Consider the following 223,157-nt stretch of genomic DNA (forward strand, 5'->3'; position numbering starts at 1 on the left):
TTTTAATTTTTATTTAAAAAAATTTTTGATAGTCCAGTAGCTCATGTTTGTAGTCCCAGCACTTCAGAAGGTTGAGGCGGGAGGATCACTTGAGCCCAGGAGTTCAAGACCAGTTTGGGTGACATGGCAAAACCCTGTCTCTACAAAAAATGCAAAAATTAGCCAGGCGGCTAATTTATGTGTGTATATCAATATATACACACATATATTTCCAGAACATTAAAGTAGTTGAAGCAGTATTGAAAATTTTTGAAGTAGGTATTATAACAAGAAAAACCCAAAATTGCATTAATAAAAACCTTCCCCCAAACTGAGAGGAAGCCGAGAAACCAAAGATTGACCTGCACGAGTACAGCTTGGCGAGTGGAGGAGTTTATGAGAACTTACATACAAGGCACTCCTGGATGGCAGCAGGACAGCTGTGGAGATCCGCCTGGCCTCCCATCCCTAAGCTACTTGTAAGCTAATTTTCTGGCTTTTAGCCTATTGTGTGTGATGGAACTGTTTTCTTTGGTAGGTTCTCAGATATTCTCTGAGATCTTTAGCTTCTCAGAAACACCTGCTCTCTGGCTGGTCACCATGGCCTTGGCACATGGCCTGGCCTTCAGGATTCAGGCAGTGGACATACACTCTTTAGTAACCCAGGGTCGGGGGGGACCCATTACATTACAGGTGTATTAAAATTCACAACACTGTTTTAACTTTAAATATTTTATTTATGCCAAGATGGAGTGTAATATAACTTTACTTTTAATGGAAGTAAACTGATCAGTAATGTTTTCAAATCTACTTCTTTGCTTATCTTGTTTTGAGAGAATTTCCATACCTTCACAATTTTTCTTGACCAAGTAACAATCTTAAATAATTTTAATTCAGCTTACTGATCTTGTCTTTATTTAAAATTTTGGTGTTTTATTCATCATGAATTTTTTTCATTAGTTTTAATATTTTAAGAATATTTCATTCAAGTGTTACAAATCTTGATTGCTGAGTTTCTTGGTGCCCCTTAAATTCTGTCTCATTCATGCTAATCCTGGGCCTAGCGGGAAAAAGAATGTATGGAGCCCCATAAATTACAGAACCCACACCAGTGGGGGCCACCCCTTCCACTCTTTCTCCTGGTCCTGGCACTGTCCAGGTTGTGGAGAAAGAAGGTACCCACCGTATTGTTCTAACAGGCAAATCACCTCCTCAGGCCTCTACCTAAAACCTTTCATCTTCCCATTTTTTGCCATTTAGGGATAAAATCTTAACATAGCTTCCAACACACACCTTAACTCACTCCTGAAGGTCTTGCTTACCAGTTGGTATATCGTATTTCCAGATGCTTACCTCTATTTTACTAGCACCCTCACAATGTTGAGCTCCTAAAACATACCACGCTATACTGCCTTCAAGCCTTGCACAGGAATCAGTAATCCCATACTCCACCCACTATGTTACTACTGTCAATGACTTCCAGTGATTTTTCTCTTTAAAAATCCTGTTTCCACTTGAGTCAAATGAAAAACTAAATTCACTCTTTTGCCCAATGTCAGTTTCTCCCTTGTTTGTTTTAATGGTACCAAGATTCTCCCAGACTTGAACTTTATAATCATCTTCATCTCTCTCTGACCACCCACATCCATTCACCCATATCCAATCACTTGGCCCTAAAACTTCTTTCTTCATGATGCCACTAATATCTCCCTTTCAATTTGCATACTTTGGAGTAAGGAGTGTGGGAGAAGTTATATAAAGAAAAATGCAGAAAGCACCATGCAAATTGAAAAGAGACAACCTTAAGCAGACTCTTACAACTTTCTAAATATCTTAGTGGAGAGTCTGGAGTACTCTGAATTCTCAGACAGGAATTGCCAATACACATTCTCCTGAGATTGCTGGCTGGAGAGAGTCACAGTGCTGCTTTGTTTTTTCTGTGACAAAGAAAAGTGTGATAAAATGTACAGTTTTTTAGATGTAAAATGTCATGGAGAAATTAAAGCATTTTCTTCTATTATCAAATGGATCCCTCCTAACACAAATGCTTCTGTGCTGCATTGCTCCATCCTCAGGATCTGAAATGCACTCCCCTCACACACTTTCAGAATTCTCTACTCAAACATTCCTTCCTTTCTGTTCTCCCATTTCATTTTCTTTGCACACTCTGTCCATCTTATAACAAATGATCACGAAGATACCTCATCCCTCCTGTTAACTGTGAGCTCTTAGAGTTCAGGGAACTTGTGAATATCCAGTTCACAGTATACTTTAAAATAAGGACAGGCTAGTAGGGCCCAGGTCATGGAAATAAGAATCCAGAAGGGATGCTCAAATAAGCATTCTTATTTCTGGGAAGAGTCCAGAAGGATGCTCACAGAGCCATAAAATTTCTTTTTAATTGAGGACTTAGAACAGTGATTCCAATATATTTTTGTATCAGAGATACCCCTTCAGAAACCTAAATTTCACATTTTGATGAGGAAGCCCTGAAACCTCTCCATAGGATACACATACACATACTTTCTGTAGTTCATCCATGGGCCCAGAGACGGCCTTCCCAATGCTGTGAAGAGGTGACAGGTAGCATTATGGCTTTAATCAGTTTTAATGCCTGGCAGTAGTAGACTGACACAGGGCTTTTATCACTTGCAAAGATGAATGAGAAAGAAGTGTGTTATCATAAATGCCCAGGGGTGCAAAATCACCTTTGGCCTGACTTATTTCTCCCTGAATTAAAAAGGTTCCAGCTATAGGCATCCATTGGTAGAGATGAAGACTGGCAATGCTTTATCATAAATAGGAAGCCTTGGACAGTTTTGCTGTAAATTATCCACTTTTAAATAAATTTTAATCAGGTTTTTACTTTGATTTTAAATCAGCTTCTCTAAAGCCTCATAATAACTGTTGAAAAATTGCAGCACTTATTACCTACACTGATTACTTGCATATATATTTTAGAATGGTTTGAAAGCAATTTTAGCAATACTTTGTAGTTATTATGGCTTAATTTAAAAACAACCTGACAATTTTTCTGCAATTCAAGATTGAAAATATGGTTCATTTAGAGATAAAAAGCCTTAGTTGTTCAGGCTGAAAGGTTCATATCTTTCAATATTCATCTTTCTACAACTTTCAGTAAATGGCCTCTCTAAAGTGGTATGTGTGTCAGAGCTTAGACCAGTGGAGCACAATAGTATTCCTCTAGATCTCAAGATTATCTGTTGGTACCTTAATGTCAGTGTTGACATTTAGAATACATCCTTAGAGAAGTAACATATTTTCTAAAGTATTTTAATTTAACTTCTTTAATATTACCAGCCCAATGATGTTAATGAAATAATTGTGATAATTAGTTTCCAAGTTACATAATGATCTCTGTGCAAAAACAAAACTTACTGATGTAAGGAATAAGCATCTAACTGAAATGGAAGGGATGAAACGCCAAAGCCAGTGAAGACCCAGTCCCTCACACTCAGTAGTATCTATGCAGATAGATACATACTATTTTGGTGACATCCTGCTACTGTAGAGAGAGAGAGAGAGAGAGAGAGAGAGCAAGCCAGAGAGCCAGAGAGCCAGAGAGCGGGCGAGCGGGTGAGCCAGAAAGTGAGAGAGAGAGCGAGTGGGCAAGCCAGAGAGCGAGAGCGCGTGCGAGCGGGCGAGCCAGAAAGAACGAGAGCGGGCAAGCCAGAGCCAGAGCCAGAGCCAGAGCGAGAGAGCCAGAGAGCCAGAGAGCCAGAGAGCCAGAGCGGCCAATAATCTGGCACCAGGTCCATTCAGTTGTGAAGCTAGGCTGAGGAACACAGTAGACAAGAGGCTGTAGACCCAAATAGTCAGTTATCAATGCCTGAGAAGACTAGTATAACCAAACAATTCTCATCTGTACATTGGATGTACTTAATAATTTACCTGTTTCTAAATCACAAATTGTGGTTGACCTTGTACTATACTACAAGGGACATGGCCTGGTGTGTGTGTGTGTTGTTCAGCGGGAGGTGGCAAGAGATAAACTAACCCCATTTTATAATTTTGAATAGAGCCTAGTAAAGAAAAATGGCAATGGGCTATAGGAAGACCACCACCACACTTAATTGCATGGAAAGAATTGCTACTCCAAAGCAGAACAAAGAATAGTATTAGGGTTTATTCAATTAAAAAAACTTAATTAGCTTTTAAAAATGAGGGGGAAAGAAGAAAATCAAGCAGCAAAAAAGCCATTATCATCAACAGGTTGCATTCACTAAGATGACACAAACAGAGCTTATCAAATACCTTTATGACCAACATAATTTTCTAGCAAAGCCTGACCATTATTAACTGTTGGATCTGTGAAGCTAACACTTGCCACCAAGACCTGTTACTACTGACCCACTGAATTCTCTTACCCTTTTATTCATAAAATGTTCTCCAACATAAATTTCTTGTTCTTTGTTAGTTACATTTTACAAAGGATATTTTACCTGTAATTAGGCTTTGGACAAGATAAAACCCTTTATTTAAAATACAGTATTCTATTCCTTTTAAAATGTGTATAGAAAAAGGATTTAGATAAAATATGATCTTAAAAAACAGGAAACAAAGCCAAATTCTCATAAAAATCATGAGAAATTGGTGAGACCCGGAATATCAAACCAACCAGAAGAGCCAGAAGAGAGGCAGGGCAAATAGATGGAGAACAACCACAGGCACATCAAGTTTTCCCTGAAGCCCCTCCCCACAGCATTTTTGTCCTGCAAGTTAACAGCCAGCTCAGAGATGTCCAAGTTGCATACAGTCTAACTTTTACCCACCTCACATAATGGTGAAGCCATTTATTTAATAAATACAATATCAGAAAGGGTATACATTAGGAGACCCACTTCCTCAAGAAGCTGGGAATTTTCTCTTAGGAACAGCATCATATAACCTGGGAAGCACTGTGGAAAATCCAGGCACATTTCCTGTAAGCTGTGACTTCAACTCTAAACTAAATTCTATTCCTTTCTATGTACAATGAGTCCCTGGGATCCTTCGTGAGGAATCAGCAACAGCAACCTCTTAATCCATAGGCCAAACCAAGGGCTGTTTCCTTTTCTTCCTTCAGTGCAGAGGCTCACGCTCTCCTGCTGTTCATCAAAAGTGTGAGAAGTAAATAAGTTATTGATCAGTGGCATTAGGAATATAACAATAGAGGAGAAATGGCTTCCAATTACTGTATCTGGGACCATTGCTAATACAAAGCCTTACTAGCTTTAGGATCTTGGCTATAAAATGGTAAATTAGTAGTGGCTTTTGAAATCCTTGGGCGTTCAAGTTGGCTAATTTTTTCATTTTATAAGAGGAAGGTTGGGACAGCTGGTATCTATTTCCAGAGGTTCTACAGTAAAAGGTTGGCTGGTACAAAATGAGTTCTTAAGGGGAAGATTACTCACAGGTAAAGCTTGAAGACCTTGCACTCTTTCCTCCCACCAGGCGTTTTGTGCTTCTTGGTCCTGTGTGGGTCCCAGAGACCCCAGTGTCGTCATGATGGATATCTCCCTGGGGTGAGTGGGCCTGCTGGGCTTCTCTCAGTTCCCTGAAGTGCAAGGGGGAAAAAGCAAAGACTACTTGATCTCCAATCAGAGATATATATGATCAAAACTAATATATAAATGTTTTTCTTTTTCAGTATTTACAGAAAAAAAGCCTGAGCTATGTACAGAATAGGAAATTCAGTTACTATGGTTGTCATAAAAAATGGTTGACATATGCATGTCATACAACATGGTAGGTTTAGCTCCCCAGACTCTGCTGATTGGAGTATAAATGATCTTTAAAATGTTTTAAATTAAGTGAACAGCTCTTCAGGCTACATATGACAGGTACCAGGGTCAACAAAACACAACTTCTGAGTCAAATCTGGCCCATAACCTGTACTTATAAAGTCTTATTGGAACATAGCCACTCATTTATATGTTGTCAATGGCTGTTTTTACACTGTAACAGCAGAGTTGAAATCATCACAGCAAAAAGCATATGGCCCACAAAGCATAAAATATTTACTGTCTAGCCCTTCACGGAACAAGTTTTCCAACACTTGGTCTAGACCAGCAGTCCCCAACCTTTTTGGAATCAGGGACTGATTTCAAGGAAGACAGTTTTTCCATGGATGGGGCATCAGGGGAGGAGACAGTTTCAGGATGAAACAGTTCACCTCAGATCATCAGGTATTAGATTCTTGGAAGGAGTGCACAACCTAGATCCCTCACATGCACAGTTCACAGTTGGGTTTGTGCTATAAGAATTTAATGCTGCCACTGATCTGATGGGAGGCAGAGCTCAGACGGTAGTGCTCACTTACCCACTGCTCACCTCCTGCTGTGCAGCCCGGTTCCTAACAGGCCCGACTGGTACTGGTTCATGGCGCAGGGCTTGGGGACCCCTGGTCTAGAGAATTTCAAGATGCTGTCTGCCCCATCTCTATGATGGGTTCCCATCACTTGTACTGGCTGATGATAGTCACCTGTGTCTCCATAGCTGACTTTCTAGAATGTATACACCACACCTTAAGTGGTACTTATATTCTTGTGAATAACATATGTAAGTATAGTACTTTATACTTTATTAGCTGGGACAATGGAATTCAAAATGAGAACAGAAACATATTAAGTGGCTTATTAGGAAGATTTACCTGACTAAAGGCCAAGAGTCTCTACAAGTTGTTATTAATACTAAGAAATCAGGTTAGGGATGCTTCAAAGCTAATCTTTCCAAGATGGATGATTGTATATCCAAGAGAAGTTGGACTTCTAAGCTTATTTTAGGGACAATTTTTCATTTTCTTTTGTATTTTCAGCAGTGTACAGAACATGTAATAATTACTCAAAAATGCCTTCAGAACACTGCTCATCTCCAACCCCACCCCATTGAATTCCTTTTTTTTTTTTTTTTTTCATTTTTCAGGGGAAAGCATGAACACAGTCCCCCACTACCACCACTTATGCAGTCAAGTTTTCCACCTTTGGGGACATCGCAGGGGTCAGCACATCCGGAGTCAGTCGATGAGTCTCACCCTGGGAAAACCGCCTTCGTGATCATGGTATCCTCCCTACCAGGTAAGTATTCGCATTCCCATTTATTGAAGGAATGGATTAACAAGTAAATATATGCATGAATACAAGCCTACATGAGCAGGAGAACAGATTGTTTTCTTTGCCTAGAAAAATAATCCTTCCTCTAAATGTGTACCAGGACAGTATGTCTACCTGCCTGCCCCTGAAATTTAAGGGGTTTCTAAAATAGGTCTTACCCATCTTACCTGCGGTTATCTTATATTAGGCGATCACCATCCAGTTACTAAGATACCCGCTGTCACTTAGAATCCTGTTTTCTTTACTGGTATTTCCTTATATTCCTCCCTCTTGCTTCCCTTGTTTTCATTAACTGGAAATTTCTCTCTCAAGCAACCTAATCACAGAGCCTCCCAGCCCGATGCTACAAAGAGCCGCATGCTGCCAGTGTCCTTATGGGCAGGGACCTATGTATTATAATGGTGAATATATTTATACTTGAATCCACAGAGAAGACACAGTAGACTAGTCATACCATTGTGAGTAGTGCTTAGATTCTTTTTTGACCCCCGTCATCCAATCATATACCTTTCCAGTGTGGCAGTTTTGAACTTTTCTAAATTCAGCTGCTGTTGGAGCTCCTCTGTTTTTCCCAGGCAAGGCCGGAGAACTCTATTTCTGGCCAGAGCTGCTGCAGAAGGTCTCTGTTCAGCATCAGGGTGGATCATGTTCTGATGATATAGGACCAAGAGGAAATAAATAGAAGCTTCACTATTGGGAAAAATCTTCTCACTGAAGCCACCCCAACCCAGCGTCTCCTGGTGGATTTTGTAAGACCTTTTGCTTCTGGCTTTGTGCAGAGGGAAGAAATGAAAACTGAGCTCCACCTTGGGCAGGAGGATCGTCCGTGTCTGGTAGCACCAGTTGTCCGCATCTTTGTCTTTTCTTTTTTTCTTTTTTTTTGAGACGGAGTCTCGCTCTGTCGCCCGGACTGGAGTGCAGCGGCCGGATCTCAGCTCACTGCAAGCTCCACCTCCTGGGTTTATGCCATTCTCCTGCCTCAGCCTCCCGAGTAGCTGGGACTACAGGCGCCCGCCACCTCGCCTGGCTAGTTTTTTGTATTTTTTAGTAGAGACGGGGTTTCACCGTGTTAGCCAGGATGGTCTCGATCTCCTGACCTCGTGATCCGCCCACCTCGGCCTCCCAAAGTGCTGGGATTACAGGCGTGAGCCACCGCGCCCGGCCTGATTTGTCTTTAATCATATTTTGGAACTGGCTGGCTAATTAGTCTATTGCCTTAGTTTTAAAGCAGAAAAAACTAAGACCCTTGATAAAAATTATCCAAATTATGGAATAGCCAAGACCAAAACCCAGTGTGCCCAACTCTTACTCCAGTTTACTTTCTACCACATCATGTTGCTTTTTCACTTAATATTAATAACCCAACATGACAGTATTCCTAAAGCATTTATTTTAAGGTAGAAGATGTCTAACCTATCATGATTTGAATATAGTAGAAAATACATAATTATATACAGCAACTGACACTGTCATATAATGAAGAAAACACTGAACAAAATTCTGAGCCAACTCCACCATTTGTTTTATAAATTTTGCTGAAGCTCCATTTCCCTTACCTGAAATTTGGGATAATTATATTTACCTTCTTGGACTATTTTTAGAATTTAACAAATTAATATATGTATTATCCACTACAGGGCCAGCATTTACGTACTGAAATATCAACTAAATGCAAAAGTGGTTTACACATGGAATTAGGTGATTAGACTGAACAAAAGGAAGGAGGAAGAGTTTGTCTCCTTTCCAGAAAGCAAAAGAAGTCAGGAAGAAGGACAGATTTGTAAATACATTTGAAGTTTGCAGGTAAACTGTGAATCTTCCACACCTGTAGTCTGGCTACTCAGGAAGCTGAGGCAGGAGGATTGCTCGAGCCCAGGAGTTCAAGGCTACAGTAAGCTATGATTGTGCCACTGCACTCCAGTCTAGGTAACAGAGTGAGACCCTGTCCTCTCCCACCCAAAAAAATCTAATCTCCAAGGAAATAGATATTTCTAAGGCTGTTTTGGGAATCCTAACCAATCCTGTTCCTTAAGACATGATTTAAAGTCATATATACATTTTTCTTGACATGATTAAGCTTGATAATATAAGCTTTTTGTGTCTATTTCAACATAGTATCTTCCTTTTCTTGTCCCCACACTACTCAGATGTCATTAAGTACAAGTAAAACAGATTTTTGAATTGACATCATGCCTTTTTTCTAATAGCTCAAATAATTGGTATTATCAATTAGCAATAAAGTAGTCTTATACCTTCTTACATATAATAGAAATTCATTCTTTTAGTACTATCACTGTTATCACTAACAAAAGTTAAAACCCTGAAGTAGGAGCTAAAGGACCAGATTGGTTGTGGAGTTAGCCCGTAATTCATTGTCACTACAGGTGTCAAGGAGCTGCTCTGAGCCATGGTTTCCTCAACTGCAGGATAACATGCCACCTGCCTACCTTACAGCGTTGTTAGAAAGGGCAAATGAAAAAACTGTTTGTAACAGGACTTTTAAACTAAGCATGAAAGATTTTACAATATCCTCTCAGTTTCCTTAAGAAATTCTCCATCCGTCTCACCACCCCCCAATTTTTTTTTTTTTTTTTTTTTTTTTTTTTTTTTTTTTTTCTGAGATAGTCTCGTTCTGTCGCCCAGGCTGGAATGCAGTGGCATGATCTTGTCTCACTGCAAGCTCCAGGTTCAAGTCATTCTCCTGCCTCAGCCACCCAAGTAGCTGGGACTACAGGCACCTGCCACCATGCCCAGCTAATTTTTTGTATTTTTAGTAGAGACGGGGTTTCACCGTGTTAGCCAGGATGGTCTCACCTTCTGACCTCGTGATCCACCTGCCTTGGCCCCCCAAAGTGCTGAGATTACAGGCATGAGCCACTGCGCCCGGCCCCGCCCCTTATTTTTTCTGGACTTCTAGTCAGATTCCTTTTTCTGTTAGTGACACTACCAGCATCTCCATTTTTCTTTGCCCAACTACTTGCCATTTCATTAAAAAAAAAAATAGATATTGCATTTTTGTTCATCTCGTAAGAGAGATCACCTTGAGCAGACTGGAAAAGCTTTCTGAGAGCTCCTGAGGAACATCTGGAAAGTTACCCTTGCGGATATGGTGCCATGCAGTACCATTGGTGGGTAATGACTCTGCTCCTGCAGCCACTGCGATTGTTAATCCCAAGGCAAATATGTCTGCTTTGGGAAGGTGCCGGTAATCCTTCAAAACAGAAAACAGGAAGGCCAGTTACTATGCCAAGCAGAGTGAGTCTAGATTAAAATACAACTGGTAGGAAAGGTTCATTCGAGTGCATATAAGGTCTAAACAGATATGATGGTCAAAGGTACATTCACTGTAGTCAGTGAGTTCTAGAGAAGAGAGAACATAAATCTACCTGATTATCACTGCTGTGCCCTGCGGAGTCCAAGGCAGAAACTTACTGCCATTTTGCTGTCAGGCTCAGAAAGGCTTGCTACATAACTTGGCTGATCACAGGAAGGAAATACTCATTTTCACCTGATTATCACCCAGGAAGAAGTTATATCCTCCCTAGGCCTGACTCAACAGACATTGGAGAAGATGGGCAATGACTAAACGTCATTTCAATAACCGAAACTGGTGGTGCTATCAGAACGATAATGGCATGATAAAGATGGACTGCACCAATATGGGCTTGAGGAAAAGGCTTCCTTCTTAGCAGGCAATCCATGAGGTTAGGAAGTCTAAGAAATATCTGGAAACAGTAAAGGGCATTTAGAAAGAAAAGTCTGAATATTGATTCATCCTTAATTGAGCCAGCTTTCCTCACTTTTTTGGAAGAGTTTCTCTCCTATCTTTGGTCTCCATTCTGAATGGGAAGAGAGGTACTATAATGATAAATATACAGTTTTAATTTTTTGCACTGAGATCCTCCATTTGAGAGTCAAAGGTTCAACGGATTATAAAATACCCTCTATTTCCCTAATCTATACCTCTTGTAAAATCTCATTAGCCAGGAAGCGACTATCTCCTTCTTCCACTTTGGGTTCATTTATTGATGTTGCATGGCCCAGGTCACCTAAAAAAAGATAGGAAAAAGGAAACAATAAAATAGAAAAAAAGAGCTTTAAAAGCCTGTCTTAAAACTGGAATAAATTGAGTCATCAGTATAAATTTTATAGGATAATAGTAATTGCTAAGGGTCTAAGGCAGACTAACCGATTTTATATATCACATCAGCAGAGAGAAACCAATCAGCTTCATTTTCAACTTCTTCTATGACTCCAGGGGAGTCACTTTGCATCTTGTGACAAATGAAGATATTACCTGAAAAAAAAAAATCACAGGATAGATGTAAGCAATGATTTCTAAGCTTTTTCATCTCAAAGATTCTTTTCTGTATTTGACAATTCAGCTTCTCTCCTTTCTTCTTTTGTGTGGACATAGCAAGACTACTAAGGTTTCTTTTTTTCTATGAAATCTCACATCACTTCTGAAGAGCTAGTGATTGATCATACCTATTTAAGTTGAACTGACCTCATATATTCTCCATTCTCTGAAGGGGCTGGCATCAAAGTACTATTGTCCCCAAAATAAAAAAATAGTAAGAACTTGTCCTTGGGTTTCACATTAATGAGCGATACTCATTTCTCCTTAATCAGTGCAGAGTTAGAATGAGTATGGCCCTAGTCATAAACACAATCAGAATGTAGCTGATATGCTGTCACTTGCCTTTGTAGTAAATTAAATACCTAATTTTACCTTTTTGGCCTTACTATATATGGGTAAGAGTCTTTTTTTTTCTCTATGTCCGTTGGGCCTAGGAGAGAATGGTTAAAGCTATTTAACTGATTTTTTAAAGGGACACAAATGGAAGAAAGGGGTTCTTGCCAGCAAACACTGTCTTTGACACTTGGTAGACATACAGACCTAGATTTTGATGATAGCATAGAAAGAACAAAATATGGTAGAAGTGGCAGAAGGGAATCACACTGACTAGGTTTGATGTCCAGGTGTACCATGCCAGAGTTGTGGATGTACTTAAGTCCAAGGGAAATCTGTAGAAGGATGTCCTTGAGTTTTGGCTCTTCAAAATGATTGCCAGATTTAGTGTTTTCAGATATAGCAGCTTGCAAACTCCCACCTGGGAAAGAACAACGGAGAATAGCCCCACAGTACGAGTTTTACAGATGAAAGCACAGTAAATACAATTGGCCTCCCATATCCTCAGGGGATTAGTTCCAGGACCTCCTGCAGATACCAAAGCCCCAAATGCCCAAGTGCCTTGTATAAAATGGCATAGTACTATAATGAATACATTCCTCATGAATGGCTTCAGTCCAACAAATAGATTAATTCTGTGTCAGTGCAAAGCATAATATCTGCCCCATCTATACCACAGACATGTTGGAAAGGAGAATTACCGGGCTTTCAAAGAGGAAAAGAAAATGCTAGTATCTCAGGTATCCAGTATATGGCCCCATTGATTCAAGCATGTACCAGCTAGCATTTTAAAAGTTTTACCTAATTATTAACTAGAAGATCAGGCATAGTCATATAGCTACTATTGGTGTCAATGATTAGCTCCATGTCAGTGTCGGGCTAGTTGTTATAGGCCATCAGTTATTTTATAATTTAATTGAGTCTAAGTCTAATTTCATTATAAATAGATAATAAAATAAGAATATTTAATGACTGCCAACCCAAGGAAAATATAAAAGCTGCATATAAATCTAAATCTTATTTGAGCCACAGTATTGGTACATCAACTGTACTCGATTTATTGTTCTCAATTAAATAAAAGGCCTGGATTCATATAACTATCTGATCTTGATTCTAAGGTATTAGAATGCTTCTGAACACCTTTTTTTTTTTTTTTTTTTTTTTGAGACAGAGTTTCACTCTGTCACCCAGGCTGGAGTGCAATGGCATGGTCTTGGCTCACTGCAACCTCCGCCTCCCGGGTGCGAGCAATTCTCCTGCCTCAGCCTCCCCAGTAGCTGGGACTAAAGGTGCATGCCACCACACCCGGCTAATTTTAGTATTTTTAGTAGGCACGGGGTTTCACTATATTTGGCCAGGCTGGTCTCTAACTCCTGACCTCATGATCTGCCCACCTCAGCCTCCAAAACTGCTGGGATTACAGGCGTGAGCCATTGTGCCCCGCCTCTGAACACTATTAATTAGTGTTCATTGGCAGGTTCTTCAAATTATAGAGACCTAGCTCTAACTGGCAGTTACAAAGACCATAGCTCCGCCAGGCGCGGTGGCTCACGCCTGTAATCCCAGCACTTTGGGAGGCCGAGGCGGGCGGATCACAAGGTCAGGAGATCGAGACCACGGTGAAACCCCATCTCTACTAAAAATACAAAAGATTAGCCGGGCGCGGTTGTGGGCGCCTGTAGTCCCAGCTACTCGGGAGGCTGAGGCAGGAGAATGGCGTGAACCCGGGAGGCGGAGCTTGCAGTGAGCCGAGATCGCGCCACTGCACTCCAGCCTGGGCGACAGAGCGAGACTCCGTCTCAAAAAAAAAAAAAAAAACCAAAACAAAAAAAAAACAAAGACCATAGCTCCACTCATTGAGCTCTGAGATAGTCATGGAATTTGAGGGAATTCATATTTAAATGCATTCTGTGTAAAATTGAATTTAAAGAATTATTTTAGCATGACATGTAAGTTCAGAAGGGAGAAAAATTCAACTCCTTTCAGAAACACAAGGAGGGCTACAATAAAGTTTTTTATTTTTTAAGAGTCTTCTTAGAATTTATACGCTATATGTGACTTATTAATTAGAAAGAATAAGTAAGGAAAGAGAGTGTTTGGGAGCTTGTTAAAAATGAAGTCACTCGGCTAGGTGCGGTGGCTCACACCTGTAATCCCAGCACTTTGGGAGGCTGAGGCAGGTGGATCACCTGAGGTTGGGAGTTCAAGACCAGCCTGACCAACATGGAGAAACCCCATCTCTACTAAAAAAAAAAAATACAAAAAATTAGCCAGGCGTGGTGGCAGGTGTCTGTAATCCTAGCTACTCGGGAGACTGAGGCAGGAGAATCGCTTGAACTCAGGAGGTGGAGGTTGCGGTGAGCCAAGATCGCACCATTGCACTCCAGCCTAGGCAACAAGAGCAAAACTCCATCTCAAAAAAAAAAAAAAAAAAAAAAAAAAAAGAAGTCCCTCCAAGACAAAGTTTGTAGGTGAGGTCATGAGGTACTGCCAACAAGGAGGAAGGCTGCAGCCACCAAAGCTCTGGTTTCTCTACCAGCCTGAATGTTGCTTAAGGGGAGGGAGCACATCTAACTCATCTTCACTTGCCCAAGGTCTAACATGGAATAAATATTTTCTGAAATGAATGATTATCCTGACAACAGAAGGGAAAGAAAGAATAAGTCGAGGACCCCTTTAAGAGGTATAGAAGCTCTGTGCTTCCAAGCAAGACTATAATATATAGTACAGACTTTTTAGGTATGTCTGCTATCTGTGGCATAAACTATGAGGAGGAGGGAAAGTTTATTTCTAAAGGCTTATAAAGTTCATCTCCTTCTTCGTAGATATTCATTTATATACTACTTACCATTGCAGTATTCATTCTGAATGATCATGTGGTCATCTTCTGCCCATGAGGAATAGTAACGTACCACATGGGGGTGATGCCCAAGCACTGCATGCGCATAAACTTCATGCAAAGCCAAATTCCTATGAGACAGAAAAACATTGAGGAATAAAGACACCAATCAACATAATGTACACAAAAATGTTTCTTAAAACTATGAGGCTTTATTAGCAATGGCAGAATATTTATTGAGAGCACACTGCTTGCTATTTTATCTCACTGAATCTTAATAATCATTTGGTAATATACAGTGGAAAGGATGAAGGCTCTCGAAAGTAAGTGGCCCAAAATCGAACTGGTAATAGTAGACTTAAGAGCAGAACCTTGGTCAGCCTGGTGCCAAAGTCCATTGTGTTTTGATTTTAACATGGCATATGTAAAGAGGAGCTTTAAGTGGTTATGCCTCAATGGCAGATGCGCGTCAGGTCTTCATTTCATCCTGTCACAATCAAAACATTTTAATGGGCTTAACGAGAAGGCCACTGTACACCAGATTGTGGATATTGTAAAGGGCCTTCGATTCATCTCTATAAAGGCCAGGCAGTCATTAGAGTCAGTGTTAACCTCAGCCAATATGACATACTCTCAGGAACAGCCTTGGGGAGAGATATTCCTTATGGAATAGAAAATCCCAACACAAATTAAGCAAAATAGAGTATTTGACAAATCTCATAAAAATGAGGAACTAGCCAGGTGTGGTGGCACATGCCTGTAGTCCCAGCTACTTGGGAGACTAAGGCAGGAGAATCACTTGAACCTGGGAGGCAAAGGTTACAGTGAGCCACGATGGTGCCACTGCATTCCAGCCTGGGCAGCAGAGCTAGATTCCATCTCAAAAAAAAAAAAAAAAAAGAATTCTAAAACCTGTAATTCTAGATTCTGCGTGTTAAGTATATCCTCACAGTTCATAAAAAGCATTGGCTGAATCTGAAAATATGTATTTTCCTTGTTATTAAGGAAAAACTTTTGAACAGTTCTGGGAATCAAACTTATTTTCCCTTGCATGCAGTCTCTGAAACTTTACTATTGAATTCATTGTTAACATAAAGTAAAGATAAACCAGTGAGTTTATAATAACTTTCTATTTGGTAATATTTCTGATAAATGAAACAGACACCAGAGGACAATTCCACAAATCTATTATTTTTTTTTTTTTTTAAGTCAGAAAGACCAGCAGTGGAAAGTAAAAGCCACAAGAACAAAAGCAACAAAAACAAAAAAACACAAACACATCATGATCAGCCAGGTGCTCACACCTGTAATCCCAGCACTTTGGGAGGCCAAGGCGGGCAGATCACGAGATCAAGAGATCGAGACCATCCTGGCCAACATGGTGAAACCCCATCTCTACTAAAAATACAAAAATTAGCCAGGTGTGGTGGTGCATGCCTGTAGTCCCAGCTACTCAGGAGGCTGACGCAGGAGAATTGCTTGATCCCGGGAGGTGGAGATTGCTGTGAGCCAAGATTGCACCACTGCACTCTAGCCTGGTGACAGACCGAGACTCCATCACAGAAAAAAATAAATAAATAAAAATTAAAGAATAAAGAAAAGCATCATGATCTAAAATGATCATGTTATATTTTAGGAAGTAACATCTCTGAGCTGGAAAACTCAGAAAGGTTATGAATATGAGACAACATGTAATGTGGGGTGATTTTAAAATACAAATGATTTTTAACAACATCGATGCTATAAATTCAAAATAATTTGACAAGAAACAGCTCTCCAAATCTAAGTTTATACTTTTAGTGCATTTCAAAGGTACTCACTCATTTGATAATTCTGCAAAAGTTTTCATAGAGCGCTTTATTGCGTAAACACATCCATCCAGCCTCTTAATGCACTTGTAGACTGTACCAAATTCGCCAACACCAATTTTTTCCACCTCCAAGAATTCTTTTTCGTAGCGGGAAGCCATGTTGGTTTCTCTTAAAACACATCTCTAAAGTATTTTAATAAAAAGGAAATTAGAGTAATTCTAACATGTTGTAAAGCAATAAAATTAAACAGTATTACAGTCCTAAATTGCTCCAAGTTTTCAAAAACACTTTTGAGGTGATTGCAATGAATTCTACCTGTGTCAATATTCATGGTAGCAAGAATCTGCCCAATTGCTGACTATCTTCTTTGTTTTCTTTGTAACCTTCTGTACAACCCTATACTGACAATTCTCACTTATTTTTCAATATTCTTTTCTCTATCTGGGCATACTGTTCTTTTCTACATGTTCCTAAGGGGACACAACTTCTCACACCCAGAGCTACTGTCCTTAGTTCAAAAAATAACTGGGACCTGGGTGGAGCAAATTAAAAGAAATGAAAGACCCCTCTTCTTTACGTGTCTCAAAGTCGGAATGCTAATGTTTCCATCTCAAGCTGAATAAGCATACTTGTTTTCTGTTTCTTTTCCCAAAAAACCAGCCTGTAGAAATGATCTTGTCAAAATCGTCAAACTTTGACAATTTTAGTTAGTTCAGACTATGTGTTCAGGTCTAGCAACCACTCCCACTACTGGCTAACTAGCAACATCACTCATTGCCCAGCTAGTAAATAACCCCAGGTCAGTCTGAACTCCTTTCAGTTTTTCCATCTGTGAGATGAAGATCATGGCAACTACTCTTCAGGGTTCTTTTAAACATTACATGATAATATACAGTATTACATATAGTACACATAACACGTACCTTAGGATAGTGTCAAGTACATAGTAAATTCTGATTAAACTGTTATGACCAAAAAATCTCCATAAATTTATATCAGTCTAAATCCAAACTGATTTATCTTCCAAAGTCACCTTTTCTCAGTGTCCCAATCCTGAAGAATTTTTCTCCAACTTTATGAGTTTGAAAAATCTTGAGTTTTACTACTTCCTCATTTTCAACATCTAATTCCGATCACTTTCATCAGCAAGATCTCTAATTTTCATTACCCTTAGCCAGTCTCAAGCTCTGTTCCCTTCTTGTTTGGATTTGCTACAGCTACCAGCCCTCTCTTCAACTCTTCTAATAGTAAGAGTTATTTTTGCAAAATGATACCATAGAATCACAGATACCTAATTGTTTCCCATGAGAAATTCAAACTCCTGATAAGAAAGCCTCAAGACCTTCTACCAACTGCACACTCACTACTTGACTACCCTCCCCCTAGATACCAACGAAGCCAGTGTACCATCTGCATCTATCCCTGACCACTCCCCTCCCACCCTGCCCCCTTACACATGAACTCTGTTCTCCTGCCTTGATAGCATTAAGTTGTTTACTTCCTTAGCCTAAAATTATCTTAATATACAATCTCTTCCTACCCAAGTCCTATTTCATAGAAGTATTTACTAACCCCTTCTAGATTTTAAATATATACACGCATATGTATATTCACATTGCACATATGTACATACACATATACACAAATACACATATCTCATAGCTTCTTATTTATGTATAGATTGTTTTGAAATTTCAAAGGTTTTAACTTCTGTTTGAGCAGATTTTTTTCCTTAAAGGGTCTAACTAAATACAATGCTTTGCACTTATTAATGTTCAATAAACATTAGAATTTCTATCTGAAATCAAGAGATAAATTATAAAATAAGTGAGGAATAAAATCCAAGAGTAAAATAATGAAGTCCTAAGTCAGAAACATTTGCATATGAAGGAAAGACTGTGCCAGTGGCCTTCTTTTCTATGATGTCTACAATAGCCAAGTGCTAACATTTTTAACGTATTAACATATTTATTTATGCAAATAAAACTTGCTTCAGAAAACTTTAGAAATTTAAAGGAAAAACAAATATTAAATTTCCACCTTTCAAAAATGTTGAAATAGCAGTGGTTATAGCTGCATTTCATTCTCCCTGTGATTAATGTGCAATAGGTAGTTATGGTCATTCAGGATATAAAACTTTGAGTCTTTTCACTCTGAACCTTGAACATACACATGTTTTCAAGGTATTATAAACATCTTAATGGCAATTTAATACTCCACTGAGCATTAAATTAACAATATTACATTAAAACTGTAATCAGCTTAGCCATTTTTCTATTATAAGGCATTTGGTCTCCCCCCTGTTTTGCTATTACAATCAGCATCTCTGAGGATAATATTTACAGTATTTTTTTTAGGTTGGATTATCAAATGAGGGATAGATCAAAGGTTGTGAATATTATAAAATCAAATATTAATACATTTAAAAGCTAAAAATTTACATATAAAACTCTGGCTCTATGCCATTTTTTTCCAATTCTCTTTTTCTATTTTGAGACCAAAAATATCTTAATTTTCCCTCCACTTCTCTACCCCATGAGTGTAGAATTTTTCTCCAGATTAAAGATAGAAGCAGAAATACTTAATTTTAAAATACTCTAAAGTAATGATTCAGCATATACATATCAGACACTGCCTGGCAAAGTTACAACTCGTGGAGAACATAGACCCTGAGTAGGGTCCAGATAAATTCAGCTGCAAAGCACATTTACAAAGCTAGAGTGTGAGGTGGGGTGGGGTGGGGAGGGGAGGAGAGAAGGAAAGTAGGAGAAAGGAGGGGAGGAGGGGAGATGGGGAAGAGAGGGCAGAAGGAGCAGGCCAGAAGGAGAGGGTAGAAGAAGGGGAGGGAGTGTGCAGGACAAAGGCAAGAAGGGGAGGGTGAGGGAGGAGAAAAGGGAGGGTAGGGAAGAAGGGAGGAGGGAGGAGAGAGAAGGAGAAGGGGAGGGGAAGGAGAGAGAGAATAGGATAAACTGCCTATGTTGTGGCAGCTGGGCCAAAGAACCATGCTTACCTTGGCAGGTAGTCCTCCTCCCTTGCCTTCCTCTGGACCAGCTTCCTCACTTAAAGAAAAAAAAAAGTTTATCAATATATAATTAATATTTATTGAGCCTGAACTATGCTAGGTTCTAGGGATGTAAGAGTAAATAAGACAATCATTTTCTCTTTGGTTTAAATGTGGAGGCAGGGATAACCAGGACATTTCAATACAAGAACCTAGAACAGGATAAGATAGCAAGGATACCATGGACAGCACTCAATTATTTCAAGAGTAAAAAGCTTTCCCAGAAGGGAGAATATATAAGCCAAGATTCTGGGAATGAGTAGGAACTAGGAAAGGGAAAAGAGTGAGGTTTTCAGCAGGTAGAACACCATGTGCTGGAGCAAGACAGCACAGAACATATGTGAAACTGTTAAATGGGTATCGTCATCCACAAACTAGGAAACCAAGACAGAGAGAGGTTAAATAACTCTAGGTCAAACAATTAGCAAGTGGCAGAACTTGGACTTGGAGCCAGGTCTGACGCCAAAGCATTTGCTCCTCACTGCCACACCACACTCTCCTTCCAACACCCACCCCTCCCCCAGAATCTGGCTTTGTAATCAGTTCACAGGTAGACTACAAGTAGGGCAGAATCTGCTATAACCCGGGATAAGATATTTTCAATTACTCTTAAATAAGCTAAGTGACCAGCAGACATCCTCTTTGCCACACATACTTGTATTCTGGATCCTTAAGCAAGATTTCAACCAGCTATAGATTTTTCTTTTGGAGAAACACAAGGTAGAAATGGCAAATGGAGGGCACTACATTCATGGAACTAAATCGATGCTTGGTATTTGTGATTTAGTACCACATTATATAATACTTTATGAAGTGTTTTATAAATTATAAAAATAAGGAAAAATACTCTTAGAAGCACCAAATGACACTACAAAAGTGTCACCACTTTCATTGCCAAGATTTCAAATCAGCTGTCTTTGTTCCTGGCTTCAGTGAGAGTGTAATGATTTACAAAGACTCCTAAAGAACTAAAAACCAATCGAATTCTTGGTAACCAAAGTAGGTGAGTAGACTTGTGCTGAAGTGCTGTTTACTTAAGTAAGAAGGAGATAGTGTTGAGAGAACCTATTCTGGTCAAAGACTGATTAACACATACTCATTGATTCCAAAGAAACAACTTGACATAGCACATTAAACACTGCAAAGTTTACATTGTTAGCTGTCCATTTATTTTGCTGAGTACATATGAACATAAATGACTGCCCCACTTTGGAAGTGATTCCATTCTATAAAGGCCTTGAAAAGACATAGTCATGTTCCTGAGTAATATGCACAATCCTTATTTGGACAATTTCTGTCATTCAGGGGCCTTTATGGAATAGTGCAGTTTGGCTTTCTATTCTTTGGCAGCTCTGAAAGCAATGCTTTTTTGCTTCAGCCGATCTTTGATCACCCACAGAGAAGTTCAAATCCTTGCTCTGTAGCTTTCATCACTAGTCACACAAGACTCAAAGCAGCAACATGCTCTTTGAAGTTTGAACTACACCTTCCACAACTGCCAGCCTCATATTAACCAGAGGGGGCCCCTTGAAGGCAATTCCACAGCCCACTCAACTTCCTAATAGAAGCCAGAAATCTATTGCTTATTCTGTCTTGTTCTTTTATAGAGAAAGCATCTTCAGTACACGTCAGAATGGAAAGATGTTAGAATCTCTGGGATAAAGCAGGTAAAACCAGCAATGATATCTAGGGAGGGGAGAATATGTAAGCATATACATTTCATTCAGATAGAGTTCTCATTCCTAATCTTACTTTAACACTCACTTCTTACCGCTTGACTGTAGTAGGGTCAGTTCTCAAAAGTCATAAGTAATAGAGCACTTACAGATCTCCTCGCATTTTCCTCTTGCCACCAGATTGAAGGAATAATTTTCTATAGGACTCTGGAGTGAAGGGATTAATATTGACCAGAGCCAATGAGGTCATCTCATCCTTCAGGGGAGCAGGTGTGAGCTTCAAATGCTTAGGGCCCCTGGAGGGAAGCTTCCCTGTTGGAGAAATCGCCAACCGGCTCAGCATGCTCTGAATGAGGATGACAAAAGACAAGTCATAATAGCGTTAGTAAAGACATTCCGTATCAGTTAGCTAGTTAATATTTGAATCGAAGAATGCTTTTGCTGAAGGGGCCTTAGAGATTATCTGGTTCCATGCGAACTAGTTGCATTGTAACTGCTCTTCTTATGAAAACTACAGAATCCCAGTCTCTGCCTCTAGATATTCTGATTCATGAAGTCAACACAGGAGTCTATACTTTAGTCAAACTCTAACCCTGCCCCTGGGCAATTCTGTCAGCTGGCTATGAAAACCAGTTGTAGTCCTATCTCCAGTTTTTAAAGACAAAGACATTAAGTTTAGACAAATAAAAATGACTATATTCTCACAGCTTATGCTTTAACTTCCTCTCAATTATTCATCCAAATATTTGTTTGGTGCCTACTACGTAGCAGATGCTGGGTTAGATGCCAAGTGGTACAGAAGTGAATTCTAAATCTTAAGGAATATATAGTTCATTATTCAGCAGTTCATCAGTGTTTCAGAAATAATCACCTTATAAGAAAAAGATTTCATAGACTATTTAAACATGAAAAAAAGTTTTAAATTTCACTTAAAATATAGCATTAACTGAGGAGTGCTTCATGAAGTGGGGTAATTAGATTGAAAATTAGTACTCTAAGCCCTTAAGATTCAGATCTTTGCAGTGGCTACAACCAGCTACCAATAAATAGGCAAATGTGCAGGACTTACCACTCCAAGCGGGATACAAGAAGAGAACATCAGCCTAAACCTAACCGAATGAAACCGAAGGGCAAAGGGAAAAGCCAAAGAATTCGAAGGCAGAATGCTGACCTGATGTCAGGGGCCAGAGGAGTAGCTGTGTTATGGATCTTCAGGAGTATGGCAGCACACACAGGGGCCACAGTATAAGCATTGCACTGTGAGGCTCTTTCTAAAAGACTTCTACAGTTCTGATTGTCCTTGCGCATGATATTTTAGTGTAGCAGCAGAAGCCAGATTGCATGATTCATTAAAGAATGTGAGTCTACAAAAAATGAATATTGGATCTATTGTAAATACTAAAGAAATGATTGAATAAGCAGGAATGAAGGAAGCTATGGAAAATCACAGTAACCTAGCCTTTTTTGTTTTAAAACTGAAGAAAAATGATGTCATTGCCAGACTTAAGTGTTTCTCATATCTTGGAGTTCATAGGGCTGCTTGAAGAATCCAGGGGGCAGACAAGCCCTTGTTGACAGACTCACAGCTTTCCTGTGTGTTTATCATGAAGACTGAGTATTGGTTCAAAATAAGCGAAACTATAATGATATTTCTCAGTTATCAGTTCGATTTGCAAAATGGACCTAGAATTTTGTTGTAAGTCATTCTGAGAATTAGTTTTTTGTAATGCTGATTATCATATGGAAAGTAAAATGCATCTATTACATATGAAACAGTGGGTAGCCACACCTGGAATGCAGCACATAGTTCCAGTTGCCACATCAAGGAAAATATAAGGGGCCTAGAAAATATTCAGATAAAAATTATTCATATCAGGGAAGACTAGATTTTCTAGTCAGGGAATATGAGGGCCAAGAGAATCTGTGAGCACCACTTATGATGTAGGGAAGGATATTAATTATGTTAATATAGTCATTATTGCTGGAATAGTAGAATTATGAGTAATCCTTTCAAAATCTCAAAGAACATAGTTTGGGACAAGACATATGGAAAGAACTTCTGCTTAGAAGTACAGCAATTTGAAAATTTATTGAAAGATGACACAGGTTGAGAGTATAAATGTGCTCCAGAGAGGGCAAATAATTCTATGAGGAATAGCTCTAGCACAGATGATTGAAGGAGATTGGGGAAATTTGGCAGATAGCTACTTGACTTATGAAGATGGTGAGAAGAGAAGGCAACCTCTCACAAACACACAAACATAGTATCTTGGGACACAGGAGGATTTTAAAGGCCCAGTCAATACAATTAGCCCCCTGATGCTTGAATCCTGATATTATTGGGATGTTTGGATTTTTTAAAGGCCCAGTCAATATGATTAGTCCCCTGATGCTTGAATCCTGATACCATTTGGATATCATGTTGAAATATAATCCCCAGTCCCGGAGATAGGGCCTGGTGGGTGGCATTTGGATTATAGAGGTGGGTTCCTTGGTGCCATCCTCATGGTAATGAACCAGTTCTCATTTTGTTAGTTCACGCCAGATCTGGTTGTTTAAAAGAGCCTGACAGCAATCCTTCCTGTCTTGCTTCCACTCTCTCACTTCTTCTCTCACCATGTAACAAGCTGCCTCGTTTCTGCTCACCTTGTGCCATGATTGTCAACTTCCTGAGGCCCTCACCAGAAGCAGATATGGGCAATATGCTTACTGTACAGCCTGCAGAACTGTAAGCCAGATAAACCTCTTTTCTTTATCATCTACCCAGTCTCAGGTATTCCTTTGTAGCAAGGCAAACACACTAACAAATCCCTTCTGCAGTATTCCTACCAAGTGGTCATCAATGAGTGTTCTATGCTTTTAGCCACAGGGAGCGTACACCTCCTAAGCATGCTCTTCTATCTCTAGATGATTCTGTCAGGAAGTCCTTACAGTGAACTGAATTTCACATGATTTCTGGTTCAATCCCTCGGACAAGACTGACTAAGCCAATCCTCCTTTCCCATCAGCTTTGTCTTCTGCATAACAATGATCAGCCGCCAAGCCTCTTTCCTCTAACACAAACTATGTTTGCATCAAGTATGTACTTTCCCAGTTGCATTTCACTTTTGCTCCCAAGCCCTGTTCTTTGCCTCTCCCTTAAACCTTGGCATTATCCAAGATTTCTAACTGGGCCATTTCTCTCCTTACTCTGGCACTCAGGCTATGTGACCTTATCTCCACCCATGGCTTCAACTACTTCCTAAATGCTGTAGATATCCAAATATGGATCTCCAATTTTCATTGTTTTCTTGTGCCCCAGATCCAGTTATCCAACTTTTTATACCACGTCTCTGCTTTTCTCCAAACCCGTATATTCCTCAGTGTCACCTATCTTGATTCCATCTACTGAACCAAGCAAGAAACCTCAGTCATCAGATTGTTTTCTTTTTCCCTGAACCCCTCCATCAAGTCATCTCTTAATTTTTCACTGTCTGTCCCAGTCCAGGCTCTTCTCTGTTCAACAGGTCTATTCTGAATACTGCTGTACCTCCAGGCTCTCTCATGCTCCATCCCATCATACATCCCAGGTCATGATTTTTCCAAAACAATCCCCCTACTCAAAACCATGGTAATGGCTCTCTCAACACTCTCAGGATTAAAATCTTGATCTAACTTCTGCCCACCTACACTGGCCTCATCTCTTGTGCTCTCTCACACACAGGCTCCTGTAACACTGAATAACACGCTGTTTTCCAAGTGTAGTAGCTCCTTACCCTCTGTAACTTGATAGATGCTTTCCCCTTTGCCTAGAATTCCTATTCCCCTCTTTGCCTGGCTAACTAAATATCCTTTAAGACATCGTTCAAACATTACTTTCTTTGGAAAGTCTTCCCTGAGAGAGATTTAATTCCTAATTCCTTCTCATCATGCTCAACCATTCCTCTAGTACACATGGTTTGAACTTTATTGTTTCGTTTATTTAATCTTTATTCATTTTGTGGGCTCTTTTTGAAGGCAGTGAATGGGTTTTGCCAGCAGAGCGTCTGCTAACATATCAAGGTGTTCAGTTAAGCTGTGAATGATCAAATGAATGTCATGTTTTCTTCCCTGTGTACTCTTACTCAAAGCCACATTCTCTCAGCCCATTCTCCCCCATATATCAAAACTGGACCAACTTTCGTTGCCCTTCTGATACCTGTCTTTTCTGATCACTGCACTGAGAATGTGTCCAGCGGGTTCTGACCACACTTATCACATAGTGTCTATTGGCATAACTTCTCTTTGCTAGACTGTAAGCTCTTTGAGGGCAGAGACTGTATTATATGCTCCTTACCTACAGGGAATTCTCAAAGAGTAAATGGGTGATTAATTGGTTGGTGCTGTGACCATTGAAAAACCCAGAGATAGACATCAGAGCATATTAGTTTTTCTACAATTCAAACAAGCAGCTTAGAATTTCCTGGTATACATGGTACCCACACCCAGCAGGTACTAAGGAGACCTGCTGACAGCAACTGTGCCGCAGTCAGGATCACAGATGTTATGATGATGATCTTAAGTGCCTCAAGCTGAGCCAGCAGGAAGCAGAGCTAATACCAATCCTAGCACTCACACATCATGGCACCAGAGTTGATTAGAGGTAACCCTGCCCCAACTATGGCTTTAATAACATGAACGATGCAACAAGACACCAATCACAACAAGAATAAAGGAATATGCTACCAGGGACTGTTGCTTATTTGCCATCCTCAGCTTATAAAGAAGTATCAACAAGTTTCGTCTTTGCTGACATATAATAGAACCTGTATTTCACGAGACCAAGGAGGGGAGAGGAGTTTCTTCTGGGAGGAGCAGCAGCAGAGAGATGAATGTGTTCGAACAGTGAATCTGGACATTCTTATATTAGAAAGTATTAGTAAATAATCACACAAAAATAGAGCCAGTTGGCGTAATGGAAAGAACAGACTAGGCCAAAAAGATCAGGTTTCTAGTCCTGTCTCTAACATTGGCTGAGCTGTGAGACAGCTTCTGTCCTGGGCCCTTCATTTTCTCATATGTAAAGTGCACAGCTGGGGCTCTAAATCTCAATATTCCTTCCAGTTCCAATATTCTTTAGGAACTTTTTTCTACCCAAAATTTGTTTGTGGCCAATAGCCAATAGTTACTGGCACCAATGGTTTTGAGAAAGACAACTGGCAAACCATTTAATTCTGTCCATTTTCTGATCATTTTAATCTCTATTTTCATCAATAAATATGTAATTGAGGACATCCACAGCCTGGAAGTGACTGTCATACACACATGAATCCACTGTCACTATCAGCTAAATTACAGGAAGCGGAGCTTGGCGACCTGGGTCCATTTTCCCCCACCCCTTACTTACTTTGGGAGTAGAGGGGCTGTCACCCGGCAGCAGCTTGCTCCTGCTGTCTTCTTGGGCTGGTGTCTCAGGACATTTGAGAGGATGTGACACTGGAGTCCTCAAAATCTGATCTGGACTTTCGTTGTCTTTTTCCCAAGATGTGTCGAGCTCCTGCACGTTGCTAAGGGGAGTCCGAGGTGGTGTACCCTTTGCCTCTGAATCCTGCACTTCACCCTTCTCTGGGGTTTGGCTCGAAGCCTCCCTGCTTTCTTGTGCTTTCTTCTGCCCTTCAATCTCAGTCTCCTCACAATAGGAAAAGTTTAATTTCTGTCTTGGTTCTTTGTCAATATCTTTGTCATCCATCTCAGCCAAAGAGCTTTACAACACAGGCAAAAAACTCTATCAGAAGGGAACCCTGTGAACCTACAGAAGCAGGGAGGAGAAAATAATTTAACCTGCAGGTTTTGTGACGGTAGCCTGAATTTCCCTCTACCAACTAACAGCTACAAGGCATGGTGTTAATGTTCTGCCTTAAGTATTACCAATCTCTAAGACCTCAGCTTATCCTGATTTCCATTCTGATTAAAGAAAGCTCCAGTGACTCTCGGAGCAATTAAGTGCAGTTCATGTACAGAACTCTTCTGGATATGACACGTAGTCTCCTTGAACCCATGTGCTACCAAATACTAGTGAGAAAATTGGATTCCTTTAATTTAGCCTGGCTTTAAACATACCCGTTAGCCAATTTGGGAATAAGCTCATATTGAAAACAAATTATTTTCACTCCTTACACCTGCCATTTATAAAATCACCCTCCCCTCCATTCTTCTCCCCACCCACCCAATGGCTAACAGCAGGTAATTACAATTTAGCATCACCTGGCTATCATAATGATCCTTAAACAGCCTCTAACATATCTTGACTGGAGTTTGTATCCCTGACAGAGACACAGCTTAGCTCTGTGCCAAACACACCTGCCCTAATTCAGGCATCTCCCTCCTGCAGCTGTTGGCTGTTAGCAGTTAAAGCTTCTAGGGAATTGAACAAAAATTTAAACTGACAAAAGAAAGGCTAGAAAGATCAGCAACACATAGAAACAGATATTGATCACTGGAAAACAGCAATGGCTTTTACCAAAAATGCCTTATTTTGTAAAACGCTCTTTAATATCTTTAGTACACGTTATTTAATTTCTTTCTCAGAGAAGCCCCCATGAGGATGAAAAACTCTTTGAAGAAAAAAACGACTGTTATACAATCCAGCTGTCTCTCTTCTCTTCCAGTTATATAGCCAAAGAAAATAAAATCATTATCTCAAAAAAATACCAACACTCCCATGTTCATTGCAGCATTATCCACAACAGCCAAGATATGGAAACTACCTAAATATCCATGGACAGATGAGTAAAGAAAACGCAGTGGATACACACACACACACACACACACACACACACAATAGAATATTACTTATTCATATGAAAGGAAAGTCTGCCGTTTGTGACAATATGGATGAACCCGGAGCACATTATGTTAAAGTGAAATAAGCCAGGCACAGAAAGACAGATACTACATGATCTTACTTATATGTGGAATCTAAAACAGTCGAACTCCTAGAGGGAGGGAGGAGAATGGTGGTTACCAGGATCTGGAAAGGCAGGGGAAATAGGGAGATGCTGATCAAAGGGTACACACTTTCAGATATAAGATGAACAATTCTGGGGACCTAATGTACAGCATGGGTGGGCATGGGTGTGGTAATTTTTTGGTAATCATTACACAATGCATAGGTATATCAAAGGAAAAAGGCCTCACTGATATCACATTATAGGGGAAAACTACGTGAGAGGCAGTCCATGTAAAAGGAAAATGATACACTCGTGCCCCTCAAGGAGGCTTCAGAGGGACGGCAAATGAGAAATTATTTACATGATAAACATGGGCCCAAAGAGAGACAGGAACCAAGGCAGCTTGATGAGTTTGAAACAAATGTTATTTCTCTTCTCTTTACAGACTTTGATACCTGTCAAGCCTCTTCCATTTACCTCTCTTCACAGATCTCTCCACCACTTTCTCCTAATTCCTTCCCCATTCCCAACCAGAACTCCTGACGAGGGCAATCCAAATGAAAACTAACTGGGGAGACTTGAATGTGTTTTTTCAGCTCAAAGCCTTCTCATGCTGCAGCCCTTTGTAGGTGGGCACACCAATTCATCCTTCCTTGGCCCTTCTCCACAGCCTCCCACCCACACAAACTATGCCAGATAATTCAACAGGGGGTAAAATATTGCTCACAAAATGCAATCACTCACTGCCCACCTTTGCCAGAGATTCAGCATCCTACAGGGGCCAAAAAAAAAAAAAAAAAAAAAAAAAAAACCAGAATAATCAAAGAAAAAGGAGAACTTGTAGGTTACCAGTAATGCAATTATTATCAACTGGGATTCTCAGCCTAGGAGTGTCTTGTTTACAAATTAGCAAGCCAGGTGATAGAATTTCTTTTCTACAGCCTTGATGTTGATCAATTTCCCCTCCCATTCCATGGCTTGTCATTCCTGCCTCTCCAGGCCAGCTAGAGGCTGGCTTTGCTCTCAGTAAAGCAGGACTGACTCAAAACACCTGCTATATTATTGTCCTGGAGGCAGGGCACAGGGGCTGGTTTATTGGGTATTACCCAAGTAGACCAGGTTTTCTTTTTTTTTTTTTTTCGTCACCTGCTGCTTTTTCTCTCTCCCTTGCTATACTTCTTGATTACCCATATTTATGACTACATTGTTTGCCTAGGGAGGCAGCTATGCCATTGCAATGCTTGAGATCTCATGTTATCAGCAGTAATACTGTTAGAAACTTGGACCATTCACCTTTTCATGTATTGTGACTTAGAAGATAATGATTGTGGCTAAGTCTTCAGAATAAGAAAGGTGTAACAATGAGCACAAAAAAGATATTCCAAATTTGGACAACTAAATAATAAGAATTGCATAGTTAACTGATCTGGATGACCCAAGGGAATCCCTAGAGGTGCTACCTATGGCCTCACTATTTTTTTGGTCATGTTGTAGCCTTTTCTTAATTTTTAGCCTCTTTCCATTATGAAAAATTTTATCTCTGCTTCAGTATATGTTAATCCCACAGGCATCCATCCTGACATAAACCTTCAGGTCATAGTTGAGATGATGTGTCAAAAGGGGGACCCATGTAATCTGTGGCAATAAAGGAGAGGGTTTTCCCTTTAATGCCTGACATATAGTAGGGGTTTAATAAATTGTTTTAGGATGAATTTGGGGAAGTAAATTAATATATTTCAATCATGTTTAAAATACTCTGTATTTGACTTTTTTAAAAAAGCGTTTGAATTTTTTTCTCAATATGTCAGGAGTTGATGCACAGGGGGAAAGCGAAGTTCCCAGGAATAAGATGTGCAAGAAGGAGGCCACCCTTGCATTTCAGGGCTGAGTTCCCTAAACTGTGTGCTTGAAGGAAGTTCTCCCCTTGCAGACACACTGCTGAGTGATAAGGAAGCACCTAGACTCCACTATGACCAGACTGGGTTCTGAGGCCTATGAAATGTTGATGGGAAGAACAGAAGCAGGAAAATCTATCTATTCAAATTTGCAAGAGGTGGAAACTTTTATTCACCTTCCTGGATAGACTGTCCCGTTGTCAAAGTAAAGTTAAGGCCATGGAAAATGAGCTATTTGAGAGTCTGTTGCTCCAAGGAAGAACATGCTGGCCTAATTGTCCCCTCAGTCAGGGGAGAGAATTGTAAAAAAACACTTAAACGGGCCTAAGTAAAGGTCCAGCACATTATTTATTTAAGACTGAATTAGGACTGAGTCATTCCAACTCCGAAAAAAGAATGTTGTTGGATTCTTACATATTTGATGGACCGTCCCATTGAAAACCATTGTGAAGTCTGGTTTCCCAAGCACGAAATGACAATTTCACTGTCAGTCTTTCTAGGAATCTGGCAGAATCCAGGACCGGGATTAGCCTTATTTTTTAAGCGACCTTAGACTAACAGTGGCTCTCTGGGCCTCCAGACAATTGGCCAGGGACTCTGAAAGCCAGAAACAAAGTTGAGAGAACTCCAGGCTGGTGGAGAAAAACAGCTGGCCTTCATCACCAGAATGTGCCCCATAGAAGCAAGAAAGCAGCAAGTGAGGTTCTTAAACGAGGGCCTGCGGGCCTCATCAAGATCTGGAGGAGTCATCTGCAACTTACTGCTGAGTGAGAAGGCTAGGCAGTGTCTTTAAGGTCCTGCCAGCTTTAACATTGTATGCTTTCTTTTTCTTTTGTCCAATCTCTCACCACAACTGGAAGTGTTGCCTCAACTGCACAGGAGAAAGTTTGCAGTAACTTAGAGAAAACATTATTTTAATCATCAGCGTATGTTCTCTCGCTCCCTGGACAAATCCATCAGCAGTGGCAACACTGACCAGGTCCAGATTGGGGCCGCTGCAGTGGATGTGGATCCATTGAAACCAGGGGTCTCCAGTGCTCCTGACTCCTCACAGCTCTGTTCCTATGACAAGGATGGTCAGCAAAGCCAGCAACCTTGAAGGGGGACCTTCTCCTAATCTCCCTGCCTGCTGAGAGAGTGTTCAGAAGCAGCCACCTGTCAGCTGCGATGAATCCAATGATAATTACATAAATCATTAACAATACTTGATATTTTCCCATCACATTTCTCATTTCAAACTGCTCATAAAACTGTATCTCATGGGTGGCGTTGCCGGCACAACAGAATTCCAAGGAAAGATTATGGGATAAGTAAATAAAGCCTGGAGGTTGCTTTAAAGCGTAGGAGTCTATTATTAACACTTTCTCCATTTTATTTAACTTTTTCTTCTAGAAGTGTTCAAACATACCAAAAATAGAGAAAATATTAAAATGAATCCTTATGTGTCCAAAACCTAGCTTCAAAAATTATGTATGGCTTTACAGTCTTGTTTCGTTCATACCTGCAACTTCATTGAGGGTGAGTGTTGGGGTATTCTGAAGCAAATCAGTGACAACTTATTTTACCCATGGACACTTTGGTGTCATTAATAAAAACCTCTAGGTTATGCTATTAATTTGAAATCTACTATAAATCTATCTGATGAATAAATCAAACAGATTTTAACAAACTGCTTCTCTTGCTAAATATTCCCATTTGCTAGAACTGGAGATTATTCATCAAAATAGCTGTGACAGTAGAAACACACCACTTGTCTACTCACACAAGACATAGCATTCTTAGACTAGGAATAGGTCTCTGATTTGATGTCCCAGTAATTTAGAGATTGATGATATCCTACCAATAGTTTAAGGAGCATACATTTTAAAACGATGGTATAGACCCACTAGTCTGACCTTCTCTCTGTTAGTCACAGTTGGGCTGTGGTCATTCCCAGATTCCCTAACATTAGAACAGGTAATAGGTCACCTGTGTGACCTGCACCAAGACCAGCCCCACAGCCCCCAGCCACAGAAATAAGATCTCTGTGTGTGTGTGTGTGTGTGTGTGTGTGTGTGTGTGTCTGTTTCTGCCTCTCCCACATCACTCACACACACAGACACACACACACACACTGCCTCGCTGGGAAGAAATGAGCAGATATGGAAGAGACATTCTCAGAGATGGATCTCTACTGTGCTCAGTCTTGACTTATTCACTGTCAGTGCTCCAAGGGATGAGCTCTGGAAGTCACCAGTAACTTGGTCACACATCCCCAGCTACTTCTTCATCCTTCTGATCCAGTCACGAGGTTGGTTCCTACACTGAAGTTTTACCTTCATAAAACATTTTATGATTTTTTAAGTATGGTAAAGAAGAATGTAAGCTCTTCCACAAGAGGTAACTACTAGAAACTGATGATAAACTGTGAAAAGTGGCTGTCTCTAAGGCTGGAGAAAGGGATGGCAGGGTTAGAAGAGGTGATTGCTGCACGGTGTGTCTTGCATGCATTTGATCATTTAACTTTTTGCTATAAATACATACTCATTAAAATGTTTAAAATCAACTTTTTAAATGTAATCAAGCAAACACAGAAATGCACATATTTTTTAAACTGGCCCATAAGGTGCTTGAATCTTTTTGCTCCTTCATCTTCATTTCCTGACCTCTAAACTCTGGAGGCCTCTGGGCTGTTCCCCCAAATTTTCCTCTTCTCTGTATACACTCTGTTTCTTGGAATATCACTTGGCCCACAGCTTGAAACACCAACTGTAAGCTGGTAGCCTCTGAATTTATGTCCAAGTCACAGAACTTTAACTTACACTTCAGATTTGCAACTGCCATATCAAATTGCCTCTGGATGTCTAACAAGGCTTCAGTCTTAACATGTCCAAAACTTCCCCATCACATCCACTCCTCCTGTGATGTTTACTATGTCAGGAAATGGAAACAAGTGAGTACTCCTCTCTTTCTCTGCAACCCCACATCAAATCTGTAAGCGATCCTTTCAGTCCTATCCTGCCTCTTCCCTGAAGGCAACAGCCTCCTCTTCACGGGCATCCCCTGCTCTTGCCCTTGCCTCATTGATTTCTATTCTACACCTAGTAACCAGTGGGATCCTTTTAAAAAGTAAGCCAAGGCCAGGTGTGGTGGCTCATACCTGTAATCCCAGCACTTTGGGAGGCTGAGGCAGGCAGATCCCTTGAGGTCAGGAGTCTGAGAGCAGCCTGGCCAACATGGCGAAACCCTGTCTCTACTAAAAATACAAAAATTAGCCAGGTGTGGTGTTGGGTACCTGCAATCCCAGCTACTTGGGAGGCTGAGGCATGAAAATCCCTTGAACCCGGGAGGCAGAGGTTGCAATGAGCTGAGGTGGCGGCACTGCACTCCAGCCTGCATGACAGCATGAGACTCCATCTCAAAAATAATAATAATTATTATTATTATTAAATAAATAAATAATAAAAATAGAAAGTAAGCCAGATGCTGACATTCCTGGAGTCAAATCCTCCAGTGCCTCCCAATTCACTCAGAAGACAGAGCCAGCCCTCACACCAAGGCCCATAGGCCACATGGTCCATCTCCAGCCTGTCTGACTCCTGCCATCTTCCCCATCAGGCATTCCGCTCTAGTCTCCTCACTATTCCTTCAGATGCCAAAATCTTTTTTGCCCCAGAACCTTTGCTCCTCCTGGCATGCCCTTTCTCCACATCTCACTCGCCCTGTCCCTTCCTGCAGGTGTGTGCTCAAAGGTCACTTGTCAGAGAGGTCTTCCATGATAACCCTAAAGAGTACCCATACTCATTCACTGGCCCCTTGCTGTGTCATGTCCCTTCACAGCAAGAATCCTTACATCATACATTATATATTTAATGATTCATTTTTAATTTTGTCTGTCTCCCCCACCCCACCCCCAACAGAATCTAAATTCCATGAGGAGAGGGGCTTAACTCTTATTCGATGCTCTATCTCCATTATCTGGATCAAGTCTTGGCACATGGTAGACTCAATAAACATGTCCAGAGTGAATCAAGTATGTTATATATTCTATCTATCCCCATGATGGACACCACTGCAGAATGGATAGCTTTTATGAGGTTTCAAACTTAATTTTCAGCCCCAATACAAATTGAAGAGGACTAAAAGGGAGGGATTTGCAGATTTTAAATAATGTATTAATTCTTAAAATCTACATCATTTTATGAATCCCTATACCATTTCTGGCACAACCTGAATGTAACCTCTGCAGGATATGATTTACTGTGCTTTAAACTTGGGCCACTCCAACAAGCACCTGTAGCACAGATGACTTGGGAAAGAAATACTAGTGCAGACAGGGCTGATATTATGACTAGTGTGGTCTAATGTGTAAAGTAGATGTTAGGAAATAGGGAGACTGGAGCAGATGCACCCAGGAAGTCCCTGGATGCACTGGGCTTTTGGTACTCTCAGAATCTGACTGTGGAACTTCAATTCCCAGGACAGATAAGGGTATAGATATTCCTTAGACCACTACAAAGATTATTTCTTCATCTTGTCCATTCTTTTTTTTTTTTTTTTGAGACGGAGTCTCGCTCTGTCACCCAGGCTGGAGTGCAGTGTCGCGATCTTGGCTCACTGCAAGCTCCACCTCCTGGGTTCACGCCATTCTCCTGCCTCCCGAGTAGCTGGGACTGCAGGCGCCCACCATCACATCTGGCTAATTTTTTTTGTATTTTTAGTAGTGACGGGGTTTCACCGTGTTAGCCAGGATGGTCTCGATCTCCTGACCTCGTGATCCGCCCGCCTCGGCCTCCCAAAGTGCTGGGATTACAGGCATCAGCCACGGCGTCCGGCCCATCTTGTCCATTCTTAATTTCATCCCTGTAACACCTCAGCTTGCCTCACAATTTGGATTCCTGTCTGGATCATCAGGAACTAATTATGCATATTAATGATGAATGCAGAGCTACCTATTCCTTACCTGTATGGAACACTATTCCTGCAAGATAGAATAAAATGACTCAGTGATAGAAAGACGCTGTTTCTTCCTGCCTTACATATGGTGAATATGTATTTCTCATGCAATTTGAATGAAAACTCACTTTTTTGAGAAATTAGATAAAATGATTTTAAAGTTCACATGGAAAAATAATAGTCAAAGAATGGCTGAATAATTTTTAGAGAGTAAAGGAACAAGACTACTTGTCATGGAAATAAAAGTTTAAAATATATGTATAATAATTAGTGTGGTACTAGTGTAAGGACAGGTCAATGGTGAGTGATACATACAGAAATTTACTATTGTATTTAAAGGAGAATTATAAGTCATAGGAAGTGAAATAACTATTCAATAAGTCATGTAGGAATTATTGATTAACTGTTCAATGCAAAATTTTTAGTCTTCTTACCACATATCAATATAGGCATTGAATAGATTAAGAAATTAAATGTAGGAAATCAATTTATAAATAACCAAAAAAGAAAAAAAAAAAAGAGGGCCGGGTGCAGTGGCTCACACCTGTAATCCCAGCACTTTGGGAGGCTGAGGCGGGCAGATCACTTGAGGTCAGGAGTTCGAGACCAGCCTGGCCAACAAGGCAAAACCCCGTCTCTACTAAAAATACATAAATTAGCTGGGCATGGTGGCGTACACCTGTAATCCCAGCTACTAGTGGGGCTAAGGCAGGAGAATTGCTTGAACCCGGGATGCGGAGGTTGCAGTGACCCAAGATCGTGCCACTGCACTCCAGCCTGGGCAACAGAGCAAGACTCTGTCTCGAAAAAATAAAAAATAAAAATAAAGTAAATGTTGATCAAATTTTTGGTGGGGGACCAACTTTCTAAATGTCAAAGCAACATAAAAAGTCACAAAAAAGGCTGGGCGTAGTGGCTCATGCCTGTAATCCCAGCACTTTGGGAGGCCGAGGCGGTCAGATCATGAGTTCAGGAGATCGAGGCCATCCTGGCTAACATGGTGAAACCCCGTCTCCACTAAAAAAAAAAAAAACACACACACAAAAAAATTAGCCGGGCGTGGTGGTGGGTGCCTATAGTCCCAGCTACTCGGGAGGCTAAGGCAGGAGAATGGCATGAACCTGGGAGGAGAAGCTTGCAGTGAGCCGAGATCGCACCACTGCACTCCAGCCTGGGCAACAGAGGGAGACTCCGTCTCAAAAAAAAAAAAAAAAAAAAATCACAAAAAAACTGATTATGTAGCAAATAAATGGCATTGGAAACATACAATACATTATATTAACAATTAAATAATATTAAATATTATGCCAGACAAAAGATTAATATTCTTATGCATAAAGAACTCATACAGATTGGTAATGAGTATCGGGCATCACAGAAAGACAGTGCAAATGAGCAAAGGACAAGCGAGCAAAGGGCATCACGGACAGACGGTGTGCTGAAGAGGAACCACAATTCGCCAACATGTAGTTTGAAAACATGATCAGAGATTTAATTACAAAACATAAACATGAAAGAAAATGTTATTTTCCTCTGACAAATTGGCAAAAACAATTTTAAGTGGCAATACCTTATTTAGACAAGGGTGAAATGAAACTGATACTCATATACACTGGTGAATCAACAATTTGGCAGCACAATCAAGAGAACCTTAAAATTGTGAACGCACTTTAACCCAGCATTGCCACCTTTATCATAAGCCAGCCACCTGAATGGCAGATCACATTTGCCCTACCTGTCTCCCCTCATTCTATATTTCATTTCTTGCCTTGAAGCTGTCTTTCCTGCCTGGCTGTGAGCCTGATGAGAAGGAACGTCTGTTTTCTTCCCAGCTGTCCCAGTGCTATGCGCGGGGCTTAGTATCACAGGGCTTAGTAAAAATGATATTTGGTCAAAACTTTAGGCACAACAAAAAGGGAGGGTCTTGACTATCTAGCAATGAAAGATGGCTAAGTAAATGATCAAACACACATACAACGGAAAACATACATAAGAATGATGCAGGCCACTCCATCTCAAAAAAAAAAAAAAGATGCATATAAAAAGTTTCTAAATCAGATCTCAAATTGTTCATATTCTGATGTTAAGGGTAAAAATAACACAAAATGGATATAGAGCATAATTTCAACATGTAAACATAAATACATCTATTTTAAGATATATAGTCCTCCCTCGGTATCTGTGGGAATTGGTTCCAGGACCCCCATGAATACCAAAATCCATGGATGCTCAAGGCCTTGATATAAAATGGCATAGTATTTACATGTAACCTAGGCGTATCATCCTATATACTTTAAATAATCTTTAGACTACTTACAATACCTAATAAAATGTAGACAGTCATTCTATAGTATTATTTAGGGAAAAATGACAAGAAAAAGGCTGCATATGTTCAGTGCAGATGCAACCTTCCTAGGCCTAACTACATAGTACATGTCGGCAACAAGGTAACGTTGCCACCAATGCTGAACCTGTGAATGTGGAGGGCTGACTGTTCTATTATATTTATGTGCCATTCATCATAAAAAAAAAAATGAGAAGTCTAATGGGGGTACCATGAAGAAACTGTGGCCAGTAAACCTCCCACACGGAGAGATTTAACAAGCAAGAAAACGTGCTTGTCTCAACTGGGTCACTAGGTGAAAGGAGAAAAAAATCTTGCCTAAGAATGTGAACTACAAGTCAGTATTGAAGCTAGGTTGTGTGGTTGAATGAACCTCAGTGGAGAATTTATTCAAGGCAGTCTTAGGTTGGTGGTGCCTCCAGATGGCTAAAAAAAGCAAGTCAAAATGTCCTCTATGAGAACTAGACCTCAGCAGGGACTAGCAGCAATCGTGAGTCACTATGGCAACAAATAAAAACTAAACATTTTTGCATCCTAGAATTGATGAAATAGGATCAGCAACATTTTAACAGTGGCCAGCTCAGTGGTGAGATTATAGATCAAAGATAGTTTTCTGTATTTGATATAACATAGACATATTCAGTATTTGGGAAAGTAAAATAAATTTTCAGTTTTACACATACGGTGTCCTAGGTGAAATCATTTTGAAATATTACATCATACTAGGGTCCCTGAATATGATGGCTCCTTCCTCTCTTCTTTTCGTCAACAGCAGAGCTATTCTAATAGCTAAATTCAATTAGTTCCCTCCCTATCATCTTGTGAAATTCAGTCACCAAAGAGGAGAGAACTGATGGTCAGGTATAATACCTCCATCAGACTGTGAATGCATGTGCTAAGAGGGATGTCATCACTGTCATTAACATTTTTGAACACCTACTAGGTCCAAGATGTTAGATAAAGCCTGACAAGAGGGCCCATTGCACAGAATTGTAAGTCTCTACTTTCATTCATATATTTAATTGACAAGTATTCGTTGGACACTTGTTATGCACTAGGAATTTAAAGAGACATTGTGGCTGATAAGCCAGGATATACACACAAATGAAGACTGGAGAAGACCATAGGCTTAGGGTTTGGAAATTTTGCTTTTCTGTTTATATAAAAAACTGATTGGGAGGGGAATTATGAGTTTATTTCCTGGTATATACACAGCTTGAGAGTATTAAATCTAGGATGTGCTGGGGGGTGGGGGCGGTGGAAGATGGCTCTTCCTACAAAAGCTCAGGACAAGGAAGTCCCTCCAGGGAGAAGGAGAAAGTCCATCATCCCTAAAGCTAATGGCTTTGGAAATTGTTTATTCTCGATGAACCTCTACTTTATATTTAAAAATAAAATTTTGAATGCCTCAACCTGAAAAGCTTTGGCTATGGCCTGATCTTCTGAAGTAGTGGGCTTTGGAATCTGGCTTGGAGTAGTTTGGATATAGTCTAGTCTGGTGTGCTTTGAATGAGCCAGATAATGCCCTGGCCCTGGTGTTGGCTGGACCATACCTGGGGCTCCTCATCTATTTCAGTGACTGTCTACATACTCCAGGGAGCGAGCGTTGAATGGTCACTTACTTGCCCTTGTAAACTTGCCCTTGTAAGGTCGGGAAAAGGCTGAACTAAATACGTAAATAATGAAAGTAGACCCTGTTCTTGGGTGTAAAATGCTGCATAAGTACATTCTTTATTGTTATATCACAGATTTTAGACTAGAAATGGCGGCCTAGGGCAGTCGTTGGTTATCTCCTTAGGGATACGGGTTAAATCACATTATCATTGCACTGCTGGCGTGTAGGACATGGATGTTCATAAACATCCCCTGGAGTAACACCCAACACATAGCTCTACTGAGTCCTTTTGAGAACAGGCAAACCGTGGAGACTTGCTGAACCCTGGATGAACTGTGTACCTCCTCCGCTTGCCACCTCCTTCTTGCCATTTTAATAGCTCTTCCTATTTTTATACACATCTCTTCTTAAAGAGTTGCTTAGCTGCTAGATTTACCTCAAGGATTGAGGCATTTAAAATTTATTTTTAAATATAAAATGGGGGTTCATACAAAACCCCTAATCAATTTCCAAAGCCATCAGCTTTAGAGCTGACTTTTCTCTTTCTCCCCTGAGCAACATTTTCCTGATCTTCTGAGGGAATATCCCTCGCCCCACAAACGCTCCAGCATCTCCTAATTCCCTCAAGTTGTATATATACCAGGAAATAAACTCATACTCCATTCTAATCAGTTTGCAATATACAAGGAAGAGCAAAATTCCCAAACCTTAACCCTATGGCCTTTTCAGTGTATTGATGGCTATATTGCAAACACCTGGGTAGCCAGGGCGCCTCTGCTTCACTCCGCTGCTTAGAAGCAGATTCTGCCACACATCCAGGGTTATGTAATACATATCTGTCACGGTCCACAGGACCAGGGGACTTTAAAAAATAATGATGACATAAAAACTCACAGTGGTAGTTATACCACGGAACCCTAGGTGAGAAGGCACCGCCACCCGCACACAGGTGCATGCACGCAAGGATGAACGTTCCGGCCGCACGCGTCCCACACACGGACGCGCACACCGGCGCCTCCCAACTGGCTGGCGGTTCCCGAAGCCGGTTCCGCGGACGCCTGCTCCGGCTCCGTGGGAAAGGCGCTTACGCGGCGGGGCCCCGGGCAGCGCCAGACCCAGCGGGCGGCGGCGGCATTGGCGCGGCCAGGCGAAAGGGGTTCCCGTAGCCAGCCCGCCCCGCCCCTCGCGCCCGCGGCTCCGCCTCGCCTCGCCATGGTGGAGCAGGGAGACGCGGCGCCGCTGCTGCGCTGGGCCGAGGGCCCCGCCGTCTCCCTGCCGCAGGCCCCGGAGCCGCAGGCGGGAGGCTGGGGCCGGGGCGGCGGCGGGGGCGCCCGGCCGGCGGCGGAGCCGCCCCGGAGGCGGGAGCCCGAGGAGCCGGCCGCCCCCGAGGTGCTGCTGCAGCCCGGGCGCCTGGAGCTGGGCGACGTGGAGGAGGACCAGGTGGTGGCCGTGTTCGTGGTCACCTTCGACCCCCGCTCGGGTGAGGGCCGCGCCAGGGCCGGGGGCTCGGGGAGGGTCGGGGTGTCCCCGGGCTTTGGGGGCGCGGGGGAGGGGCTCGGTGCGCGCGCACCTGCCCTCCCGGCCCCGCACCCCGCACCAGCGGCGGCCCCGGGCTCCCGGGCTCGGGGAAGGGCGGGGGTCGGCACGTCCCCAGCTCCCTGCCTCGGGGCGCAGCTGGGTCCTGGCGCCCGGCCTCTCGGAGCGGCCCCGAGGGCTTTGTTTCAGCCCCGCCGACCTCCCCTCCCCTCCTCTCCTCTCTTCTGAGTCCCAGCCCCACAGTGGTGTTCGCACTTCTCCAGTGACAGGAGATCCGGTTTGTGGCCGCGTTGGGTTTTGTTTTCTTTTCTTGCGGGCTAGAAGGTTTTTCACGTTGAGCGGAGGAAACCCCGCCAGGCGAGCGCCCTGAGCTCTCCGGCCTCCCCCTCCCCCTCGCCCTGCTCGCTCTAGCTCCCCGTAGCTTCCTCCTGGGTAACTTTCCTAGCGGCCAAGTTCACTTTCTCTGACTGCATTATTTTGAGGAATTAACGCCGGGAGCATTAAGGGATGGGGCAGAGGGTTTCAGCAGAAGGCTGATTAAAGGAGAAGCCTCCCCGATAGGCTGTCTTTCGGAGATGCTTGGAGAATTAAAGCCTTAGCCCACATAATCTTAGTCTAGCCACCCAGCAGAGAGGTGTGCATTTTCCAGGTGGGAGTCCGCGGGGGATAGAAAGTGGAAGAATGACCCTGCGCGCCCAGGAAGCCTTGGAGGGTCAGCTAGGGCCTTCTGACTCTGAAAGCGGCTGTGCTGTTCGGTGTTGGGGGAAGGAGGTGTCATCGCAGGAGTCGTGGTGTCAGGGCTTAAGGAAACCCAGGTGTGACGGTCAATGTCTCCAGGGCAGCTGCTGGAGTGTGGAGTGCCTGTTCGTGCAGGAAAATATTGGCTGCTTTCTGGGATGAGGTGGGATGGAGTGGGGAAAAAAGGGGTTAGGATCTGGAGAAGGGGAATCCAGTATGGCAGCTGAGGATGGGTTCCAGGCCGGTAGCTTTGGGGTTTTCAGCTGTGGGACACAGGGAGAATGTGGGATTCACTGTGGAGCTCCATTTGTAGGGACAGAGTTTGTGGGGAGAATTCAGGCCTTTGTGACTTCTGCTTATTCCTTTGCCCCATTTCCATGGCTTTCAAACTTTTTTGACTGACCTATCATGTGAAATTAATTTTACATCACAACCAATATGCTCACATACATACAGTACTTACGTAACTGAAACAGACATTTCATGAAGTAGTGCTGACTCCTTCTACATGTAATGCATTTTTTTTTTTTTTTTTTTTTTTGAGACAGTCTCACTCTGTCGCCCAGGCTGGAATACGCAGTGGCTCTTTTCTCTTTTCTTAAGTGTTCATCAGACATGCTGATTGACTCGCATTTGAGATTCCTAGATACCAGTAGTTTGAAAAATATTGATCTTTTTTGACCAAAGTAACCCGTAATACTAGACAAAAACCAATACTTTGTAACTAATCATATTCCTTATACCATACCCCATCATTTACAGGTAAACAGCTACCAGCATTTGATTTATCCTGGGAAGTATTTCAGAGTAGCTAGAAGGAATGGAAAGGGCACATTCACACGATCTGATTTAATATTGGTAGCTCCAGTGGTAGAGTCTTAGGGAAGGGAAAGAGAAAAGAAAGTCTTATACTAATCACAGACAGAGTGATAGTTGATAATCTGATAATTGATCAATTATTGATATTGGCCAATTGACATTTGATATTTATTACAAATATTTGATATTTGATATTATTACACCAAAAGGCTAGTACCTGCCCCCATTCCTTGTCAGTCACAGGCAGTGAGCATGGCTTTGTGAATTTGTGTATACGGAGTGTGTGTGTGTGTGTGTGTGTGTGTGTGTGTGATGGTTTTCAGACTAAGGCTGCTGTGCGAAGAAGGGATTGTAACAGATACTTAGACACTTTGTGCAGGCATTTTACTATAATGCTGTTTGATTTATTCTGATCACTGCTCTGTAATTTGAGGATCATTTATGCTCAATTTATAAATGAGGGAACATACCAGGGATGCTTAGGTAATTTGGGAATATTAAGTAGCCAATAAATACTTGACTGTAAGTCGCATTGTCCTTCTAGTATACTATGCTGCCTGAACCCCTGGCATCTGATCCTTATCCAGGGATGGATGAGGAAGGAGGAAGAGAGAGCGCAGTGTGAGAGGGAGCACTTGTAACTTTTTTTTTTTTTTTTTGGTGGGGGGAAAGCAGTCCTTTCCTGCCCATAAATGTGTTTGTCTCTTGTCATCTATCCTAGTCCTAAATGGCACTTTGCATCCTGTAAAAATACTCTGATAGACCTTGTACCATATAATTTTATTTTGTATATATCTTAAAAGTAGGAGATGTAGTGAATGAATGCTACTGAGCTTCTGAGAGCCTCAAGGTTAGCACTAGAATAGGGCCTCAGAGAGTGTGGGATGTACCCCTTGTGTGATGGTTCCGGTGGAGTGAGGACCATAGTGGCACAGTGAACTGGAGGCATCACTGGCCCAGCATCTTCCCCTCTCTACTGCTGAGGCAGATCTGCTGTTTGTTCCTATTTAATATTGGCCCACCCAGACTTTTGCCTCTCCTTCACCTGTGTGCGCAGTAAAGTGAATATTGACTTCTTTACCAAAATTAGCATATTGTCGAAGTTCTTACACAGGTGTGATTTGTCTGCCGTTTAGTTTCTCTCGCTGACCTGCCTGCTTAGCCACTTCCCCATGTCTCTCCCACCTGTGTCCTCGGTTTCCACTCCTAGGAGATCCTTCCTCCCCCCACCCCACACCCGCCTCAACCCTCCCCACCCCATCACTTACTGCCCGGGCCATGGTATTTTGTGCATCTTCCCATGTAATGTGGATAACTATTGGCATGTGTCCAAATCAGTGTGTGTGCATTAGAGAGAGGGAGAGAGTGAAAGAGGGAGAAGAGAATTCATAGCCGTGGTACATTTAGGAAGCAGAGTAAGAAGGAAAAGGAGAGGTGGATCCTTGTTAGAAGGGGTGTGTGTGTGCGTTTGAGTGGGAATATATGCAGTGATTCTCTGACTGAGGTGTGGAAATAAAAGTAATCCTTTTGCACTTTTAGATACAAGTTTTGGAAAGCTGGGCTGGCCATCTGTGGGAAGAATCAGAGAAAGTCTTAAAGCTTATTTCCATCAGATTCATGGATTGAAAATTATGGTTGTTGAGTCTACGAGTGACTTAAGAACAGGGGCTTCAGGTTCAAAGCGAGGCTTACACGTACACTCAGTCCTTATCTGGAGCAGGGGGCCCTCGGATGGTGGTGCTGATCATCTGGGCCACAAAGCGGCTATTGAAACCAGACCCAGATGCTAACTCTGCAAGCTGGGTGGAAGATGCTGGAAGCCAGAATATTGCTTTTTCATTTTGTTCAACCCCATGATTTAGAGCCTTGATTTTAATTTTACTTTTGTTATTTGGGTTTCTAGTAACATTTTCTTAGTCTGCTTGATTAAAGGAAAGGATATTGTCACACTTGGGGAACACCCCTGCCCCCAGATGGTGGCGAGAGCGGTTTCACCGTGTGGCTGAGGACGTGTGTGTGGGCAGGATGGAGGCCGATGAAGCTTTGAACATATAATGTCTGGGCATCTGTGCATCTGCCTCATTAGACTGTTTCTTTATAAGAGATTAACTTTACACTGCCGCGTTTAGAGTTTTATTGTGGGTGTCTGGGAGAAATTCCTGTGCTCTGTGTGTTTGTACTGGGGCAGCTTGCAAGAGGAGGGGTAAGGTGAGAGGCAGATCACCTGCTGAGGTTTTCAAGCTGTTTCTCCCTTCTTGGGAATGAATTTCTACCTGTTCCTCCCTCAGCCTCTAGCCAGTGCCCAGAGTACATCTAAACGCCTATTTAATGTATCTAAGTGCTTCTATGTTTATGTCAGGTAAGTATATTTAAAATCACACACGCTAATTTTAATCTCTATAGATTCCCTGTATAGTCTATGAAACATAAGCATTTTTTCTTTTTTAAAACAATGGAGATGATGGAGGCCCAGTGAGATTAGGGCTAGGTCTGGTGTCTGAGGCACGACTTGGAGCACTGCCCAGGTCATCTGACTCGTGGCAAATAATAAATGGCTCCAGCAATGGATGGGAAAGTGACAAAGTAGAATGCGAATGGAAAATTTGGAGGACAATTTTAAGATGCAAACAACAGTCGTAAGCATGGACAGCTCAAATGCAGGCAAAGAAAAAGCCAGTTCTGATACCCAGCCAGAAAGTCTCGTAGGAAGAGAAACTGTCATGTCCGCGTCCTTCTCCTGTATTTACACCAAATGCCAGTGGAATACAATTGTGGTTCTTTTGCTTAATCCTTCCATGGCAGAATCTTTCCCAGGTGGTTGGTGATTCACCTGCTTGTGGTTTTCAGGGAGAAATCAGTTTGTAGCCATCTGCTGTGAAGTCAGTTTCTTCTCTTGAAAATTGAGGAGGGGAAAATAAAAATGGTAATTGTAATACCCACCACTTCCTGAGTGCCTACTGTGTGCCAAGGACTGTGCCACATGTTTCAACAACCTGCCTCTGATCCTCCCAACGGACTTCACCATAATCATGAGAAAAACAGCTGCACCGAGCCATTAAGTTGTCTAAAGTTAGGGCCAGAGTCCAAGTCTACCTGCACCCCTTATCCACACCACACCACCAGCCAGTGCAGAATGATATGGGATCTGTGAAATGGAAGGTCTTTCTTTGTAAAGTGAATGCATTGGAATTCAGCCATGGATTGGCATATAGCTGACTTTAAATCACTAGGATTAGCTTCTTCCTGACTCAGCATTCTTTATCCTGTTGCTTTTCTCTTTGCCTTGTATGTGCTCTCAGCCTAGGTGGTTTAAAGACTGTTTCAAACCATGTCAGACCCAAAGTCAACTCACGTGGGTTATTTACTTTTCTGGTGTTAGGGTCTGAACCAAATACTCTTTGGAGGTTTCCATCTGTGGGATCTGGTGGCCCCTTTAGGTGGTTATGTGAAGGGAATGTGGTGTTGGGACCTGGAATACTCTTGGTTGCCTGCCTTTATTCCTGAAACAGGATTTGTTTTGACTTCCTGATTAGAATCTGTATACACAGATGGGAAGATGCCCGTGGAAAGAGTAAAAACCCAGGCACGTGCTGGGGTGGGAGTTCCACTCCTCAGGTCAGAGGAGCTGGAAGAGGATCTCCAGCTGAGGCAGTCTCTGGATAGGAAATGAAGAGCTCAGGAGGAAGTGCTTGCTTGGGGGTCATCTAACAGAGGAGGAAAAAGAAATGGACATATTTCCTATTAAAAAGAGATTGTTTTGGTTCAAGATCATTGCTTTCTCTATTTTAAATATTTTGGGGTGAACTTTCTAGCAGACCACAGTTACTGCAGTTAATGTTCGTTATCCATAGGAAATAGTGATGAATTTTAAGACATCTGGGGGTTTGGTCATTTCTCCTTTAAACAGAAGTAGTTTTGGAAGTCAGAGGCAATTGTCAACCTAGATAGGACAGCCTACATCTGGCCTAGCCCGTGGGCTTATAAAACCCCAGCTCTGGGAGGCCCTGGTGCACAGAGCTGTCAGGCTGACCTTCGGAGCTGTGGAGTGGCAGGGTTCGGACCATCTGTACACCCTCAGCCAGGCGCGGCACTGGCCTTCTGTCTTTCCCTGGGTAACTGAGCTGCCAGCCTCATAGTCTGTTAGTTCAAGTTCCTTTAAACACAGACATATTTGCCTTTGCATGAGCTCAGCACCTGGCAGGCACCCTGCTGCCAGGTTGTGCCCCACCAATATTTGTTCAATAACCAGCTGAAGGTCCACAATGCATATTGCTACATTTGTACCGCCCGTGGTCGTTGTGTGAATCCCTCCTCAGAAGTTGTCTTTGCAGTAGAGGCTAGGAAGTGCCTATAAGTACCCGTAATAGGCCCAAGTCATGGTGCAAGATGAGAAAGGACACGGAGATGGAAGGAGAGCAAGTTAGAGGAGAAAAGGGCACTTGTCAGTGGCGACTCCTCTCTTTGATGGACTAGCCATGAGATGACCTCTTTTGTTGAACCTTCCAGGCCCCAGCTCCCTGGCTGAGTTCTTAATACAGTGAGGATATTTGGAAAACCTAAAAGCATGAAATGTGAAGACTGAGCCTGGCATAAGTAGCAGTCAGGATGAGTTTCTTTCTGGTATTAAATGGCATCCCATAAGGATGACTAATTATGCAAAATCACTTTACATTAAGCCTCCTCAAATTCCATATGTAAGCTGGTTTTCATTTGTAATGTTTCTGTAGGATAGCCTCAAGCCCTGATAGCTCTTCATTCCCTATTATCTGTGGTACATTGCCTCAATTATTTTTGGCTTTTGCAAAGTCCTTTATGCTCTCCTTATGTTTTTACACGTTGCTATTATTTCAGTTATTTTCCCCAGTTTGTAAGTTGAAATGTTTTGAGAAGTTGAAAGAATAGTACCGTGAAAACCTGTATGTCTTTCACTTAGAGTCCCCGTTTATTGACATTTTGCCTCATTTGCTTTATTCTTATATAGTCACTCCCCGTATAACATGAAATATGTGTTCCAAAAATCATGAACTAAAAATCATAGGGCTTCTGAGAAAAACTTTGTCAGTGGCACATTTTTTTTTTCTTTTTTAAAGATAGAACCCTACCAAAAACTATAGGACAGTTTTGCATATGATAAATGGTTAAGAAATACATAAATACTCAGTAAACATGGAACTGTACCTTTAAAAGACCTGGTGTTTGTATCTGGAGGTGAGTGCTGAAAGGATTGAGCCTGTGAATTACTATGTGTGGTGGGAGGAGGGTTGTCTGAAATCAGAGGCAAAACTGTGACGCTGGAGGTGCATGGCATGGCTCAGTACGAGGTGACCTGAGGTAGCGGGTTGATGCTTAAGGTGGATGTGTTTTGTAGATTCCCACACGGCTTGATTCAGCTGGGTGTAGTTTTCCACATTCACTTTGTGTTTTTCATGATTGAAATCATGCATAAACAAACGTCAAATTCCCTAATACATCAGTTGCTTTGGAACAGATTCAACAAGCATTATAGCAGAACTGATTGTCTGTAGAGATATAAATAGACTTTTATTTTTTTGCTAAACTATTTGAAAGTAAGTTGTGGATGTCATGGCATTCATTTCTAAATTCTTCAGTATGGGCTGGGCGTGAATATGTATACCAATGCCTGTAATAACACTTTGGAAGACCGAGACAGAAGGATTTCTTGAGGCCAGGAGTTCAAGACCACCCTGGGCAACATAGCGAGACTTTGCCTCCACAAAAAATGAAAAAATTAGCCAGGTGTGGTGGCGCATGCCTGTAGCCCAGCTGTTTGGGAGGTTGAAATGGGAGGATCATTTGAGCCCTGGAGTTAGAGGTTATAGTGAGCTATGATTGGGCCACTGCACTCCAGCCTGGGCAACCCTGTCTCTTAAAAAAAATAAAATACAATACTTCAGTATAAATCTCCTAAGAATAAGGCTGTTTTTCTACATCACCATAGTATCATTGCCACTCTTAGAGTAGTTAATTTAGGTTAATTCATCAATTAGGGTTTTTCCCATAACTAATATATTTTATTTTTAGAGCAACTTTAATTTGACAGAAAAATTGAGCAGAAAGTACAGAGTTCCCATATACTATCTCCCCCTCACTGTTACACAAATAATTTCCCTTTATTAACATCTTTCATTAGTGTGGTGTATTTGTTATAATTGATGAACTAATATTGATACCTTATTTATTTAGATCCATAATTTGCATTAAGGTTCACTGTTGTACAGTTCAATGGGTTTTGAAAAATGCACGATGTTATATATCCACCCTAACAGTATCATACCAGAATAGTTTCACTGCCCTAAAGATCTGTGCTCGACCTATTCATCCCTCCCTTCCTGTTGATCTTTTTATTGTCTCTATAGTTTTGCCTCTCCCAGAATGTGACACAGTTGAAATCAGACAGTATGTAGCCTTTTCAGACTGGCTTCTCTTACTTAGCGACGTGCATTTAAAGTTCCTCCATGTCTCTTCATGGCTTGCGAGCTCATTTTTCTGTATTGCTGAAGAGTATTTCATTGTGTGGACGTCTCACGTTTTGTTTATCCATTCACCTATGAAGGACATCGCGGTGGTTTTCCAGTTTGGGGCCATTGTGAATAAAGCCGCTCTAAACATCTTTGTGAAGGTTTTGTGTGAATGTTAAGTTTTCAGCTCATTTGGATAAATACAAAGGTGCATGGTTGCTGGGTCATATGATGATATGTTAGTTTTGTAAGAAACTGCCAAACTGTCTTTCAAAGTGGTTGTGCCATTTTATATTCCCACCAGCAGTGAATTCCTATTGTCCCACATCCTCATCAGCATTTGGTGGTTTTGGTGTTTTGAATGTTAGCCGTTCTGATATGTGTGTCATGCTATCTCGTTGTTGTTTTAATTTGCAATTGCTTAATGAGCATATGAAAAAATATTCAGCATCATATGTCATTTGCCACCTGTGTATCTTCCTTGATCAGGTGTCAGTTCAGATCTTTTATCCTTTTAAAAAGTTGGATTGTTTTTCTTATTGTTGAGTTTTATGAGTTCTTTGTATAATTTAGATAACAGTCCTTTATCAGATATGTGTTTTGCAAATACCTTCTCTCAGTCTGTGGCTTGTCTTTTCATTCCCTTAATAGTGTCTTTCATGGATCAGAAGTTTTACATTTTAATGAAGTCCAGTGTATCCATTTTTCCTTCATGAATTGTGCTGTTAGTGTTATATCTGGAAACTCATTGCTAAACCCAAAGTCACCCAGATTTTTCTCATGTGATATCTTCTAGAAGTTTTATAATTCTGCATTTTACATTTTGGTTTACTATCCATATTTTAAAAAATTATTATTATTTTAGAGACAGGGTCTCACTCTGTTGCTTGGGCTGGGATATAGTGGAGTGAGCATAGCTCCTTGCAGCCTTGAACTTCTGGGCTCAAGTGATCCTCCCGCTCCACTCTCCCAAGTAGCTAGGACTACAGGCTCATACCACCATGCCTGGCTATTTTTTAAAAAATTTTTTGTAGAGACAGGATCTCGCTATGTTACCTAGGCTAGCTGCTTTCCATATTGAATAAATTTTTGTGAAAGGGGTAAAGTAGGTGTCTAGTTTCATATCTTTGCATGTAGATGTCCACTTGTTTCAGCACCATTTATCGTAAAGACTATCTTTTCTCCATCGTGTTGCCTTTGTTCCTTTTGCAAAGATTACATGATTTATTTGTGTAGGTCTGTTTCAAGCCTCTGTATTCTGTTCTATTAATCTATTTGTCTGATATTTCACCAATACCTACTCTCTTGATTAATTTTATAAGAAGCCTTGAAGTTGGGTGCACTGTTCATCTTCTAATTTTATTTTTCTTCAGTATTATGTTGGCTATTTGGGGTCTTTGCCTTTCCATGTAAGCTTTGGAATTAGCTTGTCAATATCCACAGAATAATTTGCTGGGATTTTGATCGGGATTGCATTGAGTCTATAGCATAAGTGAATATGAAATTCCCTTTGCTCAAATTGCTCTCAAGTACATCTGTTGCATTGACACAAATCCAGTAAGTGATAAAAGTAGAACTGACTATATACAGATCTGGATATGCCTTTTTTTCCTGAACCATTTGAAAGTAAGTCACAGATATGATAATATGTGACTCCTAAATGTTTGAGTATAAACCTTCTAAGGATAAGAACATTTTCCTATATAACTATAATATTATTACTATTTCTAGGGTAATTAACACTAATTCATCAGTTTTTTTAAACGCATGCCCTTAATCTGTTAATATATATGTAACATATAAATCTGTTTATATAATAAATATAAGAAGGGAAGAGTGGATATTGAAGGACAGCTTGCATACCTGATATACCTATATTTCTTTTTTTAAAAAAATACCTTCTATAAAATGAGTATCTTAAGAGACTCCTTTAAAAAATCTTAAGATACTCCTTTAAAAAAGATAATTTGGGGAAACATTAAGCACTGTATTGATCTCATGGAGATTCACGATGCAGAGTGGCATATTAAAGGCTCTGAGAAGTTCTGCAATAGAGGAATGTGTCTAGCTTTGTTTAAGCTAAGATAACTTGACCAAAAAAACAGACATTTTACAAAATTTTGTTTTCTTTTTTGCAGAAGCCCTATTAACATAAGCTTGGGAAATACTACTTTGGGAATCATTGAGAGTGTCTTAGTTTGCAGTTATGCAAACATTCTTAAAGCAATTCTATTCCTAGGGATGTAGTAGAAATGTGCATATTGTGATGGTCAAAGTTCAATCAAAGAAACAGAAAAACTAGGAGATACATAAAGGAGTTTGTTGCAGGGATTTGGTTTTATGCAACTGTGGGAGCTGTTAGACAATCTATATAAGGCTGTTATTTGTGTCTGCTGTTGGAATTTGAAGTCTACTGGGCAGACAGTTATGAAGGAAGAGAGTAAACCTGTGAAGAAGAAGAGGAGAAGCAGGAGGAAGAGGAAGAATAAGAAGCTGAAACTCATGAAGATAGATGGGAACTTGGATCAGGCTGTTACTGTATCCAGCTTTGGTGATGTGGGTGTCTCCTAAGGAGAAGCTGTTGCCCTTTATTATGGAACTAAACACACACCTGGCTTAGGAGTCGGAGAAGCTGAAGGAAGATCAAGGGATGGTGGCTGCAGCATCGTCAGGGCTGGCTGCTGCCCCTCACCACTGTGGTAAGCCTGCAGAGAAGCAGCTATGCAGTGGACCTTCTGCACCGACCTTACAGATGCAAACATAACGTGGCTATTGATTCACTTCCAAATCTCAGCTGGAAGCATGCAAAGAAGGGAAATTCTGAGGAGGATAGTTCAGCCTAACCAGGCCAATGCATTACAATGCCACTTTACACTATTATAGCAGATGGCAAATACAGGATTGTTTACAGCAGTGCCCGTTGCTGTAACTTCACATTGGAAGTAACCTGAATGCACATCACCAGTTAAGCAGGTAAACTGCTACATGCATATGATAGAAGTACTAAATGAACAAACTATTGCTACACACATCAGCATGGATGACATAAAAGACATAAAAGAATATAAACTATAATTATATTTGTAGAAACTCAGAAGAGGCTAAGCTAATTCATGAGAGAGGGTTAATGACTTGGAGGCTCTATGAGGGAGGGTTCTGATGTACAAATAATGTTCTTTCAGCTTCTTAATCTGGGTGCTACTTACACAAATATGTTTACTTCGGGAAAATCCATTGAGTTGTACTTTGTGCACTTTTCTTTTTTTAAAATTTTAAGTTCCCGGATAAATGTGCAGATGTGCAGGTTTGTTACATAGGTAAACGTGTGCCATGGTGGTTTGCTCCACCTCTCACCCCATCACCTAGGTATTAAGCCCTTCATGCGTTAGCTATTTATTCTGATGCTTTTTCTTCCCCTTCCCCACCGACAGGCCCTGGTATGTGTTGTTCCCCTCCCTGTGTCCATGCGTTCTCACTGTTCAGCTCCCACTTATGAGTGAGAACATGGAGTGTTTGGGTTTCTGTTCCCATGTTAGTTTGCTGAGGATAATGGCTTCCAGCTCCATCCATGTCCCTGCAAAGGACATGATCTCGTTCCGTTCTATGGCTGCATAGTATTCTGTGGCGTGTAACCACGTTTTCTTCCTCCAGTCTACCGTCGATGGCTGCATAGTATTCTGTGGTGTGCATACCACGTTGTCTTCATCCAGTCTATCGTCGATGGCTGCATAGTATTCTGTGGTGTGCATACCACGTTTTCTTTATCCAGTCTACCATCGATGGCTGCATAGTATTCTGTGGTGTGTACTACGTTTTCTTTATCCAGTCTACCGTGGGTAGCTGCATGGTATTCTGTGGTGTGTACCACATTTTCTTCGTCCAGTCTACCGTCGGTGGCTGCATGGTATTCTGTGGTGTGTAACCACGTTTTCTTCATCTAGTCTACTGTCAGTGGCTGCATGGTATTCTGTGGTGTGTACCACATTTTCTTCATCCAGTCTACCATCGGTGGGCATTTGGGTTGGTTGCTTGCCTTTGCTATTGTGAATAGTGCTGCAATGCACATCTTGGCACTTTTCTATACTTATGCTATACTTCAATATAACATTTGGGTAAATAAAGTTTTAAGACACTAAGTAGTCATGAGCGGGCTGGGTTGGAGGAAAGAAGCTAAGTTTGAGCTAGCTGAACCCAGTAATTTGTGGCGTGTGGGTAAACAAGGCAGTGAGTGTTAGAAGCAGCAGCTTGGTTGAGTATGAGGAGGACAGAGCCTATCAAGATTCATTGTAGCTCTGTCGCATACTGTCCCTTTCGTCTGCTGAGCATATACTGCCACTGTGAAGGGTGAGGAGCATGGACACAGAGGCCCAAGCAGGGGCTGTTATCGCTGCCATGCATCAGCAGAATCACCCTGTGGCAGGGCAGGGAAGATGGTGATTCTGTGGACCTAGGGTAGCCCCTGGCACCTTTTAAAGCTCGCTAGCTGTCCTGATACATGCCACAGGGAAAAAATCCACTGGACTGTGGAGGTAATAGAATGGATGGTAGGGGAAAATATAAGAAAGCGTGGGGGAACTTGGTGCTTAAAAAGCTCATCTTATGCCCAAGGTCACCCCTCTTTCTTTCTGAGTACTTTTTCTTATCTTTGACCCTGACAAACATAACATTGTTCAAAGCTTTGTGTTTTATGAACTCTTAATTCCTTTTTCATGCTTTTCACTTTAGTGAATTGACTAAATGATCGGAATCATTCCTCTTTTGAAAATAAACTATTTGAACGTGCCTTGGGCTGCTGAGCGTGGGATTCGGCAGTGCTGTATGATAACTACCATGTCCTGAGACTAGATTGTATATTCCCTGATGCCCTGAACAATTATCTGAAAGTGTTGTTTGACTGGGATTATTGATGGTTTTTCTAATGCCTAGCAAATTAGGATTTGGAGTGTTAATAAGAAGTTTGTTCTGAAATGAAATCTCACAAGTAGCTTAGTGTTTTGCTTTAAACCCTTTTGAATATGCATGAAAACAAAAGGGAGTATTCTATAGCATTCTCTCAAGACTCCAGATAACACTGCTATTGTGTAGTTCCCTGATTCCCACAGCCTGAGGCATGCTTGTCCTTTTAAAATCCTACCTTGGCCTGGGGTGGTGGCTCACGCCTGTAATCCCAACACTTTGGGAGGCTGAGGCAGGTGATTCACCTGAGGCCAGGAGTTGGAGACCAGCCTAGGCAACATGGTGAACCCCCATCTCTACTAAAAATACAAAAATTAGCTGGGCCTGGTGGCGGGCGCCTGTAGTCCCAGCTACTGGGGAGGCTGAGGCGGGAGAATGGCGTGAACCCAGAGACGGAGCTTGCGGTGAGCCAAGATCGTGCCACTGCACTCCAGCCTGGGTGACAGAGCGAGACTCTGTCTCAAAAAAAAAAAAAAAAAAAAAAAAAGCTGGGTGTGGTGGTACACACCTGTAGTCTCAGCTACTCGGGAGGCTGAGGCAGGAGAATCGCCTTGAGCTTGGGAGGTGGAGCTTGTAGTGACCCGAGATTGTGCCACTGCACTCCAGCCTGGGCAACAAAGTGAGACTCCGTCTCAAAAAAAAAAAAAAAATCACACCTTATCCTCTGTCATAACATTGATCCCCCTGCACTATAACTGCTAATCTCCTCTAGATCTCCTCATTTCTCTCAAGAATCTAATCTCAATGAGGTCAGGGATTTTGTATCTCCAGCATCTGGCTCAGGAGAAACCAAATAATTAATGATGAGTGAATGAGTCCCAGAATTGTGGAAGCAAATATCATTGGCCCTTGAAGAAGGACCTCACTTAGGAGAGAGAGGGGGAGGGAAACAGAGTTACATTGGTCAAACAGGTAGGAAAAGCACTAAAATAGTATTCTATCATGGAAATCTAGGAAAAAGAGGAGAAATGTTTGAGGAATTAGCAAATCCTATCTAGAGGTGAATGAGAATGAGAATTTAAAAAATGTTTTGGGATTTTTCCCAGTCATTAGTGGCTATAGATAGAATCAAGATCTCAAGGGATTAAGGAGAGAACACGAGATAAGGAAATGAGGGCGTAAGGTTAAAAAAACATGCAGAGAAGTGAGGCCTCGAAAGGCAGATTTGGAAGTGGTTGAGCAGAATGACAGAATCAAAGGCAGCATCCTTCTGAGGGAGGAGAACAGTGTTTGAGGGCAGAGATGGGAGGTTCCTTCAGTGTCCGTCTCCAGGTCCTCTGGTGTCACCCCTGCCGGTGATGGAGGAGCTGAGCTCTGAGCATCTCGCTGGTCTGTGTCAGGCTGAGTCAGCAGTCGGTTTATTGAGAAGCCATGTGTGCTAAGCCCTGTACTAACCCATTTTCTTTGAATGATGTTGCATCTTCCTTTTCCTACAGGGAACATGGTAGAATGGTGCTTACCTCAAGATATTGACCTCGAAGGTGTTGAGTTCAAGTCTATGGCCAGTGGGTCCCATAAAATACAATCTGATTTCATGTAAGTACTTCTGAACTGGAGTCTTCTTCGTACCATTCCCCCCATCTCCACACACTCCCCAAAGCAGAAGGGCTCTTATTAGGAGGTCTTCATGTGCTGTGTGTAAATGCCTTGAAAATACGTGGATAGTTTTGTGTTTACATCATTTTTCTAGCGAGATGTCTAGCTTTCATCAGATTCTCAATGGGCTTCATGACCTACAAATCTTAAGAATCCCTACCTGTAGAGGTTCTCTCAGTGTCTCAGAAATTACATGGGCCTCACCTGAGGTTTGGTTTTAATGAAAGTGCACGGCTTCAGCCCCGTGTGAGTTAACTGAGGACATCTATGTGTTCAACCTTGAAATTCCAGCTTCAAGTCAGGCCATTTTTTAGTCCTGTGTAGTGGCGCATTCAGAGAGTTTTGTGAGAAGGAACGATGGAAAGACCTTGAGGGTAATGAAGTGGCTTTAATCTCCTCATGGGGCTGAATTCATGACTGATACAAGTGTGAGAAAGAGGAGGAAATAAAACGGCAGCTCAATGAAAAATATCAGAGCCTCAGGAAGTGAGGGAAGAATCAACACGGTTTATGCTATGAAAGAGAGTCCTAGTTCCAGAGAAGCCTGAAGAGGAATGTTGGTTCTGCTTCTCCCATCCAAGTCATTAGTTGTGGTGCAGGAGAGAAGAGATGTGTCCCATGATCGCGGGCAGCTGAGCAGCAGACCTGCCAGGGACCAACTCCCAGCTCCAGCCAGGTGACCCTTGGCAAGTTCTGTAATCTCTTCAAGCCTTTCTCGTCTCATCGGTGAGGTCAAGTGGCTTGGCCTACTTGTTTCTTTGAGGCTGAGCTTTGTCATTGACAGCTCCAGACACGGTTCATTTGTTTTGTTTAGGAATGCATCTCAAAATTCCTCTCTGATCTTGAGCCACGCTATGTATTTGGTCTCTTCTAGCTATTTCCGAAAGGGGCCCTTCTTCGGCCTGGCCTGCTTTGCCAACATGCCAGTGGAGAGCGAGCTGGAACGTGGCGCGCGGATGAAGTCTGTGGGCATCCTCTCTCCCTCCTACACGCTGCTTTACCGCTACATGCACTTCTTGGAGAACCAGGTTCGGTACGTGGCTTCCGTACATGTGCAGGGAGGCAGCAGGATCCACCAGCTGGTGCATATGGCACGAGCCCTCGGAGACAGCACTTGCGTGCCAGAGCAGCAGATGTCTTTCCAAGAACATCCATGGCGATGTTTCACGCCTCGGGTAGTGTCCTTTCATTTCAGCCAACGTCCTGCATGATGAGTCTTCACTCTATAATGAAAGCCGGGGTATATTCTGCCTTCAGTTGGGATTTAATACTGCCATCACTTTTTTAAATTAAATCATTTGTTGACAGGTACATGATCTTTGTTTATTCAAAGCCACAATAGTTACCTCCTCGCCCCAAGTTGGCAAAGAAATCCTAAACTTTTTAAAAGCCTACTCTTTTTATTATTGGGATTCTTACTATGATTGGGATAATAGGAAGAGAACTTAAAAAAAAATATTTTTTTTGGTAGACAGGCTCTTACTATATTGCCCAGGCTGGTCGTGAACTCCTGGAGTCAAGTGATCCTCCTGCCTCAGCCTGCCAAAGAGCTGGGATTATAGGCATGAGCCAAGTTGCCTGGGATAGGAAGAGAATTTTTAACAGAAGCAGCAAAACCATTAGTTACTTTACATTTTTTTCATCATGCAAGTAACCTAATTACATTTCAGGTTTTGAGGGGAAAATTTATCCCTAATCCCTGAAGCACTGACAAAATGTTACCACTTCTTTTCTGTGTATGTGTGTACGTTTAAAATACATATTTGAGTATATACAATATATACTTTTATAGTCTATACTTTTAAAATTTATCACTATTTAAACATTTTTATGCAACATAATTGTGATCTTCAGCTTTGAAAGTGTGAACTTTGTTGTTTGTGGAAAAAACATGTTTATTATTTAAAAATTTATATGAAAGTACAAAGGATTTTTAAAAATCCTCTCAAATAGTAACACTCACAGATATCCATTGACAATATTCCATGAATGTGATTGTAGAATACAAATATCTTGACAAAAATAGGATTAATATTTTATAGATTTAATTTTCTCAAATAACAGGCTGTGTTAATGACATATATTAAACATAATTTTACTTATAACTTCAAGTAAATATTTTTTCACAGTAAGATACACTATTCATTGAAATATTCCTCCAAAATTAAGAAAAACGATTATGAAAAATGTGACAATATGTGACAAAATGTAACAATTGTTTACTGAGAAACAATATATAAACATTAAAATTGATCAGGAATGGTGGCTTACGCCTGTAATCCCAGCACTTTAGGAGGCCAAGGAGGATCAATTTAGGAGGATGAGTTGAAGCCAGGAATTCAAGACCAGCCTGGGCAAGAAAGCAAGATTCCAACTCTACAGAAACAAAAAAATTAGCCAGGCATGGTGGTGTGCACCTGTAGTCCTAGCTACTTAGGAGGCTGAGGTGAGACGATGGCTTGAGCCCAGAAGTTCTGAGCTATGATTGTGCCATTGCACTCCAGCCTGAGTAACAGAGCAAGACCCTGTCTAAAACATAAAAGTAAATAAAAAAATAAATTCTTGAATGGTTGAATTTTACCATCAAACACGTTTCTTTCTTTGAAAGGATCTTGCATGATCAATACCGTTGGCCTGTTCCCTTTATCCTCAGCTGGTTGTACAGTTCTTGAATGCTTTCTTCTTCCCCTCAGGATGCTATAGATACTGTTCTACTGTTATCTGAAATTAGTCCTTTTGGAGAAGTTTCTCCATCCAGATACCTATAGAGTTTATCTTTGTCTGTGCTGTTTCTGAAATTGCCAAATGTTTTGTTTTGTTGTTTGTTTTTGTTTTTGTTTTTTGAGACGGAGTCTTGCTCTGTCACCTAAGCTGGAGTGCAGTGGTGTGATCTTGGCTCACTGCAACCTCTGCCTCCTGGGTTCAAGCGATTCTCCTGCCTCAGCCCCCTTAGTAGCTGGGATTACAGGGGTCCGTCACCATGCCTGGCTAATTTTTTTTTTTTTTAAGTAGAGACGGGATTTCATCATGTTGATCAGGCTGATCTCGAACTCCTGACCTCGTGATCCACCCACCTCGGCCTCCCAAAGCTCTGGGATTACAGGTGTGAGCCACTGCACCCCGCCTGAACTTGCCAAATGTTTATTAGTTCATATCAGAATGTTCTGGGATAGTTTGTCCCCTTTGCTCAATAGATAGGTCTTTTGTTTTTAACTTTAGGAACTTTTTCTTCTGTAATAAAATATTTAACTTTTGCGTTCTGGTTTTTCCTTCTCCAGGAATGCCTGTCATGCATATATTTTCTCCCCATTGTCTTCCATGTTTGTCATTTTGATGATTATTTTAATAGCTCTTTATTGCTGGAGCTGTCCCATACATTTATTGGTTATTCTCTGTGGCTGAACATGCAGCATGTTTCTATTAACTGTTTATTTTTTTTAGCTGCTCCTCTACCTTTTGGAGCTGTGGAAAATACATTTGCACATATATTTTTTTCTGTATTCAAAATATTTCCTCAGTTTTTTCTTTTTTGTTTCAGAAGTAATATTATGAAGTTCTAAAAAAGACCATTTTATTGGGATTTTGACACTTTTAAAACAATATTATTCCTTTTAAAAAGCTAATTTTCCAAGTAGGCAACACAGTCTCATGGTTCAAAATCCAAAAATTTTAAGGTGTTATTATATTAGTTAGGGTCCTGGCTAAAAGCAAGAACAGAGGCCCAAAATTACTATGGCCCAATTAAGATAAAAGATTATTGCTCATGTCATAGCATAGAGGTAGGCAGGTGGTCAAGTTAGGTAGCCTGCTGTGTTCCATACAATTGTTCAGGGACCCATATTCATCTCTTGTTAGTCTGCCATATCCTAAGAATGGTTTTGTATTGCAAGGTGCTCTTTCCCAAATGTTGAAAGCTGCTCACTGCTATTATGTTTGCATTTCAGCTCATAGGGAAGAGGGAAAGACTAGAATTTACATATCTCACTTCTCTTACCTATCTCACTTCTCATATTCCATTGTCAAGTTCTCAATCACAGAGACACACCCAACAGCAAAGCAGACTGGGAAGCATCACTACTAGGTGGGTGACCCTGTGACCAGTTAGAACTCTGGGGCATTGGTTACAGACAGGAAGAAGGGAAGGCTTGACTTTGAGAAAAAGTCAACAGCTTCTGCCTCAGTTTGCCCCTCTGGCCACTCAGGTATCCATGTGTACTCTTCTTCCCACTTGTAAAGGCCATAACTCCCAGCCTCATGTGATCTACCCACCTCGGCCTCCCAAAGTGCTGGGATTACAGGCATGAACCACCGCGCCCGGCCTTTTCTTATTCATTTCTAGGAGTTTGTACGATAGGGAAATTTTTTCTTTGTTATATAAATTGAAAACTTATATAACACTTTGTCATTTGTCTTTTAACATTACCTTCTTGTCATATAGGTGTTTTTCTTTGAATTCATTCATCTTTTTATGGCTTCTAGATTTTGAGTCATAGCTAGAAAAGTTTTACAGCTTGGTGATTAAAGAGGGCTATAGGTAACAGAAGAGACTTACGTGACAGAGTATGAGGAAAAGAAGGAAGCACAGATAAGCTCAGGTCTAGGTTAGGATAATACTTGAATACAGCAGCAGCTTTTACATGAATTCACTAGTCTTCATTTCTGCAGCACTTAATCTGTGTTTTTTATTTCTTCTGACTTCCAATGTTCCAAACCTATTTACTTGTATTTCATCTACAATTTTTGCCCTCAGTATCTCTAAAGAGTCTTTTTAATGATTATTTCTAATGAATCAGAAGATATTGGAGAACTATTTCATAATTTTACAAATTAAATTAGAAAAGGCAAGAGGGACTGTTATTGAAGAAACGGACCCATGACTCATAACCACATTTTACCTTGCTCAGATCTCGATTCAAACCAACTGTGAAATAGCGTTTGGGGGACAGTGGCTACATTTTGAATGTGGACTGGATATTTATATTAAGGCATTATTATTAGGTGAGATAATGGCATGGTGATTATGTGTTAGTTATTTAAACAGATTTTATCAGTTAGAGATGCCTTACAAAGCATTTATCAATGAAATGTTATGAGGTGGGATTTTCTTTAAGACATTCTAGGAAAAAAAGTGGTGATGGTAAGGTATAGGGTATAGATATAACCATATAGATCAAATATTATTGAAGCTAGATGATAAATACATCCGGAGGTGGAGGTTGCAGTGAGCTGAGATCACGCCACTGCACTCCAGCCTGGGCAACAGAGCGAGACTCCGTCTCCAAAAGGGAAAGAAAAAAAAAGATTATTGAGGTCATTTAGTATGTAAATTTTGTAACTTGGTATATTAACCTTTCCGGTGTATCATGAATTATAGTCCTCAATATTATTGTGGTTTCACAGCATTTCAATATATAGATATATCACAATTTATTTAACTGTTTCACTGTTATTGGGGTTTTAGGGTGTTCCTTATTTTTTTCACCACCGTGCACATTAGCATCCTTATGAGTAAATGACTGTTCACATCTAGAAATAGTTCTTTAGGCCACAATCCGAGAAGGGGAATCATTGGATCAGAGGATATATACAATGTACAATTTAATACAAGCTGTAAGTTACACTTCAGAAGGTGGTGCCATTGTATCCCTGCACCAGCAGTAATAAATGGGGGTGCTTATTTTTCTGCATTTGCAAAGCCAGGAACTAGGAGGCGATTTGTTCAGACAGATATATACATATATATATACACACACACACATATATACACATATGTAAATACACACACACACACATATATATATATATATTTTTTTTTTTTTTTTTTTTTTTTGAGACAGTCTTGCTCTGTCACCCAGGCTGGATGCAATGGTGTGATCTTGGTTCACTGCAACCTTCACCTCCTGGGTTCAAGCAATTCTTGTGCCTCAACTCCCTAGTAGCTGGGATTTTTAGTAGAGACAGGTTTCACCATGTTGGCCAGGCTGGTCTGGAACTTCCGGCCCCAAGCGATCCGCCCACCTCACCCTCCCAAAGTGCTGGGATTATAGGCATGAGCCACCACGCCCGGCCTGTTCAGACCAATAATTAACACACCAGAGTGATGAAGTGTTGTTGCACGAGGCATCTCTGATTCTGATTGTGGATGATTTATTGCTGGTGTGGTAGGGACAGGCAGGGTCAGTTGCATTGGGCATCTGCATGGCCACATATGGCTGTGTTTTATCAGTGAAGGAGCTGTGGGCTTAAGGAGAATCCCAGTGTCTCTGGCCCAGCAGCCTATGGCTTCAGATTAATAATATATGTTGAGCCAGTTGTTCTCTAGTTTTTACAGTGTCGCGGCTCTTGGATGGTTTCCATAGGTGGTTTGGCATACATTTCAGTGTGGTGGTTTCTCAATTTCTGCATTCTTGTAGGTAAGTTCACCAGGAAGGGCTCCTTTGACATCATCTTTGAAGACTAACTGATCCAGCACTCTGAGCCTTGTTTCAGTACTTTTCGGTCTTTCTTGATATTGTGGTTTGACAATCTTGTTTGTTGCAAAATCTGTAGTGTGTTTAAATTTTGAGGCTTTCATACAACAGTTGCTTAACATTCATCCAGGAACTGCCAATTTTTGTTTTTGTCTATGTTCAGATTCCATATTATTGCCTTGTTCTGTCCCATCAGTCAGGAATATCTGAGGCAGTCAAAGGACAGAATCCTCATATTAGTTCTTTGTCTAAAGGACTCTAACTTTTGTACCGAACTTTTCTTTAGAATCATGATTCAAGTATACAGTTTAATGTAGTCAAACAGAAAAGGCAATTGAGCAGCAAATCAGCAAACAATAAACATAGAAAATGAAAAAATATTACCTTGACACAGCCCCCTTTAACACAGAAAATATAGTAGTATTAAAAATATAATGAAATGATTCTCAGTATTTTTAGGGAAATTTGATCCTAATGAAACACCTTTGAATGAAAAAATATAAATTACCCCTGACACAGCCCCCTTTAACACAGAAAATATAGTATTAAAATATAATAAAATATTCTCAGTGTTCTTTTTAGGGAAATTCCATCCTAATAAAAACCCCTTTGAACATAATTGCCTTTGTGTGATTTTTCTGTGAATCAAACTTTGATCAGTTTGACCAGCTTCCCTAAAAAGTATCTGAAATTGCCATCTTCTCAGAATAGTCAGACACAGCTTAGACCATGGGTTTCCTGTCTAGCTCATGAACATTTGTAAAAGTGAACTAAATGATTATAAGCACCCTCCTCCCAACTAGTTATTTGTTACAGGAGGACTGCCTCCTTGTCAAAACTTAAAATGTATAGGAGCCCTGAAATTGGAGCTATCATCCATCTTACATTAGTAATCATTATATGAATATAGTAATGATTTTTTTTTCCTTTTTAAAATATAAATTTGTCTGAAGGTCTGTTGTCATCACTTTGACATAAGAGCTGTAAGTCAGTCTAGAGTGGAGATGGTTGGAGAATGGAAGACTATAGTTGGTTGATGAAATCTTGGCTCTGAACAGTTTGTGTCATAGTTTGGGGTAAGCCACTGTGGCAGTTTGCAGAGGCAGTGTGGCAGCGGGGAATGCCTATTTTTAATCACTGCTGTTCCAGGGCCAACCATAATTAGGGATGTTTCCCTTGCTCAGTGAAGCCGTATTTTGCTTTTTGTTCATTGATTGATGGAAATTGTAGGACACTGAGAAAATAACGATGGGCTAAGAGGGTTTTGGTGCCTTTTATTCCTCCCTCAATTAGGGCTTTTCCGGGCCTGCATAACAAAGTGCCAAAAACTGGGTGGCTTACAACAGCAGAAACATAGTGTCTCACAGTTCTAGAGGCTGGAAGTCCAAAGTCAAGGTCTCAGCAGTGTGAGTTCCCTTTGGGGCTTGAGGGAGAATCCGTTCCAGGCCTCTCCCCTAGCTGCTGGTGGACGCTGGCAATCTTTGGGGTTCCTTGGCTTGTAGATGCATCATCCCAGTCTCTTGTCTTCATGTTCACCTGCTGTTTGCTGTGTGTGTGTGTGTCTGTGTCCAAAAGTCCCCTTTCTATAAGGACAGCATTCATACTGGACCAGGGCCGGCTCCAGTGACTTCATTTTAACTCGATTACCTATGTAAAGATGCTATCCAAATAAGTTCCCATTCTGAGCGAGGTGCTGGGGCCCCATCTTTTTTGTGGGGACAAAATTCAACCTATAACACCCCCATTAAACATAGTGACAAACAGTCCTCACAGTGCTCCTGAGCTCCACTGGGGGGCAGGATTCTCCACTGTCCAAATGGCCCAGGGTGCTGCCTTCTGGGGTCTGGGGTCTGGGGTCAGCCAGCAGGGCCAGCCACAGCCAGGCTCTGCGACCCGAGCCAGTGGGGCGGGCAGAGAAGAGATTCTGATGCTTTTTATTTCTTTATTATTATACTTAATGCAGAAATTATGAGCCCTGATGATATCCAATAATAATTGTTTTCCCTTATTTGAGACATTGGAGGTAAGCTTCTCCGTATTCTTCCATAACCACAAAGCAAGCAGGCAAGCGTGAGGTCTCTAAACAAAGAGCGGCTTTAAGCAGGGAATGTTAGGCTTCCAGGCTGGCTCTTCTCACAGGACGCGGCCATTCTCTGGGAAGTGGCACCCAGTCTGCGGCGTACCTTGCTCAAGAACAATAGACATTAGTCATAGTCTGTTAATTCTGTCTGTTTCCCATGAGAAAAAGAATGTGTTCCATGGTGCTGTCAGGGAGTTTCAGGCCCATGTTTGAACTTTTCTTGAGGATCTTCTGTAGCATCAAAGGAGGTGACCTAAGCAGCCTCCAAATGGGGATCTTTGGAGTATGTCAGGGCCTTTGCCCCTGAGTGCTACAGCCCTTGAGGTGGGTGGGGGGTAGGAGTGGTAGCAGAGCTGTGACCAGGGCTGTTCTCACTCTGTGTGTGTATGTGTGTGTGTGTGTGTTCGTGTGTGTATGTATGCATGCATGCATGTATGCATGTGTGTTTTTCTGCAGGCACCAGCTGGAGATGCCAGGACATTACTCTCATCTGGCCGCCTTCTATGAGGACAAAAAGGGGGTGCTCCATGCTGGTCCCGGCAGAGGCAGCAGCCTGCCCCCTGTCTACTGGCTGCCTTCCATCCACCGATACATGTACCCTGAGATGAAGGTGAGGTTAGCCCTGCTTTTCTTACGTGATACTGGATCTGTATCTGGGAATAGTAGCTGTCGATTAATTTTTAATGAATAAAACATTTATGTCTTTGGATCATACAAAATACCTACTTTTGATAGAGTAGAGTTGCAACATAGGCATTTGGTTTGTTTAAAACATAAAGCAAGTTATCTTAAACAATATGCTTTCTAGACACTTCTATAATCATAGTATAAAGGCGTGATAGGCCAGTCGTGAAAAGATGGATTTACTTCTGTTGATTGCTTCTGATATTTTAACACCAGACATTTGAACTAAAGATGAAGAGTTTGATGAATAAGTATGACATTTCTTAGTGAATATACTTTTGATGTTACTTCATTTTGTATTTGTTTCTGAAGTACTTTGGCTTTGTACAGTTAGCAAAACACCCAGCGAAGCGTTAGGTGTTGGAAGGGTGCAAATATGACTAAGAACATGAATCTCCTCTTTCTCTTTCTTCTCTGTCCCCTGTGGTTGGCCACAGGATGTTTCCATGGAAACCTAGGGCTCCTCTGGTAGAGAAAGTATGCCAAGAGTCCAAGGGAGAACTCTGGGAAAGATGTCTTAGGAGAGGATGCGGTCCCTGAGTATTTGGCTAGGTGGAGAGTGAGGATTGCTGATTCCAGAACCAGGAAAGGTGTGAGCAGCAGTGAGGACCATGGTCTGTCACTCTCTTAGCACCTTCTGGGAGTTACGCATTGTGCCAGCTATTTATCTATACCTGTCGCAGCATTCTCTACAATAAAAGTAAATGTTTTTTTAATCCTTGTTTTCCAGCGAAAGCAACCGGAGCTTATAAAGGGCTAGTGACTGCTTTAGGTCTTATAGCTAATAGGAGTTAGAGCCAAGTTTTAAACAGAGGTCTAGTGCTACAGCCAGTGCATGTGTCCTGCCCCACTTTATTGTCTTTGCAGAGATATGGACACGGAAAAATGCAAGACAAGTTCATGGGACATGAGCAAACTAGTTTGGCTGGGATTAAGTCAGCCGGCATGAGGGAAATGATTGGAGAACTAGGTTCTGAAATTAGATTGTAGAGAGCCTTAAATAGTAGACCTTGGAACTTGAATCCTAATAAGTACCAATTAGGGACTTACCGGGAAAAGAGACCATGCTAGGTATTTCAAACTATTTTAATACAGGAAATCAGTAATATAGGAGTTGGAAGGCTGAAGGAGTAGAAAAGGAATAGGTAGCCAATATATTAGTAATCATAGACAATAGCCTGACTAACACCCTATATTAGTCATCTATTGCTGTGGAACAAATCCCCAAATTAATGTTTTAAAACAGTATATATTTATTATTTCACAGCTTCTGTAAGTCAGGAATCCCAGCATGGCTTAACCAGATTCTCTATGTCATGATCTCTCATGAGATGGTATCAGCCAGGGTTAGGGGATCATCTGAAAGTTTGACTGGGGAGGTGTCCACCTCTAAGATCATGTGGGTGTTGGCAGGATTGAATTTCTTGAGGACTGTTTTGAACTGAAGGCCTCAGTACCTTGCTAGCTGTTAGTTGGGGGCTCCCCTCAGTTCTTAGCCATGTGGGTCTCTCCACTATGCGAGGTTGCTTTATCTAAGCCAGTAAGAGAGTGTACTAGCAGGATGGAAGTCAGAACCCTTTGTAACCTAATCATGGAAGTGACAGCCCTGCAATGTCACCATATTTTCTTAGAAGCAAATTAAGAGGACGAGGGGATTGCATAAGGCTGTAAATACCAAGAGGTGGGTATCACTGGGGACTATCTTAGAGGCTGCCTTCTACCCTCCCCTAGGGCTGGGGTAACAAAGCAAGAGAAGCAGAATGATCAAAACCATGGGAGCCTGCAGGAGGGGTCCCTACACAGCCAGTACTCAGATCACTGAGGGAGGCACTGCGCATCTATGCTGGGACCTCTCAGGAGGTGTGGCTGCACCTGTGCTGTGCATGCTGAGGAAAGCTGGAGACTGGAGTCGTGGGTGTCTTCTGCTGCTGGAGAAATACTAGCTGGAGCAAGAAGCTGAAGAGATTTCCTTCTGCCTTTCAATCCACAATCCTTGCTCTCCATTGAAGAACTCTAACAGGAAGCCAATTGGCGTGTGAGTTTAGGAATTGTCCTTTACAGGTTTCCCAAGCCCATGGTATAGGCTGAGAGACAATCATTAGAAATGGTCAGAGGGCCATTGGAGGTACTCTGGGCTTGCACTGACCTGAGTCCTGTTCTCTTTCTGTCTGCTCATAACTGAGACCCATTTTTCCCTTCAGAGTCAAATTTCTGTTGGAATTATCTCCAAATCTACAGGGAGGTGACCTGCATGTGACCTAAATGTACTCATATTCCTCCCCATAAGAGTCCAGAGATGAGGGACTAAGGGAGAAAAAAGAAAACTGCCCATGCTTTTGAGGACAGCTCATTAACATAACTGTTAGACCCTAGGAGATGCAGGGAAGAGGGTACTGTCATGGTTGCAGATACAAATGTGGAGTGTCGTCTTTTTACAAAACAGTATGTCAGCACATCAAAATAAAAAACATGGCCAGGCATGGTGGCTCACGCCTGTAATCCCAGCACTTACGGAGGCCAAGGTGGGCGGCTCACTTGAGGTCAAGAGTTCGAGACCAGCCTGGCCAACATGGTGAAATCCTGTCTCTACTAAAAATACAAAAATTAGCCAGGCTTGGTGGTGGGCACCTGTAATCCCACATACTCGGGAGGCTGAGGCAGGAGAATTGTTTGAACCTGGGAGGCAGAAGTTGCCGTGAGCCAACATCGCACCACTGCACTCCAGCCTGGACGCCAGAGTGAGACTTCTCTAAATAAATAAACAAATAAATAAATAAAACATACGTGGCTTTTGTTTCAGCAACTTTACTCCTCAAGATCTATCTACCAGAATGATGTATGTGTAACAATATTTAATTCAACATTGTTCACAGTGGTAGAAAACTAGAAGGCCTATGTATTGAAAGCCATGGCGAATAGTGAATTAGAGCATAAGATGACGACATGGAAGGACCACCAGATCTCATTTGTGTGAGAATAGCAAGGTGCAGAAAACTTATCATCCCTTGGTATCTGCAGGGCCTTGGTTCTGGGCGACCTGCCTCAGATACCCAAATCTGCAGATGCTGAAGTCCCCATATAGTAGGGTGTAGTCTGTGCGTGTAACTTACGCACATCCTCCCATATACAGATACTCCTCAACTTACTGTGGGTTTACACCCCCCTAAGCCCATTGTAAGTTGAAAACATTGTAAGTCAAAAGTGCATTTAATGCTGGCAACGCAGCCGACAGTCTTTGACTTACGATGGGTCCACTTAATGTATGATTTTTCGACTTTATGATGGTGTGGAAGCAATGCGCATTCAGTAGAAACCATAATCCCATCAAAGTCTTAAGGAGCTTCTTGACTTACCATGGGGCTACCTCCTAATAAACCCATCATACAGTTGAAAACTTGGTAAGTTGAATCATGGTAAATCAGGGACCTTCTGTGCTTTAAATCATCTCTAGATTACTTATAATACTTCATACAATGGAAATGCTATGCACATAGTTGTTATACTGTGTTGTTTTTTACATACATTTATTATTGTTGTTCTTTATTTTTCCAAATATTTTTTATCTGCACGCAGTTGGTTGAATCTAAGGATATGGTATCGGGATACAGAGGGCTGGCCGACTATACATGTGATATGATTACACTGTTGTTAAACAGTCACAGTCTCTGTCTAGATAGACACATACACACACCCAGACATAAACATGGAAAGTATTGATGGGTATATACAAGCTTAAGATATGTATTCCCTGGGATGAGGTAAAGTATGGGATGGGGTAGGGCAAGGCTTACAAGTATTAAAAAGGCAGGGCCCAGGGCCAGGAAAAAACAAATGACGACACTTAAAAATAGCATGTATGTCCCAGCACTTTGGGAGGCCGAGGCGGGTGGATCACGAGGTCAGGAGATTGAGACCATCCTGGCTAACACAGTGAAACCCCGTCTCTACTAAAAAAGACAAAAAAATTAGCCAGGCGTGGTGGTGGGCGCCTGTAGTCCCAGCTACTCGGGAGGCTAAGGCAGGAGAATGGCATGAACCCAGGAGGCAGAGCTTGCAGTGAGCCGAGATCGCGCCACTGCATTCCAGCCTGGGCAACAGAGCGAGACTCCGTCTCAAAAAAAAAAAAATAGCATGTATGATATAATACTTGTCATGGATGGAAAATAATGTAATATATCTTTCAGTTTTTATTGAAATATAACATTTAATAGGAATAAGTTCAAAAATAGTATATATGATTATTTGTCATGTATGGAAAATAACGTATATATATCATTAAGCTTTTTATTGAAATATAAAACTTTAAAGAAGTAAGTTCAAAAATCATATGTATATAATTCAATGAATTTTTACAACATGAACACACGTATAAAGGAAAACTTTAAGTCTGGGCACAGCAGCTCATGCCTGTAATCCCAGCACTTTGGGAGGCCAAGGTGGGTGGATCATGAGATCAGGAATTCGAAACCAGCCTAGCCAACATGGTGAAACCCCGTCTCTACTAAAAATGCAAAAATTAGCTAGGCATGGTGGCGCACGCCTGTAATTCCAGCTACTTGGGAGGATGAGGCAGGATAATTGCTTGAACCCGGGAGGCGGAGGTTGCAGTGAGCCGAGATAGCGCCACTGCACTCCAGCCTGGGCCACAGGGCAAGACTCCCTCTCAAAAAAAAAAAAAAAAAAAAACTTTAAAGAAGTAGACTTTTAATGTAGGAGTCAGATATAGGACTGTTTCAGAGGGAAAGAAAATAAACTGGAAAGGAAGCAGAGGGAAGAGGAAGACCTCTCCGAGAGATCCAGATGTGGCTGCTAAATGCTCCCTTTAGGAAAATGGGGAAGTGGGAGAGGGATATAGGGGAGGAGGGTTGGGCCCCAGGAGTGGAGGGCTTCCCTAGTGGCAGGCATGGGTCTTATCAGAGCCTGCTATGGAGACTGAGCTGACAGAGGTTAGGGAGTAAAAAGAAATTGGAGTGAAAAGAGGATGGAGTACGGACTTGAAAGGTTGGAGGGAAAACATGAAGGTACACACTGGAGACATCAAGGAAAGAGAGATCTCTGTAAAAGCCACAGAGAAACAAGGCTGGAAAAAGGGAAAGAGATGTCAATGAAAGCAGGAGAATATTCTGTTGCATGTGCAGTGAGCCTGGTAAAGTAAGGAGGGGTGAGAAGTCTCTAGAGCTGACTCTTTTAGAAGAGAAGAGGTGGTCCTATGGGCAGTGCTTCCTGGCATGGGCTGGGCACAGGACCTGAACTACTTGCAGGTCCCAAGAAGGGCCATGTTCCCTCTTACCTGCACGCCTTTGTATGTGAACACCTTCCCCCAGATTCATCTGTTTTTTTAGTTTGTTTTGTTTTGAGACGGAGTCTTGCATTGTCGCCCAGGCTGGAGTGCAGTGGCACGATCTCAAGTGACTGCAACCTCTGCCTCCCAGGTTCTAGTGATTCTTCTGCCTCAGCCTCCCAAGTAGCTGGGATTACAGGCACACGACACCACACCCAGCTAATTTTTTGTATTTTTAGTAGAGATGGGGTTTCACCATGTTGACCAGGCTGGTCTTGAACTCCTGACCTTGTGATCTGCCCACCTCGGCCTCCCAAAGTGCTGGGATTACAGGCGTGAGCCACAGCGCCCAGCCTCAGATTCATCTTTATGTCAAAGCTTCAACATCACTTCCCCCAGGAAGTCTTTTCTGTCTGTCCTAGAGTGGGATGAGGCACCTCTGGTTTGCTCCACCAACCCCCATTCTTCTCCCATCACGGCTCCCATCAGGCTGTATTTTAAATGCTTGTTTACCTGTTTCTCCCACTAACCTATAAAATATACGCTGGGCGAGCCCTGCCTGGCCTCCATGTGGTGGAAGAACAAGTTGGACGCTTGAAGATAACCAGTGGGAAAGCTGGGAGGAACCGGGGCATGCTTTGGCGCCCTTTCCTATCTGATTGCTGTTAAGACTTTGATGAGAGATAGTGATTGGAGGGATGCAACCAGCCTTGGTCACTTGGTGCCTCTCCTCCTCATGATTTGGGATGTGGTGGCAGAGGAGTAGGCATGGGTGGCAAATGGCATGCTCAGCGCAAGGTTGCCTTTATCCTGGCATGGGGTAGGGAAATGGTATCAGTGCAGGAGTGATGCCTTGGAAAGGGATATCCTCTCTGGGTACTGCAGATGCAGCTTCGGAGGGCCCAGGACAGCCCTGACCTGGACAGGCAGAGTGCAGAGGCTGCCCTGAGGCTCGGGTGTAGGTGCCCCCGAAGGCTGGTAGTTGTTAAACCCTAGCAGGCAGCCTGGGAGTCGGTGCCTCTCTCAGAAGTGCTCTTGCCTGCCTCCCTAATGGGTGATGAGCTCTTACTTCTGGCACTTTGGCATGGAAGTGACCTTTCACAAAGCTTACGGGGTTTGTGAGGCCTGGGGTTTGAAGCCTTTCTGTTCTAAAAATAGCTTTGGCTGTTTTTATGTGCTATTTCATGTTTTGTCTCAGGCAGTCCTTATAGCCCTACAAGGTAAGTGATGATTCCGTAGTTCACAGTTAAGGATAGTGAACTGAAAACATTAGCTAACTTTCTCCAGATCTCCCTGTTAGTAAATGGCAGGGCCAGGATTGGAATTCAGCTCTTCCTGGGATCAGAGCTTATGCTCTTAACCCCTATGATACTCCTTGGCTCAGGGTTCCCAGAAGGCAATTCAGGGGTTGCCAGTTAGTGTCAGAAGGAAGAGTGGGGCCAGTCGTGGTGGCTCATGCCTGTAATCTCAGCACTTTGGGAGGCCAAGGTGGGTGAATCACTTGAGGTCAGGAGTTCAAAGCCAGCTTGGCCAATGTGGTGAAACCCTGTTTGTACTAAAAATACAAAAATTAGCTGGGCTTGGCGGTGCATGCCTGTAATCCCAGCTACTTGAGAGGCTGAGGTAGGAAAATCGAACCCAGGAGGGTGGAGGTTGCAGTGAGCCAAGATCACGCCACAGCACTCCAACCTGGGTGACAGAGTGAGTGAGACTCCATCTCAAAAAAAGAAGGAAGAGTGGTCAGAGGTGAAGTGTAGCAGGGATTATGCCAGGGGCTCCTTCCTACCTGTGACTTCTGCAGACACCTCACTTTGCACAGTAGTAGTCCTGTAGATTTGGGATCTGACTGGGGACTGTTTGCTCATTGTGTTATTACTTACAGGGCTTAGTAATGTTTTCAAGTTGAGTTTTCTTATTGAAGCAGAATGTGTCTTCAGAGATGCTTTTATTCTGATTTTTTAAAATTTAAATTTAGCTTTGTTTTCTTTGCATTGTTCTCCTGAGTAAAAGAATGATCTCTAAACTCAAACATCAGTGTATCAGGGAGCTGTTGTATTATAGAAATCCAGTTTAAAGGTAAGACTTTTAAAGTGAAAAACATCCTTTTGTGTGGAAATAAGCATCCTTTAATGTATCTGTTTGGATGGACTTCAGAATTTCGGAGGTGAGGATTAGATACCTTTAGCTCTATTTCTAACAAGCTGTTCCTCACTCTTTCTCCTCCCTATTCCCCTCAATTTTTTCAGATCACACACCCAGCTGGCTGCATGTCTCAGTTTATAAAGTTCTTTGGAGAACAGATCCTCATCCTCTGGAAATTTGCCTTACTTCGAAAGCGCATTTTGATATTTTCTCCCCCACCTGTGGGCGTGGTGTGCTATAGAGGTAACCAGAAGCCAGAGTCAGGGGTGCTGCTTAAATCCCTGGAGCAGAAACTGCTTGAGTCTTTCTGTCACTGATCAAGTTTGGAAGAGTTTGGGCCACATCAAGGGGATGGGGTTTTAAGCCCAGGAGTGACCTGATTGGCTGTGAACGCAGGTGACAATGTAGAAGATGGGTTGGATGACACATCAGTGGCGTGGCCAAAGATTAGGGTCTGGATTAAAGCAGAGAAGATGCATTCTAGATGTATTTTAGAGAAACTGGACAAAACTTGTCAGATTGGATTGTAAAGGTTCTGATGTGTGTGAGGCTGCAACGGAAGAGTCTAGGATAACAAGGGTGGTGGGGCCACCAGATGGGGGACTGAGGAGCAGCCGGGGGCTGGCTTGAAAAGGTTAGTGTGGGATGTGATGAGGGTGTGCCGCCTTGAGACCTTCACAGCAGGGGTGTCCACCCACCCTGCATAGCTGGGTCAGGACCTGTGGGCGTTTGAGCTGCAGATAAAGATTTGAGGGAGATAGATTATTTCTGCACTCATATCTGAGATGGACAGCATTACCTGGGGAAAGTACAAGTGTGGAGGGGTGTTCCAGACACAGGAGGTGGACCAGAAAGGTGGAAGGACAGAAAGGACTGGGGAGGGACAGGCAGAAGGGGGAACCAGAAGACACAAGGGTTATAGAGGCCAGAGTTCTGACAAGGTCAAATTCTAAGCAAGACCAGCTAGAGAGAGACTGAGAAATGTTTATTGGGTTTGGGAAGCATGTTGCTGACATCACCTTGAGGGATCAGTTTCTCCTGTGGGACCTAAAGAGGCTTGCTACCTCCAGTCTCCTCAGAATGCCAGGGCCACCTGGCTCCTGAGGCACCAGATAGCCTAGAGCAGAGGTGTTGAGCTGCAGGCTCCAAGGGAGGAAGGGGGTGGAGGGGCAGACCCTCCCCGCTCACCTCCTCTGTCCCCACAGTGTACTGCTGCTGCTGCTTGGCCAACGTTTCACTGCCTGGCATCGGGGGCACCATTCCTGAGTCCAAGCCTTTCTTCTACGTGAACGTGGCCGACATCGAGAGCCTGGAGGTAGAGGTGTCCTATGTGGCCTGTGAGTACGGGGCCCTCCCCTCATCTTGCCCTCAGGTCCCAGCCCTGCTCCTGCCAGACGCGGGGCTCCTGGGAGCCTTGCTTCCCAGTGGGGTCGGGTGGGTTCCCACCTCTCTAACCCCGGGTTCCACAGGCACCACAGAGAAGATCTTTGAGGAGAAGCGGGAGCTCTATGACGTCTACGTGGATAACCAGAATGTGAAGACACACCACGACCACCTGCAGCCGCTGCTGAAGATCAACAGCGCTGACAGGGAGAAGTACCGCCGGCTCAATGAGCAGAGGTAGCGGCAGCTACGGGGAGAACCGGGGCTCCACCCTCCTCAGGGCAGCTCCAGCATGGGGTCTCTGCAAAGCCTGTCTTCTGTCCCTTCCCTGAAGCATTTCTGCCAGTCTCCATGCTGCCTGGGATGGAGATGGAAACGAAGGGAAGCCCTGCAGTGGAAGAGGCCAGGCTCCCTGTATGCTGCCCTGATAGGAGGGGAGTAGATCCACGGTGCTGGTTTCTTTCTTCTCATGGACTTTGGAATCTGAGCACCTTGACTGAGCACCTTCATTGTGTTGGTCGCTGTATTAGAAGCTTGCTTATATGTATCTGATGTCATTCTCAATAATCTGGTGATCCTATGAAATAAATGTTATCATCATCCCCCACTGATAGACAACTAGGAAAGATTGTTACTTGCCTAAGATTACCAGGGGCAGAACTGGCCCTGGACCCCAGGAATTTTGAGTCCAAACCCTGTTGATCCCTTTCCTGGCTGGTGCTGCTTCCTGGGAGGTGGTGGCCCATTGAAGATGCCTGGCTGAGGCCTCACCTGTGACTGGGGTCCTGGTACCTGCACCAGAGTCTCATGGTTCTCTCCTTCCCAACAGGCAGATGCTGTTGTACTCCCAGGAGGTAGAAGAAGACTACAACCCTTGTGAAGAGGACCTCTTCGTGCTGTGAGTCCTGGGGCCGTGGGCGTGGGGTCTCCCTGAGGATCCCTTCAGCACTGAGTGACCTGCATCCCTCCCATGTCACTCACTGCAGACCAGGGATGCCCTTTATTGCTGCCAAGGGCACTTAGAGCCAGGCTCCTTACAGAGGCAAACCTGAGCCCTGAAATGCCATTGGGGGAACCCAGAGGACTTACGGAAAGAAGCAGGGCCCTTAAGAGAAAACAGGAGTTTTAGTGTTTCTTTTCTTTTTGGGCTTTTACATCAAGGATGTCCACTGCATAGAAGCTGTCTGTCCCTCAGGATTCAGGGACTTCTCCTTTCCATTGCCTCCTTTGAATAGAGTAGTTCCTTGCACTGAGTATTATGGGATAATCTGAAATTGTAATTCTTGAATCAAATGAAATCTCTTTGCCCCGTAGGGGTAGGAACCAGGGCCTTTCCACCTCACAGCACTGAATTCATTCCTAGACAGCTGGGTGCAGTAGCCTTCTGTGCTGTGAACTGAATTCTCCCAGCTTCCTCTTTGGTCTTCCAGGGCTGAGGTTGTGGTTTGATGTTGAAAACTTAATGTGGGCATTTCTACAAAGGTGTAGCATCTTGATTCTAATAGTGGACTTCCTAAAACCTACATCCTGTTTAGGTGGAAAGTATCTGAGACTTGAGCACAGCCACAGTCTCATCCAGTATGACATGTACCACTGTGTCTGAAATTCCTGAGCACCCAGGGCCACTTCAGGTACCGGGCACTTTGCAGACCTGAGAGCTGTATGGGGCTGGACTGTCTAGTCTAACTAGACAGTGAGCGCTGCCCTGAACGGGGCTTGTTTGTTCATAAAGCACTCTAAAGCAGTGACTTTTAAATCTTGATCTGTGCATCTCACTCCTCCCAAAGAGTCATCAAGGGAGAGCAAACACCCAAGGGTAATGTTGGCTCATGTTCATTTTGTTGGTGGTGTTGAATTTTTGCTTCCTCCTATGACTAAGCAGAAAGAGAAAAGCAGTGTGTGGGGGCCTCTTCTCAGGCTGTGTTTAAACCCCGGTCACTTCCCTCAACAGGAAAATGGATTTTGACAGGCCATCTTGTTTAGAGATTTCCCTAATCACACCATAATTAATGCCAAAAGGTTTCTTTGCTAACTTTAGTAGCACTTGAATAATTGTTTAACTTTTACTCTTTTCTTGTTTTAAGATACCTGCGAATCCACTGAAAAGTACATTAAACAACAGTATAGTTTTGGTTCCCCATATGTGGATTATCTAGTGAGTTTTTTTTTTCCCCCTTCCTTTCCTGTGTCTTGTCTTCTAAATGCAGATTTTTCCTAGAACAAAACAACCGGATATTTCAGACTTTGTTGGAGGTGTCTGCCAGTCAAGACAAAACTCTGACAGCAGAGCATGCCCGGGGCATGGGCCTAGACCCCCAAGGAGACCGGAGCTTTCTCCTGGACCTGCTAGAGGCCTATGGCATTGATGTCATGCTAGTCATCGACAACCCCTGTTGCCCGTAGGAGGAGCCAACAGGACTGGGAGCCGCTTCATGTGGGATGTCAGCAGCCTGGAGTTCACCCCAGGCCCCCAGAGGGCCTCATTTTTTATTAAGTTGACACGAAGGAATATTGTTTATACTTTCCAACAAACATAATTTTTGCAATTTCCTTTCTGCCCTTTTCCCTAGAGATAAGGTGAGAGCGCCTTGGTTTAGTGTCCTGCCATGTTAGGATATTGGAATCTGCCACTTTCTCCCAGAGCTGCTGGTCCTTTGGGCTTGGTCATAGGAGTTGTATCACTAGGAGTGGGCTTGAGCTCTGGAAATATTGGGATGGACTGTTCAGAAAGTTTGTGCGGTCTTTGTCCCTTGATGTATTTGAGAATAAGACAACCATCTGTCCCCTGTGGCCTTAAGATGTTCATCTGCCTAAAGGCAGAAACTAAACTGGATGATCTTTTAAAGTTTTTAGTAGCTCTAGGAGTCTTGGGATCAAATCCCTTTTCTTGTTCACTGGGGCAACTTTATGTCTTCTCTGTTTACTTGAGTAGGGACCACAAAGAAGGAAAAAAGGATGTTTCTGACACCAAATGTGAGCTTATCTTACGGTCAGAATGACAGAGGTTGCTTATCAGTGAGCTGAAAACTAAAATTGTAGATTGAAGCCTTGAAACCTTCCTCAAAGTAACTTCATGGTGGCCATGCAATGTAATGTTCCTCTTTCTCTAAACCCCTCCTCTTGGGATGAATTGGTGAACTGTTAAGGGCCAGTGCTGGCCTTGGAGCTTGCAAGCAAATTAATTTTCCAATTTAGTCTCTTAAGGGTTCAATATGCTCTTGGAGTAAGGGGTATTTTTAAAGGCTGAAGTTTGGGCTGCTGGAGGATAGAGCAGTTGAAGTTCGAATAGGATGGAGAAGTCACTCTCTCTTCATCTGGACATGAGTTCTCTGGAGGCATTAGCAGTAGCAACTCTGGATCAACACAGATTTTCTGGATTCCGAAATCTAGCAAGGATCTGAGCTGGTTAACTCAGAGGGTGGAGCATGATGCTAACAAGACCGTTCATCATTTTGGACCCCTCACAAACACACTTTTCTTTAGCAGAGGTGACATTCCTTAGGCTAAATCTTTGGATCCAGGGACATAACAGATTTGTTGAGAGAAAATGTGGCAGTGCCTTCACCCAGGACAGTGGTCAGGAAGCCCCGAGCATCACTGATGGATTTAACCATTCTCTTCTGAAGTGCTCTGCTCTAGGCTGGGTCCCATTTTCACCTGCCTGTCCTCTGATTGGCTTTTGCAGGAGGGCAGCTTACGTGTTTGTCAACCAGTTAGAAAGCCAGTTCCTGTGGGTTGAGTTTAGGCCTTCTTGGCCATGATTGAGAATTTTGACTTGGGATACTGGGTTGCTGGTGACAAATAATGTCTTCCTCTTCCCCCTTCCCGCCTGGCTCGATTATGGGAATAGCCGTCAGTGCATCTATGTCTGTGACCAAGACCCAGCCAGACTAACGTACACAGCAGAGAGAAATAACATTCAAATGGTGGGTCACACATCTCATCTCAAGATAAGGTGCTTAGGGTTCACTGCTTTATTCAAAAGTATTTTCACTGTAGCTCCTTCATATGGAATATCAAAACTGAAGAAATTCACACATGGACATGCAAATAGACATTGATTAATCAAGGTAGCATCTTTATGTAAATATATAAATAAGTTTGGGCATTGAAATGTAGACTGTACAGCTAATACACTTCTCCTCTGCAGTGTTGGTTGCTGTCATTTCAGTAATGTAGATGTTTACAAAAGAAAAAAACATCCGTGTTTCGAGGTTGAAGACTCATCTTTTTTCCCCTTTACACACAACCTCTCCTCTTGCCTCTCAAGGGTTGAGGGGTCCTTTCTAACTTAAGGCTAATGGTTACTTTTCATGGTATCCTGAGGTTCAGGGTGTTTTAAGCTGGGGGTAGGTGGTTAGAGGCAGGAGCAGGAGTGAAAGGAAAGATCTGATTCTCCTAGAGGACACAGGAAGACCTTTTTCTGGAATTAGGGAATCTGCCAGGAGGAGCTGTTTTAGGCACTTCTGCTCCGAGCCTTCTATATGCAAACACTCTGCGGGTTTAACTGCAAGCTCAGAAGTGCTGGTGTAAACATAGCAGGGTGAGAATGAAGTTCCTGCATTTTCCTGTGAATGGTGAGTCAGGGCTTCTGGGTTCCCTTAACTTTGTGCTTGTCTCGGTAGCTTTCTGTCTCAGTCCACCCTCCCGCTCATGCAGAGGGTCAGGGTATGGGTGGCCACAAAGGAGAATGTGCCAGTGAGGCAGTGAAATATTTTCTGAGAAACCCTCTGCTTTTGTTCAGAAGAAAGTGCTGAACATCGTTCACAGACTTCTAGGTCTGTAAGCTCTTTAGGGGCGGGCATTATGATTACCACTGGCCTCCTGGAGGAGGGTTGGAAACTTGTGGTGTGATACCTTCTGCCACTATCTCCTGCTGGGCCTCAGCCCTGGCCTGCCTGAGCAGGCCTAGTTCTCCTGTGAAGCTTTCAGCCTGATCTCATGCCACACTGTGAAACGAAACATGTGCCAGTTGAGAAATAATTGCTGACCTGAGACGCTGGCTGGGCTGCCCTGTTGTTCCTAAGTCAGAAGAAATTCCAGGTGGGAGGAGAATTCAGGTTTGGGGCTTGTTGGTGTCCATGTAAAATATGACAAAGGCCTGTTCAAGGGGGTGTTTTCAATTCTGTGGGCTCAGCAGATGATACTACTCAGCCTTTGGGAAAATGTCCAGTTGGCTCCTGGCTTAGGACTCTCCATAAGGAGTTCCAAATGGTAGGGCTTATCCCCTACCAGAATAAAAGTATGGCCCAAATTATGTGTTTAGAATTTGCTTGGGCTTTAAACACGAAACATTCTCTATGCCTGGTAGAGACAATTCCAGTGTCAGTGTCCCACCTGGAACCTCTACAGTCCTCAGTAAATTATGATTGCAATGAATTAGAAGGCTTTTGTCTTCCATATCCATCATCCATTATAGCATCTGTGTCTCCATCTGGTTAGGGGGAGGGAAGCTGAAATCATTGATGTATCAATAGAAGTAATTTAGTTTAGGAACTTGCATCTATAACTTACCTTGTTTTGTTCCACTTTAAAGTCAAGACAAGAAAGTTAAGCTAGCACACAGGTGCACATGCTTCCAGATGCCACATGTGAACATTTGTTGATCATGTAACTACCGATGAGACTTTAGCTAGAAGATAAATTAAATCTTAGCTAAATCATTGTTTTTCATTCTGGTGGCTATAAGGATGAATTTGCTCTCAGTCTTGATACACTGAAAGCCCTTCAAACACAATAAAAGATGAAATCACTCACCTTTAAACTGAGGCCTTCAGGGAAGCTTTTGTAAAGGGCAGTAATGAATTAGGCTTTCAGTTGTAGGACATCAACCCTCTGAGAAGAGGCAGAGACCCGAGGGACCATTTATTTCCCTCTGAAACTGCACAGCCCGGGGAATGGATTGAGATGCTTTCTCCAGTCCCTGTACAGGTCATCCTTGCAGAGGTAGAGGAGGAGTGGGCAGGTGGATGAATAAACAGGATAATGCTCAGCTTGGCAGTGAACTTGCCTTAGTGTGATGACAGTTCTAACATGGGCAAGAAAATCAGATTGGGGACCAATATGCCAGGCATAGGCTTTTATCTCCCTAATAGATCCCAAGCTAGTAGGCTTGGATTCTGCCAAACGGCCATCCCTCCTGTCTTCTCCCCTGTACCTTGTGGTTATACCGAGGTGAGAATCATGCTGACCCCAGTCCCGTCCCCTCTCATTTCAGGAAAACCCTTTTCTGATTCAGGTAGGGGGAGAGGAGGAGTTAAGGGCTCCGTTTACTCCCAAGTCATGGATTTTTAATATTCCATTTTTATTACTAATATACCTCTGTTCCTAGAAGCTACTGGAGTCTTGAGTGTTGTGGGAAAAGGCTAACTGTGAATTAAGTTAATGTTTTTCTTATAAGAAATGGAAGTTTATTTTTTTATTGATATTACTATGTGATAAACTGAGTATGCATATACTGAAATGGAAGGAAATTTTAAAACTATTATTCTAGAAGAAATGGGCAGTTTTGTAATTTGGTGGTGGCTGAGACCCCATAGAAGTTTTACTTTGTAAATAATTTGGAGAGTGAATAAGGAGATTGTGCTATGAAATCTTGACATGCTCTTTAGGAGGTAGACTTGACAGTCCTAGGAAGGTTGACATAAAAATACCAACCTTAAGTAAAGCTCTAGTACAAAAAAGGGTAAATGTCATCATTCTTATTTTTAGGCCTCTTTCTTGAGAGAGGTGGGAGTGGGAGGTAGTGTTATAACTGGCACTTTAATTCGTTTTTGGAACTAGAATTTAGGGGCAGTTGGATGAAATTGCAAATTTTGAAGGGGAATAAGAATTTTCTAGTGCTCTATAAAGAAATGGAGAAAAAAGCCTTGCTTTCATCTTTTTAGAATTTATTCTTGATTTTTAGCACACTGTGGGGCTTTTAGAGCTAATATGATCTAAATTCAGAAAATTTAATTTTCATAGCAGGCCAGGTGTGAATTACTTATGTTTGCTATATAATGCTTATTTAGACTAATAATAAATTTACTTTGCTGTCTAAGGCTAGTCAGAGAATGTGGGGATGAGGCAGGATGTTTTCAATTAGCCAGAGATGATCCACAAAGTGAACAGTCCACACAGAGGTCACTGAGTTGGATGGTTGCAAATATATTGACATTAGAGTGAAAACTCCTTCCTTTGGGTAAACCAAAGAAAGATACAGTATATTGAAAAATTTTAAGATGGTGTTATACAAAAAAAAAAATTTGGGTCTAACGTGTCCATGAAGACTGTCAAGTGAAGAATGGTGGAGATTCTGGGCGTTTGAGCAGCCAGCCTAGATGAGTGACTTCAGGGACAGAGAGCAGAGGAAAGCAAAATGAATTTCCTTTATTTACCCAAAGTTTGTTGACTGAATTTTTGTATAGGTCTGGGAAAATAAGCCTAAACAAATAGTTGTACCCTTAGAAAAACTGTTTCCCCATTTCTTTCTGAGTTAGAATCAGCATAGCCTGCCTGTCGCCTTAAATGTAAAAATCCTATTTTGATTAATACCCCAGCCTAAGAGTTACAGCAATACAAGAGACTGAATCTATTTTTGTTTCGGGTCTTTACCTCATATTATGAAATTAGTAAGACACTTCATAAATTTTGCCCAGAACACTGATGTGCCCAGGTATGCCGTGCTCTCTGTTTCCAGTGGTGGTAATTTTAAGGCCTAAAGAAAGCTGGGGTTAATCCTGAAGCTAAGAGTAAATGTTTCTTGCATTGATTTTGTTCTGTGGTACAAATAACATCTATGAATATCATATCTGTATATATATGAACCAAGTTGCGTGCAGAGAGGTTGATACAACTATATTTACAGAAAATGATTTTTACAATTAAAGTTCACATTTTAACATGAACACGTGTGCTGCAGTCCCTTCTCCAGTCCGAGAAAAGTGGTTTGTGGTAGGAAGGAATGGTGGCCCACCCCATGAGCAGAGCCCATGGGGGCTGAACCTGACTTCACTTACAGTGACGATGGAGGAGATTGGGGAGCTGCTACCTGTCCTTCTGGAAGCCACGGTCTGGACAGACTTTCTCCAGGTAATGGGAAACAAAGTTGGGAATGACTATGCCACCCAGAAGAGACAGGGCTGTGTACCCTTAATTACATCAGGAAACTTCTGGAATCCCACAGAGACCACCACCCTTTTACTTTACATACTCTCTTATCAAAGTTAAGTTTAAAATTGCATGTGTATATATATATATTTGGTGTATGTGTATATTCTAAACTTTTATTTCATTTTTAACCTTTTGGGGAGTTAGAGTATGTATTTAGAACCAGTATAGGGTACATGGCTATCACTGGCTCTGTAAATCAAATGGCCTGGATTCAAAGCCAGGTTCCTATTTTCTGAGCTATGTAACCATATATTATTACAGGCTGAGTATCCCTTATTCAAAATGCTTGGGACTTAGAAGTATTTTCAGATTTCAGATGTTTTAGGATTTTAGAATCTTTGCATTATAAATCCAAACCCCAAAATGTTCCACTGGGCACTTCCTTTAAGCATCATGGTGGCACTCAAAAAGTTTTGGATTTTGGAGGATTTCAGATTTCACCTTTTCAGATTAGGGATGCTCAACCTGTACCTACTTCCTAGGGTTATTGTGAGAACCGATGCATCAGTTACATATGTGAAGCACTGGCACTTAGGAAATATAACTGCATCCAAATATGTGCAAAGCAGCTGTGAGGGAAAGGAAAAAAGCTTTATAAACTTCATCTTAAACTCTATCTTACAGAAAGCAACTATGGTTTTTGTTTGTTTTTTTTTGAGATGGAGTCTTGCTCTGTCACCCAGGCTGGAGTGCAGTGGTGTGATCCCAGCTCACTGCAACCTCTGCCTCCCGGGTTCAAGTGATTCTCCTGCCTCAGCCTCCAGAGTAGCTGGGACTACAGGCGCCTGCCACCACACCCAGCTAATTTTTGCATTTTTAGTAGAGACGGGATTTCACCATGTTGGCGAGGCTGGTCTCGAACTCCTGACCTCAGGTGATCCACCCGCCTTGGCCTCCTAAAGTGCTGGGATTAATCTTTGCATCTGAGTGAAATTAATCTGTCAAAAAGTTTGTACTAAACGGAATCACCTGGGAAGGGTGGCTAGCTTCCCGATGCAGATTCCTGGGCCCCATCCCCAAATTGGGTTATTAGGTTCTCCTCTAGATAGCTCAGCATTCCAGCTTTGGCTGACAAGCCTCACTCAGGTCACGCTCTTTTAGTTGCACTGTTAAACGTCTTCCATGCAGGCTTTATGGGGAAGGACAAGGCAAAGAACAAAGCAGTCAACAATAAGGAAACCAAGCCCTCACAGGAAAGAGCCTGAATCAAGGAAACAAGGCATCTTTATATTTAAAAATGAATAGGGTTCTAAAGTGGCTTCCATATCCTTCCTCAGTTATATGTACCATTATGATTAGAACCATAACATGAGCACACAAACACACACTGGTAGCCTATCAGAGAAGAAAGCCAGATTCTGCACTGGTCCTTGGAACTGTTACAGAACCACGATATGCTAAATGAATCTCGGCTCAGGTGAAAACTTTTGTTTTCATATACCACAGCATCCTTCCTCCCTACCTGTGGGTGGTATGGGATGAGTGATCTTTATGCTGATGTTTGGAACCATCTGTTACGTTTTTGCTAAAAGCAGAACTTTTACCACCCTAAAGAATACAGTGTGAAATAAGAAAGCCTTCCTTTTTGTGATCTTCATTCATGGACTTTTCATAGCTGTTCTGTAATCTACTCAAGCATTGGTCTCTCTCCCATCTCCATGGGATGTGGGGGCCTGGTGTATGTACTCTGTCTTAAAAGGGATCTGCCTGGCCGGGCGCGGTGGCTCAAGCCTGTAATCCCAGCACTTTGGGAGGCCGAGACGGGCGGATCACGAGGTCAGGAGATCGAGACCATCCTGGCTAACACGGTGAAACCCCGTCTCTACTAAAAAATACAAAAAACTAGCCGGGCGCGGTGGCGGGCGCCTGTAGTCCCAACTACTCGGGAGGCTGAGGCAGGAGAATGGCGTGAACCCGGGAGGCGGAGCTTGCAGTGAGCTGAGATCCGGCCACTGCACTCCAGCCTGGGCGACAGAGCGAGACTCCGTCTCAAAAAAAAAAAAAAAAAAAAAAGGATCTGCCTGAGAGAGAGCCTGCAGCTAAGGCCTGCCAGCTCTGCTTCCTCCCCTTCCCCCTGGCAATCCTCCCTCATTGATCTTCCTGTGGTGCACTGCCCCCTAGAGTGTGAGAACCTCAGGGGCACTGAACAAAGGAAAATGTCTGCGGTAGTAAAAACGGTGCTAATGACTGGCTGGCAAAGCCCTGGCAAATCAGGTGGATTTTAGTTCTCTGCTTTCAACAGACTAAAGGAGAATCTAATCAAGTTGTTAGTTGATAGATCATCATTAATAATTCTTGATGATAGGGCACTGTGATCTTTGTCGAAATTCCAAAGGAATTCAAAGAACTGTACGACATTGCTAACATAATTCTGTTCCATAGAATTTATGTGCTTACATCTATAAAGAAATGAAACAAGGAATACAGCTGAGGTTGAACCCCATCTCAGCTGTAAATCACATTCATGTATTCTTGGATAAATGAACTAATTAGGATAAAGAACATTCTAATAAAACAACTTTTAATCATCAAAGAATTATATTAATACTGTTTTCATTATATACCAATAATTATGATAACATTTGTTCTGGAATGAGATAGATAAACACTTAAAGCAAGAACTAAAAAAAACTTATTTCCATTTATATTTTTTGTTGACAAGATAATGGAGTGAATGATTAAAAGATGGCAGGCATAATAGATTACATTCTGATAGGATTCTTGGCTGAAAAGTAGTATAGAAATACAGAAGGAGAAAAGCCAATTTGAAATGTTCAACTACTAAAGAACTAGCTCATTTATTTTTATAAATGAATGAAGGGTGTCAAATTGTTACGATATTTAAATTGTACTGGATATGTTTAAAATAGTGATGTAACAGTTTTTATTTTAGAATACCAATATTTACACGACACCAGCAAATACATACTTTGTCAACTATTTAACTTCCCATGAAAAATTTTAGATGTCAACTTAGATGGGTGAGGGGAATACATGATTTTCCAAAATACTTCTGGGGGGCACGTGAGCAGAATACTTTGTGGACCACTGCTTTAAAACACTATTTCTCCAAGTACGGTTGAGGGACAACTTATAGAATCACCTGGGAAGGGCAGCTGACTTTTTAAAAATGCATATTCCTGGACCCCATCCCCAAATTGGGTTATTAGGTTTGGGGTAGACCCCAAATAAATCAATTTTCAACATGTACCCCAGATGGCTCTCATGCAAACCATTTAGGAAGCACTACTTAAAAAAATTAAAACTAGCAATTTACAGTATTGTAGTCATGGCTGAAGAGGGAACCAACCCCGCCTACATTTCTGGACTGAGGATACAACTGAATTAAAAGCTAAACAGGAGCCGGAGCTCACAAAACAGCAGCACCCGTGAAGGAGCCTAGAAATAGGAAAAGGTCGCCAGGGAAGGAATGCACTTTCCTGGAATTCCTAGCACGGTCAAAGAACAGAAATGGAAGGGCGTAGGCAGGCTAAGCCCACTGTGGGCTCTCCACTGTGGTTGCATTTGGAAGAAAACAGAAGAAAGTCCTTTTCCATCTTGAACCAGCCTGAGGAAAGTTCGTGTTTAGGAGCGCCGACCGTCACACCAAAATAAAACATGCACTAATGGAAGCGGATTGCAAAGCAGGTGACAGAGCACGCTTTGGGAAGCACTGCTGGAGTGGGGGCAGAGGGGTACTTGCCATGAAAATGCCCTGGGGCCCCTCTGACGACACTGTTGGGATGGTTGAGGCACCTGTTCTTTTGGTCCCACCGGTGGCCTAAAGTGTGGTCTCAGAGCGCTTGTCTTCTGCTGCTCACTGGGTGGGGCTTGCGAGCATCTGTTCTCTCTTCCTAGGATCACAGAAGAACTGCAGCTTCCTGGGGAGCAGTTTCACCTCCACAGGCATCGCTTCATACTCCTCACTGTCAATGCTAAAAGAGCCCCCTGCTCCCTGGGGTGAAGAGAATATTCAGAACAGCTCAAACCCACATCAGTGGCCTACTGGAGTTGGGGTCTCACAACAGCACCAGAACAAGTTCATTACGGAAAACAACATCCTGTCTTGAGGATTACCCTAATGTTCTTTTACAAAAACATTCAGTGCCTACTCTGTGATGGCACAGTGCTGGTTCTGGAAACATCCTAATTCTACCATCCATGAAAAAGGATTTATTTTCTTTTTTTAGCCCCTATCTCCTCCCAGAGTATTTTGGGATTTGAACAACATGGTTATAATTTTGAAATATGTATTAAAAGGCAAGGGTCCTGCAACGTCTTAAGGAACTCATAAACATAGTCCTTCTATATTATGCTAATCCTTCTCAAATAAAAATAGAGAAAGACAGCTAATTCTCTTATGACAAGCTATTATATCTGCTGGATCATTTTCATTATTCTCTAAGACTTGCTTAGCTTGATATACCTAAGGTATACGAACATTAATATCATTACAGAGTCTATGAAACGCTTCCATAACTCATGCATTTAATTCAATATTTATATCGAAACTGTGATGCCAGTCACTATGGGGATACCTTCTCTTTACCTATAGTCTTGTCTGAATACAGTAATATAATGGCCACATGTCTTCAAAGGCTATCTGAAGAGCCTCTTTTCCAAATTGCCAATTGAATAACCTCCCAATTCCAGATTCTATTTCCATATTTTTCACTTATATAGGTTATTCTAAGCATGGCATTTTGTAATACAGAAAAATTCAGTGTTGAACTGAAAACTGCTTCCAGACCCTTTATATAAAATGTTAAAGTAAAAGCAACTATTAACATTTGCCAGCTAGACAATTCTCTGTCTTAATGTAGTCACCTTCTGCACTATTTACATATGGAAAAATAAAAGGAGACCTAAAAACCACTTTAGGGAAGAACCTTGGCTTGAAAACGATGGGAGTCTTCAAGAGTCCAACTCTAAATCCGTGACTCCGAAGGGGATTCTGCCATCCTTTTCGGCTCCCCGCTAATATGACCCAGAGCCTGGCAAAATGCTTGGCACACAGTACGTGCCTAAGTGTGTGGGTTAGCTAACAGAGAGGAAGGATGGGACACAGCAGAGGGGCAGGCCGACGACGAACGAATCAAATGCTGTGGATCTTCCGACCCCTTCCCCACTCACCTCGGGGACAAGCAAGGTGCACCGGCTGGCTTGGAGACACTCCGTGCCCTCAGCATGCAGCTTGGGGTTTCTCACCTTTCGACTTCTGTGGGCACAGGAAAAAGCAAGCTGAAGAGCAGTGATGGCAACTGCATTAGGTTGCAACAACGTAGCAACTTCTTTCCCCCTTTTTATGAGGTTACATAAGTGGACAGATGGTCTATTAAGCCACAGAGTTCTGTAAATAATTTTTCCACAGTGATTCTTGCTTAGCATTGTGATACATTCTAGACTGAATGTAGAGAACTGTGCATGAAGTTATGACTTCCTCCGAAATGCTCTTAATTTGATTTAAAAATTGATTGATTTAAAAATATTCCACATGTAACTAATTCTTAGACTGTTAGTCTCAAATTTAAAAATTAGAATGAAATTCAATTCTTTAGGAAAAGTACTAAACTTCTGGTATTTGGTACTTCTTGTGATTTATTACTTGAAGGAGAAAATATTTTTACTTTAATGTAGATATTTTTATGTATATGAACAACTAGTCTTAGAAGTTCTCTGATAACCCTTCCTATCTGTGGGTCCCACTCCTGTGGATTCAAGCAACCGAAGATAGAAAATACCTATTTTTGCAACTGTACTGAATCTGTACAGACTCTCCTCCCCTAGAGAATACAGTATAGCAACTATCCACATAGCATTTACATTGTATTGGGTATGATAAGTAATCTAGAGATGATTGAATGTACACAGGGAGGATGTGCATACGTCTGTGCAAATACCCTGCCACTATACAGAAGGGACTTGAGAATCTGGATTTTGGTATCTGAGGGAGGTCCTGGAACCAATCCCCCAAGGATACTGTAGGATGACTGTATTTATAACACAGTCTATTTGGCATACAATATCTACCCTTGAGTAAGTACTATGGAGTAAAATTTCCAGCGCATATTCAGACACACACTCCACCTCATGCAGATATATCCTTTAGGCAGTGGAAGTACAGTAAAAGCTAATACCAGGTAAACTAGTCCATTATTTATCATTCATTAACAACAGTAATTCTACGAAATGTATCAGAGTTTTCTAATGCAACTTCACAATGTTCTCTTCAGGTATCCAGAGGAAACAGACATTACTTGATTTCACTTCCTGTAGAGAACAGAAGGACACTGTGGCTGCCACTGATGCTAACAATGCAGAACATAGTGGCTTCGCCTAACCTTAGCAATAGAATTGGGGTCTCTATTTCTGGATCCCAGTATCATAAAGGAGATTTGAATATTGCTGGTCTCGCTGGCCAGACTGTCAATGAAGATTGTGTGATTTCTGGACATTCCGTAGAAGGAACAGGATTTTCCCTTCTTTTTCCTATAGATACAGCAAGAAAATCAAAGGCTGCAGAATCAGCTATTCAGTCTCTGAAGAATTTATGCCAAAGGCAAGAACAACAAACTTATGTGCCTGTGTAGATAATGAAGTAGCCATGGAGACCAGGCCGCTGCAACAGAAATGTGTGATCCCTAAGTGGGCACGAGAGGGAGCTCTGAGACAAAGCACAGAAAAGCAGAGCTGAGCAAATTACCAGTTGGCATGGGAACACACCAGCTCCTCAGATGCTCTGAAGGAGGATTTATAGTGTTCTTAACCAATACAATTCTGGCAGAGGTAGGACTTGACAAATCACAGGACTTGGAAGGGTATTCTGTGTTGGAAAGGGAAAAAGGCCTGGGAAATGCCCAAGGTACTCAATACCTTTTCGAGTTCTCTATGAAGGCCCTGGGAATAGGAGGACATGGTGAACTGACATAAACAGTAATGGATACTGTGAAGTGCTTCACAATATAAAAAGACTTGACACACATTCTCTTACTCAAGGCTGAACGCCGGTCCTGAGATCGGCAGAGACGATTGTGTTATTTCATTCTGTAGACAGGGAAAGGATTCAGACGCTAAATGATCCGAGTCATGACGTCGGGTAAGTGGCAGAATCAAAATTTGCATTCAGCTCTTTGACCCTGAAACCAAAGTTCTTGACGCTGTGTCATGCTCCATTGAATTCTTTGGTTTCAATTGAAAAACAAAGACTGCTCTTACATTCTGATCCCCACAAAATGAACAGTGATGGCCAGCACAGGAGAGGGGCACTATACATGTCAGCCCCTAGGAAAGAAAGAACATCGAAATTCCCAAACAAGACAAGGCTTTGGCTGGATCTCTGTCTTAGACTTCATGGGGCACTCTGAATAGTAAAATCTGAGAAAATCACAAGCCTCATTTCCTATGAACTCCAGTCCACTTACCCTATAGTTATAAAGTCTCCTTTGCTGATGGTGTCAGGTTCAATGCAGATATTCAGAAAATCTTCTTTGCTCTAAAAAGGTTAAGAACACTAACGTCATTACTCTTAAAATTTGGCTAATGCAGCCTGTTGTCATCCTCAGCTTTGATGGTTCATAGTTTGAAGCTGTGTACAAATAGGGGGCTCTACTTGTAGTGATTTAATTCTGAACCTATTCTCAGCCTTTTTTTTTTTTTTTTTTCCCACTAAGAGCTTTACTGAGGTATAATTTATAGAAAATTCATCTCCATTGCTTGGCTTTTTTTTTTTTTTACTACATAAGCAAACAGAAAACTCAGAGTGGGAGGTTCTGGACGTTCTGTCACTCACTAGTAATTATTAACTGTTCTAGTCTCTAGGATTACTTCCCTTGCAGGCCAAGCTTTCAGCCCATCCCAGCAATCTCAGTGTTCACTGTACATCAGCTTCACATCACAGCATAGAATCAGCTGCTTGGTGTGGAGAGCCCAGGTGCCTGTGCTCCTTTAAATGCTCTACATACAAATTTGGTATGCAACCAGAGTTGAAAAATAGCAATCCATTTATTCTATGATAATGTTTAAAAACTTTCCATTTCCAGCCACAGAAAGCTCTGGATGATTTGAGCTATGACAAAATGGCTATAGAACAGACTTGATTCTTGGACCACTTCCCATAACTTGCTACCAGTCAGTGACTAGCCACACAAACCTAGCCCTCTGTAAATGAATCCCACAACTTCTATGTCAGCTTCAAATAGAGGTCTTGTTTCTTTGGGGGTACATTCAAAATCATCAGGCCCAGGATAACCCACAGGCCTCTGAGAGCCTTAAAGCCTTTGCCTAAGATTAAAGGGTAACAAAGAACAACTAACTCTCAACTAAGAATTACAAAACATAAAGTGGATGACTTTGAAAGTTCACCTTTTATTCAGCTACTTGCTGAGTACCAATCATGCACCATGAACCCACGGAGCTTGGGTTACACCAGTGAACAAAAGGCACATGAATTTCTGCCTACAAAGAACTTACTTTCTACTGTAGAGACTGGAGGGAATAGATAGATCGTAGTAAAAGAGTAAATTATAAACTGTGTTAGAAGGATACCACAAGTATTTCAGAGTATATTAGAAAAAAGGAACAAAGAAGCAGAGCGAGGAACATGAGGTGGCGCTGATGGCAGTGGCTGCATTATAAAAGGGGGTTCCATGGAGAAGCCTTGGAAAAGAGACCTGAAGGAGATGAGGGAGTCAGCGATGTGGACATCCAGAGCAGTGGTTCTCAAAGTTTAGCAAGTGTCACTGGAGAGCAGGTAACACTCAGACTCTGGTTTTTCTTTGTCAACTAAAAAATAAATTTTTGGCCAGGTGCAGTGGCTCACGCCTGTGATCCCAGCACTTTGGGAGGCCAAGGCAGGTGGATCACCTGAGGTCAGGAGTTCGAGACCAGCCTGGCCAACACGGTGAAACCCCGTCTCTACTACAAGTACAAATATTAGCCGGGTATGGTGGCAGGTGCCTGTAATCCCAGCTACAGGCAGGAGGCTGAGGCAGGAGAATCGCTAGAACCTGGGAGGCGGAGATTGCAGTGAGCCAATATCGCGCCATTGTACTCCAGCCTGGGTGCCAAGAGTGAAACTCTGTCTCAATCAATCAATAAAAATATTTTAACTCAGACTCACCCCGTCCCAAGTTTCTGGTTCAGTAGATCTGGGGTGAGGCCCATGAATTTTCATCTCCAGCAACTTCCATGCGATACTGATGTGCTGATCTAAGGATGGGACTTTGAGAACCCCTAATCCGCGGATGAGCAATCCATGCAAGGGTAATTACTGGGGCAGAGGCCTTCAGGTGGTGGTGGGGGAACATGTCTGACAGCACAGAACAGCAAGGAAGCCCATGTGGCTGGAGCAGAGTGAGTGACAGGGACAACAGTGAGGAAGACAGAGGGAAGAGAGGAGCTACATCAGCAGAGCCTCATAGACCATGGTGAGGAAGCTGGCTTTTAGGCTGAATGAAGCAGAGAGCCACTGGAGGGTTCTAAGGAGGGAAATATGTTCTGGCTTCATTTCAATAGGATCACTCTGGCTGCCATGTTGAGAATTAAGACAGGAGTAGTATTGCAGAGGGAGACAGTGGGCTAGGAATTAACATTATAGATAAATGTGTAAGAATGGCCCAGGGTTCAGGAGCTCCCAGGAGCAATGATCTGCTCTGACAATAGGACACTGAGAGGTGGGGCTGGGGGGAGAGTTAGAGGAGGAGGAGGAAGAATGGGTTAAAGCAGTGACGAGACAGGAGGACAACCACCAGTCACCAGGCCCAGCATACAAGGGGAGGAAAAGAAAGAAAACACAGCCACTGCTTAAAGGCTATGGGAAAGACAGAGCCCAGGGGAGAGCCACGCTTCAGCTAGAACAGGGTCGGGAAACATTTTCGGTAAAGAGCCAGAGAGTGAACACTGAAGGCTTGCAGACCATGAGGTCTCTCTCACAGCTATTCAACCCAGCCATGGTGGCTGAAAGCAGCCAGAGAATGAATTAGCGTGCTTGTGTTCCAGTAAAATTTGACTTACAGACACTGAAATTTAAAGACAATTTCCACACGTAACAGAAAAATACTCTTGATTTTTTTTCAATGATTTAAAAATGTAAAAAACATTGTTAGCTTCAAGGCTGTATAAATACAGCAGCAGGATATTCGGGCCTGTGGGCTGTCCTTTGCTGACCCCTGTTCTAAAGCTTTGTTCTGGAAGCACAATTAAGTTACCTATAAAGAAACTGTGGTTCTTTGGAGGCGAGCCTTTAGCTTTGTTAACAGGGAACAGGGCAGCCTTTAGTCTAGAATTAATTTTGACTCACTAGTGAGGCGATACCTTTCTGAGGACATTACCCAATGCCCCATGTCTGAAGAGGATTTTCTACTCTAATTGGTTCGAACACGAACTATTCCTGGCTTTGTGAGAAGACTGACGCTCCCGAGACTGTCCCGCCTGCTCATTGCTAACTCAACCTCCATCTCAGGTGGTGGTTTCCCACATGCATGCACCTGTCAGTATTCAGCTGAAGATTCCAGAGGAAACCTCCATAAACTTCTAGCTTGGTTCTGGGTGCGGCTCTCCTCTCCATGTGGTTTTCTTGAATCCTGCCTTGCAATTCTAGCTGCCTTGATTTCTCAGAATTCTCAAAGGCCCCTCAACCGAGGGGGGCCATGGGCTGTGTGGGCTCCCTCTCCACAGGCAGTGGCCTCTCTCCAGCAGTCAGCTGGGGCAAGCGTCAGGCTCACCGTGTTTGACTCCCTGCTCTCTGGACTCACTGACCTATGCTGCTTGTCTCATACCAATGTCTCATACAGTTGTTTCATAGATTTTGTCTAATGTTTAAGGTGTTTAAGGTATAAAGCTGGTGCTTTTTGCTCCATCTTGGCCAAAAGTCTCACATTAGCATTCAAAAATCAATTCATTTTATTGCTTTGACAGATTAAATGAGGAAACTTTATTATCTCAATAGATGCTGGAAGAGTACTTGATAAAATTAAGTATCTAAGATATTTAACATGAAAGATAAAAATGTAGCAAACTGGGAATAGAAAGGAACTTCCTTAATCTGATAAAGGGTATCTATAAAAAAAGAAAACACATTAAATACAAGAATGAAGCAATGAAGACTTTCTCTCTAAATCAGAAATAAGAAAGACGATGGGGACTCCTGTTATTGCTACTTCTACTCAACCATGTACTGAGGTCCTAGCCAGTGCTCTAAGTAAAATGAAGGATTGTAAGGATAAGTATTTGAAGAGAGAAAACAAAACTTGCACTATTTGCATTGGCCATGACGAAATCTATAGAAAATTTGAAAGAATTCATTGAAAGAAAGTTAGATTAATAATAATTTAATTAGGTTGCTGATTCAGCATTGATATAAAAAGTCAATTATATGTCCATCTACTAAATCAGACAGAAAATGAAATTTTAAGAGATATTATTTAGAATAGCATAAAAATTAAGATAACTGGGAATATATCCAGCAAAAGACAGGATATTCTAGAGAAAACTATAAAACTTCATTGAAAGACATTGAAGCCCTAAACAAATGAAGAGATACACCCCGTTCATATTCGAGAGGAGTCAATATTGTAGAAATGTCATTTCTCTCCAAATTGATCTATGGGTACAATGCAGTGAGATCAATATTATAACATTTCTATGTGGGATTTAATAAACATTCTAAAATATTCATAGAACTCAAATGAGCTAAGAATAGCCAGGAGACTGTTTTAAAAAAAGAAAAACATGGAACTTATTATAAAACTGTAATAATTAAGAGAAGCAGAGTATTAATGTTAAGTATGAGAAAATGGAACAACAATAGAAGAAGGAGACTAGAAACATTTACATGTATATAGACATGATGTACGGCAGAGGTCTATTGAAGATCAGTGGGGGAAAATGGAGATTTCAATAAATGGTGCTTGGACAACTGGCACCAACTTTCTATTTGGAAAGAACATAAAATTGGAGCTTTACCTCCATCATTCACAAAACTCACTTATTAAGTGGGGGTATTTCCTTTTTAAAGAAAAATGGAACTATGTTGCAAATCTTTTTTCCCGTGTCAATAGATAGAAAATAATACATCTATAATAGACATGATTTTTAATAAATGTACCAAAATTTATTCAGTCTGATTAGTTCATTGCAAATATTTTACTATTATAAATACAGTGAGCATAGTTGTATAAGAGATCCTAATTTTCACACATTCTACACTTCTACAGCTTCTTTCATACACTGAATGTACTGGTTTTAATAAGTGAACATTTTGAGCTATTACACGGCAGCTACATTGCCTTTAATGTATTGCATTTGCTTTTATTTTTATAAAGAATTGTGCAAAAAAGAAATGAATTTGCTACTACTAGTGATAAGCAGCACAGTATCGTATACTTTTATAATAGGCACAAAGATAAAAAGCACTTGGCATTGTGAGTGTGGCTAATCTTGATCGCCATCACATACTCACTGAACTCAATCCATTCACTGGTACTCAGTCATCAGAGAAAAGAACAGTGGTAAAGAACATGAACAAAATACTCGAAATACATATTATTAAAGACTTGGTATAAAGGAGATGTATAATTAGAAATTTTATCTTTCTCTTTTAAATTCCTCTGGAACAGAATTTTTTGTTTTGTTTTTTTTTTTAGCATTCATATATCCAGTTTCACCAGTGTTTTTCAATTTCCATTATGTAAAAAAGGACTGCCTACATTATATATTCATCAGATTATTTCAGTAGGATAAATTCTTAGAAATACACCTGATAGGGCCAAAGGTATGCATATATTTTAGACACTTCATAGATACTATACCCAGTTGCTGAGATAGGATGTTCCAATTTATATTCCCATCACAAACACACACCACCAAGCTTTTAACCTATAACATGCTTTTTAGTCATGACAATTCAATGTTACTATTTTAATTTGTATTTCTTTTCCGAAATCACTGTTTCCTTACCTACAAAATGCAGATAAATATATTTACCTATAAGGATTACATAATATTATGTAAAATTCTTAGGACAGTGCCTAGCATGTAGTAAATAGCAAATATAAGCTATTTTTTCAAATGCTTATTTCTTTTATGAATTTTCTATTCTTACCCCTTGCTCACTTTTTATATTAGTCCTTTGCCCATTTCTTATTGCTTTATCCTAAGAGCTTGTTACAAGAAAAGTGAATTCCTGGTCTATCACATGATAATACTTTTCCCAATATGTCATTTAAAAGTTTAGAATATCTTTTTAAATAAAAAGACAAATGCATCAGTATGATTTTTGCCTTAAATGTCATGCTTAGAAAGACTTTGTCCTCCTTAAGTTTATACTGATAATCACTTAGATTTTACCCTAATACTTTTTTAACTTCAAACTTCTATTTTAAGTTCAGGGGTACATACACAGGATGTGCAGCCTTGTTACATAGGTATAAACATGTGCCGTTTACCCTAATACTTTAATCATTTTATTATTTTACATTTAGTTCTTTAATCAAACTAGAATTTTTTTATAGGATGAAGGGAGCTATGTTTTCCAAATGTTTTGCAATGGACATGTATTATTTTCATAATTAGAAAACAACTCAATACTCTGAATATTAATATTAGAATCAAACTTATCACTCTGTTAATATTGGAATCAAACTTTTCATGACATTCCAACTCCATCTGCTAATTTTCAGACTGGCCTAGACAACTGTGAACAGACTAATTTGCATAAAAGCTGAATGTAGTTAGTCCAGTTAACAATTACTTTCCTATTGGTATATTACCAAGGTTTTCTCTATACCAGGGTCAGTAAACTTTTTCTGTAAGTGACCAGATAATAAACATTTTAGGCTTTGGGCCATACAATCTGTCACAACTACTCAGCTCTCCCCTATAGCACAAAGGCAGCCACAGACAATGTATTTGTGAATGAATATGGCTGTGCTTCAATAAAACTTTATTTATGGATACTGAAACTTGAATTTTACATATTTTTCTGTTCACAAAAATTCTTCTTCTTTTGATTTTCTTTGTATCATTTAAAATTAGAAGATTCTTGGCTTCTGGGCTATACAAAACAGGTGGCAGACCAGTTTGCCAATGCCTGCTTTATTTCAATACTTTCGGATGTATTTTCTATAGCAGGACCACCCAACAGAACCTTCTGCACTGACAGACAGGCTGTATACCTGTGATTTCCAATATGGTGGCTACTAGCCACATATGGCTGTTGGGCACTTGAAATGTGGTGAGTGTGACTTAGGAACTAAGTTTTCCATTTTATTTAATTCTAATTAATTTAAATTTAACTAACCACATGTGGCTAATAGCTACCATATGGGATAGTGCATACCTATAGATTGGGCCTAAATAAATCACATGTAGATATAGATACAGATATATGTGTGTGGGTATTTTTCTCCTGAGGATCTAATTTGACATATTTAGTAGTCACGAAAATCGTGGATATTTACTCAAGTAAAAATTCCACAATTTTTTTCCAGTGACAAATGGGAATAGTTAATTTGCATTTCTAAAGCCCTCTTGCCCTAAGTTCTCTGAATGCCAATTAAGCAATGAGCAGAACATGTGATCAGAGCCCCAGAAGCATTTATGCCACTCCTGCAGGTGGCAGCTTCTCCTCATTGCTGTTATTCCTTAAAGGCACACCGCATCCTCTTTCCCCTGACCCTGCCCTCTCTATCTCCACAGGGTAAAAATAAAAATAACTGAATTAGTGGGAGCATTCTATAGCTGTTGTCACTTTTCTTAGGTACCAAATGCTTTTCTAATAAAAAAGCACACTTACTGTCGGGTCAAGCTGATTGTTCCGTGTTGTGATGGACAGTTCAATGGTGGACAGCTGCACATCTTTCCAGACCTCTGGGCTCACCTCTTGGGAAAGGGCTGTGGGAATCCATTAGATACAGGTCAGTTTCTTCCATTAACATTTAACCACCCACCACGGACGGCTAGCTGCTAGCTGCTCAGCTCAGTTTCTCAAGCCTTTCTGCTGACTCTTTGCCTTCATTTTATTTATTTCATGCTTCTTATACATAGAGGTAAAAATGGCATCTCTGTGCCTAAAACATCACTACCAAAAGCAGTCACATTAACAGAAAGATTGTGCACAGAGACTGCTACACCCATTGATGGCACATTGCTTGGGCATGCTCTGATGGCACACAGAAGGATCAATTCAGTGATTCCTGAAAGGCTTCTCCTGCTCTAGTTAAGTCTCTCAAACTGATTTTGGAGGTCTACTTTAGGGCACTCCTAAACTGACCAGGGCCCTCCAATCCTCAGTCGCCACATTGCTCACCATCCTGTGGTTGTGCCCAGTAGGATGCAAGCCTTCGTAATATTCTCCTGTACAAAGAAGGTCTTTGTACAGGGGTCTCCTCTGGTTCACTGGGAGGTCTCTCTGTAGGTCCCGTGTATGAGATAGAGGCTTGATGAGTCTGAGGCCACTCCTTTTAATGTGGAGAGAGAAAATTGTCTTATGCATATACAATTCCACTCTGGGAGTTTCTCTCAGTAAAGGTTATTTATTTGTCTCTTTATACCTGCTAGAAAGTGAATTAATAATCTCCTCTCACTGGATGGAATGCTAATTTGGAGCATGGAATCCTCAAGCTTTCTTTTCCTCTTAAAGCTAGATCTTAAAAACCATGAATTCAGCAAGTACTGCCTCCACTGCTCCCCCTAAAATGGACTAACCACCACCATTTACACTTGTCCAAAAGGAGGGTGAATGAACATAGGGTCATCTGTAATAAATTCATCTTTGGCTTACAGATGGTGATGCAAAATGAAACTGAGGAAATCCAGTTGCATCAAGTACCTACCTCACTTCTGGAATCTTATTCCACACACAGGACAGAATGGTTTAGCCCAGGCTCACAATCCAGCCCAAGGCTTCTCACTTCTGCTTCAAAGTCCATCACCCTCACACTCTATTTTTTTTTTTTTTTTTTGTCTTCTGCGTCCTGGCATCCCAAGTCCAGTGTCAGCCTGGATCACATCCTGACCGCATGAATAATTAAAACCATACCCTAGCCTCTCAGCCCTTGACATCACCTCCAATTCACCACATCCACCCATTTCCATGGCCACATCCTGGCCCCTAATGTCACCCAGAACTATTTCACTTTGGAAATCTAAAACTCTGAGATCCTACCCTCTAATCACATCCCATATTCTTCTGGTTGATTCTTTTGTGCCCATTGTGTCTCTTAGGGTGAAATGCTTCCCTGTTCTCAAGTTTCCAGGTGGTGAATTACAAAACAGTAGCAACACTGGCTTCTCTCACTCCACCACTTACTCCTCCCCGAGTCTAGAAGGACCAATGCATGGATCCAGCCCCTTCCTTTTTCTCTCTGACAGCAGCTGTCCTTGTCTCAAACGTTCACTACTTCTTCTAATTTTTATGTGGTGAAAATTAGCTTCTTGTGGTGGTCTCTGCCCTGAAGGAGCTGTTTCAGTGGATACTTTCAGTTCACAGTATTAGGAGATCAGATAGAGACCACGTATCTGTGCTCTGTCCTCCACTCCTGCTGACATTTATAAAGCTGACGTTTTGATCTTCATCTGCCTAGTTCCTACATTTGTTTTCATACCTTGGTTCAAACTAAAAAGAGGAAGAGAGGGGTTTTATTGTGGGCCTCTGAAGACCTAAATGCCCCAAGTTTTCAATCACACTGAGGATTCTACTCCCTGACCACTCATTTTCCCTCAGTGCCAAACTGATAGTCCATTACTTTCAATCGGTTTCTTTTTCCACTTACTCCAGGCTCTCCTGTGTCTTTATTCTTCTACAATATGTCCTAGAAAGTCCCAATTCTGGATCAGCCTTGTCACTAAGTTCCTGTACTCTTACATCATGGCTCAGTATTACTAGAGGAGAAAATGATACTCCTGCTGAGTACTAATATGGGGAAAAGCAGTCACCCAAAGGAGCATTCGTGTCTACAAATCGTTAGCCTCAGGTCTTCAATGCTACTTGATAATCCTAAGCCTCCTCCATTCATCTTTCTTCAGAATCCCCCATACCACTACCCACCGCCTTTCTGACAGGATGACTGCTTCCTATACTTCAGTGAGAATATCAGGGACGTCAGTGAGAATACCTTAACTTTCTCTAATCTCATTTTTATCTGGACCTACCCTTTACTCCTCTCCTGTATCAATGAAAAAAGGTGTCCCTTCTCCTGTCCAGGGACAATCCAGGACTCTGGATCCCACACCCTTCTACCTGCTCTTGGATTTTGCCAATTCAGTCATGCTTTCTGTCTCCCTTCTCCTCACCTCCTCACATTCTTTTCTTTTTCTTCAGTCTAGAAACACAAGGATATTCTCCACTTTTAAAAACTCCATATTGATCCCATGTTTCTCTCAGCTTTTGCCTTCCCTATCTCCTTCTCTTCAAAGTCAGGTTTCTTGAAGGAGTAACCTGTCCTTGCCATCTCCACTTCTTTACATCACTTTTATGTCTCGACTTTCTTCAACCAGGCTTCAGCCACCACACTTTGGAGGCTGCCCAGCTTTTGGAGGCTGCCAAATTCGATGGATACTCTCTTGTCTGTATATTTAAAGTCTTTGCCTTTGCTTCTTGAAACTCTTACTTTTCTCTTGAAATTCTCTCTTCTATTGGCTTCTATGTTAGTATTCTCTCCTGCATTTTCTCTTAGCACTTCTCAGTCATTTCTGGTAGTTCTTTAAATGTTTATGTCCCTTAGGGATATTCCTGGCCATCTGTACTGAATGGTAATTTCACCCAACCCATGGTTTCAACACCGCTCACACACTTATGACATTTGAATCTGTTTCTGTAGCCCAGATCTCTCTGCTGAATTCCAGACCTAAATCACAATTGTATCTTTGCTTGTCTGTACCACAGGTATGTTAACTCTACATAGATTAAACTGAAAATTTCATCTCTCTTCACTCTAGTATTATCAACATCAGTGGAAAACTCCAATTACCAAACTCTAGTCCCTCATACCAGAAATCTGATAATCCTATATTCTTCTGACTTTTGAGGTTCTAACTTAACAGTTCTTTAATCCGTCTTCTACTGTCAATACTCACTGTTACCTCCTTAGTCTATATGTTACTTCCCACCTGACTACTTTAACAATATTCTATCTAATGTCCTTGACTTGAGCTACCTATATCCTATCTGTTTTTCTGTTTAGAAAAAAACAATTTTTCTAAAATGCAAATCTGCTCATGTCATGCCTCTGCTTAAGACTCAATAACTCCCCATTGCTTTAAGGATAAAAGTCAAATTGCACATCAAACCCTGCCATAACCTGCCCTTACCTAACCCACTGGCTTCACTTCCTGCCATTTTACTGCATTAATCATAATTAAGGGCCATGTCACACCACTGTGACTTCACACAGCCTTTAAATGTTTCAAAATTTAGTGTAAGTGTCACCTCCCCTGGGAAGATTTCCTGACCCTCACTAGATTGAGATGCCCCTCCTCTCTGCTCCCGTCTTAGTCTTTCTATCTGTCTCTCACAGCACTGGCCTAACTGCTGATTTGCTTACACTTCCCTCCCAGCATATGAATACTTCTACTGAGGGCAGGAAACCTGTCTCATTTGACTTTGTATCCCAAGCATATATCAACAACTGTTTGCTGAATAAACGGTGGAAACAGTTTATATTCCATTTAAATATGTAGCTACTCTGTTTCTTCCTAAATGCACTCAGAACTCCACCAATGAAATTATTCCCTCGAGGAGTAACCGATTTTACTAATCCAGTTTGCCCTTGGTATATAAAGACCTTGCCCTGCCAAGTTCATTTTTAAAATTATATACATTTACTTCTAGTAGTCTAGTGATTTTAGGGTTTTACATTTAATTTTTTAATCCAGCCAGAATTTTTTTAAAAGGTAAAGGAAGCTATGTTTCCACATGTATTACTTTTATAATTAGAAAAACACTCAATAACTCTGAATATTAACATTAGAACCAAACTTCTCACTACATTCCAACCCCATCTGCCAATTTTCAGACTGGCCAGCCAAACTGTGAATATGCCATTTTGATTTGCATAAAAGCTGAATATAGTCTGTAGTCCACAGGTAAAGATGACTTTTCTATTAGCATTTTCACTAATAAAAGTTGTTAGGCTTTTCTCTATGCCAGTATTTTCTATTGTATCATATAGAGTAGCACTGCCGAACAAAACTTTTTCTGATAATGGAAATGTTCCATACCTATACTCTCCAATACAGTCACCACCACCCATACTTAGCTAGTATAGTTTGAAACCTACTGATATAAACACAAACCTGTACAATTAGATATTACATATTCAGATGCAAATCTTCAATTCATTTCCAGGTACTAACATAGACAAGCATACAAATAATCGGTGGGACATAGGGCATTATGTTCAAGGTCTGTCTGGCAAGAGAGTGAATTAATAGCAAAGGGAATTAGAATGCTAACGAGAGATTAAATATGGGTTTGGAAGTAGAGGGAATGAGTTGGTAGATGAGGGGTGACTGCTTATCAAAACAGGAATGCTTTTTGTATTTATACTTAATCAAACATGCCCTGTTTTAGTGTTGAAGCATGCCACATTCATCTGTAGCAAGGAATTAAAAAAATATACCAAATATTTGCATTACAGAGAAACAACAAAATAACACAGCAAATATCTACATTGTAAATCACATTTACCTTAAGAGTGCTGAAAAAGTGGGCTGCTTTGATTTTTAGAGGCCCAAGATACCAGTACCTGTGAAAAGACCAAGATAAAAATCTGATAAGAATATCAAAAGAACTATCATGTGATAGATACCATTCATGGCAGACAATACATTAGAATTACATCTCTGCTATGAGTGGCTATTCTGGTAGCTAGGAGGTTATGGCTTAGTATAAAAGAGTATTACATCCAATTTTAAATCCACATTTCGATGCCTTGTCAAGTTATATGTAATTAGTTAGTTATACAGTAAAGATCCTTGCAATTTATGAGAGATATATAACCAGGCTCCCTGAGTCACTAAATTCACAACATCCTTTAAACACATCCTTTAAGCCATAGAATACAGTTCGGTATACAGTTGTCCCTCAGTCCAAAGTCTGCAGATGTTCAAGTCCCTGATAGAAAATGGCATATTTCCACATAATCTATGTACATTCTCTTGTATATTTTAAATCAACTCTACATTGCTTATAACACTTAATACGATGCCTACACATCACTTCATTTGCACGGATTCAACACAGTACTCGGTGTGCAGCCAATTCCAGTTTTGCTTTTTGGAATTTTGTGGAATTTTTTTTTCCCTAAATATTTTCTCTCTGCATTTGTTTACATCTATGGATACAACGGGTCAAGTGTACATTCAAAAGGGCTATGAGTAAAGGATGATGCAGCCACACGAAGATGCAGACACTGCATGCTCTGATGTGCTGATCCCAAGCTAAATGATTAGATCCTGTACACCATGTCCTCTCACACAAACAAACGCACATATGCACACTCAATTAAAATGTGCAAACCAGCATAATTTCACATGACTCCTGTTATACAGCTTCAAAATGGCAAATGTTAAATCTGGGAATAACGAGAATCTATTGCTTATTGCTAAATACATAAAAGCTACTGGAGAGAGGAAGACACCTAATCGGAATTAGAAAATGGCATAAAGTAGATTCTTCTCTTAAAACTTATCTCTGTTAACAAATCACTCACCATTAACTGCTCTCTATTGATTCTGATCATATACATTTATTTAGCATCCACTATGAATGTGGAGGAAACAGAAGAAATATAAAGTATAAATTTCCCACTTTGGGAGCTTATGATTTGAGAAAATAAGACCCAAATAAGTAAAAGCAAACAATGAATGACTATACAGAAAAGCATAAACTGATCACTGCTTATTGGTAAGGGGAATCAAAAAGAGACAAAAAATCATTAAGGGCCTAAAATCATTGGAGCAGCCATGCTTATAAAATGAATGGCACAGAATAAAGTCAGGGTACAAAACTTAGAGTATGGGAAACAGGATAACAGCCAGAGAAAGAGGGAAAAGCTTAGAAGTAAAGATGCATAATTTCATAATTAGGGGTGATGACAAGAGAAAGTTGGGCCTGGAATAACAGACAAAGAGCTTAGATATAATCCAAGAGGGAATGCAGAAACATTCTAAATTATTATTCAGGTTGATATTGTGCTACTACTAATGAGGCCCTGATCATCTGATTTTTTTGTTTTTTGTTTTTTTTTTTAATTTCCTTTATAGTTTGCTTCTTTCCGTAGTTAGCCAAGTAGAAGGTCATCTCAACTCAGGCAGTTACCTTCTACATATTCCTCAGTTTCCTTCATCTCTACCAATAGTACATTTTGCCACTGTCTTTGTAGTCTTCTATAGCCAGCTAGGAAATGATTTCTCCTATCTCTACCATTTCTTTCTTAATACAAAGAGCAACTCAGTGGATGGGCCTAGCCAAGGCAGCACGTAATGACAATCAGAATTTTAAAATTCTTTGTTCAGAAACCAACCAAGATATGGGGCAAGTATATAAAGTAGCCCTGAAAGTGTTGACCTGTACTGTGCTTTACTGTTGCTTAACACATTTTGGAAAGCAATTTGTCCTAACCAGACTTTTTTAGGGAAAGCTAAGCAGTTTCACTTGGTGAGCTGCTGGATTTGAGATTTCAGATCAAACACAAGGTAATTTGTGGAACCCCATAATCATGGCACACTTGCAAATAAAAAGATGCGAAATACTTCAGAATGCAACATGTAATATAATATGGTAATGTCTCTCTTTTGACATTGCACTGTCAGGAATCTCATTAGCAAGAATAATAAAGTGAAACAAGTGAGAGAAATTTCTGTAAAAAAAAAAAAAAAAAAGCATGGGAGGCTGGCCTATCAAGTGAAAGAGCAATTTCTTGAGAGCTATGTGTGAGATCAGCCACAATTCATTTAAACTATACTCAAACTGTAAGCCCTCGATTTTAAGAAAAAGTAAAGAGAAAATACCACCCACCAGGCATGAAGCAAATCTCACACGGTGTCCCCTTTAGTCCTGCTCAGCAAGCCCTTGCCTAACTTTACCTCTCCACAGCAGATGGAACACAACACACCCTCTCTCCAAGCCAAGAGTTTCACCGCACACAATGGATTCTCCAAAAATAAGTCAATTCCCATGAAAACCCAGTGCTGGCCCTCTCATCAGCTCCTCAGCAGGCCTGTTTCTCCCGCCTCACGGCACAGCCAGGCGCCGCCTTTCTTCCTCCTCTAAGAGCAGCGGCCTGTGGTCTTCCAGTCTGCGAGGCCTTCACAAACATACCTCTCAGGAAAAGTTGTCCGACTGCAACAGCGCCGTAAGGCTGTAGCCCAGGCAGTCCCTTCCACTTGGTAGCCAGCTAAGCAGCTGCAGAATGACTGGCAATCCAGTTCTCCCTACAGCCTAGCTTGAGCCTAACCTATGCTCAAATATTGTGCCTAAAAATAGAGACATACCCTTCTCCTCTTCAGCTACTGCCCAGCTAATGTTGAGGAAGCTGCAACCTTCCCCAGCCTTTCTGCATATAGGACATAAACCTCTACCTGATTGTTCCTACCTCCATTATTCACACATAATTCAACCTCAAGACCCACCAAATTTATTCCCAGAAGATCTCTGTGAGTTAAAACCTGAAAGGCAGGGACAGAATAAGATTTTTTTTTTAAAAAAATCACACATCAATATAGTAATCCTTTACTTGCTAACTTTGACGCCAGCATCTCTGAAAGATCCCCATCGGAGGCCGGTCATTGCAAACACAGGCTGTTCCTTTTCACCCTGGAAGTTAAACACATTTCATTTAAATTCATGATTACAATCAGTCACTTGGAACTCTTCACATGTGAGCACTCAGCAAATGTTCATGGCCTACTTTTCATCAAACCAAAATTCTAAAAAGTCTGCTCAAACATTAAAGACATTAACCCTGTGAGTGCTCAGTAAAAATACTTGAATAAGCCACACTGTAAATGAAGGAAAGTTTTACACATCAGGTTTCATGAATCTGCTGGCAGGGGAACATACTGTCATACTTTGGACTGTAAATTTGGGAGTACTAACTATGTTACTTCTTGAACCAATCAGTAGTCAGGTCAGCTAGAATTTCTTTCCTGTACTTGTCCAAGGCAAAGATAACTTAAGCCTGCATTTTCCTTATAGGATCAAGAGCTCTCAAGTGAGATCAGAATCCTGGTACTCTAGAATGTTTCACCTGAATATCTGAAAATACAGTCAAATATGTGCTAGAAAAAGTCAAAATAAAAAGTGATTTGGAGTTAGTCCAATGTTTTATGGCCAAATACTGCATATTATAATCAGTGAATTTCTAATAAATCAGTGAATTAAGCAACATATAGAAAAAATACACAATACAGCCAATGTCCCTAAGAGTTTATACTCCACCCTGAATCTTCCTTAAAAATTATCAATAATCTAGGTACCAGGATTCTAAATGGAATTTTTCCTGTAGCTCAGAATTTCTTCTAAAGTCTAAGAGCTGAAAATTGACAGGCACCCAGTGCCCCCACACTCTAAAGAGAGCCACCATATGCTACAGAAGACTCCATAGAAGTTGCTAAAAGCGGGCAGAACCAATTGATTCCCACCACAGCCAGTGCAAGCAGAAGAGTAGCAACTGGAGGTAAATCCTTGGCAGTGCAAGTCGCTGCCGAGAGAAAGCGTGCTGTCTTCTCCGCAAGGGAAAGAGCGCTTCCCCCAAAGCCACTTTCACTCCCTTTTCCACTATGCCAAAAGCAAATCATTTGCTTTGGAATGACTAGGAGAATCAAAGAGATTTCTAGGAGAATCAAACACAATAAAAGAAGCCTGCAAGGGAAGGACGCTGGCCTCTCATCCCTTTGTCGAGGATCTGCAGGTGCAGTAGACTTGCATTTTCACTCTCTGTACCTGCTTTAGCAAGGGACAAGGGAACCAGAGAGAAATGGCAGAGAAAAAAGGAGAAGTGCAGCAACTCACTGGCTGGTACAGCAAGGACATATTAGTTTTCTGGGTGCCCAGTGGATACTGTGGAAGATAACAGGCCTTTGAGTCATCTTGACAGTATCCCATCTAAGAGCCTAGCCCAGGGATGATAGTATCCAAGCAGTCAGAAGCTGTGGAGAGAGCAAAGCCTGGATGCTCTCTGCAGGAAGTTGAAAAAGGCAGAGCTAGAACAGATCTCTAACATCAGAAAACTATGTATGCCATGGGGAGGAATCCCAAAGAATTCACACATGAACCCATAAGACAGCCAGCACAGGGGCATCAGCAACCAAGAGGGGATGGTAAGGAAAAACATTTTTCTCTAATCATTCCTTTATGTACCAACAATAAAGTAGCTAGAAACAGTAGGAAGCAGAGAGAGTGGGATAAAAAAACAGCCCAAAGACATTGAGGGGAATGAGGACTTTTTTATTTTGCTTTTTTTTTTTAATTTTTTTAAATTTATTTTTTATTTTATTTTTTTGAGACAGAGTCTTGCTCTGTCACCCAGGCTGGAGTGCAGTGGCTGGATCTCAGCTCACTGCAAGCTCCGCCTCCCGGGTTTACGCCATTCTCCTGCCTCAGCCTCCCAAGTAGCTGGGACTACAGGCGCCCACCACCGCGCCTGGCTAGTTTTTTGTATTTTTTTTTTTTTAGTAGAGACGGGGTTTCACCGTGTTAGCCAGGATGGTCTCGATCTCCTGACCTCATGATCCGCCCGTCTCGGCCTCCCAAAGTGCTGGGATTACAGGCTTGAGCCACCGCGCCCGGCCTTTTTTTTTTTTTTTTTTTAAAAACAGAATCTTACTCTGTTCCCCAGGCTGGAGTACAGTGGGGTGATCTCGGCTCACTGCAACCTCCGCCTCCCAGGCTCAAGTGATTCTCCTGCCTCAGCCTCCTGAGTAGCTGGGATTACAGGTGCACGCCACCATGCCTGGCTAATTTTTATATTCTTTTAGTAGAGACGGGGTTTCACCCTGTTGACCAGGATGGTCTTCAACTCCTGACCTCAGATGATCCACCTGCCTCAGCCTCCCAAAGTGCTGGGCTTACAGGTGTGAACCACCATGCCCAGGATTGCTTACTAACATGAGGAGGTGATGGAGGATATCAATGATACAGTAACATTTGAACAGAGACCTGAAGTACATGAGAAATCCAAATGAGGCCAGAGAGGTCACAGGGACTGGACTGTGTTTGGCCTTGAAGGACTCTGAATGACTTCGGTGTTATTCAGAGATGGGAAGCTGTTGATGGGCTCTGGGCAGAGAAGTGACATGCTCTAACTCCTGACCACACACTGGCTGTTGTGCTGACAACAGATTGTAGGGAGGCAAGGGGAGAGGGAATGATAAGAGTTAGAGGACTCCTGGAATGATCCAGACAAAAGATGAAGGCAGCTGGGACCAGAGTGGTAAGAACAGAGGCAAGAAGAAATGCTTGATTTTTGATATATTTTGAAGATAGAACCAACATGACTTCCTGCCTGAATGGGGGAGTCAAAAGATGACTCTAGAATTTTGGGGTGAAATAAGTGATGATTTTATCAAAGTATAAGTGATCATTTAAAGACTGTATTATTTCTTAGGAATGTTACATGCTGACCATTAAAGATTTATAAAATGGTATAATAACGTAAACCAATTGTTTTGAAGTGAGAATCCTCACAGAATACCTAAGTGATCCCGGGCAAGTCACTTAACTTTTGAACATTGGCTTCTACCTCTGAAAACAAGGTCATCTTTTGCTTAATACTAAAACCACCTTCTCTACATTATCTTCTGGGAGTGTATAAAGGGGCTATCACCACTGTATCCTCACCTGCTAGCAGCGAGTGGCCAACAGTAAATAAAATTTATAATAAGTACATAAAATTTTAAAATTACTTAAATATGATTAAATATATCATAAAATGAGGTGACAGAATAACCTCATAAAGCTTTTACGTGAGCCAAAAATATCCCTACCCTCACTGGAATTTCACAAACGTCACCTCTCATGTATCTGAAGACAGATATGTTTTCACTCATCCACTCAGTATTGACGGAACCCCTACTCAGCCAAGCATGGTGCTGGGAATTGCAGACACACAGGTGAACACACTAACACACTCCCTGCCTCGAAGTGCTTACATTCCCTCCCTAGCCTTTATGCTCTCCAAGCTAAACGTCTGGTCTTTCTGTTGTTCCGCCATGATTTTACAGCCTCATTATCTTGTTTACCCAGCCCCCTCTGTTGTTTGTCAGTGTCCCTCTTAATTCTGTCATCTAGAACTGAATCAAATATTGTCTGAATTAAATCCCACTTAATGCCTTCACCTTAACAAAATTGCTAAGTAAGTATAATAGTGTGGTAAGTTTCCATATACCAGGCTTCTGATTTATATTGAGATACCTGTTGAGTATCATGGAAGTAGGTACAACTGCGCAATGGGTGGGGGAAGCTAAGGAGATGGATGGTCAAGGAAAATATAAATTTTAAAACAAAACATAAATTATTATTATTTTTAATTAATAAATCACACTTGTATATGTTTATGGGGTACAATGTGATTGACATGTGTATGCAATGTGGGATGATTAAATCAAGCTAATTAAATATTCATCACCTCATTTACTTATCCTTTTTTGTGGTGAGACATTTGAAGTTTATTCTCTTAGTTATGTTTAAATGTACATTATTATCAACTATAGTCACCCTGCTGTGCAACAGATCTCAAAACTTATTCCTCCTATCTAACTGCAAACTTTGCACTATTTGGCCAGCAATTAAAAAACAAGGTACCTAGATTAAAGGAGGTTGGAAAGAACTGGAAAGAAGATAAAGGAGAGAAGAAAGTGATTCTAGTCTAAGGGAGAGAAATAACAGTATATATCTAAGGCATCATTTCCCCAAATGTTTCATAACATGTTAACAAGTGTTATGTCTGAGGAGGATGCTGCTGCTGCTGATGATGACAGAAGATTCCATGGTGAAATAAATTGGAAAATACCAAACTTATTTGGTTTGAAGCAAGTTACGTTTACTGCAGTTCTTCTTCGAGTCTTTACTATGTTAATGTACATTACACATTTCCAAAGGAGGAGGCACAATATACAGCTTTCCTAAGTTGTCAACTGTGCAACCCTTCTTTGGGAGGACACTTTTGTATAATTAATATTTCTTGGTAAATGCTGCTCTAAAGCATGCAGTGTGAGGAAGAAGTGCTAAGTACTGAGGGTTGCCGACTGATCCTCTAACCCTGTTTTCTCTTTCTTCATCTTGGGGGAAGAATTTTTAGGAACATTCCGTTAGAATTAAATTAAAAACCTTGTGACCCCAAAGTTCCACTGATGTGGAGTGCTGTGTCCTAGCAAAAGGTGAGAATGGCTCTGGATAACAGGAAATGGGCAAGCAAGGCAGAATATGTGTGAGCAGATCTAGAGAATTAGTATTCCAGATGGGCAGAGGACTGTCAGGATTCAGAAGAGGCCTGAGGACCAGCCATGGAGAGACTAGTCCCTGTTGGGGTACACATGAACACAGAAAAAGTAAGCAAGGTCAGATGGACAAAGTAGAAGCCAATAATAGACAAAGTCCCGCTATATCTTAACCCACTAAAGATCTGGGTAGGCAGCCAACTTTTGAGATGGTTGGGTCAGTAAACAAAGACAAAAAGAAAAACAAGCACACAGGCAGATCTCCACAGCCAAGGAGATGTGCTGCCCCAATTCACAGACTTCTCTAGAAAGAGTAAATCCCTGGGAGAAAATGGCCTAGGGTTTATGGAAGAAAATAATGGAGTGAGCAGGTTGGAATAAATGCTTAAAGAACACCGAAAAGAAAGCAAGTCCTATAAACTAGATAGATGCCTAATCTGGAAATTTCAGGGATCCTAGATAAAGAAAGTAGAAGGTGTTCTAAAGGAGTTCTGAAGCAGCTTCAAGCATCATCTTAAGAGAATGATCAAGGCCAGGGTCTAAAAAGGAGGAGTCCATGTAATTAGCCAGGAATGGCAAGCAGGGAAAAGGGAAAGGTTCTAAGTCCCCACGAACTCCCCTCTGTGCCTCATTTGGTTCTGGGTTGGGAGGGTCTTAAGAATCTAGTTGAAAAAACAAAAAGAAAAAGCTAGAAAGAATTCTATAAACCTTCCCAGTAACTACTTTAAAGTCAAGTATCAGGCATTATAGATGTCTATATGGGAAAAACTGCCCTTCAAAAATCATGGAATGGTGCCAAGTATGACGCCACCTGGACGAAGCAGTTAAGTGGAAAAACCAACGGACTAAAGAAAGGAAATCTCAATTCTAGTTACATCTCCAGCACAACTCGTCATAATCAAAGGATTCTTTTTTCCCTAACCTGTCAAAGGAGGATACGAATCTCACCTCAACTTCCTCACTGAGCGGGAGATTCAAGTGAAATGTGAACACAGATTGAACAATCTAAAAGCTAAATAGAAGGCATTATTGTTTCCAAGAACTATTTCTTTTATCTTTGGAGAATCGTCAGACATATGTTTGATAAGGTTGGCTTGTTCTTTGAAAGAAGAAAAATGTGGTATCAGGCTTTAGCTATAACGCTTATAGTACAAGGCTTTGTCTATGATCTTTTTCCCCATATTCTGAAATTAATTTTCAGAAAATAAGGAAAAAGAAAATGTATCCAACTTAGTTGGGTTCCTCAGAAACCAGAGTAGAGACTGTTGTACCACATTTTCTAGGAACTGATTTTCAGAGTTTTCTTTCTGGGTTGTGTCATCAATACACAGAGCCTGTGGTAAATTTGATACTGGTTTCATCAATTCACAAAATCAGTATATTTCAAAGAAAAACATAAAGGAGATAAGAGACGTTTAAATATAAGCACAGGCCGGGCCCAGTGGCTCACGCCTGTAATCCCAGCACTTTGGGAGGCTGAGGTGGGTGTATCACGAGGCCAGGAGTTCAAGACAAGCCTGACCAATATGGTGAAACCCTGTCTCTACTAAAAATACAAAAATTAGCTGGGTGTGGTGGTACGCACCTGTAGTCCCAGTTACTCAGGAGGCTGAGGCAGGAGAATGGCTTGAACCTGGGAGGTGGAGGTTGCAGTGAGCCAAGACTGCACCACTGCACTTCAGCCTGAGTTACAGGGTGAGACTCCATCTCAATCAATCAATCAATCAATAAAAGCACAGCAAGAATTTCCAGTTAAATCTCAGATACTCTGGGATGGATTACTTCTAACACATATATAAGAAAGAATAAATCACTCAGTTATGAAGAGATGTATCCTGATCCACCTTCTTTGGTAATAACAGTATTTTAAATAATATCTCCATAGATAACAATCTGTAGTACCTTTCCTAGGCTGAAATTTCAGCGTAGCCATCCCATGTTGTGAAAACAAGGTAGCTTTATTATATGCTAAAAGATCAACTGCAATTTAAATCACTTTTATCATGATCAATGAGGTCATGGTGACGAGTCCAGACATCAGTGCACGAGAAGAAAAGAAAATAAAAGGCAAGCTCATGGGTTCGCCAATTGTAAAAATACTTATAGCAAGCTCTATGTGACTAACAGCAACTTTTTAGGATTGAAGTTTGGAATCATGACACAGTGAGGACCCTTCATTCATAAATATCAGGGAACCTGAATGAATATAAGATGTTCATCCTGAATGTAGCTGGTACATTTTCAGGACAAATCTAAGAACATGGGGCTCACCGTTTATAGGGTTATTTAACTTCGCGGCTCTGCCCTCCTAGGAATTTGCTCTTTCCAGAAAAAAAATAAGAGTTTAGATGAAAAAGGAGTCACTACGTAACTACTATTCAAGTGAGAATACCTGTTTTCTAAGACTTAAATTATTTTTTAATAGAGAACGCTGATAAGAATTGACAATAGCTACTGGACCTTCTTACCCTCAAAGTTATTTTGGAAAAGTGTCAAACCAAAACAAATTTTAAACAGTACAATGAACACCATTTATACCTTTCACCCAGATTTACCAACTGCCAACATTTCCTCCACATTAGCTTTATCTGTGTGTATATGTTCTCCAGTGATGTTAAATTTGCTAATAAATTGCAGACCCATGACCCTTTACCACTACATATTTCATCATGCAGCTCCTAAGAACAAGAACACACACAGACATAACCACAACACCACTGTCCCTCTCAAGAAATCTAACATCAATACATAATATTTAAGATATAGTTTATACTAAAATTTCTCTAATTGTTCCAATAATGCCTTTTATGGATTGCCATTGTTTCTCATTTTTCCAATTCAGGCTCTTGTACTGCAGTTAATTATTTCTTTAGTATTCCTTAATCCTGAACAGACTGTCTACCTTCTTTTGGATTTCATGACATTGCCATTTTTTGATGAGTCCAATTTTTGTTTTTAGAATTTGGATTTGTCTAATTATTCATGATTATATTCAGTTAGTTAATACTTTGTGCAGCAAAATACATAGGTGATGTTATATCCTTCTCAATATATCACATCAGGAGGCAGACGACATCAGTGTATCCATTATTCGCAATGCTAAGTTTGATCACTCAGTTAAAGTAACATATGCTAGATTTCTCCACTATCAAAGTCTATTTTCCCTTTTAAATTATTAAGTAATCTCAGATACTTTGAGACTGTGGACTTTGTTTACCAACAATCCTTTATCCAATGGTTTTAGTATTCACTGATGATCTCTACCTCAATCAATTATTACACAGGTGATTTTTAAAATGGAGATTTTCTATCATTCCTTCTGCGTTTACAAACTGGCAATCCTGAAATATCACTGGAAACTCATGGATTCTTCATTTTTAAGGCATTATGATTCATCAGCATTATTGTTCTTTGTAATATTCAAAGAGTCCCAAAATTGGCGAGTAGGACACCTGAAGTCTACATCTTTTGTGATATCTCCATCAGCTTTTGAGTACTTTCCTGCCTTGTTATTGCCCTGTGAAAGCCATCCCTTCACAGAGCCTTGGTTGTTTTTATTGAGAATGGTATTGAAAGCCACCTTCTGGGTGCCAAATATGATCACTGCTATTAGGTATCATTGCTTCTAAGTCTTTTTAAAATATATATGTCTAATATAATTCATCAGTTCATGTATAAATCAGTAAGAAAACATTACACAATTAATAAGAAAAATGGGAAATTCTATTCCCCCCTAGCATGTAGGAAAGTACAAAGAACACTGTCCCACCCTAAAAATGAGAAAAAGCCAGATACTCTACAAAATCATAACTTTAAAAAAGCTTATCAGAGAGCTAAGATTGCAAGATGACCAACTAACATGAATTCAAAAAAAGACAAGCTACTCTAATAGGGTGATGAGCTATGAGAACAGTTTCACCTTTGGCAGGGCATGAGAGGAAGAGGTGGCCACCATACACACAGGTAAAAATCACTATCCTAAGTATTTTATATTTGTTTATTAACTCTTTTAATATTCAAGACAACCATATGAGGTAGATGAACTACTTGTGGACCAAAGGTCATCAATAGATGAACTACAGCCTGGGCAACAAAGTGAGACCCCATCTATACAAAAAAATCTTTGTAAAAAATTAGACAGGCATGGTGGTGTGGGTCTGTAGTCCTAGCTACTTAGGAGGCTGAAGCAGGAAGATCCCTTGAGCCCAGGAGTTTGAGGTTGCAATGAGCTATGATCGTGCCACTGCACTCCAGCCTCGGTGACAGAGTGAGATCCTGCCTCAAAAAAAATAAATAAATAAATAAAATAAAGGAACTAAAAATAGCAATACAATTATATTGAGCGTAGATAGAGAGCAATTCTTATATATCTCACAGATGTTGCAGGTTCGGTTCCAGACCACTGCAATAAAGTGAGTATCGCAATAAAATGAGTCACAGGAACTTTTTGGTTTTCCAGTGCATATAAAAATTATGTTTATATTATACTAGTCTATTGAGTGTGCAACAGCATTACGTCAAAAAAAGCATGTACCTTAACTTAAAAAAATGCTAACATTAAATGCTAAATTTAAAAATGCTAACAATTCTCTGAGCTTTCGGCAAGTCCTAATCTCTTTGCTGTGGAGGGTCTTGCCTCTATGTTGATGGCTGCTGACTGATCAGGGTGGTGGTTGCTGAAGGTTGGGGTGGATGGGACAATTTCTTAAAGTAAGACAGCAATGAAGTTTGCAATATCGGACTCATCCTTTCATGAAAGATGTATCTGCAGGATATATGCAGTTTGATAGCATGTGACTTACAGCAGAAATTCTCCCAAAGTTGGAGTCAGTCTTCTCAATCCCTGCCAATGCTTTGTCAACTAAGTTTACATAATATTTTAAATCCTTTTTTGTCATTTCAACAAGGTTCACGGCATCATCATCACAAGTATATTCCATCTCAAGAAATCACTTTCTTTGCCCATCCATAAGAAACAACTCTTAATTCAAATTTTACAAGATTGCAGCATTTCAATCACATCTTCAGGTTCCACTTCTAATTCCAGTTCTCTTGTTATTTCTACTACATCTGCAGTTCCTTCCTCCACTGAAATCTTGAACCCCTTAAAGTCATCCATGAGGGTTGGAATCAACTTCTTTCAAACTTCTGTTAACACTGTTATGTTGACCTCCTCCCATGAATCATCAGTGTTTGTAATGGCATCTAGAATGGTGAATCGTTTCCAGAAGGTTTTCAATTATTTTGCCCAGATACATCAGATGAAGCACTATCTATGACAGCTGGGACTATCGGCCCACACCACCATGCCTGTCTAATTTTTTACAAAGTTTTTTTTTTTATAGATGGGGTCTCACTTTGTTGCCAAGACTGTAGTTCATCTATTGATGACCTTTGGTCCACAATTTATTTCTTAAATAATAAAACTTGAAAGTTGAAATTATTCGTTGATCCGTGAGATGCAGGATGAATGTCTGTTAGCAGGCAAGAAAACATTAATCTCCTTGTACATATCCATCAGGGCTCTCGGGTGGTCAGGTGCTTGTTAATAAGCAGTAATATTTTGATAGGAATTGTTTTTTCTGAGCAGTGGGTCTCAACAGTGGGCCTGAAATATTCAGTAAACTATGCTGTAAACAGATGTGCTGTCACCCAGGATTTGTTCTTACAGTTACACAGCACAAGCAGAGTAGATGCAGCATAATTTTTAAAGGCCCTAGGACTTTTGGAATGGTAAATGAGCACTGGCTTGAACTTAAAAGTCACCAGCTGCAGTAGTTTTTAACAAGAGAGTCAGCCTGTCCCAAACTTTGAAGCCAGCCATTGACTTCCCGTCTCTAGCTATGAAAGTCTGAGATGGCACATTCTTCCAATAAAAGGCTGTTTTGTCTACACAGAAAATCTGTTGTTTAGTACGGGTACCTCTGTCAATCATCTTAGCTAGATCTTCTGGATAACTTGCAGCACCTTCTCCATCAGCTAATTGCTGCTCCAGCTTGCACTTTATGTTAGGAGGAGGGCTTCTTTCCTTAAACCTCATGAACCAACCTCTGTTAGCTTTAAATGTTTCTTCTGCAGCCTCTTCACTTAACTTAGCCTTCATAAAATTGAAGAGAGTTAGGGCCTTGCCCTGGATTAGCTGTGGCTTAAGGGAATGTTGTGGCTGATTTGGTCTTCCACCCAGACCACTAAAACTTTCTCCATATCAGCAATATGGCTACTTCAATTTCTTTCTTTTCTTTTTTTTTTTTTTTTTAGACAGAGTTTCGCTCTTGTTGCCCAGGCTGGAGTGCAATGGCGCGATCTTGGCTCACCGCAACCTCTGCCTCCCAGGCTCAAGCAATTCTCCTGCCTCAGCCTCCCAAGTACCTGAGATTACAGGCATGCGCCACCACACCCAACTAATTTTGTATTTTTAGTAGAGATGGGGTTTCTCCATGTTGATCAGGCTGGTCTCTAACTCCCAACGTCAGGTGATCCACCCACCTCGGCCTCCCAAAGTGCTGCGATTACAGGTGTGAGCCACTGCACCGGGCCACACTTTCTTATCATTCATATGCTCAGTGTAGTAGCACTTTAAGTTCCTTCAAGAACTTTTCCTTTGCATTCACAACTTGGCTATTTGGCATGAGGCCTAGTTTTCAGCCTATCTCAACTTTTAACATGCCTTTCTTACTAAGCATAACTATTCCTAGCTTTTTTTTTTTTTAAATGCCCAGCTAATTTTTGTATTTTTAGTAGAGATGGGGTTTCACCATGTTGGCCAGGCTGGTCTTGAACTCCTGACCTCAAGTGATCCGCCTGCCATGACCTCCCAAAGTGCTGGAATTACAGGTGTGAACCAGCGAGCCTGGCCTCATCTCTAGCTTTTGATTTAAAGTGAGAGACAGGTGTCTCTTCTTTATGTGAACACTTAGAGGCTAAGTAGGGTTATTAATTCACCTAATTTCAATATTGTTGTGTCAGAGGGAACAGAGACAGGTAGGGAAATGGCTGTTTGGTGGAGCAGTCAACGCACACATTTAATTAAGTTTGCTATTATATGTGGGCACAATTCATGGTGCCCCGAACAATTACAATAGTAACATCAAAGATCACTGATCACAGATCACCGTAACAATATAGTAATGATGAAAAAGTTTGAGGTATCGTGAGGATTACCAAAATGTGACACAGAGTCATGACGTGAGCACGTGCTGTTGGAAAAATGACACTGGTAGACTTGCTTGGGGCAGGGTTGCCACAGACGTTCAATTCGTAAAAAGCACAATATCTGTGAAATGCAATAAGGTGAAGTGTAATAAAATGAGGTATGCCTGTAAAACAAAGAGGTCAAAGATAAGGTCTAAAACTGATAAATCAAAAAGTAGTTAAAATTAACCAGGTGTGGAGGTGGGTGCCTGTAATTTCAGCTACTTGGGACACTGAGACAGGAGAATTGCTTAAACTCGGGAGGCAGAGGTTGCAGTGATCTGAGATTGTGCCACTGCACTCCAGCCTGGGCGACAGACCAAGACTCCTTCTCAAAAAAAAAAAAAAAAAAGTAGTTAAGTATACTTAACACTACTGAACTGTATACTTAAAAATGACTACAATGGTAAATATTATGTTTTTAGCCACATTTTAAAAATAGGAGCAAAAGCATATTAATTAGTGATAACAACTAGAATTAACAGGTAAAAAATAAATTTTCTCTGGGGACTAATACTTGGGGTAGGAATGGAAGAGCAACTACTGTTTTCATGATGACCTCATTTGAACTGCTACAGTTTATTTTCTTTAAAATGTGAGTATTACTTTCACAGTTTTTTCAATATGTGATGAAAAGATTTACCTTGATCTGCAAGACATCAAGTGGAACTGTCTCTCCTTTCACAATGGCAAGTGTGGCATCAGTAATATGTCTAAAAGAGAGAAGGAAATGATCATATTGTGAAAAAGAGGCAACATCTCCCCCGCCACACTGCCACATGCACTCATGCACAAACACACACACACACACCTCTCTCTCTCTCTCTCTCTTCCTCTTGCCCAAAGTACTAGTAGTTTATAGGGACTCAAAGAGAAAGCTTTGGCAAGGAGAAGTTCATACAAGACACCGATCATTTATTCATTTAACATTTACTGAATCTCTACATTGTGTTTGACTCCTGTTCACCATTGGAGAATATGATACTTAAATAATAATAACATTTTTTTATTCATTGTAAGAAATTCAGGCATTTCCAAAAACAATATTTATTCTTGCTCTAACAGCTAGAAGGGTAACTAAAGGGCAGGACTTGTTATAGTTATCTTAGCAAAATATAATCCAGAACCTGAGACATATTTCTGTTATTTTCCAGGACTACTAGGATGCGCTTCATTTTAATTGCTGATTCTTTTGAACACAGACTGTTCTTATCCACATTCTAAGAGTCATTTGGAAAGTCTATAGGTTAAAAAAATTATTCATCAAAAGGCATGTACTATTGACATCCATGTAGCACAAGTGAAACTATGCCAGGCTGAGAAGCAGTTCTAGAGTTTGTCATTTATTAGATCCAAGGTTAGACACACATAAACATACAATAGTGCACAAAAGAAATTTTGAATCAACAAATGGCTACACAGTAAGATACTGCTGTCTCTCAGAGCAAACGAGTGCACCCACACCAAGCACTTCCTTGCCCAGCGTGCCCGCCCCTCCTGGAAACAGTCTGCAGTCTCTGGGCATGGCTGGCTATTCGCTTCCTTCAGATCTGAGCTGAAGTATCACCACCTCAGAGAGGCCTATCCCAGCCAGCCTAGACGGATGTCCTTCCCTAATCTCCATCACTGAACTGCACTCATAACTCTCCACAGTAGACAGATCACAATTTAGGATAAGTATTTCTTTATTTACCATCTGTCTCCTCTGGAGATCGAAAGTTCTACAAGGTTAGTGTTAAGTTACACCCATTTATTGACCAATATAAAACCTACACCTAGCACAGTGCATGGCACATAATAGGCATTTAACATTTGCTGAATGTATTACTTTATTCTGTAAAATTTCCAGCATATACAAGAGTACAAATGATTATACCATGAACCCATACATTCCTCATCCAGCCTCAACAATTACCAACTCATGGCCAATCTTATTTCCTTCTATATCCCCCACTCATTGCCCCCTACTCTGTATCAATTAAAGCAATCCTAGACATTTTAACACTTCATCCATAAATTATTATGTACTCCAAAGACAAAAACTTTTTTTAAAAAATGTGAAATATTTTCATACCTAAAACATTAAACAATTCATTTATATAAAAATACACTTAGTCAACATTCAAATTTCCCCAATTAATTCATAAGTATTTTAGTTTCTTTGTTCAAATCAGGATCCAAATAAGATGTATTAATTGCAATTGGCTTATAGATTTCAGGTCTCTTCAAATTTATAGAGTCCCTCTCCTCTTCTCTTCCCTACTTGAGGAAACAGGTTGTTATCTTACTGAGTTTCTAAGGTTTGGATTTTACTGATTGAATCCCTATGGTATTAACATGCATCTCCATTCCCTGTATTTTCTGAAAACCTTGTCTAGGAAAGAAAATCTGTAACATATTTGGCTTTAAGCTTTTGGCAAAAATAGTCCACATGGTGGTATGTACTTCCACCACGAGTACATGGTATTTGCTTGACTCTCCTTTTGTGATGGTGGAAATGATCAATAATCATTGCCTAGAGTAATTAATAGACTTGCACACTGGTAATCTTTAAATTCTATTATTCCTTCTAGTTTATTATCTGGTCTGCAAAGAGAAACTTTCCCTCATTCATAATTTGGATATCCTGAAATGTTGGTCATATAAGAAAGTCAGAATACTTTTTAAACTTTTTAAAAATCGGTTTTCAAAATAAGTTGATTTCCTAGTATCCTCTAAAAGTGACCAGTTTTTCATTTTTATTTACCTAGTATCACTATGACCTCATTCGGTGATTTAAATATATTTGATATATCTTAATACATTACAGTTATTTGCCTTATTGATATTCAAATTGTCCCAAGTCAATGCATTTTAATGGTGGGATACAAGCGTCAATATACAATTACAATGAATGATGAGAAAGAATAACCACAGAAAGTCCATATCAATGTTATCCAAACTAAGGAGAAACTACAGCTTTTCCTTAATGCTTACTGAAGCAAGTTGAATTATCTAAGTTTGAAAGAACTTCTGTGATTTTTTAAAAACTTTTTTTTAAGACTTTGTTTTCTTAGAGCAGTCTTAGGTTCATAGCAAAATTGGGGAAGGTACAGGGATTTCCCATATACTGCTCCCCCACATATGCACAGCCTTCCCTAGTATCAACATCTCCACCAACATGGTACATTTGTTACAATTAATGAACTTACATTGACACATCATCACCACCCAAAGTCCACAGTTTGTAACATAGGAACAGAAAACCAAACACTGCATGTTCTCACTGGTAAGTGGAGCTGAACAATGAGAACACACCGACACAGGGCGGGGAACAACACACACCAGGGCCTGTTTTGGGGGTGAGGCGGAGGGAGGAAGAGCATCAGGACAAATAGCTAATGCATGTGGGGCTTAATACCCAGGTGACGGGTTGATGGGTGCAGCAAACCACCATGACACGTTTACCTATGTAACAAACCTGCACGTTCTGCACATGTATCTCGGAACTTAAAATAAAATTTAAAAAGTCCACAGTTTGCACTAGGGTTCACTGTTAGTGTTGTACATTCTGTAGGTCCGGATAAATGTATAATGACATGTATACACCATTAGAGTATCACACAGAGCATTTCCACTGCCTTAAAAATCCTCTGTGCTCCAGCTTTTTATACCCGAACCTTAACCCCTGGCAACCACTGATCTTTTTATTGTCTCCATAGTTTTGCGTTTTCCAAATGTCATATAATTAAAATCATACAGTATATAGTTTTTTCAGACTGACTTATTTCACTTAATAACTCCATTTGAGGTGTTTGCATATTATTTCATGGCTTGATACCTCAATTCTTTTTATTGTTGGATAATATTCCATTGTCTGAATGTACCACACTTTATTAATCCATTCACCTACAGGTTATTTTTTCCTGTGTGAGTTTTGGCAAATTGTGTCTTTCAAAGAATTGGTTCATTTCATCTAAGTTATCCAATTTTGGGGTATGGAGTTGTTCACACTATTGCTTTATTATCTTTATAGTGTCCATACTATTACAAGTGATAGCCTCTGCAGTGATGTCCTCTCTTTCATTTCTAGTATTAGTAATTTGTATCCTTTTTTCTTGGCCTGACTAGAAACTTACTGATTTTATTGATCTTTTCAAAGAACCAGCTTTTGGATTGATTTCTTGATTTCCTGTTTTCAATTTCATTGATTTCTGCTCTAATTTGTATTACAGTCAGCCCTCCACATCCGTGAGTTCTGCATTCATAGATTCAACCAACTGGATGAAAATTATTTTTTTAAACATTGTATCTATATGGAATACTAGACATTTTCTTGTCATGATTCCCTAAACAATACAGTATAACAATTATTTACATAGCATTTATATCATATTAGGTATTATAAGTAATTTAGAGGTGATTTTAAAGTATATGGGAGGATGTGCATAGGTCATATGCAAATGGTACTTCATTTTATATTGGAGACTTGAACATCTGTGGATTTTGGTCTCCTTGGAAGGTCCTGGGACCATCCCCCATGGATACTGAGGAAAAACTGTATTCTCTCTTCTGTTTACTTTGGACTTAATTTGCTCTTCTTTTTCTTGTTTCCAAAGGGGGAAGCTTAAATTATTGATTTTTCTTCTTTTCTAATATATACAATTAATGCTATAAATTTCTAAGCCATGCTTTTGCTGCATCCCACAACTTTTGATAAGTTGTGTTTTCATTTTCTCTCAGTTCAAAATATTTTTAAATTTCTCGAGACTTCCTCTTTGATCCATGTGTTATTTTGAGGCATGTTTTATAATCTCCATGGATTTAAGAATTTTCTAGTTATCTTTCTGTTACTGATTTCTAGTTTAATTCCATGTGGCCTAAGAGCAGACAGTGTGTGATTTCCATTTTTAAAAATTTGTTAGGGTGTGTTTTATGGCCCAGAATGTGGTCTATCTTAGTGAATGGTCCATGTGTGCTTGTAAAGAATGTGTATTCTGTTGTTGTTGGATGAAGGAGTCTAGGTGTCAACTGTACCTTTTTGACTGATAGTGTTGTTGAGTTCAACTATGTCCTCACTGATCTTCTGCCTGCTGGATCTGTCCATTTCTGATAGAGGGATCTTGAAGTCTCCAACTATGGTAGTGAATTCATCTTGCAGTTCCACTAGTTTTTGCCTCATATAGTTTGACATTGTGTTGTTAGGCACATACACTTAAAGGACTGGTTCGTCTTCTTGAATAACTAATCCCCTTATCATCATGTAATGCTCTTCTTTATCCCTGATAACTTCCCTTGCTTTGAAGTCTGCTCTGTCTGAAATTAATATAGATAACCTTGTTTTTCTCTTTATTAATGTTAACATGGTACTTTTTTCTTCAGCCATTTACTTTTAATCTGCAAGTGTCTTTATATTTAGTTTCTTATAGACAACATATAAACTGGGTCTCGTTTTTTATGCACTCTGACAATCACTATCTTTCAATTGTACATTTAGACCACAGATATTCAAAGAGATTATTGAAACAGTTGCACTAATATCTACCATATTTGCTTTTTCTAGTTGTTACCCTTTTCTTTCCTATTTTTGTCTTTTTTTTTTTTGCCTTTTGTGATTCTAACTGAACATTTTATACAGTTCCATTTTCTCTCCTGTCTTAGTATATCAGTTACACTCCTTTTTAACTTTCATTAGTGGTTGGAATATACATATACAACGAATCCAAGTCTTTTCAAGTAACACTATATCACTCCATTGGTAGTGTGAGTATATTTATTTGATATAATAAAATAATTCTAATTTCTCTCTTGTATCATTGCTGTCATTTCACTTATATTTAAAAACATATATGACATATACATAAGCATGCACAAGTGAATACATTGTTGTTACTGTTGTTTTGAACAAACTGTCATCTGTTAGATCAATTAAGAAAAATGAAAGATTTTATTTTACCTTACTTATTTCTTCAGTGGCCTTCCATTCTTTACATAGAGCCAAATTTTTTACCTTTACCATTTTTCTTCTCTCCAAAGAACTTCTTTTAACATTTCTTGCAAGACAGATAAATTCCCTCTATTTTTGTTTGTCTGAGAAAGTCTACTTCTCCTTTTCTTGTGAAGGATAATTTTGCAGGGTACAGAATTCTAGGATGGTAGCCTTTTCCTCTCAATACTTTAAATTTTCCACTCCACCCTCCTTTACTTGCATGATTTCTGAGGAGAAGTTGGATATAATTCTTATCTTTTTTCTATAAGTCAAGTCCTTTTGTCCTCTGGCTTCCTTTGGGATTTTTTTCTTTATCTGATTTTCTGTAATTTGGAAATGATATGCTTCAGTGTGATTTCTTTGGTATTCATTCTGTGTGGTGTTCTCAGAGCTTGCTGAATCTGTGGTTTGGTGTCTGACACTAATCTGGAGAAATTATCAGTTATTACTGTTTCAAATATTTCTTCTCTTTCTTTTCTTTCTGATATTCCCATTATAAGTGCATCTTTTGTAGTTGTCCCAGAGCCCGGGGATATTCTGCTTTTTTCCTTTTTCTCTTTGCTTTTTGCTTTTCAAAGTTTCTATTGAGATATCATCCAGCTCAAAGGTTCTTTCCTCAGCTATGTCCAGTCTACTAGTAAGCCCATCAAAGGCATTCGTCATTCCTGTTAGTATCTTTGACCTCTAGCACTTCTTTTTGATTCTTTCTTAGGACTTCCATTTCTCTGCTTTTAGTACCCATCTGTTCTTGTATGCTGTCTGCTTTATCGATTAGACTCCTTAGGATATTAATCATCATTGTTTTAATTCCCAGTCAGCTAATTCAAACATCTCTACCACATCCAGCTCTGATGCTTGCTCTGTCTTTGAATTGTATTTTTTGCCTTTTAGTATGCCTTGTAATTGGTAATCTGATATGACATACCAGGTATAATGAACTGCTAGTAAATAGGCCTTTAGTACTGTAGGGGTAATGTGTGAAGGGAGGGGAAGCAATGATCAGGTCTCAGGCTTTAATGAGCCTATGTCTCTGGACTTTGAACTTTATAAGTGTTTCTCAGTTTTTTCTCTTCCCTTAGATGGGACAGAATGGCTAGAGTGGGCTGGAATTGGCTTTTTCCCTTCTCCCACATGCAAGGCTGCAGCTGAGTAGAATTAAGTATTTCCCTTCCCCAGTAAGTTAAACCTTCATAATGCTCCAGCAGGTTGGGCTCTGGTTAACTTGTTTCTCCTGAGGACAGGCCTTGTTAAGAAGAACAGAATACTGTGGCATATTTCAAAATGGTTCCTTTTCCCCACCAGTGCCAGAAGTATAAGGCGATTTTTCTCTGATATTTATTGTGAGCTCCTGGTTGAGCTCCTGGAGGTATATCTCACAATATTGTGGGGGACTCCTTATGACTGGATCCCAGGAGACTGGGACTCCTCTCAGAGCTAATCACACTGAGCTTCAGCAACTTATCAATTACAGTTCAGGTTTTCCTACCCTGGCACTGGTTTCCAAAGTGGTTTCCAGTATGTGTCTTCATTAAGTCAAAATCCCCTGTATTCACCTGTCTCTCCAATCTTGGGGGCAGCAGTTTGCCCTATGTCCTCCCTTCTCCTTCAGATATAAGAAGAGTTGCTGAGTTTTCAGGTTGTTCAGCTTTTTATGTATTGTTAGGACAGAGTGACAACTTTCAAGCTCCTTACATGTGGAACTGGAAACTAGAAGTGTAACTTCTTTTTTAAAGTTAGATTTATTAGGGTATGATATATACACAGTAAAATTCATACTTTTAGGTACACTGTTTTACACATTTTGACAAATGCTGCAGTCATATAACTACCACCATAACAAATATATATAACATTTTCAACATCCCAAAAACTTCCTTCATAACCCTCTGTAGCCAACCCACTCCCCACACCTTCAGCTCCTGACAATTACTATGTTTTCTGTGTCTAGAGTTTTGCCTTTCCCAGAATGTCATAAAATAGAATCGAAAAGTATGGAGCCTTTCCAGTTCAGCTTTTTTCCTTAGCATGAGCTTGAGATTCATTTACACTATTGTTTATGAATGGAGGTATCAATAGACTATCGATATTCCATTGTATGGATGTACTAGAATTTGTTTATTCATTCACCAGTTGATGGACATTGGCATTGTTGCCAGTTTTTGGCAGTTAGGAATAAAGCTACTATAAATATTCATGTATGGGTTTTTGTACGGACAAATGTCTTCATTTCTTTTGAATAAATACCTATAAGTGTGATTGCTGCTCCTATGGTAAGTATATGTGTAATTTTATAAGAAACTGCCAAACCATTTTCTAAAGTGGCTACCATTTCATATTTGCACAAATGATATCCAAGAGTTTCAGTTGCTGCATTTGATGGGTTTTTGCTTTTTTTCTCGTTTACGCTGTCTTAATAGATGCATAGTGGCATCTTACGGTAGATTTAATTTGCATTTCCCTAATGACTAAATTTTCTTTTAGAATTTTTACAGTTTTAGATTTTATATATAGGTTTACAATCCATTTTATGCTAATTTTTATATATAGTGTGAGGTATGGGTTGAAGTTTACTTTTTGTATATGTTCAACTGTTCCAATACTGTTTGCTGATAAAAACTGTCTTTTCTATTATACAGTGAATGGCTTTGATGCCCTTGTTAAAAAATCAATTGTCCATATGTGTGTGGGTCTAATTCTGGACTCTTTCTTCTGCTGATTTATATCTCTTGTTTTGCCAACACCACACTGTTTTGATCACTGTAGCTTTAAAGTATTGGAAATAGATAGGGTAAATCCTTAAACTTTGTTGTTTTTCAAAATTATTTTGGTTATTTTACTTCCTTTCTCTATATAAATTTTAGAATCAATTTGTCAATTTCTACAAAAAGCCTTAGGAAACACTGATTGGGATTGTATTGAATTTATAGATCAGTTTTGGAGAGAATGACATCTCAGCACTGAGCCTTGCAATCCATGAACACAGAAGTATCTCTATTTACTTGGGTCTTCTTGATTTCTCTCTTCAGTGATTTGTAGTTTCCATCATATAAATCTTACACACATTTTGTTAGATTTATCCATAAGTATTTCATGTTTTCTGTAAAGGTATGTCAGTGTTAGTGTCCTATTGCCTCTATTATTACATAGCTATATTTTGGAAAAATAAATATGGTAACTATTATTAATGAAGTAAAATAATTATTTTGTCTAGAGTTTAAGTACAACTACAAGTAGAAGTCATTTAGAAAGTACTTTAATTTCCATTAAAAAAAAGGGCAGTTCCTAACCAAACAGGGCCCCTCCTAATCTATTCTGCTATGTACAGAACTGGTTGATTCTGTTAATTTCATAGAAATTGTTGCTGTCCCATGGTAACTGATTTGAATGACTACAAAACATTCTTTCCTTTTTTAAACAAAAAAAAACTTTTCCAGGTAAAGCAGTTAGCAGTAGAATAGAGGCTTATCTGTTTTGATTTATATTTGTTTTAATTATAGCATCTAGAATCAGTAATTGTAGTCAACTTGTTATTTACTGTTTGTCCCCCCAAATGAATTTTTAATAAATATGAATAAAGTCTACTAGACATAATTACACTTACCTAACTAGACCTATTCTAGCTTTTTAACAATCTTCTGAAGTAAGCACTACTAGTGTGCATTTGGTAAACACAGGTAAGAGAAACTGAGGTTCAGAGAGATTGAATGAAATTACCAAGAGGACAAAGCCAGCATGTCACAAAATGAAATTTGTCTCCAAAGATGTGCTAACTTAACCTGTAAGGCTGCTTTGGAGGTATCAAATGGATATTAATGGATTCCCAAAGAAAAAATCCACATCTAAAATCTGGGTGCTCTACAGTCCTCCCCATCAATGTGCTCAGGACTAAATGTAAACACCTAAGGAATCAAATCCACCTAAACCAATGTTTCTAACAAAGTTAGGTACAACTTAAGATACTTTAAAATCCCAAGATACACACATTAACTCAAATGCTTGGGTTAAACTCTAGCTGAAACTATTATACTTTCTCATGTTTCTCTATCAACTCATTTTTACACCATTTTTTCTCTCCAATACAGATGCTACTTGGGAAGTAGGTAGCAGTTTGGAATATGAGTTTCAGTTTAGGAAAATGTAAGTAGCACACTCACAAGTTTAAGTTAATTTGATATGAATATATTAACTCTGAAAAAAGCTATCAGAAAGGATCCTAAAGCACTATACTTACTCTGAATAGTATTTAACACACTGAGAGATTTAGTAAATGCCTTTGAGAGGCTGACCTTAAAAAAAAATTGTTGTAACTCAAAAAGTCTTTTTATATTAAATTTTTTTCCTAAATTGCTTGGCAGAAGACAGCTAAAATCACAACCTATAATTTATCATTCTCCTGCCAATAACTAAAAGTTCTAAATAAAGCAGCACTGTAGCATGGAATAGCACTTTTCGGATTATCTACTTGCAACATTCCGAATTCAAAATTCTTTTTTTCCTCTGTAGTAACTATGGTACAACGAATCTTGACAGCATTACAAAAAGCAAAGGCTTGTTCTTTTTAAACAGCCTTAGGCTCCTGCCATTTTGTGAGGCTTACAGAATTCTGAACTCAGGAAAGACTTACTTGATTACCTAAGAGCCCTGGGGCATGCTTATAAATTAAGTTTTATAAATTTTTAAATTATAAATAGCAGCAGCAACAACAGTAGTTTAACTACAAGGGAAAATCAATTCCCCAAACTGAAGACTCTCTCAGACCCTGGGGGTTGCCACGCTCTGTAAATTAGCTTTTGGACAGGCAAGGGGTCTTCCAGGAAAATGGTCTACCCTTGGATCAATGACATTTGCTATTTGGAATATTGGCTAAAGCAATTCAAAAAATCTACACTGACACAGGGGAAGACAAGCTCTCTAATTTAACCAACACCTGAATCAGACAGGATTTATCTTGGAGAAGCAAAAATGTGAGCAATTAACTGTCATTATCTACTGCCCCCTCAGAAATTCTAAACTGGGAAAAAAAGTATGGCCAACCGAAATGGCCTCTCCTATAGTTAGGCCTCAGGATGGCTAACGAATAACTGAATAATCCCCATTATATTAAGGTTTGAAACATGAAAGAAGTTTGAATGAAGGTCTGACATATATCTATGTGTGTATGCCTAGTATTTTGAAAACTGGACCAACGTGCTTATTAAAAGAAAACAGAATTGTTAAAAGATATACAGTTGACTCCTAAAATTACAATAGCAAAAATAAATTCACAAAAGTCAGCCTAATCAAAGAATTCCAAAGCAGAAAAAGAAATTCCTTAACCAAAACAGAAAATCACTTGAGTATTATTATTGTTATTTATTCTAGAAGATTATAACCAGAAAAATCATGAGAAAACTTTCATTAAATCATGCAACAAATATTTATTTATTGACTTCCTCCAATGTGTCACAAAGCTTACGTTAACCATCAGCCAACTGATCTCTCAGCTCTCTCTCCATTTATCTGGGTCTTCTTGACAACTGTTTGCTCAAAGTGATGTTATTAATCACTGTCAAAGCTCAAATTCAAAATTCCTAACTTCTTGAAAGAGCAGAGCTTTGTTTACATAATGCCTTCAAGCAAAAAACAACAGTGATACCAACAATTTGCTTGACTCCCGAAAACACTGTGAGACTCACAGCAATTTAATTTAGATGTCAGAGTTACACTGCTTTCCCTGTCTACTTTGTCTACACTGCCTACCACTTTAGGTATTCCCAAAAGGATGTGGCTATATTTACAGGTTTTATCTATTTTAAATATCAAGATAATGAAGCCAGGCTACTAGTTCAATCTTCACAAGGGACTTGCTATTTGTCATTGTGTATACTTAAAGCAAACAAATGATCAGCACAAATCTGTCTTCACTAAAGAATCTTACAATGCACAAGCACAAAAACGGTTTAAGTCAGGGATATTATCTTCACAACTGACAAAAGGACATCAAGTATTCACCTCCACCTGACCTGGAGACTTATCATAAGAGTCCCACAACCAAGTTGGGAAACTTCCCAATGAACTGAAAGGTTGAACTCTGATCTAGGTCCTCCTCTTAATTATTTGAAGTTTCAGGCTATCAAAACTCAAAAAAGTTACAGTATATACACAAATTTTTCATTCCCAGGCTCGCTCACCCACAAATGCTAATTCCCCACATTGACAACCTACTGGACTTTGTTTCCACTTTCAGCAAAGAGGGTATGACTCAAACTACTGGTCTCTCCCAGTGGGATAAATCCAATGGGAATCTTACTGAAGGTAGCCTACAGGGAAAAAAGAAGAAGAAAGTTTTATTGTTATGATCAGAAAATCAGGCTTAGTGGAGAAGCACAGGTGTGTCCACTATGACAAATAACTGACCCTGTATCTGCCTCCCCATCTCCTTTCCCACATCCCTAGACCAGTAATCAAATAAAGCTAGGTGGGTAATTTCTAAAACAAGGCAGTCAATGACAACAAAATGACTCAGAATTTGGAAGAAATATTTCAGTACTCATTAATGACAACTGTTTGAAAGAAATTTGGTTAAGATAATGAGGGTTTTGAAGATACTAGATCAATGCACTAGTGCAACAGAGACTGTATTACATTGTCACATTATTTGATAAAGTTGCAGATAATATTCAACTAAAAATGTCTACCATTTATACAGTGACCAATGATAGGTGAAGGTGCTTTATAAACTATCTTAAGTACAAATAAGGCAAAGAGAATAAACAAGTTCAAGTAATAGATGGTACTGGCATAGTAGTTAACTTAATTAAATGCCACACATACAATAGATACTATAAGGTTCAAAACAATTCTGAGCACAATGTATTATTACCAAAGGGACTGAGAAGGATCTTCTAGCTATTGTAGAAAAGTATATAAAATAATGTTACAAAAACATCCATGTGCCCACAACCTAGATTTAACAAATGTCAACATTTACCTTTTTGCTTCATATGTTTTAAGAAATGAAACGATAGAAAAATGAAAGTCCCTTCTAAACCTATTCTCCTCTCTCCCCTCCCAGAGGAGACCATTATCCTGCATTTGGTGTGATTCCTTTCCATCCACATTATTATTCTTTTGCTACATATCTAGGCATCCATTAACAATACATAGTATTGTTTTCTGAATCTTAAAACATTGTGGAAATGCATAACATACCTGGGCAACCTGCTGTTTTTGAATTCAATACTTTTGAGATTTAGCCATGTAGATATTTATACATTTAGTTCATTCATTTTAACTGTTAGATGATTCCCACTATGCCACAATTTCTTTACAAAAAAGTTCTTTGAAAAAAATATTCCATAACAAAATTTTAAATAACCATTGTCAAAGTTATTGGATACCATCAATTACCAAACCAGAAAAGTCCCCATGTGTTAATATATGTGTTCTATGACATGGGTAGCAGCATTTTCTTTTCTAAAATTCAAGAAAGCACAATGTATACCCATTTTAAAATATAAAATGGAAAAAAAAGTAAAAGACAGAAGAGCAATAAAGAACAGAAAAATAAAAGTTAAAATGCAATTACTTTCTTAAATGCTCACCTCATCTGTTCGTCGAAGAACTCCAGTAACAACCTACAAATGCAATAATAAAACATTATTATAAACAATATGTATTTCCTGTATAATAAAGAATTGGATTCAATTTTCATAGACCATAAACTTATTCCTGTTGTCTTCTTAGAAGCTCTGTTAAAAGATGCATTGGATCTTAAAACATACAGTATTCTCCAATACAATTAGCGCTAAATTAGATTTTATTTTTGACCTAGGATCTACAATACAATAAAGGCTAAGATAAAATGATTATAAAAACTCCAAGTCGTATTGGTAAAAACATATTTTAAGTTCTATAAAATGGGTATAAATATGATGTATACATCAATTATACAGAAAACCCTAGTTTACTACTACAAAGTACATTTACAGGAAAAAAGCACTTTGCTACACTCGGAGAGTGTGCACTTAACAAATCGTTCTTATTGACAAATATGAAGGACAATATTCTGTAAAACTGTGAAAAATACCTAAATAAAAAAATTTCTCATAATTCCACCATGCCAGATAACCAATTATTATTATTATTATATTATTCTTTTGCAACAGAGTCTCACTCTGTCACCCAGGCTGGAGTGCTGGATCTAGGCTCACTGCAACCTCCACTTCCCAGGTTCAAGTGATTCTCCTGCCTCAGCCTCCCCAGTAGTTGGAATTATAGGCGCCCACCACCATGCCCAGCTAATTTTTTTTTTTTTTTTTTGAGACGGAGTCTTGGAGTCTTGCTCTGTCGCCCAGGCTGGAGTGCAGTGGCGCCATCTCGGCTCATGGCAAGCTCTGCCTCCTGGGTTCAGGCCATTCTCCTGCCTCAGCCTCCTGAGTAGCTGGGACTACAGGCGCCCGCTACCAGGCTCGGCTAATTATTTTTTGTATTTTTAGTAGGGACGGGGTTTCATTGTGTTAGCCAGGATGGTCTCGATCTCCTGACCTCGTGATCTGCCTGCCTCGGCCTCCCGAAGTGCTGGGATTACAGGCGTGAGCCACGGCGCCCGGCGAAACCCCGTCTCTACTAAAAATACAAAAAATTAGGTCAGGAGATCGAGACCATCCTGTCTAACACAATGAAACCCCATCTCCCAGCACTTTGGGAGGCCAAGGTGGGCGGATCACCTGAGGTCCAGAGTTTTTTTTAGTAGAGACGGAGTTTCGCCATGTTGGTCAAACTCTGGACCTCAGGTGATCCGCCCACCTTGGCCTCCCAAAGTTCTGAGATTACAGGCGTGAGCCATCCTACCGGGCCCCAGATAACCAATTATTAATCACTTGTTTATATTTGATATACTTCCCTCCAATCCTTTTTCTAATCAGTACATATTTTTATATGACTGTAATTATACCAAATACACAATTTCTTTAAAAACATTTTGTAGAGTAAAACCTGACCCAGGTCTCCTCCCTTCATCTTCTCCTGCCTCACTGAATTTCAGGAATAAACGGGGCTGTTGAGAGGTCTACTTCCTTCTTCGTAAGCATGCTATCAATATTCTTCACACTTCATTAAAAAGCCATAAAAACAATTACAACATCATTACACAGCCTTTTTAAAAGAAGCTTACTAAATTAAGTCAAACCTAGGACAGTACTCTGCTGTTAGCTTCTGATCCCTGAACACTGGTAAAACCAACAAATGGGGACACCAGGCAATCAGAAATGAGGTATGAAAATTATAGTATACAGGATTGAATTAAGCAGTGAGTGGGATCACCTGCATTGGGCTCCTCAGGGGTTTCCAGAATGTAATGAATATACTACTCTGCTGCTAGAAAAGAAGAGTACTTGCAGGGTAACATACTTATTGTCCTTAATGGACCAAAGTAAGCATTAAGGATATCTTTATTAATAAATTTTATGTTTTAAAAGTAGTTTTAGGTTCACAGTGAAATTGACAGAAATACAGAGATTTCCCATGTCCCCCTGGCCTCTTATACGTGAACCTTCCGCCCATTATCAACATCCTTCACCAGAGTGGCACGTTCGTTACAATTGATGGATCTACATTGACACATTATTATCATCACCCAAAGTCCATAGCTTACATTAGGGTTCACTCTTGGTGTTGTACATCTACAGGCTTCCACAAATGTATAACACTTATACATTTGTGTATAACAAATACACAAAATTTGTGTTAAACAAATTTGTATATAACACAAATGTATTCACCCTTACGGTATCATAATGAATCGTTTCACTGCCCTACCAATCCTCTATGCTCTGCCTATTCATCCCCCTCTTCAACGTCTGGTAACCTCTGACGTTTTCACTGCCTCCATAGTTTTGCCTTCTCCAGATATCAAATTGTTGGAATCACATGGTATAATCTTTTCAGACTATCCTCTTTCACTTAGTAACATACATTTAGGTTTCCTCCATGTCTTTTCATGGCTTGATAGCTCACTTCCTTTTAGTGCTGAATAATACCTATTGTCGGAATATACCTCACTTTACTTATTCATTCACCTACTAAAGGACATCTTGGTTGCTTCCAAGATTTGGCAATTAAGAATAATGCTAATACATGTGCAATTGTGTGGACACAGGATTTCAACTCCTTTGGTAAATACCAAGGAGCATGATTGCTGGACTGCATGTTAACAGTGTGTTCAGTTTTGTAAGAAAACACCCAACTGTTCCAAAGTGGCTGTACCATTTTGCATTCCTACCAATAGTAAGAGTTCCTGTTGCTCCACATCCTTGCCAGCATTTGATATCGTCCATGTTCTGAAATTTTGGCCATTCTAATAGGTGCATAGTGGTATCTCATTGAGAATATGCAATATTAAAACAAAAGCAGATGCATACATCTTAACATGTATACCTCTTCCTATTAATGTGGTATAATATTATATGTAATGGAAATGACATGAGAGTAGATAGGTGAATCTCTATTTGTTTATTGTATAAGAAACATACCTGATGATGGAAACTAATGATTCCATTACAAACAGGGCTATTTCATAAGAGTCTTCAAAATATAACAACATTATCCCATCCACCACCATTTTTTCTTCTATTATATTAATATTATCAAACTTAAATATGATAATACGAAAATCCTTCTATGTGCTGGGTAGAGGGTTTACAAAAAGCAATGAAATGGAAGTGCATGAGAAAAATTTAAAGCCATCCTAGCTTTAGAGAGCAACAATCCGAAAGTAATGAATTAAATAATTTCTTTAAATTACAACATACCATTGCTTTAAGATTTAATTTCCATTTTTCTCACCTTCAAAATAGCTTCAAAGAGAAAAACAGTCCTACCTCCTGCAGTGTCCCATCTCCTCCTGCAACAATGATCACATCTGTGTTTTCCATCAGTTCCAGGAGTTTCTTGGCTTGTCCCTCATAATCTGTCTGAAATACCAATGAAGTTTTTGATAAGTTTATCAACCTAGAGCCACAACGTTAAAGGTTTAAAAATGTGGGACATCTTCTTTAAAGTTTTACATTGACTGTCTTCATAAATTTTACATAATTGATAGACATGAAAAAAATAGCTATCAAAGCAATTATGTATAGTTGTTACAGTTTTACACTTTTAGAGCCAGAGGGACCTCAGAAACCATCTAGTCAGCTCCTTACTTTGAAAATAAAATTCAAACCCAATAATTTGTCTGTTACACAGCTAGCTAGTCAAAGGCATCATTTCCAGTTCAGTGCAGATTCTATTACATCCTTTATAGGAAGTCAATTGTACATACAAATAGGGAGAAGCAGATGTAATGACAAGAGCACAGATGTCACAGCCCAAGAGACCTAGATTAAATCTCAACCCTTCTACTTTTTACTGAGTGACCTTAAATTCTATGGATCTTAATTTCCTCATCACTGAAATTATGTATGTTGAGGGAGGGAATAATGATAGCTTCTCTGTAAAACAGTTGTAAAGCAGTCTGTAAAGCAACTGGTAAGGTAAGTGTTCATAACTGGTATTGCACTAAATAAAAGGAGGTTATTATTGTTATGACCATATATAAAGAAATACAGGTATGATTCAAAGTAGTCACAAAACAATGCCTAAGACTTACCATTTTTATTGACACCATTTGATCTCAGACACATACACAGACTTAAATGAACCATTTAATCCACCAATAATATGTATACCTCTAAAACTAAACACTAAATTTCAATAGACATAATGCAACTAATATTAAAATAGGAAACACTCCCTCCAATTAGTATCACACTATACATACTAATAGATAAAAACTAAATGCCTGGATTTCAGATGGGCTCAAGCACTTGTGGCATTTTATATATACATATATATATATATATATATATATATATATATATATATATATATATATATATATATATAATATATATATTTATATATCTGGGCCAGGGGTGGCGGCTCACGCCTGTAATCCCAGCACTTTGGGAGGCCAAGGCAGGCGGATCACAAGGTCAGGAGTTTGAGACTAGCCTGGCCAACATGGCGAAACCCCGTCTCTACTAAAAATACAAAAATTAGCCAGGCGTGGTGATGCACACCTGTAATCCAAGCTACTCAGGAGGCTGAGGCCCGAGAATTGCTTCAACCTGGGAGGTGGAGGTTGCAGTGAACTCAGATCGCACCACTGCACTCCAGGCGGGGCGACAGAACAAGACTCTGTCTCAGGAGGAAAAAAATATATATATATCTATATATATATATCTATATATATATCTATATATATATATCTATATATATATCTATCTCTGGTCTCTGTCCTTGGTTCCTGGCACAAAGCTCCTAAAACCCCTGGAATTTCCTGAGTGATAAAAATGTCTTTTGTTATTCATGGCAAGCCCCTCTCAATCTTGACAGTTTGTGCTAATGAGGTGATTGGTGGGCCCCTGAATAGCTTCAAGATGGGAACTGATCACCAGAAGGACAAGCAGGGAATTTATTTTGTTAAGACTATATCCCCAAAACCTAGAACAAGGCTTAGCTCATAGTGGGCACTAAATAAATATTTGTAAAAACAAATTAATACATGTGAAAAGGCATATGAATAAAAGAATAAAAATTTTAAAATATCTTGACAGATTTGACAGACCATAGTTTCGAAGACAATAAAGATAATATTAATATATTTGAGGCTCTGATCTTAGAAAAAAAATCCCAAATGCACTAAAAGAGGAAGGATTTAAAAAGTGGCCTAACAGTTGTCCCCTCCCAGAAAAAGAATCTAGACACTGACCTTACACTTTTCAAAAAACTAACTCAAAATGAATCACAGGCCTAAAGGTAAAATAACATAGGAGATAATTTAAGTGATCTTGGGCTTGGTGATGAGGTTTTAGATACATCACCAAAAGCAAGATCCATGAAAGAAAAAACAAATTGATAAATTAAAATTCAGTAAAATTTAAAACTTCTGCTCTATGAAAAACATGATTATAAGGATAAAAAGACAAGCCACAGCCTGAGAGAGAATATATGCAAAATGCATAGCAAACAACTTGCATCTAAAATATACAAATAACTCTTAAAACTCAACAAAAAAAAGCCAGCCCAATTAAAAGGACAGAGATCTGAATAGACACCTCACTAAAGATCTACAGATGGATAATAAGCATATGGAAATACACTCAACATTATATGTCATTAGGGAATTGCAAATTAAAACAATGAGACTTCGTTATACATTTGTTTCAGTGGCTAAAATCCAAAACACTGACAATAGCAAAGACTGACGAGGATATGGAACAACAGGAACTCTAGTTCACGGGTGGTAATAATACAAAATGGTACAGCCACTTTGAATGGCAGTTTCCAATAAAACCAAACATAGTCTTACCATATTATCCAGCAAAAGCACTCCTAGACATTTACCCAAATGTGTGGAAAACGTATTTATTTCCACCCAAGAACCTGCACGTTAGTGTTTATAGCAATTTTATTCATAGTTGCTAAAATGGAAGTGACCAAGACATACTTCAGTAGGTGAATGGATAAACTGTAGCACATTCAGACAACAGACTATTGCTTAGCAAAGAAATGAGCTAATGAGCCATGAAAACACAATGGAGAAACCTAAAACGCATATTGTTCAGTGAAAGAAGCCAATCTGAAAAAGACTACATACTGTATGATTCCAACTATATGACATTTTAAAAATAGCAAAAGTATGGTGACAGTAAAAACATCAGCTGTGTAGGGAAGGATGAATAGGTAGAGCAGAAGAACACAGAGGATTTTTAGGGCAGTGAAATTAATCTGTCTGATAATATAATGGTGAACACAATGCATTATGCATTTGTCAAAACCCATAGAACTGTGCAACACAAAGAGCAAATGCAAATGAAAACTATGGACTTGAGTTAATGATAATGCATCAGTAATGGCTCATCGATTGTAGGAAATGTATAACACTAATGCAAGATGTTAATAATACAGGAAATTGTGGGCGGGGGAGAGAAGGAATACAGGTATTCTGTGATTTCTCTTGAATTCTTCCTTAAACCTAAAACTGCTCTAAAAAAGTCTACTTTTTTATAAAGCGGCCTGATGGTACATAGCAAACAAGATAATGAGTCCAGTATGACTCAAAAGTATATCGACAACAACAAAAGAGTCTGAGCTTGAGCTGTTTGAAAGAATAGTATATGGAACAGGAGACTTGCTTTACTTGGTCTTGCTTTACTCTTCCTTAGATAGCCCATACCTCATTTCTGGGCACTACTGGAGAATATCTAAGAGAACAATCAGGAATGTGACAGATTTGAAACCATCACCCCTGTGAAGAAACTGGAAATGTTTAAACCACAGAAGGCTCAAGGGAGCATTAGGATAACATTCTTTATTATTCCAAAGACTATTTTGCAGAAGAAAGATTAGGCTTGTTCCACATGAACCCATGGGATAGAACCAAGTCTGAAGTCAATGATTCTCAATCCAACTACACATTATAATCACCTGGGAATGAATAAACAAATGAACAAGTGAATGAATGAATGAAATTATTTTGTAAATACAGACAGATTCCACTCCACATTAGTTATATCTAGGGAGTGTGACCGGGGTATAAATTATATTTTTAAACATTTCCAGGTAATTTGATATTCAGCCAGAGATGAAAACCACTGACCTATGTGTAAAAACTTTTGGGAAACCGATTTCTTCTCAGAATTAGGAAGAATATTCTAATAGTGCTATCCTAAGATGAAAAAGGTTGTCTTGGAGGTTTCATGTCAAATGGGAGACAAAGCCTACCGTAGAAAGCACATGCCTTAGAGTCGACAGACCTGTGTTTAAATGAGCTCTGTCACTACTAATTGTATAACTGAGCAGGTTTCTAGATGTTTGTATCTTCGATTTCCTCATTCACAAAATAAAGATAACACTCAACTTCACTGAGCTTTATGTCATTTAAATAAAACCAGTTATGCGAAGTGCTGCAATTCCATTTCTAAAAGAATGGTAGGCTAGGTACCCTGCCATTGAAAATTAAAGCTACTGAGTAAAATAATGAAAACATCTTTGATGCATCAATAAATGAGAATAAAGTAAGGAACACTAAATATAAAACTAGCACCTACACAGTAAATGTTTTGAGGGCATCTAGTAAACCAGGTAGATCTGAATGTTGGTTTTCAAAGTTTCACCAGGTTCTAGGAAAAGCAAACAAAAATCCCAGGACCTGCTCAAGATTAGTGAATCTAGTACAGAACCACACCCCACTATAAACCAGGACCCAAAAGACGGCATGTGCAGTTTACAGAGAATAAAAACAAGGTTGACTCACTCATACTCCTAGCCGATTCCCAGGGCGCTGCAAAGAAACCTTCGTGTTCTGAACTTTGGTGCTAAATGAAGGGATAAACATCTTCCCTGAGAATCCACAACTTTAGGCCAGTCCTTATATAAGTAACCCAAATGCATGCTACCTGGATAATCTGAAAAATCTCAAGCTAAAAATTTAAAGAGTTCACAGGACTTTCTTACATGTATTATGCATCGAGGAAGACACAACATTCTGTGGTACTTCCGCTAAACTACATAATCTGAATCTAATTATAACAAAACAGTAGATAAACCCAAACTGAAGGACGTTCTTAAAAAAAAATTAAGGAATTTTTTAAAGTTGCCTAAACAAATATCACAACTAAATTCAACATGTGACCCCAGATTGGATGCAGAACAAGAAAAAGTGTTTTCTCTTTTGTCATAAATGACATTCATGGAACAACTGGAGGTCAAGGCAGGCAGATCACAAGGTCAAGAGATCAAGATGATCCTGGCCAACATGGTGAAACACAGTCTCTATTAAAAATACAAAAATTAGCTGTGTGTGGTGGCACACACCTGTAATCCCAGCTACTCAGGAGGCTGAAGTAGGAGAATCGCTTGAACCTGGGAGGCAGAGGGTGCAGTGAGCTGAGATTGTGCCACTGCACTGCAGCCTGGTGACAGAGTGAGACTCTGTCTCAAAAAAAAAAAAAAATTCTACAAGATAATAGTACATCAATGCTAATTTCTTGATTTTGATAACTGTTCTTGCAGTTATGTAACAGAGTGCCCTTGTTTTTAGGATATAGATATTTAGAGATAAAGGAACATTATTTCTGCAACTTACTCTCAAACAAGTCAGAAAATAATATGTGTGTATATACATATGTATATATACATACACACATTAATATGTGTATATATATTTATATATATGTATATATACACACACATTCATACATACACACATACATGTAAAGACAGAGCATGTGTACACATGGTAAAATGTTAATACAGTATTTGAGGAGTTTGGGTGAAGTGATATGGAAATTTGTATTATTTCTGTGCTTTTATAAGTTTGAGATTATTTCAAAATAAAACCTAATTCAAAAGAAAGAAAACAAACCCTGTAAAGAGCAGTAGTTTCTACTGAGGCATAAAAAGTAAACATTAGTATTTCTATTTATTTTTTAATCTCATCCTTTTAAATGTCTATTTTCTATATATGTAATGTACATATTAGTACTTGCATACGATTGATAAGTATCTTAAACTGGAAAAAATTACAAATATATGAGTCACAGGACATTTGATAGTATAAGATGGGATTAGATATTGTAAGATGATAAAAGAGAATCATTACTTTTGCTAAGTATGAAAATGGCACTGTAGATAAATATAAAAGTATTCTTATTTGTTTAAAAATACATATAAAAGTACTAAGGGATAAAATGATAAAATTAGAGGATATCTGTAACTGACTTCAGGCACCGAGCTACCATGTGAAGATACCTAGTGGAGACTACACGAGCCAGAGGACAGCCAGCATCAACTTGGAGACATGTGAGTAAAGTCATCGAAGACCACCCTTCCTCAGCCATGCCACCAGAAGCCCAGGCGAGACTGCTGACCAATGGAATCATAAGCAGAAAAACAGCGAGGCCGTTTGTTCTGTAGCAATAGATAACTGGTATAGAATGTTGGAATGAATTAAACAGTCGAGTCAAAAGATGAGAAAATGGCCTTTACAATATCCTGCTTTCATGCTTTTATCAACAATACATCTAAAATCTCAGGAGAGAAAAAAGATGAAAATAAAGGGATATAAAAATTATACCAGGCAAAAACTAAAAATAAGCAAATATAAATTGCCAGTAATACTAGATAAGATAGACTATCATAAAAGGCAGTATTTGTGCTAAAAATAGTCATTCTATGACTGGGTCAAAATGTAAGAAAAATGAAATAATCTGAAACTTTAGTGCATCTAATAACATCGTCTCAAAATACAAAATGCAAAAATGGACAAATCTATGTAGTGAAATAGACAAACCAACAATTATAGTGGGAGATTTCTAACACCCCCTCTTGATAATTTATATAGTTAAAACAGAAGAAAAAAATCAGTAAGGACATAGAAGATTTGAACCTACCCAGTTAACAGACTTGACTTAATGAACATATAAAGAACATAGTGCCCAATAACTGATATATACAATTTTTAGACATAGATACAACGTTTATGAAAACAGAGCACATGTTGGACCATAAAACAAATCTCAACAAACTTTAAAATACTGGAATTTTATAGACTTCATTTTTTTGGCCAAAATACAATTAAGTCTGAAATCACTAACAAAGACAATTAGAAAAACTTTAGATTTGGAAATTCAAAATCACGTAGATCAAGAAAAGTCACAAGGAAAATTCAAAAATATTTAAAAATAAATAATAAAAATATTATGCATCAAAAAGTATAGGATGCAGCTGAAGCAGTAGAGTGGCTCTGTAGCTTAAATACATACACTAAGAAAGAAAGGTAAAAATGAAATAAGCCACGAAGTTAAAACGTCAGAAAAAGCACAGCAGAAAAATTTTTTTAAAAGTAGAATGAAGGAAACAATTTAAAAAGATCAGAAATGAATGAAACATATAAATAAGAGGATCAATAAGCCAAAAAACAGTTCATGGCAAGGGCTAATTGACAAACCTCTCACAAGATTACTGAGGGGAAAAAGAGAGGGTACAAATAAACAATATTGAGAATGAAAATGAGACATTACACATGCTATAGAAATTTAAGTTAAATAGAAGACATTATGAACAAGCTGATGTCAATTAATTTGAAAATTTAGATGAAACAAATTCCTTGAAGAATTTACCTTACAAAAATTAAGTCAAGAATAAAATCTGAGTGCTTCTAGAACTGTTAAAGAAATTTAATGTACAAAGAAAATTCAAAAAAGATAAAAAAGGCTGGGCATGGTAGCTTACACCTATAATCCCAATACTTTGGGAGGCCAAGGTGGGGGGATCGCTTGAGTCCAGGAGTTCGAGACCAGCCTTGGCAACAAAGTGAGATCCTGTCTCTACATACATACACACACATACAAGAGAAAATCTCCCCTCAAGGAAAGCTCCAGATCCAGATGGTTTTACCAGTGAGTTTCACCAATCATTGAAGAAACAAACATCAGTCTCACATAACCATACTAAGGTTTCTCCTACCTGCCACATTACAGGTATTCAAATATATGTTAGTTTTCTTCCCCTTTCTCCTATCCCCAGAGACAAACAACTGGAAAATCATGCCAGAAAAGTTGGAAAACAGGGTTCAACATTGCATGGTAAACGAGACTAAATGATCCTTTTTAACTTCTATGATTTCCTGGAAGTGTACAATATTAGAAATTAGTCAACCACCAACTTATAACCACAGTAAGAGAGGTTTTCACTATATACACATGTGTATACTTACCCACATATATCTCATTTAAAATTCAACAAGTAGAGTCCTGCATCTTCGAAACAGTACAATTGCCTGTAATTTATGCTTGCCTCCTTTTCTTAACGAAATCTCACAAATTCTAAAGCTTTACCATTTAAAATTCTTCACCAGAGACAATTCCTTATCAGAGAGAAAATGGTTTACCTGTTTGTGGAACTACTAAGAAATTAATTACTCAAACTTGAAGGTTGTGTATTTTCAGGAAAAGAATTCTTACAGCTATAACAACTTTCATCTTCCAAGAGATGTAATTCCACATCCTATCTCTTAGATGAAAGGTATCAAGTTCTCCAAGCCTCCATCCAATCCTATTGTGAAAATGAAAAGCTGATACTATTTGGAAAAAAACAAAACTACGTTTATTAATTGTCAGAACAGGATACAACATTAATTTCTTAGATCTTGTGGCAAGCAATTTTTGCTAAGAAGCCAAGAGAAGAGGTTGTTATAAGACGCAGTTGTTTGGGTGAAATAAATATTCAGGAGCCATTCTTACCTTAACAATAGTCACATCCATGCCGGATAAATGTAAAATCGGGGCAGCATTTTTTTCAAATAGAGTCCTGGCTTTTCTGTAAACAAAGGAAAAAATACAAACATTTTAACACAGGTTATCAAGAGAAGAACAAAAAGCCTTACAATCTTCTTCAGGGCAGAATAAGAAAGACTATGAAATATGGGTTTCCTCTATTTGTTCAAGTACAGAAAGTTTAACAACAAGTAATGAGTTAATATGCATGGAAAAATAAAACCTTTCACCGGGGCCTCTGAGAATTTGCCGTTTATCTAATGCAATAAGCTCTTATCCATTTGGGAGGCCTATGGTTCACACAGTAGTTCCTCTAGGGGAAGAACAAACACTAGATATGGTTCCATTCAGGCAACAATGCTTGATTCACTCAAGTATTCATTGAGTACCTACTGTGATAGACACAGGTGGAGGAGCTAGGAACACAACATGACAAAGCAGACAAAACTACTAATTCACCAGAAGCTTGTCTGAAACTCCCAGGCACAGTCATGCCCTCTCTGTGCTCCCCGAGTACCTTATACACATCTCTATTAGTGACCTTCACACTGTATGGTGATTACAGACTTCCAAGACTGTTGTCAGGACTAGACTGGAAGCTTTCCAAAAATAAATACCAAATCTTATTAATCCTTGAATCCCCTGACCTCTAGGATTATGTATGGCACACTTAGAAAGTACTTACTAAGTATCTGATGAATTAATGCACAAATGAATGAATAAACCTGCCCCAAACGTAGAGATGTAAATTCTAAGGAAAAGGAAACAACATGGATGTCTTATATTAAGAGAAAAAACAGCCTCCAAAGAGTTTGCATATTTCAAAAGTATTATGCATATCATTCTGACAGTGAACTCTTGTCCAATTCAGGTCAGAATTCAAAAACACAGTCTGTAGGGATCTTTTGCAACTTCTGCGAAACAATCTCTCCCACCAATGGCATAGTCTCAAAGTCAAACTAAAGTTAAAACATACCAATTAGTTGACCTGTCTTTTACTCAAATATTTCAACTATTACATAAGGGAAAAAAAATCCAGTACTTTCAGTCAATGTCAAACACCTAAGTTTTATATCCACATTTACTTAGATGTCTTTCTAAAAAAGATATTATTTTTAAACTAAGGATGTATCCTTTGACCTTAAGGATACTTTATACAAGAAGTTAAGGATATTTTAGAGAAGAGACATTTTATATTTAGCTACAAAGGCAGCTAATGAGGGACATGTATAGTTATGCACAAGCCAAACTCAATATTCTTTAAACTAAAAAGAACCACCAAATGGCATATAGAACACAAAGCATTTCTTATTATGAATTAAAATAGAAATTGAGAGGCTTGCACAAATTTTCACAAGAACCATCCAAAAGAATATCTCAAACCAAAGGCCTGAGTTTATAATAAGCAAATTAAATATATTCTACCTTTCCACTGTTCTGAATGATTATTCGAATGAACATAAAAGGGTAAATAATTTCTCCTTTCCAGCTCACCATTTCTGGGGGCTTAACCCAACATTAAAGCACTGAGCTAGTGATACTACAAATGATTTTCCTTCCAGGGTTGCTTTCATTACTAGATTGATAGGAAAGGATCAGTTGGAAGTGGATCAGATCTACTTCCTAAAAGCAAAATTCTGAAGAAGTCTCAATCTGCCATATCAATCACAACAAATCTGTAACCTCCTCTTGAGTTAGTTTAAGAAATCAGGTTAGAACATTTGGGTCTTTATTCACATCTTTATATGATGTTATACGTTCAGAAAACCTCTAAAATGAAGGTGAAGACTTTTTTCCTTCTAATGTTCTAATATAAAAGATTGAAAAACAAGTGTTACTAGTAAGAAATATATTATTTATCACATAATTAAGGGCGAGATAGCACCGAGGCTAAATAAAAACCTTAGGTACTTATAGCAATTTCCAGACTCAGGCACACACAAAATAATTACTCTTTTATGTATTATTTATTAATGCTAAATACACAGTTATCTTATTTCTTAAAGCTCTTATGTAGTTTTAAACCAGTACTACATAATGAAACAGCTACATGATAAATTATAAATAACGTGTCAGGACAGAGCCATGATGACAAAAATAGTGCAATTTAATAGTGAAAGCTTTAAAAAAAAAAAAAAAAAGGATGCTGGAGAGTTTCAGACTTTCCTAGAAGCACACAGGGATTCACCTTGTTAAAGGAGACAACGCCTTTAGAAAACTTTCCTTCAGTGGCAGTATTTTAGCTTACCTTTAGATAAAGATGTTATAGTTTTAAACATGAATCTATCTTTTAAAATGCAAATACATTTACATGTAAAAGAACCTAAAATTGCTCTGCAAAATTTGCTTATTAATTTTAAAAATATGGATACTTCTTAGAAGCAGGAACTCAAAATAACTGGTTATTGCTTAAACAAATTGCCATAAGTTTCATCAGAAATTAGCAAGTTGTTAATTTATTAGCTCTCTAAAGGAATAGAACTGAAGTAGGCCGAAGGAGAGGTATAAGAGCTTCTGGGAAGGATGGGAGAGCGAAGCGAAGGCTGTTCTGAACCAAACCCATGGTCGAGAGTAACAATTTCAGCAGTTTATATTTCTTACATTGTGTGCTTATTATGAAATGGAAATAGTGCCTAATAAGCATCATCTCATTTAATACCAAAGGTCCCTATTCCACATAATAATTTTTAAAGTATGTACTCTTGCCTTTCTGGTTTTACAGATGAGTAAGCTGGGGATTTAAGAAGTGAATTAACTCCCACAGTATCACAGAGCTAGTAAGGAGCAAAACAGTCAACAGACCAGGTTCCTCAAACTCCCAGACCCAGGCTGAGTTCTCCGTTATCTTCAGCCACGGGCCACCACTGACAATCTACTTATCCTGGGTATTTTGACTGTGTTATATTAGCACTTGCTCATTTGTTGGGATGATTTAGTATTGATATTAAACAAAAATGATTAATAGGCAGTATGACTGGTGTGTTTATTGGGGAGGGAAGCGGCTCTAACAAAGCCCAGCAGATATGATTCAGTTAGGCAGAATAATTAGTCTGTTTAGACAATCTGAATTAAACAGCTGAATTACAAAGAAATAAAGCAGGATGTGTCCTCCTGTCTGTGAAGTCACACTCACTGCCTCTCAAGAAATGACTAGAAAAACTGACTTCAGAGACCCAGTGTTTTACTCCAGACAACATTATGCCTACCACTTACAATTCAGCCCAAACTATCTTTCTTATTGTTGTTCTTATTACCTTAACGTCATTTGACTTAGATCTTATAGAATCCAATTTAATACATATTTACTAATTTTTTCTCTTTTTTTTTTTTTTTTTTTTGAGACAGGGTCTCACTCTATCACCCAGGCTGGACTGCAGTTGCACGATCATGGTTCACTGCAGCCTTGACCTCCCGGGCTTAGGTGATCCTCCCACCTCAGCCTCCCAAGTAGCTGCAACTACAGGTAAATGCTGCCACTTGTCTAATTTTTGTATATTTTCCAGCTAAGTTTTGTATTTTTGTAGAGACAGAGTTTCACCATGTTACCCAGGCTGGTCTCAAACTCCTGGGCTCAAGTGATCTGCCCACCTCAGGCTCTCAAAGTGCTGCGATTACAGGCGTAAACCACTGCACCGAGCCTACTGATTTTCTGATTCCCAAAAAGCCAGAAAGAACTATCTTGGACATTAGGGACATAAGAGATATCACTTTTTAACACTCAACCCTTTAATTCTGACTATTTTTTTTTCAAAAAAAAGGTTAATTATTTATTCTAAAGCCATCTAGGTCTTTGTATTCACCTTTCCAAGTGAATAACAGTTGCATCTAATATTGTTTAAAAAAAAGTTTTGCCCATTTATTTTTCCTTAACAGACTTTGAATCTCCACACACCCACTCCCCACCCCCACATACAGCCTCCCCACCTTTTAGTGTGGTTCATTTGTATAATCAATGAACTGTCATGATCAAATCATTACATACCCAAGTCTCAATTATTCTTCACACCTTAATTCCCACAATTCCCACATGACCTTTCCAGGCCAGCCAGACCAGTTACAGGCTGTCCTGTGTCATAGCAAAGCCATAACTAGGTCACTCCTGTCTCCAGGCCCCGGCCCTATAAGCCATTTCCTCAGCTGAGAAGAGTGAGTAGTCTTCTCCTGCCTGCTTCCTCTCAGGCCTAGCTCAAGGATCATCCCTTTTGGAAAGAACATTGCTGATCTCCGAAGCTCACAGTATTCTTGGCCATCTCTGAACATCCTGTGGACAGAGATGGCCTAAGGATTTACGCCCTAGCAGTACAGCAGTTGCTCCCGAGGGGACTATTTCCAAGCAAACAAGACATCTTTGTAGGTGTTAATCCTGGAATGATTATTAAACTTCAATTAGACAAGTTTGCTAAGCATCCATTAGTTTTATAGTTATTTCTCATTTAACTGTTATTTCTACATTACAAATGAATCTTATTGCTAGAAGAGTATTAAACCTAGTTCTTCCAATTTCACAGAATCTCACTAGCTGACTGACAGTCTGTGATTTCTTTCCCCCTTAAAAAACCAAGTATATAACAAGTCACAAACGGCACTACCCTTTGCAAGCTGCCGGATTGAGAAAAACAGTGGCCTTCTTCACTTGTGCATTGGGAGGAATGAGTTGATTGCCAAACTCCTAAAAAAGAAAAGAGCAAAGTTTTCAGTAAAAGTCTATTTATTTGGTAAATGTCACATGCATTCTTCCATTCCAAAAAAAAATTTACTTGCAGCACATATGGTATCTAACCTTGGGGGAAAATGTTCTTTCATGATCTCATATTAATGAAAATGCCATTAACAACAACAAAAAGTAACATTATTTAATGACAATAAGCTCTATTTTGTATTGGAATAAAAATTCCTGCTTTATTTACTAGAGGCAAATAACATTTATTTTCTCTATAAGACATGGCTAGGTTTATTATAAACATATAATTAGTAAGGCCATAGTCCGTCAGGAGAGAAGTTTAATCTATGTCTTTAGTTTGCAGAGTACAATATTCTCTCCAGCTCATCACTAAAACTTGTTCATGAAGAATCTTTGTGTTACCAGTTAATCTTCATATCTTTATACACATACAAAATAAACCTAATAGTCTATTTGCCTTCTCTTCTTTGCAACCCTGTATGATAACTAAATAGCAGCAACTGGCAGGAGAAAAGAAACGTAACTAATATATACTAAGCACCTTCTATTTGGCATTTTTACATACATTATTCTTAGTTCTCAGAAACCAAGGAGGTATAAAATAATCTCAGTTTTCCAGATTAGAAAGTCCAGAATCAGGAAGACTAAGTTCCTGAAAGTTACAGAGTTGATAAATTACAAGCCTGGAATATACATCTTCTAATTCCAAAGCCTTTCGAAGCTCTAAAGAGAGGATCAAGGATGAGGTAGAATTAAAAGGCAGAGGACTAGATGTGAGGAGTCCAAATGAGAAATGAATGGGAACTCTTGTTATTATGTCTGAATTGGAAATGATGGTCAACAAAAAGAATAAGAATAGGAAAGTAACAAAATGAGCAAAAATTGGGGTCTTGAATGGTGGGAGTAGGCCTGAACCAAGAAAGCAGAATTCTAGTATGGAAGTACAAAGTAAACATGGGAGGAGGAAAAAAAGTTATGCAAATATTTTTTATTGAATAACTTACTCTAAATCTGCCATCTCCCTGACAGTTCATTTTGGAGCCTTTCTTATTGTTGTCTATTTCTTGCTTTCAAAACAAAACAAAAACAAAAATACTTTTTTTCTGAAGTAGAGAAAAAGACTATTTCTTTGTAAGAAGTTTCTGGAACATTATAATTTCTATTCTGTTTTCATTCTTATTTAGACATTCACAGTGAGCTAAGGAGTTTATGTGAGACTACTTTAAGTTTATGTGAAATTTGTTTTTAAATATCATATTTTCAAGAATTTAGACTCTAAAAGGAAGTACACAGATAGGAAAATTAGCCAGCAGAGGCTATAAGGACAAATCCACTTCCATTTGTGAGATGGAAGGAACTAAACATGCAGGGGAAGTGGAGAATTAGAATAGTAGAAAGAAATAAGGCCAGCGTGGTGGCTCACACCTGTAACTGTAGCACTTTGGGAGGCCAAGGCAGATGGATCCCAAGGTCAGGAGTTCAAGACCAGCCTGACCAACATGGTGAAACCCCGTCTCTACTAAAAATACAAAAATTAGCCAGACATGGTGGGATGTGCCTGTAATCCCAGCTACTTAGGAGTCTGAGGTAGGAGAATTGCTTGAACCCGGGAGGCGGAGGTTGCAGTGAGCTGAGATTGTGCCATTGCACTCCAGCCTGGGCAAAAGAATGAGACTCCAAGGAAAGGAAAGGAAAAAGGAAAGGAAAGGAAAGGGAAAGGGAAAGGGAAAGGGAAGGGAAAGGGAAGGGAAAGGAAAGGGAAAGGAAAGGAAAGGGAAAGGAAAGAGAAAGGAAAGAAAAGAAAAGAGAAGGACACGAGAAGGAGAAAATAACTAAAGGAACATCATCCCTGAAAACGTATGAGGAGAGAGGATTTAGAACAGAGGTGGAGGCATTTACCTTCAACAAGAAAGGGAGGGTCCTACAATCACACAGGTCTACTCTTCCTTAAAGAGTGAAAGAAAGGGGTCAGGCACAGTGGCTCACGCCTGTAATCCCAGCACTTTGGGAGACCAAGGCAGGTGGATCACGAGGTTGAGATCGAGACCATCCTGGCCAACACGGTGAAACCCCATCTCTAGTAAAAATACAAAAATTAGCTGGGCGTGGTGGTGTGCACCTGTAGTCCCAGCTACTTGAGAGGCTGAGGCAGGAGAATCGCTTGAACCCAGGAAGCAGAGGCTACAGCGAGCCAACATCACACCACTGTACTCCAGGAGGATTTTCCAGTTGCTAATGATTGGCTTGGGACGGGGATCACCTTTAATTTAATATTAAAGTTTATTTGAATTGATTTCTAAAACAACTTAGAGCCATATGAAAGATAATAAATTTAAACAAAGAAGTAATCAAATTCTTAAAACACAGATTTAGAACAGCCAGATAACAATCGCTAAAAAGGGGAATTATAGTATCTACTGTAACAACTGCTAAGGAGAGGAATTAATTTATAATATCTATTGTAACAATCAAAGAGAGGAATTAATTTATAGTATCTATTGTCACTGTCATCCATTAAAACATTTCAGAAACACACATGAGGTCTGCCACCTACTTCTATTACTAAATGCTTCATACACTTGCCACTTTTGATTTTCATGTTTCTATTTTGGTATTTCTGACATCATAAGCTCAAATGATACAAAACAAAAAGGCAACTCAGTCACAGAATTTCATCTGCAAAGTATAATGTACATTTTTGCAGTGGGGAGCAAAAAAGTGGCCTTAAATTTGAAAGGATTTATAATCCAGCTATAATTAATTAGCCATATAAATGAATATTTAAGTAAAATCTCATGGAATGTAAGAGTGTACATGATATGGACCAGTTGAGCTTGAAGATGGACTTTAAAAATATGAATCAACAATTTTAAGAAGATTTGACTTTTAGAGGTAACACTTGTTCTGAACTGATATCCTTGGGAGTTATTCGGATCAGGGATGATTCAGGGGTTAGCCAGATCTACAAAGACAACTGTAGACACAAACAAATTCCCAGAGCTTCTACCAGTCCAGCTTTGTGTTCCCAGGACCAATCCAGAAACAAACAGTCTACAGGGGTGGGCGTCAGAACTGCTCTTCACCAGATGGTTAACTTCCTGGAGTTCTACTCAGAGTTGGCTCCCAGCGTGATTCATCCTGATAGTGCTAAAAAATAGCCAAACTGCACAGATGCAAGACACTGTGCAAGTCCCCTGAAAGAGCTTCAGTTTTCTGCACAATGAAGATAAGGAGGGGTTTAATTTTATCACATTAAATAGTATTACCTGAGCTTCTTGACAGGCTGCTCTCCTTAGTAGGTTATCACTATCAAAGTAAGCAAAAGAGAATAATCATTAGCTTTAACAATAGATTATGATCCAAACAAAATTTGTGAGCTTTTTTATTTTTTAATATATGCACCTTTTCTCTAAAAACACCCTAGTGAAAGTGGGCGGGCAGTTCACCTGAGGTCAAGAGTTCAAGACCAGCCCTGGCCAACATGGTGAAACCTCCTCTCTACTAAAACTACAAAAATTAGCCAGGCATGGTGGTGGGCGCCTATAATCCCAGCTACTTGGGAGGCTGAGGCAGGAGAATCGCTTGAACCTGGGAGGCGGAGGTTGCAGTGAGCTGAGATCATGCCATTGCACTCCAGCCTGGGCGACAGAGTGAGACTCTGTCTGAAAAAACAAACAAACGAAATAACCTGATAACAAGTTATCAGCACATTTGAAAAATACATCCTCTGAATAAAAGTTTGTGTTAAATATTTCCATATTATGGTAACCAGAATCATGCCGCATCCCCCCAAAATTTCCACATCCGAATCCTCACAACTTGAGGGTATGTTACTTTACATGGCAAGAGGGATTTTACAGACCTGATTAAACTTAGGACCCTGACATGGGAGATTGTCCTAGATCATCCAGATGGGCCCAATCTAACCACAAAGGTCTCAAACCAGAAAGTTTCCCGGTTCTGATCAGAGGCAGATGCGATCATGGAAGAATGGTCAGAAAAATGCAACCTTGCCAGCTGTGATGCAAGAAGGCTGTGAAGACAGTCAAGGAATGTGGTGGCCTCTAGAAGCTGGAAAAGCAAAAGGATTCTCCCCTAGGGCCTCCACAAGGAACACAGACCTTGCCACACTTTGTCTTAGCCCAGTGAGAGCTGCTTTGGGCTTCTAATTCACAGAATGCAAGACAAGAAATTTGTGGTGTGTTGAACCACTAAGTTTGTGGCAATTTGTTAAGGTAACAATAGAAAACTAATATACATATCCTCCATTTTTCGTACCCAGTGGAAATTAGGTCATTTGCACAAGTAAATTTGATGTTTACTTTCTTCTGCTACTGTTTTATCTAAATCACTTATTTTTTATGTCACCATCAGACACTAAAAGAGATCATAAATGGAGAATTTTGTCATGAGGCAAAATTTTGGCTTCCAAAAATGAAAGCATTCTGTCAGAATATGATCACCTATTTAACATTAAGGTCTCTAAAATATGTTTCTACCATAAAAGCATTTTAAATGGCTCCAGTCACCTATGGGGCTCCAGAATCTTCATCTAAGAGCTTGTGCTAATGCTAATGCACATTGCTGGCACTGCTAAGATAGTAACTTCAAATTGGTTAACAACAGTTAAGAAATCAAATACCCAGAGAAGATGAACAATAACCAATTTATAGAAAAACTTGAAAAAAAAATTATTTTGCTTATATCCTCTTTCTAGACTTTTTAAAATAACATTGAAAACTTTAAATTTTGCATTTTTACAGTAATTCAAATGGGATTTTGACATTTACAGTGAATGAAAAGGAATAAGCAAGCTTTACTTTTTGCCATAGTTGCTGTCAAAGGCTTCTGCTCCGTGATTCCATAACCAGGCTGCAGAACAACCCCTGAACTTCATAAAGCAGGCGGCTTCACTAAGGGAACATCATCCACAAGGAAGTATGGATGCTGTGAATCTGAAATCTCAAACCTAAGAACAAACAGGGCGCAGTGGCTCAGGCCTGTAATCTTGGCACTTTGGGAGGCCAAGGTGGGCGCATCACTTGAGGTCAGGAGTTCGTGACCAGCCTGGCCAACATGGTGAGATCCCATCTCTACTAAAAATACAAAAATTAGACAGGCGTGCTGGTGCAGGCCTGTAATCCCAGCTACTCGGGAAGCTGAGGCAGGAGAATCGCTTGAACCTGGGAGGCTGAGGCTGCAGTGAGTGGAGATCGCACCATGGCACTCCAGCCTGGGCTATAGAGAGAGATTCTGTCTCAAAAAACAAACAAACAAAAACCTAAGAACCATGTTTTACTGAAATGATAAATGACATCAGTACCCCAAAAGCTGATGTTGTTCAATAACAAAGATTTTGAGGAACCTCACCCCTTGTGAAATCCAGCACAAGTCAGCCCAGTCCCCATTGGCTTAAGTGACTCTGCTCCCCTAAGCCCAGGTGGCAAAGGGCATTGTGCAACCTTCTCTCCCTCCGCACCCAGTATTCACAAATATTGTTTTTTTAATGACTCCCCACAGGAAATAACACATATTCATGTTTCCCTTTCTTCTTGTGTCCCTCCCCATCAAATGCTCTCACTGAATCATTCTAACATCAGTAACGACAACAAAAATACACTACAAGATGAGGTAAATTCAGGGTACAAACTAGCAAAATTCTTGAAAATAATTAACATGTCACTAACTCCTTACAGCTTACTGGATAATTTGCATTTACGACCTTATATACAATGAAGAGGTAAAACACTGAACCCACAGTAACCTCTGGATAACAAAATAATAAGAGGTTCCTCATAGTAACCTGGGCATTGTCACTGACCCTCCCCCTGGACTGTGCTGACCCCTAGTTCAACTTGCACAGGGCCCTAGGAAGGCAGCGTCCAGCCTCTCCGGACTGTGGTCCCCCCGGCCCCCGCTTTCAATGCTTTCCTTTAGTAGACTAATTACCTTGTACCTCCAATCTCTCCTACAAACTCAGCCTGTGGATTTTTCTGCACAAGCCCTCTATGCTTCTGTAAAAGCTGCAATCCCATCTCTATATCCTGCCCATTTCCAGGCTCCTCCTCTACCACGAAGGACAGGTCTCCGAAAGGCAACAGGCTCCTCTGGGTCATTAGGAAAGAACACCACCCTTGCCACAGCTCAGCCACACTGATTTCCGTGGACCTACCTGAAAAGACAATAGCCCCGAATATGCACAAGAATATGGGGTAGCACCTTAGATCATTTTTTCCCCTAAGTTCTCTGTTGCTAGAAATAAAATTCTGATCACTAGCTTGTGATTAAATATATTATTAAAGATTTCAGCTCTTCTGAGTTTATTAATTCTGATTAATCAGAATGCTATTCAAAATCAAAAGATTTTGTGATTGTTAATTCCCTGAATTTAATGTGCCAAATGGAATATCCTGTCAATGCCACCTGTGAGAGAGCCAGAATATGTACCAATTTTGATATTACAAAAGAAAATCTCATTATAATCACACTTAACTTTGAGCCAGGCACGGTGGCTCACGCCTGTAATCCCAGCACTGTGGGATGCCGAGGTGGGTGGATCACCTGAGGTCGGGAGTTCGAGACCAGCTTGACCAACATGGTGATACCTTGTCTCTACTAAAAATACAAAATTATCCAGGCGTGGTGGCACATGCCTATAATTCCAGCTACTTGGGAGGCTAAGGCAGGAGAATCGCTTGAAGCCAGGAAGCAGAGGTTGCAATGAGCCGAGATCATGCCATTGAACTCCAGCCTGGGCAACAAGAGTGAAACTGTCTCAAAAAACAATTCATACTTAACTTTGTTTAATATCAAAAACGGTGTTAACCATCTTGATCTTGCTATCTGAACCTGACTATTCCTAAAAATCAAACACATCCTCAAAGAAAAAAGATTTCTCCCATTGAGATAGTCTGATGATCTATAGCAAGCTCTGAAAACTATCTCAACAAAGAAATTCCAAAAATGTTTCAGTAATGTCAGCATTGTCAGAATAAAAGACAAAACATAACATAGAGCAACTACCTTGTACCAAGTACTATGGCAGTTGTTTTCATAAACCTTTAATCTTTGTAACAACCTTGCAAGGTAGGCATTATTAGGTAACAGAAAATATTCTCATTTTACAGATCAGGAAGCCAAGACTCAGAGAAGGAAAGTGACGTGCCCAAAACCACAGAGTTACTAAGTGGTAGTGTCAGAGGTGTTTGAACCAGAGTGACTCCATCTTGAGTAGGGGCTGTGTAAAAAGAGGCTGAGACCTACTGGGCTGCATTTCTAGAAGTTTGGGCATTCTAGTCACAGGATGAGATAGGAGGGTGGCATACAATACAGCTCATAAAGACCTTGTTGATAAAATAGCCTGCAGTAAAGACACGGACCAAAATCCACCAAAACCAAGATGGTGATGAGAGTGACCTCTGGTGTCCTCACTGCTCATTATATGTTCATTAGAATACATTAGCATGCTAAAAGACACTCCTACCAGCACCATGACAGTTTACAAATGCCATGGCAACATCTGGAAGTTACGCTATATGGTCTAAAAAGGGGAGGAACCCTCAGTTCTGGGAATTGCCCATCCTTTTCTGAAAAAACTCATGAATAATCCACCCCCTGTATAGCATATAAGCAAGAAGTAACAAGTATAAGCACCTGAGTGGTCCATGCTGCTGCTCTGCCTACGGAGTAGTCATCCTTTTATTCTTCTACTTTCTTTTTTTTTTTTTCCTCGAGGCAAAGTATCGCTCTGTCCCCCAGGCTGGAGTGCAGTGATGCTGTCTCCACTCACTGAAACCTCCGTCTCTCAGGTTCAGGTGATTCTCCTGCATCAGCCTCCCGAGTAGCTGGGATTACAGGTGCACGCCACTACACCCAGCTAATTTTTATATTGGTTTCACCATGTTGGCCAGGCCAGTCTTGAACTGAACTCCTGACCTCGTGATCCACCTGCCTTGGCCTCCCAAAGTGCTGGGATTACAGGTGTGAGTCACTGTGCCTGGCCTACTATCTTAATAAACTTGCTTTCACTTTACTCTATGGAGTCGCCATGAATTCTTTCTTGTGCAAGATCTAAGAACCCTCTCTTAGGGTCTGGATCAGGACCCCTTTCTGCTAACAGCAGAGTTGGAATTCAGACCCATGCCAGGCTGTCCCTAAGCAGATGCTTTTTCTTCTAAACTTCAGACAATACTCAATGGGCAATTACTCATTTAGTTGTATGTTTTATGGCACATTTTTTAAATTGCATAGTCTCATCTAATATAAATTTTTCAATTTATATTCACATAATTTTTTTTTTTTTTTTTTTTTTTTTTTTTTGACACTGAGTCTGGCTCTGTCGCCCAGGCTGGAGTGCAGTGGCCGGATCTCAGCTCACTGCAAGCTCCGCCTCCCGGGTTTACGCCATTCTCCTGCCTCAGCCTCCTGAGTAGCTGGGACCACAGGCGCCCGCCACTTCGCCCGGCTAGTTTTTTGTATTTTTTAGTAGAGATGGGGTTTCACCGTGTTAGCCAGGATGGTCTCGATCTCCTGACCTCGTGATCCGCCCGTCTCGGCCTCCCAAAGTGCTGGGATTACAGGCTTGAGCCACCGCGCCCGGCCCACATAATATTTTTTAAAAGGTCAGGTGCAATAATGCTTCTGAAGGTAGTTGTTGAAACAAACTCATTTAACACGAAGTGCTGCCTATGGCACACAAATAGATTTGGTCCTGCCCTGAAGAAGCTTAGGATCAAGTGGCAAAGAAGAACAGCTCTTGGTAAATATTGGTGGCATAGTAAAACGTGTTTCTTGATAAATAATATGCCAGGCACTGTGCTGGGTGTCTTGGACTGCTTGTGAATAAGCCCAACATTCCCTGTCCTAGTGAAGTTTATAGTTTAGTAGGGAACAATGACAATTCACCAGGCAATTATGATGCAATTTCACTTTTGGGTAATCCATAAAAGGGGCAAATAATGCGGGCATCTAACCTAGTTTTGACAGAATTAGAGGCTTTTTACAGGATATGACATTGAAGCCGAGATCTAGGGGAAAAATAAAAAGTAGCCAGGCAAAAATAGGGAGTAGAATCTAGGCAAGAGAAATAGCATGTCAAAGCCTGCAAGTGCTAGAACGTGGCCAATTTAGGAAAGAGAAAGTAGTTCGGGACAGCTGGAGGCCACACGCCATGGGAGAAGCCAGGTAAAGGCCAGGTCACCATGGACATTTTCAGCTATTTAAGTAATCTGGATTTCTCCTAAGGGCCATAAGGAGTCATTAATGGGTTTTAAGAGAATGGATGTGACCAGGTTTACATTTTGGAGGGATTACTTCTGGCTGCAGTGTGTGAAGAAGGCATTGGTCAGAGGTAAGACTGAATCTAGTGAAACCTCAGAGGCTCCCTCAGTGATAGTCGGTGATGATGACTGGAACTAGGATTGTGGCAGCGGGGACACAGAAAAGAGGACAGATTCAGCAGATATTCAGGAGGTAAACTTGAGGGATGGCTGGCGGGAATTAAAGAAAAGATGAGGGGTCAAAGATAGCGTCCACATCTTGCATTAAGCAATTGGTAGAAGACAGTACCATTCACAGAGATGGAATGAAGTAGAAAAGTGCAGGTGAGAGGGAGAAAACTTAGCTTAGTTCTGGGTCTGTCTATCCGAGATGGGGTGAGAACCCAGGTGGAGGTGTCTAGGTGACAGCTGGAAATGCAAGTCTTAAGTTCTGTATAGCAATCTTAGCTACCTGCTAATAGAAGGAATGAGACTGGACATGATGATCTATACGAGTAGGGTGAAAAGTAGGAGGAAGAGATACCCTGATCATGGACAGTTGACAGAGAACACCAAATGAATCCCAAAATCACCCTGTACTTCATTTGAAAGTCAAAGGAAAAATCAGGTAGATAACTGAGGAAAAAGTTTTCCTTATCTTCCACCATTCCCCCTTGATGCTGCTTCTGCTCTTGGCAAACTGCATGTTAAGAGACACAACAAACTACATCTTCAAGGATTTGATCATTTTATCCCTTCCTTTTTAAAAAAAAGCCAAGCACAATACAACCCACCACACAAAAACTGCTTTACTTATCTTCCTTCCTAGATTATAAACTTCTTGAAATCATGGATAATTCACCATTTTCTCATCCACAGCCCACGGCACACTCTCGTAGATACAGGGTACTTGGTAAATACTTGTTTAATAAATAAGTGGCAAATGTTTGAACAGGAGAGATTGACTCACTGTGCTCAGACAGGCATGCTTTGTCCTGCAGGAGAAACTGAAGGTTATTCTTCGTATGAGGATTTGGCATTCTGAAAGCACAGATGAGTGGGGATGGTTCTCCAGTGTGATGATCACCAAAGGGCAAGGGTAAGAGTCATTATGGTGTAGTACAGCATGAAAAACGAAAAAATTCCAAGCGCACAAAAACGTTACCAGATCAAGAAGCTCCCAGGGTGTGTGGGTGTGCAGAGTGTAATGGAAGGAGTACTCTCTAAAGAGGCTAAGCGGGGAGTTCCTTTTGACACACCAAGAAGCACCACAAGAACTGGTTCTGTAGCTAGAAGAACTCTGAGTGTGGTCATCAGAAAATTCCAGATTACTAATGAGTCAAGAATCTGAATGTGAACCGAAGACCTCATTTCCAAGCCAACCAAGACACTATATAAATTCTAAGCCCATGTTTTTTCCACTACACCACGCTGTCTTCTGAGAACTGAAGTTAAATACAATTTAAAAGAGGTGCTACAAAACGTAGTCATATCAAAAAGGGTCCCTGCAGATCTGCTCAGTATTAAAATGCAGGTTCTTTGACAGAAAGAAATTAGAAGGCTCCGGATTAGAAAATGAAAAAAAAATCTGCTGATGTCACTCTGCCTGAGGCTTGAAAAGAATAAGAACATGCTTGCTACTATAGATAATGGGATGCTCTCAACTTATTCCAAGCCATAAATATTTTATTTATTACTTTAGGACTGCAAAATACGGTAAGTTGTTATTCCAATAGCAACTTTACATGGAGAGAAAAACCACATCGATCCACCCTATTTCCCAAAAAGAATATTTCCCACTACAGTCTAGAGGCAAATTGTACAGCAATTTCTACCACCAGCTTTTTCCTTGGTGCATGCAAACACAGTCTTTGCTTTAAACAAAATAGATTTCAAGTTTAGATGTTTATAACAATCACTTCAAGTTATCCAGGCTTCCTAGAATAATTAATCATGATATTGCCAGTGGCTGTGCCCATGGTTGCCCATGGAGCAATAGGAATGAAAGAAATGGAAGCAAAGACAAAAATGAATCTTAAAAGTGCGTGCAGAAGGAGACAGCTTTTCTAAACTATACATGGCATGGCCCTCCCCATATCCCGGACTCCCTACCCAAACAGATAATGGCTGCACTGAACCTTTGTCATATATGGGAAAATAGTGACCAGCCCTGCCTTTCTGACAGAAAGACAGCTGATCAAGCAGGAGGAAATGCATCTTGCTAAGGAAGAATGCTTGATCTTTTGGGCCGACAGAATCTCCATTTGGATAGAAGGTACTCAGTGTAACAGGTCAGAAAACCAAGGGAACAATGAAAATGTTAATGATTTTTAAAAGGATTTTAGGGCCTACCGGTCTGGTCTTCCCCATTTAACCAAAGAAGGTTATCTCTTCTTGTTCTCTAAACCGCACTATCATGTACTACCTGCTACCAAAGAAACATCTCTCCCAAGCCCAATGCAACAAAGAAGTTTCCTAATGTAACGAAAGCATAAAGGAAGAAATCCTATTGATAACCATGTATTAAGTGGTGACTGTCTTCATTTCAATGCCCCTTAGAGTGCTTAGAAGATGTCAGTGAAAATAAGGGCCACAGAGGCAATCACATTAAAATTTCAACATCTGCATTGCTGATGGCGAAATTCAGCAAAAGAAAAACAGCTAAAAATTCTACTATCAAATGCAAAGGACAAATGTACAGCACTGCCTCCTATACTAGTAAAAAGTATACCAACTTGCGTTCAGGAATTTTTAGGTCAAATGTGTGAACCCAAAATATCTGAGACAGGTCTCAGTCAATTTGTTTATTTTGCCAAGGTTAAGGACACAGCCATGACACAGCTTCAAGAGGTCCTGAGGACTTATGCCCCAAATGGTCGGGGTACAGCTTGCCTTTATACATTTTAGGGAGACATAAATTAGTAGCCATACATTTAGGGAAACATTTTAGGGAGACTGAGTGTCAGGCCTCTGAGCCCAAGCTAAGCCATTGTATCCCCTGTGACCTGCACGTATATATACATCCAGATGGTCCGAAGCAAGTGAAGAATCACAAAAGAAGTGAAAATGGCCGGTCCCTGCCTTAAATGATGACGTTCCACCACAAAAGAAGTGAAAATAGCTGGTCCCTGCCTTAACTGATGACATTACCTTGTGAAATTCCTTCTCCTGGCTCACCCTGGCTCAAAAGCTCCCCCACTGAGCACCTTGCGACCCCCCTCCCCTGCCCACCAGAGAACCCCCTTTGACTGTAATTTTCCACTACCCACCCCTATCTGCCTTGGCTGACTCTCTTTTCAGACTCAGCCCACCTGCACCCAGGTGATTAAAAAGCTTTATTGCTCACACAAAGCCTGTCTGGTGGTCTCTTCACACGGACACGTGTGAAATTTGATGCCGTGACTCAGATGGGGGACCTCCCTTGGGAGATCCCGTCCTCCTGCTCTTTGCTCCATGAGAAAGATCCACTTACGACCTCGGGTCCTCAGACCACCAGCCCAAGGAACATCTCACCAATTTTAAATCAGGTAAGCGGCCTCTTTTTATTCTCTTCTCCAACTTCTCTCACTGTCCCTCAACCTCTTTCTCCTTTCAATCTTGGCGCCATCTTTCAATCTCTCCCTTCTCTTAATTTCATTTCCTTTCCTTTTCTGGCAGAGACAGGAGACATGTTTTACCCGTGAACCCAAAACTCCGTCGCTGATCACGGACTCGGGAAGACAGTCTTCCCTTGGTTTTTAATCATATGGGGACGCCTGCTTGATTATTCACCCATGTTTCAGAGGTGTCTGATCACGCGGGGACGCCTACCTTCATCCTTCACCCTTAGCAGCAAGCACCGCTTTGCTGGGGGGCAAGCACTCCCCACCCCGTCTCTCCGTGTCTCCACCCTCTTTTCTCTGGACTTGCCTCCTTCACTATGGGCAGCCTTCCACCCTCCATTCCTCCTTCTTCTCCCTTAGTGTTCTCAAGAACTTAAAACGTCTTCAACTCACACCTGACCTAAAACCTAAACGCCTTTTCTTCTGCAATGCCACCTGACCCCAATACAAACTCGACAATCGTTCCAAATAGCCAGAAAACGGCACTTTTGATTTCTCCATCCCACAAGATCTAGATAATTCTTGTCATAAAACAGGCAAACGATCTGAGGTGCCTGATGTCCAGGCATTCTTTTACACATCGGTCCCTCCCTAGTCTCTGTTCCCAATGCAACTCGTCCCAAATCTTCCTTCCTTCCCTCCCACCTGTCCCCTCAGTCCCAACCCCAAGTGTTGCTGAGTCTTTCCAATCTTCTTTTCTTATGGACCCATCTGACCTCTCCCCTCCTCCCCAGGCTGCTCCTCACCAGGCTGAGCCAGGTCCCAATTCTTCCTCCGCGTCCGCTCCCCGGCCCTGTAATCTTTCTATCACCTCCCCTCCTCACACCTGGTCTGGCTTACAGTTTTGTTCCACGACTAGCCCTCCCCCACCTGCCCAGCAATTTCCTCTTAAAAAGGTGGCTGGAGCTAAAGGCATAGTCAAAGTTAATGCTCCTTTTTATTTATCCAACCTCTCCCAAATCAGTTAGTATTTAGACTCTTTTTCAACCAATATAAAAAACCCAGCCCAGTTAATGGCCCATTTGGCAACAACCCTTAGACGCTTTACAGCCCTAGACCCTGAAAGGTCAGAAGGCCGTCTTATTCTCAATACACATTTTATTACCCAATCCGCTCCCGACATTAAATAAAACTCCAAAAATTAAATTCCAGCCCTCAAACCCCACAACAGGACTTAATTAACCTCACCTTCAAGGTGTACAATAATAGAGTAGAGGCAGCCAAGTAGCAACGTATTTCTGAATTGCAATTCCTTGCCTCCACTGTGAGAGAAACCCCAGCCACATCTCCAGCATACAAGAACTTCCAAATGCCTAAACTGCAGCAACCAGGCGTTCCTCCAGGACCACCTCCCCCAGGAACTTGCTTCAAGTGCCGGAAATCTGGCCACTGGGCCAATGAATGCCCACAGCCTGGGATTCCTCCTAAGGCATGTCCCATCTGTGCGGGACACCACTGGAAATTGGACTGTCCAACTGGCCCAAGGCTCTGAATGACTCCTTCCCAGATCTTCTCAACTTAGTGGCTGAAGACTGACACTGCCCAATTGAAAGGACACAAAGATACAAAAATGCGTACCCTCCCTTCCCCCCCCCCCCCATGTTGCTAAACTCTTTGTTCTGCTTTCTAATCTCTGCACGTACCAGAGGTTTCGTAAGTTCTGTAAGTACATGTTTTTCTTTCTGAGGCCAGGTCACAAGGAATGTTTAAGTAAGATAGCCAGGTCACAAGGTGTGTTTAAGCAAGATAGCCATAAACTGGTTGTGCAACCTGACGCAATATAATTAACTGCCTTTGTGTAAAACTGCTCTTCTGCCTCAAGGGTTGTACTGAAATATCAGAAATGGCGGGAACCAATCATAGTTTGCCAAATCGCTTTGTTCAAACTCCAGCCAATCATACCTCTAATTTGTATAATGATTCTATGCCTACTTTCCTTAGACTATATAACATTGTTCGGAGCTCAGTGGGGGAGCTCTCCTGCCCATCTCGTTTCACGAGCGAGGGAGAGTTCCAGGTTCGAACCTGTAATAAAGATCCTTGCTGCTTAGCTTTGACTCTGGACTCTGGTGGTCTTCTTCGGGGAATAAACGGTCTGGGCATAACACAATCACCTCGGAAGCCTCCTAGACTATCACAGGTGCTTCGGATAACTCTTATAGTGGAGGGTAAGTCTGTCTCCTTCTTAATCAATACAGAGGCTAACCACTTCACATTACTCTCTTTTCAAGGGCGTGTTTCCCTTGCCCCCATAACTGTTGTGAGTATTGATGGCCAAGCTTCAAAACCCCTTAAAACTCCCCAACTCTGGTGCCAACTTGGACATCATTCTTTTATGCACTCTTTTTAGTTATCCTCACCTGCCCAGTTCCCTCATTAGGTGTAGGCATTTTAACTAAATTATCTGCCTCCCGGACTATTCCTAGACTACAGCCACACCTCATTGCCACCCTTTTTCCCAGTTCAAAGCCTCCTTCACATCCTACTCTTGTATCTCCCCACCTTAATCTACAAGTATAGGACACCTCCACTCCCTCCTTGGCGACTGATCATGCACCCCTTACCATCCCATTAAAACCTAATCACCCTTACCCTGCTCAATGCCAATATCCCATCTCACAGCTCGCGTTAAAAGGATTAAAGCCTGTTACCACTTGCCTGTTACAGCATGGCCTTTTAAAGCCTATAAACTCATCCTGAGTCACCTGTTCTGTAACTGCCCTTCCCGCCAAACTACTCACCCACCACTCGGGCTGGTACCCCTGGTGTCTTTAAAATAGCAGATCGAAATTAGCTTAGACGGTGCGGTCCAACCCTAGACAACAGGGGAACAACACAGCAGTAGGGGCTACCTGTGTCAGGAATAAGAACCCCTTCTCCATTGTTCAGGTGTGCTCTCACCATTGCTCCATCTGCGAATCACACCCTTTTATAGAAGTAAAAATTGCCTTGCTGAGAAAATTAAATTTATATTCCAATGCTATTTCTTTGGTGGCACCGAAAATTTATTTATAATATTTTTGGTTTACAAATGGCTCCTCTGAATGAATTTCTTTAGTTAGTGGTATATTTAACAAAGCAAGGATAAATATTTAATATAAATACAAAGCAAGCCAACAGCATTTTTGTTCCAAGAAGTGGGGAGGCATTAAGGAAAGAAGGGAGAAGTCAAGTTCATAGTTAGCAAGTTCATTGTTCAATTCAGCATTTAAATTGACAAAATACCTATTCCAAGGAATGAGGAATGAACCAACACAGGGCTGCAGCATCTTGTGTCTCAGTATAAAGTCAATCCTCCCAGCAGCCTTTTGCCAAAACATGTTTTACCTCATTACATGAGATTGTGATTCACCCCAGAGATATGAATTTGCCCACTGTTTAACCATGGCTTCCAAATATTTACAGCAATTTTCAGGTCTAAAATCCCTGTTTTGACTATTGTTATTTTTATTTTTTGTGAAAGTTTGAAAGCCCTACAAACAGCCAGGCCAAAAAAAAAAAAAAAAAAAAAAAAAAGCCTTTGTAAAAGGCATCTAAGCCCAATTTCCATTTCCTGGAAATCTAAATTTTTCAGATTGGAAGAGTCCTTAGAAATTATCTAGTCCAATGCTTGTCAACCTCTCCGCACACCCTGAAACCCCTGAAACAAATATATGACAATATCCCATTAGTAACAAAGTTCAATACAGCAATGATTCTCATTTGGGCACACACACAGAGCACATGTAATTCTATAAGCTCAGGTCTCTAAGTGGCAAGTGATTCTGGTATGTTCACTTCAGCAGGATACTGTCATTTCCTTAGAGCTCCCAGAAAATAACTAATTGACCTAGTCTGTAAAAGCATCTGGCCTGGTGATTTGCCCACTGAGACAGAAGTTACTAAAGGGCTTAGTCCTAGAACTGAAGTCTCCTCCTTCTCAACATGGCATTTTCCCCAATACTCTGCTTTTCTTCTGTTCTCTACAGACATTCTCAAATGACAAAAATGCAATCAAGAAACCTCTGTCCACTGTTTCGCCATATGTACTGGCAAATGCCACATTTACGGTCACCTCAATTTATGATTTATCACTATAGTGATTACTACTATTATTCTTTCATTCTAGTGGGTTTAGGAAAAAGCCCAGCTAAACCTAACCCTACTTGAATTCATTAATTCAAGAACACTTAGTAGCCAAAGACTCCACCTCTGCCCTGCATGGGAAGGCCTCACCTAAAATAACCTCAAGAACCTAATAACTTCACCTAAAATAACAGCTAAAGGCTGCAGTGAAGTTCCAGTTTGGTACCTATTCTTTCTCACTCCCTGAAATAACAGTATAGAAATCCCAAAACCACATCTTCCCTTCTTATCAAATCCCAACCACTGTACTCTACACTTCTATGCACTCAGATGGAACAAGCTACTACTTGTGAATACTTCAAGTACCTTCTAATTTCTCGGATTTTCTCCACACAGTTTGTTCCCTCTCCAGTTCGGGATGGGAAATGACTTAATGAAAAATGGCATCACCTGGAGGCTTCTCTCACATAACTAAGCTAATCATTTTGGTCTGTTGTGTAGAATTTTTCATTAACCAGAGGATGGTTCTGCAGTTTATCCCCTCATTCTATTGACCAAGAGAAATGGAAGTGGAGGAAGCCTGTCTTCATAGCTCACTTTTTCTCCTGTTAGAACATGAAATTTTTCTATTTTCACTCTCTTATCCTAGCCTCGGGTCTCCATAAGATATCAATTTCTGTTCCTAATATTCACAGGAGCCCACGTTAGTCAGCTGAGTTCCGTGGGCACTGGGGAAAAAGTTCTGCCTCTGACTGGCTATGTTTATGCTGAAGTCCAGACTGTACCACCATTAGGCAAAGCTCTGGCTACCACTAATGGGCATCCTTCTCTGAGCTTCTACCACCGGCCATTTTTTCAAGGATTTCTACCCCTAATTCTCATAAGCACTGACATTCTTTTACGATCCAGTCACTTCTTCCATTTTTCTGCTCTTTTTTCATTTATTTGCTTCCATCCAACACTCCAATTTAAATACTTTATGCCATATACTGATCTTCCATATACTGCATAACATTATCTTTACTAGGCAACCAAATTACTAGTTCTTTCTGTGCCATTGGCCATTATATATTTGCATATACAATTATAAACAAATATATATATTGAGACTCAATTTCATACAAGGTACTCAAATCTATTTAATTAAAAAAAAAGGGAGAGAAAACAGATTGCATAGAGATCTTGACAGCTACTTCAGAAGAAAGAATAGGATGAGAGAGTCCCTGTGTCCCTATGTCCCTCTGCCTCACAAGTTGTTCTCTATAAATAGCGTGCATGAAATGATATTTACTTTGGGTTCCGGGATACATGACAGATCTGGACAATGTCCGGCCTATAAACACATAAAGTTAGCAGCTACTACTGTCAGTCTTTTTGCTGTTCTGGGATATGAAATGTTTGAGATGTCAGTTACTACCTACAGAGGGGCTAGTTTTAGCATCAGCTGGATTATTGTCTCTGTAACGCTTGGAACATCGAAAACCACTGATATAAAACTCCCTTAAAAGTATGTGAAATCAACAAAACAGAATATAAATTACATATACTGGCTGCCCATCTCAGCCCACCACTCCCAAGACAGAGGGGAGGAAGCAAAATAAATATATAGATTTTTTTTTTAAAGAAGAAATCTGTTTTCTGGATAATCTAACAAAAGAGTTGAAAGAAATATAATTAAACTTCATTGTACTTAAAATAAAAATTTAAGAAGGTTCCCCTATTTCCTATCAAATCTGGGCTGACAGGCATGTTATTTAATTGCCCATAAATGAGCTTCCTTAAATAGCACCTATTAATACCCCAATTTCAGTATCAGCCTGTGCACAGAGAGAAAAAGATAAACTCTGAAATGGCTAAAAAGCAAAACAAACTGCTTTCTTAAAATGTCAGCAGAATCTGAAATGATGAAAAGCCATGAGGGGGAACAAAACCTTCCTACCTTCAGCTGTGGATGAAGCAGCCAGGCCTCAGACCACTGACTGCAAAGTCAGAGTCTAATCTGAACTGATGTCAAGGTAAGACATCTGCTTTGTCAGAAACACCAGAGACACTGAAAAATGGAGCACAAACCATTATTGAAACCATAATCTGCACCAAAAGCAAATCTATGAGTCTAGTCAAGGGGGGCTCATGCATAATTTACCCCTGGCATCCAACACATTTCCCCCCTGGATAGCCTGCCAGGGTCTCAAACTCAATGTATCTAAAACAGAATATAATATCTCCTCCTTACACCAATTCTCTGGCAACTTTCTTATTTCTATATCACCAATTATCCTAGTCTTGAAGCCAAAAAAAATCATTTCTACTGCCTTCCTCTCCTTCAATCACATGCCCAGTCAACTACCTAGTAATAATAACAACTAGCATCTTTTTAGGGCTAACTGTAAGCTGAGCACAGTACCAGGCACTTGACATACCTATTTACTCCTTGCAACTAACCTGCCAAACAGGTGTAATTATTCCCATTACGCTTATAAGGAAACTGAGGTTCAGAGGTTCAGGTGGTAAAGTAACTTGATAAAGGCTACATAGCTAGTAAGCAGCAAAACCCAAACCAGAGACACCCCCTGTCTTTGGCACCCATGCTCATGTATTCACACTATCACAATCTCATATCCACCCATAAGTTCTTCCATCCCTAATGCCATCGTTCTGGTTTACGCCTTTATTACTTTTTGTGTAAACGTTCAGACTTTTTTTCCTTCAAATGTATCCTGCACAGGTGTGCTGCATTAAACTTCTTGACTGCTACCTTGTTCATGACATTCTCTTCCCCTTAAAAATGTTCACTGTTCCCCAAATAGTACAGACTTCCTATATCCAAAGCCTTCCATCAACTGGATTTTCCCCCATCCTCCTGAAAACATGCGACTTTACAGTCAAGTCTAATTCTTTGCCACTCTCCAAAAATATGGAGTGAATTCCCATTTTCTGCTTATAATTAAGTAATTAATATCACCTAGAACACTGTCCAACTCATTCTGCAGGGCTCAATTCAAATGGTATCTTTGTAAAGATGCTTTCTCTGAGAGGAGGGAAACGACTAAAAGAAGAAGAAAAGAAGTGTTATTTCTGTTTGAAAGCTTTCTTTTTGTCAGGCATTGTTCTAAAAAAAATCTGCATGACCAGTGAAATGGGTACAACTATTATCTCCAGTTTACAGATAGAGAATTGAAGCATAGAGCAGTTAAGTAACTATCCAGGGTCGCTTTGCTATATTGGGCTCTAGAGGCCCCTTTCTTAACCATTTTACTCTAGTGAACTCTAAGAAGTGATCCTTCTTAACTTTCATGGATGGGTCAAGCTGATCACATCGGAATCTACTGATCAATCTTAGTATCACCAAAAACAGGACACCTAGACAATACATGCCTCTTAAAGTTATACAAGTAAGCAATTCACCACAGGCCTATAAGCATCCTTGCCAAATAAACTGCACTGGAATCTAATTATGGCTCCCCTCAGTGCTTCTCAAACTTTAATGAGCAAACACATCATCTAGGGATCTGGTTAAAAAGCAGATTCTGACTCAGTGGGTCAGGATGGGGCCTAAGAGTCTGTATTTCTAAGAAGCTCCCAGGAGATGCTTATGCTGCGGGACCACACTGTGAATAGCAAAGCTCCAGAATGTGGATCTAATCACCAGCTGACAAGACACAGGAAGGATAGAGGAACAAATTAAGCAACTCATGGCTGGGGCTAGAACACAGTGATGAGGCACTTGCCTCAAGGACAAAATTTAAGGGTGTGCCAAAAAATACAGTAATGGAGATAAATATTTTAATATGTATTTTCCAAAATCAAAATGAATGCACAAAAATTATAATGAATATAGTAACACAATTTTAAATAAAGTCAGGGCCAATATCACTGGTTTTTCTTCTTGCCTCAGGCTCCCATATGGCTCTGCACAGCTACGCAGAAGCTATCTGCCCAGTTGAGGGTATGAAATATTCTACAGGGCAAATGTAGACCTAGTTTCTAAAACATTATCAAAAGAAGGGGAATTGTAGTTTAAGAGACTTAAGAGACAGAAACTCATTTTGATATTCATTTGAACAAAAAGCACTGTAAAACAGACAATGTGGAAACAATAAGAAAAATAGAAACAGATTGAATATTAGATAATATAAAAGAATTATTTTTGTTTTTTCAAGTTCATGATAATCATAACAACACTGTGATTTTTTTTAAAGTCCTTACCTACTGGAGTAAGGTATTGCAGTATTTATGGGTAAAATGATATAATATCTGGGTTTACTTTAAACTAGTCCAGTAAAAAAAAAAAAAAGTAGAGGACATAGATGAAACAAAATTAGTGAAATGTTGATATCTGCTATAGCTGAGTAATGTTACTTAGAGATTCATTATACTATTCTCTAATTTTTATATGCTTAAGATTTTCATAATAAAAAGTTTTTTAAATCTTTTTTTTTCTTTAGGCACCCTTAACATTTACTTTGCACCCCTCAAACAGAACATAGCACATAGTTGTGCCTTATATATCTCTAATAAAAATAGGTACTTTTTTTATTTTTATTTTTTTTGAGATAGGGTCTCACTCGGTCATCTAGGCTGGAGTGCAATGGTGCGATCTTGGCTCAATGCAACCTCCACCTCCTGGGTTCAAGCGATTCTGCTGCCTCAGCCTCCCAAGTAGCTGGAATTACAGGTGCCTACCACCATGCCCAGCTAATTTGCTATATTTTTTGTAAGGACACGGCTTCATTATGTTGGCCAGACTGGTCTCGAACTCCTGACCTCGTGATCCGCCTGCCTCAGCCTCCCAAAGTGTTGGGATTACAGGCGTGAGCCACCACTCCTGGCCTAAAATAGGTACTATTTTTAATATGTGCCAGGAGCAGTGATTAGTGTCACAATAATATTGTGACATATTGCACAGGAAAATAAAAGTGAAGTTTAACAGGCTAAATAACTTGCCCAATGTCACACATCCAGAAAGTGGCAAAGGCAAGACTTAAACCCAGACCCCACTGGCTCAGAAGCTCTCACTCTGAAGCACTATGGTATAACAATTTCTCTTATACCAAATGGATTGTATGATAGAAGGTAATCTCAGTTTACAGTTCTTCATCTCTCTCACAGTCCTAAGACACAGTGGCTATTTTGAGAGGTTAGGATCAGGACTATCTGGCTTTGTATGATGGCTCTGATAGCAGCTGTGTGACCTTGAGCAAATTACTTCATCTTGCTGCCCCTAACTTTCTTCATCTATATAGGGCTATTAATCTCACATGAGTCTGAGATTAATAACCATCTCACAGAGTTATAAGGAAGATGAAATGAGTTAATAAATGTAAAGTGCTCAGAATTGTGCTGGGCACATGGCAATTACTGATTAAGTATTAGCTATTATTATCATTATTATTATTATTTTATTTTATTTTTGAGACGGAGTCCTGCTCTGTTGCCCAGGCTGGAGTGCAGTGGCATGATCTCGGCTTACTGCAGCCTCCACCTCCCAGGTTCAAGCAATTCTCCTGCCTCAACCTCCTGAGTAGCTGGGACTACAGGTGCACACCACTACACCCAGCTAATTTCCATATTCTCAGTAGAGACAGGGTTTCACCATGTTGGCCAGGATGGTCTTGATCTCCTGACCTCGTGGTCTGCCTGCCTCAGCCTCCCAAAGTGCTGGGATTACAGGTGTGAGCCACCATTATTAGTAGTACATTCTCAATAAAATAGAATGACACTGAACACACCCCTCAGGCAAACTCATAATCATTTATTTTTACTACTTCTAAGAAACTGTTTTTGACCATAGAACTTGAAAGGTGGCTTGTACCAATGCTAAGAAAAGCCAATATACAGTAATCAAAATTAATTTTCCTATGTTTGGAGAAAGAAAGCTCTAATATTAATTAAAACCCTTAAACACAAGGACCAGAACCATTGCTACAGTAACACACTTGCTTTGCAAGCTTAATGTCAAGGAATTTATGGTGTCTGTGGGATTTTAAAATCTCCAGGAAGGTACTAGGATCCTAAGCTGAGAAGCTAGATGCTCCATAGAAATAAATAGGAAGTGCCAGGCATGGTGGCTCACGCCTGTAATCCCAGCACTTTGGGAGGCTGAGGAGGGTGGATCACTTGAGGTTAGGAGTTCAAGACCAGCCTGGCCAACATGGTGAAACCCCATCTCTACTAAAAATACAAAAAAAATTTAGCCGGACATGGTGGCACGCACATGTAGTCCCAGCTACTAGGGAGGCTGAAGCAGAAGAATTGCTTGAACCTGGGAGGTGGAGGCTGCAGTGAGCCAAGATCACGCCAAGATCACACCATTGCACTCTAGCCTGGAAGACAGAGTGAGACTCTGTCTCAAAAAAAAAAAAAGAAAGAAATGGGATGCCCCTGGGTCATAGGCCAAGGTGAGTAGCAGAACTGGTGTCAGAAGCACTAAGCCAAAGGAGTAAACTGAGAACCATGTGCCAGAACTAAGCAGGAGCTAAGCTATCGTTAACTGCTCAGCCACGGGAGTTCGTTGGGGAGTTGTGCCAAAGCCAAAATGATGGGGAGACAGACCAGAGCTGGGAAGAGCGAGGACAAGGTCCGCAGTGATACAGGAACAATCTGAGCCCAAATCAGATGGAAAAGGCTTCTGACATGGCTTGCTGCTTTTAACCACGTATGGCAGGCCTCTTTTGTAGTTATGTTGGCTCAGTCTTAAAACTATACTTTTCCAAGCTGTCTTGTTACATGTGAAAGGCGAAATAAATAAAAGGCTCAGACCTTAGACCGCCTGGCAGATCCACATCTCCCTTCCCACTGGCGGTCTCTGAAGTCCCTCACAACCCAGTCACCAGCGGCACCTGGTTTTAACTTCCACAGTGCTGAGTATGTATTATATCAAGTGTACTCACAATTACTAGCATTTATTGAACCCTTAAATCTAGCAGATAGGATGCTAACAGCTTTCCAGTTATATCAGTTAATCAATCCTTCAGTGATCCAATGAGATATTGTTATTATCCCCATTGTACAGATGAAGAACCTAAGACACAGGGTCACATTGCTAGGAAGCGTCAGTTCAGTCTGACTCCAGAGACAACTTTTTTACTCCACTGCCTCCTTTCCTATGCTACTTTTTATTAGCAGACTCTTTGCTACTAAAAGGACCAGAAATGAGTGAGAGACTATTGCAGGTAAACTGCTGACATGATGAACCGAACAACCTGGAACATAATCTTCCCCAGGGAAGCTGGAAAGCTTGGTAAAAGCAGTTGAAGAGGAATGAGCAATCCTTAAACTGTCTTTACTTTCAGCAAACAGGGTCATTTTCTCCTCTGCAATTGCTCTTCTCGAGTTGAGAGTAGTCCCTGCTGCTCTTGTCAACTGCTGCAACCTGCTGTGGGGAAATTATGCAGAGGGGAAAAATATCACAGACTTCTTTTTCTTTGAAACTTGTGGGAAGGGAGAAAAAGAAGGGGGTGGAATTCTCAATGGAGAAAAAAATTATAAATACGGTAAAAATGGAATAGAACCTCCAAATAAATATCTGATATCAAAAGACAAACTAAGAGCAGTTATCAAAAGGGGTCAGATAAAAAGAAATTAAAATATGCAATTTTTCACAAATCTGTTACCAAAAAATATTTGTTTTCTATTCATACAAAATGTCAAGAAAAGCAGTATCTGGGCTAGAAAAATATGATGACTCCAAAATCCATATATCATACCTGAAAACAACCATGTGGTGGTGATCCCTTACAGAGTGTGTAGAATGAGAATGGAACATGAGGGACACCAACATTCAAAGCAGGACGATATCTAAAGGTACCTAAAAGGATACGGGCCAAGAAAATCAAATGTGGCGGCCGGGCGCGGTGGCTCAAGCCTGTAATCCCAGCACTTTGGGAGGCCAAGATGGGCGGATCACGAGGTCAGGAGATCGAGACCATCCTGGCTGACACAGTGAAACCCCGTCTCTACTTTAAAAAATACAAAAAACTAGCCGGGCGAGGTGGCGGCGCCTGTAGTCCCAGCTACTCGGGAGGCTGAGCCAGGAGAATGGCGTGAACCCAGGAGGCGGAGCTTGCAGTGAGCTGAGATCCGGCCACTGCACTCCAGCCTGGGCGGCAGAGCGAGACTCCGTCTCAAAAAAAAAAAAAAAAAAAAAAAAGAAAATCAAATGTGGCATGAAAAGTATCCCTTTAATTTAACAACTAAGAGGCCATTAATGACCTCATCAAGAGCAGGTTCAATCAAATGATGGGATACAAGCCATTTTACTAAGCTTATTCTCAAATGGAGGTAGGACTGCAAGTGTGAGATACACTTCTGAGGATGGTGTCAACGGAAGATGAGAGCAGGTCACCAAACACATGGGAATGCAGACTTGAGTGAAGATGTATGAGCTAGGAAAGATTCTGACAAACAGAGGAGAGAGAAAGCGAAAGTCTGAGACTAAAGATGTAAGTGAGGAAATGGACAACCAATGGGAGGTGAAAGAACGGGAAGAGTCAGAGGGGCTGACCAGGAGGATGGCTGCCTCAGCCACTGAGACAGAGAGAAAGGATGTCAATATGCACTCTGGGGTAACTGCCCATGTTTTTCATATTCTCTTTGAACTAGGAGTTAGGTTGCTTAAGAATAAGTATAGAGAAGATAGAGTGGGTAAGGAAATTCGTGAGTATTTCAAAATAAAATTTGTAGAAACTGAAAGAGTAACCTATGAATTTAGGGTATAATTTCCTTCCGAAGGACTCAACAGCCTAGTTTGTGAATTCCGAGTGGTCCGTCAATAAGGTTGATATTTGCCCTCTGCACACTCATCCTTTCATTCTCATTTGTTCCATCTTCCATAAGTAAAATGTGTGTCAAGTGTCTTCTATGTACTGGGCCTACAGGACAACACTAAGCAAGACAAACAGCACCCCTGCCTGTAGAGTCTTATGATATAACAGAAGAAATGAACAACAGAAAATCACTAATAGCAATGAACAATATATGAGGAGTTCATAGAACTATGGAGAAAATGTAAGAGGATTGTCTAATCCTGACTAGAGGGGACAAGGAAGGCTTGCTTAAAGAAATAACATTTGAGACTTGGAGGAATGATAGTTGCCTAAGGAAGAAGAGAAAGTCAGAGTGTTCCACGGAGAACAGCATGTGCAGACATTCAAAGAAATCCTGAAACAGAAAGAACATGTCACTTTGGAAGACAGGAAAGGTCCATGTGTTAAAGTATAAAATGTTGCAAGTCCAGAGATGTATGCAGGGGCCAAGCACATGTAGAGCTGGTAAGAATATTGTGCTTCGAGTCTCAAAGCAATAGCAATCTGTACTTACAAAGGATTACTCTAGCAAGTGTCCAAAATAGATTAGAAACCGGCAAAGTAGGTGCCAGAACAGTGAGGAGGCCATTATTAAGGACCCAGGCAAGAGATGATAGTAGTATGGACAAAAGCCATGACAGTGAGGACAGGAAAAAGAAACTCAATACATTAAGAGATGTAGAGGGAGCAAAATCCTTTATAATGTATGACCTGGATGCGGGGAATGAAGGAGGATAAAGGATGATGCATAAATTCCTAGTTTGGGAATTTTTTTTTTTTTTTTTTTGACACAGAGTCTCTCTCTGTCACCCAGGTAGAGTATGGAGTGCAATGGTGTGATCTCGGCTCACTGCAGCCTCTGCCTCCTGGGTTCACACAATTCTCCGCCTCAGCCTCCCAAGTAGCTGGGATTACAGGCATGCACCACCACACCCAGCTAATTTTTATATTTTTAGTAGAGATAGGGTTTCGCCATGTTGGCCAGGCTGGTCTCAAACTCCTGACCTTAGTTGATCCACCTGCCTTGGACTCCCAAAGTGCTGGGATTACAGGCGTGAGCCACCATGCCTGGCCTAGTTTGGGAAATTGGATGGTGAGTGGTACCAGTTACTGGGAAGGAACAGGTTTGGCAGGAAAGCTTTTTACTTTATTTTTCATGTTAAGTTTGAGGCACCCGTGAAGCATCCAAATAGACAAATAAGTAGCTGAATGTATATACAGGTCTGGAATTCAAAAGAGGTCTTTATAGAGACAAAAATCTGGGAGATGGCTTCATATTGCTGGTAACTGAAGACATCATGAGTGATGAGATCATGCAGGAAGAGGATATAAAGTGAGAAGGCCTAGGGCAGAGTTCTAGAGAGCTACTCCTCTAATGCCTGAGTAGAAGGGAAGAGAAGAGTAACAAAGGAGGTCGGGCACGGTGGCTCACGCCTGTAATCCCAGCACTTTGGGAGGCAGAGGCGGGAGGATCACCTGAGGTCGGGAGTTCAAGACCAGCCTGACCAACATGGAGAAACCCTGTCTCTACTAAATACAAAATTAGCCAGGCGTGGTGGTGCATGCCTGTAATCCCAGCTACTCAGGAGGCTGAGGCAGAGGTTGCGGAGAGCTGAGATCATGCCATTGCACTCCAGCCTGGGCAACAAGAGCGAAACTCCGTCTCAAAAAAAAAAAAGAAAAAAGAAAAAAGAAAAAAAAAGAAGTAACAAAGGAGAAGAAGAAACAGGCAGAGACAGAGAAGGAAAAACAGGATTTGGGGAGTCAAAAGACAAAAAAGTGAAGCATTTCAAGGAGAGTCAACAGGGTCTAAAGCTGAGTGGCTGATATGGTTTGGCTGTGTCCCCACCAAATCTCATCCTGAACTACAGTTTCCGTAATCCCCATGTGTCATGGGAGGGGCCCAACAGGAGGTAATTGAATCATGGGGGTGGTTACCTCCACCCTGTGCTCATGAAAGTGAGTTCTCACAAGATCGGATGATTTTATAAAGGGGCTTTCCCCCTTTTGCTCAACACTTCTCCTTGCTGTCATCATGTGAAGGAGGATGTGTTTGCTTCCCGTTTTGTCATGACTGTAAGTTTCCTGAGGCCTCCCCAGCATGTGGAACTGTGAGTCAATTAAACCTCTTCCCTTTATAAATTACCCAGTCTCAGGTATCTTTATTAGCAGCATGAGAACAGACTAACACAGTGGTCAAGAGGAATGCAAAATAAAACTGGTGAAAATAATTATAATGAAAATTGGAGAGGATGTGGCATGAGTGGGAGATAGGAAAGCAGAGAGAACCTATTCAAAAAGTTTTATCAGCAGAGTGTGCTGTCATGCACCTATAGTCTCAGCTTCTCAGGAAGCTGAAGTGGGAAGATCACTTGAGCCCAGGATTTTGAAGCTGCAGTGAGTTATGATCGCACCACTGCGCTCCAGCCTGGGTGACAGAGTGAGATCCCATCTCTAAACACAACAAAAACAAACCTTTAGTTGTGAAAATGAGAGGAAATGAGAGATTAAAAAGCTCAGGAATGACGTGAAAAATGGAGTTGAGGAACGTATGATGTGTTGGATCAAGGAATCTACGATATAAAAAAGATGAAAAGCAAGGAAGAATGATAGATTGGGAAGAAAACAGAGGCGCCAAGGGACAAGAAATCCTAATAACACTGAAGAGCAGAAGTAATGGAATGAAAAAAACTGGAATAATAGCAGGCCGTAATGACAGAATGGGATACCGAAGTGGAACAGGGGCAAGTGATAAAGTTTAGCATTCAACCAATGAGAAGGGGGTGAAGTTGGAAGAAGGTGGAGTAGTGGGTCAAAGCTGCAGATACAGGAGAAGTCAAGGAAAGTGGGGGTAGGTTGTTAGGTAGGTCATCCATATGGACACTCAGGGTGTCTGGGAAGATAACAGGACTTAGAAAGAAAGTGACATTGATAAGCCAGGCACCAAAGCCTAAGCTGAATGTAACCGAAATCCTAGAAGGCTGGAATATTTATGGTTTTATTAGATAGCCAGATATAAGGCTTGAAGGATGGAAGATGTATAAGATGGAAGATAAATGGTTTGGAACATCTACTGAAGGGCCAGGAGAATCCCAACATCCTTACACCCCGATCCCATTTGAAAGGACAGAGATGGGAGCAAGATGACGGATAAAAGGCAGGGCTAATGTGCATTGCATCTCCCACCTGGACAGACAGAACAGTGTGTGGAGAATCACACTGTGATCTTTTGTTCCAAGAACCACCACAGGAATGTACCAGGAAAACTGAAAGAATTCACAGATCCTTTGAAAGAAGTGACACACTGTTGCAAATGCTGCAAGACAGACGAAAAACTGTGATTCCCCAAAGTGTGAGGTGGGAAAACCTGCCTCTGAACACACATCCCCACCGGGGAATTTGAAAATCCAGATCATGGGCAAAGGATTTAACCTCACACAGAGCTGGAACGAATGTAGGGAACTGTGTGAAATAAAAAAGTAGAAGCAGCAGCAGGAAGAACCTTGTAGGCACACCCAGTCTCCAGCTCAAGCCCACAGATGCCATCCCTGACTATATCTTGCAGGAGCCACCAACGTTGTGGGCAGACAAGTGTGGAGAGTGTGGCCTGAAAGCCTTGCCTGCTTTCTCAGCGGGGAAGCTTATGACCTGGGGCAGGTCTGAGTTCTGCGCACAGGCTGCCTGGATCTAAACTTGGCACTGTTAGCAGAGCACTCTGGAAGTGAGAACAGCCTCACTAAATGCGTGGGAGCTGGACTAGGCCTTTCACTACCAGCTAGCCCCTACTTCCCTGGTGAACTACACGGCACAACAGAAGCAGCCATAATACCCTCTGGAACATAACCCCACTGGCCTGAGAACCACCTCCCCATACCCCACAGTGGCCACAGCAAGCCCTCCCCAAGGACAGTCTTAGCTCAGACCCACCTAACCCTGCCCCCACCTGAAGGTATTTCTCTATGAGCCCTGGTAGCTGAACACAAAATATAGAAACTCTTGGGAGTTTTATGGCCCCACCCATCACCTGAGAAACCAGAATACTTGCCCCAACTTAGGGCAAGTTCAAATCCCACTATTACTACCGCAGTTGGTGTTCTCTTGCAAGTGCCACCTCCTGGCTGAAGGTCAACCAACTCAGGCCATTACCACAACTCATGACAGAGTAACACTGCTACCAGGAAGGAGAAAACAACAGCTAACACCACTGCCTGCAACATCCTGGCTAACCAAACGTCCTGAGTCTATCCATGTGGCAACTTCACTACTTGCATAACCAGCATTCAAGAAAGCCAGCACACTAAACCTATCTACAGCCAAGGATCCTCACAGAGTCTACATCATTCACCTGCCACTTCCACCACAGCAGGTGCTGGTACCCATGGCTGACAGACCTGAAGATGGATTACATCATAGGACTCTTTGCAGACATTCCCCAGCACCGGCCCAGAGTCTGCTATCCCTGCTGGGTGGCTAGATCCAGAAGACCAGTAACAATCATTGCACTTTGGTTCCCATTGCACTTTGGTTCCCAGGAAGCCCCATCCCTAGGAGGAGCAGGAGAGCACGACATCAAGGAATCAATCACTTCATGGTACAAAAGAATCTGAAGAGCAGGCCTTGAGTTCCAGATCCTTCTGCTTGTGGGTAGTTTCTCACAGCACAGACAAAATTGCAGCACTGGACGCAGTAGGGAAAGTTTGCACCTAAACCCCAACAGGCAGGCAGCCTCTGATCACACAGGGCCTTGGAGAAGAGGTCCTTGTTCCCCACTGGCACTCCACTGCAGAGGAACTCAAACAAATCAGCAAGAAAAAAGCAAATAATTCCATCAAAAAGTGGCCTAAGGACATGAATAGACAATTCTCAAAAGATATACAGATGGCCAACAAGTATATGAAAAAATGCTCAATATCACTAATTATCAGGGAAATGCAAATTTTAAAAATATGAGATACCACCATACTCCTGCAAGAATGGCCATAATTAAAAAATTAAAAAATAACAGATGTTGGCATGGATGTGGTGAAAGGGGAATACTTACGCTGCTAGTGGGAATGTAAATTAGTACAACCACTATGGAAAACAGTATGGAGATTCCTTCAATAACTAAAAGCAGAACTACCATTAAATCCAGCAATCCCACTACTGGATATCTACCCAAAGGAAAAGAAGTCATTATATGAAAAAGACACTTGCATATGCATGTTTATAGCAGCAAAATTTGCAACTGCAGAAATATGGAACCAACCTAAATGCCCATCAACCAACGAGTGGCTAAAGAAAAGGTGGTATATATACACCATGGAATACTACTCAGCCATAACATAAAATGAAGTAATAGCATTTGCAGCAAACTGGATGGAGTTGGAGACCATTACTCTAAGTGAAGTAACTCAGGAATGGAATATATGGAATACCATATATTCTCATTTATAAGTGAGAGCTAAGCTATGAGGACACAAAGGCATGAGAATGATATAAGGGACTCTGGGGACTCAGGGGAAAGGTGGGAGTTGGGTGAGGAATAAAAGACTACACACTGGGTACAGTGTACACTGCTCCAGTAACAGGTACACCAATATCTCAGAAACCACCACTAAAGAACTTATCTACGTAACCAAAAACCACCACCTATTGCCCAAAAACTATTAAAATAAAATGTGTAAAAACCACAATAATAAAATGACCTGATTTGGGGGGAAAAAAAAAGAAGAAGAAGAAAGAAAGGACAAGGCAGCTTCCACTCAAGAAGACGACAGGGTAAGACTTTCTCATGGTAAAAACAAGTTTGGTATAAAGAATGTGAGCACTGTTCTGTGAAAAGGTTGGGGATATATAGGCAAAAACATGGGGGGAGGGCAACAAAAGGTAAAGTATCACAGCATAATAAAGGCCGTATATCATGAGCCCACAGCTAACATCATACCCAATTTTGAAACACTGGAAGTTTTTCTTCTAAGATCAGGAATAAGACAAAGATGTTACTCAGCACTTCTACTCAACATAGCACAGGAAGTTCTAGCCAGAGCAATGAGGCAAGAACAAGAAATAAAGGTATCCAAATTGGAAAGGAAGAGGTAAAATTATCCCTATTCACAGATGACATAATCTTATATGTAGAAACCCTAAAGATTCTACACCAAAAAAAAAAAAAAAGCTGTTAGAACTAATAAATTCAGCAAAGTCGTAGGATACACACCACACAAAAATCAGTTATATTTCTATATCCTAAGAATGAACAATCTGAAAAGGAAATTAAGAATACGATCCCATTAACAACTGTGTCAAAAGAATAAAATACTTAGGAATAAACATAAGCAAGTAGGTAAAAGACTTACATGCCAAAAACTACAAAACACTGCTGAAAGAAATTAAAGAGGACAATTAAATAAAAAGACATCCCATGTTCATAAATTAGAAGACTTAATATTGTTAAAATGTCTATTCTACAAAGCAATGTACAGATTCAATGCAATCCCAATGACATTTTTTGCAAAAATAGAAAAACTATCCCAAAATTCATATGGAATCTCAAGCAACCCCCAAATATCCAAAACAATCTTGAAAAAGAACAAGGATGGAAGCCTCATACTTACGGAATTTAAAAGTATATTACAAAGCAACAGTAATCAAACCAGTGTGGTATTGGCATAAATACAGATATATAGACTAATGAACAACAGAGAGCCCAGAAATAAATCCTCATCTATATAGTCAAATGATCTTCAACAGGGATGCCAAGACTACACAATGGGGAAAGGACAGTCTCTTCAACAAATGGTATTGAGAAAACTAGATATCCATATGGAAAATAATGAAGCCGAACCCCTATCTTGTATCATATAAAAAAATTAACTCAAAATCTGTTAGAGACCTAAATGTAAGACCCAATATAAAACTCCTAGAAGAACACACAGGGAAAGGCTTCCTGACACCGGATTTAGCAATGGTTTCTTGAATATAACACCAAAAGCAGAGGCAAACAAAAGCAAAAGTAGACAAATGGGCCTTAACCAAACTAAAAACAACATATATCAAAGGACAAGATCAATCGTGTAAAAAGGCCAGCTACAGAATAGGAAACAATATATTCCAAATTCTATAATCTCACAAGGGGTTAGTATCTGGAATTCATAAAGAACTCTTACAAGCCAACAACAACAACAACAAAAAACTCAATTAAAAATGGAAAAAGGACTTGAACAGACATTTCTCCAAAGATTTTTAAATGGCCAACATGCATATGAAAAGATGCTCAACTTCCTTAATCATTAGAGAAATGCAAACCAAAACCACAATGACATATCATCTCACACCCATAAGGATAGCCCATATCAAACAAACAGAAAATAATGAGTGTTGGTGAGGGTGTGGAGAAACTGAAAACCTTGTACACTGTTGGTGGGATTGTAAAATGATGAGCTACAATGGAAAAACAGTATGAAGGCTCTTCAAAAAATTAAAAATAGACTACCATATGATCTAGCAATCCCACTTCTGGGCATATATCCAAAACAATTAAAAACAGGATCTCCAAGAGGTATCTGTACACTCGAGTTAATTGTAGCATGTTTCACAATAGTCAAGAGGTAAAAGTAACCAAAATGTCCATTGACAGATATAAAGGCCATACCTCTTTAAACGTAAAGAATGTATCTTTACATTTAGAGATAATATAGGCCGGGCACGGTGGCTCACACCTGTAATCCCAGCACTTTGGTAGGCCAAGGCGGGCAGATCACCTGAGGTCAGGAGTTCGAGACCAGCCTGGCCAACAGTGTAAAACCCTGTCTCTACTAAAAATGGAAAAATTAGCCAGGCATGGTGCACGCGCCTGTAGTCGCAGCTGCTTGGGGGGCTGAAGCAGGAGAATCACTTGAACCTGGGAGGCAGAGGTTGCAGTGAGCCAAGATCACACCACTGCACTCCAGCCTCAGTGACAGAGCAGGATTCCATTTCAAAAAAAAAAGAAAAGGTAAAGATAAACATTATGGACATTTAAGGTGAAACAAGCCAACCACAAAAAGATAAATACTATATGACTCACTGACACAAAGTATAAAGTGGTCAAATTCCTAGAAACAGAAAGTAGAATAGTGGTTGTCAAAGGCAGATGGGGTGGGGCAGGAATGGGCAGTTGTTCAATGGGTACAGAGTTTCAGTTTTGCAAGATGAAAAAGTTCTAGAGATCTGTTGAACAACAATGTGAATATACTTAACACCATCAAACTGTAGATTTACAAATGGTTAAGGTGAAAATGTTTATGTCCCGTGTTTTTCCACCACAATTTTTTAAAAAAGGCTAAATAGTACCAAATCATGCAAGAGAACAGTCTGAGAAAAAGAAGAGCAATAGGACAACAGGAGTTTGCATTTGCAGCAGTAACAATGAATGTCAAGGGTGGAGAAAGAGCAAAATGAGGCCTCCAGGCTGCCACCACACTTCTGGCTCAAGCTGTTTCAGATCCAATTTAGAATAAGGCCTCCATTAGTCCTGAAGACTTAATGGTCCTTTTTTAAAGTCTCAAGGTTACATGGGCAAGAACTTATCATGGTTCCTCTAAAGACATCCTGAACAGAGTACACAGTTCCTCGAATCTTCACCTAGAAACAGCAGGAATCCTCAGTGGGTGGGAATTTCCCCCGACTGACCTAGCCATGACCTAGATTGGATGCGCCTGCAAAGGGGCCTTGAGGACTCAAGTGTAGTTAGAAAAAGGAGAAGCCAAACATTCCATGCTCTATTTGTTAAAATATCTGCTCCACCCTTTTCTTAACTACAAATTTTAAACTTCTTACGTTTGCTCTTTTCCTTAGATGCTGGCTAATGGAATTTGAGCATCTGGCCTTGACAATACTTAGAAAGAAAAGAAGGGGAATATATTCCAATTTTTCCACAGCTGCAAAAAAAGCAGACATCATGTTGTATCATAAGGTTATTCTCACAGTGATGAATTGAGAGTGTTCACAAAATATCAATATGAATCTCTTTTCCAATGTTAAGACTTTTAGTTCAAAGAGTAATTGTTCTGTTTTCTGTTCAACAAAGCAGTCATTTAAGACATCTGGATTTTAGTGTTGCTACATACTTAAAATGTAGTCCTTAATCTCCAAAAGACTGCAATTTGATTGGCTGCTGTCATAATTTGCATAATTTTTATACAAAAACTTATCTGCTTATCTGTTTATTTAAATCTTATTACCGTGTTAAACTAGAAGAGGAGCTTTGGCACTTTCTTCTCCCTCCATGCATGAAGACTAATAAAATCCATGACTCCTCTGAATTCTTTATTTAAACAAAAGGTTTGAAAGTCTACTTCTCATTTAAGTCAATGTAGGCTAATGGGATAGATGAGGATAGTCACAGGGGATAGAGGAACAAATTCAGTAAGTGTCCCTTGATGACAGATAAAGAGACTATAGTAAGAGACAGAAGGAATAAAATGCCAGGGAGACATGAGTTCCAGTCCTTGCTTACTACTGTGAAAGGAAAATCAATCTTGGGGCCCCAAAATCACTAAGCTAAAGAAAAAAAGTCAAGCTGGGAACTGCTTGGGGCAAAAGTGCCTCCCATTCTTTTTTTTTGAGACAGGGTCTCACTCTCCCACCCAGGCTAGAGTACAGTGGCCTGATTTCAGCTCATCACAATCCCAGCCTCCCAGGCTCAAGCGATTCTCTTGCCTCAGCCTCCCGAGCAGCTGGGACTACAGGTGTGCACCACTACTGTCTGGCTAATTTTTGTATTTTTGGTAGAGATGGGGTTTCACCATGTTGGCCAGGCTGGTCTCTAACTCCTGACCTCAAAGGATCCACCTGCCTCGGCCTCCCAAAGTGCAGGGATTACAGGCGTGAGCCACCGCGCCCTGCCGCCTCCCATTCTATTCAAAGTCATCCCTCTGCTTACTGAGATACATACATATCTGATTGCCTACTTGGGAGAGACCAATCAGAAACTCAAAAGAATGCAACCATTTGTCTCTTATCTACCTATGACCTGGAAGCTTCCTCCCTACCTTCAGCTGTCTCGCTTTTGTTTCAAGTTGTCCCACCTTTCCAGACCAAAACCAATGTTCATCTTACACATATTGATGTGTCATGTCTCCCTAAAATGTATAAAACCAAGCTGTGCTCAGACCACCTTGGGCACATGTCATCAGGACCTCGTGAGGCTGTGTCACAGGTGCACGTCCTTAACCTTGGTGAAATAAACTTACTAAATTGACTAAGCCCTGTCTCAGATTTTTGGTGTTTACACTACTAACTTGGGAAAGGACTTATCTTTCTCTAGGATGTCTTAATTTCTTCAACTATAAATGTAATGAATAAAAATAGCTTCCTTTCTGATCTACTTTATTCTCTATCCACTGGATATGAGTACACATGTAGTTCCAGCTCTGGGTACAAGAAGTCTTTGTTTTTGCTTTGAATCGCATTGATTTTTCTTTTACACCACATGTTTTATAGAGATAAGCACAGCTGAACAAGATTTTAACCCGAAGCTCTTTGGGGCTGTTTCGCTGTGGGTGCAAAGGTGGAGTGGGGCTGTCAGATAATTACCAGTGTTTTCCATAGAGCCAATGGCCTCCCCAGGTCAGCAGGCAGAGCCCAGCTGTAGTTTTCTTCCAATGGTTTCGAAGCGTTTTAAAGAACACCGTCATCTTCTAGAGATTTGCTAGGTTAGTAGAGGCAGAAAAAGAAAAAAAAAAAATTTATCCATGATCTTCATGTAATGTCCCTATTACTCTATCTTCCATTCTTTTATCCTCTCCCACTCTTTTTCCCACTCATTCCTCTTCCTCTTTACCATTTCTCCTCTGGCCTCAGCTCATCTTCTCCCTTCTATTCCCATCATCTGCATCTTCTCACCCACCCACACATCCACCTTTCTTTCTTCCTTCACGTATTTCCACCTAACCTATACTTCTTCCCTCTCTGATCACTTTTTCCTCATGGTAATAGAGGGAAGAGGGATGGGGCAGAAAGAGAGGAAGGGAATTCCAGGCTTCCTCTGGTTTTTCTGACTCCTTACAGCCTCACTGTACCACTGTTTAAGAGTATACATTTGTCTATCCATCATAAGTGTCCCAAAAACACAATAATAATACGAAGGGCGAATTCAAAATAGAAGAAAATACCAGGTCCTCAACAGGAAAACAGAAAACATGTATAGAAAACTCAATGAAGAGGCAATGCACATGGCTATCTAAAAATATTCAACTTCCTGAATAATCAAAGACATGCAGATTACAGAGATCATTATTGACCAAAATAATTTTTTAAATGATCGTATTCACTGATGACATAATAAAATGATAGACACTCATACACTCCTTTAAAGAAGGCAAATTAGGAATACTTTACTAAAAAACAGAGTGACATAACAGAATATCTTTATTCTTCATGACACTTATTATTTGATGATGCTTATATTCACTTGCTCGTTTATTAGCCTAATCCTACTGGAATGTAAACTCTATGAGAGTAAGGACATTGTTCTGGTCACTGCTGTATCCCATGCCTAAAGCAAGATCCGGCATACAATAGCTGTTTAAGAAATATTTGTTCAATGAATAAGTTAAATAGCAATTAAATATTTTTTTACCCCAAATTTGTACTGATGTGGAAAAAACCCAAAACATAATGTTAAGTAAAATTAGCAGGATAAAAAGCCATATATAATTGGCATTATCCCAATTATGTTCAAACATGAGTATAAATTAAAAAAAAAAAATAGAATTAAACAAAAACAAATTTTTTTTTTTTTTAGACAGGGTCTCACTCTGTCATCCAGGATTGAGTCCAGTGGCACAATCGTAGCTCACTACAACTTCTGGGCCCAAAAATATCTCCTGCCTCAGCCTCCCGAGTAGTTGGAACCACAGGCACGTACCACTACACTTGGCTAATTTTTTGTTAGAGAAAAGGTCTCACTATGTTGCCCAGGCTGGTCTCAAACTCCTGGCCTCAAGCAATCATCCCACCTTGGCCATCTAAATTGCTGGGATTATAGACGTAAGCCACTGCACCTGGCTCAAAAACAAACTTTTAAAGTAGATCCCTCTAGGTTGTGGAATGGTGGGTGATGTTTATTTCATTTTTAAAATTGCAATGTACTTTCTAAGTTTTTGAAAATGAACTTAATTAGTTTCTAGATAAACAAAAATTTAAGAAGAAATTTTTTATGACTATCTGTTAGTGAGGTATATAGACCAAGAAAAAGAAACTGTTTCCACTTAAAAGTCCAGTTCTTTTATGACTCCCTTTAAATTCCATTGGTTAAAATTCCTCTCAAGGGAAGAAACATCCTTATCGAAAGCAGCAGTGAAGCCAGTGCCAGGGAGACCATCTTCCTGTGAATCCCATACACCGTCAGGCTGACACATGATTCCAAACCCCCAACTAATTATTGAACTCCTCTCCATCTGACCCTAAATCACTCCTTCATTCAAGAGCCCTTTAATAAACACCTATGTGGTAGGCTCTGTGCTGAGTGTGAGGACAGAGAAGAACCGGTCTCATTCGTTCTCAAGTAATCACAACTGTCAAACCCACAATGCTAACACAATTATACAATTATGATTGCAGTACAGTGAGATAAATGAGTCAGCACAAGGCTTTGTGAGAGTCTGCCAAGAATGAACCTAACCTGGTCTAGGGCTGAGGGGGTGACGCACAGTCAATGAAGTCTTCCCTGAGCCCTGAAGAATGAGGAGGAGTCACTAAAGTAACGAAGGAGCTTTGTGGATTCTATTGTCTGAATGCTGTGTTCCCCAAAAATGCTGATATAGAAGCCCTATCCCCAGTGAGATGGTATTAGGAGATAGAGCCTTCGGGAGATAATTGGGTCATGAGAGTGGCTCCCATGAAAGGGATTAGTGTCCTTATAAGACTAGACTCTGCAGAGATGGTGTCTCTGCATTGTGAGAATACAGCAAGAAGAGATATCTACAAACCAAGGAAGAGGGCTATCACCAAGCACTCAACCATGCTGGCACCCTGACTTTGGACTTCCAGCCTCCAGAACTGTAAGAATTAAATTTCTGTTGTTTAAGCCACCCAGTTTTTGGTTTTTTTTTTTTTTTTTTTTTTTTTTTTTTACAGTAGCCCAAACTGAGAGTGTACAAAGGCATAAATGACAGTAAAGTGTGTTGAGAGAAAAATACGTAGGTAGTGAGGGGAGAACTAGGTTCATGGCTGAGACCCCTATAACAAGAGAGAGATTAACAAGAGAAAAACATACATATTTATTTAAGGTAAGTTTTAGGCGACACAGGAACCTTCCTAAGAAAATGAATACCCAGAAACAGGTAAATTCATGTATTTTTATGCTAGGTTTGATGCAGAGTGGACGGCCGTGGAGAAGTATGACTGGAAAAAGGGGGTATGATCTAACGGTAATACGCTAGGGAGAACTTAGCAAGGCCTGTTTGTTCAGATTCTTCTCTGTGTACCTGTGTCTTCAAAGATAAGGGCATTCCTTTCCTCGATCCTATACTCATAGGATGAGCACCTCTCACAGGAGGGCCTCATACAGAAGAAGGTCAAAGACTTATTTCATGGCCTGCTTCAGGGGAGAAGAGTGGAAAGCCACAAAGTGACTCTCCTGCTTCAGTTGTTTCCTCTAATGCCAACGAGTCATATTTTGGGGCAGTGTGTCCTGTACCCCATCAACAGCAGAGTAAAAATTGGAGTGTCTAGAACAGAGGTTCTCAACCTTTAGTGCAGGACTTGTTAAAAACACAGAATTCTGGAAACTGCCCCCTCCCCAAAGAGTCTCATTTGTTTTGGAATTAAGCTGTCATCTTCACTTTTAACAAGTACTCCCATGTTGGTTGTAATGGAGGTCACCACTATACCAGACTTTGAGAAACAGTGGTTTAGAGATAAAGGATTGAGGACCACGGGGGGTTTAGAAAAGACCACCTTGAACCCACACTAAGGACTTTGGCTATTATTTTGAAGACAATGAAAAACCTTTAATGAGCTTTAAGCAGGTGGGTGATATAATCATATTTGAACTGTTAAAAGACCACTTTGTAGCAGAATGAAAAATGAACTGGAAGAAGCTAAAATTAAAGCTAAAGAGAACCATTAGGAAGTTATTGCCATAATCTCTAGGCACCTAAAAGAACAAACCAAGATAAAGGATGGATTTGGAAAGCTTTAGAAAGTAGAAATTGGCAGCACTTGGTGGTTCATTGACTGTAGGAAGTGAGAGAGGAGGAACCAAGCCAGGTTTTTGTGCTTGGGTGACTGATTGAATAGTGATTCCAATCATTTAGATTTGAGTGGTAGGTTTGTGGAGAAGAGTAGTGCGGTTTAAGAGACACTGAATTTGACATGCCTGTGGAGCACCCAGGTGGAAATGTTTTTCTCACTAGACAGTGAACCCCTCGTGGGCAAGTTCTGTCTATCCATCTGCAGCACCAGAACCTAGTAAAGCGCCAGAATGAATGAACCAACCATCCCATCAATGGATGGGATACTATTGGCCCCATTTTGCAAAGGACTATACTGAAGTCCAAGGGATGGAGTGAGGGAGGGTTCACAAGTTAGCAACAGCTCTGGGACTCGAACCCAGGGCAGCTGACTCCCGCAGTGACCACGAGATCCGCGCGAGGCCCTCCCCCGCCGCGCCGGCCAGGCCCGCACCCCCTACCCTCAAGCCGCGCAGCCGCCTGCACCCACGACGCCTGATGCTCGGGTACCCGAGGCTCTCGGCCCAGCGCGACTCCAGAGGCTCCGCCCAGCGCCCCGGGCCCCCATCCCGACTACCACCCCGCTCGCGCGCCCGTTCCCAGCGCCCCGCACTCCGCTCCCCGCCCGGACGCCGCTGCACTCACCACGGCTGGTCCAGCTCGCGGCTCTGCCTTTCCTGTGTGCTCCCTCCAGATTCCCCGGCTCGTTCAAGGGAAACCGCTGCCGCCGCCCTCGGGTTCCGCCGCGGGTCTGCGAGCGCGCGCGGGCCGGGGGCGGGAACCGGCTTGGATGTCCAGGGACGGTGTGGGTGGCAGGGCCTGCCGCCCTGAGGCTGCCTTTCCCCGCGTTCCCTCGTTGATTGGCTCATTCTTCCTTTCATCCATCCATCCTTTGCAAATATTATTATATTTGATGGGAAGTCTGCCAAGGTAACACTGCTTTAGCGCCTGGAACTAAGTCGGAAAATAAATTAACTAAATGAACAAGGCCGTTGGAGATGGTGCTCCGTGCCATGAAGAAAATGAAACGGGTGACGGAAGGCAGCGCGGGTTGGGGGAGAACTGCGTGAAATTAGGCGGCCTGTGCTAGGCCTTCTGAGTACGGGGCCATTGGTCTGAGACCTGAATGTCAAGAAGGAGCAGCTGAAGCAAAGATCCAGGGGAGAGAGCCTGGAGAGGGAAGGGCCTGTGCAGAAGCTCAGAAACCTGGGGCAGTCTGGCGAGTTGCAGGCCGGTGCGGGTGAGGCAGAGAGAGCTAAGAAGAAGGGCCAAGCCAAGCGAGGAAGCTGGAGAGGTGGAGACAGGCCACCGCGGCCAGGAGTTTGGACATGACATTAAACAGGGCGAGAAGGCATTGAGGGGGTGCAGTCAGGGACTGGTGGGACTGGTTTCCATTTTACACATCTCTCTGGCCACAGGTGCTTGATTGGATTCTAAAGAACAAGAGAGTAACGGAGAAGCTAGGCCAATGCCAACCTCCAGACAGTTTACACTCTGTACTCGCCCCCCAGATTGGTGTGGGTGGGGACCAAGCCAGATCCTTCTTCCTTCCAGCATTCAGTCAGCCAACTTTTTTTTTAAGACAGGGTCTCACTCTGTCTCTCAGGCTCTAGTGCAGTGGCACAATCTCAGCTCACTGCAACCTCTGCTTCCCGGGTTCAAGCGATTCTCATGCCTCAGCCTCCCGAGTAATTGGGATTACAGGTGTGTGCCAACAAGCCCAGCTAAATTTTTTTGCATTTTTAGTAGAGACGGGGGTTTCGCCATGTTGGCCAGGCTGGTCTCGAACTCCTGACCTCAAGTGATCCGCCGACCTCGGCCTCCCAAAGTGCTAGGATTATACGCTTGAGCCACAGCACCCGGCCTGTCAACCAACATTTGAAAGTGTGCTAGGCCCTGCAACAGGCACTGGGGATATGCTCAGGTACAATGCCCTTCATGGTTCCTGCCCCATGGCGCTTGAGTCTGCGCATTTCCTACGTGTAGACTTACCTATGTCCCCCTAGTTGAATGCTTCAGAACAAAAAACAAAACAAAAAAAAGGCGGTGGGGGGAAACATTCAATGAAGTTATGGTGCAGTAAACCTATTCCTTATGCCAGGGTGCACCAGTCCTCACTGGGTCACACTATTTAGTAGCAAGAACTTTCTAGCCCTCTCTCCTGAGTCTCTACCTGTAAACTAGGGGACTGAGAACATTACCATTTTTAAAAACCCTTCTAGCTTTAAAATGTTGTCATAGAGTATGGAAGACCATTATTTTCAGTTCTTCTTTTCCAACTATCTAAAGCGTTTATGTGTGGAGATAAGCTGCTGAGCTGCTCACCTGCAGGCTAGAAAAATCTGAGACTTGATGCTGATGTTCCAAGGTTCAGACTCAGCATATGCTTTAGGGCTTCAGCATGAAAGTGGTTCCCCAAATAAGAAAAGGTCAGCTTTGATGAACTTTCCGTAATTGTCCAATCAGAACAATCTAGAAAGAATTTTTTTTTAACTTCACACATATGTATGCTTTTTGCTGGTGTTGTTTTGGGGCTGATTTTGTTTTGGATTATATGAATAGGGAGTTCTGTACTCATTTCCGTTCTTCAGGGCCCCTAAAGACCAGATCCATCATGGCTGGGACATCTGCATCACGTGTGAATGTGAGTATGACCACATGGAATGTGCTCATGCTTGTATGTTTGCCTGTGGATTTTCCCCTAGAGCCAGAAGGAATGCAACCCTGAGGACCATTTTAGACTTCTGACCTCTAGAATTATAAGATAATAAAAGTTTGTCGTTTCATGCTGCTAAGTATGTAGTAACTTATTACAGCAGCCACAAGAAACGAATTAGTACACACTGTCTTAGAATATGCTTCCTGGAGAATTCGACCTGGGTGACAGGTTGATATTTCAATACTTCTAGTGAATCAGTATTTAAATTATTTCTGTCCACCATTTATGAAGTCCCACACAAACCTCCAGTGTCCCCATTCCTCCTCTCTGCCCATCCTAATCACATCCTTCCTGCATAGCTCCCCTTCACGCAGCCTTTCCTGATAGCCACATCCTTGTTGACCTGCCCCTTTCTTGAATGATGGTAATATTTTTAGTCTGCATCACTTATTTCTGCTATGCATCCTGTATTTTTATAAGAAGGATGGAAATATAGGGGATGGAGGGAATCTGAATACACACCTGCAGGCAGATGTGTAGGTCGGAGTGTTGGAGACCTATACCAATTCTGCTCTCTTCCAAATCCCATTTTATGAGGATGCATTCAGATTCCAGCATAATCAGGCTCAAGCTCTAGCCAGCCCTTAATGGGTTCCTGCAGCCCAACAGAAACCTGACAGTCTGACTTAGGCAGCCCCAAGAGCTTCTGTTAGGCTGGGTGCGGTGGCTCAAGCCTGTAATCCCAGCACTTGGGGAGGCCGAGGCGGGTGGATTGCCTGAGGTCGGAGTTCGAGACCAGCCTGGCCAACATGGTGAAACCATGACTCTACTAAAATTACAAAAATTAGCCAAGCGTGGTGGCAGGTGTCTGTAATCCCAGCTACGTGGGAGGCTAAGACAGGAGAATCGCTTGAACCTGGGAGGCAGAGGTTGCAGTGAGCCGATATCGCGCCAAAGCACTCCAGCCTGGGCAAGATCAAAACTACCTCTCAAAAAAAAAAAACCTCTTAGTCAAGGACTAACACAAGTTCCCTCTCACAGTCAAAGAGAGTCCTGGAGAGCTTCCTCTGCTGATCCATTTTAAGGATCTACAATGCCAGAGAAGACTCAGGTCTGACACTCTGGCTCTTAGATGCCTGGAACAGTGCCTCAGGCACAGTCCCTAAGGCTCAATGGCACATTCATGCCACAGAGAGGACCAAAGACAGATCCAAATATCCAAATGCACACAGCCAGAGAGAAGGGTTTGGCTTATGTACTTCCTTTTCCATGTGCTCTGTTCACTATCGCTGACAGCTGAGTGAGGTTCCCAAGGAGCAGAAAAGTCATCCCAAGCAGCTATTTGGAATTTGCCTTGGTCTTCAGCCTTACCTAGGATCTTCAGAGAAGACCATTTTTCACTGTCAAGGATAGGGACTTGTGTCTCTTTTCACATCTAACACATTGCCACATATACTACTATACTTATTGCATATTGAAATAAGTGACACATTGAAAGTATGGGCCCCAGTTGCTTACAAAATGAATTTATGTTCCCTTGAGGGTAAATGTACTGACTGACACCCAGTAGATCCCAAGAATAGAAGAGTCTTACTTACATCTCAAGATCTCTAGCATTTTCCAAATATGGTGGCTGACCATCCCAGTAGCTTCTCATTAGTCCAGAACCAATCCTGAGGTAACATTCTCTTGGCTCAGAACCTGTTTTGTTTTGTTTGTCTGTTTTTTGAAAGATGCAGTTTTGCTCCTGTCACCCAGGCCAGAATGCAATGGCGTGATCTCAGCTCACTGCAACCTCCACCTCCTGGGTTCAAGCAATTTTCCTGTCTCAGCCTCCCAAGTAGCTGGGATTACAGGAGCCCACCACCACGCCTAGCTGATTTTTGTATTTTTAGTAGATATGGGGTTTCACCATGTTGGCCAGGCTGGTGTCCAGCTCCTGACCTCAGGTGATCCACCTGTCTTAACCTCCCAAAGTGCTGGGATTACAGGCATGAGCCACTGTGCCTGGTCTTGGCTCAGAATCTGTTATTAAGGATGTTAGAGGGAAATGACCTTGGCCTAGAAATAGGGTGAGAAGAAACTAAGACAGGAGTGCCATGGTCATTCAACAGGAAAGAGTATTTCACTCTCCAGTCAGATTGCCCCCTACTGTGGAAGAGTGTTCAAGAACATAAGACAAGAGAGAAAGAATCGAGGTTTAAGGTAGTCCCACATTTCAATTTTTTGCTCATTGACAAGATAGAGATATATAATTTTTTAATATATGTATCAAAAAATTCTATTTGCAACCTCCCTCTCATTTGCATACATCAACTACATACAGCTAGAACAGCAATGATGGCATGCTGAATTGCTGGTGATTGATTACCTAGAAAGTGGGTACTGTGTGGCTCTCACCTCTCAGTTACCCCCTCCCTGCCTTTGCCTCCTCCCTGAAGCCCCTGAAGTTGGTCAGCTTCACTCAACCTGGTGGTATAATAAAATCCATTGCAGGGGTAGGATTTGGAGTGGTTGGTGAACCCACCACTCTAGAGTCTGAAGCTTACAGGTGTAAAACAAAAAGGAAGGAAGGAAGACTGGTGGAATAAATAAACCAAAGGTAAGTGGAGCCCCCTTCGCCATTCTTATCCTTTTTCATAACTGTTATGTTGTATCGTTAAAGTGTAGTGTACATTTTATCTCCTTACCTAACATCCATTGCCCCTTTCTTCTTTCCTAACAGGAACTAAATTTTGTTCAGACATCCACTCTTCACCTTCCCAGCCCCTGTTTGCCTGTAACTACAAAGCAGGTGACTAGATAACCCCATCCCCTTTGCCAAGGGTTAGTTTACACTCACTTTAGGTAATCACAGTCATTCCTCTTCCATCTCCAATGATTAGATTAGGAATAGATCATGTCACTCGATTTAGAACAGTCTTAAAAGGAAGTCTGCTGAGAGATCTCTAGGAAAGGTTTCCTCTTAAAAGGGAGAATTCAAGAAAGAAATGGCAATCAATGTTAAAAACATTAGGCTAGGCAGGCCAGGTTCAGTGGCTCATGCCTGTTACCCCAGCACTTTGGGAGGCCGAGGTGGGAGGATCATCTGAGGCCAGGAGTTCGAGGCCAGCCTGGCCAACATGGTGAAACCCCATTTCTACTGAAAATACAAAAATTAGCTGGGCACGGTGGTGCATGCCTGTAATCCCAGCCACCTGGAGGCTGAGGCAGAAGAATCACTGGAACCCGGGAGGCGGAAGCTACAGCAAGTCAAGGTCACGCCACTGCACTCCAGCCTGGGTGACAGAGTGAGACTCCATCTCAAAAAAAAAAAAAAAAAAAATAGGCTAGGCAAAATAGGCCAGTCACAAAAGACCACATAGGATATGACTCCACTTACATGAAACCACCAGAAGTGGCAGATGCATGAAAATGGAAAATGGATTAGAGGTTGTCTAGGACTACAGTTGGGGGGAGCTTGGGGAGAAGTGGGAAATGATTGCTAATGGGTATGGGATTTATTTTTAGAGAGATGAAAATGTTCTAAAATTGATGGTGGTAGTTGTAGGACAACCCTATGAATCTACTAAAAATCAGTGAAACATAAAGTTTAAGTGGGAAAATTGTATGGTATGTGAATTATATCTCAATAAAACTGTTTTTAAAAAAAGAGAAAGAGATGGTCGCACTTTTCTCCTATTGGGTCATCTATGTGTACGTAATGCCTGAAACTGCTATAGTCATTCTTCATCCATGAAGGGAGCCAGCCCTGGGGCAAAGCCAACTCACAGACAATGTCCCAGGGAAATGATAAAGAGCCCAGGTCCTCAATGACATCATGGAACCAAATGGTTGTACTGTGTCTGGAGTTTGCCCAAACTCTGGGACATCCTATTATGTGAAATAATAAATTATCTTATTGTTTAGGCTAGAGTCAGGGTTTTCTGTTCCCTGGAGCCATAAGCACCAACTTGATAAACTGCAAGCCGTAGGCTATATTGGTGGATAGGAAACACAATGAGGACAGTGATAAAAAAATATATATATATGATGGCAAGGTTTTTTTGTGTGATTTTTGTTGTTGTTGTTGTTTTTAACAGAATCTTGCTCTGTCGCTCAAGCTGGAATGCAGTGGCATGATCTCTGCTCACTACAACCTCTACCTCCCGGGTTCAAGTGATCCTCCTGCCTCAGCCTCCTGAGCAGCTGGGACTACAGGTGTGGGCCACCAAGTCCAGCTAATTTTTGTATTTCAGTAGAAACTGGTTTCACCATATTGGCCAGGCTGGTCTCAAACTCCTAATCTCGTGATCCACCTGCCTTGGCCTCCCAAAGTGCTGGGATTACAGGTGTGAGCCACCGCACTGGCCTATGGCAAGGTTTTAAGGGTGAAAATCAATGACAGAAGAAAGCAAGTTGACATCAACAGGATGCTTAACCTTTGGTTTTTCCTAAAATCATCCTCCGGTCATTTCCCTGGACCTTGGACCTGTGCTATGCTCTTTTTCTGTAGATTCCTTAACACTAAAATAGAGTTAAAAGTTTTAAAAAAAAAGATATAGTGTTCTTATCACCATTAGTAACCTTAGTATGTAGCATCGCCAATGAAACCTGCTTGTGGGAATAGGTGCTCCCTAGGGTCAGTACTTTTATCACGGACAATTGTGTACAAATTCTTTTAACACTTATCTTGGTTTATTTGCTCATTTTTTGCATACAGATATTTCTTTAGACTACTTTGTTTCCCCTAAGGAAAAAAATATGAAATGGTGTTCTTGTGGTATTTGTGCTTAAAATCCTTTCCTTATTATGACCTTTAATATCCACTGAATCTGCTGCTACCAGATTGGAAACATGTAAATGAGGCCTTTCAAGAAACCAACAGGTTCCTAGGACAGAGAATACTTTTTCACATTATTGCATGAGATTTTATGAGAACTCCTCTATGTTGCCCATTGTCACCCATGACCTATATGGGCCCTGCCTTTTCCCAAATGTGACTTCTCTTGTTAATGTGTTTTCTTGTCATCCTTTGCCACTTATTCCTCCTGACTCCAGCTAGGCCCTGGTCGGCACTTTCCAGCTGCCTGTTTAATATGACAGTGAGTAGGAACAAACATAGGGCCCACATTGATTGTATCAAGCCAGGTCTCCAACATTGTTTGCAAATTTTAGTTTTCAGGAGTAAACCAAATTCTAAGTACCCTGGAACAAGAAGAGGGAACTTCTACCTGGAATGAATTTTAAGTTTTTTACTTTGGTAATTCATTTTTTCATTTCCAGGAGCATAGAGTCCAGCAGTTTTTTGTTGTTTTTTTTTTTAGGAAACCAAATTTCAAACAAAACAGTAATTATGGTATTATCATCCTAATACATTACCATATAATAACAACTCTGAATTTTCTTATTTTTTTAACTATGAATTGCTCTAAGAATGGGGCACTGGAGAACAACAGGTACTCACCATCATTATAAGACTTTTTTGGGGAATTTTGGTTCTGGCAAGGTAGTAGACCTGCAAAGTCTCCCTATTTCCAATACCTAGAAATTCTGGTTAAAACATAACAAGAGGATTCATAGTGCATAACTGAACTTGCTGTAAAGGAAGCTTCATCCATGGGGCCAGAAAATAAGCGGGACCTGAAAGCTAAAATGGAAATACATGAGCCGATGATGTGATTGCCTGGCTTGAGGGTTCCAGCTCAACAATCTAGGAGCTATGTCTCAGCACAAGACATGAGAACTTGGGTCCTCCAAAGTCAGGGAGCTGGAAGCAAAACCTCTGACTACATCACTAGGGAAAAAAATTTTTTTTAAATCTACTCACCAATGTGGAAGATGACAAGGAAGCAGTGTGTCCCAGCCCGAGCTCTAGGTGGAAAAAGAGTCCCCAAATAAGTGATAACACCAAATCTGTGCCTAGGGTGGGTTTTCTAATTTGAATACACATTATCTCAGTGGTACAGAAGTCTCAAAACTGGGAAAGTTAATATAAAAATTTGTCCCAGACTGATAATAGCTTTGAGTGTCTGACAGAAGCAAACACAAAGGCCTCTGGGGGAACGCTCCCATACCAGGCCAAAAAGGATTTTTCTGTTTTTTGAAAAACCTTTCTAAAGATGTCACAATTTTTTAAAATCACAAAATACATGAAAAAAATGATTTACCTTGAGTAAGTGAGGAAAAAAAAACCCAAAGGAGAATTAGAGCCCCACAAACTTAAAATAATTGAATTTTAGTTTGAAATAAAGTAGTTCAAAATGATCAAAATCATTACTAAACATAAAAATTTAAATCTTAAGAAGAATACAAGGCACAAAGAAAAACAAAATAGCAAAATTTTAAAAGAACTCAGTATAATACCCAGAAAGTTTTAAAATGCATAGTTACTAAAATTAAAAATTCAGTGATAAGTTAAACAGGAGGTTAAACACAGCTGAAGAGAAAATTGTTGAACTAGAAGACAGATGTGAGGATATTAACCAAATACAGCAAGAAGACGAAAAAGAGAGGCAAAATATAAATAAGAGTTAAGGTGCTGGAAGACAGAATGAAATCCAATAGATGTCTAATAGGAGCTCCAGAATGAGAGAGTAGAGAGATGGGAAGAGGCAGTTTTCAAAATATAACAGCAGGCCCGGTGCAGTGGCTCATGACTGTAATCCCAGCACTTTGGAAAGCTGAGATGGACAGATCACTCAAGGTCAGGAGTTCGAGACCAGCCTGGCCAAACATGGTGAAACCCCATTACTACTAAAAAAAATACAAAAATTAGCTGGGCATGGTGGCAGGTGCCTGTGATCCCAGATACTCGGGAGGCTGAGGCAGGAGAATCCCTTGAACCAGGGAGGCAGAGGTTGCAGTGAGCTGAGATCAGGCCTCTGCACTCCAGCCTGGGTGACACAGCAAGACTCTGTCTCAAAACAAACAAACCCAGCAGATACATCAGACTGAAAGTGCAGAACATTAAAGGCAAATCTTACAGGGAAGCAAAGGAAATCAAATGAAAACATATAAATGGATGTGACCTTACAAAAGCGAAACACAAGTGGAGGTTGCAGTTCTTGGTTCTGCCACTTGCTGCTGGGCTGTGGCTGTGATTCTGACTTGCCCCTCTGTTATTCATTTCATACCTCCTCACCTCAGGCCAGCCCTCAGCTGGCTAGGCTTTTTGTTTTTTTTTTGTTCGTTTGTTATGTTTGTTTAATAGAGACGGGGTTTCACCATGTTGGCCACACCAGTCTCGAACTCCTGGCCTCAAGTGATCTGCTTCCTCAGCCTCCCTCAAGTGATTCCCCTGCCTTGGCCTCCCAAAGTGCTGAGATTACAGGTGTGAGCCACTGCACCTGGTCTCGAGCTAGGCTTTTTGTTTTGGTTTGTTTTTGCAGAGGGCAAGGGGGATCTGATCTGCATTCCTGGAGGATTGAGTTCTGGGCCTGCCTGGTTGGAAATGTAGTCGTCTTTCACTAACACTCGCACTGGATATGGCAACATAAAGAGGTGCCCAGGGTGTTCTTCTGGGTTTCATGCATTCATCTTCCTGCCCTCATTGTACAGCAGCAACTTTATTTCCCCTTGAAAACTGTGGTGACTTGTCCCTGATGAGAAAAAATCTTTTGCTTAGGGCCTCTGGTGACTTGCTTCCCTTCCAGCTTTAGCCGGCTTAACTGTAAGCTGAGTTGGTAGGACTGAGCTAGGTCAACAAAGAATGCAACATCTCTGGCTTGGTGTGCAGGCTCCCCTAGCTAAGTTCCAGATCCTAGTCATTTCCTCGGTGTGGATGCTCCCAGCATCACATAGTAGACCAGGTGTTTCTGTCTGTCTCCCAACTTACCTAGAAATACAAAAAGCAGAAGGGACAGGATTCCATTCCTGGAGGACGTTCCACAGTATGACCAGCTGTGTCCAATCCAAGAACATCTCAATATGAAATAACAAGAATTTAAGGGATCATGTCATATGCACTCTTTTCCTCCTCCTCTCTTTGCTGCCTCTACTATAAGTTTTTCTCAACAAACCTTCCTTTACATTTCAATAGTATTTGTATGATACGGGGTGTGTATGTGTGTGTGCATATGTCTGCATGCTCACCCATGCCCCTTGCACATTGCTAGCTGTCTCAGCCCGGGTTCCTCAGTAAGTAGAGTTTGTGGGCTAGGGCTCATGTGTTGTTACTTTATGAAGACATGCAATTCCAAGGAGGAGGATGAGAAGCAAGGGGAGTGCAAATGCATGTCAGCCCAAATGAGGATGTGGTACTGAGCTGACCACTGTTAAATGTGACCAATTGCTTCATTCAAAGGGGCAGTCCTCCAAAAAATCCATATAAACTGAGTCTCAGGAACCATCCCATAGAGGAGAGGTAGGTGGAAGGATTTATCCACCAGCTCTTGCCTCCCACTGGTCAAAGGTTTGCCCCACAGTGTGTTAAGAACCTACACGTCCAGGAAGCACAGGTGTGGGTGCTGAGCAGGGCTTCGCAGCTGTGCCAGCAAGGGAGCCCAGGGAGAAGGAGGCAAGAGGCTTGGGTTCCATCTGACAGTGCCTCTCTAAAGTCAGCCAGAGCACATGCAAAGCTGGTCACCACAGTGACAACCAGACAAGAGGTAAGTGGGGTCATTAGTCACGAATCAATACTTGTGTTGGACACACTGACTAAAAACCCTGTTGTGTGCCTGTATTGACCAGCTGCTAGTCTAAGCTTCAAATTCAGCAGGACTATTAATCCCTTAGTGCTAGAATTCCCTTATTGGGTATTAAATTTTCTATACAATGGGGACATGGAACAAAAATTGTGGACAGAGGTCACTGAGTATTTGTGAGATGATCCATCTTCAATTCTACTACTTAGTTCCCTGACTCATGTACTCTGGCTAATGAAAGAACTGCATCATATACTGAGCTGGTACAAAGAATATTCTTAATCTTACAGGTAGCACTTTATATTGAAAGCTTTTATTTAACTGAGGACATCAGTGAAGTATAATAGGTCATTCCACCATTCTATAAGGCCAGCTGCTTCTGGGTGTTGGGTATCACATAAGACCAGTGATTCTCATTTGCTATAACCTGTTATTTAACATGGGGTCCTTGGTTAGAAGCAATATTGTTCAAGAAACTACAATCATTTATAAGGCCTCCAGTAAGTCCCCAGACAGGGGCTCTGGCAAAGCATGACCAAAGCCAAGTCTCTGAATCCTTCATGGGTCTTACTGTATGCTGATCTGTCCGTAGACACTGGAAGCATGATTAGATCTAAAGGTCAAAATCAGATCGTACCAGATCAGCAGAGGAGCCTTTTCATGCTCTGAGCTCACTGAAACCTGGTAGCTTTTCATTCACCTCTCAAGTGGGTACTGGAGCACACACAAATCTTATACTTGTTGCCTCGAAAACATGTGCCTTCTTTTGGTAGAAGGTGCAGTGCACAGCACCCTTCCCTTATTCTGATGCGTTGATGCAGTGGACTAGCCAATGTGATGTCTTTTGGGTTGGTATGGTAGTAAAAGTCCCTTGTCCTTAGGGCCACATTGTTCCAGTGACCATACATCATGATATTTTCAATATTGAATATATCACTGTTTATTCCTTCACTGTTTTGTTTTTGTTTTGGGATTGGAGTTTTGCTCTGCTGCCCAGGCTGGAGTACAGTGGCCCTGGTACGATCTCAGCTTGCTGCAACCTCCACCTCCCAGGTTCAAGCAATTCTCCTGCCTCAGCCTCCCCAGTAGCTAGGATTACAGGGGCATGCCACCACGTCTGGCTAATTTTTGTCTTTTTTTTAGTAGAGACAGCGTTTCACCATTTTGGCCAGGCTGGTCTCGAACCCCTGACCTCAAGTGATCTGCCCGCCTCAGCCTCCCAAAGTGCTGGGATTACAGGAGCAAGTTCATTGTGCCCAGCCTATTCCTTTACTGTTGAATGATTAGCCATTAAGATTTTAACTTAAAAATTTTAAATAATTGATGTCATTTATTTTAACCTTAGGGTTAGTTTTTAAAACTAGAATTAATGAATCAGAGGAAATATATTTGAGGTTCCAGATATATTTTTCCAAAGTTTTTAATGAAAAGCTTATAACCAATTTATATTCCCATTATCTTCATAGGATAGCGCCTCTCATAGCACCCTTGCCATCAATAAGTATTGTTTTCCCCAATGTCTACTTATTTAATAGCTGGGAAAACAGTATTTCATTGTTTCAGTTTAAATTTCTTTGATTATGAGTAAAGCTATTTTTTCATCTATCCAGCCATTTTTATTTCCTCTTCCACAGAAATTTACATGTCTTTTACTTGTATTTTTATTCTATTTTCCAAACTTGCTTTTTATGTTTATTTTTATTTTTAAAATTCTATAAACTTACCTAAATGACCAAAGGATCAATCAGTTTAGAAGGATGATCTACTAACTGGATTCTGTTGATGTTTTAATATTTTCTTGTCAGTTTGGTACATGCTCTTTATGTAGTAAGGATGGTAATCCTTTTACTTATTTGTTGCAAGTATTAAGCACTTGGTTTACAATATGTTTTGAAATAAAAATAAAGAAAAAAACATTTTGAATTTTCTATTGTTAAATCTCAGGCATATTCTTGGAGAGTCATCTATCTAGTGATTGAAATTTACTTATATTTCTTTGGAGTTTTCTATGGTTTCATTTTTTTAATTAATCTCTTTTTTTTTTTTTTTTTGAGACAAAGTTTCACTCTTGTTGTCCAGGCTAGAGCGCAATGGCACGATCTCGGCTCACTGCAACCTCTGCCTCCCGGGTTCAAGCAATTCTCCTGCCTCAGCCTCCTGAGTAGCTGGGATTACAGGCGACTGCCACCGTGCCCAGATAATTTTTGTATATTTAGTAGAGATGGGGTTTCACCATGTTGACCAGGCTGGTCTTGAACTTCTGACTTCAAGTGATCTGCCCACCTCGGCCTCCCAAAGTGCTGGGATTACAGGCGTAAGCCACCATACCTGGCCCTAAATTAATCTCTTAAAATTCACATATAATTATTGTTCTGTATCAAAATGCACCCAAATCTGTCCAATATTAAGGTCTTCACTGAAGTCATTCCATTCACTTATCACCTAACTCCTTCTCATCTTCCTCCTCTCAGCTGACAGGTGGCTTCACCAAAGAGAGCTTCCCTGAGCCATCTGTCTAAATTAGGTTCCTTCTGTTGTACTCTTTAATAGATTCCTTATCCTGTATGGCATTCATAATAATCTGTAATTATATATTTAGTTCTTTAATTGTTTAATGCCCCCCATCTACTGTATTCTAAATTCTGTGAGAGCAGAGACAGTATTATTCTTTCTTATAGAATATCCATATCTTTATTAATACAGTGTTTGGCATAAAATAAATAAAGGTTGAATGATTGAATGAACCATGAACTTCCTCTACTTTCTGCCCTCCCACAAACATAATTACATTTGTCTTTGTTCAAACTTAATAGTACAACCACTTTCCTCCACTGCAGACTCAGGGAGCTTGTGTTCACTCCTCCCATCCACGGCTCATCCATCCACCAGTGCTCCAGATGGCAACCCCACCTTCCTGTCCCTGAGAAATCTGCCTCATCAGTCCTTTCCTCCCTCTGGTATTTTCTCCCTCCATCTCCACTGTCTTTTCCTCTTAGCATATAAACCTACTCAAAATCTGCCCACTCTCACATAGAATTATACCTAAATTACCCCCTTTCTTCTCCTTGCATTTCCACTACAATTTTTAAAATAAATCTTATTGGCGTAACATTTACATACAATGAAATGCACCCATTTTTAGTGTGCAGATTGATGACTTTTGATAAAGGCACATGTTCTTATACTGGCCACAGTGAAGATATAGAACATTTCCATTGCCAGCCAAGTGTTCTCTTACCCTTTTCCAGTCAATTCCCACATTCCCTCAGTCCACCCCAGCACCAGTCAATCACTAATCTACTTTCTACCACTTTTTGTTAATTTGTATCTTTTAGAGTTTTACATAATTGGAATTGTACACTATGCAGCCTTTTGTTTCTGGCTTTTCTCTCAACAGTTAAAAAAAAAAAACAAAAAACAAAAAACGATTTATCCATTGTGTGCATTAGTAGTTTGCTCTTATTGATGAATAGTAGCCCATTGCATGGGTTTACTGCAATTTTTTTCATTCATTCACCTGTTGACAGACATTTAGGTGTTTCTGGCTTTTTGCCATTATGAACAAAGGTGCATTCAACATTTGTATACAAGTCTTTGTGTGATATATGTTTATGTTTTTATTTCTTTGGGGTAAATACATAGGAAAGTGATGGCTGGGTTTTATGGTGTGTTTAACTTCTTAAGAAACTGTCAAACTAGTTTCCAAACTGGTTGCACTCCTTTACATTCCTAGAGAGTTCCAATGGCTCCACATCCTCACCAGCACTTGGTATGTTAGTTTTAAAACTGAAGACATCCTAATATATCTAATCGTCTGTAGAAGACACTGATGAAGCATCTGTTGAAATGTTTTGCCCATTTAAAAAATTATGTGATCTTTCTTCTTATTGAATTTTTAAAGTTCTTTATGTATTTTAGATACAAATCCTTTTCAGATATATTTTGCAAATATTTTATTCCAGTCTATGTTGTGCTTTATTTTTATAATAGTGCTTTTTGAAAAGCAAAAGCTTTACATTTTGGTGAAGTACAATTTATTGTTTTTTTCTTTTATAGTTCATATTTATAGGGCCCATTTAAGAGTTTTTTGCTTAATGCAGGATCATTCCAACTTCTCTGATGTTTTCTTGCAGCAGTTTTATAATTTTTATGTTTATTTTTTGGTTAGGTCTATTACCTATTTTAAGTTAATATTTGTGAACTGTGTGAGGTAGGGGTTGAGGTTCTTTTTCCCATATGCCTCTCTTCAGTTGTTCCAATACTATTTCTTTTCTTTTCGTTCTTTTTTTTTTTTTTTTTTTTTTTTTTTTGAGATGGAGTTTCTCTCTTGTTGCCCAGGCTAGAGTGCAATGACGCGATCTTGGCTCACCACAATCTCTGCCTCCAGGATTCAAACAATTCTCCTGCCTCAGCCTCCCGAGTAACTGGGATTACAGGCACGCGCCACCATGCCCAGCTAATTTTGTATTTTTAGTAGAGATGGGGTTTCACTACGTTGGCCAGGCTGGTCAACTCCCAACCCCAGGAGATCTACCGCCTAGGCCTCTCAAAGTGCTGGGATTACAGGCGTGAGCCACAGTGCCTGGTCCACCATTATTTCTTAAAATGCCATCCTTTCTTCCACTGATTTACCTTGGCAAGTCATTGAACCGTATATGTATGGACTGTTTCTGGATTCCTTACTCTGTTCTATTGGTCTATATGTACATCTTTATGCCAAAACCATGCTATTGTGATTAATGAGGCTCTTTAGTAAGTTTTGAAATTGGCTAGCTTAAGTCCTCCAATTTTGTTCTCTTTTCGCAAAATATTTTGGCTATTCTAAGTCCTTTGAATTTCTACACAGAGTTTAGAATCATCTTGTCAATTTGTTTTTTGACTGTGCTTGTGATCCAGATTATGTTGAATTTATAGACCAATTAAAGAAGACTTAATCATTTTACAATATTGCGTCTTTCAATTCATAAATATGGTATTTATCTCCATTTATTTGGGTATTATTTCATTTATCTCAGTAATGTTTTTTAAGTTTAAGTGTACATGTCTTGCACCGTATTTTGTTAAATATATCCCAGTGTTTTCCACTGTTTAGTATTGTTATATATGGTATGGTTTAAATTTCCATTTCCAATTGTTGATTACTAGAATATAGATAAACTTTTTTTTTTTTTTTTGAGATGAGTTTCACTTTTGTCGCCCAGGCTGGAGTACAATGGCACGATCTTGGCTCACTGCAACCTACACCTCCTGGGTTCAAGTGATTCTCCTGCCTCAGCTTCCCGAGTAGCTGAGGTTACAGGCGCCCACCACTACACCTGACTAAGTTTTTGTAAATTTAGTAGCGACGGGGTTTCACCATGTTGGCCAGGCTGGTCTCAAACTCCTGACCTCAGGTGATCCACCCACCTTGGCCTCCCAGAGTGCTGGGATTACAGGCGTGAGCCACCGCGACCGGCCTAGATTACCGTTTTTTTCTTGAGACGGACTTTCGCTCTTGTTGCTCAGGCTGGAGTGCAATGGCCCGATCTCGGCTCACAACCTCCACCTCCCAGGTTCAAATGATTCTCCTGCCTCAGCCTCCCGAGTAGCTGGGATTACAGGCATGCGTCAACATACCCGGCTAATTTTGTATTTTTAGTAGAGACAGGATTTCTCCATGTTGGTGAGGCTTGTCTCGAACTCCTGACCTCAGGTGATCCACCCACCTAGGCCTCTCAAAGTGCTGGGATTATAGGCACGAGCCACCGTGCCCGACCTAGATAGACCTTTTTTTTTCATCCATTTTGGATACTGCGACTTTACTAAATACATGTCTTTGGTATAGTACGTTTTGTAGTTGTTAGGATTTTCCATGGATGCAATTGTGTCATCTGCAAATAAGGGCAGTTTTACTTTTTGCTTTTCAATCTCGATATTTTTCATCTCTTTTATTTCTTTATATTATCAATTAGTATTTAAGGGGACTATTAAATATAATTGGTGAGAGTAGATATTCTTGTCTAGTTCCTGATTTGGGGAGAAAAGCATTCCGAATCTCACCGTTAAGAGTTATCTTAGCTGTAAATTTTTCATAGGTGCTCTTCATCAGGTTAAGGAAGTTCCTTGCATTTCTAGTTTTCTGGGAGTTTTTACCATGAATGGTTGCTGTATTTTTTCTGCATCTATCTGTCTGCTCCTATGCTAGATTTAGGACTGGGATGAGAGTCCCAGTATAAATAGCACTGAATCCACCGGCAGCGGCTATGTGACACAGGAAAATGGAACAGACAAGCTTGGGGTTACAAACTCAGACAGTCATTGACACTCTTTCTCCCAAACCTCCCTGAAGCTATTTCAAATTTTCCAGTTAGAGGAGGCTTAATTATTCCCATCACAAATACTCCTGAAGCACAAAGGACTGATAATATAATGAATATTAATTCGGTCGGATTGTTTTCCTAACATCAAACTGACAAGCACTGAGGAACTCGGAAGAGGCGTGAGAGGTAACGTTGAAACCCAGTAAGCCCTGGGAGGGGCAGGTTAAGATAAGCCGCCAGAGCGGGAAGCAATCCAAGAAGAGGAGAGAGATGTCAAAGAAGGGAAGTGAGAGGAGGAAGTGAGAGGAGGCCATAGATAGGTTTTACATTCTCATTGAGAGCCCTGGTGATAACCATTATGCCATTGAAATCCTATTCTCCTACATTAATTCTTTCTTCAACAAGGAAGGTTACAAACAAGTATTTTAAAACACAATTATGCTCTGAGCTGTTTTTGGCAAGTGTGCCCAAGGACTGTTTTGGAAGACTGAATCCTCGTTCAGTTCACAGCTATCTCTCTAGTCCAGATCACTCCAATCAGGCTTTCCAGCATATTATCTTCCAGACCAGCATTCCTCACTGTGTGCTTTATAGAGCACTATTTCAGAGGAGAGTTAATAGATATATATACACACTCAAAAAAAAAAACAAAACCCAAAAAAGAACAATAATTCCATGAGTGTTGCTAAACATGTATGTTTATATTAGAATTCAATAAGACTGTGGATCTACAAATGAGCATAGTGAATTTTCAAAAGGATGTTATAGTATACAGCATTGTATGTGGTATTTAAGTTGGAAATAAAACTTAGACTTCTGAACTTTGAGTCTAATGGATTCAAGAGGTCTGGTAGAAATACTACTTGACTTCAAGACAGAAAGTCCACTTTCAATTTCCAGCTCTTCTGTTTAGAGTCTATCTAGGGGTGGTTATTTACAATTTCTTTCTTTCTTCATCAATATAAAGATAATTATTTGACTTACTTCATAGGGTTAATCATAAAGATTAAATTAGTATACGTAAAATCACCCAGTCAATATCTGATGCTGAATAAATGTAAGTTCTCCTTTTAATTCCAAACCACAATCTCTTAAAGAAAAGGCAGATTTTAAAAATTCATCGTGAATTGTATAACACAATTACCATGAATTATCAGTGAATTAACTGCAATCTAATTAATATTTACAATATTACCTATAGAAACTGACCTAATTTAAGGTCAGTTAACAAGTAAAAGGAATATGAGTTAACATTAAACATAAGATATTTAATGTATATATAACACATGAACTGCCATTCACATTATGAACATTCTAGGGAAGTCTAGTGCCTGCATGAGAAACAGAATGATCCAAGCCTTTAGGGGAACACTGTAGTTTGTGACTTTAGAATAGAAATAAAACTTATTGACCCATTGGTAGGAGAATATCAGTGCAATTGTAGCGAAACAAAGCAAATATTGAAAGAAAAGGGGCACTCTGAAGCAGCATAGCAAAAGAAAAGGCACAATTGAAGTCCTTGCCTCATACATTGGACATTTGACCTCGGACATCTTGTAGGGCTTTAGTTGCTTTAAATGTGAAATGGAAATAACACTTCCCCCGCCTGGGGGCAGAGGCTGGATCAGATTCTCTTTTTCCCTTCTCAGTTCTGCATTTCCTTTGCACAGCTTTAACTTTTGATCTTGGCCTCATTGTCCAAAACTATTCAAAGTCCAAAACTATTCAAAGTCCAAAATTGCAAAACGGTATGGGCAAATACAAAATCCTACTACTAATTGTGTATGTAACTGCTGAGATTAAGTTTTGTGACTTAAAATTCTCTGACGTGAATCCTAAAGCTCTCAATTTGTTCATTATGCCCACATAGTCTCTTATCTTAGAACTGAAGAGGAAAGCTTTAATCCTTGCAGCTTTAAACCAAGGCATTTGAGTCTTAGTCAGTAGCTTTGGTAGTGCGGCCAGCCTGAAGAGTACACCACTAGGTGGCGCTGAAGATACGGCTGTAGAAGGAGAATTGTCTATAAACACCACAAGCGTTTTTCCCCCTGGGTTCCTCTATTAGCCAGTGCCAGCCTACTGTTTGCTTTATTGTCAGGGATATTGGGGATGTCTTGGCTTGAGTCTGATGCAAACAGTCCCTCTGCAGTGCTCAGCAGTTTGTAAAGGAGGTCTGGGGCCTGGCAATAGTGTCTCCAAGGCCTTATGAAAAGATCATTAATGACCCTTTCTTTCTGTCTCCTGCCTCCACCTTCCGTCAGTCCCCAAGTCTGGCGGCCTATCCTGTGTTTCTTCAACTATTCATTCAAACATCTACTGCACGCTTTTTTTTTTTTTGAGACAGAGTTTCGCTCTTGTCACCCAGGCTGGAGTGCAATGGCGTGATCTCGGTGCAACCTCCACCTCCCAGGTTCACTGCAACCTCCACCTCCCTGGCTCACTACCTCAGCCTCCCGAGTAGCTGGGATTACAGGCACGTGCCACCATGCCCAGCTAATTTTGGATTTTTAGTAGAGACAGGGTTTCACCATATTGGCCAGGCTGGTCTCGAACTCCTGACCTCAGGTGATCTGCCCGCCTCAGCCTCCCAAAGTGTGAGGATTACAGGCGTGAGCCACCACTCCCGGCCTATTGCATGCTCTTATGGATCAGGCATACAGCTAAGAGTACTGTGGTTTGAGAGACACATAACTCTAGCATTTCTTTCTTGATCTGCCATTAGTACCGAACCCAGGTACCGTGCATTAGGGTGACTGCTCAGGCTCTGCACTTAGGGGATCAGGCTGCTGGCAGATAAGCTGTATTTCAAGGAGGGGATAGAGTGGATATATTGTGGTTCTTATATTTACAACCACAAAACCCAGAATTCCTCCCTTCTCCAAAACACAACATCTGCATGAGGGCCTATAGCCTCCGTCCATCCTCCCATATCCATCTTCCATCCTTCACCATTTTTTCTCTTTCACATAGCTCTTGATACTTATTTTAATTGAACTCTAAGGCAATGTAGTCTTTGGTCATTTTTTTAAAAGTAAAAAGTCTGTTGGGAATACACTTATAAACTGGAATATTACTCAGCAATGAAAAAAAGTGAGCTATTAAGCTATCAATTAAAAGACATGGAAGTGACTGGGTGTGGTGGCTCATGCCTGTAATCCCAGCACTTTGGGAGGCTGAGACGTGCAGATCACTTGAGGCCAGGAGTTCGAGACCAGCCCGGCCAACATGGTGAAACCTCCATTTCTACTAAAAATACAAAAATTAGCCAGGTATGGTGGTGTGCACCTGTAATCCCAGCTACTCAGTAGCCTGAGGCAGGAGAATCGCTTGAACCCAGGAAGCAGAGGTTGCAGCCTGGGTGACAGAGTGAGACTCCATCTCAAAAAAAAAAAAAAAGACAAGACATGGAGGAAACTTAAATGCATATTGCCAAGTAAAGGAAGCCAATCTGAAAAGGCTACATACTGTGTGATTCCAACTATATGATGTTCTGGGAAAGACAAGGCTATGGAGACAGTGAAACGATCAGAGGTTGCCAGAGGTTCAGGGGGAGGGAGGAGGAGATAAATAGGCGGAACACAGGAGATTTGTGGGGTAGTGAAACTATTCTGTGTAATACCATAATGGTGGATACGTGTCACACATTTGCCAAAACCCACAGAATGGACAACACAAAGAATAAACCCTAATATAGACTATGGTCATTAGTTAATAATGATACAGCAATATTGGCTCTTCAATTGTAACAAATAGTTGCAAGGAGTTAATAACAGGGGAAACAGAGGATGAGGGTAGAGAGTATATGGGGACTCTACTTTCTGCTTAATTTTTCTGTAAACCAGAAAAGTCTACTAATTTTTAGAAATGCCTGAGAGGGGCCGGGCGTGGTGGCTCACGCCTGTAATCCCAACACTTTGGGAGGCCGAGGCGGGTGGATCACCTGAAGTCAGGAGTTGGAGATCAGCCTGATCAACATGGTGAAACCTGTCTCTACTAAAAGTACAAAAAATTACCTGGGTGTGGTGGTGGGTGCCTGTAATCCCAGCTACTTGGAAGGCTGAGGCAGGAGAATCACTTGAACCCAGAGGTGGAGGTTACAGTGAGCTGAGATGGCACCACTGCACTCCAGCCCAGGTGACAGTGCGAGACTCTTTCTCAAAAAAAAGAAAAGAAATAAAAGAAAAGCCTGAGAGGAAAGGCCTCATTTTACATGGTGCTTTACAGTTTTCACATTACTCCGTTTGATTCTCACATGAACACCACAAGATGGAAAACACTAGAACTGCCCTAAGTTCACAGATTCATCATTGAGGTCAAAGAAATCAAGCGACTTCTGGAGGCCTCACAGCTAATAAGCAGCAAGGCAACGACTTGAACCCAGGTCTTCTGGTTCCAGGTCCAGAGCTCTTTTCTCTACATTCTAAACACTTGCCAGCAGGGGAAATGTTGTCAGTCCCCTACATTCTCCAGTGACTATTCTGTGTCTCTCCTAGGGTTTTAGGTGAGCTCAGTTTGATAGAGGTATACAACATAAAGTATAACTCAAGACTTCACACTAAGGCTGACATGATTTAATGCAAGGATCTCATGCAGAAAACAGCATCTTCAATGTACTTTCTTCTCCCAACACTACCACCCATTCTTTCCTCCAGCATCTTTTGGTATTTTAGCTTCCTCTACACTTTTAGAATACTCTATTACAGCAAGAATGAAAGCACAGAGACCAGCTAGAAGAGGCTGGGGACACTTTTATATAGCCTCATACTGAGAATGTGGGATTGTTCTCTTAAGAGAACCACAGTGGCTTGCGATGGGATGTGGGCCTTCTAGAAGGCATCACCCCAGGGCAAATCATTGTTAGCTCTGAGACTGCACAGAACAAGTTTTCAACAGTGACACCTCGTGATACTGAGAATCAATAGCAGTAGAAGACTGGAGCCCCTAATTTTCTCTTTTGGGGGGTTATAGAGACCATCCTGACTCCTCTGGAGGCTGCATAAACCTCCAGAATTCCTCAACATGGTGGCCGAGGGGAATGAAAGTTCCCAAGACAGGCACCTGCTTTCAGCAAATTAGCCATTTGGCCCCTTGTGCAATTGAATAGAAAAATAAAAAAAGATTGCGATCATGTTTGCACCTTGAGGTTGGGGAGCAGTTCACAAAAACTACAGCAGGGAATGTGTAATCTGGAAAGACACGTTTTGGAAAGGACTGAAGTAGATTGGGAATGTCCATATAATGACCAGGGCAAAGTAGATGCAATGGAAGCATCCTCTGACTGTGATTCTTATGTGATGGCTGTCTCTACTGCAGTATGTTCTCGCCAGCCTCAGGAAGGTAGATGAAACTTAAGTAAGTAGAGATGTGGTCTGAAAGGGGAAGATCAATCTAGAAGGTGAAGAGATTAGTGGTGAAATGTCTGGGGAAAGCGGAGCTTTTCCTATGAGAAATAGACTGTGGTTTAGAAAGTCATGGCAAAGGTAACTTTTAATTAATTAATTAATTAATTATTAGATGGAGTCTTGTTCTGTTGCCCAGGCTGGAGTTCAGTGGCATGATCTCAGCTCACTGCAATCTCTGCCTCGCAGGTTCAAGTGATTCTCCTGCCTCAGGATCCTGAGTAGCTGGGATTACAGGCACCTGGCTAATTTTTGTATTTTTAGTAGAGACCGGGTTTCACCATGTTGGCCAGGCTGGTCTCAAACTCCTGACCTCAAGTGATCCACCTGCCTCAGCTTCCCAAAGTGCTAAGATTACAGGTGTGAGCCACTGCACCTAGCCTATCAAAGGTAACTTATTTTCACATTTGTTACCCGCAGTTTTGAGGAACAGTGGGGAACAGGAGAGATGCAGCCTCTGTTTCCATGGCGTCTACTACATTCTGAGGGGGAAGGCAGACATTCTAATGGGGAGCACAGCGCAGATGAAAACGACAGCCCAGATGAGCTGCTATTTCTTTCACCTTGCCCAGCCCACCAGACTTCTACCATTGCTATTGCTGAGATAGAGCCCTGCACCCTTGTTACGCATTGAGGTGTGTTCCCCACAAAGACACATTGAAGTCCTAACCCCCCAGTGCCTTGTTTATTTGGAAATAGGGTCTCTGCAGCTACAATTATTTAAGATGAGGTCATATGGGGAGCAAGGTGAGCTCTTAATCTGATCTGACTGGTGTCTTTTTAAGAGGCAGGGAGAAAGACACATGGGCAAGAGAATAATACCATGTGGAGACACAGACGCACAAGGGGAGGATGCCTGGTGACCATAGAGGTGGAAATGGGATGACGCATCAATCAGCCGAGGGATGCCAAGCACTGCCAGCAAACACCAGACGCTTGATGGGCCCAAGGATTCTCCTGTGCAGGTTTCAGAGGGAGCCTGGCCTTGCAGACACCTTGATTCCTGACTTCCGGCCTCCAGAATGGTGAGAAAATGAACTTCTGTTGTTTTAAGTCCCTGGGGTTTGCTACTTTGTTATGATGGCCCTGGAAAACTAGCAGAGCCCTCATCTCTTGCCCTAAGTGAACTTACCCATCTCCGTAATTTAAAAACCATCTGTTTGCTGATGACTCCCAAGTAAGACAGTAAAGCTTCATTAGATGAACAGTGACCCTACTTTTTCCATATTTCCATTTCTACAAACCAGACTTTATTGGAGAAGATACTGTTGGAGAGGAGGGGAGATGAGAGGAGTTGTGGCCACACATCGGAGAGAAAAACAAGTTAACTCCTGGCTTTTGAGCTTCCAAAGACTTCGGTCCACAGCTCTAAGGGTTTTTGAAGGATGATTTTTAATTGTTAATGCTTTGGCCTCACATGCTGACTTTACAAATTAATCCTGAGGTTAGATGAGATTCTATTGGATCTCTAGCCAACACCCCATCTTTCACTCCAGCTTCTATAACTGGCTGCTGAACACATCTAGTTGAGTGTCTCACACACATCTCAAACCAGCATGTTCAAAGCTAAGTTCTAGATTTGCCTCCCTAACCAGTTTATCCCCTATTTCCATCACCACCATGCTAGTCCAAGGGATTACACTTCCCTCCTCCTGGAAGTTTTTGGAAATAGCCCAATTGCAATCCCCGCCTTCACATTTGCCTCCAACAGTCTATTCTCCACTTCAGAGAGTTGCCTCATAGCTACCCTGCTTAAAATCTTTAAAAAATCTTCCCAATGTCCTTACAATAGTCTCCTAAATCCTTCCCATAGCCACAAGCCCCTGTGTAATCAATCTAACCCCTGCCTACTCTCCAACTTTGCCATGGGTTACTCTCCCTGTCACTTACTGCATTCCAATCATCCTGGCTTCTTTCCTTCTTTCCAAACATGCCAAACTCTCTCCCACCCAATTCCCTGTTCCAGGAGAGGGAACAGCTCATGTGAAGGCATTTCCATGGCTGGCTCCTTCTCTGCCTTGGGTCTTAACTTAAAACTCATCTCCATGGAGAGAGCTTTCCTAACTCCTTAGTCTATAGTAGGGGCTCCTGCATTTGTCTCTCATGGCACTCTGTTCTTTCCTTTAAGTACTTACTATAATTTGCAATATATATCTATGTATTAGTATCAGCCGCTCCCCCCATCCCCCCATGCTCCATCCTGCCCAGACTATAAGCTCTTTGGGGACAGGTCTGTCTTGTTCATCAGTATATATTTGGTGTTGGGCACATATTAAGTGCTCAAGAAAGTTGAAGGAATGAATGAATTACACAGTTAAAATTTCACTGTGGTAAGTCCTGGAAAGGACAAATAAGGGTTATTTGCTTTGAGAACAAACTTTAACACAACTCGACCGAGGATGGGATTATTGGAGGGCTGGTCTGGGGAAGTGATGCTTAAGTTGAGACCCAACGGACTGGTATCACATAGAAGGCCTTCGTGACTCGGGGGAGTAGTATGTGCAAAGGCCCTGAGGTGGAAAGGAACACAGTATGTTCTAGGATCTGAAAGGTAGAACTCAAAGCAAGAAGGAGAAATATTCTAGAAGAGGCAGGTGAGGCAGGCTGGAGGCTGACCAGGTAAGACCTTCAGGAGATGTGGAAGAGTTTGGAGTAATGAGAAGCCATTTTAAGTACAGGAATGATTCCATCAAATGTGCGTAAGATCAGTCTGGCTGCTGGGTGGAGGCTTTCTAAGATGGGGTTGAAGAGGGATGGGGCGAGAGTCAGGACAGCTGTAGAATGACCAGGAGTCCACAGGAGGCAATGTGAGAAACTGTGGCTTGAACTAGGCTGAGGGAAGCAGAGCTGAACAGACAATTTCCAAACATACTTAGAAAGATATGCAAAGAAGACTAGGTCCTTGTCTTCAAGACTTACTTTTTCTGAGCATGGAAAGACACATAGAGGAATTGTAGGCCAGGCGCGGTGGCTCACACCTGTAATCCCAGCACTTTGGGAGGCCGAGGCAAGTGGATCATGAGGTCAGGAATTTGAGACCAGCTTGGCCAACATGGTGAAACCCCGTCCCTACTAAAAATACAAAAAAAAAAAAAAAAAAAAAATAGCCAGGTATGGTGGTGCACACCTGTAGTCCCAGCTACTCAGGAGGGTGAGGCAGGAGAATCGCTTGAATCTGGGAGGTGGAGGTTGCAGTGAGCCAAGATTGTATCACTACACTCCAGCCTGGGCGATAGAGCAAGACTCAATCTCAAGAAAAAAAAAAAAAAAAAAAAAAAAAAAAAAAAACAGAGGACTGGTAAAGGGAAGAAACAAAGAGGAAAAGAGGAAGAGGAAAGGATTAGGGCCTGGTATAATAAATCCTGAAAGTATTAAAAAGGGAATTCTGTGAGGAGATAGTCTAAGAATTGTGTCCTACCGAATGCTGATGCTCTGATTCTCTTACAAAATCCCCTATGTAACACAGGAGCCCAAAACATATTGGTTTACCACTGGAAATAATCATATTTTGCATAATAGTTTTGGCCTTCAGCCCATCTTCATGCAGTTTCAGATCTGATTTTTTTTTTTTTTTTTTTTTTTTGCTACTCGACAGATTGCATTCTTGGTTGCCTTTTAATTGTTGAATTGCTGTTCTTTATCTGCAGTCTCTGACAAGTAACCTTATTATAGCAAGTGCCCAAGACTTAAAAGTAAACAGTGAACAATAAAAATCTACAATAATGAAAATGCTTAAATTAAATAAAAATCTCCTAACATGTAGCTGAGCATACTGAAATGGATTGTATGAGTCACCAACTGTATGAATGATTTATTTTAGAAGTTATATCAGCTGGAAAGAAAATAATAAATATATCAATCTCATCATTCAATACCCAGGCCAGCCCAAATACACTCATCACAGAGCCTCTGAATGAAATAGTCTCATGCAGAGATTATTAATCTATAAATAATACCCTAATGGTCTGTTAGTGTTTAAGACTACTGTTTTAAAATATTTATTAGTGGCTTTAAGAGCTGTTTCATATTTCTTTCCACTGTCCCATATATGTTTGCAACTCTGTGTGAGTGTATGTGTGTGTGTATGTGTGTGGGTTTATGTTGTAGCCCACTAAAATAGCCATGCTGTGATAGCCAGATGAAGAATCTGTTCCTGTTTGCAATACTATTTTAAAGACAAGTAAGAAAAGAAAAAAATCTCATAAAATATTAAAGAAAATCCTAATTTTGTTACTTGAGAATACAGAATGGCTTTATGAATAAATAGAGAGATATCTTCTAAAGTCTATTCCTCTTTTATCACAACAGCAAACAGGTATAGCATGGTACTAAGAAAAAGCTGTTTTTCCATCTGTAGTCAATACTTCTGACACCAAATGTGTGGGTTTCCCATACCAAGCAATTCTGATACTGCCTACCTGGAGTTGGTGCAGATCCCCCACATTGAGGGATCAGGCCACGAGACTGCCCTCCACTCAGACGCCAATCACAGGTGGGTCCCCAGGTTACCCACACTTCTGTCTGACTTGGCTACACATCAGAGGTTCTCACAACTCCCCTCAGGTTTGACAATTTGCTAAAACCGCTCACAGAACTCAGGGAAACACTGATGTTTGCTGGTTTACCATATAATAAAGGAGACAGAGGAGCAGCAAGATGAAGAGGTGTACAGGGTGAGGTGGAGAAGGGTCCTGTGTGCAGGGGCTGCTGTCCCGTTACGGTTTGGGTACACCGCCCTCCCAGCATGTGGATGTATTCACCAACCCAGAAGCTCTCCGAACCCCATATGTCAGGGATTTTTATGGAGGTTTCATCACATAGGCATAACCAATTATTAACTCCATCTCCAGGCCCTCTTCCCCTCCTGGAGGATAGGGGGTAGGGCTGAAAGTTCCAAGCGTCTAACCACAGCAGTATCATACATTTCTGGTGAGCAGCCCCCATCCAGGGGCCCACCAACAGTCATCTCATTTGACAAAAGACACTACTGTCACCTAGAACATTTCAAGGAATTTAGGATCTCTGTGTCAGGAACTGGGGTTAAAGACCAAATATTAGAAGAAAAGATGCTCCTTACGAGAATAAAAGATATCAAAGAAGATCAGTTAATTAAACATTTTACCAAAGGAAATTATAAAAGTTTCAGGAACTCTGTGGCAGCAACTGGGGATGAAGGCCAAATATATCTTCTTCTATCCCAATATCACACATGGTGAGAGATTTGATCAGCACTTCACGATAAAGGAAACCCAAATGTTCAATAATCATATGAAAAGTTACCCCACTGTCTTCATAATTAGAGGAACACATATTGAAATAGAAATGAGATATCATAACAGAATGGCTACAATTAAAAAGACTGATGACACCAAGCATTGATGAGGGTGTGGAGCAATGGGAACACTCCTACATTCCTGGTGGGAGTATAATTGATACAACCACAATCGAAAACTGCGTGACAATCTCCATAAGAGATGAACATGTACATACTCAGTTATTCTACTTATAAGAATACAGTTGTATTAATTTTCGATCACTGCCATAACAGATGACCACAAACTTAGTGGCTTAAAAGAATACCAGTTTATTATCCTACAGTTCTGCAGCTCAGAAGTGGGAAATGGATCTCCTGACTTAAAATCAAGGTGTCAGCAAAGGTGTGTTCCTTCTGGAAACCCTATGAAAGAATCCATTTCCTTAACCATTTCAGCTCCTAGAGGCCCAGGCACAGTGCTTGTCTGATGGTCCCAAAGCTAGCAAAGGAGAGTTCTCACATTACGCCACTGTGACGTCCTCTTCTGTCTCCCTCTTCCACATTTAAGGATGCTTGTGCTACCCTGGGTCTGCCTAGATAATCCAGAATAATCTTCCTACTTTAAGGCTGGCTATTAACAAATTTACTTCCATCTTCTACCTTCATTCCCTCTGCCATGAAATGTAGCATATTCACAGGTTCTAGGGATGAGGACACAGGCATCTTTGAGGGATCATTACTTCACCTGCCATGATAGCCAACAGAAATGCACACATATGTGCTTCCAAAGACACCTACCTCTAAGGTTGCTTAGCACAGTATAATCTTTGTTGGCCAAAAGGTAGAAAAAGCCCAAATGTACATCAGGGGTAGAGTAGATTTTTATATATTGTATATTGTGGTATGTTCATAAAACATAATTCTTTACAGCAGTGAAATAAATGAGTCACAGCTTCAAGCTCCAGCTTGAATGGATCTCACAAACATAACGTTAAGCAAGAAGCCAGACACAAAAAGAATACATATGGTAGTACTCCGCTTACATAAAGTTTAAAAACACGCAAGCCTGCTGCTGGAAGTCAAGGTAGTGGCCTCATGTGGGGAGGAAGAAGAAAAGTGATTAGGAAGAGAGTGAGGGCTTTGGGACGCTTCTGGGGCATGTTCTGCTTCTTGACCTGGGTGGTTACATGACACACGTGTTCACTTCATGAGCATTCATCGAGTCATACAAGCAAATGTGTGTACTTTTTGTATCTTTGTAATGCTCCAATAAGATTTTTTTAAAAAACATGGTTGTGGCACTGTTTCTCATCAAATGTTTCTTTCCTATTGGTCTCATCCCTACAAGATAAGCCCTTGAGGACAAGGGTCATGTCTTATCTGTGGCTCTCCAGAGCGGATGCTCAATACATGTCAAAAAGATTCAGTCCCAGTGGCTCACGCCTGTAATCCCAACACTTTGGGAGGCCGAGGCGGGCGGATCACAAGGTCAGGAGATTGAGACCATCCTGGCTAACATGGTGAAACCCTGTCTCTACTAAAAATACAAAAAAAAAAAAATTAGCTGGGTGTGGTGGTGGGCGCCTGTAATCCCAGCTACTCAGGAGGCTGATGAGGTAGGAGAATAGCGTGAACCCGGGGGGTGGGGCTTGCAGTGAGCAGAGATCTCGCCATTGCACTCCAGCCTGGGCAACAGAGCCAGACTCCATCTCAGAAAAAAAAAAAAAAAAGATTTAGTCCTTAACAACCACTTCCAAGATAACCGGGGCTGCCACATATGGTTTCTCCGGATGCGCACCACACCACTCCCAGAGCTTGTTATCCACACTGTCTCTGGCTCCACATAAGTAAAGCAATTGTTATCACCTTGTCCAGTGTCATGGATGAGGAAACCCAGGCTGAGAGCCTAAGAGACACATTACAAAGTGAGGGAACAGATCACAAAATTGCCCTGACTCTGACATTAACTGCAAGTTCAGCGGTTCTCCAAACCACTTTCAGGTTTGATATTTACTAGAAGGACTCATAGCTTTGCTGAAAGCTGTTCTACTCAGAGTTATGGTTTATTACAGTGAAAGAAAACAGAATAAAAACAGCTAAGGGAAGAAATGCATGGGGTAGAATCCAGGAAAGTTCCAAACACACAGAGCTTCCAGTTGTGTTCTCCCAAGGAGACATACCCAGTATTACTTTCTCAGTAATGATGTGTGACAATACACATGGAATACTGCCAACCAGGGAAGTTCCCCACGCCTTAGTGTCCAGAGTCTGTGTTGGGCTTCATCACATAGACACGGTCACTGCCCATGTGGTTGGCCTAAGTCCCCAGCCGCTCTAGAAGTTAAGCTGATACCACATGACTCAAAGACCCCACCATACATCACAATGTTAGACTTTCTGGTGTGGCCCAAAGCCCTCAGGAAAACTTTTATCAGGCAGGACATTCCAAGGGCTTAGAGATTGCCTCTTAAGAGCTGAGCACGAAGTCCAGGCCTCTCTTTAGGCAATGCGAAATTATTTATCGCACACATATCTAAGGTCACACCTGAGGATGGAGACACATCTGGAAATGGAAGTTTCTGGAAAGGTGGCTTAATGTAATGGGCTCTAGAATGAGAAAAACTTAGACCCATATCTTGACTCTGCTCCTTAGCTATTTGAACTTGGCCAAGGCTCTGTTTTTATTGGTAAAACAGAGATAATAAGACAGAGGTCATAGGGTTATTGTGAGCATTAAATAAAATAACTCAGGCAAAGCACTGAGATAAGTACCTTTAATAAATGGTGGCTATTTTTAAAAACACCTGTTGATTAATAGATCTTTTATTGCTGTGAGCACCCATGCATTTATTGACCTGACCATGTTTGTGGTATACCACCTGATGTCACCACATGGTCTTAAGACTCCCCTGATGGCAGGGCATAGTCCTCCTTAAGGCATGAGTGCTAAGAGATGGTTTCTTTATGGGAAAATAAGTAAAACAGGAAATCTCTCAGCCAGGCAGTAATAACTTGTGGGAATGTGTGAAGGGCAGAACAAGCAGGTTTCAAAGGGTGAAAAGGTAGCACAGCTTACCCTCTTGAAGACTGGCACCCATGGTGGGTCAGGATTCATAGACATCTCAAGGCCCATATCATTTCATTGCCTCCCCAGCAACAGGAATTCACATTCTCATGCTCTGCTGTTGATAGGGTTCAGTGACACTGTTCCCACTTGCTGTACCTTCAGATCAAATTGAACATAGAGAGAGAAGGTAATTGGTTGGACTTTATTATCTTCACCTCTATTGGACTTAGCTCTCATACCAAGACACACCTGGCCAGCTTGCGGGATGGATGTGCCTGAGTCAGAAGCCTGCTCTTGGTCCAATCAGCTGTGGCTCAGGAAGCAGCATCCATGTGGTAGCAGGAAGGAAATTTGGGATTAAGGAATTGTGGTAGGCAGCCTCTACAATGGCCCCAGTGAACCCCACCTCCTAGTATTCACACCCTTATGTAATCCCTTCCCTTGATTGTGGACTGGACTTTTTGACTGGCTTCAGTGATGGTATGTCACTTCCAAGATATTAGGTTATAAAATGCCTCTGGCTTACATCTTGATTACTTTCTGTTGCTCTCTCTCTCTCTCTTTTTTTTTTTTAAGATGGAGTCTTACTCTGTCACCCAGCCTGAATGGAGTGCAGTGGCGTGATCTCAGCTCACTGCAACCCCCACCTCCGGGGTTCAAGTGATTCTTGTGCCTCAGCTTCCCAAGTAACTGGGACTACAGGGCTATACCACCATATCCTGCTGATTTTTTTTTTTTTTTGTATTTTTAGTAGAGATGGGCTTTGGCCATGTTGGTCAGGCTGGTCTCGAATTCCTGGCCTCAAGTGATCTGCCTGCCTTGGCCTCCCAAAGTGCTGGGATTACAGGCATGAGCCACCAAGACCAGCCTCTTGCTCTCTTTCTGATTACTCTTTCTGAAGATTCCAGCTGTCATGTCATGGAGGTAGCCCACATGAATAAGTTTGGAAGCAGATCTTTGGAGGCCTGCAAACAGCCACATGAGTGGGTTGTGAATCAGCTCTTCTCCCTTTGAGCTTTCAGATAAGACTGCAGCCCTGGCCAGAGACCTTGAGCCAGAAGCACCAGCTAAACCAACTCAGATTCTTAACCCATAGGAACTGTGAGGTAATTGATACTTTCTGTTTTAAATGGCTAGGTTTGGGATAGTCTGTGAGTCAGTCACAGATCAATACTACAGGAATCACATAGTACTGCTGCCGTCAGCAGGGATTTGTGGGAGAGGTTTGTCCTGTGCAGTTCACACATCCATGTGAAAGCATTAAGGGTAGCTCAGATTTAAAACAGTGACTCCCTGAATGAAGGCAGTGTCCTGCCACGGAGAACAGGGATGGGCTTGGTGTGCAATCCACATTTGTTGGTTGAAGAGCAGTGCCCTCACTGTAGAAGAAGACAGGTAACAGTGGCAATATGTCAGAATAGTCACATCTAGACATTCCTCTCACAAACGCTAGGTAGCAGAAATAAAGCTCTCGTTGGCTGAGATCCCTACACACTCCGTGTATGCAAATCAGGACATGGATTCCTTGCCAGCAAGACTTCAGATGGACTCTTCTTTCCCTTTGAGTATAGCAACCAGTGGTTTCTTGATCCTTTTCAATCCACAGGATGGTTTCTCAAGTCTTTCTTGGAGCAGTTGTTCTGAGAAATGGTTTCCAAAGGATGAAAACAAGTGAGTTCTGAGAAGTTACATCTCCTTTTGTTTGTTAGGGGGCTGTCTAGACATGACTGTTCTGACACCCAGCTCTAAGCCTGGCCCACTCAGTCAGGTAATAGAGACCTGACACTGCCATGTCCACTCCACTGCCCCTCCTACAACCCAGTTTGGAGGAGCATGCATTCTTCCTAACATTTTCATACCAGGACAACTTTGTCAAAAGATTTTGTGGTTTTGCGGTTGTATAATTGAATCTGGCCACTTGCTTTCGTGAGGATGTCTCCAACTCTACAATATGTATCATAGCACCCCAGCTAGCTGGCATTTTGAAGGCAGAGATTTGGTCTCATGCATCCTCTGTCATATTGCACACAAAGGCAGGTGATCACATGTGCTCCTTGGACTCATGCAAGGAGCCACACAGATTCACATGTACAGAAATATGTTTGTTGCCACCGTTCACTCAGATGTGCCAAGAAAATGTAGCTTTTTAATTTCTCATAACTGATCTGCTCTTCATCAGCAGCCTCCAACCTACTGGGTAACTACTAAGAGAAAGAAAAGTAATACTTGCTCAGCGTATGGTTTCATAGCTTATTTGGCCACAGGTAGTCTTGCTTCTAGATCACTCAGGCTCTTTCTGGTTTCAAGTTAAGTTGTTCAGATTTCCTCCACAGCTGGTTCCTTTTCAGGATAGTGCATGGGAAGGTAGAGAGTCTTCAGGAGTTGGTGGTGGCAGAGATGGGGGACCCGGAACCTTTGTTCAATCATCTCACTCACAATATGGATTGAACCCCTGCTATGTACCAGGTGTGTTCTGGGTGCTGAATATATAGCAGTGAACAAAACAAAGTCCTCACCCTCTGGCTTCATGGATCTTATATTCTTCTGGATGTGCAGTGGATAATAAATAGACAAATAACTTGCAATGTGTCAGGGAGATGAGGAATACAGGGGGTGGAGAGGCAGGCTGAGGGAAATAGGGCGTGCAGGGTGAGACCATCATTATCCAGGTAGTGTGGGCAGGGAAGTCCCCATTAATACGAAGCCATCTGAAGCTAAGTCCCGAAGACACTGAAGGTCTGAATATGGGGAAGGGCCTTCCAGGCATAGAGACTATCAAGTGCAAAAGGCCTCAGGCAAGAGCATGTGTGATGTCAGAGGAAGAGCAAGGAGGTCCAGCTGGCTAGACTGGAGCAGGTGAACAGGAGAGGCAGTGGGCAGACAGACTGTGGTGGGCCTGGAGGACCATGGGAAGGAGTTTTGCTTTTACTCTAAATGAGATGAGAAGACAGTGGAAGATTCTGCACCAGGTAGATTTTAGAGGTCTCACTATAGCTGCTGTGTGGAGAATAGACTGTAGAGAGCAAGGGTAGGAGAAGAAAGGTGAGTTAGGAGGCAACTGCAAAATCCTGGGGTAGATGACAAGGGCACAGGCCAGGGTAGGCAAGGTTTACTAATGGCAGGGGAGAAAAAGGGACCACACATGTTTTGCGGGATTTCGTTGAGCAACTAGAAGACTGGTGTTTCCATATGGAAAAAGGGAAGACTGAGAGGGGGCAGTTTTCTAGGGACAGAAGAGGTCAAGGAGTTCAGTTTTGGAGATATATATATATATATTTTCAAGACGGAGCCTCACTCTGTTGCCCAGGTTGGAATGCAGTGGTGCGATCTCGGCTCACTACAACCTCCGCCTCCCAGGTTCAAGCAATTCTCTTGCCTCAGCCTCCCAAGTAGCTGGGACTACAGGCATGTGCCACCAAGCCCAGCTACTTTTTTTACTTTTAATAGAGATGGGTTTTCACCACGTTAGCCAAGCTGGTCTCGAACTCCTGACCTCAGGGGATTCATCAGCCTCAGCCTTCCAAAGTGCTGGGATTACAGGCGTGAGCCACCACACCCAGCTCAGTTTTGGATACTTTTATTTACTTATTTATTTATTTTATTTTTTTGAGACAGAGTCTCATTCTGTTGCCCAGGCTGGAGTGCAGTGGCATGATCTTGGCTCACTGCAACCTCTGCTTCCCAGGTTCAAGCAATTCTCCTGCCTCAGCCTCCTGAGTAGCTGAGACTACAGGTGCACACCACTACATCTGGCTAATTTTTGCATTTTTAGTAGAGAGGGAGTTTCACCATGTTGGTCAGGCTGGTCTCGAACTCCTGACCTCAGGTGATCCACCCACCTTGGCTTCCCAAACTGCTGGGATTACAGGCATGAGCCACCATGCCCAGCCGATACTTTTATTTTGTAAGTGGAAATGGTGAGGAAGGAACTGCCTTTAACAATCTGGTGTTCAAGGAAGAGCTAGGACTAGAGACATGCACGCGTTTAAAGCTGTGACATTGGATTATATCACTAAGAGAGGAAGTTAGGAAGTCCAGAGTTTAGATACCAAGAAGAATAAAGGATATAAAGGAATAAAGGATTATCTGCAAAAAGGACTGAGAAGTGTGGCAGGGCCCAGCCATTGGCCCTGGTCTCAAAGTCTGCACCCTTAACAGTCCCTTTTTCCTGACCACAAACCTCTGTGGGTCCCCAGCCCTCTCAGCATCCTCTCTGGGCCTGGTAAGATCATCTGAGTCCTCTGCTCTCCTGAGCCAGCAGTGGAGAGCTGGGAGTGCTGCCCCAGGCTCCCTCATCCAGCCACTTCCTCAGCGGATGCCTTATGACTGCTTCTTGTCACCCTGAAGAAGTGGGACTTTAGTTGGGAGTTGGGAGCTGGGAGCTTCCTCTAAGGCATGCCCAGGTATGTGTGACACAAGCCCACCTTTCACTTTAACATTTGCAGGTTCCCTACTTCTCTCCCCTGCTCTTCACCTGCGGGCATGCATGTGCCCTCACACATGAGCGTGCACGTGCACACACACACTTACCTGAGTGTCTGTCCCTAGGAATGTGAACATATGTGATCTCTTGTCCCTGCTCTGTCTCTTTGTATCCCTCATATGCTTCTTTCTAGCACCCAATGAGATGGGTCTTCTCTCTGACATGGACCGCCGTCCTTTCCTAAAATTTATCCATCTAGCCAGCCAGGCAGGGCTTTCAATGCATTAAAGGAAGAGTTCTAAAATTTAGAAATTCCTGCTCTTTTTCCACAAAGCCTAGCTTTCAAGAGAAAGCTCCTGATTAAGTGGTCAAGTAAGTGAGATTTGACACCAAAAGGTGCTTGGTTGCCTCTTAGTTCTCCATGGCTCTCACCTTCTCCTTCCCTGGGGCAGTAGACTCCTTGGCTCAGACTTAGAGGGGAAGAGCTGAAAAGAATATGAGTTAAGGGAAAAATGGGCCAGGTGGGGTGGCTCACATCTGTAATTGCAGCACTTTGGGAGGCCAACGCAGGTGGACTGCTTGAGGCCAGGAGTTCAAGACCAACCTGGGCAAGATTGCAAAACCCCCTCTACTAAAAATACAAAAAATCAGCTGGGTGTGGTGGCGCACACCTGTAATCCCAACTACTTGGGAGGCTGAGGCATGAGAATTGTTTGAACCAGGGAGGCGGAGGTTGCAGTGAGCCAAGATCATGCCACTGTACTCCAGCCTGGGCAATGCAGTGAGACTCTGTCTCAAAAAAAAAAAAAAAAAAAAAAAAAGGTGGGGGCAGGGAGGGGTGGGCGGTGGTGGTGACGTGGAAATGAAACTGTATCATTTTAATATTTTAATAATCAAAATACGATTCTCTTCCCAACTCAACCCTTTGTACCCAGATAACAATCTCCTTTTCCCTTTCTACACATCTAAAAGAGAAGGTAAAGAGGGAAATTTTGAATGGAAAACTTTAGAGGCCACACTGGCTGGGTAAGTAGGGCAGAGACTGAGTGAGGGCTGAGAAGAAAGGGAGCAAAGAGTGGACAGCAGGAGAGGATAGATGAAGTCATTGGACAGATAATCTGAGCTGCGAATGGAAGGCAAGGGGGAGAATCTCAGAAGCTTCCTCCTTGGTCTTCACCAGGTTGGGAATGGGTTGCCGAATGGGAGAGGGCATATTTTAGCATGTAAGTCCCCCAACCCTGGAGTCAAGTTCAGAGAGAGGGCTGGAGAGCTCAGTTCCATGGCATGAAGAGGGAAGCTGCAGGGAGTTGCTACTGAGCCCAACTGAGATTTAGCACATTGATTTTTGCCTTTATTTTTTTCTAGGTGCTGCGGTTTGTGATTGAGTGGGGAGGTTGGGGAGGACAGCCAAGGCTTTTACAGATGCCAATACTCTAGCAAGAAATAAGGAAGAGCGGCTGCTAAAAGAGCTGAGATTTTCCATTCTACCCTCCTGTGCCTCATTTTTCTTTTCCTCTTTCCACTTTCTTGGCTGAGTCTGCCTGTCAGTAAGATGATCAACAGCTGTGGGAAGCACAGAGCAGGACTGGGAGGAAGCCTCCAAGCAGGAGTCAGGACGTTTGTCCTGAGTAGGGCTGATGGTCTAAACTTGACCTTGGCCACCCAGCTCCTTGGCCCAGGCCCACCT

General features: G+C 41.0%; 3 protein-coding genes, 1 long non-coding RNA gene and 1 other non-coding gene across 9 annotated transcripts; 2 read left to right on the top strand and 3 right to left on the bottom strand.

The window, feature by feature from the left end:
• Nucleotides 1-4,107: 4,107 nt before the first annotated feature.
• LOC105471264 (WEE2 oocyte meiosis inhibiting kinase) lies at nucleotides 4,108-27,291 on the bottom strand. The gene is made up of 12 exons (XM_011723627.3): nucleotides 26,537-27,291; nucleotides 21,321-21,517; nucleotides 19,445-19,493; nucleotides 16,444-16,616; nucleotides 14,633-14,754; nucleotides 12,059-12,205; nucleotides 11,281-11,388; nucleotides 11,055-11,140; nucleotides 10,132-10,302; nucleotides 7,599-7,741; nucleotides 5,394-5,536; nucleotides 4,108-5,087 (listed from the first exon to the last, which is right to left on the bottom strand). The coding sequence occupies exons 1-12, from the start codon at nucleotides 26,876-26,878 to the stop codon at nucleotides 5,062-5,064; spliced, it is 1,707 nt and encodes a 568-aa protein (XP_011721929.2). The 5' UTR covers nucleotides 26,879-27,291; the 3' UTR covers nucleotides 4,108-5,061.
• LOC112424884 (U1 spliceosomal RNA) lies at nucleotides 6,901-7,063 on the bottom strand. The gene has a single exon (XR_003015822.1). It is a non-coding gene; the product is annotated as a U1 spliceosomal RNA (small nuclear RNA).
• LOC139362713 (uncharacterized) lies at nucleotides 6,919-31,988 on the top strand. The gene is made up of 3 exons (XR_011621899.1): nucleotides 6,919-7,055; nucleotides 21,103-21,162; nucleotides 29,888-31,988. It is a non-coding gene; the product is annotated as an uncharacterized lncRNA (long non-coding RNA).
• Nucleotides 31,989-40,065: 8,077 nt separating this feature from the next.
• DENND11 (DENN domain containing 11) lies at nucleotides 40,066-138,622 on the top strand. Of its 3 annotated transcripts, XM_071094353.1 has the most exons (11): nucleotides 40,066-40,348; nucleotides 54,833-54,932; nucleotides 55,867-56,025; nucleotides 63,999-64,152; nucleotides 71,754-71,892; nucleotides 72,855-72,986; nucleotides 73,119-73,269; nucleotides 73,862-73,930; nucleotides 81,035-81,105; nucleotides 125,863-125,917; nucleotides 138,589-138,622. In XM_071094353.1, exons 1-11 carry the CDS (start codon nucleotides 40,081-40,083, stop codon nucleotides 138,605-138,607), a joined length of 1,317 nt encoding a protein of 438 aa, XP_070950454.1. In that variant the 5' UTR covers nucleotides 40,066-40,080; the 3' UTR covers nucleotides 138,608-138,622. The 3 variants fall into 3 exon arrangements, with proteins under 3 accessions (XP_070950454.1, XP_070950453.1, XP_011721925.1); XM_071094352.1 differs by lacking the exons at nucleotides 125,863-125,917; nucleotides 138,589-138,622 and adding an exon at nucleotides 87,682-88,923; XM_011723623.2 differs by lacking the exons at nucleotides 81,035-81,105; nucleotides 125,863-125,917; nucleotides 138,589-138,622 and adding an exon at nucleotides 75,240-75,630.
• Nucleotides 75,759-186,507, bottom strand: LOC105471269 (acylglycerol kinase). 3 transcript variants are annotated; one of them, XM_011723639.3, is made up of 16 exons: nucleotides 186,391-186,507; nucleotides 182,105-182,219; nucleotides 149,086-149,125; nucleotides 145,728-145,807; nucleotides 141,106-141,181; nucleotides 132,640-132,732; nucleotides 129,364-129,396; nucleotides 127,985-128,079; nucleotides 116,456-116,525; nucleotides 103,920-103,999; nucleotides 100,871-100,928; nucleotides 96,491-96,641; nucleotides 95,978-96,075; nucleotides 88,608-88,678; nucleotides 86,320-86,404; nucleotides 75,759-85,040 (listed from the first exon to the last, which is right to left on the bottom strand). In XM_011723639.3, the coding sequence occupies exons 2-16, from the start codon at nucleotides 182,203-182,205 to the stop codon at nucleotides 84,981-84,983; spliced, it is 1,191 nt and encodes a 396-aa protein (XP_011721941.1). In that variant the 5' UTR covers nucleotides 182,206-182,219; nucleotides 186,391-186,507; the 3' UTR covers nucleotides 75,759-84,980. The 3 variants fall into 3 exon arrangements, with proteins under 3 accessions (XP_011721941.1, XP_011721939.1, XP_011721940.1); XM_011723637.3 differs by having other exon boundaries at nucleotides 75,759-85,141; XM_011723638.3 differs by lacking the exon at nucleotides 186,391-186,507 and adding an exon at nucleotides 186,207-186,329 and having other exon boundaries at nucleotides 75,759-85,141.
• Between the last annotated feature and the right edge of the window lie 36,650 nt (nucleotides 186,508-223,157).

The sequence above is a fragment of the Macaca nemestrina genome, chromosome 4 (genome assembly GCF_043159975.1).
Source record: "Macaca nemestrina isolate mMacNem1 chromosome 4, mMacNem.hap1, whole genome shotgun sequence".
Classification (NCBI taxonomy): Eukaryota; Metazoa; Chordata; class Mammalia; order Primates; family Cercopithecidae; genus Macaca; species Macaca nemestrina.

Bases quoted from the DNA above. Each gene is read 5' to 3' on its own strand.
- LOC105471269 (XM_011723637.3), bottom strand. From the start codon at position 182,205: ATGACGGTGTTCTTTAAAACGCTTCGAAACCATTGGAAGAAAACTACA. The intron at 128,080-129,363 runs GTGAGCATTTAA...TTTTCCCTGTAG, and splicing joins TTCTTCGACGAACAGATGAG to GCTACCTTCAGTAAGATTCC. The intron at 85,142-86,319 runs GTGAGTGGGGAA...TCTTCACCCCAG, and splicing joins GCACCTTGCTTGTCCCCGAG to GGAGCAGGGGGCTCTTTTAG.
- DENND11 (XM_011723623.2), top strand. From the start codon at position 40,081: ATGGTGGAGCAGGGAGACGCGGCGCCGCTGCTGCGCTGGGCCGAGGGC. The intron at 54,933-55,866 runs GTAAGTACTTCT...GGTCTCTTCTAG, and splicing joins AAAATACAATCTGATTTCAT to CTATTTCCGAAAGGGGCCCT. The intron at 73,931-75,239 runs GTGAGTCCTGGG...TTCTAAATGCAG, and splicing joins GAAGAGGACCTCTTCGTGCT to ATTTTTCCTAGAACAAAACA.
- LOC105471264 (XM_011723627.3), bottom strand. From the start codon at position 26,878: ATGGATGACAAAGATATTGACAAAGAACCAAGACAGAAATTAAACTTT. The intron at 16,617-19,444 runs GTAAGCATGGTT...AAAATACTTTAG, and splicing joins GAGGAGGACTACCTGCCAAG to AGATGTGTTTTAAGAGAAAC. The intron at 7,742-10,131 runs GTGATCTCTCTT...CTATATCATCAG, and splicing joins GCTTTTCCAGTCTGCTCAAG to AACATGATCCACCCTGATGC.